Genomic DNA, 269,814 nt, shown 5'->3' with positions numbered 1-269,814 from the left:
AGAATACTTGTCACTGCCTGTCAACTGGCATGGCATTGAAGGGAGGCAGTCACGGACCAAGATCTGTTTGCTGGGATGCGGTCTCACAATTAGACTCCCCTGAGACAGCTTTCTAGGTAGCTAAAGCAAAACCTAACAGTGCTGAATATCTTCAGGGTGTTGCTCACTGTGATGAACATGAATAGGCTATAGTGTAACCCAAGCTAGGACTCTGTAGCCCTAAATCCACTAGCTCCTCTCAGCCCCCACATCACACCCCCTTCTAACACCAGCCTCTCTACCTAAAGATATTGGGGTGGGGTGAATTTTAAAAGTGCCCCTTACTCCACTCACAACTTCTTCTACTAATCAAATCCCTCTGCTCCTATACCTCTCTTCCAGATTATTTCCTTTTCCCCTGGGGAAGCCAAGCCCCTCCTCAGGTGCCTTCCATTAGCATCACTCATCTTCTCCCCGACCCATAGAGAAACTCCCCATGCAAATATGAAAGGGGCTACAAAGCAATGTCCTCATGCGGGTTGCCTTGACAGCCTGGGGATAATCTGCCCGTACTCATCCCAGCTGATCAACATGTATTCAGACTTGTAATCAGTTGGTTTACCCAATCAGGTATATCTTATAAAGGGAAACCCTGACTTCCCTGAAGTTTTACACTCTGCCTGCCAGTGGGTGTAAGAGGAAGATGGGGAATAATTCATCAATTTGATTCCAGGACAGCAGTAAACCACATATTAAGGGGACAATTTTTTCCCCTTGAGTAATATTCTAAAATGATATGTAAGCAGAGTCTGAATGAGCTCTCCCCTGACATCTAGTGGTGAGCTGTGGAAAAAGACTACAGGAGCTGATCTCATTTGCATGGACACACCTACCCTGCCTAGGTGCTCAGCATGATGGGATTGCTTGTCCAAACGATAACTTGTGAGGGGGTTAGTTAAACAGAAGTTAAAAGGTACAGTGACTAAAGTGAAATCCCTGCAAGCTGCATGGGCGCTTTTTAAAGACACAATAATAGAGGCCCAACTTCAATGTATACCCCAAATTAAGAAACACAGTAAAAGAATTAAAAAAGAGCCACCGTGGCTTAACCACCATGTAAAAGAAGCAGTGAGAGATGAAAAGACTTCCTTTAAAAAGTGGATGTCAAATCCTAGTGAGGCAAATAGAAAGGAGCACAAACACTGCCAACTTAAGTGCAAGAGTGTAATAAGAAAAGCCAAAGAGGAGTTTGAAGAACGGCTAGCCAAAAACTCCAAAGGTAATAACAAAATGTTTTTTAAGTACATCAGAAGCAGGAAGCCTGCTAAACAACCAGTGGGGCCCCTTGATGATCGAAATACAAAAGGAGTGCTTAAAGACGATAAAGTCATTGTGGAGAAAATAAATGGATTCTTTGCTTCAGTCTTCACTGCTGAGGATGTTAGGGAGATTCCCAAACCTAAGCTGGCTTTTGTAGGTGACAAATCTGAGGAACTGTCACAGATTGAAATGTCACTAGAGGAGGTTTTGGAATTAATTGATAAACTCAGCATTAACAAGTCACCGGGACCAGATGGCATTCACCCAAGAGTTCTGAAAGAACTCAAATGTGAAGTTGCGGAACTATTAACTAAGGTTTGTAACCTGTTCTTTAAATCGGCTTCGGTACCCAATGACTGGAAGTTAGCTAATGTAACGCCAATATTTAAAAAGGGCTCTAGCGGTGATCCCAGCAATTACAGACCGGTAAGTCTAACGTCGGTACCGGGCAAATTAGACGAAACAATAGTTACGAATAAAATTGTCAGACACATAGAAAAACATAAACTGTTGAGCAATAGTCAACATGGTTTCTGTAAAGGGAAATCGTGTCTCACTAATCTATTAGAGCTCTTTGAAGGTGTCAACAAACATGTGGACAAGGGGGATCCAGTGGACATAGTGTACTTAGATTTCCAGAAAGCCTTTGATAAGGTCCCTCACCAAAGGCTCTTACGTAAATTAAGCTGTCATGGGATAAAAGGGAAGGTCCTTTCATGGATTGAGAGCTGGTTAAAAGACAGGGAACAAAGAGTAGGAATTAAAGGTAAATTCTCAGAATGGAGAGGGGTAACTAGTGGTGTTCCCCAAGGGTCAGTCCTAGGACCAATCCTATTCAATTTATTCATAAATGATCTGGAGAAAGAGGTAAACAGTGAGGTGGCAAAGTTTGCAGATGATACTAAACTACTCAAGATAGTTAAGACCAGAGCAGATTGTGAAGAACTTCGAAAAGATCTCACAAAACTAAGTGATTGGGCAACAAAATGGCAAATGAAATTTAATGTGGATAAATGTAAAGTAATGCACATTGGAAAAAATAACCCCAACTATACATACAATATGATGGGGGCTAATTTAGCTACAACAAGTCAGGAAAAAGATCTTGGAGTCATCGTGGATAGTTCTCTGAAGATGTCCACACAGTATGCAGAGGCGACCAAAAAGCAAACAGGATGTTAGGAATCATTAAAAAGGGGATAGAGAATAAGACTGAGATTATATTATTGCTCTTATGGTACGCCCACATCTTGAATACTGTGTACAGATGTGGTCTCCTCACCTCAAAAAAGATATTCTAGCACTAGAAAAGGTTCAGAAAAGGGCAACTAAAATGATTAGGGGTTTGGAGAGGGTCCCATATGAGGAAAGATTAAAGAGGCTAAGACTCTTCAGCTTGGAAAAGAGGAGACTAAGGGGGGATATGACAGAGGTATATAAAATCCTGAGTGATGTGAAGAAAGTGGATAAGGAAAAGTTATTTACTTATTCCCAACTATACATACAATATGTATGAATAGGGGTCAAGAACTAGGGGTCACCAAATGAAATTAATAGGCAGCAGGTTTAAAACAAATAAAAGGAAGTTCTTCTTCACACAGCGCACAGTCAACTTGTGGAACTCCTTACCTGAGGAGGTTGTGAAGGCTAGGACTATAACAGTGTTTAAAAGAGAACTGGATAAATTCATGGTGGTTAAGTCCATAAATGGCTATTAGCCAGGATGGGTAAAGAATGATGTCTCTAGCCTCTGTTCATCAGAGGATGGAGATGGATGGTAGGAGAGAGATCACTAGACCATTGGCTGTTAGGTTCACTCCCTCTGGGGCACCTGGCATTGGCCACTGTTGGTAGACAGATACTGGGCTAGATGGACCTTTGGTCTGACCCGGTACGGCCGTTCTTATGTTGTAGCTGGTGTTGGATCCCCAGTCTCCTTGTTATTGAGGCAGGAGTAGTAAAGGGTTGTTATCCTTGTTGTGTGAACCAAGGGCAGCAGAACTGTATCTGGCATATCCCAATGGAGGGACTCACCCTGAACTGAATAGCATTCGCTAGGCAGGGGATATGGGTTCCAAAGCCCAATGAGTTGAGGGAGGATGGGGATGAGTGCTTATACCTGGTGGCATGGGTCCTGTTAAAGCAGGTGTGGGAAAATGTTCTGGCTTGAGGGCCACATTGGGGTATGGCAATGAATGCTCATGAAATTGGGGGCAGGGATGCAGGGGGTGAGGGCTCTGTGGTGGGGCCAGAAATGAGGAGCTCAGAGTGTGGGAGGGGGAGGGCTCTGGGGTGGGGCTGGGGATGAGGGGTTTGGGGTAGAAGAGGGGGCTGTGGGCTGGGATTGAGGGGTTTGGAGGACAGGAGGGGGATCAGGGCTGTGGCAGGTGATTGGGGTGGGGGCGGTCAGGGGTGTTGGCTCTGGGTGGTGCTTACTGCAAGCAGCTCCCGGAAGCATGTCCCCTCTGCAGCTCCCATTGGCCAGGAACTGCGGCCAGTGGGAGCTGTGGGAGTGGCACCTGCAGATGGGGCAGCGTGCAGAGCCACCTGGCCACGCCTCCATGTTCTACATAGGAGACGGGTCATGCCGGCTGCTTCCTGGGAGCCACGTGGAGTGGGGCAAGCCCCCAACCCCGCTCCCTGGCTAGAACACTGGACCGGGGCAAACTCCTGACCCTGCTCCCCGGTGGGAGCTGAAGGCTGGTTTAAATGGTCTGATGGGCTGGATGTGGCCTGCGGGCTGTAGTTTGCCCACCCCTGTGTTAAAGGGTCTGAGACACCATTTGACCCTTTCTCTCTCCATGGTATAATAAAAGACTCAATTTAGAGTCTTGTTACATGCTGCAGAGCTGAAATCACTGATACCTAGTTCTAAGTATTAGACTTACTTTGGGGCAGTATCTCTATTGCAGGAGGCTGCCTCGTGTGCTCCCCCACTAACAGCTGAAATCACAGAGAGCCGTGTTAAGTGGGGGGCCCTGAAGACATCTTGGCAAGTGGCCAGCAGGGCGGCTGGCAGAGCAGTGTGGCATGCAGCCAGCAGGGCGGCTGGCAGAGCAGTGTGGCATGCCGCCAGCAGGGTGGCTGGCAGAGAGGCGCAGCAAGCAGTCAGCAGGGTGGCTGGTGGAGAGGGCCAGAGCAGAGCCCTACAGAGGCTTGGCAATCGGCCATTGGTGTGATGAGCGAGTACCCATGCAGCGGAGCGTGTAAGGTTCCTCCTTACCCACCCCACTTCCACACAGGGTGGGAGGTGAACTCTGTGGATGAACCTCTGGACTCTGGGGCTGCACTGGCCAAGGACAGCAACTGTGAGTGGGATGCAGAGAAGGGATGGGCACATTCAAGGGACTTTTGGGTGGCTGGACTTAAGAACCTGAGGGGAAAAGGACACTGCCCAACTTACTCGGGGGTGAGTCTTTTGATGGTTTATGTTTATGAATTTGGGTGTTTTCCCAAATTAATGCTGAGTAACTTCCCTCCTTTTATTAAAGTTTTTGCTACACTCAGACTCTGTGTTATATCCTTGGGGCAGCCGGTGTAGGAAGCAATCACTTGAGGCCAGAGAGCAGGCAGCTAACCAAAACCTCCATTTTATTTACATATATACAGAGAGCACCTCAGCCGGTTGAAACCGGTTGAGCTAGCCCATAATAATCTAACTCAGTTGCCATAGCAACAAAACCATGACAACCAAATACACAACATATTCCTCCCCCCCAATAAGAACATCCCCTAAATAAAACACACACTAGACTAGAGAAGGAGGGTAGACTGCCTCCATTCCCGGCTAAACCCTGGGGATTATTTTGCCCCATAACCGTGGGTTCGCCCTAGCTAAAGGTCCAGCCGATGAGGCCTTCTGTCTCTAGGTGGATTACGGCGAACTACTGGTGTTATTGCACCCGAAAGCACTAGGGGCTCAGGGTCCGCAGCACGAACAGGTGAGGAGGTGGTATCAGCTCGTGCTGGGCAAAGGGGTATCTCAGCCGCCGGCAGTAATGGAGGAGAACAGTCAGAAACAGGTGACTCGTGATTCGATCCCTCACCAGAAGAGGTGAAGTCAGACCCCTCAACTGCAGATGGGTCCTGAGGACTGGCATGACCTGGCAACAGCTGATCTACATGTCGCCGCCAGGTAAGATTCCCTGCAGTCCGGACTGTGTAGGAAACAGGTCCTGTTTGAGTGATGACTGTGGCCGGAACCCATTTAGCTCTGGAAGTATAATTCCGAGCCAAAACTGGCTGTCCCGGGCTAAAGGTTCGGTCTTTTGCTCTGGGTGCCCGTCTGATGACTTGATATTGCTGCTGATGTTGCACAATTTGTCGGGGTTCAAAAATTGATGTCAGAGGTCGATGGTCTGTGAGAAGAGTAAATTTTCGCCCAAACAGGTACTGATGAAACTTCCGAATTCCAAAAACAATTCCTAATGCCTCACGTTCGATTTGGGCGTAGTTAGTTTCTGCTTTGCTTAGAGTGCGTGAAGCAAAAGCAATAGGTCTCTCTTCTCCTGAAGGCATAATATGTGACACGACTGCTCCCACTCCATAAGGGGAGGCATCGCAGGCCAATTGCAGTGGTAAGGATGGATCAAAGTGCATTAGAACTTCAGAATTTAGCAATGCATCCTTAGCTTTGTTAAACGCAACATCACAGGCTTCAGTCCACTTCCAGGCCTTGTTCTGCCCAAGGAGCTCATGAAGTGGTTTTAGCAGTGTGGCTAACTGTGAGATGAACTTTCCATAATAGTTCAGGAGTCCTAGAAACGAGCGCAGCTGGCTTACATTTCGAGGTGGGGGAGCCTCCACAATAGCTTTAACTTTTGCAGGGGCCTTATGAAGACCTGCAGAATCAATGATATGTCCCAAATATTCAACAGAGGGCTTGAAGAATTCACACTTGTCTTTGTGAACTCGTAGGCCATACTCTTCCAGTCTTTGTAGGGTAGCCTCTAAATTCTTTAAGTGATCCTCTTCATTTCTTCCAGTGACCAGGATATCATCCAGATAGCACTGAACTCCTGACAAGCCACACAAGATCTGGTCCATAGCCCTCTGGAACAGGGCGGGAGCAGATGTTATTCCGAAGGGTAGACGACAGTATCGATAAAGCCCCTTATGAGTCACAATAGTCAACAGCTCTTGGGACTTTTCATCGACATGCATCTGTAAATATGCTTGACTCAGATCAATCTTACTGAACTTTTGTCCCCCAGCCAGGCCTGCGAAGAGGTCATCGATGCGGGGAAGCGGGTATTGCTCTGCACACAACACTGGGTTGACAGTGACTTTAAAATCACCGCAAATCCGGAGAGAGCCATCTTTCTTCACGATTGGAACGATAGGAGTGGCCCATGAGCTATGGGTAACTGGTATTAGGACTCCATTGGTGACCAGGCGCTCCAGGTCTGCTTCAACTTTTGGCCTGATGGCATATGGCACAGTTCGGGCTTTCAGATATTTTGGTGGACTGCCAGGTTTAATGTTCAATGTCACAGTGATTCCCTTCATACTTCCCAAATCATCTCCAAAAACACCAGCATGTTTCCTTAGTATAGGGGTTAGACTGGTTTCTTCTTTAGTCATCCGGTGCACTTCTGCCCAGTTCAGTTGAATCTTCCCAAGCCAAGACCTACCCATTAAGGCTGGGTAGTTACCTCTCACCACAAACAGTGGCAATTTAGCCACCTGTCCATTGAGCTCCACCTTAACATCAATAGTGCCCAGCATAGGCATAGCTTCTCCCGTATACGTCTTCAGAACAGTTTTTGTTGCCTTAAGCGGAAGATGCTGTAGCTTTTCTTTATACACAGTCTCTGAGACCAGCGAGACGGCTGCACCGGTGTCCAGTTCCATGCGTATAGGTTTGCCCTCCAATAAGGGGGTTACCCAGTATTCATGTGAGCCCGCTGCCAAAGACAAAACATGCAGTGGCACTTCCTCTTGCGATGAGGTGTCTCCTTGATCATCCTGGGTCTGCTCTAGGGTATGCAGGGTTCCTCTTTTTGTCAGCCAGACCACAGGCCTCTTTTTCTTTTGTTTACAGGCACACTCAATGTGTCCCTTTTTGCCACAGTGTCGACACATCAGGTCCTTACACCAGCATTCTGATGCCTGGTGACCCGGCTTACCACAGCGGTAACATTCTTGACTCTGCACAGTTTTGTGGGTCGGTTCTTGTGACACTTTTTGCACCCTAGGGGGTGCACCGATGTATTGTGCCTCCCTTGTAGCCAGTTCCATGGACACAGCAATATCAACAGCCTTCTGTAAGGTAAGCTGAGCCTCTGTCAGTAGGCGCTTCCGTATAGCTTCACTGTACAGGCCACACACTAACCTGTCACGCAGGGCATCATGTAACATTTCTTTAAATTCACAGTGTTCTGCTAGCTTTTTTAAAATGGCTACAAATTGTACAACTGTTTCATCTTCCTTTTGGTCTCTTTTGTGGAACCTATATCTTTCAGCAATTACCAGTGGTTTTGGGGAGAAATGAGACCCCAGGATTTCCACAATGTCACTGTAAGATTTAGTCTCAGGCTTAACAGGGTGTAGTAAGCTGCGTAGCAGAGAGTAGGTTTTAGCCCCTACAACAGTTAAGAATATTGGCACCTTCTTCGCTTCTGTAATGTCATTTGCAATACCAAAAAGCTCAAAACGCTCAGTATACACATGCCACTGCTCTGTATTCTCATCAAAAGGCTCCAGGGGCCTGGTCAGAGTAGCCATGATTTTTAGTTTCACTTTCACAGTCAGTGCAACAAGCAGCTTTTTTGTTTGTTTGTTCTTTACCTTAACTTCTACTTCCTTCTGTTACTGGAGCAGCACCGGAGTCTCACCCTCGTCGCCAGTGTTATATCCTTGGGGCAGCCGGTGTAGGAAGCAATCACTTGAGGCCAGAGAGCAGGCAGCTAACCAAAACCTCCATTTTATTTACATATATACAGAGAGCACCTCAGCCGGTTGAAACCGGTTGAGCTAGCCCATAATAATCTAACTCAGTTGCCATAGCAACAAAACCATGACAACCAAATACACAACACTCTGTGTTTGCGAGGGGGGGAAGTATTGGCTCTTTGAGGTGCCCAGGGGGTGGTGTGTAATTGTCCTACGTCACTGGGTGGAGGCTCGAGCCGGCTTTGTGTTGTATTGTTGAAAAGGAACCCTTAGATACTGAACCTGGCCCTTGTTTCTGCTGGCTCCACCTGGCAGAAGGGTTACAGATATAAAAAGGAACAGGTGTTCGGTTTAAATTAGTTTATACCATTATTATGGGCTGAGACAGGACTAGGGTTTGGAGCTGGATTCCAGTATGCAGCCTTTTCATAACATGGACACACCAATCACAGACTTTTGGGAAGATGGGCTGCTCTCGCTAGATTGTGGCTGAACTGGAAAATAGATGCTTTCCAGTTTGGGATCTGACCTGGAACTAAAGCCAAGGGTCAGGTTTGGGGCTGTGGATTCACATCTTACCTCTCCAAACCCTGAATTGTAGAGAGGCTTGGAGATTTGACCTATCTCTAATATGAACAATGCTTAGCCCATACGTCATACCTCCAATACATGCCATTACACTGCTCCTATACCTTCATGCAATGCCCCAAAGTGGGCACTCAGGGGTTTCTGACCCTGACCCCAAACTGACCCAGGAAACATACAGCCCTAACTCTATTACTCCTACACTAACCTAGGTGTTTGCTTACTTTAGACCTTGGGCAGAGCTTAGTTCAGACATTTATTGAAGTGGTAAAGTGGCCCACCAACTTTTTAAAGGGAAATATCTCTCCATATCCTGTTTTGTTGACTGTTGGAAAGTGATTCTGCCTCCCCCATCATCCCACCTGCTTATCTTGTCATACTGCTGTGAGTCAGGCTATGAGAAGAGGCGCTGTTTCTTGCAAGTCACATTTCATCTCTCTCTGGATTCTGCATCTCCTTCTGGTTCCTGTATTCCCTGCTATGTGTTTGTTCATCTTTCTCTCCTATCTCATTCTCCTCTCCCCATTCTTCCCCTTTGCCAGGCTTAGGGTGACCAGATGTCCCGATTTTGTAGGGACAGTCCCGATATTTGGGGCTTTTTTTATATTGGCTTCTATTACCCCCCACCCTCTATCCCGATTTGTCACACCTGGTCTCTGGTCACCCTAGCCAGGCTCCTGTTAGCCCTGTCCCTCACATATTACTGGGCAGTTCTATGAAGTTAGTATCTTCCTAGTGTCCAACTCCAGAAGAACAACTAGCTTTGTATACTGATGCTAGCATTAGGTAGCAGATGTTGGAAGATGTACTAGGGTCTGAAGCCAACATCTAGCATTAGACACTAGCAGAAGTTAGACAAATGCTACCACAATTGGATGTGCCATGCTAGCAGCACCTAGGATTACTTCCTGGGTGAAATTCTGGCCCCACTGATGTCAAAGGGAGTTTGATCATTGATGTCACTGGGGCCAGGATTTCACCCTTTGTGATCAATCTCAGTAGTACTACTTGTGATCCTCCACTGGGCCTGGGGATAAAAGCCACCTGACACTGCATAAATGCTATAGTGAATCCCATGTCTTGAAATCAACCTTGGTGAGGCTCTGGCTTAGAGGTCAGGAAGGAACAGACAGCTGGATAAGTATTCCACTGTCAGCCAGGTTCTCAGCTGCTCAGCCTATGATCATCTGCCCCTTAGGTGATAAATAGCTTACAGAGTAGTTACTGTACAAAGTTCACATTGCAAAATAAAGAGGGTCAGAGTGGGATACGTTGGCTTGACTCAGCTTTCATTTACCTGCACACGAATACAATTATTTTAGTACTTAGCTAATCATGACTTGTGGGGGAAGGTTATGTTGGAGATGCACTTAGACTGAGTCACTAGAGAACTCTTCTAATGGGCAGTCTTCTATTATTTGTCTGCTATGAACAAACCGCAGTTTTAACAATACCCACTGCACCATATTTCAAAGTTATATAATGTTTGCATCTTTAAAAACACAACAGCTGTTTTTAATAATACCCCGTGCAATACTTAATATTTAAGCACTAGTGGCAATTCCTCGGGAGAGAGAAGTAAATTGCAAAATTAACGGATTGATTAGATGAGAAAGACTATCTGAGTATTTTCAATCTCTTTTAAGAGTTAGTTCTTCCAGTCTAGTTTCATGAGAGGTTAGTATCTCCTCTAGATTTCAAGAGCAGCCTCTAACCCTTACACATGGGGCTGTGATCAGATCTCAGAACCTAAGCAAGAATGGGCAAGGTCAGTATTTTAAAGGAACACTTAGCTAGTGCAGATGATTTAGTAGGTGGTGCTTTCTTCTCTAAATCAGTATGGAACAGGTGTTAAGGGGCACTTTGGTGCCAGAGGTGATGTCTTCTGAATGAGAAGGAAAACCGTGGTAATTAAAGAACTAACAATGCATAAAACCGAAGTGTTACGCCAATGTCTTGGCAAAATTCCAGCTTAGGTAATTACAGAGTGCAATCTACATTCACCCTTCAGTTTCACCTAGATAGAGTATTCTCCTTTGCTTCCAGCTCTCAATGAAACTAACAACCCATGTAGACTCCACTCTGGCAATGTGAATGGGAGGTGCTTGGCACAATAGTCCAAACAGTTCAACTGACATCTTGCAATGCCCTGTTTTCTGCTTATGTGGCTGTCTGGTCTACTTCCTGAACTCCACTGCACAGGATGAGTCAAGTTTGCCTCATGCCACCTGCCTAAGAAACAGCAGCATCGTTACCTATAACATGGTTTACAAAACCAAACTCCTAACTGCAAGGAAACGACTAGCTGAGGACACCATCAATCCTGCACAGCCTCCACAACACACACATATATTTCTCATCAGACAAATTATAGTGAAGCAATTTCACAAGAAATGGGAGATTTCACTGTGCGTCATCTGAAAAAAATAACCCACCGTTCCAGAGAGAAATGCATTCACTTCTGCTTAGGGTGACCAGACATCCCATTTTTAAAGGCACAGTCCCGTTTTTAAGCCCTCCTGCAGGTGTCCTGACTTTTTCTTTAAAATGGGCAAACTGTCCCATGTTTTCTGTCTCCACCCTCATCAGTAGTGGTGGGTCCTGCTGCTGGCCAGATCCCTGCTCACCAGCCACCCGCCTACCAGCAGTGAGTGGGGTGGGTCCAGTGGCCGACGATGGGGATGGGTGTGCAAGTCTGGTAGCGGGGCAAAGATGCAGCCCATTGGGCTGGCTGCTCCCCCTTCTGGTTCGTCAGTGCAGCCCCCACTGCATGCAGACTCTCAGCCAGCAGGGCCCCTCCCATTTCCGGATGATACTGTCTGCATATTGTGAGCTGTGATGGCTGGTGAGTGCAGGCAGGCGCCAGGCAGCGGCCAGTTATTTGTCTCCTCTTCTGCCCACCCACTGGCCCTTTACATGCTCCTCCTCTTGCTGTCCTCTCCCCACTTTGCTCCTTCATCTCCCTAGCCCTGCTGCTCCTCCATATCTGGCCCGGCGGGGCATGTCCCACTTCCAGTGCTGTGTGGAGAACCAGCCACTGGTTGAAACGCTTAGCTCATCAACAGCCTGGCCAGAAGGCTCCTTCCTTCCCCCACTGCCTCTGGCTGGTCTGGCACCCTAGGAAATCTCAAGACCCTCTGGCCCAGGGCACTGGCCAGGAGGAACCGAGTCCTGCATGTGCCAAAGTCCCGCACAGCTCTGGCATGAGGGAGCCTCTCCACCCCTCAGCTAAGCTCTGGAGTGTGGTGGGGGGAAAGCAATTTCCAGCCTGTTCCCATCCCAAACCTGCAGGCTGCACAGCAGCCCCCAGGGCAGGGGCTTAGCACCCTCTTCCCCCGCCCCGGCCCTCCGCCCTGGATCTACCAGGCACCCTCCCCTGCTTCTCTGGCTGGATTCCATGAAGCCCCTGCAGTCAGGTTCCCTGAGCCCTGGTGCACAATGCATCCTTAGGGCTTAACCCCTTCCTGCTCACACTGTAGCCGGAGGCAGCTGCATTATGTTGGTGGCCAGCAGCAGCCTGGATGTGTTAGCTGCCTTTCGCCACTGTGCAGGCAGGAAGGAACAAGCTGTTTCCAGGCCACACAGGGAGGGAGGAGCAGAGGGAAAGAAGAGATGAGCTCTGCAAAGACACGGGCCAGGTCATCCCCCACACTCCCAACCCCGTGTCTGGAAGCAGCTCCTGTCCCTTCCCTCCCACAGAGGCTGCTGATGGCCACATTCTGGTGTGAACCCAGGCAGAAATCTGGGGAGGGGGGCATGCGACCCTGTGTGCTCCCCTCCTGTGTTTTGCCTTAGGAAGATGCAGTGCCAGCCAGGTACCAGGAGAGGTGGGGGGCCCAGCCAGGCATGGAGGGCAGAGAGCGCTGGGCAGGGAGGGTCGGTCGGTCACCACCTCGCCCCAATGTGAGAGATGTGTATGGGAGTGTGTGTGTCACCTCTCTCTGTGTGGAGGGATGTGAGGGGGGGGGGCCTGTCATCCTCCCCGTGTGAATCCTAAAGCCTTAAAGATAAGAAGGTAAATAACAAGAATCGAACTACATAGTATTTCTTTTTAAAAGGGGCTCAGTCAACTTGATGTTAATTTGAATATTTGTACTGCATAGTTCTAATTGATTACCGTGGAACTCGCTTGAATACGAGTAATTTTACCAGGTGTCCCATATTCAACCTAGGGAAATATGGTCACTCGACTTCTGCTCAGTAATGGGCTTGATTTTCTGCAATAAAATGTGAAATTTCTCTATTTCAAGCTAGTGGTTTATATCAAGTGGATTCATCACATCCTTCATCCTGAAATTATTGCAATTTGTGCTGTCAGACTGGCACAAGAGCATCTCCTCTCTCCGCAGTCACAGTGCCACAGATGTCAGAGGAGATGACACATGCCTGGAGGGACAGCAGAGGTTTGGATTTGAGTTCTGTCATGTGGATCTGGGAGCAGAATGTACTCAGAAAAATTGATTTCACTTCCAAGTATCCATAAGGCCCGACTGTCAGGGCTTTCCTCAAGTGGAAGGCATGGATCAGGCTATAGGCTTTTAGAACCGAAATAACGAAAGCTCGTCATAATCCATGTCAGTCATTGTTACTTACTGATTTATTGGTGTTCTCCCAGGCCCTCATAGCATTTCAAACTAGCTATGTGTAGGGAACAGCGCATAGCCAAAAAATAGCACAGTGGAATGTGAAGAACCCTATTGTGTCTGGATGAGACTATAGGGAGGGGAACCTTGGCTATAGGCCTTAGCCAGACAAAAGTACCTCCAGCCGCACAGTTCCTACTAGCACCGCACATTCTTTCAGTTCTGCTGAGCGCACCGTGGATTGAATTGCCAGCACCACTTCCTGCAGCTCCCTTGGAGAGCTCCTCTCCGAGGCTCAAACTTATTTAGTTAGAGAACTAATGAGCTCCCAGCCCAGGCCCAGGAGTAGACATATGCCATCAGACTCTTCCCCCAATATATCTACCAGAATCTGAACTACACACTCCGCCCCAGATATCTCTCCCCTCCATTCAAAGGACCATGCACTTCCCTAATTAACTCGTTAGGGTTAGTACAGTGCTATGAGAATATAAATCACTGTTTCAATCCCATGTATGTTATATTGATAAGGGTACTATACCTCCAGATGCAGCTCGTCCTGAATGTGCATCATAAGCAGCATAAGGCTCAAAAAGCATATTCCCAGCGAGTAACATGAACCTATTCCAGATAATGAAACAGTCCATGTTATTCCTTAATGGACTTTCCCCCACTTCTCACCAGTCAGGCTCCCCAATGAATGAAGATTTCACTGGATGAGTCTGTCACAGACTAGCGTAGATGCCAATCACTTTGAGATGGGGGAAGACTAGGAGGGAGATTGTGTCCCCATTTAAGGCAGTGGTAAAGCTCCCATTGACTTCAGTGGGGACAGGATATCATCCTGGGTGTTTCAGGAGCCCACACCAGAGATCTCAAACTCAGAACAGATGGTGCTTCTAGGATGTTTATATCATAGAGTGAGTGAATCAGTCTGGATAAAATGAAAAACACATCTGAATCTTCATCCAAAGTTTAAGCCCATAGCTCTTTAGAGTTTCAGAAATGTTTGGCTCAGATATGTGTCTGGATCCTTCCCTTCCTGGTTTTCCAAGGGCTGGAACTACTAGGAGAAAGGCTATTTGTGAGCCAACCAAAACCAGCAAGTGCTGATGGGGCCCAAACCTGCTCCCATCAGAGACAATAATAAAGCTCTCATGGTCTTGAACTGGATCAGGATCAGTATCTCTTGGGTATTTCTCTGGTCCCCATTCCCTTCATATCTGAATGCCTCTCCATTTTTAATGTATTTATCCTCACATACCATTGTGAGGCAGGGCCATGCTATTATTCACATTGCACAGATGGGGAACTGAGGCCCAGAGAGACTAAGGCCCAGATGCTTAGCGGTAGGTAGGCACCTACCTCCCCTTGAAATCAATGGTGCCTAAATACTTTTGAGGATCTGGGCCTAAATGACTTTCCCAATGTAACACATGTGGCAGAGCAGAGGCTTGAACTCAGGTCTCTCAGGGACTCAGTTACTCCTGAAGGACTGGACCTGCCTTTCTTAGGATCAGGACACTAGTGAGATAAATCTGTTCCCATATTTCCAGTTTAATCTGCTGATTAAAGAGTGTGGTTATGTAGACAATGTTTACCTGAACTCAGCTGCTAAACCATTTAAATGAGAGCTGAGCAAGCCTCAAAAGAACTGGCATAGGTCCTGTCACTCTTAGAAGTCTTGACTTCATTTGGGAGTTTTGTTTGAATAAGGACTTCAGGATTTAACCTACTGTTGGAAAACTAGCATAGAGTCATAGAATATCAGGGTTGGACAAGACCTCAGGAGGTCATCTAGTCCAACCCGCTGCTCAAAGCAGGACCAATCCCCAACTAAATCATCCCAGCCAGGGCTTTGTCAAGCCTGACCTTAAAAACCTCTAAGGAAGGAGAGTATCAGAGGGGTAGCCGTGTTAGTCTGGTTCTGTAGAAGCAGCAAAGAGTCCTGTGGCACCTTATAGACTAACAGACGTTTTGCAGCATGAGCTTTCGTGGGTGAATACCCACTTCTTCAGATGCAAGAAGTGGGTATTCACCCACGAAAGCTCATGCTGCAAAACGTCTGTTAGTCTATAAGGTGCCACAGGACTCTTTGCTGCTTCTAAGGAAGGAGATTCCACCACCTCCCTAGGTAACCCATTCCAGTGCTTCACCACCCTCCCAGTGAAAAAGTGTTTCCTAATATCCAACCTAAACCTCTCCCGCTGCAACTTGAGACCATTACTCCTTGTTCTGTCATCTGCTACCACTTAGAACAGTCTAGCTCCATCCTCTTTGGACCTCCTTTCAGGTAGTTGAAAGCAGCTATCAAATCCCCCCTCAGTTTTCACTTCTGCAGACTAAACAATCCCAGGTCCCTCAGCCTCTCCTCATAAGTCATGTGCACCAGCCCCCTAATAATTTTTGTTGCCCTCCGCTGGACTCTTTCCAATTTTTCCACATCCTTCTTGTAGCGTGGGACCCAAAACTGAACACAGTACTCCAGATGAGGCCTCACCAATGTCGAATAGAGGGGAATGATCACATCCCTCAATCTGCTGGCAATGCCCCTACTTATACAGGCCAAAATGCTGTTAACCTTCTTGGCAACAAGGGCACACTGTTGACTCATATCCAGCTTCTCATCCACCATAACCCCTAGGTCCTTTTCTGCAGAACTGCTGCCTAGCCATTCATTCCCTAGTCTGTAGCAATGCGTGGGATTCTTCCATCCTAAGTGGAGGACTCTGCACTTGTCCTTGTTGAACCTCATCAGGTTTCTTTTGGCCCAATCCTCTAATTTGACTAGGTCCCTCTGTATCCTATCCCTACCCTCCGGTGTATCTACCACTCCTCCCAGTTTAGTGTCATCTGCAAACTTGCTGAGGGTGCAGTCCACGCCATCCTCCAGATCATTAATGAAGATATTGAACAAAATCAGCTCCAGGACTGACCCTTGGGGCACTCCGCTTGATACTGGCTGCCAACTAGACATGGAGCCGTTGAGCCCAACGATCTAGCCAGCTTTCTATCCACCTTATAGTCCATTAATCCAACCCATACTTCTTTAACCTGCTGGCAAGAATACTGTGGGAGACCGTATCAAAAGCTTTGCTAAAGTCAAGGAATAACACGTCCACTGCTTTCCCCTCATCCACAGAGCCAGTTATCTCGTCATAGAAGGCAATTAGTTTAGTCAGGCATGACTTGCCCTTGGTGAAACCATGCTGACTGTTCCTGATCACTTTCCTCTCCTCTGCTCATGAAACAGCACAGACCATCAAATGGCAACATTTGAATAATTGCAACATTTAAAGTTGGGGGTTACACAAGGACCTAAGAGGCAGGCACCCAATTAACTTGGGCTTCTTTGAAAATCTCAAACTACATAACTATCCACTTGATAATATATGATAATAAACCCACAGCACAAATTTACTTTTGTTAATTTTGAGATGCTTCTGTGAATAAATCCCCTAGGTGAAAATGTCTCCACCTCTCTTTAAATACTGCTGCAGAAACAACCTCCCCACCAAACCTTGGGAATCAGTGAGGATACAATATTTTATCGAAAACAGCAGGTTAGACCATTCCATCTACTCGCATCCTCCTGCTAATTTATACTGAGCTTATCACTGCTGTTTAGGTTTAATTAAGAAAGCAGAACAACTCCTGTTTTTATCATCTGTTGTCTCAGTGAACAGAGTCTGAGTGCTCACAGGTTCCCAGGCAATCTGAATCAGACATGCCGTTTAATCAGCCCAGAGTAGAAAGCTAGAAAAGAAAAGCAAATAGCTGGAAATCAGATGAAACTAGTATCTGAAGCGTGGTGAGTATCTCAGGACAGATTGCTGGCACAGTAGGTAGCTTACCCCCTGAAGCAACCCATCCAGGAGTATCATCAGATGAAGAGCCAGTGATTAAATCAGAACACACTATCAACTATTTAAATAGTTTGTATAGAAGTAAAACAACTGAGGGGAGGCAGGCAGAAACTCCAAGAATGAAGGAACTGGAAGCTGGTGCCAAACTGAAGTTACGCACTTAAAAACAATCTGTGTCTAGCATATTCAGATTCAGGAATGGTATTTTTTGAGGAGTCCTTGTGGCACCTTAGAGACTAACAAATTTATTTGGCCAAAAGCTTTCGTGGGCTAGAACCCGCTTCATCAGATACATGGAGTGGAAAATACAGGAGCAAGTATAAATACATGAAAAGATGTGAGTTGCCTTACCAAGATGTGGGTCAGGCTAACAAGACAATTCAGCTGACAGCAGGATACCAAAGGGGGAAAGATAACTTTTGAAGTGGTAATGAGAGTGGCCCATTTAAGACAGTTGACAAGAAGGTGTGAGTAACAGTAGGGGGAAATTAGGATTGAGGAAATTAGGTTTAGGTTTTGTAATGACCCAACCACTCCCGGTCTTTATTCAGACCAAATCTGATGGTGTCCAGTTTGCAAATTAATTCCAGTTCTGCAGTTTCATGCTGGAGTCTGTTTTTGAAGATTTTTTTGTTGAAGAATTGCCACTTTGAGGTCTGTTATTGAGTGACCAGGGAGATTGAAGTGTTCTCCTACTGGTGATATTTTTTGAGTTAGAGGTGTTTGACTTATTAATTCTTACTCTTCTTTCCCCTAGGGATAAATGGAACACCAGAATAGGTGACAGAATACATATTTCTGGAATTCTCAAAACATCCTGCACTGCAGACATTATTCTTTCTGGTATTTTTGCTTATTTACACCATTATCCTTGTAGGGAACATTATGATAATCACAGGTGACTCTGGCCATGTAGTTTCTTCTCTGTAACCTGTCCCGCATAGATCTCTTCTACCCCTAAAATGTTGGTGAACTTCCTCCAGGAGACAAAGACCATTTCCTGTGCTGGGTGCCTGGCCCAAATCTTTTTCCTCATTACGTCACCTGGTTCAGAACAGATCTTCTTAGTCACCATGGCTTATGATAGATACATTGCTATATTCCCCCCTTGCTTTATACAGTCACTCTGAACAGGAGAGCCTGTCTCCAGCTGGCTGCTGGATCCTGGGCATGTGGCTTTCTAAATTCACCCTTCCACTCTCTTCTGATGTCTGCTGTGTCATTCGGTGGGCTTGATGCTATTAGCCATTTCATGTGCAACTTGCACCCTCTTTTGGAGCTGTTCTGCATTGATACTGCCCTGAACAAAGCTGTTCTGCATGCAGCCAGTGTGTTCATTGGCATCAGACCCTGCTTGCTCACTGTGGTTTCCTACATCTGCATCATCCAAGCCATCCTCCAAATCTACTCCACTGAGGGCAGACGCAAGGCCTTCTCCACCTATCTCCCACCTTACCATCATTGTTATGGATTACGGGATGGGGCTACTCGCTGGGGATAGACATCCTGGTCTCTACTCTGTATTGCACTGTAACGCCCATGCTAAACCCCATCACATACTGCCTATGGAATCATGAGTTGAAGGCAGCTCTGGGGAAAATAGTCAATGGAAAACATGCCTCTCAACGAACATGAGACACTGGCAGGGAGTGAGCCTGAGAGCAGCAAAATGGCTGTACATTGGCAGATCCCATGGGAAGCAGTGCCTGGGATCCAGAACTCTTCCACACTATTCCTTGCTCTGCCCAATGGCTTACTGTACCACTTTGGGGAAAAAAATCACAGATCATCTCTGACTAACAGGCCACAAACTGCTCTAAGCCTCTGTTTCTTCAGCTGTGAAACAGGGATAATGAAATTTTCCCACACTTGGAGATCCTTGGAGGAAAGGTGCTATGTATGCGCAAAATAGTATTGTTATTCCTCTTGATCCTGCCTGGAGCTGCCTTGGATCTCAGCTTTTGGGCCCAGAACTTAATCACTCTTAGATTTATGTACTGTACCAGATATAAATAAAGCCAGTGAATTATAATCGCTAAACAACTGACGTAATTGCCAGAAAGAGGATAAAATTTAAATCTAGCAGACTGGTGCTCTGGGGCATAAGTGACTTTGCCATATACATACTGATGTTAGACATGAAGTAGATATGATGCTGTTCACAGGAAATGTGTGTATGAGCAAGATTTGCAGCTGATTCATGCCTGCTGATGTGTGTGTTTGCAGTTATAACTTTCTGTAGATTTTATCATTTAATGGCCTGCTCCTGCTTCATTGAAGTAAGTGGCCAAACTCTCTTTGCCTTGAATGAGTGCAGACTCCAACTATAGATATCAAGGTTCTTACACACTGTCCTAGGCCTACATCCACCAAGGTATCAAGACTCCTAAATTCCATTTGTAAATCAGGACAATTCTTCAGGGAAGACTTCAAGATTTTTCTTATTCAAATAAGAAAAAAAGAACATTAAAAATGCACACAGTTAAAGACAATCTATGTATTGCTGAGGAAACTGGACTTGTAGGTTAAGGCACAGGTCTGGGAGATCAGTGGAAGCTAGGAGACTCAGCACCTTTAAGGATCTGGCCCCAAGTGCCTTACTTATGTTAATATATTTATCCTCACATCAGCACTGTGAGCTAGGGAAGCATCATCTTAATTTTACAGATGGGAAAACCGAGGCACAGAGAGAATAAATATCTTCACTATGGCAACACACAATCCAAGCTAAGTAAGAAAGGGATTGACTTTAAATATTATCTATCTTTGACTAAGTATGGGATAGCAACTGAAGGTTAAGCAAGTGACTATTGGGGTGATGTTTAATTTGGAGAGGTACATAATTTAAAAAAAAACAACAACAAAACACCAAGCCTGTGTTACCCCCTGGAATCAATTCCATTTTGTTTAGGAAAAAACAAAAATCAAACAGATGCTGGATCAAAAAGGGAACTTTCCACATTTGATGCAGGGATACTCTCTGGTGTAAGCTTTTAGAGCAGTGGCATGTTCTGCATAGTAACATCCTAGTAGAGATCATCTCATGAACAGCGCCCCGCTCTGTCACCTGAGTACAGACCATGTCCCCACCCACTCACGGTCTCATTTGCTATTGCACAGTGTCCCCCTGGCAAATACAGCAATTGCTGACATGCAGCTTTCACTGGGATCTCTAGCATAAGCTGGTGGAAAAAGTGACCAGAAGAGCCAGGATGCCTATAAAGAAGCACCTGGAACCAAAGAGGTGGAGCCAGCATCATGTGACTTTGCAGCTGTCAGTGGCCCACCAGTAAGTGGTCCATATAATCACTGGTCCACACCTCAGCTTGAGAAGTGCCTTTTTAGAGTAGTTACAGGATGAGTAAATATCCAACCCCATACGGTACAGATCACAGGACAGTTCCTGGAATTTAAGCATGATAAAACTGCTACCCAAAAAGGACTCCGCTGATGTACAGCTAGCTCTTTCCTGGCTTAGGATCCCATCATGCAACTCCTGTCAAAATGGATGGGGCTGAAAGTATCCTAAATTAGGTCTATTGACCCACAGCAACACCCTTCTAGCATTAACTTTAGAGAGCTAGGGCAATATTAAAGTCTATGGAAATCTGAGTAAAGCCTGTGGTGCATGTGGAATAATATCTTGGATTCTCCTGAGCAGCATATGGCAAAGAAAAGCATTTCTATGTATTTTCTAGGCACTATTAGTTGCTCAACCACCTTTATTTAAAGGGGATTCCCAATGACTAGGGTCAGAATCTGAGAGCCATGGAGAGACATATTAGGGGAACAGACTTTTGGGGGGTGACTGGGGCATGAAGTATTGTCAACCACAAGGGTTCAAAAAATCAAGTGTGTGCTAGGGGGATTGCATTCAGGTTTCTGATCCCTTGGCCACACTTGAGTCACATTTTCCAAGCTTATCTCTACAGCCAGAAGGGCTTCACCCTTTTCTCATTTAGAATGGAAGCCCAGATTCTCCCATAGTCACCTGACTCCAGGAGCTGGGTGTGACACTTCCTGGTGGTACCCAGCTTCATGAGGCGCCTTGATAGCACCTGCCCTTAGCATGAAGAAGCCTTGTCTGTGCCTGCCACGTTTCAGCTCCCCAATGCCGCTGGCCACAGGCAACACAAGCATTCCCCTCCAGACCAGCAGTCCTCAACCTGTGGGTCGGGACCCCAAAGTGGGTCAAGACCCCCTTTGAATGGGGTCACCAGAGCTGGCTTAGTCTTGCTGGGGCCCGGGGATGAAGCCTGAGCCCCACTACGCTGGGCCGACGCCAAAGACTGAGGACTTCAGCCTTGGGCGGCAGGACTCAGGTTGCAGGCCCCCTGCCTGGGGCTAAAGCCCTTGAGCTTCAGCTTTGCCCCCCCCCCGTCCAGAGCGGTGGGGCTTGGGCTTTGGACCCCCCCCCCCCCCCGACTCAGGGAAGTGGGACTTGGATGGGCTCAGGCTTCAATCCCCCATCCTGGGGTTGTGCAATGAAGTTTGAGAACTTCTGTTCTAGACCTATGAAGGCTCTGCTGTTTCTCTACAGGTAAGCAACAGGCACACTCTAACCTCTGAGCCCTCTGACCAACTCCCTGGAGCATCCAGGCCCTGATTCACTGGATACTCACAATATTCACAGATTCACCGCTTCCAGAGGAATAGTACACTCTGGCTTGCCAGTTCCACCTCAGATCACTGCCTCACTTACCTCACAGCACTTAGATATGTTTATAGTAAAATCAAGTATTAGCTTATTTAACAACACTCAGAGATTCAAGAAGTAGTAAGTAGAAGTATTGGAAACAAATGGTTATATAGCACATTCTATAGCCTAGATACTCTTGCATCTCAAAGTCCTTGCAGAGTTTTACACCCAGGCTTGCCTGTGACCCTTCTTTCATGTGGCAGACATGCTGTTCGTTTGCCTTCTAGCCGATGGCCCCCATGTGTTTCCTTGCACCCCACGATATACCACAACAATCCTTTGTCTTTATTCATAAGCAGGACGCCCTTCCTGCTGCTTGTTGGTTTCTGTAGATTTCACAATCTGTTCTTTTGTCTATGGTTCAGTATGCAAACAGGCATAAAATGCACAAAACACAAAGTACCAGATGGGGAGATGGGTGTCTGTTATTTCCTGCCTGAAAGGAACAGCTCTGAGGTTATCACCTCTTGGTGACCAGCCTTAACTCCAAGACCTTAAGAATATAATTTTTAATATAGATACATAACTCCTTCAATATTATCGGTACGTGCCTAGCCCAATGGTTACGACAAGCAGTGGGCTACTGGCTCTTGGTAGAGACGTCTCATGCCACCTTTTGGTGAACTATTATGCAGATATCTGACCTGGGGATGAGAGATCCTGTAAAACCCTGTGCACCCTGTGTAAGCTGCCCATTTGGCACCAAGGGATTCCAGGGGTTTTAGGGAGGGGGAAAAAACTGACCAACCTTCCAAATATCAGGAGTATAGCTAGGGTGACCAGACAGCAAGTGTGAAAAATCAGGATGGGGTGGGAGGGAGTAATAGAAGCTTGTATAAGAAAAAGACCCCAAAATTGGGACTATCGCTATAAAATCGGGACATCTGGTCACTCTAAGTACAGCTAAGTTTGTGAGAGCCGACAAGGCTCCTGTTGGATGTGGAACCAATGTGGGGGCCCCAACACAGGGAAAGGTTTGGAGAGGTGAGGGTCACCACAGAGGGAGCAAGTTTGTGGTGGGATCACAAGAGACCAGATTCTGAGGTGGGGGGGGGTCACTGGAAGGGAGTAAGGGGGGGGCAGGTTTTTGTGGAGTTTCATGGGGATCTTTGGGGGGGTTATGGAAAGTATTCTGTTTCTAGGCTAGTCTCACGGGGGAGTTGGGGGAGTATTATGGAGGGTTTCATGGGGGCATGGTTTGGGGTATAAAGAGACCTCTTGCTTTTAAACGTTGCCCTCTAGGGCAGTGCTTCTCAAAGTGGTGATCCACGGACCGGCACGCCATTGGCTGCTGGTCCGCAGCTAGTTTCCTCATAAGAGCTTCGAATAGGATAATAATATGGCACCAGTCCTGGCACATTGGGAAAAAAATGGCTGGTCCCCAGGGGCGGCTCCAGGCCCCAGCACGCCAAGCGAGTGCTTGGGGCGGCATGCCGTGGGGGGCGCTCTGCCGGTCGCCGGGAGGGCGGCAGGCGACTCCGGTGGACCTCCCGCAGGTGTTCCTGCGGAGGGTCCGCTGGTCCCGCAGCTTCGGTGGAGCATCCGCAGCAGGTGTGCCTGTGGGAGGTCCACCGGAGCCGCAGGACCGGGGACCGGCAGAGCGCCCCCCACCCCCCACGGCGTGCCGCCGTGCTTGGGGCGGCGAAATGGTTAGAGCCGCCCGTGCTGGTCCCCCACATCGGATCGCCTGAGACGCTCTGCTCTAGGGTCTGTTGGCAGACTCCTGCCAGCCTGGCCTCTGCGGGCGCGATACGGCCGGGCTGGCACTAGGTGGCGCACAACCCGCAGCTTGTTCCCCCGGCTCTCTCTGATCACATGACGTGACCCACTGTCATGTGATCCTCCGGCCCGCTCAATATGGCGGGCTCCAGGCTGGCGGCGGAGTGCGCGGCCCGGAGCTGGGGGAGCCGGCAGCGGCCTGTGGCTCTTGTCGCCGCTTCCTTGGCGCTGCTCAGCTGGCTCCGCACAGCGCACGGCGGCAGCGACGGGGGGTGAGTCTCTGGCCTCCCGGCTGGGCAGCTGGCGGCGCCTGTCCGGGCGGCGGATCCGGCCAGCCCGGGTGTCCAGGCTGGGGAGGGGGCACACCCCGCCCGCTGGTCACCCCGGGCCAGTTCTCCACACACACACCCCGACACCCCTTTCCCCGCTAATAAACTCAGCCAAGTTCCCCCTTCCCCCAAATCATCTCCCCCCCTCCCCCGTAGTGCTCCCATGGGGCCAACTGACACGTGCTCTCTCTGCACCCGCCCCCTCCCGCCGTGGCTAGTTTGTCCCCCTAAATAGTGCAGCGGGTTCTGCCCAGCGGCGGGCGGTGTCTCGGCCGACCTGCGCCTTTCACGCGGTCTAGGGAACGAACTTTGCTGTACTTAGTACTCGTGGAAAGTCCTGTCTCCGACGTGACATGCGCTTAGAGGGGAAATGAACTTTTAGCAGATCTTCCCTTGTCCAAACTTCCCCTGTCCTAACTTTAGTGTAGGAGCAAAAATATAACATTCCCCGCTTGTGGAGCCACAGCCTAAACAAAGCAAGCAAGGGAGACAAAAAAGCCATTGAAGAGAGAGATTCCTGGAAATGAGCCTATGACTATTATGGTCTAGAAGCTAAGTACTGTACTTTTTTGTTTGTCTACGAAAGAGAGAACATGCCAAGAAAGAAACATTTGAGTGTTTTAGCTTTTGTAGTCATGCCAATAGTTGATTACTACCTAGCCTCCTTTCAGAAATGATTTCAACCAAATTATGCCTCTCATACATTGGTGACAAACCTGGACTAGTGCAACAATTGAACACCTACAGCTAGCACAACTATTTTATAAGCATAGACCAGGGTTTGGGGAGTCTGAAGAAACAGCGAGCTCTGTATGTCTCGTATAATTCCTTTATATTATGTTTTTTCTAAGGGCATGTCTACACTTAAAATGCTGCATCAGTGCAGCTGCAATCCCATCAGCGTCGTGAATCTACCTCCGAGAGGCAGTAGCTATGTCGGCGGGAAAAGGTCTCCTGATGACATAAGTGCTACCTATGCAGGCATAGGGCAGTATAACTAAGTCTTTAGAGGTGTAGATTTTACACACTGCTGATTATGCCAATAAAGGTCTGTAGTGTAGACCAGATCTAATTGTCTTGGGTATTCAAGACAGGATTTCCTTGTATCAGTTACCTAATATTTCAGAGTTAATTTTCACTGTACAACTCTCCTTGTAATGTCTTTTTTAATATAGTTACTGACTGATATTCATATGTGGTAACCTCAGAAAAATATAAGGTGCATTTGTGACACAGATTATTCCCTTTTATCTCATGCTAAAGGCAACACAAAGTAACAACCTATTTACTAGCCTTGAGTAAAGAATTTGGAATCCAGTTTCAGTGGTTTCCATCTGTCAAAGCATGTGGAACACAAGAGACTGTTTTTTTAAAAAGAAAAAAGGTTGCATCACAGCCCCCTTCTGAGTTCAGCAAATCCTTTTATCTTGGGCATCTCCCATATTACCTATTCTTCCCCCCCTTGCCTTCATAGAATCATAGACTATTAGGGTTAGAAGGGACCTCAGGAGATCATCTAGTCCAACCTCCTGCTCAAAGCAGGACCAATCCCCAGATTTTTACCCCAGTTCCCTAAATGGCCCCCTCAAGGGTTGAACTCACAACCCTGGGTTTAGCAGGCCAATGCTCAAACCACTGAGCTATATCTTGTCAACAATGCTTTATCTAAGCTCTTTAGGAAAACTCTCATTGTTGCACCAACAGCTGCACTTGAACCCCTAGTATAGACAGGCTACAGATATTTTTGCCACTGTGACATCTAGGCCTGCTCTGATCATTTATATGATGCATAGTTAAAAAATGCCTGCCCCCTGCCTATGCCATCATTCCCACTGCTGGTAGTGGAATAGTGACAGCAAAATGGTGCTAGTTTCCTTATCAGATAGGAGCTTAGGGATTTGAGACATGGGTTCCATTCACTGCTGTGCCATATACTTTCTGTGTGACCTTGGGCAAGGCACTTAATCTGGTCTATACTTCAGAAGTTTTACTATCGTAACTATGTTGATTTAAAAGGAAAAAATAATCACACCCCTAACCAACATAGTTATGCCAGCAAAGCCCTAGTGTAGATGTAGTATAGCTTAGTTCACTTAGCCGAATTGGAATAAGCTGTACCAGTATACCACCATAGTTGCATGGATTGGGGGTGGAGAGAGGACAGGGTTGCCGCTTTAACTATGCCAGCAAAGTTAAAAGCGGCAAAAGTTTTAAGTGTAGACAAGGCCTTAGTGTCTCTGGGTTTGTCTATCTAGGCTTCAGGAGTGAGTGTCCCAGCTCAGGTCAATAGACTTGGGTTTGCCTTGGTGCTCTAAGAATAGTCGCGTAGACAGCGCTTTGAAGTTGTGACTCAGGCTGGAGCTCGGGCTTTGAAGCCCGCTCCCTCCTTAGGCTTCAGAGTCTGAACTGCAACTTCAAGCTGCTGGCTACATGCTTATTTTTAGAGCGCCAGCGCGAGCCCCGCAAGGCCAAGTCTGTCAACACGGGCTGAGAGGCTTGCTACCACAGCCTTTGTAGACGTAGCTCTGTGCCTCGGTTCTAGCTGTAAGATGAGGATAGTAGCACTTCCCATCCAGGGATGTTGTGGGGCTAAACACATTAAAAAGACTGTGAGGTGCTCAGAGGGCCCTGTAAGTAGCTTAGACAGACAGACAGATGGAAAACAGACCAGCTGACTGAATGAGAACTAGATTTCATAATCTCACCCATCTCTTCATTTCAGGAGTTCATTAAATGACGACTTATTATTGCCATATCCTCCTTCCTACTACGGTCCTCGTCACCATCACAGGTACGTCAGAGACTGTCAAGCTGTCGTGCATGGCAATGTAACTCATGAAACTTGGCCCAGCGACACTAGCACCAAACTTCCTGTGACTACGACAAAAGGATTCGTGTCTTATTTTCCACCAGGGGGCGAGCCACAAAGGGAAGTTTATGGCCACTTTACTTTTGTGAACAACCCCCTGAGAACCTTCTCTGTGTTAGAGCCTGGTGGCTTGGGGGGTTGCAGTTCAAGCCATCAGGCCACTGTGATAGAAACTGCAAGACGTGGCAAGTGCCTAGTGGCCCAAAATGGTGGCTACTTTGACATGGTCACCGGAGAATGCCTCGGGAACATTGTGAGTGACGGAAGGCTGGTGAGAAATGCCAGAGGCATGCAGAACGCACAGTTTGGCATCAGGAAGGACGGCACCATGGTGTTTGGGTAAGGATCTGGGTGCTTTTCTGTGCCATTTTCTTCTCCCGAAAGGCTCAGTAATAAACATTAAGGCAGAAAGTGCCCCCCCCCTAGGAATTGGCTTCTGGACCTTTCCCTACTATAACAATGGGGATTTTTAATCCCGTACATTATAGAATGGCCCTTTTGGCCTGATCTCAGACATTACGTCTCCTTATTGAAAGGAAGCACTGGCAGTGTGATCTATCAGAGCAGCTTCGTAGAAAGGCCGGATATTTTTCCAGGGCTGAATGCAGCTTATCAAGATCAATACTAGGGCTTCATGTATTCACCTAGCAGCTTCATTTTTTTTTAAATTACTATTTTAAATTGTTAGAAAGTTGTGTGGAAATAGTTGTTTCCCTGAAATAATACCGTGCAGATCAAGGATCACATTTACAGACTGTTCCAAACAGCCTTCATTTTTCCATGTGCAATTTCTGTACTATGCATTGCATAGGCAACTGATTAGGCATGCATACGCCTGCAGAACCAATTTCTCCTCTGTCTGTAATGGACTCTGTACACAGAAGTTGTGTGACTATCACTTTTACATACAATTAATTGTAGAGAACCAGAGCCCATCTATTAAAAAAAGTGGTGCATGCCTAGGTACTATGAAGGCTTTCCCAATCTTGCACTGGTTCATTTAAACTTGGAACGCCATGTGCACTATGGTCTATTGAAGAGTAAGATTTATCTTTTTAATACAGGGCTTTGTAGTTTAGTTGGACATTTTCCCAAAAGATCTGCTCTAAAAATCATTTTGGAAGGGTTCTCTGGCCTATAATATAGAATAGGTCAGGCTAGACGATCACAGTGGATCCTTCTGGCCTTGGAATCTGAATCTATGAATCACTAGCCTTGGAGCCAGTCACTCATCATTTCTACACCTGGCTCTGCTTCAGCCTCCCCTTTCTGACCTTGGGCAGGTCCCTTAGGTGCTGGATTTCAGTGGTGCTGAATACCCATAGTTTGTTAATTTCCTCTATGCTTGTGAGTGCTTGGTACCTCAGGAAATCAGGCCCTCAGCTTGCCAGTGCCTCAATTTCTCACCAATCAAAAGGGGATAATGCCGACCTTCCAGGAGAGTGGTGAGAATGAGTGTTTGTAAATATCAGGTATTAAACATACCAATTAGACATTCCCTCTTCAGAAATATGTTGAATGTTGTGGATTTTCAAGTACATGGTGCATTATATCCAGCACAGATAGTAGAGGGTAGTAAAATATTCTTCCAAAATAAACTTAAGATGCTTTCTGCATTCCCTGGGCCAGATGGGATGCATTTGACATGAATTGTGAAGGGTTTTCTCACAATGCCATGAGAGCCATTCCAATGCTAAATACGCTCACCTCTTAAAAACGCTTGTATTCATGGTGCTTTGTTTTTTCAATGAATGTTTGTGTGAATAAGAACTCATGTGGATGGCCATGCCCACTAGCTGGCCTGGAAGTTGTAGCCAGGAATGCCTTTTGCAGCATTTGGTCTGCTTCCAAGAATGTTGGTTTGGGATTTTGTTTTTTTATGAAGGCTCCTTCCCATAATGCAATGCAAGGCTGTGTGGACAGACCCTAGGAGTCCTGGGACTGATTCCATGCCTTGCAAAACCCATCTGACCCGGGCCAATGTGGATTCTCACCTCATTTTCACTGCCAGGTTAAACTTAGCCTATTTAGGCTCTTTTAAACCTGGCACTATTGTTGTACAAAGTTTAACACCTTGCTAGTGGAGACAGGGCCCGAGGCTCTGCCTGTGCTTGAAAATTGACATGTTTCTGCCTGCGGGGATGGTTCTGTCTAGAGTAAGGTGTTTTGCCATAATCTCCCTACCACTGCTCCTCTGGTTCAGCTCTCCCGGCAATACCAATGGCAGGAGCTCTAGCATACACAAGGGGCTGGTGGTCACCTGGGTATTACCCAGCATGTTGTATAGATTTGCTGCCAGCGAAGTTCGGTCCATTCTTCTGAAGCAGTGCAGAACATGGCTTGAGCTACACATATGGTCACATTTTTTTCCAGAACTAGTTGAGCTGCCTGTTGTCAGCAGTAAATGGATTTCCTAATGTAGACAAGGCAATAGTCTGGCATCACTAAAGGTTTTTGGGCACCTTGATGAGCCACCTCACTTCTCTGGTCGCTCTCCCAGGTACCTGTCGGAGGAGGATGTTTTGGATCAAGTCAACCCATTTGTGCAGCTGGTAAGTGGCGTAGTCTGGTTGCTGAGAGATGGAGAAGTGTATGTCGCTGAGAGTAAGACAGCAGAGTGTGACAAGACTCAAACCACAGGTAAAGATCCTAAGCTACTGCCTCCAATCTGCTGCTGAGCTGCCTTATGAGGAGGTTATAAATGGGCATCTTGGTTTCAGAGCTATAAATTTTGTCTGCACTGGTACATGCCACCCCCACTGTTGGCCATGGGTGCATCTGTAAACAGTTGTGCATCTGCAAGTGTAGACAGAGCTAAACTTTCCCATACTGCTTGGGGAGGATCGGATGATGGGTATAGCATGTGCTAATTATAATGGAACCAGAATCATTAACATTTCTCCCTGTTGCTACTACCAGCACAGCTGCACAGTTGGTGACAGCAGTGGGCCAGCTGCTGCCATTTTAGACACCAAGCCACCTAACTGCTCAGAATAGGCCTAGACAGCGTAATGGTTAAAGTGCCAGTGATTGCTGGTGCCGCGGCTGCACTATCATTGCCACCAGTGCTGCGGGTGGGGGAGCTGAAAATAAGCCTCACTCGGATAAGGAGAGTCTTATTTTGTCTGGGTTGTGAGGCAAAGCACCCCAGTGCCCATGCCAATCTAGTAATATGTGGGAGTGGGAGGCTTAACTGGTCACGCCCATAAGCTGATGTTCAGCCAGTATCTGGACACTGTCTTTTCCTATCCCCCACCTCAGTAGCTGCTGTAACAGGATACAACAGTCGGAGCTCTCCCCTGGAAGTTTGAGAGAGCAGGGAGCAGCCGCCTGGACTGTGAACTCTGGAGTAGAGACTGTATCTTCCAGATCCACATCCGTTGGGCCCTGATCCTGATTAGAGGCTTTGGGTGCTAGAAATAATAATATCCAGTTAGTCCTTGACCTGGGGGTGCCACAAGAGGCCCTATTTTAGTGTGAATTCTTCTCCATGGAGAACTAGATTGAAGTCAGAAACTCATTTCACAAGAGCAGTCACCATCAACCTGGGCTGCAGCTGAACCCGTGACCTAGAGGTGAAGGGCTCCATATTCCATTCCCAATCTCCCCAAGCCAGTCAGTCTCTTGTAACAAGAGTGGTTATGGAAATTCTCATCCCTAATTCCTGTGTGAGGTTAGATGGGGAAGGTTGGAGTTAAGTTAGTAACTAATGCTCAGTCTTCTCCAGCTAGAGGAGTCTGTAAAGTCAGCTCTTTCACCTGCCTGTGAATTATCCTTTTTCCCATGCAGGGTCCTTTGACAAGTTCATCAATGTGATATCTGCCAGGACGGCAGTGGGACATGACAGGCTCGGGCGACTGATCTTGGTTCATATGGATGGACAGACTGATGTGAGGGGGTAAGGCTGAGGACTTGTTCTTTAGTAAACTCATGGGGCAGGCAAAGTATCAAAGGGATTGATCCGGCATCACTGCCAGTACTGAGAACAGCATCAGATCCCATGTTCAGTAAAGCCAGGTGTAAGTTTTAGGCACCATATAAAAGTTTGTGGTGATAAAGAGGCAGAGTCTGGCACTCTGAGTTAATGAGAGAACAACCCTGCAGGGCCCCTTTACTGCTAGCAGGGCCCTGTTTAACCAGTTGGGCTCCTGATACCCCACTCTCCCTTCTAAATCCACTACTGCAGACAGAAGAACTGATGCTGGATCTTTCTGCTAAAATGATCTCAAGTGAAATTACGTGTTGGCACTGACGTTGCCATCACTAGGCTTCAGAGTGTAGATTTCGTTGTGATGAATAAGGATAATTTTCTCCTTTCTCAGCAGTGGTGAGCGAGATACTGCTGTCATTGACATTCATGATAGTTTTACTGTTCATTTCAATGGGAACAGGTTGGACCTGTTGTTGTCACTTGTTTGCAGAGCTATCCAGACAGTGCTGTATTTGCATGATTCCCCCACACCTCAGTTAAAAGGGTTAGAAGTGTAACTTTTTAAAATGGAAGCTTACTCTGTCCTGGAAGCTAGATGTATGATGCGTGTCCTAGTCTATAACTTCCTTCTCCCTCCTGCACTCTTGAATAAAACCCAAGAGAATTTAAATGTACTGGAGCCGATCACCGCGGTGTAACTCTCTGGCTTAAAGAGAACTACACTGGGCTAAATTAGGCCCATCCTTTATATTTTGGAACAATAAATGGATGCTGCCAACTTGAAATGAAGTCAGTTTAAGACTAAAGTGCTTAATCTGAAAAAGATTTGGGGGTCGTGGTGGATAATCAGCTGAACATGAACTCCCAGTGTGACTCTGTGGCCAAAAGAGCTAATGGAATCCTGCGATGTATAAACAAGGGACTCTTGAGTAGGAGTAGAGAGGTTATTTTACCTCTGTATTTGGCACTGGTGCAACTGCTGCTGGAATACTGCACCCAGTTCTGGTGCCCACAGTTCAAGAAGGATGTTGACAAATTAGAGAGGGTTCAGAGAAGAGCCATGAGAATGATTAAAAGATTAGACAACCTGCCTTATAGTGACAGACACAAAGAGCTTGATCTATTGAGTTTAACAAAGAGAAGGTTAAGGGATGACTTGATCACAATCTGTAAGTATCTACACAGGGAACAAATATTTAGTAATGGGCTCTTCAGTCTAGCTCAGAAAGGTAGAACACAATCCAATAGCTGGAAGCTGAAGCTAGACAAATTGAGACTGGATATAAAGGTATAATTTTTTAACTGAGAGAGTAATTAACCATTGGAACAATTTACCAGGTTGTGGTGGATTCTCCATCACTGACTGTTTTTAAATCAAGATTGGATGTTGTTCTAGGAATTATTGTTGGGAAGTTCTCTGGCCTGTGATACACAGATGAGAGGTTCTCAAACTGGGGGGCATGGAATGTATTCTGGGGGGTAAGACATGAGAAGCTTTGGGGGGCTGGAGGTAGACACTTACTGCAAGCACTTTACCCACAGCAATGAATAACTAGCAAAGCTGATTCCTCCAGCCATATCAGGTCCTCAGATGGCGCTGTGGATTTTGACGGATTTCTGTTAAGCTTGCATAGCATTATACAAAGTCATTGCCATCCGTTTGCTACGACCCGGTGTGCACATTTAATTGTAAGCATGGACCACAATCACAGTTTTGCTTTTGCTCTTTATACACTGGAGTGTTTGCGCATTTGGAAAAAAACAAACAACTCAAGTGAAAAACAAAGAAGCCAAAACTGATTCAAGGGAAGCACCGCATATATTGGTAGACGTACTTGTGTGGTGGACACGTATATGACTACAGACACGAAGGGGGGGTGCGATCAAATAAGTTTGAGAACCACTAGACTAGATGATCACAGAGGTGCCTCCTGGCCCTGGACCCTGAATTTCAGGCCCTGCTGCCAGCTTTCCCTGCTGGTGTTTGAGAGTTTACAGTAACCTTTTCCAATAATCAACTATGTCTTTTCCCTGTGAGGGACCCATCCAAGCAGCAGGGGAAATGGCCAACTAGACAGGAGGAAACAATGAATTTGACTCTCCCCATGGTGCTGTCACATTCATGAAGTAGAACTGAAGGGGGGAACTCTCAGCTCTTTCAGGGATAGTCCTCTCAGATTTACCACTAGGAGGGATAACATCTTTCAGACAGAGGCATGATTTATGTGGACTCTGTCCCTTTTCAGGTTCTTCTGATAGGCAGCATGGAAGCTGGTTCTTCTGTCTGAGCGCTCGTCTCCACCAGTAGAGCTGCATCAAGTGAGAACTGCTAGCATCACCTCAGGGTGTACAATTGACACGCACCAGGGGTCTGAGCTCAGTTTTGAACTCTTTCCATTGGTGGAGTGCTCCCAGGCTGGGGTTTTCCACTGTCATAGCTACCGTAGTGCAAAAATCCAAGGGTAGCCATTTCACTCCTGTGTTTTCAGGGCCACAGCTGTGAGTAGGCTTGGCAGGATTCAATTTTTTTGGTAAATGTCAGTAATCATCGATTCCACCATAGACACAACCTGACAAAAATATTTCTATTGACCATCAAAGTTTCCAGATAGGCAAAGTAGGGAAGTATTGCTTGAGACGTTAGAGTTGGATTTAGGGATCTTTACTCTGTATATTTTGACATGTGATGTTGACAGTTTGTGTCAATGGTTATAAAGCTTTCACTTTTTGAAGCCTAACATCTGCTGTCATTAAATCATTGTTGCCTGACCCTTCTCCCCCATAGTTTTCCACAACTGTGAAAATAGACCAAAAAAAAAATTTTAAATGCTTAAGAATAAACGTAGATATTATCCATCCAAATTATATTAAAAAAATCAAATTCTGCCAAGCCTAAATATCAGTTATAGCCACTGGCCCCAGCAGAAATGTCTGCTTCATCTGTAAGAATACTGTCCAAAATCTAAACAGATTTTAGACCCGATGAGAAGCTTCAGGAAGTGGTGCTGAGTAAACCCAATTCAAGAATTCAGAGTCCCTCCAGATTATCCGTGAGGCTGCTATACTTTGCCCCAGAGATGGCTCCTGCATCCCTTGGTGCTAAACTGCAAAAACTGGTTTTTGTTTTGCAGCCTCAATCTCTGGGAAATGGCCAACTTCCTAAAGCAGCAGGGTGTCGTGAATGCTATCAATCTGGATGGTGGAGGGTCAGCCACTCTGGTTTTAAATGGAACCCTTGCGAGTTACCCATCGGATCACTGGTAGGCGCTGGATGGTGAAAACCATGGGGACACCTCAGCTTCCCAGTTCGTTGCCTGAGGAGCTCTCCTCTACATAGACAAGATCTCTGTGGGAACCACTCCAGAGTCACAGGGCTAAACTCAGACCTGGCGAGAGTGGGTTGGACTCCCACTGACTTTCCTGTGAAATGCACCTGCTTCTTCCGGGAACAAATCTGGTCCTTCATGCTGGTCTGTGTGTATGGAAGGATGAGGGGACTGTATTGCTCTCTGACCTGCCTGGAACGTCACAGAAATAACTTGATGTCTTGGTGCAAAGTACCAGTCCAGACATCAGTCATGAGATAGCTAGACTAGTAAGAGTTATGAATCCCAGCAGGTTCCACCCCCTTCCTCTCTTTCCGAGGCACAAGAGTTGAGTAGCAAGCAAGAGGCAATATTTTTCAGAGACCTTATCTGCTCTGCCAGGCTATAAAAGGTCCCATTAGTCCTTGGAAGAGTAGGTGGTGGGCCTAGAGTAAAGTTCTCCATCCCCTTTTGCACAATGTGCTATGTGCCAGCTGGCTACCTAGCAGCTGTCATCCACCCCAGAGGTGGCTGTATTTTGAGGATGGGTGGCTGTTTGGGAAATGCCTTGGGCTTTTTCAGGCAGAAGTGTGCTGTGTAACTATGATAATTATTGTTTTAAATTAGCATATTCGAGGTCTGTACTCCTCACCTTGTACCTAAGAGGGAATAATCAGCATTTGAAGCATTAGGCGTTTGCCCAGGAAAAGTGTGTGACGGTTTTTCTTTGAGTGAGTGACTAATGGGATTTGGAGTGATTACCTAATTTTCCCAAGTGCTCTGGTATTACACAACCGTCACCATCATCAGGCTGCTAGCAGAGCTATCAAATGGGGCTGTGACTGAAATGGGGATCAAATATGAAATGGCTGGCAGCTGATCGACAGCTCCATGCACCTTACTAATGTGCCAGCTGATCCAAGAACCAGCAGAGTCCTGGGCGTGTGTCCCTGTTGGAGGACTTAGTGATCCTGGCTTTCAGTTTTTGCCAGTATCTGCACAGCTCACCCCTCCTCCACTCATGCCATAGGGCTATAGGAACAGGGAAGCTTTCACACCCCAGCCTTTGCTCATGGGAACTGCCTTTTGTCCTCAGCAAGTCCGACGCCATGTGGCGTTGCCCTCGGAGCGTCTCAACAGTCATGTGTATCCACGAGCCTGCTTGCGAGCCTCCAGACTGCAGCGGGCACGGGCGCTGCGTGCTGGGAGAGTGCCAGTGCACTGGGGACTTCTGGAGAGGACCAGATTGCACCGTCCTGGACTGCGGGCCTTCCAACTGCAGCCTGCATGGCATCTGCACTGAGTGTAAGCCACCCCTATTTACAAAGCGAGCCCATTGCAACGGGAGGTGGGTGTGTTACTAGTGTTACACGCTAGTATGTCATCATTACCAGCTAGGGGGGCAGTGGGTGGGGAGGGAAGTGCAGCTGTTGTGGGTGTTGGGTCTGTAGAGATTGGCCAGGAAGTGGTGCTAACATTCATAGGTCATATCTGCCACCTTGTCGGAGTAGGGGAACTCTGCCCGCCTAGCACCACACAGTAACAAGGCTGAGCTCCTAGCAGTCCGAGAGAGGTTCTGGACCACTGAAGAGAGAGCCTCTTGTGAACATGTCCCCTCCCAGGGCCCCTCCACATCCTTGTATCCCTGCAGGAACTGCAGAGCTTGTTACATGATGAAACAGCAGGGCAGTCACTCCCTGGACCATTCCTGCCTTGCTGAAATACCACACTGGAGCCTTTCTACTTAAGGGTCACCAGTGACTTTCATTCTAATGATCCTGAGTGATTCATCCCACAAGCTCCCAGCACAACCGTCAGAAACCCCCACAGAAAAGGTACCTTTTGACTGAGTGCAGCCCTCTCAAGAACATGGCTTGCTCCAGCCCGCCCCAGTCACTCGTGCTCTGCATACAGAAAATGCCTCCAGTATCAAGCACCTGTGCTCTGCTGAGAACTGAAGTCTTCTTCCCTAGAGAAGAGAAGAGAGCTCCTCTTACTCCAGGCTCTGCTGAAAGCCAAGCCTTTTATAGCAGCAGCTACAAATGAGCCCAGCTGGTCCACTCCCTGACTCTCTGGAGGGGAGTGTTTGTTAACCCTTGTCTTGATTTCCGGGTGCATGTTCTAAGTGGGGGCATTGGTGTCTCAAGCAGCCCATAGTCTCTCTGCTGGTCTCGGCTGCAGTGCCTGATTTGTGTTTCCTTCTTGTGCAGCTGGGTGCCTCTGTGATGCTGGCTGGATAGGCAGCAACTGCAGCGAAGGTAACTCCAATTTGTATTGTAATCTTCTTCTTTATGACTATGGAGGGGACTGCATCGTTATAGGGCACTGTCTGCCTGACGCCTGCAGCAGTGGGGAAATGTGATTCTATTGACCCTGTCTAACACCTATACTGTTCTGGAAGGGCGAGCCGCAAAAGGGAGACGACAGGGTGTGTTGTCCTTTTTCTGTTGCACCTTTAGGGTACATAGTGGCCTGTGATGGGTTTGCTGCATTTTTTCCCCTGCTAGACACAGCCAGGATTTCCAAGCTGTGGTTCTTGGTCAGCTGGGTCTGAGAACTGCAGATTGTGAGCTTCCTGCCTTAACTGCAGGGTGGGAAGTGTGGATTCAGCCTCTAAACCAGGATAAGGTCTCCTCAAGTGTTGTAGTTAAATAAGTTTCAGTAGTGTGAATAAATTACTTCCCCTCTCAGGTTTCACCTCCTTAATAATGATGTCCCCACCCTCCTGGCTCTCCAGCAATGGGGAAGGGAAGGTGTGTGAGAGCTGACAGCTGATGGGTCTGGGATGGACACATGATCAGAAGTGCGGGGAGGAGGGGGGGTTGTTTTTAAAATGCCTTTTATTAAACAGCCCAACCCAGCATAATCACCCAGCTAGCAGCATCTCTGTGGCCTCACAGTGAGCAACACACCTGGCACGGGCATTGGAGCCACAGGTGCTCAAATCATCAATGGGAGCTGAGATCTGTGACTTCAGCAGGCACCAGTTAACTCAAGTGCCTTGGAGAGCCCTTGGGAAGTCTTTGCCCCTGCCCAGGCCTGGGGATAGTCCATGAGCTGCAGGGCTCCTCAGCTTTCCTGAAGGCCCCTCCCATGTCCAGAGGTTCTCAGCTGTTATCCTCTGACAGAGCCAGCCCTTGGTGAGCACAGGGGTTGAGGAGGCTTGTCCAGCACCAGCTTGGGATTTCTCACTAGGATCGGTTGCCCATTAAAGGGGAGGAGGGAAACAGCTACAGCAAGGTATCAAGTATCAGAGGGGTAGACTAACAGACGTATTGGAGCATGAGCTTTCGTGGGTGAATACCCACTTCGTCGGATGCATGTATTCACCCACGAAAGCTCATGCTCCAATATGTCTGTTAGTCTATAAGGTGCCACAGGACTCTTTGCTGCTTTTACAGAAAGGTAGGAGTCCTGTCCAACCTCTTCCCCTGCTCTGGTGGCACTCCCTTCTCTGGGCACTTAATCAGAGGCATAAAGAGCAGAGTCATCCCCCCTTTGACCCTTAATGCGAGCAAATGGATCTCTTCCTTCTCCTGGCATGCCCTGCTCCCAGCTGAGGCAGGTTCGCTCCACTCTGGTTTTAATTCACTTTGCCGGTTGCTTAGCAGCCGATTGGCTTGCAGGAGGTGCTGTGGTGTCCCATCCCTGTGTAATGAACGCTCAGTGAATGGGGAGAGTGGTGGGGAAGGGGTGCCGGTGTGTTGATACGGAGAATTCCAGCTGCTCTCGGCATGGCCAGTAAGAGAACCCTGATGAGTTTGTGCTTGCCTGCAGCGTGTGCTAGCGGCTCCTATGGGGATGGCTGCACCCAGAAATGCCTCTGTCTGAACGGTGGAGCGTGTGACCCTGTGCACGGATCCTGCACCTGCCCGGCTGGTTACCAAGGAGCCATCTGTCAGCAAGGTGACATCTCTTCCCAGTAGTGCTTTGTGCGTACGAAGAGTTTAAATGTCCTGTATGGAGCAACCCTGTGTTCAGACTAAGGAAGACATGAGCTTTGCCCCACAGGGCTCAGTCAAGCCCAGGTATAGACTTTCCATTTGGGTTATGTTAATGCAGAAAGGTCAGGCTTACAGCTGTGCTAGGGGGCTGCCTTTTACCTACAAAATGCTGTTTAAAAATGTGACACTTTCTTTTGTAACTGGAAGCAACTGGCTCTTTCCCTGTGTGCCTTCAAAACCAGGTGAACGCTCACCTAATTCACAGCTGGCCTAACAAATGGACCACGTTTCAGCCAGAAAGGTGTAAATCTGACAGCCAAAGGCAGCTGACCATGACCTCTTAATTCTGGGTGTCGCGCCACACATGTACCTAGTGTGAGTCGATGAGTGTTGAAAGTCTGACCTTTGCACTCTCCCTTTAATGGTTGATTTGCCTCTAGCTCTTATTTCTTAGCTTGTGTAACCGCACCTGCTCTTATTAAAACATCTAATGCTGGTGTGAATCTTACTTTCTGCCTCAAGATCCTGCTGCAGGGAGTTGCACAGATTACACTGTGCTCTTTTAATTGTTGTCACCTTGTTCTCATAAAACGCTTGTCCTTCCAAACTAAATCGTGGCCTCTAAATCATTCCCTAGGTGCTCAGATGCTATGGGGAGGGAGACTAGACAAGTTCGAGAAAATACCCTGGGGAAATAAAGCGTGTTTAAACGTTTCTGAACAATTACTGTACATGCAACAGCTTTAGTGGGACATGCATGGCTGAGGTAACGTGCCTTGTGCTGATGTGGAAATCCCAGCCTGCAGGGAGTAGACCCTGCTTTCTTTGTAATCAATCAACCTTAATTCCTCAGAGTGCCCCATAGGCTGGTATGGGCCAAACTGCCAGCAGCTCTGTGACTGCGAGCATGGCTGTCCTTGTGACCAGGAGACGGGCAGCTGTAATATCACCTATGAGGACAGCCTGCAGGACAAGTTATCCAGAGGTATGTCCCGTGCTGCCTCTTTGCTTGGTTCTCTTTGGCTACACAGCGCAGCAGCTTTGCCATGTGACACTGATGTGACCATAGAGACCGAAGCTTGTCTCACTTGTCATTAGCTCCGCAGAGCTATGAGACAAGCTGCCACCACCTTGGCTAGCTAATGCTTTCCCTGCGCTTTGGTTGGGCTTGTTCGGTGTGAGGCAGTTCCACCCCACCCGTGCCTGTTTCCTTCACCTGTTGCCATCTTGTCTTCCAGCTGGCCACTGTCTGGCTTTCCACATGGTTCAGGCAGGGAGTGACGAGAAACCCCTTCTCACGGAGTAAGTGTGCAGTGTTTGGTTATATATGAACAAATGATAGAGCAGCATCTGCCCCCCCGCCAGTTGGCCTTTTGTGGGGAGGATGGCCTTGGAGTCTGAAAAGCTCCTGCTTCATTGTATATAGTCCATGTGCTTGCCCTGGAAGCTCTGTACTCCGCTCATCAGGCTTCTGGTTGAGCACCAAATTCTCAGGTGGGAGCTGCCTCTAGGCTTTGAAAGCCAGCCTCAAGTTGTGGGGCTACAAGCAAGAGCTATGGCCCTGCTGCTCTGGCACAAGACTAGAGGGGACGGTCAGGGCAACCAATGCTCAACAGCTGTCATGGGAGGGCCAGGGTGTGCCCTAGCCTCCCTCCTCTCACATACTGTTCAGGCACCAGCCAGCCTGTAAATAATACTCAGGGAGGCCCCTGGCTTTGGGGAGGGAGATGAATCATGATCCATCCTCACTTTGGCTAAGCTCTTGGGGGTAGATTGTTAATGGCCTCTGTAATTGTAAGACAAGAGCTTTGTTCCCCTCTGGCCTACCTGCAGCAGGGTTTGCACCATAGGGGATTGCGGGAGAAAGGTCTCTCACGTATGCTGTTGCAATATGCTGCAGCATTTAGTGCAATATTGCATTGCAAGTCCTCCAGCCCTACTAGCTCTGAGCTGCAAGTAACTTGTATAGGGAAAAAGAACAGGAGTACTTGTGGCACCTTAAAGACTAACAAATTTTAGTCTTTAAGGTGCCACAAGTACTCCTGTTCTTTTTGCGGATACAGACTAACACGGCTGCTACTCTGAAACTTGTATAGGGAAGTAGAGCTCCATGCACACAGCATCCAAAGGAACCAACCAGCCACTGTAAACCGTGGATTAAAACGCCCTTAGCCTGGTTTTTGCCCTGTGTTGCACTTGATTTCCAGCTTCTGGGCACGTTAATTTTGATTCTAGAATTGCAGGCCATCCAGGTGCAGCATCAGCGTCTGGTGTTTGTATTACTGATGAGGAGAGACTAGACCAGCTGCACTGCTAATGATGGGCCTCCACATTTAAAGCCATTCACTTACTTTTACTGTAGGGAGCCACAACTAACCCTACATTCTGGTTTCTCTTAGTGAAATGAGAGAACCGCTTCAAGTACCAGCTGTTCTGCTTTTGTTATGGATAAGATTTTGTCACAAATATTTTTAGTAAAAGCCACAGGAAGTACACAATAAATCACAGCAGCACAGGGCTGGCTGCCTGAGCCCCCACCCCCTTAGAGGTAGAAGTCCTGGAGGTCACCTAAAATCACAGAATCCATGACCTTCCTGATCTCTGGGACCAGCTCATAGCCTTAGTTATGAAACAAATGGAGCACTCCTATACTTGCTAGAAACAGTAGGGACCAGCAGCCATTCATTCATCTTTCTTCTGTGCCCCAATCATTTCACATGGAGGAACACGCTTTTCACTAAGCCCAGCCTTTGTCTGCCACAGTCAGAGCTATTGGTGGAAGAGAGAGACCAAAAGTCAGTGTTAAAGGAAGAGGCCAAACAGCACAGAAGCAACCACTCTGAGGGGTTAAACGCACCCACTTAAGCCACTGTGAGAAGCAAGACCTTAGGCTGCAGCAGTGGTGCAGCCAGCCAGGAGCCACATACCTGAAATCTGCTGCATAGTTACAGATGTACTAAAACATGTAGTGCTGCATTTCTGAGAGTGGGTTATTCATTCCTTTCTCACAGGAGAACCTGGATCTGCTTCACCTCAGTCTTGGGGCTGCTGCTTTTGATCAGTGTGGTAGGAAACCTGACGCTAGTTCTCAGGAGCCGGGCAGCGGAGCGCTGTGAACGTGGTGACTACATGTACCATCCACTGAAGGAGATGAATGGAGAAGCCAGTCATACATGCCCTTCTGCCTCTTTGGAGCAGTACCAGGCAGAAGCCACTCAAGATCAAAGCCAGACAGAGACTGAAACACTCATTTAACTTTACAGGTGAGAAAAGACTTGAGATAGTCTCCCCAGCTGTGGTACTGGCTTTCAGCACCGAGGACCTACTCAGGGCTGCTTCGTCCTGGAATGAGAAGCTAGTAACTTGCACAGAACGGCAGCAAGAAGGGACACAAGGTAGTATTCACAAAACATGTGACTATGGGCTCAACCCAGCAGCTGCTTCCCTTCTTGCCACGCCTCAGTCAGAAATCTCTCAGTTCCCTTCATGGGCCTGGTGCTCAGGAGAGAGAGGGGACATGGGAAGCCCTGTGCAACAGCCGCAACTGCTGCTCTACCATGGAGAACAGGGGCCTGTAATAACTGTGAGGGTTGGTCAAGTATTCACTGCATTAGTTGCATGTGGATAAGGAATTCCCTGCCCAGCAAACTGAGCCTGATTGATTAATGACAATGAGAAGAAAACTTAAGAAAGGTCAGTGGAAGTGCAACATGCACTAGCCCACAGCTTTTCCTCGCTTTGAGCCAGTTCTCCCACCATGGCACGTTCCATAGTTGAGCGGTGTGGCTAGAACATGGTCACATCTGGCTTGTTTCACTGAAGCTGTGTTTCTTGCAATTTGGGCTGGAAGGCATTTCTTTCACTAAGGGTAGAACTTGTCTGCCACAAGCTGGTTGTTCTGGATGGCTGGTTGGCTGCCACAGTGAGGGATGTATTACATTTTTTATAGGGTCATAAACAGTGTCACGTGAAAAGCCTTTTGTGTCAGTCCCCAAAAGTCTCACTCCTTCAGGGCATGCAACTCCCCCTCTTCACTGTAAAGGGGGCAGGTTGTTGCACTGTGGCCAGAGCTGACACTCTGCTCTGGGGATTTTAAGTGATTCTGCTCCCCTCTTTAGAAAAGGTCAGTTTAGCTGGGGCTCACTCTCTGGACCTGGTCCTGTGCTGTCCGTGGGGCAGCGAAGAGTAATTCACCTCGAAGGAAAAGCCTCAAGGCAACAGCACACGCAGGCTACATCGAGGTGGAACGCTTGAGTTAAATCATATGCTAATTGTGCCAGGGGCAGCATCTAACTTCTTTATTCCCAACCATGTTCCAACATGGTAGGTGCTGAAGGCTCCAGTCACTGCTGTAAAAATTGCATTTGCCCTCTGAGTGCAGAAAGTTGCTTAATAGAGAGGACTGAGGTTCAGTAGATTTTAAAGTTGTCAAAGCTGGTAAACCTATCAGGTGGAGGTTGATGATTTTTCTCGGCCAATGAGTCTTTGTAGACTAAAAGGGTTTTTTAGAAACATGTTCATTGAGGCAAGTAATTAGCCTCCAATGTGCCACTGGCTGCTCCAAGGTGGGCTTAAAGCACCTTGAATATGCATTTAGATTATTTTTACTGTGACTCTCCACATAAGCAGAGCTTATGGAGTTTTTGTGCCATATTTGAAGACTCAGCTCTATCTGTACATTTAAGAATTGATTTGCTATTGGTTACTTACCACTTGAATAAACTCAATTAGTAAGTGACTGTTTGAACTCTTAATAAACCAGTATTCTATCTCACACTGAGGGGAAATGGTCTGTCACAGCCAGGTTTTCAACTGGGCTCCTTCCCATTTTACCCACTGAGAATCTTTGTAGAGCTAGAAGTGCTGCTGTGGGATCTTGCATCATCCTCTGCCACTACAGAAAAGAAAAATTAGTTTTAACTGAACTGCCAGCACAGCCCATGAGACAGGTTTGTGAAATGAGGTAAGATGTCTCTTTACTCCTTGGCGCATTTAGATAACTGCAGCAATAGATACACTATATATAAATGCCTTAGATTACCTGACAGATACCACAACTGCAATATTTAGTAATCTCAAAAAAAAAATTTATTGGTTTATTCATTTTATTTTTAAGTTACAGAAATATGGACAGCAGAAAATTACAGCTGGTAACTTCAACTTCCAACTGCCATAAGTACAGCATCTATAGCTTCACATTTGTTGCTCAGTAACATGTCACAAAGCACCCTGTGTATTCCAGTAGCATGCTCTGAATTCTCAGAACAAGGGTTTGGTTTTTTTTGCTGACAAGAATCAAGACCCTTGTATAAAAGTTAAGACAGGAGCAGGTTGAGTGGGGAAAATAGTACATTTACCTAAAAAAAAAATAATTAATGCTCATTTAGTCTTTATACACAGATAGCATGGAAGTGTTACAGTGCCATTAAAACTGATTCATGGTCAATGCTGACAGTGAACATCCTTTATGGCTAGTTAGAAGAATTTTCTCAAGTCTGTGCTGGGAGCATAGAAAACCAACACCAGGCAGAAGGTGCTGACAAATGCCCTTCAAATAGTCTTTCAGCCTTAACCTGTAAAGAAGGGTCTTACAGTATAATTACATGACCATTAGCATGAGGAGGGTGAGGAAGTGAACTGCATTTCAAAAGAAGGTCACTGGCTTTGCTGATACAACTGGCCTTAACAGATACGTTAAACACGTGACAGCTTAGCACCCGAGTTCAGTAGGTAGGACCTGCAGATTCTGGCCCTTTTCCCACCAACCAGTTTTTAAATTGACCAGTTAAAATGACCTTTGGAGTAGGGCATCAGAGTCTGTCTTGTTTGCAAGACTGTAGGCAAGGTGAGCACAACTGCCACCTTTTAAGCAGCAATGTGCCACTGAAGTCCAGCCCTGGGATTGTAAATGCAAAACAAAGACTATTCAAACAATGTGTGAAATAGTATCCCAATCCTCTAACACTGAATCATCACCATAGCTCAGCATTTCACTAGCTAAATCACCCAATAGAAGATTGTTTCGACACATTTTCCACAGTAGGAAAACAATATAGAGAAAGGATCCATATCAAAGGGAATTTACAGTCTATCCCTAACAGAGAAAAAATACAATAGTGCTTTATTCGTATGATTTTTGTGCTCCAGAACACTCCTTTTGGTTCTCTCCGTACATGGGCTGCTGGGAAGAAAATCTAGCAATGCTGCTTCAGTCAGATCAAGGCCACTTGGACTCAAGTCCCTCTCAGCCCTTCTGCAAAACTAAGTTTGTGGTCCATGCAGGACAATAAAAAAAAGCCCCTTTAAAACAAACCCCATTTAAATATTTAGCCACAAGCCCTGAACTCAACTGGAACATTCTGGCTTTTGCCCCTGCATGACAATAGAAATGTAGTCTGGCATCCAGAGTTCAATGCAAATCACGTTTTATACACAATCGGGTACACAGCAAGTTGGGGTATATTTGCAGACCCACACGAGTCAAGGTGTAAATATGGCCATGTGATTTTTAAGCTATAGAGATGGTCATGTAACACTTTGCCTTTCCTCTCAAGATCTCCAAAGCCTTTACAAATGTCAACCTTGCAATGAGCCTGTGAGGTAGGTATTGTGTGCATTTTACAGATGGAGTAACAAACAAAAAGAGATTAAAGCCCAAATTTACAGAAGTGATTTCATTCTGGGTGCCCAATTAGACAGCTGGGCCTGATTTTCCAGAAGTGTGGCACAGCCACAGCTCCATTGACTTCAACAGGTGCTCAGCACTTCTAAAACTTACATGGGTCTATCATTGGACTTTTGAAAGTTCTAGCCCAGTGATCCTCAGACCTCAGTGGTTCAGGAGCCAAATTAATGATCAACATTACCCAAGAGAGCTGCCAGAGTGGGAACGCATTGTTTCATTTACTGTAGTGCTATATATTCATCTTTAAACGGTCTGGCAGGGGAAATTTTAGTGTATGTATTTATATACACACACACACACACAAAATGACTGACCCAAGTATTATTATTTTATCAACTACAATTGGTTAACAACATAGTAAAAGCATCCTGATTGGTTCATAATTAAAATCACATGGTATTTTAATATCATGTGTTGCGAAGAGCCACAGAGACATGTTAAAGAGCCACTTGCAGCTCAGGAGCTCAGTCTGAGTGTCACTGTTCTAGCCTAAAGAATTTGCTCTGGATCACAAGGAATCAATGGGGAGCTGTGAATAGAACCCAGGACACCAATCACCTTGCGCTCCAGTCACTGGAGCATGCTCTGAAGAAGTGAGCTTTATGCCTTATGAGCTAATGTAGCCTAGAAAAAAAGAAAGTCAAGTTTCAGAGGAGTTTTACTTTGTCCCACGTCTGGAATTACAGTGTAACCTCATACATGGTACTCAGTGCACGGGAGATTGACGTTCCAGGATCATGGGAAACACCACTGGCCCTTGTAAGAAGCCCTAGAAAGACAGCAGGAGTGAGCCATCCCCTGGCCTATACCCCTTCCACTTAAGGCTCTTGTTCCCCCATCTCAGTTCAGAATGTGCAGGTGCGTAATAAATTCTAAGCTGAGAATTCCACCTTCAGTACTTTTTACTGAATAAAGGAGAACTATTCGCACAGGGACAGAGTAAATGTGAAAAAACTTAACTGTCAAACCAAGAAACAAGCAGCCATCTGGAAATATGGCCCAGAATAGGACTTGGGCTTTGCTGTTGGAAAGTGCTGGAAATCAAAACAGTTTAAAAGTTATACAGTAAATTGCGTAATGGTTTTTAGAAAGCGAGTCAACTGTGGTTAAAGCAACTTTGTGTATGTGGGTACAAATACACTCGCTCTCGCCAACTTTGATTTCCAGGGCTCTCTCATGGTGAAGCCCATTTTCCATTCCCTCTTTGCATTAAACTGGGACTTGGTTGAGAGGTATCATTAAAATGGCAGCCCCTACCTGAGAAAGGCAAAACCCTCGTTCACTTGATGGAGATAATGAAGCACTGACAAATGCTTGGAAGAGTCCCTGATGTTCGTTCTTATTTAGTAGGTTTTACTGTGTAGCTGGTCGCACTGTCACTGGAGCTTTTGAAAATCCAGCCTACATATTTATACACTAACTTTCTTATGTACATTGCTCCAGTTATCAATTAGTCCCCCCACCTCCTCCCCATTCTGGCAGTGCCCTGTGCCTAGAAACAAGCAAATGAAGGTAGTGAAAACAGTTAGGGATGGTTGGGGCAGAGAAGATAAACTGCTTATTGAGGAATACCTCTTGCATGTCTGTTAGTTACAAATACTGCCCAGAAGCAGCTCGGTATTGGCCACCTGTTTTTCTAACTTCCTAGTACTTGAGGAAAGAATACAGGTTACTTCTTTTCTGCCATGTAAATTATTTTAAATGGGTTCTTACTCCTTTTGCAATACGTCCGTCACTGATGTAATCAGCAGAGATTGTACAAGAACATATCTTCAACAGCTCTTAATGCTCCCTCCCTGCCAATACCATCCACAAGCTCGGTCCCTGCTCTTGCAAACCCTTACTCACACGAGTAATCTTGAAGTCACTGGGGCCACGCCCATGAGCTTTGGGAGAAGAGATGACATGCTGCCCTGAGTGCTACAGCCCTGAACGGTAAGATGCCCAGCTGCCACAGAGACTAGAAATGAAATCTAAAGGTCTGTGGGATTCAAGATCCGCCGTTCCCTTTTAAAACAAAAAAGTGCAGCTGGTTAAAAAAGGTGATCAGGTTCAATAAATAGTTATCACTGAAATTATAAATAAACAATAATTTAAAATAAGCTATGATACAATTTGAATAAATATGTTTCATTAAGTGTTTAAATACACATGCACGCGTACTTTAGAAAAAGAGAGAGAGAGTTCTCTCCTCTACAAGTTAGCCCGTTTTTAAAGGAGCAGCTCCTATAATGCTGCCATAAAACTTTGTGCCTTTAAGGAAAGAACATATTGCTTTTCTTAGCCCTTTATAATGTGATTCGATTCCCACCATGTCTGATGGGATGGGTCAGAGAAACACTCATTTATTGCTCATAAACCTGAGGAGGAAATAAAGACAAGTGGGTGTCTTTAAGAAAGGACTTGCTTGCTGGAGGTAGGCTTTCTGCCTACGCACTGTAGGAAATACTGTTTTAACAAAAAATTGAAAGTATTGCCAAGCAACATCCAATCGGATTGGGAGAGGTTTCAGGTTTGGGTTACCTTGGAAGTTTCTCCACTTTCCCCCCCACCCTGGCCTGTACAGGTACTGGCCTGTATTCTGGTATTTATTTACAATTTGCTTCAAGTCCCTGCTGCTGAAACACCCACTGTACCTTGAGTGTCATTGGTATTGCAGGCGCCCAGAAAAACTAGACTAATTTTGCTACATGTGAATAAGTCTAGTTCTACGGGTCATTACAGATAAGGCCACATCAGTCTCCTCTATCGTATGTAGAAATAGGACTGATTGGAAAAAGCCCTTTGACCTTAGTAATACACAGATTCATGCAAAGTGATATTCACCCTAAAACACAGGTCTGTTAAAACACAACTGGTACATAGGCCTTTCAACGGAATCCAGTTTGCAGATTGAAAAGTCACACGTCTCTGACTGAAAATAGATTCCAAAGAGTTCCCCAGACTGCTGCTACTCGTGGTCTTATGAATGACTGCCCCCAAAGCCTTGACGCTGAGGCACACTGCAGCCTCTTTGGGTTGGTCCCCAGAGCTGCCCTGGAGGGAGGCCTCCAAGCACAGATGTAACATTTCAGAGGTCAATAGAAGCCTACGCCACGCTATCTAGAAATGAGGGAGCTGCTCTGGGATTGGTTGGAAGATGTCGTGGCTGCACTGAGCTGGGAAAAGCCACTGTTGCAGGATTCCAGGCTTGACATGGACCCCCTGGGATGAAAGAAAACAGATATGTTTGTTACACATACAGCTACTTATTGATACTAGAGTGCATCCGAGATTTCATTACTTTATTTCCAGTGATGTGCAAAGTGGGATTTTTCACTCTATCCTTGTGGTCTCTCCAAATGTAGAGACATTCAAGGTACCTAGGTGCCACAAAGAGGTAATGGTCACAGCCAGGGATATTAGCACCCTTGTACTTTCTACAGAGGTGATGACTCATCTATAATAGTTATCATGGGGGTAGGGCATAGTAAGCTCTCTGGGGCTGTATATACAGCGTGTGGGCAGAGAAACAGTTAAGCGAGCAATTAATGGCACACTGGATGCTATCAAAAGAGCTGCCACAAGCTGAATTGAGAAGGGTCTGTTTGCTGTGGGCTGCCAGCATCAGATCACAGTTTCTCCCTCACTGAATACATCTGGCATTGGTACCCAGACTTCCCGACACTGTGGTAGTCTGAGGTTCTATTTATTACAGTTATAGCCACTTTCCACTACCACGTTTTTCCACTCAACCACAGCACTGGGAAGTACGTTTGAATGGTTAGAATTAAGAATTCTGGGTTCTTTGGTATTCTCTGCCACTGACTCAGCAAGTCATGTCATATTGGTGCTTTCAACTTTAAAAACAAACAAACAAGCAAACAAAAAAAACCCACCAGCCCCCCCCCCCCTTTTTCTTTCAGTATCCTGCTCTGAGGGTTAGTTTACTGTAAAACACTGAGAACTTTTCTGCTAGGAGGCACCATAGAAATGTGGTTTTTTTACCCATTAAACCATTAGGGTGTACAAATACTCTGCAGGTTTCCTCTGTGTCAGACTTATTCAGCAGACAAGTCTGTTGTCATGTGATCAATATCCTCTTTGAACCCCAGACATAGCACTTGGTTACTTTGCCCAATGGTCTGGAAAGAACATGCTATGAAGTTACCCCTAAGCACTGGTCTCCCAAGTAACAGTGCTCCACGCCCCTTCAAGAAGCCACAGTGACTATTAAAGACATTTGGGGTCAGGCAATACATGCAGTGAGTAATTCCTCCAGAGGATGTATAGTCAAGTCATGGCCCTTACAAAGAGAAAACTTCACTTCCCACCAAGATCAAGGACGTGTCAAGGCTCCATCTGGTGCTAACAAAGGGAAATCTCTCTAAAGAAGACGACCAATCTACTTGAATCCATTTTCCATGTGGTGCGCCACAGACATTTTAAAGGTTAGCTATATCTGGAATTCCAGAGTCACAGTCTGCTTTTCTAGACTGCTCCTCTATTGCAAGTCACACATTAACCTAGCCCCCAGCAGGGCTCCTACCTGAAATCCTTGGATGCAAGCACCTCAAAGTAGTACATGAGTTTACATTTGTGACTGGAAACTTGCAAAGAGGCCAGGACATCATCTACTCGATGGAGGCTGGTGCCAGAGCAGGGCAAAGAGCTGTGCATTTTCCACTGCAGAACATAAAAGCCAGGCCAACGAGTCACATGAGATCCCTGTAAGAGATGGACAAAGAGCACCATCAAGTGACTGGCAAGTGTCTGAAAAAAATAATCACACTCTTTTTAAAAAAAGTTTTTAAAAAACAAAGTGGGAATGTTCTTGATGTGTTCTTTGAATGCTGAGTGGGGAGTGTTGACCTGGGAAGGTTGCAGAGGAGTTTTGCTGGGACGGTCTGCATTGGGGAAGGGAGGATACCTGAGCGTGTAACATGAGAACCCAAGAGGGGGGTTGGAAGCCAGGTAACGCCTCCGCCCCGGAAACTGGACAAAGGACACAAAGGCTGGGGGAGGAGCCGGGGGGGAGGCTGAGTGAGATGGCTGGAGGGAGTTTCAGTTTGGAGCTGACTGGAAAATGGAGAGGGGCACTCCGATGGGGCTTGGGTTTCCCAATGGGGCTGGGGCCTCCCTGGGGCCCCCAGATGGACCTAACTAAAGGGGGTCCTGTTGTCTGTACTGGCAAGACCTGTTTTGGACTGTGTTCCTGTTGTCTAAATAAACCTTCTGTTTTACTGGCTGGTTGAGAGTCATGGTGAATCTCAGGAAGCTGGGGGGGGTGGGAAGGGAGGGAAAGGGTGGGGGCAGGGCCTTGTCTTCCCCCACCCCTTGATGCAAAACAAAAGGTTAACTAACATCAAACTAGTGAAACCAATGTACACATCACCCAGGTAACATTATGGGCCTGAGCCAAAGCCCATGAATTCAGTTGGCTTTCGATCATGACCTATTGCTTACCAGTCTCCAACAGAGCACTGCGACATTGGCAGACCAAATGCAGGCTCATGCCAAGACCCCAGGCCTCACTGAAGACTAATAAATGCATAGCTGGAAACCAGTCTGGCTTCCCTGTGTGTTAGTAGAGTTAAAATAGGTATTAGAGTTATGAGAATGTGTTTAGAATTTATGGAATGCTTGCAGGATGTTGCATGTATTAATCCTACGAGAATAGCGTAGCTGAAGTCGACGTATCTTACGTCGACTTACTTCGCGTCCTTGCGGCGCAGGATCGATGGCCGCCACTCCCCCGTCGACTCCACTTCCGCCTCTCGCCCTGGTGAAGTTCCAGAGTCGATGGGGAGCGCGTTCGGGGATCGATCACTACCCGCCGATCCAGCGGGTAGTGTAGACATACCTTAAGTCAGGTACTGCCATGCTATGCACTTCCTTTGGGAGTCTAGTTCATATGCAGAGAGCTGTGAAAAGAGCCTCTATTCCCTTGCAGTGGAGGATTTCCAGTCCCCATTGTTTGGGGTATTTTTAACCATGGGATTCTGGAATTTGTTAAAGTTTTGCAGAAAAACGTCAATGAAAACTGCTACTCCCTGCTCAACAGTCACATATACCCTCCACTACCAGGTTCTGAACATTACACTGGTTCAACATAGCTGTTTAGAGGTCAAGAGGCGGCAGGACATCCAACCTGGATGCTCTCTCCTTCCCGGCACACCAGCGGAGACTCCATGCGGCTATAATCCACCCCCAGAACCCAGCTCTTATCGATTAGCTGCACGTTGTCCCCAGCAGTCGAAGCACTTGATGAAGTGGCCTCTTTGCGACTGGTCTCGGGCGCTCGCTTGGAGTGAAAGAGGCAGAACACCACATCTCCCTTCAGGATGTCAAAGTCCCACGTGATCACAGACTCACCCTCCAGGATTTCCACAATGATCTAAACAAGCAGCAAAACAAGCAGGTTTTATGGGCTTGGTCTTCAGGTGAGATCCAACATCCTCCCACCTTCCCATCGCACACAAATCTGTCCAGCTCCTGTAGTCTTAGAATCCATTACTGCTGCAATTCTCAGCTCCCCAGGGGGTCATGAGCTGATCCCAGATTTCACTGCTGTGGATCTGCTCAGCCACTTTCACCACAACCTTCTCCTGCATCAGCAGCGCCTTACAAAGTATCGTGCCAGTTCCCGTGGTACCCCTCTCAAGCACAATTGGCACCAAAGCAAAGGTTTCTGGGGCTCAACTGTGGACTGCTTTAGAACGGCTAATTGTGGGGTTCCAACCAGCTGTTGCATAGGGAAATCGAACAGCCTGAGTCAGAATGAGCCATCGTCCATGGTTAGAAATGGGTGCAAAGGATTCCTCTCCCCAACTTTGTCCTTTCTGATTACACCTGAATATTCCCAGCTCACGTTCTCTTCTCCCACAAGATCAGAGGCATGATAAATAATGGACACAAGGATATTGGTGGGGAAGCCAATGGAGTCTATTTCTCCAGAAAAAGGAGGAAGGTGCTACAGTGGGTACACGGACAAGTTACACCAGAGACTAGAGAAACTGCTTCCTGACCCTCAAATTACTGTTCTTAACTGCCACACACCTCTGAAATGCTGGCTGTGTTATCTCAGCCATCCCCTGCCGAGCACTGTGCTGCTGGAACATGTCCAGCACTTACATGCTGGGATCCCTTCACTGCTCTATCCCAGCCTTCTCAAGAACAAATCTACAGCTCAGCCCCTTGGAATCGCCTCCCTGCCTTCCCCAGAACAGCACATGGTCGGTCTGTACCTCATGGGGAGCCCCTTTAAGAACATTTGCAGAGTGGTAGATGGTTTCTGTCCATAGTCGGATGTGATCAGAGTTCTCCGGTTCTTCATCTGTTTGATAAAGTGACTTGGGGACGAGTCCACCCTCAGGGACGTTGCACTGTAAGAACCAGAGAGAGACAGACATCTGTACTGGGACTTCTACTAAACTAACATTTATGGTAATATCTAGATACCCCTAATATACCCAGTTACCTATTATGAAACATCAGATCCTCAGCTGGTGTAAAACGTCATAGCTCCATTGGCTTTACACCAGTAGGATCTGGCCCCTGCTCTTTGTGAGGGGCACATCCCATCAGTTAGGTTGGGACTCCGATTTAGAGTGTTCTTTTCTTTAAGAGACAGTGTTACAACATGTAATATTATTTGAAATTTTACCACGATGTGTCAGTGAAGAGCCCTGGCTTAATTTTAAATACTCCAAGCAGAGTCTGGAATCCAACCATTGCACCATGGTGCTAGCACCACACAGCACGAAAGGAAAAAATTGATGAGAAATAAGTGACACTCATCATTGTATTTTCAGTGTCTGAAGTGGGTGTGACCTGGTGAGCAGCATAAATGATGAAAAGTAAATTAAGGTCTTTTTCATTACTTCAATGTAATATGATTTATTGAGAAGCTTCTGGGCAACCTACCATAAGAACACAAGTGCCCACACAATATTCCATGAAGTTAACAAGGTTCAGAGAAAGTGGCTTCAATGGCTGATATCAAAAATATGAAAACAACAGTTCTAATATTTTAAAGCTCAGACTAAAGGCGCATTACCTGTAATGCATGAATTATGCATAAACCCCCCAAAAAATCAAATCGAGAGTCTTATACACATGATGTGTTGGTTTATTTTTTTTAGTCTGGTCGTGTCCCTTTAAGCATCTCCCTAATCCAATAGGCACGAAAGTAGCTAGGCCAGATATTTTTAGACCTGTGCTAATCTGGATGCCCTTTGACAACTGAAGCAGTGGAGTCATAGTTTGATGCTATGTCATGGGATTGGGACATGTTCACCAATCTCTAGCCTGTGGCTCAACCCATCCTTTCAGGTTTTTTGTTTTTTTTTAAGCAAGATGAAGACAGAGACCCAAATAACCCAAGGAAAACCACACTGACTTGAGGAAGAACTCTCGACGGCCAAGGACCAAAGTTCTGTTCTTCCATAACATTCAAGGTCAACGCAGTCATAAGAGCAGAAAGGTAAGAATATCTAAATGCATCTCCCTCATAAAAGGCTTCCTCAGCAAAATGCCACCTCTCCAAAGGTGAGCTCAGAGGCAAGGATAATCTCAGCACCCAGCATCATGGGTCCCCAGTCCGGTGTGGGCCTTCGGGCACTACCAGTCTAGAAAGGTAACTACTCCAAGGGAAGGAGTGGAAGGACTAAGGGAGTTGGGAAGGGAGAGGCCCCCAGGAAGACAGTGTACCTCAGATTCATCTTACACAAAAGTAAGGGAAACTCACCATACATTCTCCTCCAAGGAAATCTGGAATCACGTCTTTGTCCAGATAGTCTACAAGCCCTCCAGGACCCTGGTAGTTATTGCCGCTGTAGATGAGGAACTTCTGCCTGGTGTTTTCATTGATGAAGGGACTAACCTGAAATACAGGTGGACAGAAGGTGATGTTCTTATGGCATGGACCGTAATGGGAGAGGATATTGCACCACATTCCAGAAACACTCCTAGCACCATGGACTGGAGTCCACAGGGAAGTTGATGGCCCTGAACCAGAATAGGCTATACACAGAAATATTTCCATTCTCTCACAGGGTTCCCCCGCCAACCCCCACATTAGATAAAACTAGAAGTCACCTCCCCATCCTCAACACTATTCCAGAACTGCATTGGTCTTTGTCAGTTCTGTGGCCTATACACCCAGCAGGCCCTAGCCAGGGTCACATTCATTACTTTATTCTCCAGTGCTCTCTCGAGTAGGATTTAAAAGCAGTTTATCTTTGCCACTCAAACCTGTGCCAACTGCAGCCTTTTATTGGCACCACTCTTGCATATTGGTATGAGAGAGAGTCCCAAGAGCTAGCCTGTCGGTTGGTGGTAATGCAGCACAGCACCATGTGAGAGCTCAGAGTGTAGATCCCAAACTCTGGTCAGTGCTGGCAGGATGGCAGAGGCTAAAAGTGATGTGAAAGCAACATATATTGCTCTGTGGCAGTACTATGGCTAATTCCAGAGCTCTGCCAATGAGCAGTGTCTAGCTCTCCTCAGTCCAATGACAGATTGCCTGAGAGCTTTTTCCTCCGTAACCCTCCAATGATGCAGAACATTTGCAGGCCTAGAAGTTTTAGCCACTTGTGGCACTGGCCCAGTTCTCACTGTCTGTACCGTAAGGATTTCATTTACCAGAGTCCACAGCACAGGGAAAACCCGTGGTGCTCGCACGATCAGTAGCCTCCCCAGTGTCTCAGGGTAATTGTCCTCTACAACCTCAATTATCCGAAGGAGCGCCTTAACTCCAGGCCGCCACAAGTGACGCATGTTCAGCCCTTCCAAATCTACCAGACACGTCCAGGATCTGAAATGCACAGAAGAATTGGAGAGGTCCCTGCTGCGCCGCAATATCCCCATTCGTCACCAACACAGTACCTGCTCAGCCAGCACAAATAAGAGTTGCACAAAAATCTTTTATCGTACACTTTCTATTAAACCTAGGGGTGACTGGCAGTACCAGTGGAGCAACAACTACTCCCCACCATATGAGCAGCAGATGGCTGGAGTCCAAAGGTATTTTCAGTGCACAGAATGCATTCCTCCTCCCAGGGAGGGCAACGCTTCGAGGTGGTTAAGGGTGCTCAGGCCCTTGAGCGAATGGCTCTTTTAGATCCACCAAGACACAATCTGGGCACTACTGTCATGGCACTAAAGAGTTATTTTGCATTAGTTAAAAACCTGATGCTGTGTAAACGGAGCCAGAACTACAGGCTTCAAGCAGCTGGATTGGGATCAACAAGGCATCAGGTAGAAGATCCACCTGGAATGTGGCAGAAAAGCTGGACAATGTGATTGGGGACAAATAGCCTTGTTTTCCTTCATATCAAGTTGTACATTTCATCTAGTCTAAATCCAGTACATATGGTACCACAGACACCCCTGCCTTGGCTAGAGTAGGGATTGATGCAAACAAAATACTCCTGTCTGTGGCTTGGGCCTAAGAATTCCAGTTACTTATTTCAGTAAAATCCCGGATATCTTAAACACTTTCTCTGAAATGTTACTTCCACCTTGCTGGCTCACACCATACCAGGGCCTTAACACAGTTAAATGCATACTAACGTGATGGGACGGCCAAACAGATTGGTGTTTTCCTCACACCTCTTTTGTCCCTGCTCGTTAATGGACAAAACCTGAAATATATGAGAGAGAAAGAGCACGCACAGACTGTGGGTTACCTTGGCAACACACCCAAAGAAGAGCCCCCCCATCTCCTATTCCACCATGGGGGAACACTGAGGAAATCACACGAACAGGGAGCTGGAGCCAAAACAGCCTATTATGATAAAAGGGACACACCAGCCATGTTACGTGTACACAGAACAAGAAACGAGATTTCTGGAAAGGTTCTCTCTGCTGAAAAATCAGTTCTACCGAGTTTACCAGGCCTGTGTGTTGAAGACCCCAAGACCCTGTGTACCAGATTCTCAAACCCAGCTATGGGTGCTTTGCATCATTTGGGTAATGTAAGGGCCACAATCCAGCTCCAAATCACCAAAAGAGAATTGCCCTGGCATCAGAGAACTTCCTGCTGGTGCATTTGCACCATGGCTGGGCCTTGCCCCACTTTGGACTGGAGAGTACGTTGGGGGTTGGGAGGAGCTATACCGCTATGCATGCCACTAAAGACCCTACACAAGAGGAGTAATATAGAGCTGCCTGGTAGCATGGGGGCTGAGGAGGCATTCCGAAACAGGAGTCAGAACTGATTCCCCAACCATGCTCCCCTCTCTCTCCTGCACTGAGAAGAGCTCGAACGCTGGAGAGGAGACCAGCTGCTGCTCTTTGGTCAAGGTAATGGCAAAGTAAGCATGTGCTGTAGTGGGAACTGTGCCAATAGACATCAAGGTCGGGCTCTGTGCTTGAGCTGGCACGCTAAAAACAGCAGTGTAGCCAGGATAGCATGGGCAGTGACTCAGGCTAGCTACCCAAGCATGTACCTGCCTGGACCCCCTGGGTACGTATTAAAGCAGCTAATCCAAGCCATGGCTACACTGCTATTTTTGGCAAGCTGACTTGAGCAGAACTAGGTTAGGTACATCTACACGAGCTGGGAATCCATTGTAGATGCACCTTAGTGCTCATTTAGATAAACCCTAATAGCCACTGTATCAACCAGGTGCCAGGTTCCGTGATGGCCTAACTGTTGAAGATAATGAAGAATTTGCCTCCAAATTTGTATCTGGTAAGATGCGGCCAATCAGCAGGCCATATAGTGCCCCTATACTGCATGCTGAACCTTATTGCCATCAACATTTGATGAGATACACAAGGCCAACTGATATATGGTATTAGAACCAATTTCTTCATCTGCTAGTCAAGTGGATCCCTTCTTCCCATGTGGGCCTGCTGCTGTGATTTGCACGTCATCTAAATCTCTCAGAGAAACTGTAGCAGCTGAAGTTATATAGGTAATAAAAGCATCCCTTACGTGTCGCAGGAGCGACTCTTCTCCCAGGGCCTTCACCAAACCTTTTGTGTCCATCTGACCGAGGCGGAGGATGTAGAGGGGGCGGCCATCTTCAAAGCAAAGAACAAACAAAAAAGTTAGAGGGAGAACACAAGTTCTAAGCCCGCAAACGTGGGATCCTGCAAAGAACCTGGAAACTCTGCTGAAGAAAAGTAGCATTCAGATGGCCAATCTAACCGCAGCTTCTTGTTAGTAATAAATAGGCCAGGTGCCTGGGAGATGGAATAGCCTGGTGGGGGCTGTGGGGAAATGAGCTATAGATTCTCTTTTATCCATGCCACAGATCAACATTGGCCTAAGATGGTTAGGTGTCTGATGGTCTTAATCCAGTCTTCAGTGGGAAGGTGATGATATCACAACAGCCTTGCCAGCAGCTCAGAGAGAGGCTGTCGGTTGAATTGGTTGGTGTCTGACCTACTCATCTCCTTAGGGGGCAGACCCTTCCAAGAAGGGATGGGGCACTTGGGTAGGAGAAGCTTCCACTGTAAACAGAGTTGCTTACCTATAAGCGGGACATTTTCTTAAAAATTCAAAGGGAAAAAAAAATGGTGCCCAAAGCATATTCCTATCAAGGGGAGCTTTAGGCCAGCCAGATTCAGCCTCATCTGCATGTACAAAAACAAAGATTGCTTTGACAAAAATCGGTACATTCATATGTATTAGGAAATGTATCCATGCTAGGATGCTTCACCATGCTACGGTGTAACCTGCCAGCCCAGCTGTCTGCACAGAGCCATAGGTCATTGCACTGGTGGTGCAGATGCACCATCCTACCTTTGTCCTGGTAATGCCACCCTCCGGTGTAGTACTCCTCCAGCAGGGATGGGGGTCTCCAGGTCTGCAAGATGTAATCCACCTGGTACTGCTTGCGCCAGGTCAGCGACTGGCAGAGCATCTCGCGAGCCTTGTCAATGTTGAAATCGCGAGCCCTCAGGAATCGAAGGATATGCTCATCTTTGGGGATCTGAGAGACAGAGGAGATGCACTCATCCCAAAGAACTTGGACTGCACCGCTGCCAGCACTCCCCTCCCACAAACACCAATGAGATGCAAAGAAGCTTCTAGCTCCTCACAGGCATGGAGAAGGACTGAAGTTTAATTTTCTTTCCCCCTGCTATGTCCATTTGGTCTGCTCCAGCTAATTCAGGACTCTAGGGAAATGACAAACCCAGCCCCCCTCCAGAGATAGGGCCCTCCCACCTACCTGGGCCTATACATGCGATGCATATTCACTCTGGAAACACTGCAAGCCAGTGCGTTGAATAGACAGCTGGGAACTGCAGTGAACTCTGTTAGCCAGAGTCTCCCAAAACATTCCCCCACCAGCTGAGACAGACCACCTGCAAATCCTGCCCAAAAGTAACAAAGCTGCAATGTTCCTTCCCCAGAGAGCAGGGTGAGCCCAAGAGAGACAGGAAAGCCACACAACACCATGCAAAGGGTGAAAAGCATCTTTGTTCAACATGCTAGCCTACAGGAAGGCTACTGTGCTAGCCCTACGGAGACTGGTCACAGCTGGGCTGTCTATAAATAGACCACCAGACACCCTCCGAAGGCTCCCTTCAGCTGGAACACTACAGCTCACACTCTTGTGCAGGCTTTTATCTGCTGAACCTCCACCCTGGCCTTGTCCGAGTAGGTCAGTCCCTCTCCTTTGTCCATGACAGCCCACTTCATGACATTAAAGTGTAACCCCCCCCAATTATCCCCTCTCGTACCTGACCACGTGGCCCCCCACAAGCTTTCAGCTAATCACACCAGCCTCAAATGTTCGTCCACTTCTCCCACCAACACTTCTGTGCTTTGTCCCTTCTGCATGGGGCACTAGGGTGACCAGATGTCCTGATTTTATAGGGACAGTCCCAATTTTGGTGGCTTTTTCATATATAGGCACCTATTACCCCGCACCCCTGTCCTGATGTTTTACACTTGCTATCTGGTCACCCTATGGGGCACCCTCCAGGATACTTTCTGACTTCCTTCAAATCCCTTGAGATTCACTTCTACCTTGAAGCCCAAGATAAAATTGCCAGCTACTAACGGGGTAGGCAGTTGGCCAGCAGCAATGATCATTAATAAATCCCAAACAAAGCTAAATTTGACTTGAAATTGCAAGTTGTGCATACGGCTAATCTGCAACTACATCTTCCAATCTCCTCCTCGCCCCATTGCCTCAGTTTAAGCTCGTGTTGCATCTCATCTTCATTCAGACTATAAACTCTTCAAAGCGGGGCAGTCTCTTCCTATGCATTGCTACGGCATTTAGCGTAATAGGGCCATGGTCTCAGGTGGGCTGCCTGCACCATACTGTAACACAAACGATACATGTGTTCAGGGCGGAAAGCTCTCTTATCAGCTTACTGACATGCAAATGAAAATAGAAAGAAGGGCTGGAAGCAAAGCAACCAGGAATTTCAGGCCTGGAGCAATCTCAGTTACACATACCGATATGAAGCTGCAATAGACACACTTAGGGCTTGTCTACATAGTGCATTAGTCTGCACTACAAAGGTGTCAATTCTAACACGCACTCATAAGCTGCACACTAGCTGGCCTGTGTGGACCCTGCTGGCATGCACTAAAAGTTCCTTAGTGCATCTGAATGTAGTCCCGTTTCAAACAGTCCTACACAACACGCACTAGGGAACTTTTAATAGAGTCCACGTGGGCCAGATAGCGTGCAACATGCTGGTGCAAATTAGAATTTGTACCCCTCTACTGTGGACTAATGCACCATGTAGACAAGCCCTAAGAACAGATTCAGTGGAGAGAAAGCAGATAAGTTTGGAGGTAGCTTAGATGCACACCTGGGGCAAATTGTTTCTAACCAACTTTTTGCAAACATCGCATTTGTACATGTTGCCTATGAGGGGCGGGGAGGAGGAGAGGGGAGGATGGACATGTTTCCATGTCGGAGCTCAACATTTTATTTAATAAAAACGCTGGCAAGAACTTGCCTGAATCACACTAATATGGAAACAGCTGGGTTTTTTATAGCAGAGTTTGAACACACAACTTCAGTGCTGAGAGGAAGCCGCTATCCACAGGGCTACTCAGGTTGGTTCAAACTAGAGCTGTCAAGTGATTAAAAGAGTGAACCACGATTAATGGCACTGTTAAACAATAATAGAATACCATTTATATTTTGGATGTTTTCTACATTTTCAAATATATTGATTTCAATTACAATACAGAATACAGAGTGTACAGTGCTCACTTTTTTTTATTACAAATATTTGCACTGTAAAAAAAAAAAGTATTTTTCAATTCACCTAATAGAAGTACTGTAGTGCATCTCTATCATGGAAGTTGAACTTACTAATGTAGAATTATGTACAAAAAATAGCTGCATTCAAAAATAAAAATGTAAAACTTCAGAGCCTACAAGTCCAATTAGTCCTATTTCTTCTTCAGCCAATCACTCAAACAAGTTTGTTTACATTTGCAGGTGATAAAGCTGCCCGCTTCTTGTTCACAATGTTACATGAAAGTGAGAACCGGTGTTCGCATGGCACTGTTGTAGTCGGCATTGCAAGATATTTACATGCCAGATGTGCTAAAGATTAATATGTCCCTTCATGTTTCAGCCACCATTCCAGAGGACCTGCATCCATGCTGATGATGGGTTCTGCTTGATAACGACCCAAAGCAGTGTGGACCAATGCATGTTTATTTTAATCAGATGCCACCAGCAGAAGGTTGATTTTCTTTTTTGATGGTTCAGGTTCTGTAGTTCCTGCATCGGAGTGTTGCTCTTTTAAGACTTCTGAAAACATGCTCCACACCTCGTCCCTCTCAGATTTTGGAAGGCACTTCAGAGTCTATAACCTTGGGTAGAGTGCTATAGCTATCTTTTAGAAATCTCACATCGGTACCTTCTTTGCGTTTTGTCAAATCTACAGTGAAAGTGTTCTTAAAATGAACAATGTTATAGTAGTCTCGGATGATGACTCATCTAACATGAAATATATGTCAGACTGAGGGTAAAACAGAACCGGAGACATACAATTCTCCCCCAAGGAGTTCAGTCACAGATGTAAATAACTCATTTTTTTAAACGAGCATTATCAGCATGGAAGCATGTCCTCTGGAATGGTGGCTGAAGCATATGATTGTTTAGCATATCTGCCACGTAAATAACTTGCAATGCTAGCTACAAAAGTCCCATGCGAACGCCTGTTCTCATTTTATGGCGACATTATAAATAAGCAGCGGGCAACATTATCTCCCATAAATGTAAACAAACTTGTTTGTCTGAACGATTGGCTGAAAAAGGAGGAGGACTGAGTGGACTTCTAGGCTCTAAAGTTTTGCATTGTTTTGTGTTTGAGTGCAGTTACGTAGGGGAAAAAAAATCTATATTTGTAAGTTGCACTTTCAGGATAAGGAGATTGCACTACAATACTTGTATGAGGTTAATTGAAAAATACTATTTCTTTTGTTTATCATTTTTACAGTGCAAACATTTGCAATAAAAATATAAAGTGAGCACTGTACACTTTGTATTCTGTGTTGTAACTGAAATCAATATATTTGAAAATATAGAAAATATTGCTTAGCAGTGTTATTAAAACGGTGATTAATCACGATTATTTTTTTTAGTTAATAGTGTGAGTTAACTGCGATGAATTGACAACACTAGTTCAAACCCTTACAGAAATAATCAAACATAACATCCAGGGGAGCCCTTTGAGTCCCTATCAAGAGAATCCCCACACTGTGGTTATTACATAAAGTTTTGCCATTTTCAAGTGTCATGTTGCTCCAGGTTACAACAAACTCTTCATGGCTGATCACATAAATAAATCAAGTGCCGACTTACTACATAGATAAAGCAAGAGCTTACTTACTACGCCAGAGGAAAGTCTGTCAGAAAGCCTAGATATGGGCAGTGGTACAGTTCTTAATACAGCAATGCACGGGGACGAGTGAGCACTTACATTTGGGTCAGAGGCAGAGCTTTGAGAGGATGAGGTGGTATTGTTATACAGAGAATCAAGTTCAAAGGCTAAGTTAGCAGAATGGATTTTGACTCAAGGGACTGCATTTGGCTGGATGGGTGAGAGAATTCCAGAGGCAGTAATTTCCATAAGCAGGAAAATGAAGATGCTCCTGTAGTTCATTATTGGTGTACTAATACCTGTTGCTTTAACAGCAACACACAGACCATTGCTTACAGCTCTGTGTAGGAATCTGCAGTTTTTGCATCATTCACGGTCTCCAGTTCCATAGCTTGAAGGCCAGCCAGAGAAGACTTTATTCAGCAAAGCACTTGACTGCTGCTGTGGAAGGAGCAGAGAATGGACACTGCAGCTGGACAATGGGAGTGTTTCATTTAAAAACAAACATCCAAAGGGGCAAGCTCCCACGAACAGAGATCTGCAATGAGCCTCTGAAGAGGCGACAGGGACGTATTTACCCTGGAACTAAAAAAAGTCACAGTAAGAGATCAGCCGCCTCAGAGCGAGTTCAAATGGTCTAGGACAAGCCTGATAAGCTGTTTATACTTCTACAAAGCAGACAAGGAAGCAATAAATGAGGTCTGCCAGTACCATCCACTCTGCTTACAAAGGGCATGGGGAATATACAAAACCTATGAGACATGCACAAAGCTACCTACAGCTGTCACTAAGGCAGAGTCAATTTCACCCTATTAGTGGATCCAGCACAGCAAACGGCTGCCAAGAAGAGCGCATGTGTACACACACACACACACACACACACACGCACACACACGCACACGCGCGCGCGCGCACGCGCGACCATCCCTAGGGGCAACTCTTTCACATTGCTCACATGCTCCAGATTTTACCTTTTCCGGCTTCCATTCCCCAGCCTCTGACTACAAGAAAAAACAAAAACAGGCATTTACACTGTGCTTTCCAGCTCAAAACCTGGGTCCTGACCCATCACAAATGTGGCTCCCCGTCACTCTCTCAGCGAAGGGTGGCTCGGGCAGGCTGTCTGACAGCTGGCACATTAGATACAGGAGTCAATGCGGTTTTGCTGGATGGACTGCAGAAGACGTGTCAAGCCAAAGCAGTTACCCTAGCCCCGCTCCCAGCTGTAAAGCAGCATGCACAGAAGCCAGCTGTAGCACTGTACGTGAACTCTGTTTTCTTTTGGAAGGTCAGGCGAAATCTCTTTGCCAGGTCTCCCTGCCTCTCAGAAGTGCTTACCAATGGAGCAGGCAGTCATTACCTCAGATGCCTTGTTCAACCCCACCTAACCACCACAGCTCTGCACACTCCCCCTTCTCCCCTGCTCTGGTCATGGGCTGTGAGTGTTAGTTAATCAGGGTAAGGGAATGAGAAGGAGAGCGGGTTGGAGCCTATCTGGGGACCTTCAGGAAGGCCTCGCTTTTTGTTCCCCACCCACCCTCATAACCTATCTTGTAGGCCTCATGGGACTATTGGCTGCGAGTGAGGCAGGACAAAACGGGCAGCTCTGTTCACAGCTCAGTCCTACTCCTAAGGAGCCAAATCAAAGGCTGCAGTTAGTAATGAGGCTCCCCTGCCTCCCTGCTCCCCAGGAACACAGCACACTATTTTCCAGCCCCCTAAATCCCCAGTAAGGATGGGAGGGGAGGGACCCAAAACCGGAGTAATAAGATTTGAACGTCTCCCTCCACTCTTGCATTTCACAGTGCTGAGCCTGGACGTCAGTTCTGCTGGCACAAGGTTTATTTGGGTTTGTGCGTTAGACCCGACCAGGGACTCAGCACTGCTAACATCAAGCAGTCAGGCACAATTCCTCCACGCAAGCGTTTGACACTGCACAGCACAGCCCTGGCTGGGCATCTCCATCCAGAAATGCCAGCAGGCTTTGTTCTTCTGGGCATGTCTGGAAGGGGAGAATACAAACCATGCACCCTCCCCAGCCTTTCAACCCACAGCCATCGGTAGTGTCCCACTAAACACAAGGCTGAATTCTTCCCCAGAGTAACAGTGCTCTAATCAATGGAGGAGTGGCAGGGATACATTTGTCTCACAATCTCCAATACGGCCTGTGGGAGCCAAACGCAACCCGGGATCAGCACCCAACTGCTGTGGTCAACTCTGGCGGCACTTGCAAATCATTCTACTCTGACCCCCACCAGGTAGTTACTCTTCGGTTCGAGTGTGATCTATTCCCACGAGTTCAGACAGATACACCCTGCCCCTCAATATGGAAGTTTCTGCATCAAGTTTGAAATATAGAATTTTCATAAAAAATAGATTTAAACAAAATTCCTCCCCAAATTAAAGCAGCCTCTAGGCAAGTTGGCTTATGAAGCCCACCTGGAAAAGGACTAGATAAAAGATAGGTGTTATCACCCACCACTCTAGTGAGCAACGTCTGCCAAAAGCCTTGGGACGTGTGTAGGTTTTCAACTGATCCACACAGTGTGACTAGCAGGTTCTCTCACCCTACCCCACAGACACAGCAAGCTAGACTTTGAAGGGAAGCAGGACCACTTGATAAATACTACAAGGGGTCGACTTAAACCACAGAGAAATCACACATTTTTCATGGGTTGGTCACAGCATAAATATCAAATTTCGTAGCTATATTATACATCCACGAAATTTGCTATTTATGCCGTGACCAACCCACAAAAAATTTTCTCCACCGCGTTTCTCAAACTGGGGGCCCTGATTCAAAAGGGTCACCTGGGACACCTGGCATTGGCCACTGACAGAATACAGGATACTGGGCTAGATGGACCTTTGGTCTGACCAAGTATGGCCATTCTTATGTTCTTAAGGGGGTCACAAGCCTATTAGGAGGTCACAGTATTGTCACCCTTACTTCTCCACTGCTGCTGGCAGTGGCACTGCCTGAAGCTGGGAGAGCAGCAGCTGCTTCCCAGGCACCCAGCTCTGAAGGCAGCACCACCAGCAGCAGAGAAGAAAGGATGGCATGGTATTCTGTACTGCCGCTGGCAGCAGCAATAAGATTCACCTAAAGCTTATCAGGAAATAGCTGTCTTAACACAGCACTCCACAATCAATTAAGCCTCAGCACATGTGAGTTATTCATGGTCCTATTTTTATATGGGGAAACCGAGGCACCGAGCAGTCATTTGCCCTAGACCACACTGCCAATCAGCAGCAGAGCTGGGGTTAGAACCCAGGGGTTCCTGGATCCTAGTTACATAATCAAGCCGCTAAGCAAAGCTGCCTCCGAGAGGCCATCAGTTCTCTGGAGATCTCCCTTCTTGTCTCCAGGCTGCCTACCTTGCCTTTGTGCATTTCCTGCAGCCACTGACGGAGTCGGATCAGGCAGCTTTCCTGCATAGGAGTCAGCTGCCCCAGGTACCGTTCAATGTACTCAGCGTCCAGTTTGTCAGCTGGAGAGGGAAGAAAACAGCAACTCAGGGGAAAAGTCACCCTAGTATAAGTGGAGGATCTGGGGAATTGTACAGTTATTGCCATACACTAACACACACACGCAATTTCCACTGGGAATTTTCAAACACTCTCGGCCTCCTTCATCAACAATCTGCCTGGCTTTTGTCTGGGAAGAGCTGGAGAGCATCCCAAGGAGTCCATGGGAGATATTTTGATTACAATTAGGGCGTGGGGACTGAGTCAGTAATTCTGGATGTCTAGGGCATCACAGCAGGGTAGGCCACCCGGTACTCAATGGTGCCAATATGCCTTCTAATTCCTGCCTCCATCCCAAAGCTGCCCTGATCTCTGGCTGAGTTTTTCAAAGGTGCTTCAGGGAGATAGGCACCCACCTCCTGAGATTTCAATGGGTTCTGGGCACCTACCTATCTTGGGCTCTTTTGGAAATCCCACTCCACTATATTCCTACAGCAAGAGGGGACAGCGGCCAGTCTGGAAGCTGCTGAAATGCTATTCCATGGATAGCCACCAGGGGGAAAGAGTGAATAACTTTAGTGGCTCCTTTCAGTATACAAGGGTGGCCTTTGCCATGAGGATTGTCCTGTGCGGTTAGTGCAGCGCAGGGTCCCTCCAGGGCATAGAGACAAAGGACAAGAGGATCACATCTGCCAGCATGGGGCATTCCAGGCAGATGTGCAGCCGGAGGCGATTGTGTACAGGGACCATGGTACCAAGAGTAGCGGCACAGGCCTGCAGCTGTGCTGGAGGCATGTGGAGACAGAAGGGAGAGGAGAGCAGAGGGAATATTTCTGACCCTGGATACAATAGGCGACAGTATCGCACAACAGGGATCACGTGCCTAGAAAACACGCTGCTGCCCCTCAGTCCTACAGGAGAAATGAGCCTTCCTAAGTGCACCCTCACCGCAGATCATAGGCACCATCTCTGTGGGTGCTCCGGGGCTGGAGCACCCACGGAAAAAATAGTGGGTGCTCAGCACCCTCCAGCTACAGCTGATCGGGGGTGCCCCCACCAAACAGCTGATCAGGGGTTCGGGGAGGGGACAGAGTGAGCATTGACCATCCCTGGGGAAAACTAAGTCAGCAGCTATGCCACAGATCCAGCCAACCTGGGGAGCAGACACACAACAGAATAGAAAGAGGGCAGCTGGGAGAGCCATACAAAGCTGGCAGTTCAAGAACAGAGATATGTGAAGAAAAGGAAGCCAATAATCCCCCCTGCTCTTCACACGGCTGCTAAGTAGAGTTCTCCACTTCTATAGCACCTTTCATCTCAAAGCACTTTACCAATATTAATTGTGCCTTCGAGCTTCATTAGCCAGTGGGTAAGTATTCAAACCATTTTATAGATGGGTAAACTAAGGTATAGAGAAGCTACATGACCAAGGAACAGAACCCAGGAGTCCCAGATCTGTTTCTTGCTCTAGCTGCACTAATAGAGCAGCTGTTCTCGAAGTTCCTGGAGACATACCCCAACTGCAAGGGCCAGGGATCCTGAGTTAAAGCTCCCAATGTTGCAGGTGTCACTGCAATGCTACAATGACCTCTCACTTCCTTCTGCTTAGGCAGACACTTTCACACTGGGTTGGAGCCTTTTCCTACAAATCAGGCTGCAGGAGCTTCAAGAGTTAAGTGGCAGAAAAATCCCAATGTGAGACCCAGAAGGTCTCCACTGCTAACCTTCACCGCTGCCTGGGGATAACATACCATCAGGGCTAGCCGTCTCTGCAGCAGGGTAGGAGCTGCCTGGCTGCTCTTTGGTAGTTCCATGCATGCAGGACTCTGCTGGCACAATACCAGGGTTGTGTCCCACAGCCAGGGCCCTCTTTTCCTTCTGTCTGCTCACTGGTGGAGGCGTCCATCGGGGGATGAAGGTGATGCCCTGGGAGATCAGCTCCTTCAGGTAATGCTCGATCACCTCCTTGCCCTGGAAGTGAAGGCTTGCATTAGAGAGAGAAACCCTGTGGGAAAGGATTTCTAATGCTCTGAGAGATCAGTGTCCCAGCCGTAAGCAGGAAGGGGGAGTTTCCCTAGCCCAGGGAAGAAGGAGCACATTCCTGTGTTCAATGGCCCCGTGCAGCAGCATTAGAGCAAGGCAGAAGGGAGCAGAATGGACCGTGTGGGGAATGTTTTATTGGCATGTGAAAGGCACTCTCTAGATAAGAGAAAACATGCTGTTACTCAGGAGAACGCCTGAGGTAAGAACAGGTTTGGGTTCAGGAGAGGGGAAAAAACAAGGTCAGTCAGCCCTACATATCTCACCTGTTTGCTGCACTGCTCCCCTGCGACCCTAAACCCAGGGAAAAGGTCGTCAAATCAAACTAACATCTCCCCCAAGACAACACCATTGCACTGCCCCGATCCTGTCAGAGTGGAATCTTTAGTGGAATTAAACTAGCAGACACCCAGGGCTCGTCCTTCCTGCGTGTGTATTCAGGAAGGAGGCTTCCTGTGTGGGGACACTGGTCAGGGAGTGACTCCAGGGAGCCTGGACTGCACATGGAACGTAGCCCTCACCCAGAATAATTCCTTTACAACCTCTGCATGGAGATATCCAAATGAACAGACTGTTTTGCTTGTTGGATAGCGGCTTAATCTCCGCTCTCTACCACTGAGACTCAGAGACCCAGGGCAGGGCCCAGATGCTCCTTAAAGCTGCATTCTCTCTCTGCTGAGGATGAAACTCAGGCAACAGCGAGGCGAAGGGACTTATTCAAGGCAACGGCACAGGGGAGAGTTGGTCACAGAACCTAGGTCTCCTGCTGATTCCCACTCTCTTGATCTACCCATTAGAGAACACTGCATCTCATGACCCTTCGCGCTCACTGCCATGGCAACCTTGGACCTGAGCAGCCATTTTATTTCCCCACTTCTAATGGGCTGTGGACACTTGAGCTGCACTTCTCGGAGCTAGGGGGAAAGCCAGCTCTCACCCGCTTGATGTTGGCAGTGTACTGCTTCATGGCAATTTTCTCCACCGTGTTTTCAAAGCCAAAGAACGACTTGATGTCAAGAGACGCAGACTGTTCAAAGCACGTCCATTCTTCATTCTCAGGGTGAACCTAAACTCAGACAGAGACAGGCCTGGGGTCACACAGCGCAGAGCAGACCAAGGCTGCCAGCCTTCACTCCCGGCAGTAATGGGGCTATTTACTCTCCCAGGCTGCAGACCAGGGGGCTTCCTGCAGGATGTAGTGATCTGATTAATCAGGACTGCGACGCTCAGTCTGACAGCAGCGTTAGGACACATCTGTTAGGATGGGATTCTCCCCACCCAAGGAAATCAAGACTAAACCTGCCTCTGCTGCTTGGCTCCCCAAATGGTAATGGCAGGAGCAGAAGAGCATTACAACAGTGCCAAGAGCATTTAATCAAAGCCATAGTGCTAGACGCAGTATGTGCATGTAGCAAGAGATGGTCACTGAAGCAAACCCACAGCCAAACCAGGGCTGCTCGCTCAGCTGCCCGTCCAGCAGAGCCTGCAGTGACTCAGCCTTCAGGCACGCGGCAGCAGCTTGTCCCTGAGCAGAGACTGGGTCATTTGAGCCTGGGGTCATCTATTTCCCCAAGCCAGACAGAGCTGTTGATCTGTCTATGCAACAGTACTGCCTGGCCAGGAACCCTCCTGCTGCCTCGCAGCGTAACACACTCTCCAGCCTGCTCTTGATCCTGTTCCTGCCCCAGCCTTGCCTGAGCCTGGTTCCGGGTCTTGTCCTTGAACTACTCCAACCTCACTTCAGCCCTTGAGCCTTCTGACCCTCAGACTCTGACTATCCAGCTTCAGACTTTGGCCTGCACCTGGACTCTAGCTATGGTACTGACCTGGCTTGTCCCTGGACTCTGATCTCTGTTCTAGCACTACCCTCAGCCCAGCCCTGACCCTACAGCCGGCTTTGACCTCCACTTCAACTGCTAGGCCTGATTACCAGGAGGAAGCACCTGACAGTCATTGCCACTGCCCCAAACAGTTCACAAGCTAAATAGATAAGACAGAGTGAAGTAAGGGGGGAATTATCCTCCCTTGTTGGACAGATGGGAAACGGGTACCCAGAAATTAAATGACTCACCCTAAGTTGCCCAGGAAGCCTGTGGCAGAGCTAGGAACTAAATCCAGGTCTCTCGAGTCTCAGGCACTACCTTAACCACAGAACTTCCTTCCTCTCTAGGCAGTCTCCCTACATTCTTTTCCTCAAGGAAAACACCCACATAGCTCTTACCTCTATCCCTTGTGAAGGAGTCTGCCTTTCCCCTTGTGTTACTGTTTTAGCCCAGTAACAGAGTACCAAAAAAAACCAACAACAAAAAAACACCACCCCACGCACACAGAGACTGGTAAAGAACAGAGTCCCCATAGGGATTATAGGCAGCAGCCAGAGAAAGATTGTATTTCTCCAAGGAACATGGGTGAGGTTGAAATATGAGAAAAACCTGTTTCCTGTACACTCCCACAATTAAGAGGAAATGGGCAAAAGTAGACAGCAGGAGCATCTCAAGGATGCAAACAAGTAGTCCCTCCCTTCCAGAAAGCAGACATATCTTGGAAACCCAGCAGTTAACCTTCCATCCAGAGTGGTTCAAGACCCACAGGTAACACATTGTGGTCAAAGAGATCCTAGTAGCATGAAATTTGGCACTGATGCATGCGCACACACACAGCATCACTGCTGGGCTCACCGAGCAGCATCTCAACACAGTCAGCAGCTGAGATAGACCCACAGTGACAGCAAAGGAAAAACCTGATCCATTATCATTTCCATGACCACACACCACACAAATGTCCCATTGGTCATGGCCCTGGGGGCCCAGTGAAACTGGGGGGGAGGGGGTTGGGCAGGGGGTTAAGTTATTTGCTTCCCTAGAAGCAACAGCCATTGCAAGCTTCTTTGATTCCAAGAAGCTGCACTAACATACAAGTGCTGACAGGGCAGGTAAGTAACATGATCTGGACTTTTGTTTAGGAAACATGGTGAGGTATCAGATTGCTTCCAGAAATAGATGACGCTATTTTTAATGGTGATTGAACCCCTGTGACCCATATGTACGGATATGGTACACACACTCGACAAGTGGAACACGCTGGGTGACATCTTCTCAGGCCACAGATAAGCAGCATGAGAGCTTTATCTAAATGATCGACACAGGAGCAATCTGGAAGTCCCGGGGACAGAAAGGGCACGACAGGGAAGCCAGGAACTGTGCTCATTTGGGAGCAGCATGAGAATTCAGCTGCCACAACTGCCTCCCCTACCCACCACCTCAACTTCCCATCACAATAAGTACTCGGGGCTCCTCCCTAAACTGCTAGAATCATGCCAAGGCCAAACCCCAGCACTGGCCAGACATCCCTCTTAACTCTAATCCTAAACCCAGAGAACTATGGGAACACGTTATACCAAATCTAGAGCCCCACCTGCCTCCTCTTGCTCTCTGATCTCACCCTAGGACCTAATGTTCCAGCCAAGGCAAGGTAACTCCCTCCCCCGAGATGAGCTAGCTGCTGAGCACTTCCACCTCTGGGAGTCCCTTCAGGTGCCCATCAAATAGGAGCCCCCAGTCCAGGTTAACGGGCTTTCAAGTCAAATTGGATTATGGCCCAGCATCCACACTCTTCGGAACGCCCTCCCCTGGCTGTTAAGCCCAAGGCGGAAGGCTTCCGCCACGGTCACTCAGCTGCTCTGGCTCACCGCACGGCCAAGAGGAAAAGGAAGGCTGCTTGGGAAGAGAGGCAGTTACCGAGTAGCTACAGGTCTCAAGGACGACAACACGATTGGCAAAGGTCTCGTTGTGAGCCTCAATGAGGAGCGTTCGCTCCTTCCAGTTCACAGTGTTCTTCTGTATGAAAAAGACGTACTCTACCCCAGCGATCTGAGAAGGAAGAAAGAACAAAGCCATACAGGACGTTAGGAGATGTGGGAGCAGAGCAGTCACCATGGCTCCAGCCTCTACTGCCCAAAGCAGCAGACACATGGAAGTCTGGAGACACTGTGTGCATTAGGCTCTCACCTTCTTCAGCAGCCGCGGGGCGTCCACATTCAGCTTGCAGCTCCGTTCGACAATATGAACAGCTCCATCATCACTCTTGGATTCCTGAAGGATCTCACTGCCCAGGAAGACAGGGATCTCTGGGCACGTGGGAAAGCGCTTCTCGTAAGCCTAGGAGATGCAATAAAGAATAAGGCTACGTGTACACTGGAACTGCTGCAGCTGTGCCGCCCTAGCACTATAATGTAGACACTTAGGACAGTGCTATCGTAAGTCCACCTCTCCAGGATGTGTAGCTAAGTCAATGGAGTCTACACCAGCCTTGGGTCAGATAAACTACATCTCTCAGGGGAGTGATACCTAACTTTGTAGTGTAGACCAGCCCTGAGCCTCAGCCACCGGGCCATTCACAAAGACCTCTGTTGACAGGTCATAGAGCTACAAAATCCCCTTCATCTCAGAAAAGAGGAGCTAATGCAGAGGTTAAGTTATAGCGCAGTGCACAACTGCACACCAATCTTTACTAAAATAGGGCTTAGTTAATCCCTAGGAAGGTTCTGGAATCTGTCATGGGAGGTTTGAGAACAGGTTAACAAACACCTGTCAGGGATAGACTAGATCCCCAGACTGTGGGGCACACAGGGCCGCCTAGAGGGGGAGGCAAGAGGGGCAATTTGCCCCAGGCCCCAGGCCCAGCAGGGCCCCCCCCCGAGAGTTTTTCGGGGCCCCTGGAGCGGGGTCCTTCACTCGCTCCGGGGGCCCCGGAAAACTCTCGCGGGCCCCCGGAGCTTCTTCGCTCCCGGTCTTCGCTGGCGGGGGGGTCCTTCCTCTCCGGGACAGAAGGACCCCCCGCCGCCAAATTACCGCCGAAGCGGGACCCGCCGCCTGAGTGCAGCCGGGTCTTCGGCAGTAATTCAGCGGCGGGGGGGTCCTTCTGTTCTGGGACCCGCCGCTGAAGTGCCCCGAAGACCTGCGGTGGGGGCTGCACTTCGGCAGCGGGTCCCGCGTCGGCGGTAATTCGGCGGCGGGGGGTCCCCGCCGTGGGTCTTTGGGGCACTTTGGCGGCGGGTGCCGGAACGGAAGGACCCCCCGCCGCCAACTTACCACCGAAGCGGGGGCCCCCCGCCGCCGAAGACCCCGGGCCCCTGGAATCCTCTGGGCGGCCCTGGGGGCACAACCCTATGGGGGGGCACAGAGGAACATTCGGGGGGGGGAAGGAGCGGGTGCAGCAGGCCCCAGTGGTGGGGAGAGAGCTCTGGCCAGTCCCACTCTGCCCCCAGTTCCACCCTTTGCTCCACATCCGAGTCAGCTCTGGCCCCAGCCACAGCTCCACTCCTCCCATTGCTCTGCCCCCAGCCACAGCTCTGCCCTCATTCCCTCTCCATCTCTAGCCCCAGCTCCGCCACCAAGGAAGCTATGGCTGTGCAGTAATGGAGGAGAGGGGCGCAAACAGTTTCCATTATTGGTAATGGAGGGATGGGGGAGAGCACAACAGGAACATCATGTTAGCTAGTGAGCCCCTCCAGGTTATGTTGTAGTGTGAGGTATCTGGGAGCCAGGTGATTGTGGGTTGGTGGAATGGTGTTCCACCTCTGGAGACCAGAGCTACAATCCTATCAGGTCAGAAGTAAGACAATTACATAAATTTCCATCTTCTCCCAACCATCTTCCCAATTTTGGGCATGTCCCAGAAGTATTACCTGACTGAACAGCAGTCTCAAGAGGCCAGAACTGGAATAGCTGCAAGTCAGAATTGAAGAGCCTTAGCAGAGCTGTGCATGGCCCCAAGAACACAATAGCAGGGGATTAAGAATGAAGTGTTTGTGTGATACTTGAACTACATTAGCACTAGAAAAGTAGGTCTGGAAAAGACCTCAAGAGGTCGTCTAGTCCACCCGCCCACTCCCCAGCTGAGGCAGGACCAAGTAAACCTTGACCATCCCTGACAAGTGTTTGTCCAACCTGTTCTTAAAAAACCTCCAATGATTGGGATTCTACAACCTCCCTTGGAAGCCTAGTCCACAGCTTAACTAACTTCTTATAGCAATGGTCCCCAAACTTTTCACATCATACCCCCCCCTTATCCCAGTCTGCATGGCCTCCCTCTGGAGCTGGGGGCAGGGCCATGGCTTAGGGGGTGTTTGGACAGGGGTAAGCCAGAGCTCGGGGCAGGTCTGGGGGTGGGAGTGGGACTGCAGCCTGGAGCCAAGGCTGGGACCGGGAGCAGAGCCGCAGTCAGGTCACCCATTAGTCATCTTTTCTCAAGACGAAACACTCCCAGTTTAACCTTTCCTCATAGGTCAGGTTTTCTAAACCTTTTATCATTTTGGTTGCTGTCCTCTGGACTCTCTCCAGTTTGTCCACATCCTTCTGAAAGTGCGGTACCCAGAACTAGACACACAACTCCAGCTCAGGCCTCACCAGGGCCAAGTACAGCGGAACAATTGTCTCCCCTGTGTTCCATGTGACACTCCTGCTAATACATCCCAGAATGCTATTAGCCTTTTTTCCTTGCAACTGCATCACACTGTTGACTTTCATTCAATTTGTGATCCACTGTAAACCCCAGGTCCTCTTCAGCAGTACTCCCACCTACCCACTTATTCACCATTTGTACGTATGCTTTAGGTTTTACCTTCCTACGTGTAGCACTTTGCACTTGTATTTATTCAATTTCATCTTGCTCTGTAAATCTTTAATGCTAGTTCATCAGAAAGGCTCTCCCCAGCTAGGGGCAGGTGCCAGGAGCAGAGTGGAGCAGGCGTCAAGAACTAGCTGCTGTTCTTCCTTAGTCCGTCTTTATCTTAAGCCAAAAGCCTTCAGCAAAACCCAAGGGATCTACAAATTCTGTACGAGTTTGCAGGGGTTTAAACTTGCCATGTGACTGTGCAGCACAAAGGACCCCTGAATGGCAGCCGATAGCTAGAGCAGGTCCAGTTCATGTCCATCTGCCTTGAGCCTGTAGACTTGGCTGTCTGAAGCCTTATCTAAGGCAAGGCTGAACTTCTGACTTCTCTATTGAGCTATCTCAGGGGTTCTCAAACTGGGGGTTGGGACCCCTCAGGGGGTCATGAGGTTATTACATGGGGGGTCCCGAGCTGTCAGCCTCCACCCCAAACCCCACTTTAAACACCATTATAAATGCTGCAGGTAAATACATTTTAAAATGTTTTTAATTTATAAAGTGAGGGTCACACTCAGAGGCTTGCTATGTGAAAGGGGCCACCGGTACAAAAGTTTGAGAACCACTGAGCTAGCTGCTGAAGAGTTGTAGGGCAACGTGTGACTTCAGCAAACAGAGCCACATGGGTCGGGGAGGGGGTAGGTGGGGCTGTGACATCTCGGGGGGGGGGGGCGCGGGGAGGCTCGAAGATGGGCCTGGTGATACTCAAATGGACAATATTTGTAATTTGCAGCCAGGCTTTTGAACCATGCCAGTGCCAGCCTCGGACAGCGCAGCGTGTGTCCTTGCCAGCAGTTGGGTCACTTTCTAGCTACTGTACTGGTTTCTGACACCCTGTGGCCATGCTCTTAGTCTGGTGAGGTGCGAAGTCATAATTGGGTTTTTGGTGTCTTTGCGGGAGTGTTAGCAGCATGTGTAATAAATTATACAAGTCAGAAATGATGAGGGTAGGTGCCAGGTAATACTGCACCCTGGTGGCCCATGGCGTAGCTTGCAGCTTTCATTGGCCCAGTGTTGAGAATCTGATGCCAAGGAACGGCTGGGCTGAACTGCCTGAAGTAACTCTTGCCTAAATGCTCCAGGAAAAAAAACGTTTTGGGGTTGTTGTTTTTCCTCCAGGGGATAAGAGGGTGAAAACAGTGATCTTGGGACAGTGAAGGTCATGAATTTGGAGGAGGGTAGGGGAAGCAGGGAATGTTAACCCCATCCTCCTCTTCTGTCAGAGAGATCGGTACGCTGACAATGGCAGGTTTCAGAGAGCAGGTAATTAGGGATGCATGCCTAACTCTCTGACCCTAGAACAAAGTGCAGTGTGGGCACCGGCTACCTGGGAGCATCCTTTGGCATTGTCTGGCTGTTGTGAATATTCCCATGAGGCTTGAAAACCTGTAGCAAGTCAAGCTGCTTGAACAATAAGATGCCTTTGGCCAAGGAGCCAGTTTATCCTGTGGGTGAGATTAGACCATTGGTGATTAGCCAGTCACTCTGGGAAGCTTTTAATTTGCCTTAAAATGTCCTCTCCTCAAAAGAAAATGGCCTTAATAGGAGGCCTTACAGACCTGGGGAGATCTGCAGCTACAGGACTTGGGGACATGACTTGATGAACATGCTAATAACAGGCAGAGGGTGAGTTAAGGATGTGAGCTCTGAAGGCCAGAATTCCACTCAGGATACTCTCTCTTCCTGCTCTGGATATTTGAGCTTGCTGACCACCTGAAATAGATGCCATTCCATTCAGAGATCTAAGAGTAGGGGAGCTGGAATGTGTCCTCAGAAGCCTGTGCTATTTTAAGGGCGGATGCTATTCCCAGCAGCAGGCCACACAAGCATGGGCAGTGGGAAGTCAGCCTCCCAGATGCCGGGGGTGTACACACTACTTTGGTAATTGGCAGCCCCCACCCAGGCTGCGTTGTGCACATAATGACGTCTGAGATGATCTCATTTATGGTTGTGTTATCTCCTTTCTGTGGTTGGTTGGCTGAAGGGACTTGCACTTCTGTATGACACAAGAGCATCTTCCAAGTCCATCATATTTGCCAAAACTGACTGAGCTCCTGGCAACTTAACCCAGTAGCCCATGTATAGCCGAGTTCAGCCTCTATTTGCACCAATAGCAAAGAAATCTGAAGGGATCCATGAGACTGCTGCAAGAAAGAATCCTTTCCACCTTCCTCAGTTTGTCTGCCCTAGGGACCTCTACACTGGAGTCATAAGCCCTTTGTACAGTACACGCTCCTGTTTAATTATTTTTTATTTGCAGTTGCACCCATTACCATACTGGGCACTTTCCATAAAACCTCAAGAAGGATGATCCGCTCTCCAAGGAGCTTGTAGGACAGACAGACAGACAAGTAGAGAGAAGTTAGGAGAAGGGGAGCAACTTGAATGCATGTCAGCTTGATTTACAGTAAGCAGCACAGCAGTGGGGTATTAGGAGGTACTCAAACATGGACAAAACTGGGGGGAGGCCTTGCAGATAAGCTTGGGGTAGGGGTGGCCCATGCACAGGAGGCAAGACCTGGAAGTGACGCATGCATGTAGTAAAACTTGACATGGTTAGATGTTTGTAATGGAGCTAAATTTGGAGGGGGAGGGGGGAAAAGGGGTTTTGCATTGTGTATTATTCCATTCTTTTCACTTAATGCCGTTCAGCAGAGGATCTCCAAGTGCTTCACAGAACTGAATAGGAATAGAAAAGTTTAAAAAAAATGAAAACAACTTCATAAATTTTAAACTTTTCTCTGTAGTGTTGGTAATGCAAACTGCAGCAGTGGGCTAGTGCAGGACTGGGTGCTGGGGAGGAAGTGAAACTGACTAGTCTAGCTTCACTGTCCAAAGGAAGTAAAAAAAAAAATTGAGGAAACAACTTGCATTGCTAGGGAACGTGTACAGTAATATACAGCATTTGCCCAAATTGAGAGATTGGATCAGCCCTTCCTTTATTGCTCAGTTTTACATCTCCTCCTGGAAGTCAGTCCTGGTGTCCTCAATCCTCACTGTCCAGGCTGGGTTACCCTACTGCCTCCTAAGAGGGGAGCTGGAGCAGTAACTAAACCAGTGCTTCCAGCGAAGAGCCCAGACCAGCAGAGGGAGAGAGCACAGGGAACACAAGTCCCGTAGTAACAACAGGAGGAGGCAAAAGACTGCACAACATTGCCCAGTGCCAGTTTCTTTCTAGGAAAGGCCCCTGAACATGTGCTTTCTTTCAGGTACCAGGATAACAAACACCTTCCCAGCACATCTATTGGGATGAAGCATTAGTTCACTCAAAGGGACACTAGCAACTTAAGTCACTGTATAAATCAACATGTCACTAACTATGTTACCAATACAGATTGTTGGAACTGATCTTAAGATCGTCAGTGTACTTTTCACTCCTGATGCTGTTTATTTTTGATACTCCAGGTAGCAAGGATCTCCTTCAGGGCCTATATGCTACATATATTGCTGCTCTGTCAATTCCTAAAATAATGAACGACGACTAGTCAATTTCCTTTTGTTTATAGGCCAAATTTCTAGGCAGTATTGCTTCCAGGTTCTCATACACTAGTACATTATGCAATGCTGCGGGGGAGCAGTTCTCTGCCTAGCTGTTTCCTTGGGAAGGTCAAAGCCAATGAAACATTTTGCTTGGGCCAGAGGTTTGATAAAAGCTAGTTTTCACAGAGTCTAAAGATCAAGTCAAATTTGGCCTAAATACTGCCTCTTTAGTAAAAAAAAAGCTGGTTTATCACTATGAAAACATCTTAAAAGCAAAGGAGACACATTGCTTCTTGAATTCAGGCACAGATCTGGTACCAGGAATCCACTCTGCAACCTAGAGTAAAAACCACTACTGCTGCGCCGCCTCCTTCCCCCGATGGAATAGGTTACTCCAGTAACAACAAGCTTAGAAACAGCAGCCACTGACTAATGAGTCACTGCTAATGAGTCACTCCTTCCTGTTAGAAGAAGGCACACAGCCCCTATGGAGGAACTAAGATAACGGCCCAAACACACATCCTAAATAAGCTTTATCTCCTGGTTTGAGGAAGGATTCCTCTCCTACATGTCAACCTTAAGCTCTCTGCTAATCTTCGCTACACACCAACAGCAACTCTAAAAATACAGTGGGTCATGGCACCTGCCTGCGGGTCACGCGGAGGAGACATTGGACAGCTGCGCCACAGTGCTCTGGTTGCCCCCATGAAGCACTACTGACCACTCTGGCACCCCTTTCATCACTGCAGAGAGATAGAGGGCTGCGCTGCTAAGCTTTCACTGTCAGCAGCTAGACTCACCAGTGCATTTCTCCTCCAACTGGCAACAATCACAATCCCAAAAGGGGAAAGAAGGAGTTTTGACATTAAGCAGCAGTTGCCACTCCTCACCTCTGCCCCCCCCCCAAAAAAAATCACTTAATGGAGTTGAAGATGCAGAACAGAAAAAATCACAGCCAAATTGAACCCGAATGGGACTTAATGTTACCAGTCATAGTATTAGAACAAGCTAACCTGCCTGCATTTGCCCTTCCTGCTCCTTGCTGCAGTAATTCTTCTGAGTTTTTCCAAGGAACAAGGCCCTTGGAGTCATGGCTCTGCAGGCACTGAACTAGCCAAGAGCTAAGTTCCTTTCGGGTCTGTCGGTAATCCAACATGATTCAAGTGCTGAACAGAATCAAATGCGTCCAGCAATGAGCGATTTAGTCATCCTGTCCCCCTCCTTCCAGAGTGACCCACTTGGGACAAATACTCACTTAGCAAAGCATCGCTCACCTCCAGCTTTCACTTCCTGCACATCCTCCAGCCTGAACCTGCCAAGGCTCCACACCAGAATCCAGGCCACAGACTGTGGAACTGCCTCTTCCAACTACAATCAAGTTCCAGGGCTGACTTATTACCAGATCAGTAGAAAATCCCAGAGCAATTGATCTGAACAGCTGCAGCAGCTGCCTGGGCAACTCCGACCACTGAATACACCCGATTAGCCAAGTACTAATCTCACCATAAGTTTGCAAAAGGATCTTTCCTTATGCTGCACACAGACTCCTTAACCTTGAAAGAGCTGTCTACAATGGTTGTCAATTCAGGCCTAATCTGTTCTATGGCCTTGTCTACCTCAGAAGTTATAGCTCCAGCTTTCGCACTGTTATACCATCAACACAGCTCCACTGGTGGTAGCAACCACGACAGAACCAGTGCAGTCAACCCATCAGTGGCCACTAATGTTCCAAGCAGCGTAGACCTGATCCGGGCAGGGTTAGACAACTCTGTGCTTAGCACACTTGTGGCTGACTGGAGTCCTGTCTAGCACTACCATCAGCGGGAAATAGAAGCACAAATCCTAACATGCACAACTGGCCTAAGAACTACCATGTTTTTGGAACCAAGTTGGGACACTCATCTGACTGGATACAACCAATGTGGCTGAGTTTTGCCCACACAGCAGCTTTCCTCACAAACCAGTCACGTGTCAGTCATGGTTGTAAGTCCACACTGCCAAGTGTGTATCAGTGCACTACAGCATAAGTTGTTCTGCTATCCCAGACCAGCTCAGCATACACCCCACACAGAACGACACCAGCAGCACGTGGAGCAATATGCCCTGTGATGTCCCATAGCACATAGCCAGAGGAAGGGAGTGGCCAGCCTGGTTCCATAAGCATGGTTAAGGGGTCCACCAAATAGCATTATGAACTGGTTATAGCCCCAGACCTAGACACAGGGTTAGCTCCCACTGCTACTAAACAGAGGATTAGCCATGTTTACAGCCAGCCATACCACAACAGGTTACAAATTCAGGTCACGTTATAGTGCTGGGAGAACCTTGGGGGAACTCAAAGTGAAAGTACCAAATGAGAAAGACATTTCTCTCCAGTAAAGGAAATTACACCCTCTAAAAACCTCATGATCCCCCGATAGGGGGTGGTGTAAGGGAGGGGAATGCCCCCTAAGCTAGTCTGTTCCTATTCCTCCTCTCCCAGTCTCCATATCCTCCCCCCCAATCCTTTCCCCTTTCGTAGGATAAAGGTCTAGACTAGAGAAGGTGCATGTGACTCAATATAATTCCCCATATCTGGAGTATCCCTCTCATCTACCCCCTCTCTTCAGGATAAGGGAGTAGTGTGATGGAGTAGGGACTCTCTGTGTGGGGGATGGGAGAGCCGGGGAGGACTTTAGGTGAGGGACAGGTATTCAGCCTGTAACCTGAGCTAGGCAGGGGGGAGGGGAGGTCAAAACCTTTGCCCGGGAAGCTAGACAAAGGCAGAGAGCTGAGTGGAGAGGGTTGGGTCAGTTTCGGTTTGGGGCTGGGTGGTGGGAGTTCAGGGAATCCTATGCTGGGATCTAAGCATCCTGAACCCCCAGAAGGGCTAGAATGAGAGGACCTGGCTCTGGCAACAAGCTCTGCTGTATCCTGTGTTCCTGTTGTCCAATAAACCTTCTGTTTTACTGGCTGGCTGAGAGTCACTGTGCGTCCCAGGAAGAGGGGTGCAGGGCCTGACTCCCCCACACTCCGTGACAACTGGTGGTAGCGGTGGGATCTACTGCACCCCGTGGACGGTGCTTCCTGCAGTAAGTGACTGGGGAGCAGTAAAACAAAGGGACGATTGTAGGGGTGATTAACCCCTGGGAGTGTGTGCCCAGTGAGAAGGACTTTTGCAGTAACAGGGTCCCCCGGGGGATCACAGCGAGCGGTCCCAGGGGCGGAGGAGTCTGCAGCTCGACCCTGGCAGATAGGTGGTGACCTCAAGGACTGGCACACTAGGGGTCCCCCTGGAAACCATGGGGAGCGGCGAGCACCCCGGCCTGCAAGTGGCCAGCAGGAAGATGTATGCCAAGCGGCGTAAGTGCGACCTGGTGGAGCTGTGCAAGCAGAGGGGGCTGCGCAGTGGGAAGCTCACCAAGGACGAGCTGATTGCCCAGCTGGAGGAGGGGGATCGCTTGGGTGAACCGAGCCCTGTCTCTGAGGGAAGCAGCCTGGCAGATGTAGCACAGGCACCAGTGTCTGTCCCCGCTGGGAGTGGTCAGCCGGCGGTTGAGGGCTTCCCGAGACCCCCCATTCCTATGCCTAGGGGAAGGGCGGGGAGGAGCCCAGCGGCTACCGAGGGCACCGTGACCCCCCCGGCCAGCAGGGGATCCTCCCGGCGAAGCTCACCCCCCAGCAGGGGATCGTCCCGGCGACACTCGGCATCCGTGGAGCGCAAGCGGCTGGAGTGAGAGAGAGAGCTAAAACAGAGAGCTGGAGGATCGTGAGAAACAAAGACAGCATGACCTGGAGGAGAAAGAGAGACAAAGAACATGACCAGGAGGAGAAAGAGCGACAGCATCATCATGAGCTGGAACTGGCGAGGCTGGGAGGCAGCAGGCCCCCGGCTGCGGTGAGTGAGGGAGGGCCCAGGACTGCACAGAGCTTTGATAAGTGCATCCTGGCCCAGCGTAAGGAGGGGGAGGACATGGATGACTTCCTGGATGCCTTTGAGACGGCCTGTGAGCTGCACCAGGTAGATCCTGCGGACAGGCTCCGGGTTCTCACCCCCTTACTGGACCCCAAAGCCGTGGCATTGTACCGCCAGCTGGGAGAGGAGGAGAAAGGGAACTACGAACTATTCAAGCAGGCCCTGCTGCGCAAGTTTGGGCTGGCTCCTGAGATGTACTGGGAGAGGTTCCGGAGTCAGTATAAAACCCCTGAGGGTCTCATATCTGCAACTAGCCGTCTGCATGGAGGGATACGCCAGCAAGTGGGCAGATGGGGCCCAGACGAAGGGGGATATGGTTAAACTGCTGGTACTGGAGCAGCTGTATGAGCGGTGCCCATCCGACCTGAGGCTGTGGTTGAGGGACCAAAAGCCAGAGAACCCGCGACATGCAGGGCGGCTGGCTGATGACTTTGTGAAGAGCCGGTCGTGGGGTGGCAGGGAGGAGCCCCAAAGGAACAGGCCCGCCGCGATGCAGAGAGAGAGAGTCATCCTGGGACCTCCCAAAGGGGGAATAGGGAGAACCCCCTCCCAAGGGGAACGGCCAGCATCAGGGACAACCGACCAGTTCGAGGAGACCAACGGGACATGAGCTGCTATCAATGTGGCCAGAGGGGCCACATACGGTCCCAGTGCCCCAGGCTCAAGGACAGACTGAGTAGACCGACCCCACACCGGGTTAACTTGGTAGAGACCCAGCCGGACGAGGGGCAGCGTTCGCAGGAAACGGGGGCTGGCCGTGTACCACCTGCAAAGGAGGGAGGAGGGCCCCAGGTCAGCTCCTCTGAGGGGCTGGATGCTCCAGGCTCCGAGTTTTGGGTTTACAGGGTGGGCACGGGGCTGCCCCTCCGGAGCGAGTGCCTTGTTTCCCTGGAGGTAGATGGGAGGAAGGTCACTGGGTACTGGGACACGGGCGCAGAGGTGACGCTGGCCCGGCCCGGGGTGGTGGCCCCAGATCGGATGGTGCCCAACACCTACCTGACCCTGAGGGGTGTGAGCAGGACCCCATTCAAGGTGCCTGTGGCGAGGGTACACCTGAAGTGGGGGGCCAAGGAGGGCCCCAAGGACGTGGGGGTACACCCCCATTTGCCCACAGAGGTGTTAATGGGGGGGACGACCTCGAGGACTGGCCAAGCAACGCCCGGGGTGCCCTGGTCGTGACCCGTAGTCAGAGTCGGCGCAGGGCACTGCGCCCTGACAACGGGGAAGGTACTCTGCCCGAGGTGCAGGACCCTAACCTGGTGGGGAGGGAACGCCCAGGGACACGGCTCAGAGAGGCTGCGGCCTCAGACCCAGCCAGCGAGAGAGAGCAGGTCCCCATCCCTGTCCCAGCTGCTGAGTTCCAGGCCGAGTTGCAGAAAGATCCCTCCTTGCGGAGGCCAAGGGACCTGGCTGACCTCAGTGCGGTATAGACCATGAGGAGAGGTTGCAGGGAGAGGTTCCTGTGGGAGAAGGGGTTCCTGTACCGAGAATGGGCTCCCCCCGGGGAAGTGGAGTCATGGGGGGGGGGGTCAGGAGGCAGCTGGTGGTTCCCCAGAAGTTTCACCACAAGCTACTGTACCTGGCCCATGACATCCCTCTCGCAGGGCACCAGGGAATCCGGCGCACCAGGCAGAGGCTGCTACAGAACTTTTATTGGCCTGGGGTCTTTACTACGGTCCAACAGTACTGCCGATCTTGTGACCCCTGTCAGAGGGTGGGGAAGGCCCGGGACAAGGGGAAAGCAGCTTTGAGGCCTTTGCCCATCATAGAAGAACCTTTCCAGAAGGTGGCCATAGACATAATGGGACCTCTCAGCAAGGCGACCCGGTCAGGGAAGAAATACATCCTGGTGGTGGTAGATTTCGCCACTCGCTACCCTGAGGCAGTGGCCTTGTCCTCTATCGAAGCAGACACCGTGGCAGATGCGCTGCTGACCATTTTCAGCCGAGTGGGGTTCCCCAAGGAAGTCTTAACGGACCAGGGGTCCAACTTCATGTCGACCCTGCTCCAGTCCCTGTGGGAGAAATGTGGGATCCGGCACAACTGGGCCTCAGCGTATCACCCCCAGTCCAACGGGCTGGTGGAGAGGTTCAACGGGACGCTAAAGATGATGCTAAAAACATTTATGAACCAGCACCCACAGGACTGGGACAAGTACTTACCTCACCTGCTGTTCGCGTACAGGGAGGTACCCCAGGAATCTACTGGGTTTTCGCCTTTTGAACTGTTATATGAAAGGCAGGTAAGGGGGCCCCTGGACCTGATGAGAGATGAATGGGAGGGGAAGGCCGCTCCCGATGGTGAGTCAGTGGTGGAGTATATGTCCTGACCTTCCGGGAAAGACTCGCCGAGCTCATGGGCCTGGCCAGGGAGAATCTGGCCCGAGCCCAGAGGAAGCAGAAGGTCTGGTACGACGGCAAAGGCACGGGCCCGTGCCTTCGCCACCGGGGATCAAGTGATGGTTCTCATCCCCGTGAGGAAAAACAAACTCCAGGCTGCCTGGGAAGGGCCCTTCAAGGTTGTCAAGCAACTAAATGAGGTAAACTATGTGGTGGAGCTGTCAAACCGGGCACACCACCGCCAGGTATACCATGTGAATATGATGAAGCCATACTATGACAGGGGGAATGTGGTGTTGGCCGTATGTGGACACTGGGAGGAACAGGGAGATGACCCTTTAGTGGATCTATTCCTGGGGACAAAAGCTGGTTCCCCCCTGGAGGCGATTCCCTTCTCTGATCAGCTGACCCTGGCCCAGCACGCTGAGATCAGAGGGGTGCTGCATCTGTACCGACAGCTGTTTTCCAACCAGCCTGGGCGCACTAATTTGACTGTCTACCGGGTGGAGACTGGGTCACATCCCCCTAAAAGATGCTCCCCTTTTCGGGTCACCGAGAAAACTGCCCAGGACCTAGAAAGAGAGGTCAGGGACATGCTGGCTTTGGGGATGATCCAGCCGTCTTCCAGCCCTTGGGCCTCGCCAGTGGTGCTGGTCCCCAAGAAGGACGGGTCGATCTGGTTCTGTGTGGACTATTGAAAGCTCAATGCCATCACCGTATCTGATGCCTACCCCACGCCCAGGCCTGACGAGCTCCTAGACAAGCTGGGAGGTGCTCGGTACCTCACCACCATGGATCTTACAAAGGGCTACTGGCAAGTGCCGCTGGACGCAGATGCCAGGCTGAAATCGGTCTTTATCACCCCTTTGGGGCTCTACGAGTTTCTGACCCTGCCCTTCGGCCTCAAGGGAGCGCCGGCCACCTTTCAGCGCCTGGTGGATCAGCTACTGAGGGGGATGGAGAGTTTTGCCGTGGCGTATATTGACGACATCTGTGTCTTCAGCCAGACCTGGGAGGACCACGTGTCCCAGGTTAAACAAGTGCTGGACCGATTCCGAGAGGCTGGGTTAACCGTAAGGGCTGAGAAGTGCAAGGTGGGGATGGCTGAAGTATCTGACCTGGGCCATCGGGTGGGGAGCGGCTGCCTAAAGCCGGAACCAGCCAAAGTGGAGGTGATCAGAGACTGGCCCGTTCCCCAGACCAAAAAGCAGGTCCAGGCCTTTATTGGGATGGCGGGGTACTATCAAAGGTTCATGCCCCACTTTAGCGCCATAGCCGCCCCCATCACTGAGCTGTGCAAGAAGGGGAAGCCAGACAAGGTGGTCTGGACCGAGCAGTGCCAGCAGGCTCTCCGGGCGCTGAAGGAGGCTCTGGTTAGTGGCCCCGTTCTGGCAAACCCAGACTTTGACAAGCCCTTTATGATGTTCACCGCCGCCTCCGACACGGGATTGGGGGCGGTGTTAATGCAGGAGGATGCAAAGGGGGTGAGACACCCCATCGTGTACCTGAGCAAGAAGTTGCTACCCCGGGAGCAGAACTACGTGGCCATCGAGAAGGAATGCCTGGCCATGGTGTGGGCCCTTAAGAAACTAGAGCCATATCTCTTTGGGCACCACTTCACCGTGTACACCGACCACTGTCCCCTGACCTGGCTGCACCAGATGAAAGGAGCCAACGCCAAGCTCCTGAGGTGGAGCCTGCTCCTGCAGGACTATGACATGGACGTGGTCCATGTGAAGGGAAGCGCCAACCTGATAGCGGATGCGTTGTCCCGGAGAGGGGGCCCTGAACTTCCCCAGGTCACTGGGCAGAGTGACCCAACTCAGTTCAGTCTCGAAGGGGGGAGAGATGTGATGGAGTAGGGACTGTCTGTGTGGGGGATGGGAGAGCCGGGGAGGACTTTAGGTGAGGGACAGGTATTCAGCCTGTAACCTGAGCTAGGCAGGAGGGAGGGGAGGTCAACACCTTTCCCCGGGGACGCTAGGCAAAGGCAGAGCGCTGAGTGGAGAGGGTTGGGTCAGTTTCGGTTTGGGGCTGGGTGGTGGGAGTTCAGGGAATCCTATGCTGGGATCCAAGCACCCTGAACCCCCAGAAGGGCCAGATTGAGAGGTCCTGGCTCTGGCCACAAGCTCTGCTGTATCCTGTGTTCCTGTTGTCCAATAAACCTTCTGTTTTACTGGCTGGCTGAGAGTCACTGTGCGTCCCAGGAAGAGGGGTGCAGGGCCTGACTCCCCCACACTCCGTGACAAGTAGACAATGCATTCCTGCTCACTCTCTGCCCTCCAGTATGCCCCAGAGAATGGGAGCACATGCCCAGGGCATCTGATCTTTACACAACTCCTCCTGCTTCTCCTCTGTGGGTTTTCGTAACCCGTCAGGCAAGTGACCTAGAAACAGATTACACAACAGATATGCCTCAGGAGTCCGGACTTGGATATTTCTGTCCATAACAGCACAGACGCTCAAGCACCAAAGCAGAGCAAGCAATAAAACCCCTCACCAGCGTAACTCTGCTGTACATGTGCAGACATTTCAGCCCAGAACCTGCTGAGTGGTTCCTGCGTGCTCCGGTGAGGCAGCACTCAGAATTAGGTTATCTAGCCTCATACTGTACCAGAATATCCTCAAGGGGAACATTATCCTCTCGGCTCATGAAAGGAAACTGAAGGGGATTATACAGTAAGTCAGCACAGTGTTGCATAACGATTCCCAGGACAGCAGCTCTCACTTTCTCCCCAAGCCAGTCACTTCTCTAAGGCTAGAGAGAGGCTTCACTAATTCCCCATTAGTACATGTTACTGCTGAAGTGACTGGTTTGGACCTTGCATGTTAGGAGACAGCTCCTTCAGCAGGCTGGGTAAAACGAGGTGAGTCACCAATCTTCTCGCTTGTTCTCCGCCTGCATTGCCTCCAGAGCCATGCTGAAGGAGTCCCCTGCCTATCCAGGCAGCCATTTGTGAATGAGAGCTGGCAGTTGGGCTCAGAGGAATTGTGCCTGCTTATATCTGCCAAATGTTGCTCCAGAGTGGTTCTGTGGCTCCCACAGTGGGGCTGTCTGGAGCCAGTGGCATGAAAGAGAGCTGCTGTTTTAGAAACAGGCCCAAGCACACAGATCAAGATGGGAGAAAATGGAGGACAAATCACTGCACGGAGAACCCAGTTGGGGGTCTAGCAAGCGCGTGAAGGCTCGTCCACATCAGAAAAATTACCTCGCATTACAAAATAACCTGGAGGGGCCCTGCTAGCTAACATGATGTTAAGCACTCAGCGTAGACAGAGACCCCTGTGTTTAGTGTCGTGCGAGTGGGCCGTGAACAGTAGGGTTCACCTTAGGGCCAACTGAGACCAGCTGACACCACATCAAAACACAACGTGTCCCTTCCTACGCTGAGTCACATTTACCATTGTGCAAATTCCCATGACTCCTCAAGCTTGTATTCTAGCTCAATGCAATCCTCCAGTGCAGAGGAGCCTCCAGTGCAATCCTCCAGTGCAGAGGAACCTTAGAGAGAGGGTCTGTGTTTGAGGAATGGGGGGGGGGCAGGGAACAAGAGGGGAGTGAAGGTATTATGTCAAGTTTGGGGCTGAGAAGCTCCAAGGCAGCATCCTCCCCAGAGGAGAACAGGGGTGTTGCATTTGTCTTTAGTAGCCACTGACTGTAGAAAGAGCTGTGACCCTCCCTCATGGAACAAACTGCCTAGGGAGGTGGTGGAAGCTCCTTCACTGGAGGTTTTCAAAAAGAGGCTGGACAGTCATCTCTCGGATGGTTTAGCCACAACAAATTCTGCATCTTGGCAGGACATTAAACAAGATGACCCTTGCGGTCCCTTCTAACTCTATGGTTCAGATGTTGTGTCAGCCACCATCCAAGGCTCGAAGAGAGTGGACTTTCGCCAGCAGTCCTTTCTGTGTCTGCTTAAGCCAGGCCGGCACTTAGGGAGACCCTGTGTGGTGGCACATGGCAGCTCAGGCTCTATGGGTTAGTCTGGGAGACCAACAAGGGCCATATGTGTGTCCAGCAGATGGAATAAAGAATCTTCATGATATTCACCATAAGAGAACCCTGTCTCTTGTCTACCCAAGGGTAACACAAGAGAAAACATGGGTGGGGTTGGGGGTGGAGGGAAGGTGCAGAGGAGTCAGGACTCCACCAGGGGGAAAAAACCTCCAAAAAAAACATGCAAAGCAGTGATGGAGATATGTGACAACCTTCTGTGACTGAGAAAATACTGGCAGTCTCTGGGCTGGAGCAGAAGTAAGAGATCCACTGGACTCCAGAGCTATAAACACTGATCTAGTGTTAGCGCCTTCTGGGCAGGAGCCAATGATCTGCCTCATTCCTTCAGACTCAGTGAAAGGAACGATTCAGTTAACACCAGCTGGTTATTACAATGCCTCCACAACTGGGCAACATAGCAGACCTTCCAGGACCATGACATGCGCTGTAGCTGGATGCCACTAATCCTGGAAATCACCGACCTGCCCCATCTTCCATCCAACAGGAAACACCATTCCAGTCAGGCTATTCTGCTACAATATTCGCCTTCATTTGCTATCTAAATACAAACCTACCGAAGGTCCCCTTGATGCCAACAGGCAGAGGACACAGGGGGTGCAGCACCTAAGGTTGTACAGGGATCCTCTGTGTTGTATATCTGCATAACAGTTCAAAGAGCAGCATGAGAGGTCTCCACCGAGAGCCAGTAGCCCACTGCTCATCATAACCATTGTGAAATGTACGTACGGATAATATTGAAGGAGTTAAGAGGAGAAAATGATGCTCTCAATGTCTTGGCATTAAGGTAGGTCCCCAGCAGGTGACATAGCTTGGAGATGTTCCCTTCAGGCAGGAGGAGGTAGCTGATACCCATCTCCCTGTCTATTTGCATACTGAGCCAGGCTTCAAACATAGACTTCAAAAAAAAATCGACAGGGTAAAAAACTGCAGGGGCTATTCTGTGTATGAATAAAGACAAAGGGCTGGGCTGGCATATCCTGGAGTGAATAGAGATACACAGAATACTTCACCAAGGAGGCAAACTGAGTGTGCAGATCTCATGAGAGAAGGGTTGCAACCAGCCAGCTGCTACTTGAATCTTTGTGTTTTGTTAAACTAATACTGGATTTCACTATAGACAGATATAAGTCCTGCGAGTTAAGCAGAGCAGTGATCTGAGATGGACCTGGTATGCTGGGGTGGACTACTCCTTTGGGAGCAGCAAAACTGCATACCACAAGTGCCCAGGGGCTAGACACTCCAGGGAGAGGCTCAGAGGGCTTGAATGTGCCTGTTGCTAACCTAGAGGGGAGTGTGTGTGTTGCACCTGGCTGGTGGAATGGGGGAGCTGAATGCCAGGCACAGACAAGGCTTCCTCACACTAAGGGTGGGTGGTAGTGAGTGCCTCCCAACCCTGGGTATCCCCAGGAAGCATTACATAGGTCAAGACATGATCAACCACCAGGATATGTTGGACTCTGCAAACAGCCCTTCAGTAGTGGGGCCAGAAGCCACGCCCTACTGAGGAATGATTGCTAGTTGGACAAATTTCCCATGTCCTACTTTGGGGAAAAGTCTGGTACCTTGGAGAAGGAAGGTAGTGAAGCAAAGCACCCAGGGGCAGCAGGGCTCTTGGGGAGAGGAGCAGAGCAGGCCAGATGTATCATTGGACACATACAGACCAGTGAAAAGTTTGATCCAAGTTATTACAAATAAAATGCAGGGAAGTACACATGCATCGCACCCTTGTGCGAGACAGGACAGTTTCAACAAGTCATTTCCAGAAGCTGCAGTGGGAATTCAGGTAGGCAGGACATAACCCAGATTGGAATTTGGCCAAGAAACTGTGGTTAACAGACTTACACTCTTACCAAGAGTGCCCTGCCTGAAATATTTAATACCCACAAGTGCCCAGGGTCCTCAATTTTACTTTGTCAATTGAGTTCTTCAGGGCAGGGACCATCTTCTCTTTACACACAATGTATCTAGTACAGTGGGGCCCAGGCAGGTTTTTAGGCGCTACAGGAATACAAATAATAAGGACATCTCCAACAGCACAGTGCCCCCCTAACGCCATGCCAGGGCATTGATTCAGTACTGATAAAAGTACAACACCCCCCTGTGGTGACCCTTAGAGCTCGCCCATCCAGGTGCTGACATCCAATGACCCTGCTCAGCTTGAGCTCATATCGTCACAGCACATGGTGATGTGTCTGCAAGCAAGAAAGAGAGGATAGACTGAAGAAAGAGTCTAGGGCTTGAGACACACTGTATGAACTCCTTCGGTGAAAGGAAACTTACATTCCTTTTGGGTGGATCTGCCCTAGAATTCATGTAATTCTGGGGTCAGTCCCTTCCAACTATTCAAGTGGAATACTTCAAAGCCAACAGAAGTCTCAGCCCCAACACTGCCTCAGTACCACATACTAAGCACCAACAACAGAAGGCAGTTAAGGGAAAGATGTTTTTGATATTCCCAAAAACATACCTATTAAAGTCCAGAGTAAACAAATGCAACCAGCAGCTGTTTCAGAGCCCTGGATGAATCAAATAGCTGCTCTCAGCAAAGAGCATTTATCAAGCACTTCATATTCAGTACGTGGGAACTGTCCTACACCACCAGCTAGAGAGGAATGCATCAGAGGCGGTCTGTTCAGACTGATGCTGCTCACTCTCCTTAATAATGGAGGGGCATAGAAACTGGACAAGCAAAGGCAGCTAAGACAGCGTGTCTAACCAGGGCTGTCATTTTTGGTATCTGTCCAATGAGAGTAACTTGGGCATGAGGATGTCGTGCTGTTCGTACCACATCAGCGCAACATGGTCCTGTGGCCTCAAACCATCAGGTCACAGTGAAGCATGTCATAAAACAGCGGGACTTTTGTGGGCTCCGAAAAGTATTTCGAGACCCATTAGCTTCTCCCAGTCACATTAAGAATAATCCAGGAACTAACAGGGCAGGCTGGAGAGCGGAAGAGAGGAGACATCTTCCTGTAAAATATTTGATATGGACCATTGTTGGACACAGGTATCCAGGTAAAAAGACCATTAGTCTGCACTCAGAAGGCAATTTCCTAGAGAGTTTTAATTATTCCATTAAAATGAGACTTGGTTTCCCACAGTAACACCCATTTTGTAAGTACTGCACTGATCTATACTAGGCAATTTCATGAGCCATGTATGAGTTGCTCAGCTCCTGTCAATGTACAGGGACGGTTATTTTGAAACCCTTTTTTCCGCCTCTTGCTCATCTCAGATACTCTGGGCTAGTGTCAGCCAGAAATGCCATGTCAGATGCACTCTGAAAAGTGCATCACTGTCTAAGGTCACGCCAGCTCCTAAGGAACCTCGGAGCAGCGGGCAGGCAGGCTGCTCGCTGCCAAGTGCCGTCGTGTGTCGGTCGCAGAACGTTCAAGGGCAGATTGGGTAACATGCACCTGCAGGCAAGTGCCTCTCTGGCACTTCCTCAGTTATGGAGATGCTGCACTCAGAGCTCCATCCAATCTCTTCAGCTGCTCTGTACAGACCTCTCCCATCTGCTGCAGCATTCTAGCTGCTTTAGACTAGATTCCAGCTACTCAGACAGAGATTGCTCTCCTTGCTGCAGCGGGAATACTCTCCTGCTAACAGGATCCAAGCTTGAAAATGGAGGCTGTAGAAGCAGAAGTGTGTGTAACGTACCTTTCCGTTAAAATTCTGATTCTGCCAATCAGGGATATAAATCTAGACTTGCACTTTTAACTAGTTAGGGACTCCTCAATCTTTATACTGGGATGTATCAATACCATAAACTTTATAAAACACTGGACTGCAGTTGACCTAGATACCCTTCCTGTCTGCACGTCTTGTCATATAGATAATATGAGCCGTTGTTGTATCCATATGGGATTGATGGATCGATCCATGGATCCTATGAATAGATGCACTGAACCCATCATTCTATTGCAAACAAACCCATAAAACACATAGGACATTTGCTAGTCACCACCACATTTGCATGTTATAATGTTTTCTACCACCCTTTATCTTATCAAGTTAGATTGTAAGCTCTTAAGACTGTCTTACTATGCATCTGTGCAGCACCTGGCACAATACAAATGAGCTTTTGGGTCAGATAGAGGACTGTACATACCTTTCAACAACCGTGGTAGTGATCAGGGAAGGCATAATACAGAAGAGTTTAAAGAAACAGTCAGTCAATCTGTTTACACCCCAATATGTACCTTCCTTAAATGTGACCTGAAGCTTATATAAAGCTATTTAAAATCCAAGCCTCACAACAGAATACACATGGGCACTGAGGAATTACAAATCAAAGCCAGACACATCCCATTATTATTATTTACTCTGGTTGAGTCCTTTAGGCACTGCTGGGATTGGGGCCCTATTGTGCTGAGTGTGGTCCATACACTCCCTACCCCACAACACTCACAGCCTGAATAGACAGGTAGTAGTATTATTCCCATTTTACAAATGGGGGAACTGAGGCAAAGAGATGCGAAGCGCAAGATCACATAGGGGATCTGTCATGGAACTAAGAGTTGAACTCAGGTCCCCTGCTTCCAAGTCCAGTGCCTCAAGCACAAGATCATCCTTCCATCCCATGAACCACTGTATTGAATCACTGCACTCCAGAAAACATGCCCAGAGCATTTTGGGGCATCCCAATACCGAAGAGGATGAGACTGCCTGGCTTATGGTGACACGCGAGTATGAGCATAAGTGATGGCAAAGTCGTTTGCTGAAGAGCAAGCTTGTTTCATTTTACTCCCACTCTCCATGCGTAAGTGCCACCCAGTGACAGTTTAGCACTCTGCATCTGTGCAAAATGCTCACTGCCTCCCACGCTGATGGAACATTCCGTTTAAATCCGTCTAATAAGATAATTGAGACTGCACCGTGACTGATCCGCTGTCACTAGATTCAAACGTCAGCGTCTCTAGAATCTTTGTGACTTCAGCCGTCACACTAACAGCACGTTATGCCTGGCGGGGTGAGGACGCTGGGCCTCAGGAGATCTGGATTTCACTCCTGGCTCTGCCACAGACTCCCTGTGGTAGACAAGGCCACACAGAGTAAAGGCCTCACATGGGCCACGTGACCTTGGACAAGTAACTTCATCTCTATGCCTCAGTTTTCCTATCTGTAAAATGCACCTAATACCTTTGCAGAGATGACACAAAGCTTAGTTAATTAGACATATAAAGGACTAAATGTCACTTTTCATTCTCAAAGTCTTCAAACCCCAAGGAGCTAGCAGTTCTGTCAAGTAGAAAGCATCCTGAAACCAAAAGCAAACAGAACTAAACCACTCAAAAATAAACCCATCAAGCCCCGGCCTCCAGGAGTTCTGCTAACAAGCTTACAAAGGATTTGTCTAGAGGCAAGCGTCCTTATATTAGCAGGCAATCTATTGACTAGCATCTGGCATCCGGGCAATCCTGCTAAGATAGACGGTCATGGTGCTGAGAAGCACACGCACATCTGGCATGTTAGTGCTGTTTGCACGTCTCTTTGTAATGAGCATTGTTTTAACAGGAGCTGCACAGAGTCAGCACGGAGGGAAGACACAGAAAGCTCCTACCACAGCAAGCAACATGCTTCATTAGCCTGGGATAGGTTTTACCAATTTCCATAGCATACACGGCCCTGGCAGTTTGCTTCACAAGTTAGCAAGGACAGAAAGCGAATGAAAAGAATCCGTCCAACCAACACTGAACAAAAGTGGGCCTTACGCTTTGCCTTTCACACTAGACTGGTTGTGAAGGAGCCTCCAGGGGACCTGATTTCTCTCAGTTTAGAAAGCACCACCACTGTAATGGTGCATTCAAAATTTAGGAGCCAACTGCAAGAGCCTGCCAGCCAGTTTTAACTGCTGTGACAAGAGGCAGGATGAGAGGCTGGTTTGGATAACCAGGTCCCAGACCAGTTGTATAGTAATATACCAGCTGTACATTAGGAAAGGCACCAGGGGCCACTACCGTCATGCAGGAATCCAGAAGTAGCAATGGGGCCAGTAGGAATCCAAGGCTGCAAACCATTCTAGGGAATGGTGCATACATCCTCCATCCAGGAACACACTTCAACCCATTCATCTAAATGTTTCCCCCCGTTTACTCACCATCTGTGTCAGCCACTAGGAAAAGCTAGAGTCCTAGTTCAGTAGTAAGGGCACATGGAACATACTGGGGAGGTTCCCACCCAAAAAGGCTCAGTCTTCCCGAGCAGCTACGCAGCCACTGAACAAGATGTGACAAGATGAACCCCTATGTGGGCCTCTGGGCTGAATGACTAGCTGCCCAGTGTTTCCCTCTGAACTCTCCCAGAGCAAGGCCCAAGCCCACCTAAGGGCCATTCAGCTCACTCCTTAGAGATCGGTAGCTGAGTCAGAAATATCACATTAGGAGGAGTAGCAGAAACCACCCAGCTATAGAACCAGAGCCCTTCCCTTTATCCACCATGATGGGGATGGCATCACATAAGGTTGATCGGCCTTTTTTGAACTAGAAATTTTATCAAAAATTTCAAAGGAAAAAAAATGGGAAATGTTGTTTGAAGAGATTCCCTCCCTCTACCCTCCACTTTTTAACCAGCTCTAATCACACTTATCTACATAGTCCAGGTCCTATACACAGATCACACATCAGATTGAGAAGGATCAGAGAAACCTATGGAATCGGCTCATCGACACTTTATTAATAATATTCCCTCACCATGGCAGTTTCTAAGCAAAATGGTATTTGGGGAGGCTGGGAATATACAAAGATGGTTCCTTAAACAAGGGCCTAACCAAGCACAGCTGGCTGCTTGCTCTTTCACAGGCACTGATCGCCTTTACCAACAACAGTCCCACTGGCTTTAAGAATCAGCCATGTAGGATGCAGATCTATCTTACAGATGGCTGCTCAGGAACCCACGCGCACACTCCCCTTCAGTGAAGCAAACAGGATAAAAAAAAAAATTTAACCAGCACAGATGGCATGTTTTTTTCCCTCTTCTTCTGACACTGTTCTCATGCCCATGGGAAAGAAATTAACTAATTTTACTAGAGTAAAAGAATACTTAGACTGAGGCAGATTTTGATTATTTCTGGAGTACGGCAGTGCATGTAGAAGATTGCAATGGAAGGAAGAAGTCTGTGCCCCGAACTCACCCTAAAGAAAGTTCCTCTAAAATCAGTAGTGCCCAACCTCATTGCACAGGAGGGCTATATAAACCTAGGCACACCCTTGTGTGGGCCAAGCAGATTCTACATATCTTAATAAGACTTAAAGTCAACCTTACTGATTTACATTTTAAGTTCAGCTTGTTTCATATGTATATATATAGAAACAACTTATGTACAGTATTGTTTATTTAGGGAGTTGTAAACATGACAAAACACTAACGAATCGGCCATTAGTATATTGCACTGAAGCAGGCCACAGGCCTTATGAGATGCGTTAGTGGGCCATGTACAGCTCATGGACCCTGCTCAAAATAACCCATGATCTCACACCGGAGCCCCAACACCTCCCACCACCTGACGATGCCAGAGGTTGCAGTCGAGAGTTCAGCTGTAGGAGGAGAGGTAGAAGTGCAACATCACTCACCGCCATGACGAGCTCAAAGGGATATTTGTAGACTCGAACAGGGGACTGGTATTTCTGCACCATTTTTAACTGCACACCTGCAATGGGAAGGGAATAGTGGCTTTTAGATTTTTACACTGAACACTTCAACTCTAATAAGCATCATCATATATTTTGTACTTTTCATCACTAGACCTTAAGGTGCTGTGCAAAAGGAAGATAGTATCATTATCCCCATTTTACAGATAGGGAAACTAGAGGGGTGAAGTGATTTGCCTCAGGGTCACCCAGCAGGCCAGCAGCACAGTCAGGAATAGAACCCAGGTCTCCCTTGTCCCAGTGTAATGCTGTACCCACTAGGCCACACAGTCTTGCATATAAGTAGTACACGTTTCTGCTTCTCAACACCATTGCTGTGAATCCCACTTAGAGCTTAAATGCAGCTTACAACAGCAGCACAAGTTCAGAGCATGAGACAGATTTCTAAGTCAAAGAGCTGCTAGACCATACCTGGGGGAACGAGACCCTTAGGCGGCTCACCAAGCCTGAATTCTAACTTGTTTCTTCCACTCGATGTCTCATACCACCACACAAATCCACAGTGCTGGAACAGTTAAACCTGCATCTCCTTGTCTGGCACGTGGGATTTAAAATACCTCTTAGCCAAAGGAGGCAGAGTGCTTACAAAACCTGCCCACCACTTAACTAGGAATCACAACCCACTGACAAGTGACAACGGCAACTGCTTACAGTGGAATGAAGGAAAACAACTGCCTCGGTTACAAACAGTACAGACCTCAGCACTTCCTTTATCCAAGCCACCTCTCACTGATCCCATTAGAATTCCTCTGCTGCCTCCTTCACTGGGGTTTTAACCCTTAAACACATGGCAGTAACCAGCATCCCGAGAGAATACATACACACTTAGAAAAAGCTTGTTATATAGCTTTCTGCAAGTCCTTCCCCTGCTATTAATACCAAGTGTCTGAGAAGGCTAGGAACACAGAAGACAGGCTCTGGGGCTGAGAATCCATGCTGCTCCTACCCCCCTCAAATTCCAGTGCTGAGCAGACACTGAAAGGACGGTTGCTCAGCACTGAACTCAACGGCTAGGACACAGAACAACTAATCCCTGCTTTAAGCCAAGGATTGGAGGTGAAACGGAGCTAAAAGGCTCTAAGCCACTTTACCCTCTCACAGGGGAAGGTCTAAGCATCTCAATATTAGGAGGGGCTGGGGGCATTTGCAAAGAGAACAGCCTATCACAGTTCAGATACTTTAAAAAGTTTGAGTACCTGAATGAAGTTTGGGGATGGCTCGTAGTAGGAGAGTCTCACATTCAGCCAGAGAGAGACACTTAACTCTTTAGGTCCATACGACAGGTTCAGGGCTCAATGGATCTTAGAGAAACAGCATCAGCATTGAAATTGAATAGAGGCAAGCCCAATAGTGTGGAGAGACTCCATCACCAGGGCACCTGATACCAGCAGAAAGCAAACAGGCCGAGGGCAAATGAGCACCCAGAAAGCTAGGCTGATATCATGTAACAGGTACCCGAGCCAAAAGGAGTACAGGGCACCTTGTAACATAAGGCTGTAATTTGATTATGTAACTGTGATACCTGGCCTGTGCAGGGACTTTCTGGGTAAGTGCTAACATAGTGGAAGAATCCTAGCAGCCAAAAGGTATTTAGCCGTGATCTGGTTAGCACTCACTGACCTAGCTCCCGTATATGAAATCCACGCCCTCTCTCTCTACAGAGGGGGCAAAAAGTCCTGCAATGAGAAAGCAGCATCCCAGAAAAGAGCAGTCAGTCTTAATCTGTGTCCATGCTAGAGAAATGAGCCATTGCTAACTGACCAGCAGAATGGCACCAGCATGAGGTCCAACTAGGCAGCATAACAGTAGCCATGCTGTTTTAGCTATAGTTTTGTTTTGCCCGTACTTGCACTGTACCACACTGTTACAAAGTTACTACCCCCCCTGGGTGCCTATTCCACAATTCCCAGCCAAATTCCCTGTAGCAGTGGCTTGAGAAAGGCCTAAGAGTCAAGGAGGGCTGTGGGAGAAAATATCAAACTCAATGCCGTGGAAAGTTCCCATCATTCCCAGGGAAAAGGTGCTTGCACAATTTCCATTTTCAGAAAAGCTTTAGGAATTCAGGATGAATGCCCACCTTTCACACAGCCAGAATGGCTTCTGCTGAAGCTTCTAGACAGGACTCATGAGACATCAAAGATAGCAGTGGAATGTACCCGAGACAGAGACTAGCAGTTGAGGAATTTCATGCTGCATCATACATTCAACTTCCCCCCTCTGGACAGCACTTAGCACTATGTTCACTGGATAAAGCTTAGAGAGTAGGCACAGACCATGGCCACGAACTAGTGGGCTAGAGTTGTTCTTCAGACCTGGGACAAGCAGCAATGGCTGCAGAACTTCAGACAGAAGGAGACTTGTCCAACCTTCTGTGGTCAGACAGTACAGCCACTGCAGCCCCTGAACTACCCAGATGACAGCACTGTTCCACATGGAAAACACCATAAGATCCTCCTATAGAAACCTGACCAGCTACTGTCTTTTCTACTACATGCATCCAATGAAGTGGGCTGTAGCCCACGAAAGCTTATGCTCAAATAAATTGGTTAGTCTCTAAGGTGCCACAAGTACTCCTGTTCTTTTTGCAGATACAGACTAACACGGCTGCTACTCTGAAACCTGACCTGCCTAGTTACTGGTCAGTTGGCCCAGTTTAGGGTTCAGAAATCCATGGTGGCAGATGTCACCATGAAGGTAGGTATGCAGGAACTCTACATAATGCCTTGTATGGGATTGTTACTGAGATGACCAGTATAGCAGAGATCATTGAAGAACTTTTCAGCAGCGGATTTCCAAAACTGTGCAGGAGCTATTGATGGAACCCATGTGCCTACTCTTGGCCAGTCTCCAGGAATACATTAATCAATGGATACTACTCAGTAGCGGTGCAAGCCTTAAATGGATCACCTGGGCAAGGGCCCAGCTGTGTAGAGAATGGCCCAGTGACGTGCCCATGGCCAACTTTTTTTTTTTCAGAAATTGGCAACTTTGAGGGAAAGGGACTATATTCCCACTGAGGAATATTAACAAAGCCTCCATCTCTACAGTGATTCTAGGTGAGCCTGTCTACCCACTTTTACCATGGCTCATGAAGTCATTCCCAGATTACACAAACCTTAGATAGTGATGAATCAGCTACAGATTCTGTAGGGGACAACACGGTGGTGGAGTGAAGCTGGAAATGTCCTAACCCACAACAGTTTAGTAACTAATGTAGCAATATCATCTGCCTGCTGCAATCTGAACAAGTAAAAGAAAAGGGGGTCCTTAATGAGCAGGGAAGTGAGTAAGCAGTAGGGCAAGCAGCAACCTGTGCACCGCAAGGCAAGCTATTGCACCTGGGGCTGTTACTGACTAGCCCAGCCTGCAGACAGCATGCTGTTCAAATTAGAACTATTCTGCACCCTTTGCTATACAGATGGGGGAACTGGGGAAAAGAGCCTGTAGGTCTGATTCTAAATAAAATGCTAACACCTAGCTTACAATTTTTATTATTCCCATGACAGCTTTTTCTTTTATCTTTGTACAGGCAAAAAGATTTCATGATGTGTAGCCAGATGTGAAATTCCCATCCTGTGTTTCCATACAGGAACTATAACGTAAGAGCACAAGTGCAACTAAAAATGGGACTTGTGCTCCCAAATCACTTAACACTCCACTGCAGCACTTACTTCTGGATGGGATCTCAAGAGTGCTTTGGGGAGTAGGAGTACACATTGAAAGGTTTCCTGCAGTTATTTCTCATTGTTTAGCAGCGATTTGGCTTAGAGCTGGAGGGACATTGTCGAGGACAAAAAAAAAAACCCACTGTTGAGCAATCGATATTAAAGAGTACGACTTGTCTGACTTTTTCTGGAATCTACTGCATTACACACACAATGACCAGCTGCAGTATCAAACCAGACTAGCATTTGCAGTAAGTAAAACCACCGTATTCTACAGAAAGAAGTGCATGTTTGGGGTTCATTTTCCTTGCCCCATTCATGTGAAAGTGGGGAATGCCTGAGAAACGACTGGAGAGTAGGGGGAAGAGCAACAATAGTGCTGTCCTGGTTAGCACATTTGTATTGGCAGGAGCCAGTTGCTGGATCAGCTGTGCAGTAATGTTTTCTTGACCTCTTAAGTTCTCTCACTGGAACCATCTGTTCTCATGTCTCTCCTTTCTCGCCTTCTGGAAGTCTCTGGAGATTCTAGAATGTCTTGCCTAAAGCTGTTCTGTCCTCCAGAAGTGAACCTCATCCTCACAACCAAAGCATTTGACCAGAGTCCCTTTTCCATCTCTCAATGACAAACAATAGGACTTTCCAGATTCTCTCTTTTTCTGGATCTCAGATCCACCAACCATTCCACCACTCTGGATCCTGTCCACCTGCCTCTACGCCTATTGAGCAATATGGCCATTGCAATGAAAAATAAGTGACAGGGTTATTAACCTAGCAATATCTCCTCCATTCATTGGAATACCAAGGGATGCAATAAAATTACGCTACAAAAGTGGAGTGGTAGGAAGGAAGGAGGCATGGTGGAGACTAGCAGAACAAGGGAGAAGCAAACACTTCCAGCTACCTGTGAAGTTTTAACAGTCCTCTTATCAGTAAAGGAGTGATCATGTTAATGACAACCTAGAGAAAAAGTTTCCATGCCGAGTCTCAAGATAAGCCCCCGTTGAGACCTAATACAATGCAAAGCTACATACTTGGCACAGAAGGCTCCTCATACCCAGGTTTCTTCTCCCGCCAAACTGGCTTGAATGCCATTTCCGCAGTGCGTCTGGATCCTGGGATTTCCCAGAGAGATCCTAGCAACATGTCGGGAATCTCTCAGGCTGGCATCTCCCATGCCAGCTCCTCATTCCTCTTGGGCACCCGGTTCAAAAGGTGGCATTCACATACTGCATTGCAAGTAACCTCCATGCTACCTAGTAGCATAGGAGGCTGCATGGAAGGTCCAACAATTCAGTCCAGCTTAGAGAACAGATACATTTTACATGCAGAGCTGGACCTACTTTTGTTGTCCAGGGCTTTATTGGAAGGAACTCTGGTTCCAATATTTAATCTTTTCACAGCACCGCTTGATGTTCTGATTAAAACCCATCTCTGCTAGTTGCCTGGACCTCCAGTTAGACAGCACAGTGCTCCTTACAGAGTTCAGCCTCTCCCGGAGCTCATCTCCCCAGATGGCCACCAGCACCTGCATGTCAGCCTCAGGCCAGCTGGCAGCAGGCTTCTAGGGAAAAGCGCTAGACATGCTAGCAGATGAAGTTGATCACTGGCCAAACAGCATACGACTGAGTGCCATGGTGTGTGTGCGGTGCTATTTGTACAGCTAAGAGGCTTCAAACAAACTTGGCCCTGGTGTAGTGGAGTTCACAGAGTGGAACTGACAGGCTGTATAGACAGCGACTGAAGCACTAAGAAGATCTACTACACCACTGGGACTGTTATGCAGGCACCTCCTGCTCACAAAGGCACAGCACAAGTGGAGAAGCGGCTAAATTGGAGCTCTGAGCAAGGCTCACCATTGAATCGTCTTCAAATGGTTTCATGATATAAGCAGACGTTCTTATTGCTGCGCAAGTCATGGATGCAATGTGTGTTACCAGAGTGCTAAGCGAACCCAAACTACCAGTATGCCGACCCAGAGAACAGCCAGGCCTGGTTTAACCCTGCACTAAAGCCAATCAAGGTGCACCCAGGAGCTGAGCCAAGTATCTCAGTACTTTTATAGTAACTTGCAGGGGCCAGCCTTTGAAGTTAGAAATATTTGGGGCCTCGTTTTCAGCAACCCACAGTTCTCAGTGACATCAAATGGAGCTGTGGACAACCAGCTCTTCTGAAAGTCCTTTGTTTAAAAATATTATTTAAAAGATCATTTAGTAAGACCCACACAAAACCAGAGCTGAGCATTCCATCCACTGAATTCCATATTACATTTAAATGCAAGGCACACTTCTTCAGTATTGCCTTCTCTGATATAAAACACAGTGTAACATGTACATAAAAACAAAACAATAAAACCCTAACACCAACAAAGAAACCGTACCAAAACACACCTCTGAATAAACACACAATTTGCACCTGGACAGAGGAGGAGAAAAACAAACTACACAAGAAAGGCGCTCATCATGTTGCTTAATACACTACTGGAAGATTATTACTCCAATACCATGGTGATGAGCATAGAATAAGAAGCTATATAAAAAAAGAGTTTAATGATATCCGTGATGAGGCTGGGGCAGACATGCCAACGTTAGCTCCGTGTTCATTTCAAGGCCAGGCAAAAGGGAAGAGACTTTGAAAGGATAAGACTGCTAAGGGGAAAGAGTTGTTTTCAAGCTTTTAAAAAAAAAAATCAGAAGGCAAGAGAAGTTAGATATGGGAACCAGAAATAGAAGGTGAGTAAGTACTTAGTCTTTTTTTTTCCTAAATAAATTTTACAGTGTAAAGTGATTTACAGCAAGATAGAGGAGTTTTCAGGCTTGTCAGTTACTCATCACCACTCCAACAGCTCTACTCTTCTCTCTGCTCCCCTGAGGCTCCTAACTAAGATCTTCTCCAACTTCTCTCATCAGCAAAACTGACATTTTTTCATGTCTCCTTCATTCCACCCACTAGTCCCTTCCCTGAGTTGTACTCATCAGCACATGCCCACTCTCCTACCCAGACATAGTGCCTGCACCAGGCAACTTTAGAGAAAAAAAATCCCACCCATGCTGCTGCTTGTTCAGTTGCACCAGTGGAGCCCTAGTACATGCAAGCCTCTGGTGTTCTATCAGAGAGCGCCAGATATACCTGTTCAGCACCACTGACAGAGTCCTGCCTTAGGGCTGCCAACTTGCAGCTGATGCAATGGGCATTTTCTTCTAAGCTATTCTAGAGTAGCCTTCAGCATCTAATGGGCAGAAATCAAATCCCGATTGGTTCAAGTAAGAACAGACCATTATTAACTTCTTCCACGTCATACAGCAGTTTACCCCTACCCATTGTTACGAGTCTGGAACTACCAAAGGGTGTGGGATACGCTGGATCAGCAGGTATTAGAACAGTTCAGGATGTAAGTGCATTGGGAAGGCTTCCTGGGGTCCCACACTGGAGAAGTTGAGGAGAAAGGGTGATATAGGTCAGCATTCAGGGACATTAGTGGAGTTATGTGGGATTAATATAGGGGGCTGCAGGCCAGGTTGAGAAGCATCAGCAGAGCTGCAGGAGGGCTCACCACTGGAGGGGCAGGGAGTAAGTTTCCAGACTTTATGGCAGCAAAGAAAAGCTGCTGGATGGGACCCACAGAAGTGCTGTCTTCCTGAGGCTGCAGACAGGTAGCTCCAATGCCAGAGCTCCTGCTTACCTAGCTGCTGCTCTCGGGTAACTCACCTGAAGAAGAGCTCTGTGTGGCGCCAAAGCTTGTCTCGCTCACCAACAGAAGTTGGTCCAATAAATTATTCCCTCACTCACCTGGTCTCTCCAGTGTTACAGGGGCTGTTTAGAGCCCTGTGGGCAGCAGCGAAATTGTCCAGGGTCAAATCAATTCCCGGCTGCTGCGCAAAGCTCGGAGCAGCAAGGAAGGCTGGCCCTGGAGTTACACAGAGCAAGAGGAAGAGGGGGCTGGAGCGGACATGATCCCCACGACACGGGGTGCGGCGGAAGGGTCCTTCTCCGGCTGGGGGAGGCGGTGCGCGACAGCAAGCGGGGGCTAGGGCCAGCAGCCCAGTCTGGCGCCCGGGACGGCTCCCCGCCTTGCAGCGGCCATAGGGAGCTCGGGGGCGACTCCCCAGCTTATGGCCCTGGCCCTGCGGCGGCGGCCGCCTGGGGCGCACCACCTGCCAGGGGAGACATAGCCAAGCGGAGGGAACCGGCCGGGGCTCTGTCCCCGCGGGATGCAGCAGAGCCGGGACTGGCCCGGGATCGCAAAGCAGAAAGGCGGGGACGGAGGAGGTGAGCCGCCCGCATAGGGAGCGTGGTGGGGAGGGAAACCCTGAGGCTGCAGCGGGGGCGGGCTGCGAGGGGGTCGGGGGCCGGCAGCGGCATGGAGCTGCGCCGGGGAGGGGGGCGGCAGGGGCTGGGAGCCGGCCCCACTCACCCTCACACCGCGTCGCGGAACAGCCGGACCGGATCCATGGCGGAGGCAGCGGCCCGGCCTTCGGCTGCCGCGGCTGTTCTCCTGGCCCCCGGCATGCAGCGGCCCTTCAATCGCCGCGCCGCCAGCGCCCCGCCCACTGTGCCGCATCGCCCCGCCCACTACACAGAGCCCCGCCTACTGCCATACGGCCCCGCCCACTGCAGAGCCCCGCCCACGACACAGAGGTACGCCCACTGTCCCTCGCAGCTCCAGGTATAGTTAAGAGACTGCACAGTGACCCTGAGGGCAGCAGAAGGGGGGTACTAGGTGTACCAGGACTGCTCCCTGCTTTTTATTAAAAAGCTTCCTCCTGCCAGCCCTGCAGAGGGGCACTGCCCCCTTCCTCCCCCAAGAGCATCCTCCATGCCAGCTCCACAACCCTATTCCTGCCCAGTGAGGCTGGTGGGGTGAGTAGGGGCTGGAGAGCGAGCTCACCTGGCATCCACATCAAGCCGCAGCCAGGGGCTCCTGCAGCTCTGGTCATGAGGGCAGGGTTGGGGGAAGGCCGTCCTGAGTAGCAGTGCAGCACTGCAGCTCTCCACACCTGCTCGTCATGCAGGGCCGGCTCTACATTTTTCGCCGCCCCAAGCAGCGCACTGAATTGCCGCCCTGGGCTGGGGGGCAGTCCGTGTGCCCTTAGGGCGGCAGGCTGTCTAAAGGGCTCTGGGCTCCACGCTGCGGCGGGGAGCCCAGAGCCTTTTAACTCCCAGCCGCGGCTGGGAATCAGAAGGCTCTGAGCTGCCCGCCGCGGCGGGGAGCCCGGAGCCTTTTAAATCCCAGCCGCGGCCGGGAATCAGAGGGCTCCGGGCTGCCCACGGTGGCGGGGAGCCCGGAGCCTTTTAACTCCCAGCTGCGGCTGGGAATCAGAAGGTTCTGAGCTGCCCGCCGCGGCGGGGAGCCCAGAGCCTTTTAAATCCCAGCCGCGGCTGGGAGTTAAAAGGCTCTGGGCTCCCCACCGCGGCGGGCAGCCCGGAGCCCTCTGATTCCCCGCCGGGGCTGGCGGAAGGGCGGCTCTAGGATTTGCCGGCTCCCGTGGACCTCCCGCAGGCATGCCTGCGGGAGGTCCACTGGGGCCATCTGCCGCCCTCCCCAGGATGCCGCCCCAAGCGGGTGCTTGGCCCGCTGGTGCCTGGAGCCGGCCCTGTCGTCATGCCAGGAGCAGGATGCTGGGCCCAGCCCCCTGGGAGAGGAGCTGTGCTGCAGGGTAAGTGCAGCACAGGCTTGCTCACCAACTTCCGCCCCCAGAAGCTGCCCTCCTCCCAGAGCTGGGGGGCAGGCTTGCTCTTCAGCTCCCTCAAATCTCCCACCCCCTGCATGGGGCTCATGCCCACTAACCACTACTTGAGAAAATCAGTCCGGACAAAGCATCGCAAGCCAATAGAAAAATCACACTGTGACTTTTGTCCCCCTGTAACTAACCTGCAACCCTAGCCATGGTACCACCTAGAGCACCATCAGCTACCCTGACCCCCTTTGCACCACCCAGCCCCCCACCCTGCCTCAAGTTCTACCAAAGAGCTGCCCCCCCCCACACCCACACCTGAAGTCCTGCTGCAACCTACAGCCCCGCCTAACAGCTCCACTCCCTCCAGTATTATGTTTGGGCTACTGTGGCCCAGTGCTGCACCTGCTAGTAAGGCTGAGGAGTGAATGTACTGTAATTAACAACATGTATGACCACATACACAGGCCTAGTTCTTATTACAATGTATATACTGTATTCGTTGAGAAATAAATGTAACCCCCTTGGGGTTTAGAGAGCACAGCCCCATTCAAACATTGTCCTGAGGCAGAGGGAGTGCCCATTGCTCTAGGATGAGGAAGTGCAGGTTGTACCAGGGGAGTGGAGAGAGGGAGAGTGACCAGGTGTGTGTGTCTGGAGCTCCAGCCATAAGGACCTACAGGAAGCAGGCCCTCACAAAGGGAAGTAGCAGAGAACCAGCCCAAAGCCTGGGAGGTACAGAGCAGCAGACTAGTGATGCCCCAGGACAGGAGGAGCACTGTGCCAGGGAGGAATCACCCAAGAAAGACAAACTGGAGCCAGACCCAGTATCACTGTTACCCAGAGCTGCATGGAGCTGTGAGTACTGGAGCTTGTGACCTTGCATTGGGAATAAGGAGGGAGGCTATCGTGGGAGGTTGTTGCAGAAGACACCGGAGGGGTTTGTTGAGGAAAGTTGACTGGCAGCGACCACAACCAAGAGCACCCAAGACTCACTGCTGGATTGGAACTCTGCCAAGGATTCCTCAACTCTGAGTGTAGACGCATTGCTCAGTGTCTGCCCTTTCAGACTGTGGCACCACAGGGCCTTTCCCCAACAAACTCCTCTGGGAATATCCAGGGAAACAGGGAGCATCAAGGATGTATCCAGAGAGCAGCAGCAGCAGCAGGGAAATTCTATAATCTGTCCTGGAAGTTTTTGGTTAGACTTTGTATTTCAGAATCCAGTGTAGAAGGAAGGTCCCTCTACTACAGAAAAATAGCACTCTGTGGACAACCCCCTCCGTAGTGTCACACTAAGCCCTTTTCCATCCTCCTTTCACATGTGCTTAATGATGATCCAGAGAAAATCAGTCTTGTTTAAACATTAAAGAGCCTCTTTAAATATTAAACTGCAAAGTTCACCTGGTTGTTAAAGCTGTATTTAAAGCAGGTTGGAAGTGAGTTTCCATTCTCCATTATTGGTCTTCCATGCACCTGGTGTCCCTCAATGGCGGGGCACTTTTCAGCACATCAACCAGCATCAGGAGGCTCAGAAATGCCAGCTGATGCCAAAGCATTTTTCAGGGACATTTAGCTTGGGGATGAGAAATGGTTCTCAGCTGATAAACTTTCCGATTTTTAATCTAGCTTCATTTAACAAAAAGGCAGCAATCAGTTTCACTGGGCTTAGGGGTAAGCAAAAGCTTTCCTGACTAGGAATGTGCCTGACATGATTCATTCTGGGGGGGGTTTCTATAGAGAAATAAAATAAAATTATTATTATTATGATGCCCCTTTCTAGAAAGACTCTCATACTAGACTCACAAACCCACTTACTGTGCTTCGCAAACATTGATGATGTAGCTTCACAACACCTCAGTGATGTAGGTCAGTATAATTATCCCCATTTGACAGATGTAGAAACTGAGGCACAAAGGGATGAAGTGAGTTTTCCAAAGTAAAAGACAGTCAGTACCACAGCTGGGAAGAGAATCCAGATCTCGAGTCCCCACCACTCTCCCAATTATCCCTCATACAACGGCCTTATCTATCCCATCACAAAATATTGCATCAGTGATTCTTTACCGCACATATCTGCATCACTATTGATCCTTCAAGATTTTACCATTGGTACCTGGCTGTGCAGCCTCTTTTGTAGCTGTTAAATATTTTTGCTCATATCTTTTTTGTTTTGTTCATTAGGAAAAACAAAACAAAAACAAATAAGCAGCAAGAACTGTCACGCTTAAGCAAAAATGCTCAGATCTAGTGAGTAAGGAACACCAAACCAGTGAGATTCAAACCCACAGCCTTCCAGGCCAAACTCCAACCATTTTCATTTTGTTTCAATGTGTGATTGCAAGTTTGTGGTTGCAGTGCACGGAATGCAATCTAGGATTATGTTTTAATAACTTTAATGGGACGATATGGGCTCCCCTCTAGTGGATAACCCTTGTTATTTTTCACTAGTTTTAACTGCAGGTTGTAGTCCAATGCATTATAGGGCTTCCTCATCTTTATTGTAAATGCTGCTCCTTATTTCCATTAGCGCATTTTGGGACCCCAGTTACATGGTCATAACAGTCATTGACACCAAGAGATCTTTTAGATACTACAGTGCTAAGTTTTACAGCGAATTCTACAACAGTGTCATACCAATTGCAACTGAAGGCAGAATTAGGCGCTTTATGGGAGCACTAGAACAGGCCCTGTCTAAATAAGATGCATTTCAGTTAGGTGCCTTTTCAACTGGCTTCTGTGCACATGCTATTTGTTTCTTTTTGCCTTTCCCATTTTGTCTCCTGGTTACTGTGGGAAGATGTCGGTGTTTCTGCTCTGCTTTCTGCCTCTAACCTAATACCATATGCGGAACAGTAAGGCACAACAACAATTTTGTTATCCTAGCAAAAATCTACATCAAGTCTGGCAGCATTATTCTCCTCAGATCTTAGCTTTCAACGTTTCTCTGAAAGGGTAGTGGCTAGTAACAAGGCTATTAATAGGAGACTGTCCTTAAAGCAATCTTAAAAGGGACATGACTTGTGCGATGAGACACTGTCAGAAAACAATGGGGTCGGGCTAAAAAATGGGACTCTTTTGAAAAGCATGTAAAAGTCTTCCTGAAAGGGTCCTGACTGTGTGGGTACAGGAACCGGGGGGATTTCTTTTCCCAAATAGATTGCTGAGAGTATAGAATCCTCTAGAGTGTTCAGAGGCTAAAATCTGAAAGGCTCTTCTTCTAGAAAGTGGGTGGGCAGAGGGCTGTAGCTAGGGTGACCAGATGTCCTGATTTTATAGGGACAGTCCTGATTTTGGGGTCTTTTTCTTATATAGGCTCCTATTACCCCCCACCCCCTGTCCTGATTTTTCACATTTGCTGTCTGGTCACCCTAGCTGTAGCTATAGTCTTACATTTTCATGGATATTGGGTAGAGGAAATGAATTGTACTGGATTAGTGTCTGTTTCCTTCCCTCTCCACTTATTTGGTTAAGTCATACAATGCTTTCAATGCAACACTTTGCTTTGCCATGTTTTCTTTGCACAGACCATCATGCAGTGTAATATATTTGTACAATTCTTATCTTCTTTCATTCTCATTAAAATGAAAGTCACCTTACCATGGGGAGAGCATCCCAGGTATTGGAGATTGAAAGGACCTAGTAGGTCATTTAGCCAAAAGTCCCCCATCTGTTACAGCATGCTGGTTGTTTACTTGGCTGCTGTCCTCTACCCCAGAGCTGGCTGTATTTTAGTGGTGACGTGATTTTTGTATGTATATTGTTTGTAAAGTGCTTTAGGAACTTTTTGGACAAAAAGTCACATATAAATAAGTGAATACAGGTGTGAGGGTGCACTCCATATTTTTATAAAAATATGTTTATAAGTGTGGATATGATGTAACTGGAATATACTTTATGCAAAAGGTCTCTTGTAAGGTATCATTATAAAGCTTATAATCTACTGTGTGTTCAACCTAATTGTATGAATGTATCATTCTTGTATCTGAAACTAGGAATATGAAATATAACTGAGGTCCTATTGTAATCATGCAAAGTGTGGGCCATTAATGGTGGTTTAGAATCTTGATGGCACCCATTGACTAGGACAATTGGCTGTAGATGGTTTATTTACCTGCAATCCTTCTTGTGGACATGTAGGCCAGACTGTGGGTAATGAAGAATGTCGTCTTACAGTGACATGTGACCATGTCACATGATGCTGGAATCCATCTTAAATCTGGTGCTTTTCCATTTAGAAGGAGGGATGGGAACCCAGAGAGACAAAGGATTCCCGCCTTGGGCCAAAGCTATAAATGAGAGTGGAACAGAATCAAGGTGGCCAGTCATGAGAAATCCCCTAGTTACCACCTGAGCTAGAACAAGGACTGTACCAGGGGGAAAGGATTGGGCCCAGACTTGGAAGAAGTCTTGTTCTAATAAGCTTTTTTTCACAGACAGCAGAGGGTTAGATTTACCTGTATTCAGTTTCTTAAATGTATTAGGCTTAGACTTGTGTGTTTTGTTTTATTTTGCTCGGTAACTTACTTTGTTCTGTGTGTTATTACTTGAAATCACTTAAGTCCTATTTTTATACTTAATACAATCACTTTTGTTTATTAATGAACCCAGAGTAAGTGATTAATACCTGGGGGAAACAAACAGCTGTGCATATCTCTCATCAGTGTTATAGAGGGCAGACAATTTATGAGTTTACCATTTATAAGCTTTATACAGAGTAAAACGGATTTATTTGGGGTTTGGAGCCCATTGGGAGCTGGGTGTCTGGAGATAGGAGTACCTGCTGAGTGGTTTTCAGTTAAAGCCTGCAGCTTTGGGAAGGTGGTTCAGACCCTAGGTCTGTGTTGGAGCGGAGTAGCGTGTCTGGCTCAACAAGACAGGATCTGGATTCCCAAGCTGGCAGGGAAAATGGGCTCAGAGGTAGTTTCAGCACATCAGGTGACAGTCCCAAGGGGGTCTCTGTGACCAAACCTGTCACAATAGGGTATTATTATTATGCATGGGCCTTCCTTTTACAATGTGTGGGACCTGTGTGGTTTTAAGTCCCAAAGAGGAAATTTGAAGCTATGCTTAAAAGTTCCTGGGAAAAAGGCAAGAACGTGCCCATTTATAATGTGATCTCAGTTCAACTTGTTATTAGTTGCCAATATCTGTAATACAAAAGGGAAAAACTGAGGTTAAGAAGCAGCTGGCCCAAGCAGGTTAAACTCATCCTAGAGACTCAAACCGACCAACTCCAAACCTCACCAGCTCAGAAATCAAACACCCTCTAAGCAGTGTTTTCATTTTATTTGCCAGACTGTGCTTTCATCTCAGATCTCTACCATTTTCATTACTAACCACATAAAACCTCGAACCACGTGGGTCTAGTTTCCAAATGTTACACCACACCTTTACTGAAACATGTTCCATGGTGTCCTTTCTGTGCTCAGCACAGTTTACGGGTACGACATTATTGACACTGTCAGCTACCTCCGGGTTTCTTCTTTCCACTTCAAGCATTGCAGCTGGGATAAGCTTTACAAAAAACACATGATATGTATCCCAAGACAGCTATAGACACTACAGAGTATGTTGGTTTCACTACAGTCCACTAAGCATCTGAAGAAGTGGTTTTTTACCCACAAAAGCTTATGCCCAAATAAAGCTCTCTTTAAGGTGCCACCGGACTCCTTGTTGTTTTTAAGTTTACTTTGGTTTTTCCCATATGAAATCCCAAAAGAAATCCTTTCAGGACCCATGTGTCCTTCTCTGGTTAGTCCATGCTCCTCTTACTGTATGGAATGCCAGCTCTAAAGGCTGCCTGCCTGTGGGGTCCATGCATTCACATCCCCTCAGCGATAACTTTCCTGTTGTCTATAAAGCTGAAGAACCAAGAGAGAACAGCCTTGTATAATAATTCAGAGGTAGCCATGCGGGTGGGTTTGCTGCTTAAGTCTTAGGTGGCTAGTCAGAAGAATCAGTGTCTCAGCAGAAAACTCATGGATTTTCTGCTCTGCCTGGAAACTGAACCATCCATTCTGCATCCTGTCTGTCTCCCAGCAGAGCATCTGTGTTATGAATATACACGGTTATGCATAGGAGTGCATCTCAGGAGATTTATGTAGTCTTCTCAGGCAGTTCCTTAGTTGGGCTCGAGGGCTGTGGCTCATCACTCTTGCTGTGGGTCGGAGGAGGGGGCCATGTGGTTTTCTGATGAAGATGGCTGGAAACAGAAATCAGATTTTACAAAGGTGTGGGAGAAGAACGCACATGGCAACTTAGTATAAAAACAGGATTCTCTGTTAAAGAAAGGGATGCTTTATGAAAAATATAAAGGTCACATGTTCTGCACTGTAAAATTTGCCAGTGCATCTGTTTTGCACACACTCAACAGAGGTGCTTGGAGATTTTTAGGATGCAGTTGAGATGGCCAGATAAAGCTTTAGCCTGAGACAATGAAGCATACATTATTATGGTCTCAAAAATAAGGCCCTAATTCAGCAAAGCACATAAGCATATGTTTAACTTTAAAGCATGAGAGTATTCCCACTGAAGGGTGTAAGTGATCTGTAGAATTGGTACCTAAATACAACCCATGCGAATTGTACTCTGCTGAGTGATAGCTGGAGTGCATCAGAATTAAATGTGTGTGTTTTATATATGTAGTTCTTGGAGCAAGTAATATTCACACCCTCAGGGGGGCTCTATTCATATTGAAGAACCATACAGTCACCTAGGAAGATGTCAATCAGACAAGTCCTGGAGCCAGAAAACCCTACCTGCCCTGAAGAAAGGCAGGCTATAAAAAATACAACAGGAACTGGCACTAGAATTTGCCCTGCTCCCTGCTGAAACTCCCCTGCAGGACGAATGGCTTGCCTCGGAAGGCACTCATTTCCCTGACATCAGCATTCTCTGAAGGCTGGGTCTCTATAGTATGGAAGAAGGAATATGGCCCCTCTCACCTCTGCTGTCTCTGTGTTTTCTTTATTGACACATCTGTGCCAGTCCATGGACCCCTGATGTCTACCTATTCCTGTTCTAGTGCATGGGTTCTCTGCTCGTACTTTCAACAGCCAGTCCTATACCAGCACTTCTTGCCTAGTGACTTGGCATTGCTATGCTGCCCACTGGCTCCCTAGAACATAACTTTTATATAGAATATACTTAAGACATGTGATATAAAATCCAGGAGCTGACTACTGCACAGGCTGTAATGGATTGTAATTAAGCTGATCTAGTGTTTCAGACTGAACGAGATCAGGAGACGAGATTTGGATGAAGCAGATCTACGTTTCAGAGTGTGAGTGAGTGAGCTGTTACGTTCTCTTTCAGGAAGGTGTATGAGGTGTTGCTGCTTTTCTGGATGAAAATGATAAAGGGATACAAAATGAGCCGTGTTTTTAAAAGAAGCTTTTTAATCTTTATAACCAGGAAGATCTCAACAATCTACCACAACTGTACGTGGACAGTGTTCTTCTGAAGGCTCAGATGTTTGCAAATACCTCCACCAAAACTAAGCAGAAATTAGAGGCCCAAGCAGACCTGACACTTACTCCTTGTAGTTTAGGCTTCCCTCCTCAGTCAGGCACTCGTCCCAGTTGTATGGCAATACTGCAGTCACAGGAACACAGCCACCCATTAACAAAGGGTCAGAAAACATCATTATTTGTTCCTTAACAGCAAGGTACAATGCAACCAGCACTGGGAGCACAGTAACTGCATAAAGGATATACCTACCCTGCTCGCTGGAAATGTTTTGGGACCATCAGCTCAGTTCAGAATTGCTAGGCAAGACACTTAACTTAAACTCCCACACACTGAAGTTAGAATCCCCTAGCCTGACTTACAGCCACTTACCCAGAAGCAGGGTGCCAAGGACACCTTGCACCTTTCTGTTAGCTGCTTTTCCTGCTAAACTCCTTTTTCCTGGTTCCTCCGTAGGAGTTACATCAATCTAGACTCCCTCCCCTCCAACTCCGTAGGTCAAATTCAGAGATGATCCATATGGAGAGTGAGGTGTAAATTAACTGCCCATCAGTAAGCAGGTGTGAATCTAAGTAAGTTTAAGGGAATCTAAACTGGTTTAACAGATAAGGGGTGAAAGTGTAAGTTATACCAACTATAAGTACCCTGCATCTAGACTTTCGTCACTTCAAACTCCCATCTGAATTTGGGCCTCTACAGCTGCCTCATCACTAAGAAGGGTTATACAAAATTTACCATCCTTTGTGGTGTCAGCGAGGATGGGCTCCAACAATTCTTTAGCTTCTGATATCAACAGGTCCAGGAGATCTGGAGACGGAAGAGACACATCCGAGATTGCTTCTGTTTTATCCTCCTCTGTCCGACTGTTGACTCTTAAAAATAAAAGCAGACGTGTCAATCGTACCAGAATAAAATGAGCAGCAAGGCAAAAGGTCTGACTAGCAACTCATGAGAGAACCCCCCACTAAATTACAACGTACTGTGTATTTCATCTCATGCTGCCAGCAACACAGGAGTTTCTTTCTTTTAGATGTATTGGTGGTGTGGTGATGTAATTAGTTAATGCAAGGACACTGTTAAAGAGTTTCAAACAATATCACGACCTTGGAAACAAAAACAGCCATACTGGGTCAGATCAATGGTCCATCTAGCTCAGTATTCTGGCTTCCAACAGTGGCCAGTGCCAGATGCTTCACAGGGAATGAATTGAAAGGGGCAATTATCGAGAGTTCCGCCCCTGTCATCCAGTCCTAGCTTCTAGCAGTGAGAACTTTGGGGACATCCAGAGCATGGGGTGGCATCCCTGACCACCTTGGCTAATAGTCATTGATGCCACCTATCCTCCATGAACTTATTCATTTCTTTTTTGAACCTCATTATACTTTTGTCCTTCACAACATCCCCTGGCAATGAGTTCCACAGGCTGACTGTGCACTGTGTGAAGAAGTACTTCCTTATGTTTGTTTTAAGCTTGCTGCCTATTAATTTCATTGGGTGACCCTTGTTCTTGTGTTATGTGAAGAGGTAAATAACACTTCCCTATTGTCTTTCTCCATGCCATCCATGATTTTATAGGCTTGTATCATATCCCCCGTCAATCATCTCTAATTTAAGCTGAACAGTCCCAGTCTTTTAAATTTCTCCTCATATGGAAGCTGTTCCATATCCCTAATCATTTTTGTTGCCTTCTCAGCACCTTATCCAATTATAATATATATTTTTTGAGATGGGACAACCAGAACTGCACACAGTATTCCAGGTGTTACTCCTGGGGGATTCTGCGTGACTGCGCGCCCACAGAAAATGCCCCCCTCCCTGCAGATTTCCTACGTTCCCCTGCAGAAAACGTCAGGGAAGCAAAGGGAAGCCACACAGGAGGGGGGGAGAAGGGGGCGACCAGAGGCACACAGGGTTACATGCCGCTGCCCCCCCCCCCCTCATTCTGCAAGAGCAGAGCTGCCCAGCTGCAGGAAGCTGTCTTGGCTCTGCTGACTCTGCAGCTGGACGCCGCCTCCTGGGTCCTAGTGCCAGTCATTCTCCCCTTTTGTGTGCGGGGAGCTTTCCTGTTTTCTACTCTGTGCAACAGTGAGTGCTCGGTCAGGGGGGTGGGAATGAGGGAAGAGGCAGTGGAATAGGGTGGGGGAGGAGAATGTGGGAGTGAGGGGATGGGGATGGAGAAGAAAAGGGGATAGGGGAATCACCGGAGGAAGCAGGATCCCGGCATGCCGCATCCCCTCGGCAGCAGTTGGTGTTCCCCTGTTAAGCAGGTCCATCAACCCTCAGCCTGATAAGTCCTACCTCCCTACACCTGGACCCCTCTGATGAGCACCCCACACCCAGAACCACACCCCACTGTTCCCCAACCAGCTGCACCTGGACCCCCACCCCATCAAGCCCCACTCCCCCAGCACCCAGCCCCCCCCACTGAGCCCCCCACACCCAGCCCCCCACAGCCAACCCACCTGAGGCACCCCTGAGCCCCAACCACCTTCACCTGGATCCCCTGCCGAGTTCCACTGCCCCTGCACCTGGAACCCTCCAACAAGCCTCTATGCATCCAGATCTCCCACTGAGCTGCCTGCACCCAGATTGCCCCACACAGAAACCTCTCACACACACCCCCGCCCCAGATCCTCCCACACTAAGCCCCTCCACACTTGGATCCTGCTGCGCTGAGCCTGCTCACCCACACCAGGTGCACCTGGCGCAGAGGGGCAGGACCCCGGGGTGTTTCTGGGGCAGGCCCAGCTCTTGCACTGTGTCAGGGTCAGGTGCAGCCTCACTACCAAGTTGCTGTACCGGGGGATGTGGCGGCTTCAGGGTGATCTCCCACCTCAATGCAGCCAGTGGCCAGTGCTCCCCATTGCCATGCTGGAGCCACATTTATTTATTGACAAAATTTGCAGAATTTTGCAGAATTTTAAAATATTGTGTGCAGAATTTTAAATTTTTTGGCGAAGAATTCCCTCAGGAGTAAAGGTGTGGCTGTGCCATGGCTTTATAAAGTGGCATTACGATATTCTCCGTTTTATTATCTATCCCTTTCCCAATGGTTCCTAACATTCTGTTTGCCTTTTTGGGTATGTCTACAGTACAGTTAGACACCTGCGGCTGGCCTGTGCCAGCTGAGTTAGGCTCACGAGGCTCAGGCTAAGGGGCTGCTTAACTGCGGTGTGGACATTGGGCTCAGGCTGCAGCCCAAGTTTGGGTCCCTCCCCCCTTCGCAGGATCCTAGAGCCTGGCATCAGCCCAAGCCCAGACATCTACACCTCAATTAAACAGACCCTTAGACCAAGCCCTGGGAGCATGGGCCAGCTGTGGGTTTTTAACTGCAGTGTAGACAGACCTTTTGACTGCTGCTGCACACTGAGCAAATGTTTTCAGAGAACTAGTCACAATGACTCCAAGATCTCTTTCCTGAGTGGTAACAGGTAATTTAGAGCCCATAATTTTGTATGTATAGTTGTCTTGTAATTATTTGAATATGAAATCTACCATCCTCCTGTCACGCATACTGGTGTATTATTATAAGGTTGCTCATTAGCCCTGGAATGCTGATTTTTTTTTTAACAATAACAAATCAGATTTCTGATTCATTTGTTTTGGACATCAGTGCAAAGAATGATATGGGTTTTTCCAACAGATATTAAAAAAAGATATGTTCAATTTGTAGGGTAGAGCTACAAACCTTAACAATGTCCCTGTAACCTTTTCAGAGTTAGAGATACACCTCAGTTCATTTGCCAGACTCTCATCAGCAAAGATGAATAAGAGACAGCATAACTCCCAATTTCAGTAACAGATGATAAAAACAGAGATGAGCCCAAAACCAAACACAGGCTAATCTTAGGCAAGTTTTGCAGAGCTAGGATCTGCAAGTCAGACGTAATCTGCTCAAGACCTCTGAAAATTAGGCCACTTATTTAGGAACCTAAGCCTAGGCAACCACTCTTTGGCCTAAATAACTTAACCAAGGTCACTCAGAAAGAGTTTGGAACAGAACCCAGATCTCCTGAAGCCCAGTCCGGTATTTTAGCCACAAGACTATCCTATCCCATCTGTTTCAGTCACCAAGTGACTGTATTTACAGTAATCAATACCTTTGTTACCCAGATGAGAAGCAACAGCAGCAGCTGACACCCTGATACCTTTGTTACTAGATGAGGAGTAACAGCAGCAACTGACACCCTGTAAACCAGGGGCGGGCAAACTTTTTGGCCTGAGGGCCGCATCAGGTTTCAGAAATTGTATGGAGGGCCAGCTAGGGGAGGCTGTGCCTCCACAGACAGGCAGGTGTGGCCCGGCCCCTGCCCCCTATCCGATCCCCCCTACTTCTTACCCCTGATGGCCCCCTGGGACTCCTGCCCCATCCAACCCCCCCTGTTCCCTGACCACCCCCAACTGCCCCCCTGCCGCCCAATCCAACCCCCCTCTCCTTCCTGACTGTCCCCCCCAGGGACCCCTGCCTCATCCAACCACCCCTACTCCCTGTCCCCTGACCGCCCCCCGGAACCCCCACCCCTGACCACCCCCCGCCACCCCATCCAACCCCCCTCTCCTTCCTGACTGCCACCCCCCCCGGGACCTCTACCCCATCCAACCACCCCTTCTCCCTGACCACTCCCAGATCCCCTGCCCCCATTCAACTCCCCTGTTCCCTGCCCTCTGACCGCCCTGACCCCTATCCACACCCCCAGCCCCTGACCACCCCCCCAAACTCCCCTGCCCTCTATCCAATCCCCCTCCTCCGCTCCCTGCCCCTTTACCGTGCCGCCCAGAGCACCAGGACAGGCAGCCGCGCCGCCCGGTTGGAGCCAGCCACGCACCGCGCAGCACAGAGCACCGGGTCAGGCCAGGCTCTGCAGCTGCGCTGCCCCAGGAGCTCGTCACCCCACCGCCCAGAGCATCACGCTGGTGGCACAGTGAGCTGAGGCTGCGGGGGAGGGGGAACAGCAGGGGAGGGGACAGGAGCGAACCTCCCCGGCCAGGAGCTCAGGGGCTGGGGAGAACGGTCCCACGTAGTTTGCCCACCTCTCCTGTAAACACATCAGCCAGACAAAGGTCAAAACACGGTCGTTTTATGCACACATTCACAATTCTCAGAAGCCTTTTCCCCACCTTGTCTCATCTGGTATCTGGCTGGGCGTGCTCAGGACCCTGTGAACATTCTGTGGGAGGAAAAAGAAGATCTCAAACTTACAGGATTGACAAATTCCAGAGAACAAACCCCATGCGTTTTTGCTGGGGCTCAGATTGAGTATGACAGTAATGAGCTTCTGTTTATTCACTGCCCTTGAAGCTAATATCTCAAGGCCTTTTGCAACAGAAGCAAAACTCGTACCCTATGCAAATATACAGACATCATGTAAACTAATACAAACACTAAAATGTATCAGATGCAAGGTTAAAAACCCACTCTTAAAGAATAGTTTTCAGGCTGCACTTCAGAATGCCCGCTATCCCCATTATTCACATTCTGTGCCTTGGTCCTGCTCTTGAATGAATGCCCACTCATGGATGGAGCCACTAATGTGCACAGAAAGAGAATTCCCAAACAGCAGTAAGTAATATATATGAGGAAGGCATTCTGGGCTGCTGGTATGTCCCTCCAAGATCAGTGATGTTTGTGCAACCCACCCACTTGGAGTTCACCAACTCCTGGAACTCTGGACTGAGCCTCTATGGGGTACTAATTACTCTACAGACTGTAACAGTCACAGCGTCCAGGGCCCTCTGATTCCATTTCAAACATGCTTGGAGTCACGGGTGGGGATGGAATGGACTAAACTCCTGCTGAGGCCAATAGGGAGGCTTCTGTGTGGTGTGATCTGGACAAGCATTTTGCTGGGGCGCCTCAGCCCCTCAGCGTCAGGGGCCAGCCTGACTTAGTGAGAGACAAAGAAACTAGGTTAGTTTCAGTTTTGAGCTTTGGGAGCTGAGCAAGAAGCAGAACAGCTCAGGGAGCCTGATTCACGAGAGCCAGACAAGAACTCCGCAGGACTCCAGACCATGGAGCCAGGAGAGGGGCAAAGACATTGTAAGAGAATCCTTTGTTTTGTTTCAGCCAGCCAACATTCACAGCACTGCAGCACCTGTCTCTAGACTTATCCCCGGCGCATCAGATTCCTGGGAAGGTGCCAGGGAGGACACTGGACAATTTGTTGATGTGTTAGTACTTATTAGTTAACCCTAAGCCTTTGCTTTCCAGATCCTATATTCCTGCTCCCAGTAAAGTCCCCCTTTGTTATGCAGTTATTGTTAGGAGCATCAATTCTTTGCTGGGCTTTGGGCTGATGTACTTTGTGTCTTGTGGACGAGGTTTTATGCTCCTTGCCAGCAGTGGTTAACATGATTCAGATTTCCCAAGCGACAGCACCCCTCGTGTCTCAGGCATCGCAAAGTCACCTTGGCTGAAGGCACCAGACATCACAAAAAAGAAGCCAGGGCCCAACCCATTCAAGAAGAGGGATAAGCCACTCCAAGCAGCAAGGAAGAAGCAGAGTCAAATCAGTACTTATATACTTCAATATCTAGCATCGATGTCTATATAAGCCACTATCTACTGCTGTAGCTCTATAGTTCTGTAGCCCTATAGAAGTCAAATTTCCTCCTTCTTCAGTACAACTGATCTAGAATCTGCTCTTCCTTTCATTTTACTGTTTCCTCAAATGGAATGATTCCCATTGATTTCAATGGACTTTGGTCAGGCCTGTACCAGGTATGCTGAGTCAAAGACAGCTCCCCCGGCACTAGCCAGTGTGCCAAGTACATCACATTGCCATTTCAATGTACATTTAGAATGTCAGATTGCTACATGCCATGACAGTGGAGGAAGAGCAAATGAAACGGAGAAAGACATTTTAGGCATGAGTCTAGAGCAGACCTACAGAAAAGTGTTGGGGGAACAAAATTGATTTTCCAATTGAAATATGACGTGGTGAGAAAAATGACTAGTCAGTTATCAGAAGGTAAGGTTAAAATAATACCTAACACATAGACTAGATTGTAAGTCACGGGCCAATGGCAAAATTCCAGAACCAGGACACAGCCTGAGTAGCTGAGCTGCATCTTGTGGAAAACCACAGGAGCTGGAGAGGTAAGAATTCCCTCTTACTGCCGTGTGGAACAGCACAAAGATACAGCTACAGTCAGTGCTGCAGCGTCCTTCACAACTCCCTTGTTCCTCCTCCATGGGGGACAATGGGAGGTAGATCCACCAGCCCTGTTCTGCCCCACGATGGCATCCCAGCATTCCTCTTTGGGGTGGATGCAGACAGCCTGCAAGAAGGAAACTCCATGGTGCTCAGGGTGTGGACTTCCTGTGTGGGTTCCCCAGATCCTCTCCCCCTTTCCACAGCAGAACTCCATTGGTTCCACAGGGTCAGTGTTCACTACTGCAGGAAGGGAGGGATGATTTGGCCTCTAGTGTCTACTATACAAGGGCCTTCTGGACTGAGTCACACCTAGTTATTCTAGGACTTGGGTCTGCACAACGTAGCCTGTGTGTGTTTTTACAGCACCTAATACGATGGGCCCTGATTGAAGCCTTTTGGTGCTACTGTCAGATATAAGAGGAGGTTACTTTCCTGTAACTGGAGGTTCTTCGGGATGTGTGGTCCCTATCTGTATTCCACGAAGGGTTTGCACATGCGCACCATGCGCCCGGAGTCAGAGAATTTGAAAGTAGTGCCCGTTGGTCTGAGCATGCACCCTGGCTCACTTTGTGGTTTCACTGAGTCTCCAGTTCCTTCTCCACAGCGAACCAAACAGATCCGTAACAGGGGAAGGAGGTCAGGAAGTGGAATACAGTTAGGGACCACACATATTAAAGAACCTCCAGTTACAGGTAAGCAACCACCTGTTCTTCTTGGAATGATGGTCCCTACTGAGTTCCACTGAGGATGATTAACAAGCAGTACCTAAGCCAGAGGAGGGTGTAAGGATAAAGATGGAATGGTCATGCAGAGGACTGCTGCGCCAAAGGAGGCATCTGCCACCGAGTCCTGTACTAAGGCATAGCACATGGCAAAGGTGGGCACAGAACCCCACATGGCTACTCTACAGAGCAGCCTGTCCTGGAGGGAGGCCAGGATCGAAGCCTGGGCTCTTGTGGAATGAGCCCACACCCCAGCAGAGGTAGACCAGACAGTTGATAGCAAAGTGTAATGCAACCTAAAATTCACTTGGAGATTCTCTGGGTGGAGACTGCCTGCTTTCTGCTACTGGAACAAACAGTCTGGGGGACTTCCTGATGGGTCTTGTCCTCTGCAGGTAGAAGGCTAAGGCCCGTCAGATGTCTAGAGAGTGGAGTCATCATTCCTCTGTAGATGCGTGTGGCTTCAGAAAAAAAAAGGTAAGGCTCTGTCCACACTAGCACGCTTGTCAATAAAACTTTTATCGGTCAGGGGTGTGAAAAAATACCCCTCGACAAACATAAGTTTCACTGACAAAAGCGCCAGTGTGGACAGTGCTATGTTGGTAGGAGACACTCTCCTGCCAACATAGCTACTGCCACTTGATTGGGGGTAGTTTAATTATGCCGGCAGGAGAGCAGACATGGAGCGGCTACATGGGAGACCTTACAGCAGTGCAGATGCAGTGGTACAGCTGTGCCGCTGTAAGGTCTGTAGTGTAGAGAAAGCCTAAGTAACTGGATTGATGTGAAAGTGGGAGATTACCTTTGACAAGAATTTGGGATGCAGGTGCAGGGAGACTCTATCTTCATGGAAAATTGGGAAAGAGGGTCTGCCATCATGGCTCCAAGTTCACTGACCCTTCTCGCAGAAGTGATAGCATGAAGGACGGCAACTTTCACGGAGAGGGGCATAGAGCCGGGATGGGCAAACTTTTTGGCCCAAGGGCCACATCTGGGTATGGAAATTGTATGGCAGGCCATGAATGCTAACGAACTTGGGAGTTGAGGTGCAGGAGGGGGTGAGGGCTCTGGCTGGGGGTGCAGGCTCTGGAGTGGGGCTGGGGATGAGTGGTTTGGGGTGCAGGATGGTGCTCCGGGCTGGGACTGAGGGGTTCGGAGGGGGATCAGGGCTGGGGCAGGGGGCTGGGGTGTGGGAAGAGGTCATGGGTGCGGGCTCCGGGTGGCACTTACCTCAAGTAGCTCCTGGAAGCAGTGACATGTCCCTCCTCTGGCAGAGGTGCGGCCAGGCAGCTCTGTGCGCTGCCCTGTCCACAGGCACCACCTCTGCAGCTCCTAGAAGCATTGTCGTCCCCCCTCCGGCTCCTATGTGGAGGTGCGGCCAGGCAGCTCTGAGCAATGCCCCATCCACAGGTGCCGCTTCTGCAGCTCCCATTGGCCGTGGTGGGGGCAGCATGTGGAGCCCCTTGGCTTCCCCTACGCTAGGAGCTGGAGGAGGGACATACCACTGCTTCCAGGAACCGCGCGGAGACATGGTATGAGTGGAGCGGGGCAAGCCCCCAACCATGCTCACCAAAAGGAGCTCGAGGGCCGGATTAAAACATCTGACGGGCCAGATGCAGCCCACGGGCTGTAGTTTGCCCACTCTTGACATAGAGCATGATGCCAGTGCTTCAAATGGTGCTTTCGTTAGTACAGATAGAACTAGGTTCAGGTCCCACTGGGAAGCAATGGGTTGGACGGGTGGGAAGGTTCTGATGAGGCCCTTCCAAAACCTCACAGCTAGCAGGTATGTAAAGACAGAGTGCCCTTCCTTGGGGGCGGGGGGGAATGTACTAAATCGCCACTAGGTGGACTTTCAGAGTTGAGGGTGAGACACAGTGCCTTCAAAGACTGGAGATAGTCCAAGAGGAGGGGGATTCTGATTCTGGTGAAATTCCCTTTTGTTGGGCCCAGGAGGCAAAGCGTTTCCACTTGGCCCAGTAACAGTATCTAGTGGATTCTTTCCTGCTGCTGGAAAAGATCTCTTGCATGGCTGAGGAACAAGTCCATTCTAGAGCAGATGCCCATCCAAATACCACACTATGAGGTGGAGGACCTGTGAACTGGGGTGTCTGATCTCGCCGTTGTACTGTGTCAGCAGACTGGGGAAGGTGGGGATGGGAATTGGTGGACGGGTTGACGTACGAAGGAGGCTGGGAACCAGAATTGTCTGGGCCAGTAGAGGACGATCAGAATGACAGTTGCACTGACTCGCCTGATCTTGTGGAGTACTCAAGGTAAGTGTGGTAGAGGAGGGAAGGCAAACTGTAGTTGATTTGGTCTGACCAGGAGAGTATGAGAGGTATCACCCTGAGAGTGGTGGCTGAGACATCCCCTGGAGCAGTACTTGTTGCATTTGCTGTTTATGTGGGAGGTGAAAAGGTCTCTGGTTGGCATCCCCCATCAGCTGAAGATGTCGTGAACTACTGAGCCATGGAGTTCCCACTTGTGGTCAATTGCAAAATGCCTGCTGAGCAAGTTCGCAATCACTTTCAGTGTCGCTGGGAGACAGGCTGCGGAAAAGAGGATCTGGTGGGTGATGCCCCAATTCCAGAGATGGACTGCTTTTGCACATAAAGGGGTTGATCTGATGCCCCCTTTTGTTGATGGAGAAAACTGTGATGGTGTTGTCTGACATGATAAGAACCTGACGGGAATGGATGAATGGGAGAAAGGCTTAACATGCTTTCCTTACAGCTCAGAGTTTCAGGATGTTGATGTGCATCCTGGATTCCCAAGAAGTCCACGTTCCCTGTGTCACGTGATCATCCATGTGTGCTCCCCAGCCTATGAGGGATATATCAGTGATGATCGTCTTGTCTGGGGAGGGAGGGAACCCCTACGCAGATATGATGTGGGTCTGTCCACCACTGGAAAGGTGAGAGTACCCTGTGGGGAACTGTCAGCATGAGGTCCATGGCATGATGGTTGGGAGAGTAAACTAGAGGCAGCAAAGATGGAGTAAGCTGAAAGCAGTGACATATGTGCATGCACAAGCCATGTGGCCAAGGAGTGACAGGCAAGTCCTGGCTGGCACATACGGATGGTTGACAACGAGAGTTCTGCGTTCTCACAGTGTCTGGAACCTGTCCCTTGGTAGCTAGGCCTGTGCTGTGACTGAGCTGATGGTGGCCCCTATAAAGTCCAGGTATTGTATGGGGCCAAAGGTCAATTTCGACATTGATACTGACCCGAGGGACGAAAGAAGGCCAAGCAACGTTGAAGTTGAAACTTGGGCTTTGTGCCTGGACTATGTGGCTAAGAGCTAGTCATTGAGATATGGAAATACCAAGACCCAATAACATCTGACATAGGCTGCTATGACAGAGAAAACCTTGGTGAAGTCTCTGGGAATGCTGGGGGTTATTCCAAAGGGGAGCAGCCTGTATTGGAAATGGTGGTTGCCAACTGTCAATCTCAGGAAGCGCCCATGGGCTGGATGGATATTGATGTTAAAATAAGCATCTTGCATATCGAGAGTCATATAATACATGCCTCTTTCTAGGGATGAGATGATCGCTGCCAGCATGACCACTTGAAATGGGCTTGCGAATGAATCAGTTAAGATATCGGAGGTCCAGGATTGGTCTCCATCTGCCTTTCTTCTTGGGTATCAGGAAGTAAGTTGACTAGAACCCTGTCCCTTGATATTCTGGGGGAATGCATTCTATCGCTCCCCATTGTAGTAAGGAGTTCACCTCTTGGGTGAGGATGCTGTCGTGAGAGTGGTCCCTGAGGAAGGATTAAGAGGCGAGGATTAGAGGAGGTAGCGTGATGAATTCGATCATACAGCCATGGTGGATGACATTCAGCACCCATTTGTCCATTGTTATTGCACTCTGAGCTTGGAAGAAGAGAGCTAGATGACCCTCAAAGAGGGTAGGGTGATCGTGAGGGTAGGGTAGGGTAGGGTAAAGTGGTTGACAGCTCTTGAGACTGACTCAGAAATGTGTTTTAGCCAGGGGTGGAAGCTGTGAGATAGAGGGTGGGATCTCTTGGGTTTCTGTCACTTCCTTGGTGGCTTGTAAGATCTCTGATAGTAAAACTGGGGGGACCTGTAGCGATGTGTGGGTGGCAGGCGGTGGAACTTATGCTTTGGGGCAGGCAAGTAAATGCCCAGCGAGCAAAGGGTGGTTCTGGAGTCCTTGGGGGTATGTAGGGAATCATCCATCTTTTGATTAAGAAGATGGGATTCATCGAAGGGGAGGTCTGCAACAGTGTTTTGCACCTCCGGAGGGAAACTGGAAGAGTGGAACCAAGATTCCTTACGCACAACTTTGTTCGTAGCCAGTGCCCTGGAAGAAGTATCTGCCGCATCCACCACCAATTGGAGCTCTGTTCTGCCCACCAGCTTCCCTTCCTCAATCTCCTGGAAATGGGTCCGGTCCAGTTGTGCGAGTCCATCAGCAAATTCCTCCAGTTTGCTGTAATTCAGGAAGTCGTATTTGGCTAGTAACGCCTGATAGCTCAAAATCCTGAATTGAAGACTGGCTGAGGAAAAGACTTTACTCCCCAAAAGGTCCAAACACTTGCCTTCCTTGTCGGATGGTGTGGAGCATGGGTGTTGTTGTCTGGCTCATTCAGTCATTGCTTGGACCACCAGGAAGTTCAGGGGGGTGGAGGAGGATGGTTGGATGTGAGAAAAGAAACTCAGACCCCCTTAGCCAGAACATAGTAGAATTTTTCTGCCCCTTTGGGGGTAGGCGGGCACATGGCTGGTGTGTGCCATACTGTCCTGGCCAGTTCAAGAATGGCATCATTAATAGGCAATGTGACTCTAGTTGGTGCTGGGTATCCTGGATTTCCTCTAGGGGAATGTGGAGTTCCCCCACGACTCTGCACTGTAGCTCTTGGAACTGCCTAAAGTCGTGTGGAGGCGAAGGGGACGCTGTAGTCCTTGCCTCCTCGGGGGAAGAGGAAGGGAATCTCGCTGTCTCCGGCAACACCCTCAGAGCCAGGCTCAGGGGTTCCTCCTCCAGCAACAGATCCAAGCGCCTGCTAGAAGGGGCCCTCAATGGGGAGACAGATGAAAGCTCCATTGTGGATTGGGAAGGTTCTGAGGGGGGGTATTGGGACCAGGGCCCCAATAAGGCCAGAAGGCTGGATCCAGAGGGTGTTGAGGTGGTCCCCTTGGCATGGGGAACCAGTGGCTCCATGGTGGTTGGAGTGGAGGGTGTTGCAAAGATCGGGATAGCCTTCCTGAGTACATGTACAGTTGGTACAACATCGACGGTCCCTCTCCGGCGTCCAACTTATCAGAGGATGAGAAGGTGGGCTCCAGTTCCATTGGCAATACCGTCAGAGCCGGTGAAAGTATGTAGACCGTCGGAGCAGGAGGTGAGGGGTCTCACAGTGGTGGCATCTCATGAGTGGGGAAAACAGTCTCCCTTAAAGTATTGGGTCCGAACAAGCATGGTGAACCTGGTTCCATTAAGGCGAAGACATCCTGGGCTCAAACACTGTTCTCAATCTCCCTGGTGTTAGAGGTATCCTTTCTTTATTCGGAACTGGTTGTCGTGCTGCAGATTTCCCCAGAGTGGGCAGATCCTGCATCTTTGGGAGCACCGATGTTGACAGTCCCTGTGGTCCAGTGCCCAGGACTGCTGGATCACCTGCTTGTGGGATTTCTTGTTGTGTCTATGTGGTTTACAGCGTGCTTTTTCTCCCTGGCTCAAACTCATGGAAGGACCATCCACTTTCTTCGTTTTTGTGGAAGACTTATTCCAGTGCTTACAGGTATGGCTTCTTTACCTCCCAACTGGGCCCCAGCATGGGCTCCATGGTGGTGGTACCGCTGGTGCCAGATTTGGACTTGGCAGCAGGAAGCACACTCCCTGCGGTTTCAGGCCAATGTATGGGGCGGGGGTCGGTCCCTTGGCCTAGATCCAAGAGAGGCCTCATGGCAACTTCCACGAGGTATTTCCAGAGGCAGGGAGCCCAGCCTTCTCGGGTACGGCTGGGGAAGGACTGGCAGATACTACACCTGGATGCAGCGTGAGCTTCCCCCAAGCATTAGAGGCAGTGTTGGTGTTTGTCACTAACCAAAAGGGAACGTGGGCAGGAGGCACAGAGTTTGAAGCCCAGTGTTCTGCGCATAGTCCGGTACCTGCTCATTGGTACAGAGGATAGGTAGGAGGCAGGGCCAGCTCTAGACCCCAGCGCGCCGAGCGCGTGCTTGGGGCGGCATTTTGCCGGGAGGGTGGCAGGCGGCTCCAGCGGACCTTCCGCAGTCATGCCTGCAGGAGGTCCACCGGAGCCGCGGGAGCAGCGGACCATCCGCAGGCACGTCTGCAAGAGGTCCCCCAGAGCCGCGGGACCGGCGTGCTTGGGGCGGCCAAATTCCTAGAGCCGCCCCTGGTAGGAGGGGGTAGAGAAACAAACCCCTGATCGATCTCCGTTGCTCACTAAAACGACGTTAAAACAGCTAAAAAGTTCTATAAAACTCTAAAATTCTAAAAACTATTTACAATGTATATAAAGGTGCATGATGAAGGCACAGAATTTTTAGCAGCAGTGAGAACAAACTGGAGATGTGGTCCCCACCCTTTATCACCTTGGATGAAACCACAAGGTGAGCCTGGGCACATGCCCAGACCAACAGACGCTACCTTCACATTCTCCAACTCGGGGCACATGGTGCACATGCTAAACCCTCAGTGGAATACAATAGGGACCATCAGAATTCTGGGCCTAGTCTCTGGGTTTCTTGGGGGTTGCATACAAGTAAAAGAGGGCAGATTTTAGTCCCTTAGGTATACTGAGCTCCCACACATGTAAGTTCTAGGGAGGTTTGTACTGAGTAGGTTCTCCTGACACTAACAGAGGGCATCTTTCCAGGATTCAATGGAAGAATAAAGGATCTAACATCTAGAACAGGAAGTGATTTTGACTGCCATGGTAACAGAAGGCAGAGTAAAACAGCTAAGTACGGCTCCCATAGACAGTGGCCACATTTCAATACTTCACCTGCACAAACAGGAGCAGCTTCCTGTTGCAGATTTCCAAGCGCTTCCGCATGACTTCAGATTTCCGCAACTGGCCATCTGCCAGGGACAGCCGTCTTTTCAGCTCCAGAATGTCTCCCTGAGGTGGAGAGAAGGAGGTGGGAAGAGAAGGGAGATAGCGTCGACCCACTTTAGGCCCTTGGAGGCACCAACTTAACAACAGGCTTGAAAACAGAAGCACACGGACGGCAGCTAGGTCCTCAGTGATGATAGAACTTCCCACAGAGTGGCAGTGGGGCTACATTCATACCAGCACTGTTCTCAGGGCTGCTTGGAAAAAGACAGGGGCATGAACACACTATAGGCTCCCACAGTTGCGACAAACGGGCCCAATTACAGGACAGAAAGGGATGATGCACCTTTAAATTCCATTGGACTATGAGAGAGACTTTCTGCAGGGGCAGAGCAAGTAGAAATAATGTACTTAACTAAAATACAAGGACTGCCCTTCCTAAGTAGGAGCAGCTGGCAAAGACACATCTCATGTCTACTGGCCTGCACCTTAATCTGCCTTAGTGTGGTCTCAGTCTGAGACCTGGCCCCCATGTGGCTCTCTCCGTTACTCATGATAGTTATGATCAGCTAGGTAGCAGTCCCTAGATTGAACCACCCGGGGGGCTGGGCACTCTTAATGGAAGGCCCCCATTCCGGAATGTGCTCCCCATGCTAGCCCACTAACACTGTCATTGACCTTCAGGCCTGGTACAAGACACATCTCTCTTCTGGGGTTTTTGCCTGAGTTTGGAGTTTAGGGATGGAGGGTGGGGTGAGATTCTCAGCTAGTGCACATGCAGTGTCAGTGGAGCAATGATTAGCAGAGGAGCTAGCCTGGGTGTTAATTGTTGTGGAGGATGCCTTTTCTTTTGATCTGGTCACTGGAGATCATATTAAATATCAACATGAGCCTTGGGACTCTACCAGCCTCCGTTTTACAAATTACAATAAATCTATCAATTACATTTTGCTTCAAAAGTAAGAGCCAGAGGCTTTTCCGACTGGTCCATTGAGTCCCCAGCCATCCCCTCCTGGGCCGTAGGGGTACATTACCTCTGCTTCGGATACATGCTTTGTTTTCTTCCCTACCAGCTGAGTTTTCAGCTCAGTAATTTCAGCCTCTAGCAGGTGGATCACTTCCTCATAGTCCTGCTCTGCACTGTGGGCTTGCTGCTGCACCACCTCCGCCACCTGCAGCTTGCTGTGCAGGGTCCGGTTCTCAGACAGGAAGTCCAGCGCCTTCTGGAATCAGCAAGGAGTTTGTTAACACAGCTTCCCCAGCAGCCACTGATATATCAACCCATCAGTGTTCCTGGAGCTGCTCATAGTAAAGCTGCTGCTGTTCTTCCCAGGGTACCATGCAGAAAACCTTCATCTATTATGAATATTTTTCCTTTGCAACTTCCATGTCATTGTGGCAAAGGGCTGGAACCCACACACGTATGAACCTCCCAGGGTATGTCTATTCTGCAATAAAGGAGTGGCAGCATGGCTGCGGCTGGCCCAGGTCACCCAGATCCATCTCTAGGGCTTGGACTGCAGGGCTAAAAATTGCAATGTAGATGTTGAGTCAACGAAGTCCAGGACCTCCATGGTAGCATTCTCTGAAATGCTTCCAGTTCCACGTGCAGAGCCAGTTAGACAGGCAAAACTGCAGGGTCCCAATGCGTGGATGAGATGATGATGTAGGGAGGAGGGGGGTTAGATTTATTAGGAACTGGGGAAACTTTTGGGAAAGGGGGAGTCTATACAGGAAGGATGGGCTCCACCTAAACCAAAATGGAACCAGATTGCTGGCACTTAAAATTAAAAAGGTCATAGAGCAGTTTTTAAACTAAGGGCTGGGGGAAAGCCGATAGGTGCGGAGGAGCATGTGGTTCAGACAGAGACATCCCTTAGGGAGGATCTATTAGTGGAGATTCTCTATATCCTAGTAAGGAGGAGAGGATGGAAAATGATAAAATAAGGGTAGGATCTGATGAGAAGCTGTCAAATGAAAGAGTCCCATTCAATTACATCATGTAATGGGAAATAGCTAAAAAGTGACAAGTTTTTAAAGTTCTTATATACCAATGCTAGAAGTCTAAATAATAAGATGGGTGAACTAGAATGCCTCGTATTGAATGAGGATATTGATATAATAGACATCACAGAAACTTGATGGAATGAGGACAATCAATGGGACACAGTAATACGAGGGTACAAAATATATGGGAAGGACAGAACAGGTCGTGCTGGTGGGGGAGTGGCACTATATGTGAAAGAAAGCGTAGAATCAAATGAAGTAAAAATCTTAAATGAACCAAACGGTACCACAGAATCTCTATGGATAGTAATTCCATGCTCTAATAATAAGAATACAGCAGTAGGGATATATTACCGACCACCTGACCAGGATAGTGATAGTGACTGTGAAATGCTCAGGGAGATTAGAGAGGCTATAAAAATAAAAACTTCAATAATAATGGGGGATTTCAACTATCCCCCTATTGACTGGATACATGTCACCTCAGGATGAGATGCAAGTTAAAGTTTCTTGACACCTTAAATGACTGCTTCTTGGGGCAGCTAGTCCTGGAATCCACAAGAGGAGAGGGAATTCTTGATTTAGTCCTAAGTGGAGCACAGGAGCAAGTTCAAGAGGTGAATATAGCTGGACCAGTTGGTAATAGTGACCATAATATAATTAAATTTAACATCCCTGTGGCGGGGAAAACACCTCAGCAGCCCAATACTATAGCATTTAATTTCAGAAAGGTGAACTACACAAAAATGAGGAAATTAAAGGTACAGTGCCAAAAGTGAAATCCCTGCAAGATGCATGGAAACTTTTTAAAGACACCAAAATAGAGGTTCAACTTAAATGTATACCCCAAATTAAAAAACCTAGTAAGAGAACAAAAAAAAGTACCACTGTGGATAAACAATAAAGGAAAAGAAGCAGTGAGAGGCAAATAAGCATCCTTGAAAAAGTGGAAGTTAAATCCTAGGAAAGGAGCATAAACTCTGGCAAATGAAGTGTACAAATATAATTAGAAAGACCAAAAAAGAATTTGAAGAACCACTAGCTAAAGACTCAAAAAGTAATAGCAAAATTTTGTTTTAAATACATCAGAAGCAGGAAGCCTGCAAAACATCTAGGGGGCCACTGGATGGTCGAGATGCTAAAGGAGCACTCAAGGATGAGAAGGCCACTGCGGAGAAACTAAATGAATTCTTTGCATCGGTCTTCATGGCTAAGGATGTGAGGGAAATTCCCAAACCTGAGCCATTCTTTTTAGGTAACAAATCTGAGGAACTGACCCAGACTGAGGTGTCATTAGAGGAGATTTTGGAACAAACTGATAAACTACACAGTAATAAGTCACCAGGACCAGATGGATTCACTCCAGAGTTCTGAAGAAACTCAAATGTGAAATTGCAGAACTACTAACTGTGGTTTGTAACCTATCATTTAAATCAGCTTCTGTACCAAATGTCTGGAGGATAGCTAATGTGACACCAATTTTTAAAAGGGGCTCCAGAGATGATCTCAGCAATTACAGGCTGTTAAGCCTGACTTATGTACCGGGCAAACTGGTTGAAACTATAGTAAAGAAAAAAATTGTCAGACACATAGATGACGTCACTTGTAGGGGAAAAGTCAACATGGTTTTTGTAAAGGGAAATCATGCCTCACCAATCTACTAGAATTCTTTGAGGGGGTCAACAAGCATGTGAACAAGGGGGATCCAGTGGATATAGTGTACTTAGATTTTCAAAATCCTATTACCAGGTCCCTCACCAAAGGCTCTTAAGCAAAGTAAGCTGTCATGGGATAAGAGGGAAGGTCCTCTCATGGATTGGTAACTGGTTAAAAGATAGGAAACAAAGGGTAGGAATAAATGGTCAGTTTTCAGAATGGAGAGAGGTAAATAGTGGTGTCCCCCAGGGGTCTGTACTGGGACTAGTCCTATTCAACATATTCACAAATGATCTGGAAAAAGGGATAAACAGTGAGGTGGCAGAATTTGCAGATGATACAAAACTACTCAAGATAGTTAAGTCACAAGCAGACTGTGAAGAGCTACAAAAGGATCTCTCAAAACTGGGTAACTGGGCAACAAAATGGCAAGTGAAATTCTATGTTGATAAATGCAAAATAATGCACATTGGAAAACATAATCCCAACTATACATATAAAATTATGGGATCTAAATTAGCTGTTACCACTCAAGAAAGAGATCTTGGAGTCATTGTAGATAGTTCTCTGAAAACATCCACTCAATGTGCAGCAGCAGTCAAAAAAGCGAACAGAATGTTGGGAATCATCAAGAAAGGGATAGATAATAAGACAGAAAATATCATATTGTCTCTACATAAATCCATGGTACGCCCACACCTTGACTACTGCGTGCAGATGTGGTTGCCCCATCTCAAAAAAAGATATATTGGAATTGGAAAAGGTTCAGAAAAGGACAACAAAAATGATTAGGGGTATGGAATGGCTGCCATATGAGGACAGATTAATAAAACTGGGACTTTTCAGCTTGGAAAAAGAGACAACTAAGGGGGGAATATGACACAGGTCTATAAAATCATGACTAGTGTGGAGAAAGTAAATAAGAAAGTGTTATTTACTCCTTCTCATAACACAAATAAATAGGGATCATCAAATGAAATTAATAGGTAGCAGGTTTAAAACAAACAAAAGGAAGTATTTTTTCATACAATGCACCGTCAACTTGTGGAACTCCTTGCCAGAGGATGTTGTGAAGGCCAAGGCTATAACAGGGTTCAAAAAAGAACTAGATAAGTTCATGGAGGATAGGTCCATCAGTGGCTATTAGCCAGGATGGGCAGGAATGGTGTCTCTAGCCTCTGTTTGCCAGAAGCTGGGAATGGGCGACAGGGGATGGATCACTTGATGATTACCTGTTCTGTTCATTCCCTCTGGGGCACCTGGCATTGGCCACTGTCGGAAGATAGGATACTGCGCTAGATGTACCTTTGGTCTGACCCCGTGTGGCCGTTCTTATGTACAATCAGATTCGGGTAGGAGCCTGGCTCTGAAACCCCGCAAGGGGGATGGATCTCAGAGCCCAGGCTCCAGCCCAAATGTCTACACTGTGAATTTTCAGGCCTTCAGCCCGAGCCTCAGGAGCCTGTCAATTGACCCAGGCTCTGAGACTTGGTGTTGTGGGTTCTTTATTGCAGCGTAGACGTATCCCAGAGAACATTAAAACAGAGCCTGCCTTTTGCACTTCGGCTAAGGTAATGGAAACAACAGGTGCAGGACACTTGAGAGGTGTGATTTTGCCTCTACCCCACACCCGGCCATCCTGCCTGTAGAAGGGCACATCTGGGCCTGATTTCTGTGGGTGCGATTGTGTCCATGGAGCCCGGCTAGTGCCGCCACTGGACAATTCACAAAGTAACCTCTAAACTAACCTGGTTCAGTCTCTGAAGTTCATATTCCATTGACTTCTTGCTGCTTTCCACCCCCTTCAGAAGAGACTAGGAGGAAGATTTTCACTTGGTCAGGCATCATGTTTGATAGCACATTCACTCAGATGAAAAGGCAACAATGGACCACTGATCACCTAGGCTATCTCCTGAATAACGCAGGAAATAGGTCTTGAATTAATTCACTAGATGCAACTATGGACTTGCAGCTCTCCTCTACAACAGCCATATTTTTAGATGCACTCTTACTCTGCAATTGCCTTTCACTGGGTACAGCTTGTATGTATCTGAAAAATGCACCTTGTCACCATCACACTTTTAACAGCTGAGCTGCCAATATTAGGTTAGATCGGGAGGGTGGGGGTGTATTTAGGTTTAATATGAGATGTGAATTATTTGTGTTATGTTTTGGATATTTTAAAAATGTTTATTTTCTTTTAGGGTTTTCCATTAAAAAAAGAGTGACCGTACCCTTTCAGCACATTAAACATTTTTTTAAGGAAAAAAAACCCAAAGAAAGAACAAAAATGAAGTCTCGATGAGAGGAAGCACAGTACACGTGTCTCCTCTGTAACAACGCGCATTGAACTAAACGCAAAATGGAGGCTGCCTCCAACAAATGCCTAGAAACGTACAGGCGTGATACACACAGAAGACCTGCCTAATTGTCACACTGTTACATCCACTATATTTGAATAGTTATGGAAAAACATGCTCGAAAGATAAGCCTTACCTTCAGCCTTTGGACTTCCTGCCGCAGATCTGTCATTTCCAGTTGAAGCTGTTCCAGTTCCTCACCGTCAGTACAGCTGATGGAATCAAAAGACTGGAACACATTGGTGCACACGGTGAGTGAGTTCAGCTTATTTTTCATCATGAGCATGGGGTTACAACGCATGAATACTTTTGACATACCCCAACCAATCATTATTCAAAATAATTTTCAAAGACAGTTTGTGTTTTTACAAAACGACACAAGTGTCACAATAAATAATCTAATTGTGGTTTTGTATTCCATAGGAATTCAGGCTGCACGCCATGAGACAGCTGAAACAATGGTTAATTCTCACTGCGTTACTGAAGTGACAATAGCTGGAATGGATTCACCATGGCTAATTTTCCTTCTGTATCACAATCAAAGTGACATAAGATGGCCCCTTTAGGCAATGAAATATCTTGAATGGCTTTACTATGGTAATTTTTTCTTTTGTATGGCTAGAAAATTGACATCAGCAGTTTTCTTCAAACCATTACATAGGGTTTTTTTTTTATTCATTAAGCATAGGAAGTCAGGTCTGTTATGGGATTTCCTTTAAGCTTTATGATTAAGGGATGAAATTCTACCCTCTCTTTTCTATAACTAAAGTATAAGTGAAAGCTAGCCCATTAGTCTTTGCCTTCTCTGCCCTTTGGAGAAAGATAGCACTGTCACGTTTTCTTCTACAGTTTACAGCTACCATCCAGACCAAGAATCCAGGACACAGCTACTTGGTCCCAAATCATCTTATGGTATATACCTTTCTCTTACATCAGCTCACAGAAAGACCCAGAAGGTCTTTGATCTGAGAGGAGCTTTGGAACCAAGGCAGGGTGCAGTAGGCTAGGAAGAGAAGCAAGAAACAGTATTTGGCTAAGGCTGACCAGAGAGTGAAAAGCAGACGTATCCAATAAACTGGCCACTTCGTGCTGAGTGAAGAGCACAGAACTGGCGTCAAGGCCAGCCTCCTCCAGCTCATCTTGCAGCAGATCCCTGAGTGCTTGAAGCAAATCTATGAGGGAAAAAGAGAGTGAGTAGTCACAGTATGAGGAGAGAGCGCCTGGAACTGAGTTTACACAGCCAACTTTCACAGAAGCCACAGATTATCCAGAAGAAGGTAACACATTTCATGTCCATCACTACAAACATTATAGCAAACCCAACCACTGCCAGCAGAGAGAAAGTTCTCTATCCCATCCCAAATATCTGTATGTTGAATACAGGGTCCGCATGCAGTATGCTTTTGCTAGCCATGGTTGAGAGACCTCTATCCAATTTTCTAGAAAGCATTGCTTAGGATTTAAAAAAAAACCCACAACAACCACCTAGCATTTTCATCAGAGAAACTACTTGGAAGCAATGCTGCACTTCAGTGCAGAGACAAAGGAGTTACATGACCAAACGTTAGAGGGCAACAATTTCCTGCCAGCCCACATAAAGCAGGTTTGTCATTCTGTTTTTGCAGCTTCCTTTTGCCATTGCTTGTGAGCAGGCTGAAGGTTTGAGGAGAAGGGGCCTGTGCACTCCCTCTCTGTTACTCCCATTTTACATGTGGACCAGTCAGAGGCCTTTTCCTTGTGTGACCAGTTACTGAATAAATTGCATCTGAACTAAAACCTGTCTGGGCACCGAACCATAGGGTTAGAAGGGACCGCAAGGGTCATCTAGTCTAACTCCCTGCCAAGAAACAGGATTTGTCGTGTCTGTTTCTTTATTCTAGCTGTCACCTCGTAGGTGGTATGTCTCATGTCCTAGAGCAGTCAATGGCGCTATACCAGGGATGAAATGCGCCTTCTGTCTCATATTGCACATAGCAGCACCCTGCTCACCTCCATAGGCCACTGTTCCTTGCGAATCTGTGATCAGACTCTGCTGTAATTGCTTCTTCTTCTCCTCGGTGACATCCAGACCCAGATATTGCAGCACCTTTAAACAGAAGCAACGAGTTCACAGAATAACCCCCACAGGAATGCAAGTTTTCTGGAAGGAGTAGGGGGGGAGGGCAGTCTGAGCTGGATTTATCATCAAGTTCATCATTATTCACACTGTAAACATGACTTTTCATGGAGCAGGTCTGGCCTAGGTCTCCATGTCACCTCCTCACCTAGATCTGGAACCATGTTGCATCTCTTCTGATCTCTTCCCATGAGCACTTCATACAGAGTATGGGACAGATCCTCAACTGATGTAAACTGTCATTGCTCCAGTGAAACCAATGGACAATTTCCACCGGCTGAGGCTGTGCTGCTAAGAGTTCAGCTTCCTTTCAGGTTCCCATTTATGCTCGCTCTCTCACTCCCCAGAATGAGTCTTCGGCATGGTTTGAGTGTGCAAACAATACAAGTCTCACTGCTTTTTTCTGCAGAAGGCATTGTCATAATACTTTACGCTTCCATAGCGCCTTCCAGTCAAAGAGCTACGTTATTATTATTTATTGTTTCTTTAGCTTGTGTAGAAGACACAAACATTAATTAATCAAACCTCACCACAGCAACACAGACAAACAAATCCATGTTATTTCTATTTTATACATGACAGGACTGAGGGACACGGAGACTAGGTGACTAACGCATGGTCCCATTCTGCAGCAAGTCAGTGACAGAGCCTAGATCAGAAGCCATGTATTGTCCCCTTCTCTAACCGCTAGACACATGGGAAATTCTGGATTTTCTCCAGCTTGGCCCACAACCTTGGAGGGAAATAAAATGGCATTCAGAAACACAGCTTTTAAAGTACAAGGCAAAGTGTCCTATGCTCTTTATACATGAAGCAACTTTGTGTTAAAGCCAGAATAGGTAGAGACCAATGAGAAAATACAACCCTGAATTCTAACTGAGGAGCATCGTGCATTTCTAGCAGGAAACATCGTGCCCCGTGCTACAGTCCTGATTTTCCTGGGATTCCCAAACTGAAAAGGCAACTGCTTCGTCTACCATGAGGTGGCAGCAAACTCTAGCGTCTATGCCTGGAAAAGGTGTGTCCTGCCCAGCAAGCTGTATCAGCTCCAACAGGAACAATAAAACCAGATACTCATGACAGCCGCTGTACCTATACAAAAACCTGGGTGGGGAGATAACCTTGCGGTGGGTGGTATATTTCTAGACTGTATCCATCACATTACAAGAAAATTACAGTACGGGTGGGTGAGGTGTTCATATTTGATATAAAATGGTTGAGAAATAAGAAACCCCAGGGACACTCTCAAGTTAATTAGGCCATTTAGTCACCAGTAAATTCCAGTTCCCATCCTTTGAAGAGGATTGGAATGTTTTATCAAAACACTTTAACTAGGAAAAACCCCACAACATCCTTTAGATCCTCAGCACTTCAAGCACAACTTGACACATTGTTATATTGGGCCTGATTCTTGCTTAAGGCAGGTCTACACTGGGAACTTACACGGGCATAGCTACATCTACATTCATACTCCTGAGAGACGTAGGTGTGCCTATCCAAGCCCCAGTGCAGACAGCGCTACAATGATGGAAGAATTCTTCTGTAAATTTAGCTACTGCTTTTTGGGGAGGGGGATTACCTACCCCAACAGGCAAACCCCTCCCGTCATCTTAGGAAGTGTCTACACTGTAGGGCTACAGAAGCGCAGCTGCAGCTGTAGCTGTAGTAGTTTCAGTGTAGACGTCCTCTTACACTAAGGCCCACTTACATGGCTCTAGCAGTATGAAGGGGCCATGAAATGGGTGTAGGTTAGTGTAATGAGAATTTAGACCATCGTGGCAAAAAATGCTCGATTTCCATGAGAGCAGGACTGGACCCATAGATAGTGGAAGGGGGTCCTTCTGAATCAAAAGCTCTCTATAGATGTATAACACTAGCGCCAACAATAACCTTACTATAGGAGGACACGGGAGATTTTAGGGGCTCTCTGGACAGAAAGCGAAGCCGGGAGAATTCAAATGCCTGTAGGTTCTAAATCCATGTGATGCTGCCACACTGTGTCTTCCCTGTTTCAGGTCTGGCATCCTCTACATCTCAGAATTTTGGAGGAATGGTGCACATACTTCTTGACCGCAAACTGAACTCAGATATGGTGCAACAGTGTCATTTTTTCCCGAGTCCTGTTAAGATAGAGGGATAATAGGCTTCTACCAAACTATCTCATTAATCAGATTAGGACTTGAACCTAATTGTACTGGATGAGCTCTGTGATCCTAATAATGTAATCAATGTTTTGAGCACTGTGTCTGTATTTCACATTACCTGAACTATGACTCACGCATCTATTAATAGCCTTATACACCTAGGTCAGGTCTGGATTAGAATAAAGGGGAATCAGATGGAGCAGACTGAATCCAGCACTAGATGATGTAGGTGCAGATTAGGTCACATGACCCAGTGCTATAGATTTATTCTGTGCAAACAGGCAGGCACCAGATTCTGTCAAACTAGGTTTGTGGTATTTTAATCTCTCCTGAAAGCAAGTGACATACTAACCCCAATGTCTTTCATTGACACCTGACATCATGAACCTGAATGTAATGTTTGTGCAACAGAATTGGGAAAGATTCAAGCTGAGAAACCTAGATATATTCGTAAGTCCACATGTGTGTCAATGGGATCTCAGTGCATAGACACTAAGGTACAGTCTGTGCATTGATTGAGAATATACCACCACATTTAAAATAAATAGCATATTGCCAGAGATTAACAGCCTAAAAAAACAAAAACATTTTTCCACCAAATACCTCTAGATGGCTTGAGCAAAGACAGAAAATTACAAAACAAAGTAAATAAGGCAATGCCCAGGGTTGGACAAAGCCCTATTGCAATCATTCTCCAACTTTTCCATCATTCTTCAAGATCGAGATCCTCTCACTTGGCATTCCCAGTCCTGATCCTTCACCTGCCCTGCAGCTGCCAAGAGTGCTTGTGTACTGACCAGCACCAGGGTTATCGTCATGGATTCACCATGTGCCCTCCAGAGCTAAAAACATGAGCCTCCTCAGCTTGAGCTACAGGAGTAAGTCCTTAGTAGAAACTGTAGTATGGTAGCCTGTATGGACCAGGCTGAGATGGACACTCATGCACCAAACAGCAGGGTGCTCTTGATTCCATGAACAAGCCATATCAGGACAACGTGAAGATGAAAGTAAGCTCATGTTAATGTGACTGGTGTAACAGCTGGGTTATGCTCCTCCCATATGCACCTATGTGTTCCGTTTCCCTGGATTCCCGACTCCATATTTACCACTGCAGTATCTCCTCTCATTCCCTGCAGCCCCTTGCGAACTACAGCAGAGGCTCTGGAAGTCTGTAAGAGCACAGACTTCTTTCGCTGAGTCAGTCAGCTGCTCACCCAGCACCTAGATGTGCTCACACTACCTGGCACAGCACCCACTCGTGAGAATCTGTTCAATCTGCTCCGTGCACCACAACCTCCACTTCTAAACTCAGCACTCCCATAGGAGCCAAAACACCCCACTCCATCTTCAAGAGGTACCCACTCACATCTGGTGATCCAGCAAACAGGGGAGACACCCCCGCAGTAGGGCCCACCAAGGCAAAAGTCAGGAGGCTGTGGAGTTGCAAATAATGACCTTGCTCCTTGCTATTACAAACATACAGCAAGAGAACTTACTAGCTTCTTGCATGCAATAAAATGATGAGCACCATTTTTAGGTAGTTATGCCTCATGGTCTCTTTAAAGTGCTCTACACTATTACCAAGGCCAGTTAATAGTGGGTTGGGGCAGGACACCACAGAATAATCTATTGCCTATTGGTATGTATGGGATGCCACATTCAGCCATAAAATAGAATACTCTATATTCACAAGTGCAATGAAGTCTGTATCAAACCATTACCACTGGGATTTGGAGCTCAGCCATTATTATTATTTGTATGCAGTATCACCTAGGATCCCTACTGCTGGAGCAGGGCCCCGCTCTGCCAGGTGCTGTACAAACAAAGGACAAAAATGGAGTACAGTTTTATCCAGTCATTTATCTGGAAGGTAATTTCAACCCAGCAATATTATGGTAAAGACAATGGCCCCAGCTGAGATGTGGCATACCAGGATGACACTCCCACTAAGACAATACAAGACAATTGTCCTCCTCATTAGAGCCAGAAGAAAAAGGGAAAAAACCGGTTTGCAATAAATAAATAACTAATCAGAATATTTTTCCATTTTGGGTTCAAACTTGACCAATTTTTCATTTGTAATGGTTTTTTGCAGGGTTTTTTTGGTCCTGGTTTCCATTTTTTTTAAATGACAGGAAAACAAAACAGGATTTCAGCTGTTTATGAAAGCAAGCAAGCAAGAGAAAACCAAAGATGGTCATTTTTTTTCATTTCTGATTTCATTGAAAAACTGAAATATCTCTAAAAACACCCAAAAAAGGCTATTTTTGAATAATAAACTTTTTCTTTGAAAAATGTCAACCATCTCTAGATTTCAGACCAGGACTGAGTCTGCCCCTGCATCCTGGTTTGCTGTCTATGAGATCTGAAGACACAGAAAGTGTTCTTCCTTTTGCTGTTCTATTTTGTGTTTATGTTTTCCTCTGGCCTTCAGCATTTTTTGGCCCATTATCTCCAAAGGCACCTCACCTATTCCTGCAGAGAAGCAGCTGTCTCCAAGCAGGACACTGATGCTGTTCTATGGAATGCTGAATTGGACAGGGACCCACAAAATGATCTCTGAGGCAGAGACCCATGAGTAAAGACCTGTTTCAATGGCTAATCTTGTTTGACCTGGGGCTGCCAGGGTATCTTAACATTAGACTTTCATAGCATGGACCACAATTTAATATCCAGCCTCACTTCCCCTCCCATCTACCACCACCTAGCCCCACCTCCTCTCTCATTTGCCATCGCCTGGTCCTTCTTCCCTTAACCATCCTCATACAAATTACAGCAATTTCCTTCATGGAAAAGCAATATGAGGGAAGTGCTTATGTAGTTTTAGCTTCTTTTAATGCGATTCAGCAGCTGAAAAGAAGGAGGAGGAGACAGCACCATGTAATCAGATGCAGTCTGGGAGCCCCAATCATTTTATTGAACACAAAATCTCAATTTCAAGGCAGGAAGCCTTTCAACTTACCAGTTCAAGTTTCCCATCCTTGAGTCGAATATGGGGATCCAGCGCTACTTTCGGTTTGCTGCCCGAAGCTGCTCTCTGACTAGAAGGTGAAGCAGGCGCTAAATAACATTAAGCAACCATTAGTGGAAGAGCATGGGGGTGGGGGGAAGAGAGATGTTGACAAGGAGCATCCCAAACTAAGCTCAGGGCTTTGGCATTGCATGAAATATGTTGCAAGTACAGATGGGCTAAAATCAGAGGCCAGGATTTTCAGAGGATGGGTGCTCAGCACTCTCTGAAAACCTGGACACTTAAAAGTCTCCACCTGGGCATCACAAATGAAGGCAACTAAAATTACAAATTGCTTCTGAAAATCTTGGCCAGAAGTTTATATATGAGGCCTGGGACTCTGAACTTTGGTGATTTGAATAAAATTCAACCTGGATTCCGACCACCCCAATTTATGCTTCGGTTTTACAAAACCAAAACCCAACCAGTGAAGTTTTATAAAAATCCACTGCTGGCCCCCTAGCCCAGGAGTTCTAACCCAGATTCAAAGTAATGTTTATGTAAGTGCTGGACTGAGTGTGGTCTCACAGAAACGTTCCCAACTCCCATTAAGAAGAGAATTCACAGGTTAAAAACACCACAAGAAAACGTATCGCAGGATTTCTCCCTGCGTTACTGTTCTGAAAAGCACTGGCTCCCTTTCACTTACGCTGGGGCAGGCTGCATCGTATGTGCAGGGTGTACGGTTAAGGTGAGGATGGAGAGTGCTTGGGTCCACAACAACAGAAATTGTATTGTAAGAAGGGAAACGGCAGAGTGTCTCCGTCAGAGAAAACGACTGAGGCATTGGAAGAGAGACCCGGCCGCTGATAATCTGCTCTTCATTCCAGGGGGCATTTTCAAAAGTGCCCAAATGACTTAGGAGCACAAGTCCCATTGACTTCAGTGGGACCTGTGCTTAGGAAAATCCCACAATTCAGTTAATTCCTGCAGCCTGCAAGAGGCCCCTCCAGAAGAGGACTGCAGGAACTGCTGCTCATTTAAGGGGAGGCCCAGATGGACTCTAAAAATGGGTAATGCCACCGCTGCTTTTAAGACCCTGCTAATGATGCTCTTTGAATCTGATAACAAAAGGGGCTTATAAAACCTGACCCTGTTCACATCAGAGTTAGTGACAAAATTCCCATGGACTTCAATGGTACAGGATCCTGTCCACAGAAGAGTGTCCAAGAGCCATTTTCTTTCATCGTTGCACTGCCTGGGAACTGGGGCACAGGTTAACAAAGAAACTGATACCCAGATCGCCTTAAAGGCCTCCTGCTGTTTTAAATCAGTGGCTGGGATTTTCCACAGCATAAGGGATTTAGGAGCACAAGTCCTGTTGAAAAAAAATCAGTGGGACAGACTCAGGCATTTTTGAAAAAATGTCACTCACTGTGACTCTCAGGTGAAGAGAAGATTTTATGGAAACACAGGGGAAAAGCAGCAGAGGTGCTGTCACAAGCGTAATCCTCCTAATCCTGATATTTATCTGTCCCGCTAATGCCAGCAGCTGGGAATCAGGGCCTGAGGTAATAAACGGGTTCACTGGATTGGTCACCCAGCCCCATGCTGTATAGGTTCAAGGGCAGATCATTCCCCTTCAACTCCTTGCTAATCGGGATTAGCTCCATGCGGCTTTGCTCATAAACTCTCAACACAGACATCCCAGGCAATCCTGAAGGCCGCCAGGCACCGGTGATCAGTCAACAGGCCCCAGTGACTTGTTCAGATTTCAGACTAAGCTCCTGTCCCCGCAAAACTATTTGTTTATTCCAATGTATAATGGGGCCTGTTCAGAACTCTGTGCCCTTCGCTGCACTCATAACACCCGCTATAAAAAGCAGACATCTGTAATGGACTGCCTGAGATGATTTTCAGCCCAGATTATACTATTTGTATGACTAGCAGCCCGAATGAGATCAGGGTCCCAGTGTGCGAGGCGCTGGACAGAAAAAGAGCAGGAGACAGCCCCTGCCCCAAAACATTTACAGCCTAGACAGACAAAAGATGGGAGGGGGACACAAAGGAGAAGTGACTTGCCAAGGGTCACACAGCAGGTCATTAGCAGAGCTGGGAATAGAACCCAGGTTGCTTCACAGTCAAGGGCCCTATCCACCAGTCTACACTGCCTCACAGGTCTACTATGTAGATAGACTAACTAACAGCTGCCCCCCATAGGCTGGCCTTGGCCCATCCCTTCAGACTCTCACCTTCAAGAGGAAATATGTTCTTGACAGCATGTCCTGAGGGTTAACAAAGCAGGTCTAGGGGGCTTACCAGTGTGGGGAAGCATATTTCAGAGTGGAGGGCCCTTAATAGAGCTTCCTGCCTGCAGCTCTCTCTTGTTTCAACCAAGGGATCTCTTCTTGAACGCCAGTACAGAATGCAGTGGGGGAGTGGGAAAGAGTCTGTCTGCACTAGGAGAAAGGTGGGGTTTCACCAGGTGGTAGCTAAAGCATGGTGACAATCACATAGTGAAAACTAGTGTGGCTAAGGCAGGGGTAGCTTTCACACAGTAGTTGGTTGAGGTAACCTGTAGGTTCCCCCTATATCTGGTCGCATGTGCAAACTGCCTTGCCCACACTAGGATGTTTTACCACATATTAGTTACCATGTGTTAGCTAGCATGGGGTAAACTCCCTACCTTTATCCCTGGTGGGGTGCACCCACTGTGTCCGAATAAAGTTTACGGTATCATGCTGAAGATTATCTATTGGGCCACTGAACTGTGTGTATCTCTGCAATTTCCACGGACTCCAACAAGAATAGTGAAGACTTATGTGAGGCCAGAATTCATCCCAGTGCGTCTGTATCTGCCATCACATCATTGAGGGCAGTAATTCTTTTTATGAATTGCCCAAATGGCAGGAGAAGAGAGACGTTTATACTGATTAAGACTATTTCGCTATATCATCAATTCAAAGTATCAGGCTAATCAGGACCTCAGTTCCCAAGGAACATTACTCCATATGAATGTCTGTCTCAAAATAGTTTTGTGTATTGCAGAGTAGTCTGACAGCATTAGCACTATTGTGCAGATGTAGAAATGGACAGGCAGCATGGCAGATAAGCATTTACTCCTTGGGGGAGAAGAACCATGAGCCCAACAGATCAGATGTGCTTCTGTAGATATTATTCATTTTCTTATTAATCAAATATAAACATCTCTGAGTGTATAGTGTAGGGGCTCAAAATGCCTAAAGGAAAAAAAAATTATTGAGCTGGGAATATGTTATTTAAGCCACAAATGCCTCAGGATCAGCCAGAGGGCTCAGTTTCTTCTTCTTCAAAATTTTCTACATCTTCAACTAATGCACAGTCTCCATGGGAGAAAATAGAGCATGTGCATTTTAGCATGTATCTGACACAAGCACGCAGAAATCACACTGGCCGGGGTTGGCACACGCACATTTGCAAACCCCAACTTTCATGCATGCCGTGGATTATTGGTGTGCTTAGGCTGAGTTTGCTGATTTTGGTGCTTGCTTGAAAATTGCCATCAAGTGTTTAATGTGCAAACAGATCGAGCCACTTTGGGATTCAGAACTATACAAAGTGGGATCTTAAGTGGAAGAAATGTGTGTTTGTGTGTGCGCGCAAAAAATATGTTTGATGTGTGTGTGGAAAAAAATGTTTCCACTGAAATTTTTCAAAACTGAAAATGTTTCTAACCTGCTCTTATCTTAAATGGTAAGTCTCAAGCATCAGCCAGAAGAGAAACCTGCAAGGAGGGAGTCTTCTGTTCAAACCAAAGCAAAAAAAAAAGTGAAAGCAAGAGGTATGTAGTGGTCTGTGAGCACAGAGGAAAATATAATTTGAAAGATGAGTATCTTCCTACATGTGAACCTCGAATGCTGAGACAATTATGACAGACTTACAAAGCCCCCTTGTTCTCTCCCATGCTTTACAACTACCTCTTCGTGGATAGCTGGAGGCAACTGATTTGGCTCAATGATCGTGGAATCGTGTTCCCATTTGGGGCCATGCTGTGCTTTGTAAGCAACACTGATTTATCTATTTTTAATAGCAATTCAGCTTCCAAGGGCCAGTCAGGCTGCCAATTAGTGCTGACTGCAGTAAGGATATCCAGCCCCTGGACTGATCCCAAAACCACATTTCACACAGCCTTTGAATAATAGCAGTGACACTCCACCACTACCAACCCAACACAGAATCAGTGACCTAGAGCTGAAAGGCTCTGTATCCCATTGCTAATCCCTTGAGATACTCAGTCACCCCTGCAAAGACCTATGCTCCCATAGACAAGCTGACATGGAGGTATCTAATGCCTACTGAATAGAGCCCTACAATAATTGTACCATTGCCTTTAATCAATCCTAATGGACTGGACCCTGTCATTACACTATTAAACTCCACCTACACTACTGTGGATATTTAAAGCTTCATTTCATTACTTCTGATACTGAAGTAATGAGGACCTGTGGACTAGATACCTTCGCCACCTACACAAACAGAGGAGATTGCAAGAAAGCATGCCTCTTACCAGATATTGTGAGCTCTGGGGGGCAAATGTCTGGTGATGGAGAAGGCACAGGAAAGAGATTTTCTTGTCTGGTCTAAAAAACAAAACAAAATAGCACAAAGGACAAAATGCTGAGCCCAGTCTGCCAGTGTAAGTGAAAAGCAAAAGGAGGGGGAAGAGCTCAATAGGTCCCAGTTCCTCCCTAAGGAATCAGACTGAACCATCTCTTGCATGAAGCACCATGTGGACCTATTGTGCTAGAGAGAGAGCATGAACAATGATGATGAACCAAACAAGAGTCCTGTTTTGGAGTAAAAGGGGATTGTGTCAATAATAGTCCTAGAGGCCCAGATCCTCAAAAGGTTTGTGCACCTAACTCCCACGTTCATTGCTGTGGGATCTAAGAATCTCCCGGATGATTGCACACACAGGAGGCTAAACTGAAGTAACTTTACTGAGAGTAGTGGAATCAAACCAAGGATGACCCAGTGTGTTGTAGCCACCGGGGTTTGTTTAAAACCCTACATATCCAAAACACCCATGGATTCTGAGGGAGTTTGGATTATCATAGGTGGGAGGGATCGCTCAGTGGTTTGAGCATGGGCCTACTAAGCCCAGGGTTGTGAGCTCAATCCTTGAGGGGGCCATTTAGGGATCTGAGGCAAAAATCTGTCTGGGGATTGGTCCTGCTTCAAGCAGGGGTTTAGACTAGATGACCTCCTGAGGTCCTTTCCAACCCTGCTATTCTATGATCTTAAGGGCTCCTCTAATATTACCCAATGGACAAAAAGCAGAGCTATCTACAAGGACATGCTGGGATCAAATGTAGCAGGGACTCTCTACCTGGGGTCAGAGGGCTGCAATCAGAATATTAAATGGAAGAGGGGTACCAGTTGGGTCTATGGAATGGAAAAGGGTGAGAAGTGCAGAAATACAACACAACCAAAGCTAGGAAGTTACACCCCAGATACTGGCAATGAATCAGTGCCCCATGCATAGTGCTGACAGTTTACAAGCTCCTTCTATAAGACTGGAGCTAGCCCTCACTGTAACCTTACACGCTTAACCACATGACTCATTGATTTTGATGGGAGCTGCCTGGCCAAATCTCCTAGTCACCTCTAGCTTCAGGAAATACAGTATAGTGCTGCGCTTCATGAGGAACGAGTGCTGATGGTGCTGAATTTGATGGTTGTTGAATGTGGGCAGGTATTCACTGAGTTACTGTCACCAATTGCTTTTTTCACTTGTGACATCTGAAAACAGGTTTGAACCAGGACTCTGGAGATGAAAACACATCTCAGCGACCTTCAAACACATCACTTCAATTGACTGATCCTTTGTCACCCCAAACCAGAAGAAACAATATCTCAGATGTAAAATACCCAACTCCATACGAGAGCAAACAGAGCCATACGAGTCCACACTGCTGATTTTCCAAGCAGCTAATCCGGAAAGATTATCACAGAGTCCCTAAAAACAGTAATCCGATCGGAGATGGAAATCATGGGGTCGGCCTCTGTGGTCTTATACTGAACTTCAACGTACCTCAGGTGACCTCACGTGGACTTTCAACCTGCAAGAGCTAAGACCATTCCCCATGGCCTTAGGAGGTGGCGATTGGATGCTGTTATGAACCGAGAGTCCGGGATGTAACCGTCCCCTTCCAGGAATAAAGGCCACTTCTGTGTTTCCCTCATGTCTGAAAATAACCAAGTTTTGTTAGTGCTTAAAAACTACACATGCTTAAGGTTTCATAACTTTCACAGGAATAGCTCTGTGGTCTTTCCTCTGAGCTAAGCTCATTAATTGCCTGTGTAACACACAACAATATTAGAGCTATCTTTGTCAGACAGGATTCTTATGATAGCCCAAGTTCTGTTGCAGAACTTTGGGAAGGTCTGTGTGATGGAACACACTCATTGCAAAGCAAAACAAAGACTGACAGGTTGGGAAGGACTCCTGCCATTCCTGATTATGATGTGAGAAGCTTCATGTACTCAAGACCTCCTGAACTATGAAGGTCTCCAATATGGGAGGTTCTTCTTGCACCTTAAGCTTAGAACAATGTGCAGGTCTCCTACCTAACACTCAGCAGATATCACAAGATATGGCCTTTATTGATAATAATAGGAAATGCTTTTTGTACCCAAGGAACTTATTCGCCTGGGCCGCTGGTGCATGCCTACCTGAATTTGGTTTTAGCAAGTACTTTTCTGGCCTCTTCATATGTGCTGCTCACCAAAGAATCTTTATTGATAGCAATTAGCTGATCACCAGGCCGGAGCCGCCCATCCTAAACAAGGGAGACATCTGTGTAGCATCAAGCTTTATCCACAAGGATTAGTGCATCAAAAAAAGAGTGACACTCTGCTCAAAGTATTCTCCTGCAATACACATCCTTATTACCCCACGCTATAGATTGTTCACCCATCCCAATGAGAGCTCCTTCCGAACAGCTGGAGCTTTCAGGAAAGACTCCTGTTTCATAGGTCACCGAAGCTCTCCATGCTGTTGACTTACTCTGTAACAGTCCCCTTCTGGCATAAGCTCTTGAACATAAATCATGGGACCCTCTGGCCTGTTAGATCCGCCACTGATCGTCAACCCCAACCCAGAGGATTTTGCTATGGAGATGCACTGAATCCCTGATTCAAGGGAGTAGCTGCAAGGAACAGAAGAGTTAGCAGAAGACACAACAGTGGTCTGTTTTATTCTATATAGTCATTGAGTACATCTGTAATTACACAGTAGAGTTCTAGCAAGTCAGCACCACTGCTGAATGAAAAGTTCTACATTTGGTTTTGTTCCTAAGTCTGCACTCTCCCTGTCCTTCTCAACCTCTTCTCCCTCTGCCTCCTCTTTTCCCCCACTCTACCTGAAAATGGGAGTGAAGAAAACACTTATCAAAACCATTCTGAACCTCAAGAATATGTTTGATTTGAGTTTAGGAGTAGAAACGGGTAAAGCTTCAGGTGCTTATAGGTGTGTGTGGGGGGGCAGTATTTGCTACTTCTTTGGGGATAAATGTTGTTACTGTTATTGTTGTTTATTTGTATTATGGTAGTCCTTAAGAACCCTAATTGAGGACCAGGGCCCATTGTGATCAGCACTGTCCGGACAAGTAATGAAGAAGAGATTCCCTACCCCAAACAGCTTACAGTCTTCATGGGAGTCAGCACACAACAGGTCGACGAAACAGATCAGTGGGGTGGCAGTGGGGTGGCAGGGAGGGTAACAATAAAATGGAGTTCAGCAGGAAAGCCGAAGTCATAGCCAGTTACTTGCCTAATCAATGCCAGGTGGGAATGATTTGTAGGCACCACAACAGAGACAGGTTTGAGGGAGGGATTTAGAAGTGAATACTGTGAGTAGGTCAATAAATATTGCTAGGGAGTTTTCCCTATGCATGGGGGGCAGCATGGGACAAAGCGTGGAGGTGCTGGAGCAGCAGGAAAGGCTGCCATTACTGGAAGAGCAACAGCGGGCATCAACCACTTGATAAGGCCACTCATCCTTAGTAAATAAAGGCGGTAACTAACTGGTTCTCTCTCTTCAAAGATAAAGTCTTGTAATCACATCCATATAATAACCTGTAAGCAATCTGTCACATGAATGATCTTTTGATTTCCCAACAGCTCAAAATACAATACCATGACTATGTGATCTGTTGAGCTATGCAATCACCACAAGAGATAACAACTTCTCCATACTTCTAAACTGCCCCATCCCTTTAAACTTGTGGCTGTCATACAACCTGGGGAACACAGAATATTGCGAAGAGTGTGGGGGTGTCATATTTTTACAACAAAGGAAACATCTAAAAGAAATCTTTTCAGGAAATAAGATGCCATAGAACATAGTGGTTAAAAAAAAAGCACATCCATTGCACTATCTGGGAAGAGGTTAGGAAGAGAATAAACCATACATTGCAGATGTTAGTCCTATTGCTTAGTGCACAGCTGGAAGATGTCCAGCTGCCGGGGTGATGAGTGCAGCATAAGAGCCTGTACAGAATAGGAGGAGTCACTACTTTGTAAGAGTCAAGATTATATCATAGTTGCACACATGCTCATAGTCTCCAAGATCTGAGATTTCAAGTGGTCTGAATGCTGGTGTTTCTTATAGAAGGTGGCTATTTCATGCCTGCCTACCCTCTTCTACATCCCCCAAGTGGAGACAGGGTGACCAGATAGCAAGTGTGAAAAATCGGGATATGGGATAATAGGCATCTATATAAGATAAAGCCCCATAAATGGGGACTGTCCCTATAAAATCAGGACATCTGGTCACCCTAAGTGGAGACTAGCAGAACTTTTGCTTTATCGGTCACTGAACACTGTTGTACTGGACACCTCCATCAAGTACATACGTGAGTACCAAGCCAGGTCACCTCCTGTTTATGCTGTGCAGTAAACAGGGCTAATTGAGGAGCGAGGCGGTCTAGATGGCTGCCAAATAGATGAGCAGTTCTCTCCTCTGTATGGATGTCTCCAGGCATGAGTCCATTTATGCAAGCAGCTTAAAGCCTTCTGTGCCAAATATTTGTCCTCTGCAAATCCCTAATAAAGAGCTGATATTGGGCACATTGTGGAGTTCACCTGCTAAGTGGATTTTCTGTGTCTGAACTACGGGGCTGGTTTTCCTCTCATGGGGGTGGGTGGCCACTCCACTGACTTCATGGGAATTACCCCTGATTTACACTAGTGCAAGGAAGAAAAGCAGCAGGCCCTAATCTGAGATGCCACAGTCTAAACACCAACATTAATGAAAACCTTAACAGTGCCAGTCACTCCTATAGGTGGAGCCGGCAGCAGAGCCCTCCCTGCACATAGCAGACCCTGGCTTTTGTATTTTACAAAATAGGAAGCTTGGAACTAAAACATATAGACACAACACGAAGATGCCACACTCCATAGACATAAAAGGCCTGGTTCTCCATTCCCTAGCCCCTTGTGCAGCCATTTCCTCTCCCTCCCCCCAGCACAGAGCGGGTGTGAAATGCTGTCAGGTCAGAAGGGTAGCACTGCTATTGATTTTGCACTGGTGGAAATGACTGCCCGAGGGTGGGGCAATGGATCACGAGGCCATGATCTGCAGAAAACAGCCATATCTTTGCAGGACATCTCCATCAAGGGCATGTTTGTAAAAGACGTGCCATGTTGGCCTCTCAGACGTCTGTAAGCTTTGGGCTCGCCCTCACCTTTAAAGGGATGGAAATGGAGGACATGCATTCTGTAGATCCCTACTGCCTATAGCCTAAGTTCTCTGAGGCGGTGGCTGTGCTCTGTGTTTGTACAATGGGGTCCTGGTCCATGACGGGGGTTCCTAGGTGCTACCGTAATACAAGTGATAAATAATAATATTAAAAACAACATAGAGTGCAACAGTATGAAAGACACTAAATGACTGCTTATCCATCCTGTGACATTGCAGTCTATATAAATTTGATAATGAGTGAATATAATGTAACTGGAATATGCTTCATGAAAAAGGTCTCTTGTAAGGCATCATTACAAAGCTTACTGTCTACTGAGTGTGATCATCCTATTTGTATAAATGTATCACTCTTGTATCTGATGCTAGAAATAAGAAATATAGCTCTGAGGGCCTATTGTCATTATGCAAAGTGTGGGCCATTATTGGTGGTTTGGAATCTTAATGGCTCCCATCAACAGGACAATTGACTGGATGGCTCTGTTTGCAGGCAAGCCTTCCTGTGAGTCAGGCTGGGAGGAATGAAGGCTTGGGGTCTTACAGTGACATGTGATCATGTCACATGAACTGGAATCCATCTTTAACCTGGTGCTTTTCCAGTGAGGGGGGGTGGAAACCCAGAGGGACAAAGGATTCCCGCCTTATGCAAAAGCTATATAAATGAGTGGAACAGAACAGAGAAGGAGCCATCATGAAGAATCCCCTAGCTACCACCTGAGCTGGAACAAGAGCTGTACCAGGGGAAAGAATTCTGCCCAGGCCTGGAAGGTGTCCAGTCTGAGGAAAAAACTTACTGAAGCATCTCTGAGGGTGAGAGTATCTTTATTCAGTTTGATTAGACATAGATTTGCGCATTTTATTTTATTTTGCTTGGTGACTTACTTTGTTCTGTCTGTTACTACTTGGAAACACTTAAATCCTACTTTCTGTATTTAATAAATTCACTTTTGACTTATTAATTAACTCAGAGTATGTATTAGTACCTTGGGGGAGCAAACAACTGTGCATATCTCTCTATCAGTGTTATAGAAGGCGAACAATTTATGAGTTTGCCCTGCATAAGCTTTATTTGGGTTTAGACCCCATTGGGAGTTGGGCATCTGAGTGTTAAAGACAAGCACACTTCTGTGAGCTGCTTTCAGGTAAACCTGCAGCTCTGGGGCAAGTAATTCAGACCCTGGGTCTTTGTTGGAGCAGATGGGAGTGTCTGGCTCAGCAAGAGAGGGTGCTGGATTCCTGAACTAGCAGGGAAAACAGGAGCAGAGGTAGTCTTGGCACATCAGTTGGCAGCTCCCAGGGGGGTTTCTGTGATCTAACCCATCACACATCCTCCAGTACATGAGCAGAGACAGTCAATGTATCCGAAGACAACACTGGGGCCTGATCTGCACTAGAAAATTAAGTTGGTTTAACTCTGTCGGTCAGTGGTGTGAAAAATCCATGCCCCTGAGCAGTGTGCTTAAACTGTCCTAAGTCCCCGTGTACACAACGCTAGGTGGACAGAAGAATTCTTCTGTCCACCTAGCTACTGCCTCTGGGGGAGGTGGATTACCTATGCCAATGGGAGAACTCGCCCATCCCAGTAGGTAGCGTCTACGCTGAAGCGCTGCAGTGGCACAGCTGTGCTCCTGGAGCGTTCTAAGCGTAGACAAGCCCTGGATATTAGACGATAGTTTTAATGAGAAAGAAGGAGAGAGATAAAGTGACTATCGATCTGGGGCTCTCCAATTTTGAGGCGCCTAAGTTGAGACCTCTTTAAAGGGCCTGATTTTTAGAGGGCGGGAGCACTGCACTTTATGAAAATCAGGCCCTTTCAGGTGTCTCAGGTTGTGCCCCCCAAACCATTAGATGCCTTTGAGAGACAAGGTGGGTGAGGTAATATATTTTATTGGGCCAACTTCTGTTGGTGAGAGAGACAAGCTTTCGAGCCACACAGAGCTCTCCTTCAGGTCTGTGTGGCTCACCCACCTTTTCTCTCTAATATCCTGGGACCAACATGGCTACAGCTACACTGCAATGGGGCCCTCTCAGGGTCTATAAGCACTACGGCAATACAAATAATGTTCTAGAAACAGACAGACAAGCCTGCAGACTTTATGAGTTGATGCCTGTGTAACTTAGAGCTGGTTTCCCCGTCCCATTAATATTTTTGAGAGTTTTAAATTTCTTACCATTCAATATTGAGACAAAAAGTCCAAATTTCAAAAAATTTCATGAATCAAAGTACCAAAAAGTTTTTGGTTTGGGTCAATTGAAACATGTAATTTCAAAATTCTTCAATTTGATTTCTACCTTTTTTTCTTTTTAAAAAACTTTCAAAATCTAAATCGCTTAAATTTCACAATGAAAAGTCATTTTGAACTGGGAAACAGAATTTTTCATTCAGAAAGTGGCCAAAAAATTCATTGACAATTTCAGAGTTTTCCAACATATTTTTCCAACATTGTGAGATTGATTGGTTTTCCTGTCGACAAATCAGAATTTTCCAATGAAAAAAAAATTAATTGAAAAATTCCTAAAGAGCTCTAATGTTGAGTAATATGATACATACTGCGAGCTTGAGTGTGGGGAATGTGCCGAGTTTCCAATGAGTGGACCATGAGAATTTGCAGGGCTCAGCAGCAGAGGACTCTGGGAACGTGACGAAGACCCCGAGGATGTACTTTCCAAATATCTACCTAAAGGACAAAATAAGACAGTCCAGATAAAGAAAGCATTTTCCCCCCTTACTCCTTCCCAGCTGTCCCTGCCTCACAGTCAAGAATTAAAACACCTTTCATGGTTCTGTACCTGGAGGCAGAAATACCTACCATTGACGTTAATGATATCAGTATATTTCTAAACTAATTAACAGAGTTTTACCTTCTCACCACAAATTCCAACCTGTGATTGTGGTAATTAACAACAAACACCACTGTGTTTCAGTGTCACATGCTTCTTCCCAAAAAGAAACAGTGGCGTGATCCAGGAAGCAAAACACTGAACTAGTAGCCAGGAAACCTGGGTTCTAGTCTGACCACTGACTTCTTGTGTTGGTCACTGAATTGAACAAGACACTTCACTGCTCTTCCCTCAGTTTCACCAGGTGTAAAATGGGGATAGTGGTACTCACTCTCTTTCTAAAACACTTTAAGGTCCACTGCTGAAAATTGCTTTACAAGAACTAGACATGATTATAAGTTACTAGCACAATATTTTCCTTAGTTGTTGCACATTGAAGGTGGAGTTAAGGGAGCTGGAGAAGTGTTAGATACCAACTAATCCTCCCTTGTTTCACTCAAGGAAGTTGTTTCTCTCTCTCTTTTAGTATCCATGATTGGGCTGACATTTTCTGCACTGTGCCTGCCCCTCAAGCAGCCAAGATGCAGTTAAGTATTCAGCGCCCAGAAGCTCAATACTCACTGCCGCTGTGGTGAACAGGTGAACTCCGTGCAGATTCTGTGTTGCTATGAGATCCAAACTTTTCAAGCAGCTCAGAGAACTCTCTCCTGAAAGACAAGGCCCAGCAGATTCACTTAGTCTCTCAGTACACTTCTGCATGGATTTACAATGCAAACAATGCCTATAATGTTTATTCCATACTAACCAATTTGTGGGATTAATTCTCTCGTGCGCTGGAGCTCAGCTTGGTGCAGGGTGAGGCATTAGGGAACCAGATACAGCTCACAGGTAGTCCCAATCAGGGGCGGCTCTAGCCATTTCGCCGCCCCAAGCACGGCGGCATGCCACGGGGGGCGCTCTGCCGGTTGCCGGTCCCGCGGCTCCGGTGGACCTCCCGCAGACGTGCCTGCGGATGCTCCACCAAAGCCGCGGGACCAGCAGACCCTCCGCAGGCACGTCTGCGGGAGGTCCACCGGAGCCGCCTGCCGCCCTCCTGGCGACCAGCAGAGCGCCCCCCGCAGCATACCGCCCCAAGCACGCGCTTGGCGTGCTGGGGCCTGGAGCCGCCCCTGGTCCCAATGTAAATCAGAGCAGTTTCCAAGCAACTCAAGCTTGTGCCACTGATTTAGAGTCCATAATCAAACTCACACCAGTAGAAGATTCTTTGGTAAAGCGGAACTTTTGCATGCCCCATACTGTGTGTTAGGGGGTTGGAGGCAGAGGCCAGCTACAGTACAGATGCATCAGGAGCGAATTCCCTACAAAGGGGGAATTCTCTGCTTGGCATTTGCAGCTGAATTATGGCCCCTTCTATGCCCCTTTTCATCCCACAGTCTTCAAGCACTTCATGAATGTTGATAAAGCTTCCTGACATCCCTCTCAGGTATTACTCACGCAGTAACACAGACTGGTAAATTGAAGCGCAAAGTAGTTGTGTCATTTGTCCATTGTGAGGGATGAGGCTAGAACCCACAAATCCTGGCACACAGCCCTGGGCTTTAACCACTGGGTCAGAATGCCTCTTGTGGACTAGCCCAGGATAATTTCATCTCTAACCATCAGCCTAATTTGACATACAAGTTGAACATTGACTATTAAGGGGAGTTGTAACTAAGCTAAAAAAATTTTTTTAATACACATTGGCCATCTGTGGGTCTTTTCACAATAGTCAAAGAAATGCAAATAACTGTCAAATATACCAGCTCAAATTGTGAAATTATCATCCTTGGAACTGTGGCTATATTACATGTTTTAAAACCACCCCCCTTGACTACCCTGCTGTAATTCATACATAGAGAGGAGGAAGTTTAAAGCCAACAGTTTAACTTAAAACAACAAGTTGTGGGCACAGGGCCGGTGCAAGGATATTTTGCGCCCTAGGCGAAACTTCCACCTTGCGCCACCTCCCTCCAGCATCGCTTATTAAAAACTTTAAAAAATGAATACTGCATAATGTGGCATTGTTCATTAGAATTAATACACGTTCAGCTTGAAAATTTATTAATTTAATTATTTAGTCTACATATTTAATGAAAATAAATGAATAACCTGACAGCGCTGACATTGTTATTGTTTTCACTTTGAAAAACATAGCATGGATCTTAAAATAAATCACATACATTACACACAATACACTGTCACAGAGTAACACATTATCATTTAGAATTTATTTTTCCGCGGGGAAGGGAAGCAGACCGGGTTTGGTCAGTGGGGGTTCGGGTTTGGCTGGGGAGGGGAAGGGAAGCAGACCGGATTCAGTCAGTGACGGTTCAAGTTTAGCTGAGAGGAGAAGGAAGCAGACTGGGGTTGGGTCACTGGGGGACTGGGTTTGTCTGGGGACCGGAAGGGAAGCAGACCGGGTTGAGTCAGTGGGGTATCAGGTTAGGTGGGGAAGGGAAGCAGACCGGGTTCAGTCACTGAGGGTTCAGGTTTGGCTGGGGAGGGGAAGGGGAGCAGACCGAGTTCGGTCACTGGGAGGATCGGGTTTGGCTGGGGAGTGCAAGGGGAGCAGACCGAGTTCGGTCACTGGGAGGATCGGGTTTGGCTGGGGAGGGGAAGGGAAGCAGACCAGGTTTGGGTGTGGAGGGGGGCAGTGGGCGGAGTAGGATTCAAAGAGCCATAAGGTAAAATGGGCACTATCCTCTCCAGTCCCTGGCATGCAGCAACACCGGGCCAAGCGCACTTGCAACAGGGCAATGGGAGCGTGTGGACCTGCTTTGCCTTCACGAGTCCGTCCTGTGCCCAGGCTGGGGAGTTGAATGCTGGGCTCTTGCTCCAGCAGGGGGGCGTGGGGCAGGCAGGACTGTGAAGGCAGAGAGTGCGCGGCCCTCACGCCAAAGCAGGGTCGGGAGGGTAGAAAGCTGGGGCGCAGGGAGGTGGGTTAAAGCGACTTAGCTGCCCATCCACGCAAAAGAGCCAGCAGAGCTGCCAGCTGCGGCCTCCCTCCCTTCTCTCCCCAGGGAGCAGAGTCTCTGCCCTGGAAAACCTGCTGCCCGCTCTCCGAGGAGCATGCCATGTGCAAGCCGGCTCCGCTTGCACCACACTGGCAGCACAGCTCAGCCCCAGCGGAAGATCTTACACTTCCCACCGCACACTGCTCCATTCTCCTTCTGGCTGCTGCTGTGCCATCTACAAGACAGAGGAGCTAGTACTGTAATAATGTACCTACCAACACAGCAATCTGTACAATTATCAATTCACAATCAAAGGACTTGGCTGGCTTTCTAAATGGCAGGAGTCGGAGAGCAATTCATTGGGAGTGTGATTCTTATCACCTCCCTATAGTCTGCGATCTAATCAAAGGACTTCCCTAATCGCTGGCTATCTAAATGGCAGGAGAGCAATTCATTGGGAGCATGGTTCTTATCTACATCCTCCCTACAGCCTGCGTCTTGATTGCTATCTGGTTCTATTTTTAGGCACCGCTTTTCAGCGCCCCCCAAATCTCAGCGCCTTAGGCGGCCACCTAGTTTGCCTAGTGCTTGCACCGGCCCTGTGTGAGCATGATACAGATGGTGGGTAACACTTAGGGATTATAGACAGAGCATTAGAATGTGGGGGCCAAAATGCTATGGGATGGGACTCTTCCATTTAGTTTTGGGTGCCAAGTTCTTTACCTGCCTATAGTAATAAATGTAGTGAATCCTATTTGTTATGCTCGTGGCATACAAACAACGAAGTGAAATAAACAACATAAGATACTCTTGACAGAAGGTTGCAGTTTAACTGCTTTATTTTTTAGAATTCAGAACGATAAACCCAAAAGCAGAGAGAGACAAAACAGGCTGCTCCCTGAAACAGAGAGGCCCAACTCACCTCACCTTATTCTAGACTACAGAGCCCCATGGCCTAAAAGCAGGACCAGGAATACCCCTCCCCACCTTAAAAGGATAGCTTGCAAGTCTAACACAGTCTTCAAAATGCCACATTGCTCATCAAGCATCAAAAAAATATTCATTTTAAAAAAAAATCTCCTACCGCAGTTGCTATTGGCTCAGGCTCCTCTTTTTGATCACTAGTGAGAAAGGCCAATGCAACAGGGGGGAAACCAGAACCTATTCCACAAATGGCACTAAGAGTGACATAGTTTTTTAAATGGGAGGATTAGATACCAGGGGAGGAGGTGAAGTGAGACACAACAGAGGGAGAAAAGTAAAGAAAATCAGAGGTGACTTGGACCCAAATATCTCCAGACTTTAGGGGAGTTCTAGCTCAGATCTGGATCCCACATTGTGGCTTGTACCCACTTCTAAAGAAAATAAATACGGACAATGGTGGGGAAAAGAGAGTAGGCCTGTTATTCTCCTTTCCTCTCCTTGCCTCTTTCTCCACCAATGGTGTCCCTTCAGCTTGCACAGCTCAGACAGGAATCTGTTGGTGAGCATCTGGTACTTATGCTGCTGCTGAGGTGTGACGGAATGGATACTTGTCATCAAGTAAGGTGGCATTCCACTCCCCTCTTTCACATTAGAGGCACCAGGGTGCTGCCCAAGGAGGACCAGAGGCTAGTCCCTTTTGAGTCCATCAATGGCGCCTGTAACTGTCTAGAGCAGTTGTAACGGAGCAATTGGAAGCTCAGGCTATACTCCTGGTAAGTGCTGGCCTGGGAACTGAGATATCAAGCCCAGGAAAGCAGAGCTCTCCATGAGGCCATGGGGCCAACCCCAGAGAGGTGACAAGCGCACACATCAAGGCAAGTTGATGGGAAAGATACATGGCAGCTGATGAGAGAACAGCATTTTCTCAGGCAGTGGCTCCTTACAACACAGCAGCTATCAGAGTGAGCATCAATTTCCATCAACTCTGTTGGTACAAATCTCACTTTAATATCATTTCCAGTAAAACCCTTCATCTTCCCGTCGCTCGCTCATAATCCCGTATCACTGCTGAGTTATGCCGCGACAAAAGCCAGGCTGCAGCTGAGACTCTGTGAGCCTTCCATTCGCTGTCTCCTCCTTTTCCTGGGCGGGACTCTTCACTCCTCCTTTAGCTCGCTCCTTTACTGCATGGACTAGCAACCCCAGGGCATATCCACGTCCCCAACAGGCTTGTGCACAGGCAGCTAGCTTACGCTGAAGCCCATATTACCACGTCTTCACTGCTCTTGTCCCCACACTGGATAGGTTAAAGCTAGCGAGCTACAGTCAGACCTTGGTTTGCTGTGTAGGTGTACCCATTGTCTCTCCCATCCCATGCCTAACTCCACAGCTTAGTGCAGCTAGAGCTACAGGTTTCCTGTGATCTGGGGTTGTTGCATTTAAAGCATTCCCATGCTGAACTATCTCAACCTCAGCAGTAACATGGCCGTCACAGGGGAGCTGGTCCTGTAAGTAGACCAGGCCCAGCTCCCCTGTGTCAGAGCAGGTGGGCCCAACTGAGCCAATTAAAAGAGGAAGGGCTACATGTGGGGCTAAAAAGTCTTGTCAGAGGGCAGACTATGTCTTGGGAGAGGAACCACAGAGGAGTGGAGCTAAGTCTGGTGGTGGTTCCCTGGAACAAGGGCCCAGCTGCTCAGGGAGGTAGCCCTCAGGCTGCGGTCCCAAAAGGGGAGCAACGCTGGCTCTGAGAAGGGAGCTGGCTGGAACAGGGAAGCTGCAAGAAGCAGGATTACCAGAGACCCTTGGGAGATGAGGCTGAAACCCTAGGACAAAGGGTGAGCTAAGGAGCTGATTTTGTCAGCTGCTTATGTTTGGACAAATAAAGCAGACTGAGGATGGCAATGAGTGCTTGCGAAGCTGGGGAGACACCCTGCCAGGTCACAGTGGCCTTGTACATGACTATCGTTACCAATTTGGAGCTGGCCAAGTCAGGACATTGGCGCTAAGGCTGGCTCAATGCAATTCCCCATTAGATTTGGGGAAATCACTGCAACTGTGAGCAAATGGTCGGATCTTTACGAAAAATCTCTGAAATCATGTGAGTTTTCACTCAAAAGAGACCATCTTTCAGTGAAAACCAGCAAATGGGCTGCTTTCTTCTGTTCCATTTTTTTTTTAAGTTTCCAGCTTTGACACTTCAAAATGTTATTCTGATGAAGAAGAGTTCAAGAGAGAAGAAGAGAAAGTGAAACAGGTGAACTCTCAAAACTGTATTTGTTGCAGTGCAAAAATCCTATGTGAGAAATGGTGCAAAGCCTTTAAAACCTCTCAAAATGAAACAATGGGAGATTCTTCCCTCGTCCCCAACCCCCAAAGTATTTTAAGTCAGTTTTGCACCACCCTAATTCTCACAACCGAGGAGGTTTGGTCATAGCTCTAGCAACCAACTCGACAAGCAATTTGCTCAGAAGTCTCTAACTACTGGAGTTATTGACTGAACGGATCATGATTCACTGGACACCTGCAGTTATAGGACTGGGTTCTGCAAAAAATTATGCATGAGTAACTTCCTCAGGGTAGTAGCTCTATTGTTTTCAATTTAAATTTACTCACACGTGACTATTTGCAGGACTGAGCTGTTTTTTCAGGCTGCCGGGTGAGATCTGGTGAGCACACCCCCTCAGCCTCTCTTACTTTCTGAATCATGGGTGGTAGGATCTAATGCACTGAATTTTGATCAGTGTTGTAATGCGAGTTAATTTCCAGTGATTATTTAGCTAGAAGAAGCTGGTTCATTGTACTCGTCTGTATTTACATATTCCTCTCAACTGTATTTAGAGCCTCAGGGATCCGTTTATTGGAAAAAATAATACAATTTCCACAGTAGTTCAATCAATGGAATATGACCAGATGAGCAGATCTTATTATTTCAGCCCTACCCCACAAACAAATGTACATGCTGAATATAGAGCTGGCAAACTATTTGTGACATAAAATCCTATTTTTGATTTTAGCCCTTTTTCCAATTAACAAATCCCAAGCTCTGTGAAGATAAGCCACTATGTGCCCAACAGTTTGGGTGAATAATTTTCAGCCTGTAAACTGTTTGCAAACCATCCACTCCAACCTGTTGCTATTGGCATGAGATGACCGAACACCTAAGTCACACGGTATTGTCTGGGCTCCTTGCTCAGAGAACAGATATTGCAGGCCTCAATTCAGCAAAGCATTTAAGCACATGCTTAAAATCCCATTAAGGTAAATAATGAACAGCAAGTAATGCATTTTCTGGTATGACTCTTCAGATAGATGATTTTTTGCTAAACTTCATGAAGCTTGGGAGATTTGCAAGTGCACAGATATTGTCCGCATACTGACTAATGAATAATCTGACTCCAGGAATCCAATCCAACCTTGCTCAGTGCCTTCAGGCACAAATAGGTTAAAATAATATATATATCTTCAAGGTTTTTAGTTTGATTTACTGTTTGACCAGCTCTAGTATGAAAATACTTAATCTTATCAGGTTCCTGTGGAACTTAAATGTCCAGTCTTATTTAACTAACAGAGGGCTGAAATAGGGGGACTTTCCCTTTAATAATGTACTCCCAGCCCAATTCCCCCCACCACACACACACACCCTTTTTCACTAAGGATACTGAAATCTAGGATAACAGAAGTGTCCTTGTTACAGAACCCTGAAACTTGTACAGACCTGCCGAGTGGAGTCAGATCAGAGGGGATGCATAGCAGCAGCCAGCTGCAGGCCGACTTTGCTACAGATTAAGCAGCAGGAGGCCAATCTTTCTGCAGAATATTGTTGTTTTATCCCATAATACCTTGTTGTGATGCCCTTGTGTTCTGGGGAGAACAAAGGGTGAGTCCTACGTCAAAGGTTACATGAGAGCAGAGTGGCTGGAAACTTCACCCTCTGCTCCACAGATGGGAAAAAAGAGATTGGGACACTAAATAAAACCCTAGAATTAATAGCTTGTCTCTATAAATAAAGCCTATGAGACGCCAGGAACTAGACATTCAGAGCACTGAAAGCCTGATGCATGCTTAAAGCAGCAATCTGCACATACACTGATTTTCAGCTACCCCACGTCACCAACTGTTGTGACTTTACTGTAAGTCCTGTGATATTCAGTGTTATTCTTAGGGTACGTTTACACTTACCGGGACGGTCGACGCGGCGAGTTCGACTGCTCGGAGTTCGAACTATCGCGTCTGATCTAGACGCGATAGTTCGAACCCCGGAAGCGCTAGTTCGAACTCCGGTACTCCACCGCGGCAGGAGGAGTTGCCGGAGTCGACCCTGGAGCCACGGAGTTCGCTTCCGCGGCGTCTGGACGGTAAGTAAGTCGAACTAGGGTAGTTCGAATTCAGCTATGTTATTCACGTAGCTGAATTCGCGTACCCTAGTTCGACCCCCGAGCTTAGTGTAGACCAGGGCTTAGAGAGTCACAAGAATTTCATTTTTGAAAAAGTGAGTTTCTAGCTAATCCTCACATTCAATACTCACCAGCTTTAAAATGCTTCAGTCATTCAGTCAGGTAGCAGAAACAATAGCATGTAACCTAGGTGATACTATTAATCATAATGTATTAATGTTATAAGAATTCTGGGCCTGATTCTCATTTTCTCTAAGGCACCAGAGTGGTGTAAGGGGGCCCTTGTGGAAACCAGAATCAGGCTCCCTGTGTTCCTCAGAGATTGGCTGAGTCATTCTCAGAGCCCGACAGCTGATGTAAAAAGGGCCAACATGCCGAGCGGGTCACCGGCCGTGGTTGCGTCTGCGTCAGTGACTGCTCCTGACAGCAAAGTGGAAAGAAGGATGATTACTCCTCAGAGCTCAAGGACGTCGCTAAAAGATCATATGGGATAAAATAAATAAATAAATAATTACACACAAAAAGCCTTCCCCCCTCCTGCATCCCTTTTAATCTTGGAGATATGTATTCATGTATTAAACATTTTGTGAGGCGATTATGTAAGCAAAATCTCTGCAAATCTTTAAAAAAAAATTAAACTGATTACTGCCCAACTCTCCCTCTGGATGACCTTTGGCAGATTTAGCAGAGAACCAAGAGCAAATGAAGACCAAATAAATTGCTTCAAGTTTGGTTGCCATGGATGTCTGCATCCTATCAGTTTACAGCAATCTATTTCTTGGGGTGGTTGGAGGCACCGTTGACAGATGCACGAAGGAGCCGTAGCCTCAGACAAAGCCATGCACACACACACATATATGTATATATTTAGAAACATCTGCTGCAATTTAAGATATTAGTAACATGACTGAGCAGCTTGAAGCAGACGAACAAGGGTAATGGCAGATTACTTGCCCCCAGGGGCACTGGCTTAGAAACAAACTGATTGTTACAATAACTATGACGAACACCTCCTGCTAACCTGCCCAGAGGAGCCGAGTTGGGTTATCCCCTGCTGTGTCTGGCTATGGTGCCCATCACATAGAGCACACAGTGTGAGGAGCCCACTGGGGACTGTCCAGGTGTTTCCACCATCCAATGTAGATGTTCTCTTTGTCGCCACTCCCCAAGTATGGCTAATTGCCTAGAGCAGGGGTTGCCAACCTGAGCCTGCGAAAGAGCCAGAATTTACCAATGTACATTGCCAAAGTGCCACAGTAATACATCAGTAGATCCCAGCGCCTCCCACTCACTGGCAACCCCGCCAATCAGCACCTCTCCCTCCCTCTCCGCATCTCCCAATCAGCTATTTTGTGGCATGCAGGAGGCTTTGGGAGGGAGGGGGAAGGAGTGAGGGCACAGCAGGGGAAGGGGAAGGGGCCTATGGCAGAGCCAGGAGTTGAGCACCCCCGGCACATTGGAAAGTTGGAGCCTTTAGCTCCAGCCCCGGAGTCGGTGCCTATACAAGGAGCCGCATTTTAACTTCTGAAGAGCCATATGTGGCTCCGGAGCCACAGGTTGGCCACCCCTGGCCTAGAGCTAGCTTCTGATTTTGTCTCTGCATAAGGGATGAGGGGTGACTGAGAACCACCCACCTCTAGACTTTGGTCTGGGTGTGTAGGAATAAGCAGAGCTATTCACCAGTTTCCTACCTGCTCCAGGGAGGGAGTGGCCTTGGCTCCACTTCCCTCTTCTCACAGGCCAGAGTCACTGAGCCAGCCCAGGGGGAAGGGCAGAGATAGCAATTTACTGCTGGGATAGGAAGAAAAATGTGCAGGTGTCCAGGCTCAGCCAGGATACGAACTGGAGAAAAAAAGACGTTTAGTCCAAGTTTCCCAGAGCCACGTCCATCAAAACAATGACAGATGTTGCAATCCAGAAATAAAATACTTTGGCTAGGCCGCCTCCTTGGCAATTCAAAACCAAGCCAACTCTCCCCTGCTGCTTCACTAACGGCAAAGAGGGAAACATTTCTGGCAGATGAACATCATCTGCACAAGCTCCTGCTGAACTTCTTTGTCAATTCCACTAAGCTGTGGGTGTTTTCCCTGGGCTCAGTCCTTAGGCAGTCCCAGCAGCCAGCCAAGAGCTTCCCTTGCTCCCCTGGTTCCTCCCAGTACTGAGCTGTCCATGGTCCTGCTGCTCTTTCACCCAGCCAGGAACGCAGGCTTCTCTCCTCCAGCAGCAGGCAGCAACTGAGCATCTCTAGCCCTGCAGCTCCTTTTATGTGATTCTGCTGGATCCTGATTGGCTGCTTCCTCACAACTACTCCAGGCCACTTGGAGAGCTTCTCTTCTGCTCCTCTCTGGGACAAGGTGTGGCAGAACCCTGAGGCCTCCAGCAGGGGTTCTCTGGGCCTAATCTGTCCCATAACAGATCCCAAAATCAATCTATGGTTAATTAATGAAATGACAGTTTTAAACACTAACTCACTTTACAAAATAAAGGCCTGGTCCAATCAGTGGAAAGACTCTCCTTGACCTCCACGAGCTTGCAGTCAGGCTCTTTGAGCAGCATAGCACTGGTAAAATTATATGATGTTTATCTGTCTGGGATTTTGTGGCTTAGCCTTTTTTTTTGTAGCCTTGAATCCAAGGCTAACGACCAAATAAAGCCAAAGGATCCAGATGACTAACTTCCCAGCCGTTACTGTCAGATCAATTCCCACATTTTGGGTGGGCCTTTCCACCCAAAGAGAAGGCAGGGACCATTTCTCCACTACAGCAGGGAGGCCTTATCTGAGATACAAATTCTCCTCTTCAGTGATGGATGTATGCTCAAAACAATTTGAGAAGTCTTCTCGTTTGAGCAAAGGTTGTCATCCTTCCCCTTGCATCACAATGCAGCATTTTCTCTCTCATGAGGACCGAGCCAAAGTAGAGACAGGCCCAAGCAGAAAACCCAGTTGCAAACACCTCTAACTAGAAAGCTTGGATCAGGTTTTGAACATCATGGCTCAGGTCCATGCCTGGTGCTTCCCTCAGAGAAGTTCTCAGCTTTGTATTAGTTGCTGGCTGAGCTGTCAGACTTGTATCAGCTCCCTACCACTCATCTCCCATTCCTGGTGTTCCCAAGATGAAGGCTTAGTCTTAAGCATCTATCATCTTCTCACCTTCCAACCTCACTTAGGATCAGATCTTGCATCCATGAAAGTCAATTGGTGGGGTCAGGATTTCACCCTAGGACAAAGACCCACTGATGTCTGTAATGCAGGATCAGGCCTTTGTTACACTTTCACTACAGACTTTCTGTTTACAGCCCAAGTGCACAGGAATTCCTTGGGAACAACATAGTCAAGCTTTCTGCCATGGCCTAGGCACCTTGGCACGATGCTGAGATTAACCAAGATGTGCAGCTCTGGTTTGGAAACAGCAACAGACCAAAACCAGGGCTCAGAATACACTGGCCTGCTTCATTTCTCAAAACCAACATTTATACAGAATGCCTATTTGTACAGATTTCATTTATTAAGATCCAATAAGAGATTATAGTATCAGCAACTAAGCAGATATGCAGTCATCCCAGCTTTTGGCTCCTGGCCGGGTGGCAAAGTACTATTTTTTTTTTTTGCTTCTCTACAAAAAAGAGAGCACATAGCTGTCACACTCATTAAAGTGCAACCGGACAGGCTTCCGCCTGAAGGGTATTAAAGATGTGTCCCGATGGCTTATTGCCAGAGTTCAGGTGAACATCCCATTCTAAGCAACAGTCCAAAGCTCTTATGTAGCCAGCTGAGTCTCCTGTTTGTGCTAAGCACATGCAATTGAGATATTCCAATTTACTTGTGCTGTCCTGTCCACCTGGCAGCCTTATGTCTAAATTACTACATTTTCTGTATGTCTCTTGGCTCCCTACATGTGGCAACTCCAGCACTTCTCCAGGACACTCAGTAGCACGGTATCCCTCTTGGTCTGACGAGATTTGGGACTTGAGAAGCTTTCAGAAGTGATCATGTGGGGGCAAAACAAGTAGTCTTACAGCTTATCAACAAATGGCCAAGACCCAGAGGAGAAAATTAAAATCTTGGGAGGACAGAAAAATATAGACGAGAAATATGAATTATTCTGAAGGGCTCTGTCCTTGGCCCACTCCTCTTTGCCCTCTGCATCCTCTCTCTAGGTGATTGTAGCCACCCCCCAGGGCTTTAGCTACCATCTTTAAATCAATCACTCACAAACCAACCTGTCCACTCCTGACTTGTCTCCTTAAATACAACCCCACCTCTCAGCCTCATTTTCCTGACACCTCATTTTGGATGTCTCACCATCAGCTTCAGTCTGGGCCAATCCCTAACCGTCCCTCTCACCATGCCCACAGAAAGCAAGATCTTCAGGGGAAGCAACTGGCAGAGGGGATCTGGGACGAAGCTAACCTCCCCCTCTGGAGGCAGAGGTTTCCTCCTGGAGGAGGTAGCTGACTGCTTCTCAGACCCTCCCACAGCAGTTGGACTGTGGACACCTGCATCAGTTCTGCACATGCATTTAGAAGATGAAGGGTGAATCCTGCTGTCCTCTTCCTGGGCTCAGAGGGCCTATGATGTAACAGAACCAGAGCTGTTCCACAGCCCAGACGGGGAAGGATTTGAGGAATCAATTTAGGCATCAGTACACCATACAACACAGATCCGGAGGGGATTCCTATGCTCCATCCTAAAGGGAGAGGACTTAGAAGTGAGGTTGCTACCACACAGTTCCACAGCCGCTCCCCCCGGGAAGGGGCCAAGACCAGGTAGTGTCCATGAAAGCTACTGCAGCGATAGTAGTAACTCCTGAGGAAGAGCCCAATGGCCCAAGGGGTGGAGCAGCGCTTCCTCCACAGACCTAGCACACAGCCCATTTCCCCAGAGCTGGGGGCAGGATTCGGACCTGAGAGAAGGTGGCTTTGCTTTCCGTTCAGTTACAGCTTTTAAAAAAGAAGTTTTAGGGTTAATGTGACTTTGGCCATTTTCCTTAGGACTTTTGATTTTATTTTTGTGTAGTGTAAAGCTGATCATTCCTGCGCCACGTTTTAATTGGGAGAAGAAGAAAAAAAAAAGACCCTCACTATGCAGGCAGCACCGCTGAGACTAACCAAGGCCCTTTTAGAGCTGTAGTACGAGTACAGCTACAAAGAACCCAATGACCCTGACCACTTTCCTATTTATTTTATATCACACACACACACACATACACACACACACAAATATCATAGATGTATATAGAGTACAAACAAATTCCCCTGCCCCCTACCCCTGGTGGAATACAATGAAACTTCACCTGGCATCATCATCTCGAGCTATTAGAAGGCGCATGTGGCTGGTGGCGGAGGCTGTCCTGAGAATATCCACAGCTCTGTGGGAAGACAAGAATGACTATCAGGTTCAAAAAGAGGACAAGAGAGCAATACTGGGCCACAGTTATGTGGCAGAGGGCTCACACATCAGCATGTCAAACTCAACAGTGAGCCATGTTTTGGGCAAACTTTAATGATGGCTTTTTGGCGAGGGCCACTGGCAGACAGAACATCTCCCAGGCTCCCGATTACCTTGTCTGCCAGCAGAACTGGAGGAAAGGTAAATCACAGCCTGAGTTTCCTCACTGCTGCACTAGCTGGGGACCCTCAAATAATAATAAGGCCAATCTATTAGCAAGTATCTCCTCACTACCGTTTACATTGCAAGCCTTCCTTCCCTTACGCCCAGCCAGAATCAGAGCACCACACATGCAGAGCCCAGGCACAGTCATGAATCAAGCCCACAGAGCATGTGTCTGCTCTCTACTGGTTGGACATAGAGAGAGACTTATCTGTGTGCCATAGGCCCTATGCTACTAAAATCTAATGGGGATTTTCTGTCACCTAAAGTAAAAGGGGCCAGTACTTTCGGAGCAGGAAGATTAGGGTCCTATGCCTGCTATTTTCCAAGTCTCCATGTGGCTGTTTTGGGCAGCATGGTGACAATGAAAAATTCCGAGGCAGCCACAAATTTGCTACACTATTTAAAGAACAACAGGCACCTCTGAAAGTGTAACCCTTCAACCATTCCTCTTAGACATTTGAATTTTCTCATTCATGCATTGTTGGTGTCTGGGTTACGCTGCAACCTCCTTGGAGCACAGAGACATGGGTCAGAATGCGGCCCTCCAGCGGATTCCCCGTGCAGGAGCTGTATTGGGCCCATGAACACAGTGCTACATTGGCTGTTCTCCTGCCTGGCTGCCAGCAGAGGGACATGCTGGGAAATGGGGTTTGAGAGTGGGGGCCTATCACAGACAGGAGAGGGAAGGTCCAGCACACTCAGCACTGTAATAATTCTGGGATGCTAAGTAGCTCATAGTGAGGCATGTAAGGCTACCATAAGGTAAAGCAGCCCTCTGGGCTACCCTGACTTATGCCCAGGGCCACTTCGACTCCTGGAACAGCCCAGAACCAGGAAGCACAAAACTGGTATAAAGAGCCTTTACCTTCCTACATAAAAGGTGCAGCCCAGAATCAGACTTTTGTCTTTTGCTGTGTTTGCATAGTGTCGGGTGCACTGTTATTGCACAGAGAGTCAAAGTAAAAAAATATTGGGGCAATGAAGTTCTCTCCATTTCCTCTGACCTCAGAGAGTGGGTGGGTGGGTTCAGGTTGAGTTTGCATTCTGGATGAAAGTTAAAGTCACTTCCAATACAGTTTGGGGTTCTTTGCTCTATTACAAGGAAGCTTTTCTTAATAGAAGAAGAATTTTATAGGGATGCTGGTCTAGGAAAGAAGTGTTGGATGGATAGCACTGGAACCAGAAGCCCATTGTTTATGTACAGAACACGGACAGCAGCAACACTGCAATGTTCTTCATGCCAACTGTTCCCCAACACACGTTACAGGACTTCATGGAACTGAAATGAATGCATTTGGATATGGTACCTCTCACTCGTGACTCCAATCAAAGAATCGCCATTGACCTCCAAGATCTGGTCTCCTGGCTGCAAGCGTCCTAAACAAAGAAACCAGGAGACATTGAATGGATGGTTAATTCTTCCTGTACTATGCTTTAATTCCCTGGAAGGCATAAGGAAAAATCAAAAAAGGCAGAAGGTTTTGCAGGGATCTAGAATTGTTCCTGTATCTGGAGATGCTAATGATTATACATCTTAGATTAGTTGGGATTGTTAGACACATTGGTTAACTGATCGAAAGACACAATTCTGTTGGGGAAAAAAACAATGTTTCCTTGGGTTCAAAGAGGCCAAATCCTGAGAATTCTGTCCAGTTCCCCCTCCCTCCTTACTCAGGAGAAACTCATTGGAGGTTTGCCTGCGCGAAGAGCGAGCAAAATCGAGCAAGTGTCTCGGGAGGTCTTTCTGGCCTGGAAGCAGCATACGACTAATGAGATCTGATTTTAAACGGAGAATCCTAAAATGGAGAGAATCTGCTGTGTAGCATGGATGTGTCTCTGTGCAGGGGGTGGAATGACATCTAAACACCCTATATAAACACTTTAGAAATAAGAGAGCACATTTGACCTTAGACATGAAAATACTTTGCCAGATCTAGAAGCAGGTTTAGGAAGAAGCATCAGAAACAGGATCAGTATAACTACTTGATGTGAACAAATATAATATCACTACTCAATTTTCCATGGCTTGTAACTCACCATCAGCATAAGCCACGCCCCCTGGTAGGATCCTCTTTACATAAACTCCATATTCTTCTCTTGTCAACTCCTTGATGCCACCGATTACCTTAATACCTAGGAAGAAAAGTCACTCAATTACACAGCAGCTAGCACCAGACATAACTTCCACAGGAAAGTGCTACCATGGGGGTCATGGAGAGTGACAGCTCCAAACACAGCTAACCAACATCACCCCATGCCATGAATACAACCTCCCCTTCACCCCCAGCTTGATTCCACAGATTTCACCAGGGGGATGAAGCCTTTGCTTTATACACAAGACAAATCCAACACAAAGCCACATAAGAGGAACTAATACTTGGGATGATGTTACTTCCCCAGGGTTTGAATAATGCCAGTCAACGTTGGGAAAATACCGCACAAATATGGCAAAATTCACTCAAGTATAAACAGCAAATTCACTCAGATGGCTTCATCAACAGGACGCATGTGGAAATATCTGGGGTGGATGATGCAAGCCAGCTACAGATTACTACGGCAACACCAGAGGAGGAGGAACTGGCTGCGCTGCAGGGAGGAGAGTGACTGTTGGCCACCTTGGGCAGTGGACAGTGCTCCACCCCTGACCCAGGTCCTCTGTCCAAAGTGGTCAAGAACCAGTGTGCTCAACTGGCAACAGAAGGTGAGGAGCAGACCCCAATGGCCGAGGAGGAGGAGGTACTTATTCCCAAGGCTGGGAAGCTCAAGGCCACCACACCTAAGAGGGGGAGATGTAGGGTTCCAGTGGTTGGTGACTCCCTTCTGGATGGAGCCTTACATCTGCCGACCTGACATGATGTCCTGGGAGTGTGCTGCCTGCCTGGAGCCCACATCTGAGACATTATGGAAAGGTTGCCAAGACACATCCATCAGTGTAACCACTACCCCATGCTGCTCATCCATGTGGGTACTAATGATACGGCCAGATATGACACTGAAAGAGATCAGCAGCAACTATAGGGCTCTGCAAGTGAGAGTGAGGGAGTCAGGGGCACAGATTGTGTTCTCGTCCATCCTCCTGGTTGAAGGAAAGGACCCAGGCAGAAACACATGCATTCTGGAGATGAATGCATGGCTGCGCAGATGGGTGTCGATGGGAGACCTTTGGCTTCCTCAACCATGGGATGCTGTTCTGGGAAGGAGGACTCGTGGGAAGAGACAGGGTCCACCTGACCAAGAAGGGGAAGAGCTACCCACAGGTAAGCATAAAAAATGGCGACGTTAACAGAGGGCTAAATGTTGGGAGGGTTTTGTGGGGGAGAGATGGAAAATTACAATAAGGTCATAATAGCAACAAGAGGTAAATCGATGGAGGAATCTGCTTAGATGTCTACACACAAATGCAAGAGTATACCAAATAAACAGGAAGAACTAGAAGTATTAGTATATAAGCTAAATTATTACTTAATTGGCATCACAGAGACTTGTCAGGATAAATTTCATGACTGAAATAATATTGGAATAGAGGTGTATAGCTTGTTCAGGAAGGACAAGTGGGGAGAAAAGAAAGGAGATGTTGCATTAAAGTAAGTATATATATATATACTGGCATTATTCATATATATATACACACTTCTTCTGAGGACCAGAAGAAGGTGAGAGGCAGACCAGTTAAACATCTCTGGGTAAAGATAAAAGGGACAAAAATATAGGTAGACCACTACATGCTTGTGGTCTACTATAGACCACCAGATCAGAAAGAGGAGGTGGATGAAGGACTTCTAGAATAAACACAGAAATATCCAAAACAAGATCTGGTAGTAATGAGTGACTTTAGCTACCCTGACATCTGTTGGAGAAGTAATATGGCAAAACATAAAATTCCAGTAAATTCTTATTGGGGATAACTTCTTATTTCACAAAGTGGAGGAAGTAACTTGGGGGACAGCCATTTTAGACTTGATTCTGCCCAACAGTTAGGAATTGGTTGTGAATCTGAAGGTTGGATGCAATTTGGGTGAAAGTGACCATGAAATGATAAATGTCATGACTCTTAGGATGGTAAGGCACCAAAGTAGCAGAATAAGGAAAACGGACTTCAAAAAAGCAGACTTTAACAGACTCAGAAAACTGGTAGGTAAGGTCCCAAGGGAAGAAATTCTACAGGATAAAGAAGTTCAGGAGAGCTGACAGTTTCTCAATAAGGCATTATTAAAGACAACTACAAACTATCCAGATGTGAAGGAAAGTTAAGAAGAATAGTAAGAGGCCAATATGGCTGTCACTTGAAAATCAAAAAGGAATCCTACCAAAAAGTGGAAACATGGACAAATTGCTAAGGAAGAGGACAAAAGAATAGCGCAAGCATATAGGGACAAAATCAGAAAGGCCAAGACACAAAATGACTTACACCTAGCAAGGAACATAAAAGGCAATAAGAAGAGGTTCTTTAAATACATTAGGAGCAAGAGAAAGACAAAGGGAAGCATAGGTCCTCTACTTACTGGGGAAAAAGAGCTAATAACTGATGTCAAGAAGGCTGAGGAGTTTAATCCCTATTTTATTGATGACCAGATACTCAACAAAATTAATATTAATACGGGGAAAGGAATGCATGCCAAACTAGGGAAAGAACATGTTAAAGAATATTAGATAAGTTAGATATATTCAAGACAGCAGAGCCTGATGAAATTCATCCTCAGGTCCTTAAGGAACTAGCAATTATCCTCACAAACTCAGACAATGGATGAGGTCCCAGAGAACTGGGGAAGGACAAACATAACACCTATCTTTAAAAAGGGAAACAAAGAGGCCCGGAGAATTATAAACCAGTCAGCCTCCCTTTGATACCTGGAGAGATTCTGGAACAAATTATTAAACAATCAATTTGTAAGCACATAGAGGATAATAGAGGTATAAGGAATAGCCAGCACAGATTTATCAAGAACAAATCATGCCAAACCAACCTTATTTCTTTGTTTAACAGGGTTATTGGGGACGGGGGGGGGAATAGCAGTAGATGTGATATATCTTGATGTTAGTAAGGCTTTTGACACAGTCCCACATGACATCCTCATAAGCAAACTAGGGAAATGTGGTCTAGCTGAAGTTACTATAAGGTGGTTGCACAACTGGTTGAAAGATGGTACTCAAAGAGTAGTTATCCATGCTTTGCTATCAAACTGGGAGAGTGTATCTAATGGGCCCCACGGGATCTGTCCTGGGTCTGGTACTCTTCAATATTTTCATTGATGACTTGGATAACGGAGTGGAGAGTAATGACATCAAGCTGGAAGGGATTGCAAGCATTTCGGAGGACAGAATTAAAATTCAAAGTGACCGTGACACATTAAAGAATTGGTCTGAAATCAACAAGATGAAATTCAATAAGGAAACGCACAACTACAAAATGGGGAAGAACTGCTTAGGTGGTAGTACTGGTGAAGAGGATCTGGGGGTTACAATGGATCACAAATTGAATGCAAGTTGACAATGTAGTGCAGTTGCAAAAACAAACTGATCTCATTCTGAGTTGTATTAACAGGAGTGCTGAATGCAAGACACAGGAGGTAGCTGTCCCGCTCCAATTAGGCACTGATGAAGCCTCAGCTGCAGTACTGTCTCCAATTCTGGGTGCTAGACATTAGGTAAGATGTGGATAAATTGGAGAGTCCAGAGGAGAGCAACAAATAATAACAGGTTTAGAAAACCTGACCTCAGAGGAAAGGTTAAAAAAACTGGGCATGTTTAGTCTTGAGAAAGGACGACTGAGTGGGGACCGGACAATAGTCTTCAAATACATTAAGGGCTGTTACAAAGCAACTGTGATCAATGGTTCTCCATGTCCACTGAAGGTAGGACAAGACGTAATGGGCTTAATCTGCAGCAAGGGAGATTTTGGTAGGATATTAGGAAAAACTTTAAGGCTAATTAAGCACCGTAACAGGCTTTCACCTAAGGGTTGTTGTGGAATCCCCATCACAGGAGGTTTTTAAGAACAGGCTGGACAAACACCTCACGGAGTGTCTAGGTTTACCTGGTCCTGCCTCAGCACATGGGGTCTGAACTTCACCTCTCAAGTTCCTTCCAGCCCTGCTTTTCTATGATTCTATGGCATTCACCATCCCTTTCATTTGCTTTCCCCAGCCAAAACAGCATGGGAGCAATGTCTGATTTGTAGAAATGCTTGGGGAAAGGGAATGCCTTCCAAACATGTAGTCTGCACAGCTGCAAGGTTGGTGGACCCATCCTGTAAACTGACTAGGTTTGGGAATCATGCAGTGAGGAGCAGAAACAAAAGTATATGACCTGGGTGCCCAATGACACAGCATGAACCACAACTTATAAATAATGCACATGCAAATCAGTTGCCACGGAGTAGAGTATCCAAGGAAACTATAGCTCAGGAATGTCTCCAGAGACCTCCCCATCAAATCATTTCAACATTTCAACTAGACAAATTCAGCCAAATCAAATTGTGCTGATGGATAAATCCCTAACACCCAGCTCCAATGTCTCTGATCAGACTATGAGAGCTGTATCATGGGACCATTATTGTGGACAGACACATCTTCAGCCCCTGAGAGAGAGAGAGAGAGATCTTCAGCTTTTCCCACAATCCAATCAAGCACTAGACTTAACACAGGGAACAGAAATGTCGCTGCTAACATACGCGGCTCGGCACATGTTGCATGGCACCATCTAGTGGCTGAGTCACAGAGGGTTAGGAAGCTACCACTGCCTCCAGAGATACTTTGGAAGAAGCAGTAGAGGCTCCAGCTTTTAGATGGAGCTTTTGTGACATGGGCAGAGCAGATCAGAGATAGGAGCCAGAATGCTGAGCACATGAGTATTTCACAACCCTGAACAACAGTGCCACAGAAGAGTCCTAGATTTTCATTTTGAAAAGATGGGAACATTGCATTTAGGATTCTAGCAATATTAACGGATTAAAGCTGGTGTCCTGTCAGTGCCATGGAGAACTCCAAGGCAGTGGGGTTTCATACAGCAGCACCCTAATAACTCCAGCCAGCAGGTCTCTTTCCTCATTGCACCAACCTGTGTATGCCAGTTAAGATCATATGATCTAAAGCAAGCCATGCCCTCTCAGTGTCAGCTGAGCTTTCAGTGCATGAACTTCCTCAGTAAGTTCCTCCAGACCACCATGGGAATTTCTTGGTGGGGAAAGGATCCACTTGGCTTCCAGCCCCTTTATACCACTGGAGTCATACACAGGAGCAAGACCATAGTCCAGAATCAGGACCAAATATTCCTACATAGCATTTGAGAGATTTCTGTGTATGAAGAGCAGAGGAAGAGCATCCCCTGCTTTAAGGCTTCTTTCCTAAGGGACTACCACAACACATTTCTGCCTCTGAATGTGGCATAGCTGATGTTATTTTAATGCAGGGGGTTTTATGGTGCTTACACACAGCAATGCCGAACTACATAAGCTGCTTGGCAGGAAAAGGCAGAGGAGACTGATTTGTCATGGGCTCATTAAATCCCGATTCTAGGGCTCTGGACAGTGGGATTAAGAATGCTGGCTTTAATTAACAAATCTTCCCAGAGATCCACTGCTGATCAGACATTTGACTGCTCTGAATCCAAGGCGGAATGAGGATATTCAGAAGGCAGAATACAAGCCAAAGAATGCTCAGTCCCACATCCCCAACATGGGATGCTGTAGCGCCACTGGAAAAGCAACCTCCCAGGTTCTTTATGCCCCGTGGCTTCCTCCTCAAACAGCTCTGAAAAATCCTAATCAATAGGACAGCTTTTAGAAATCAATAGTTTTACTGAGCAGCCTCTGGGGGAGATCCATCACCTTAATGCCATGCTAAGGGATCTAGATGGAGGTCTGCAAAGCCAACAAAGAGATTTAGCAACACTACTTCCCTTCATTACAATTAATGGGAGTTGTGTGGCTGAATTTCCTCATCAGCAATAAACATCTCAACATACTGTGGCCTTGTTTAGATTTCTGCACGCACCTACCTGCCTATTCATTCCGGATGCCCGAGACATCAAATTCCCCTCACCAGAGCTAAACTGCAGCCATTCCACCCATCCCAGGAGACCTGCAGCCAGCAAGCCAGGCACACTAAAGGTAGGAACAATTCTCCTCCTCTATCGATTAATCACCCTTAGGATTCTCACCCTTTTCCAAACGATCAGGTGACGAGATGAACTGATGGCCATTGGATGGGGGCTATTCTGGACCCAGGGCAGAGAGAGTTCCAAAGTCAAAGGGTTCTCACAGAGAAAGCCGTGCTAATAGTTTCTTCTTGTTTATAGTCTGAGCTCCTCCACTGGTCTCGGATGTGGCTTCTGAAGCAGGCAGGTCATCACAGTTTAAAACTCTGGCTTCATAGTTTAGAACTAGAGCCGGTCAGAATTTTTTCCATATTATTATATTTGTTTGACCAGAACAATTTTTTTTTCCATATCATTATATTTGTTTGACCAAAACAAAAATCTTTGCAAAAATGTCCATTTTGGTTGACGTTTTCCTCAAAAAAACAGAAACTTTTTAGGAACATATTTAAGTTCTCGAAAATCAACCTTTTTTTAACAGAAAAGTTTTTGAAAACCAACGATTTTTCTGTTTTCAATTTTTTCCATCAAAAAAATGAAGAACATTCACAGGCATTTCTTTTTAAATGATTTTTTTCTAAAAGTTTCCCATGGAAAATAACTTGCATTTTTCAACCAGCTCGAGTTACAACCAGCACCTTACACTTCACCCAGAAACCCACTGGCAAACAGCGAGGCTTCTGGAACGCCAGGTGACGTGCCCACAGTGAGATGCCCGCTCAACAAGCAAGCTGCCTTTTCTGGTTCTGAATGTCTTTCAAGGTGCAACTCCTCAACAACAAAGGTATGGATGTGTCACTTGATCCTTATGCACAGAGAATGGTCACAGCCTTCTGGCCATATGTAAAACTTAGGCAGCTGACCTCTCCCTGATCTTCTAGGGGCCAACCTGAGCCTGAGAAGAAGCCAGAATTTACCAATGTACATTGCCAAAGAGCCACAGGAATACATCAGCAGCCTCCCACCCCCCCGCATCAGCTCCCAGCGCCTCCCGCCCACCAGCAGCTCCGTGGATCACTGCTCCCCGCTCTCTCCCTCCCTGCACCTCCCGAATGCTGTTTTGTGGTGTGCAGAAGGCTCTGCGGGGGGAGGAGTGAGGGTATGGCAGGCTCAGGGGAGGGGGTGGAGTGGGGGCAAGGCCTGTGGCAGAGCCAGGGGTTGAGCAGTGAGCTGCCCCTCCCCCCCCGGCACATTGGAAAGTTGGCACCTGTAGCTCCAGCCCAGAGTCAGTGCCTATACAAGGAGCCGCATATTAACTTCTGAAGAGCCGCATGTGGCTTCTGAGCCACAGGCTGGCCACTCCTGTTCTAGGGAGTCCAACCAGACTCCTTCATTGGGAACCTGAGCAAACCTCGCCCCCATTAGCGGGTCTAGTTTCAATTGAACCTGTGATGCTTTCTCGGGTTACCCAGGACTGAGAGTCACCTGGCTACCCCCTACCTCCAGCGAGACAGACCTTGCTGGTGCTTACTTGAGTGCCAGCTCCCTGACAATAGCAGCCCATCACCCACCCAAACAATCTCCTCAGCCCCCACTTGACTTTGTAGTTTATCAGTAAGTGCACCCCAGTCCCAGCGCCCCTTTGAAGCGTTCCCTGTGATATCCAGCTCCCGTCACAAAACAAAATCCATACATGGTTTCTAAAGACAAACAACTTCAACCCGCTGTGACACTGCACCCCATATTCTTCATAATGATATTATTATGATATGGTTATAGCAAAATTATGATGCATTTTATGCAAGATAAGTCATGTGAGGGATCATTGGAAAAGTTATGATTTGCTGAATACGATTATCCTATTTGTATGCATGAATCACTTTGTATCTGAAGTTATGAATATTGAGGATGTATCTGTATTTCAAATGTAGTTACACCTGGGTAATGCCCACTAGACACGATGCTTTCAGTCTAGACAGCTGGTTGGGAAGGGCCTATTCAGGGAAATGTGCTATTAGGGAGAACAATAGGAGAAGCTTATCTCACACCTGGTGAGCCTTCCTGAGAACACTACAGACAGCCTGTGAGTGATGGCTGCTATGATTCTACAAGGACATGTGACCAGGCCACATGATGCTGGACTCCATCTTGGGATGTCAGTATTTTTCCACAGACTGGTCTGGGAATCAAGCTTTGGAACAGAGGGTCCCCGTCATATGCAAAAGCTATATAAGGTGGGGAGTGACATCATCTGTGGTTCTTCACTCCTCACACAAGACAACTCCTGGAAACACCTGAGGAATAAAGACTGAACTGGGGGAAGTGCTGGACCCAGGCTAAAGGGATTTCTAGCCTGTGTATGAAACACCAGGAGAGTCCAAGCTGTAAAGCAAGTGCAGCTTGTCCCTTAAGAATCCTTAGCCTGCTTGTATCATTTCTCAGGGTGAGACTCTCCTAATTCATATCCAATCTATCTAGTATATTAAGCATAGTTTGTGTTTTTTTGTTTATTTGCTAGGTAATCTGCTTTGATCTGTTTACTGGGTCTTATAATCACTTAAGTTTATTAACTACAAAAGATGGATTTTGTTTTAGTCGAAATCAGTGAGTTTTGACTGGAGTGCTTGGTGAAAATCTCTGCTTGGTTACCACATGCGTGCATTGTTCTCTCCACATTGAGGGAGAGGCGGACTGGATATTAAACCCATATACTGGCCAGATTTGACCAGGGCAGGACAGTACTGCTCTGGGGTCCCGGGCTGGGAAGCTGGTGGTTAGAGAGCCTGTGTGTAACTGCAGCTGGGTGTGTCCCTACCTGTGTGAATGCTGGTGAAAGTGCAGGCTGGAGGGTTTTGCAGCTTGTCACAGCAGTACAGTGTGAGAGGGAGCCCAGGCTGGTGTGTCAGGGGGCTCAGTGGTACCCCAGTTCCAGGTGGCACCCATCATACTAACCATCAGTCTAAAAGCTCTCTCATCTCACCTACGTGCCCTGTACAGTACTTCTACCCAGTGCAGCTGGGGATCCTATTTTCATGAATGTAATCTCACTGCCCAATCACTTCCTCAGGTGCAGGATGAAGAGGTGTCCTTTTGCCTTCTCCTTATATCCCCCAAAACTCACAATTGGTCCCCAGCATCAGGATGACCCCTAAAGTTAATTCCCTGGTGGTCTGACTTCACATCCTCATGTTGACTTCGTATGCAAACAGGGCTATCATTGGGCTGGCTCACAAAGCTTCGTGTGAACCGAGGTGGACAAGGGAATATACATCCATTGTCTGGCCGAAACCGGTTTGCCAACCCTGCCTTGAGCCAGACTTTAGGAACATATTTTCACTGTACATATAACTTTTTACATAGTATCTGACTGGACACAACAATATTAATGATCAGCATGACTCTGGCTTTCATTGAAAATCTTCCATGACATCATTTATGGATAGATACCATGAAAGCAGGGTACTAGGAGAAGAGCGTTTGTCAGGCCTGTTAGGAGTTATGTTACAGAGCAGTGAACCCTTCTCCAGTTGGCACTGAGGGGTTCTTAGGGTCACAGAACCTCAGACCTTAACCCATCTCACCCCGACTCTGAGCGATGGCACTGGCCACCTTGGCTGGGCTGGAGGAACTGGAGACCCAGAACTGAGACAGCAGCATATTGAAGACACCGCAGCCCAGGTTCCCTCCCCAGCCTCCAAATGGCCCCACAAACAAGAGCAGTGGCAAAATGAACCTAGGTGGCATGCCCCATGGGAGGGCCCTGAGGGATGGGGAGCCATTGCCCAACACCCTCTGAGGACAGTCAGCCAGAAATGAACAACGCCAATTGATTCCAAAGCAGCCACAGGAACCTATTGATGGCTGCTGCTGCATGCGTGTGTTGGGGAGAGGGACTGGAGCTGGGGGCTGAGGGACCACACACAGGAGCAGCAATTACTACACACTCCAGAAGTGTGTGGTGTGTGCGGCCAGCCAGTGCAGATGGGAGGTTAATAATAATATATGCCTGCAGGCTGGCTGTTATCAGTGCTTTATGAAGGGAGGGAGGGATTCGTGTCCCCATTTTACAAATGGAGAGCATGAAGCATGGTGAGTCACTGGGGAATCATGCCCTTGGTTTGACCCCTTGGGGTTGGGTAGTGCTGCTTGTGGAGCTATGGTTCTCCCCCTCTGAATTCAGAAACTGTTAAATTGTGAGATGCTGGCTGCTCCCTGAGTTTGTATAAGTGCCTCTTTGTCCCATTCCACCCCCACCCCAACCTCACACACCCCCATCATGCACAAAAGAAGCCAAGAAAAGGCTCTAAGGGACAGATCCTTGGTGGGTGTCAATTGTCATCGTTCCATGGACTTCCTTTGCCCCTAGTACACTGATATATATAATACGCCACAACAGCAGGAAGATGCCTGACATCCTGTCAGATGCCCCTGTTTTCTGATGGACCAAGAGAGCTGGATCTGGGTTTTGTAAAAACTCATCAGTTATGGTTCAATTTTACAAAACCAAACTCAACAGCAGGGATGGTCCAGATTCAGGTCCCATTTTATCAGCTGTTTGTGCCTGGCTCGTCCTTCTCTCCAGAGATGCAAGGCAACCACACTCCCAGAACACCCACTTCCTGCCACGCCAGCTACATTAAGTTAGCCAGCTAAAACACTGATTTATAGCTAACCAATGAACTCCATACTTCATCACGCTACACAGTGGCCCCACTGAGTGACTTTGTCATTCTACTGATGTTACTTAGAGAAACCAGAACAAGAGAAAAAACTTTCTTGAAATGCTTTAATTGCCCTCCTTTTAAAATTTTGAAGTTTAAAACATTGACCAGTTCTCATAAAAACAAGAAAAAAATGGTGAAAATTTCACTGAAATCTAAACATTTCAACCCAACTCTAACATTACCCTGTCTTTCCTCCAGTGCACCCATCCCTAGCATCTTACTACCCTTTGCTCCTTACATCATGTCTGACATTCGTTTGTAAGCTTCCTTAAGGCAGGGATTGTGTCTTTGTGTATATCACAAGCCCTAGCACACTAGAGCACCATAAAACAATCTAATCTCAACCCCTGAAGTCCAGAGGCACAGATATAATGTTACATACCTGACCCATCTGGAAAATGTGAAGTGGAGTGATGATAGCGGAGCTATCTTGAACCCCCAGCAAAACAAAAACAGCATAAATTATGACCTAGCTGCCTTACCATCTTGCTGAAGTAGGCACTTGTAAATAACACTTCTAATTAATTAATTGGAGATTATCTGCCCTAGCCCAGAGATTATTTTAAATCACTTACCTTCTTTGCTTTGCCCAGTGAGATGGCCAAGAGTATTTTCAAAGTTCCAAGAAATAACTACATTTAGAAAGCTAACGTGCAGGATGTGTGTGTCAGTCTGAGCCGTATCGCTGTGGAGACAGATCCATGGCAGCAAAGTGTGGAGCACCAGGGCTAGATGAACACCATGGGCTTGACTCCCTGCACTGGCACACTGGGCGCAGTGTGCACAGACCCTTGTGTGCAGCTGGTTACAGCTGTACCCCCAGGGGAACATGCCCTGAAGGATGGCAGGAGGTGTCTGGTCCACCATCATCCCCAAGACGCCCAGCCAAGGGAGAGTGGTGGGACTCCAGAGGAGTCCTGCCATTGGAAGATGCCTAAAAAATGTGCTGAGTCTACACATCTCCTAAGATCGTTGCCCACTCCTCCTCAGAGGCCACTGCTGCCTACTCTTGGAGAGACAATCGCCAGCTGTGGGCCCCCTGTGGTGCAGAGGGTGCCCTACAGTACTGGCTTCACCCAGTGCTTCATTTGTAATGAAAGAGGTGCCAGGGCTCAAGCAATTTTTTTACTTTCATAACTGACGCAGCAAGCCAACGTTGCCAGGGCTATGAACTGCCAGGCCTAGAGACGCCGGGGCTCAGCCCTGGCACAAATTAAGCACTGGCTCCACCACTCGGTGGACTTTGCACTGCCAGGGGGCCCACAGTTCAGTTGTCCCTGCAGAAACTCACATGGGTCAGGGCTGAAGGCAGCCCAAGACTGGATTCAGAGGAAGGAAGCACCTTCAGGGCAGGGACCTCGAGGATGGAGCAACATTAGGAAGCTCAGGATTAAATAAATGCAGTGAATTAATTCCTCTCCCACACTAGCAATGGGGATCTACTGGAAGAAGAATGGAATGCCTGTCTGCATAACGTGAAAGGAGGAAACCAAGAGATCCTTCACTCTGATTGGTCATTTTGCCTTTAGGTCAACATACACCTCACTCTGACTTCCACAGGGGCCACAGACATGCACCCCAAGCAGTATTTGGGTCTCTGAGTGCTGCCCAGGCATAATGAAGCCACGTGAGGGCAAAAGTACACCGGTGGGAGTGTGTGTGTGCACAAAGGTTAGTTTATTTTAGGACACTGTGACCCACTTCAATTTCTCATTAAATGTCTATGAAGGATGTGAGCCTCTTGTCCTTGCACACAGTTCCCCCCACAGTCAGGAGCACTTAGAGACCATGGTTAGAAATGTTGACAAACCTCTTTGCTGAGGAAAGGGTGTGCTGGTCTCTTCCAGTTTTCTTACTAACTAGAAACAGAAAGACCTCAGTTTCTTTTATTAGTTTTTGTTAAGCATTAACAGTGTGTTGAGCACTATGCGAGACCCAGCAATGGGAGAGTGCAGGGAACATTTCTTTAATATGTTTTTTTCCCCTTTGGTCTGGGTTCGTATCAGCACAATTCATAGAAGACATGAGTTTCTACAACAGCAGTATTGTTAACTCTAGCCATTGTATTGTTTCCCTCTCCATAATAGGTGTTTTTCATAAGATACCATCTTCTGGAGCCAAATAATTACATGAGAATCTCAGCTTTTAAACTAAAGTTTCTAGCCCTCCCAATTGTGTAGAAAAGCTTAAAAGGTTCAAAAACAAAAAAAAGATGAATAAAAATGATTTTTGAGAACCTCATTATTTTTAAGCAGGTATCATGATTGTGGGCACAGCTAGGGATTGTTCAACACTTGGGGCTGGCAATACAACACACAGAACACCAGATAAACCTCAGGTTGAAATTCACTTCCTCCCCACACCGCACAAAGCCTGAGTGAGTGGGCTTACTGCAGCAAACTCGGAGGTAGTCGACAAGATGGGATACAGTTCCCGAGTCCCTCTCTGGCTGTCGGAATAGCGAGGTGGCTGGAATAGCGCCCCTAACCGTTACAGATCCTCTACGAGGCACTTTGTCACCACTTGACGCCACATGCCACTGCTCTGTCCCAAAACCCCCTTCAGTGCTGGGACATGTGCACAGCCCAGCTCTGTGTCTAGGGGCTACAAACTGCCAAGTCCCCCCATACAGACACCTGTGTTCTGCTGTTGCTTTCCCCTTCCTGCCTAGCAGAAAAATGGTTATCCTATGTTGACAGCCTCAGGTAGCCTCCTCCAGGACTTGCAGACCTTTCTCCTGAACGTCTAAGGGGACACAATTTCTTTTCCATCAAGACCAAGTGCTGTGATTAACAGGCTCCGAGAGGACAATTCTGTCTCCTCTGAGTATCTAGAGCTTTGAGGTCTCGTTATGTGGCACTTAGACTTATACTGCTGATGACACCAACAGTCACCCACGCATCTTTCTACACAGTATCAGCTAGAAATACAACAGGGAGAAATTATACAAAATAGGGGACAGAAATAAGGTAAAATTATATAACTGCTGAGAATTACAACTATAGTGTCACACACACACACACACACACAATGTACACACAGGTGTATTGGAGGACTGCAGATTCTAGCTGTTCCTCTGTTTAGATACTGAAAGAAAAAACCTGTAATCACTCATTTCTCCTTTGTGTCCATGAATCAATTGTAATAATGGTTTAATATAGCCAGAGTATCTACAAATCCTCCTTTATCCCCAAAAATGTCAGTAGAAAATCCAATCTGGTTATTAAAATCAGTGACTACTCACAGTATTAGTCTCAGACACATTCAAACTTTGATAGGGGAAAACACTGACTTTAACTCCAATATTGGCAAACAAAACAACCTCCTCCCCTGACCTCCCCCAAAGCCACCCACTCCCCCCATGCGCTCTGCCTACACACACACACTTAAGAATCAGAACCAAAGCAGTGCAACGGGCCATGTCTGTGTCTCACACTCGAAAGGTCTAGTCCCTGCATGCTGTCCCTAATTTGGGTAGTAAGAGACTTAAGATTTTTCCACAGTGATGTGCAGCTACTTCTAATGCAGCAGAAATTGCACCAGCTGCAGACTCGGACCACCTCTGGGGAAGAGTCTCCTGTTACGTACAGAAACAAACCTAAAGGGCTAAATTGTGACACAGCTCAAGCCCTATTTCTACTCTTGGATAAGCATTTTACAACAATAGGATCCTTTTGCGCTGGTGTGGCTTAACAGTCAGGCTGTTCAACTGCTCACCTGCCCTAGTGCCCCATTTGTGGGGGCAGGTGCAAAGGATGTGGCACGCATGATGGAATGGAAATTACAGGGCTGAATGTGGCCAAGGACAAAACAGGCAGGTGGGAAACCTGACACCAAAGATGGACAAGCAAGAAACCATCTGAGCTGCTGAGCATAGAAAGAAGTAGTATGGAGGAGCTACTGGAGAAGGGGGCGATGTCTTGGGTGACTGGCTGAGCTGGATAGTTATATGCACTGTGAGGGGAAGATAGCCGCAAAGATGAAGGACTGTGGTCCTGAACTTGCCCTGATGAAATCACTGGCAAAACTCCTATTTATTATTATTATTACTACTACAATGGCAAAGACAGGTACAAAGGGCTTTGCCACAGAAATCAGCTGAGGAACAGCAAGAGAGTGCCACTGATTTCAGAGGGAGCAGGCCCCAGTGACCAGAAATGGGAGCAGGACATAACCCAGACAGACATGAGGAGGGGGACAAGGCCAGGCTACAGAGAAGTGGGTGGGGAGGAGACTGCACATTTACCCTGAACTCTAAGGGGGGAGTACTCACCCCCTAGGGCTCTAAACAGAGACGGAGACTGAGTCCACTCTCATCTCTCTCCTCTTTCCCATCCCAGCTCCCAAGACTCCCTCTCTGCTGAACAACGGGCCATCCACTAGCTTAAGCCCTTCTCTGACCTGCTTGCTCAGCACTGTAGGGCGCTCGTCACTACCACACAAGCAGCCGTAGGCTGCCAGCCCACCACCACTCACCCTACCTGGGGTCCAGGCCAGCCTCTCCCCACTTACCCCATGGGCAGGGGCATGTGCAGGAATAACATTTTGATGGCTTTTGGAGAGGCATGTTCTCTGCTCCACCACAGCCCTGGGGCCAGAGGAGCTCATCTCCCTGCTGCAGCACTGGGGCTGGAGTTCTGTGCCCCACCGATTACTGCTTCCCCCTCCTTGTGCAAGCCCCTGCCCACAGGTGTCTGCAGTTCCCACCAGCCCCCTGTTGCTTTCCAGCAGATGGAAAGGCACAGGCGCCTGTGGCAAAGAGGATGGAGCGCAGCAAGAGAGAGCCAGCGAGAAGGTGATACCCAACATGGGAGGCAGATCCAGGACTCACTCCAAACCTAGGTCTCTCTCTCAGAACTGCATCTCCTCCTTGCCACAGTGCCTCCAGAAGCCATGGCCAGACATGGAGATGGACCAGCCTTTAGGATTACATCATGTTAGATGTGATGGAAGGGTTGAATAGGGAATACGCCACATTGACTAGAAGCTGAATTTTACATTGTGAGCTCTTTAGGGCAGAGACCCTCTTTTTGTTCTCTGTTTGTACAGCCCCTAGCACAACAGAGTCCTGGCCTGGCTACTAAGCTCTAGTGCAGTACAAATAAATAGTAATAATAAGGGTGGGTTATTTAGGTTTCTTCTCAGAATTTTCCCCATCAGATCAGAATATCTTCCTCAAAGTCATTCCAATCCAGCAACTAAATGAGTATCAGCACTTTAAATACAGTTCCTTGCACAAAAGGACAGTGCCGAGGTGAGCATGTGCATACGCATTATGAAGATTTGCATTATCCTGTCAATCACGTCTCGCTCCAAGCATCTATTAATCATGTTTATCGATACAATAGCGACTAGGAAGCAACCAAGATTGGGGACTCATTGTGTGAACATATCTATGGGGCCAATATGGTGGTAAAAATTATTATGCGAGTTCTTAGGAAGCGAGTCAGTGTGTTAACGCAATAGTGACGGCTCACAGTTTAATGTCTCAGCTATTTCACATAGAGGGAAAAGGAGAGAGTAAGAAACCCACTGCCAAAATACCAATCAGGAGTAAGCCATTAATAGAGGGCCTCTTGCTCCAGGTTCTGTTCCAAGGAGAAGACACTCAGGTTCTATGCATGTGCAGGGCTGAGCATGAGGTGGGGGCGGGGGAAAGAGTATCCTCAACCACCACACACTATTTTGGCCATTTAAAAGCAGGAAAATGCCAACTGAAGCTTTTCACAAGATGGGGAGAGAGAGCGAGAACCACCACAATGGCACCCAAACTGAGAACTCGCCGTCCAGAGCAAGAATTTTGTTGGCTAGTGATGTGTAAAGATTCGCTCACTTGACCTCAAGGCACTGCACCAACTTTGGTGATTTTATCACCAATCTCATGATATTTGAAGATTTTCTTAACGCCCCAGCTCCTGGATTCAAGTGATTGCAAAAAAATCTCAGTTTTCATTTAAAACAACAGTAAATATCTAGTCCTCATGGTTGCAGAGGGACTCTTGAGAATGTGAAGCAATTTAACCCTATGGTTCCAAAACCAGGAGATAAACCTATCATGATGTTTATTATTATTTAAATCATGATTTTTAGGCCAATCTCCTGATTTGGGGGGGGGGGGGGGCTTGATTCATGATTTTTGAATGCTTGTGGTTGGCAATAGTGACAATATAACCACTCATGCATAAAGTTAAGCATGCTCATAAATCTTTGCAAGATCAGGGCTTAAGTTATAAGCTTATGCAAACAGGTGTTTAAATGGAACTGATGTTAAAACCTTAAAGGGATAGTCAATTTAAAAATCATAAATTGTGAACAAATGTTTGTTTGACCTAGAGTGTGCTATTAATAACAGCTTCTAGAAAGAAAAGAATTTTTAAATTCTGGTTTACATGTCACTGTATATGAGCTTAGTCAATTTTGCATTTCCTTGGATTGAACAAGGATAGTCAATGGCAATCATTTCCCTTTTATTTACTATCCATTTCACTTTCAGGTTCTTAGTGCAGCTATGTTTGGGTGTTAAATGCTAAATTAAAAGCCAACTGTGTAGATGAGAGGGCATTTTTTGTAAATTGTGGAAACATTTCTATTATCCTTTTAGGTTTTAGAAAGAAAGACTTATTTTAACCCAACTTATATTTGGGACCAAAATTAAATTGACAGCGCCCCTTTAATTTGATAGCATCAGTGTCCCAGTATAATGCTTATTAAGTAATACTTAGGGCCTATTTTGGATCTCTTTAATCTTTCTTTTCTGGCAAAGGTCCTGGACTTGGTACGGGTGTCCTCAATGGTTTCTCTTTCACAGAGTAAAGGTTTATGGAGGAAATTCCAGGTCAGGGTAGAGCTTAGAATGACCCAGAGAGCATTTGTGTGAGGTTCTTTACAGTATATTTCAAAATTCAGACCCTGGACTTGTTCTTTTGCACCAAACCCTGTTCCCTCCAGTGCCACTGAAAAAAATCCTCAGGCCTATAATCCCACAGTGCTCCTGGATCTCCATCTCCACTATGGGTCAAGGGGTCCCTAGATAAGCTGTTTGTTTAGTCTAGCAGTCACGCTCCCCTGTGGCTTTCAGTGACGCTCAACGACTAGGTGCCAAATAGACACTGAGGTCTATTGGATCAGGCACCAAACAAACAACAGACTTGGTTTCAAGCCCTTGCCCTGCCACATCTGCTACGTGACCTTGGGCAAAGTCAGTTGTTGTGCTCCAGTTCCCCAATTTGTAAAACAGAGGTGGTCATGGGTATCCAGATTTGTAGATGAACTGTACTTTGTAAGGGCTAACTAACTATTATTGTCGCCCGGGTTGTGATCCGCTGCTCAGAGTTGAGTGCTTTCCACCTGTTAATGCATTGCTCGGTCTTCCATCCCAGGCACCAAACCTCAGGATTGTGACCTTTATCCCTGCTCTTAGACACAGTGGAGCAGACTCCTGTTCGACGCCTAAGCTGACAATGTTCAGTTATGTTTCTCTTACTCCCTCTGTTACTCTTGCAGTCTCTGGCTTCTTTTCTGTCTGGGGTCAGGGACAGGTGGCAGGTGAATCACACTCAGCTTAGTTCTAAGATGATGAAAGTGAGGATGACTGAATCCCAGCTTTTCTGAGAAATGCTGTTTAACTGTCACTTGCCTCTGAGAACTATTCCTAATTAAAAGTTACGATTTTAGGAGCGTTTGGACTTTCATTTGGGATTGTTTGAGTTTCAAGTTAAAGCCACAGAACCGACCTAGTACTTAGCTCTGATCTGTTACACTTGTGTAAGTCTGGACTAATACTTAAATCTATGTAGTTACTCTGGAAGTATGCCAGGGTCAGAATTTGGCCCATTAATAGGTTAGGAGTTGAGGCTATGATTCACGGGTGCTTCTTTCTTTTCCAAAGAATTCTGAGTCCTGTAGAACTAGCTAAGACAGGGGTCGGCAACCTTTCTGAAGTGCTCTGCCGAGTCTTCATTTATTCACTCTAATTTAAGGTTTCGCGTGCCAGTAATACATTAACATTTTTAGAAGGTCTCTCTCTGTAAGTCTATAATATATAACTAAACTATTGTTGTATGTAAAGTAAATAAAGTTTTTAAAATATTTAAGAAGCTTCATTTAAAATTAAATTAAAATGCAGAGCCCCCCCCCCCCCGCCGGACTGGTAGCCAGGACCCAGGCAGTGTGAGTGCCATTGAAAAATCAGCTCGCGTGCCACCTTTGGCACGCATGCCATAGGTTGCCTACCCCTGAGCTAAGAGCTAGCTTTAGTACTGTACTCTTGTAATGACTTTATTACTCTCCTTTCTGGCTGAAAGAGTGATTTTTTTAAAAAAGTGTGCTACTTACGTTGGATGAGTTTACCTGACTATATGATCCATGGGTCGTCCCACAACAGAACAGGAAGAAAAGCTGAAGGACTGCACTGGAAACTGAATCACCAGACTTCAGTACTGCCAAATGCATCATATTGCAACACTTTACAAAGGCCTCTTGCCCCTTCTTGGGTAGAGTTTGGTGGAGAGATTCAGTTTTAGAACATGATATAGCAACGTATGGATCGAGTATATAATTTATGGACATGTGAAAGGCTAGTGCATGCTAGCCAGCTTCTAGTCACTGACCTAGCTAGTCCATTCCCAGAGCTCCAATCCCAGCAACTGAATCAAGTTTGTTCATCTATGGCAGTGGTCCCCAACCTTTTTGTGGCAAGTAGCACATTCATGTTTTCAGAAGAGTGTGGCGGGTGCCAACAATTACTCACATACAGCGCCGGCTCCAGGCACCAGTGGAGCAAGCACATGCCTGGGGCAGCTATGGGGCAGCTATGGGGCAGCATTCCGTCCATTCTGCAGAGTCAGAGCATGGGGTTTTTTTCAGGTTTTTTTTGCGCCAGTTCTGGGCAGCGCAGAGAGAAGCCGGGAGGACAGAGAACACTGGCGTCCACAGCCTGCAGCCCCGGAGTACTCTGTCCCCAGCAAGCGCGGGGCCCCAGCTTCTCTCCCCTGCTGGGCACTAGGCGGGTCCCGTGCCTGCCGGGGACAGAGAACACTGCCACCCGCAGCCTGCAGCCCTGGAGTTCTCTGTCCCCGGCAGGCATGGGGCCGCGGCTTCACTCCGGCTTAAGCCGCGGCCCCGCACCTACCAGGGACCGAGAACACCGGCGCCTGCAGTCTGCAGCCCTGGAGAAGCCGGAGAGAAGCTGCAGTTCCATGCCTGCCAGAGACCGAGAACACCGGCGCCTGCAGTCTGCAGCCCTGGAGAAGCCGGAGAGAAGCCGCGGCCCCGCACCTGCCAGAGACCGAGAACACCGGCGCCTGCAGTCTGCAGCCCTGGAGAAGCCGGAGAGAAGCTGCAGTTCCATGCCTGCCAGAGACCGAGAACACTGGCGCCTGCAGTCTGCAGCCCTGGAGAAGCCGGAGAGAAGCCGCAGCCCTGCGCCTGCCAGGGATAGAGAACACCGGCGCCCGCAGCCTGCAGCCCCGGAGTTCTCTGTCCCCAGCAGGCGCAGGGCTGCCGCTTCTCTCCCCTGCTGGGCACTAGGCAGGTGCATATAAATGCCCCGGCGGGTGCCATGGTGCCCGCAGGCACCGTGTTGGTGACCACTGATCTATGGAGTTGAAATTTCCGAGCCACTGGATAATGGAAATGCTCTGAGCTCCCAATCATTGCACAGGTTAGCCCATCTACAGAGTGGAAGCGCCACAGAAGCAGACCTATTCCTTCAGTGGAGATGACATCACAACTGTCAACCAACTCACTCAGATGGCTGAAAACAGACAGCTACCAAACAGCCATTCGCTAGTTTCTCAGGAGAGCTGAAATTCCACTTACTAGTTCATCTGTTGAGCTGAAATTCTTAGCACTTCTCTCTCTTTGGCTATGATTGTTGAAGAGTCTAACTGATTACTCCTCATCATGAATTCAGATGGATTTGTCATTTAATCTTTATTTTTTTTAAGGTATGCACCGTACAGAACGCAACGTGTGCGACTCTGGATCCCACCCTCCATGATGAGGATTTGCAGCTGCTCTGGGCTGTAAAGCAGTTCTACTTTATACTAGTGGCCAACTTTGGCCTCCACCCCACTCCATAGGCCGCATCTTCTGTGCTGTGCCACCTGGTAAAACTGCATCCAAACCTAGCCAACAGCTCCATGCTTTCAAAAACTAAACTATGGGTCAGATCCCCAGCTGGTCCAAATTAGCAAAAATTGACTCAAAGGGCTGGCTGAAAGTTTTCCATGGGAGTTCTTTTGCAACAGGAAATTGGGTTTTTGATTAAAATTTTTCATAAGAAGTGCCAATTTCTATTTTGGGGTTTTTTTGGTTGTTGTTGGAACACAGAACTGAAAACTGGTCAAAAGTCAAAATATTTTGATTCTGAAATGCCATAGTGGTGTCTCATGGGAATTATAGTTCCAGTGACTCATGCTCCCATTCTCTTCCATAGGCCAGGTTCCTCAGCCAGATTTAATCTATCATGATGTACCATGGCTACAATGCACTGCCTCTTCTCACCAAGAGGTGCATGGTGCATCATGGGAGACATGGTTTGACCATGAAGCCGAGCCCATTGAGAAGAATGGGAGCATGAGGCACTAGAACTACCACTCCCATGATGCACCGCAGCACCATTTCAGAATCAAAATATTTCAGCTTTTGGCTGAAATACTTTGATTTTTTTTTTTTTAATCAAAAAAACCCTCAAAATTTTTCTTAGAAATGTGACCAAAAATATCATTTAATTGGGGAGGGCGGGCAGAAAAAATATTTTACAGCTAGCTCCAAGCTCTGCTACTGTACACCAGCTGAGGATCTGTCTATATGATATTAAGCTTTTATGCAGCATATATTATACACACACACACACGTTATAACAACTGAGGTGATTCTCCTCATTGAAGGTAGCATTCCAGGATGCAGGTGAACTATTATTTCAATCTCAGAAAATAATGAGCAGAGAGACTAGAATAGAATGTGGGTTTCTGTCCTACCTTTCAAAGTGTAGGTATTACAAAGCACTTCCAAGTCATTAAATGTATGCTGCTAAGGTAATGTCTGCGCAGAAGGCTAGAGCAGCAGTTCTGAGCTCCTGGGCAGCACTGCAGACTCTGCTTGTGGCAAGAGAGGGGAATACAAGGTTACTTTAAACTATCTCATGGCACCTTTCACTGGGAGATGGATAATCTGTAGCTGGCCAGGCACCAGAAACAGGACCTCCCATCCACACCTCGTGTGAAGGTCAGAGTTCAATCTAACAAACAGGGAGAACAGGTCAAGTTGCGGCTGGCCCTGCATGGGTGCCCATGGAGCAGAGCATGCATGGCATGTACTTCCTCCCGGCACACCCATGCAGTAGGCAGCCATAGTCTGGCTTCAGGCATCACCGAGTGGAAAAGGGGGTGCCAGCTAGCTGTCAAAGACGGGCCATGTCTGGGTGGGCTATAGCATGGTGACAGTCCCATTGCCAGACTGGTGTTCAGAGAGAGTGGGGTTTTCACAAGAGCTCAGTGCTGGCCTCTCTGCTCCCACTGAAGTCAAGAGGAGCATCTGTCTGAGCAACGGTTGTGTGTTCAAGACAGCTCTGTGTTTTCATTTGTCTTAAAGGGCTTGTGGGGAAGAAGAGGGTCATTTGCTCCTCACTGCCTTTGTGAAATACAGTCATTCTGTGGTCTCAAACCCACGTTTTAATTCACCCAATGCCAAATCCTGGCTGTTTTCAGAAAGAGACTATCCAGAGAGGTTAAGTCTAGAAGGGACCATTATGACCATCTAGTCTGACCTCTTGCATAGCCCAGCCCTGAGGAGCTCGCCCAGTGATCTGGCATCAAGCTCATATTCTGGTTGAAATAGGAGGTATCTTTTGGAGAAACATCCCTTCTTGATTTACAGTCTCCATGTGATGAAGAATCCACCATATCCGATGGTAAGTTGTTCCAGTGAGTAACATCCTCCCTGGTAAGTAACTGCACCATATTTCCAGTCTGAATTTGTCTAACTTCAATTTCCCATCATTGAACACATAATAAAAATAATACACCTACAAAATTCTTTTCTTCCAGAGATCTCAGCATATTTTACAACAGTGGAGAAATATGTATGTGCCCATTATACAAGTGGAGAAACTGAGGCTCAGAGAGATAAAGACTGACATTTAACAAATATTAGTTTGAGTGCCCCGATCAAGGTGTCTCCGGCTGGCCACTCAAAAATGGAGGTACACAAAACAATTAGTGGACATTTTGGGCCTCAGTGATTTGTCCAAGGTGATCTGGGAAGTTTGTGGCAGAACTGGGAATAGAATCCAGGTCTCACCACCCACTCTTGTGTATTAATCACAAGACCAGCACTGTCTTAAGGGTATAGCTCCCTTACACACTCCAGAAGCTATTCAAAAGAAGACCCAGTCCTCTGCATTGTACCTGCATGAGAAGGTCACCACTCAAGATGTTGAAAGCTCAATTTGATGGTGCATTTTCTCCAATATCCCAGGGTGATGCTTGCACATACACAAAGTACTCACCCAGCCCATTTGCACAATCATAGAAATCAATGCAGTGCACTGTTCGATCCATTCCATATGGTCCCATGAGTGTCCTGGAAGAGAAACCAGATACAGTTTGAAGAGGCTAAAATAGTAACACACAAAACACAAACACAGAGACACAGAAACCCCCACCCCACCCAGACAATCTGTGCCCATAAAACCATACAAAAAACACACCGTTTCAAAAGACACGAGCATGAGGTGCATGCTGGTAGAGGGCAAAATAAAACCTCACAAAGTTACTCAGACATAAGCTAATGTATACATACACAGACATGGACAGACAGACGGAAAGACAGACACACACATACACACAAAATATGTGTGTTTGTGTTCTCAATGAGACCAGTGTCCATGTGGAACACCACCACTCTGGCTAATGGATTTATTCCAAATATACATTGGTACACAAATTAGATCTAATTTGGACCAATAGTCCAATAAGTCTACTGCCAAAAACAGTTTAAACCAACTCATTCTGTAATGAAGGAATTTGGTGAGAGGTGGAGGAGATTTCAGCTCCAAGGTTTTAAAGCACACACCTAATTAGCACGGAGGAGCACTGATCAAATCAGAGCTGACTGGAGGACAACTCCATTTTGTGGCAACTTCCAATGTTTTTGTTCAAACGGTTTTGCATCACGTCACACTCTATAGTAAGGTGAGTGGGGCACTGGCTTGAGAGATCCAAGCTCAGCTCCCTGCTCTAGAGCAGAGTTTTCATCCCAGAGCACCCCAAATCAGGCAGAGTAAGGACCTGAACCTAGTCTCCCACATCCCAGGCCAGTGCCGAACCCACCAAGCTAGAGAGTCTCTTGTGTTTCCCCCTCTCCTCCAGTGGAAGTGAGGAAGTTCACTTCCTCGATGTGCAGCATGTCAGACTAGATGATCATGATGGTCCCTTCAGACTGTAAAGTCTATGAGTCTTTCTCTCACCCCAAAACCTTCCCAATCATTATCTATATCTTGACTTCAGCAAGGCTTTTGATACTGTCTCGCATTACCTTCTCATAAACAAACTAGGGAAATACAACCTAGATGGAACTACTATAAGGTGGGTGCGTAACTGGTTGGAAAATTGTTCCCAGAGAGTAGTTATCAGTGGTTCACCGTCATGCTGGAAGGGCATAATGAGTGGAGTCTCACAGGGATTAGTTCTTGGTCCGGTTCTGTTCAATATCTTCATCCATGATATAGATAATGGCATAGAGAGTACACTTATAACGTCTGCAGATGATACCAAGCTGGGAGGGGTTGCAAGTGCTTTGGAGGATAGGATTAAAATTCAAAATGATCTGGACAAACTGGAGAAATTGTCTGAAGTAAACAGAATGAAATTCAGTAAGGACAAACACAAAGTACTGCACTTAGGAAGGAACAATCAGTTGCACACATACAAAATAGGAAATGACTGCCTAGGAAGGAGTACTGCGGAAAGGGATCTGGGGGTCATAGTGGATCACATGCTAAATATGAGTCAACAGTGTAATGCTGTTGCAGAAAAAAAGCAAACATCATTCTGGGATGTATTAGCAGGAGTATTGTAAGCAAGACATGAGAAGTAATTCTTCCACTCTACTCTACTCTGTGCCGATTCAGCCTCAACTGGAGTATTGTGTCCAGTTTTGGGCACCACATTTAAGGAAAGATGTGGACAAATTGGAGAAAGCCCAGAGAAGAGCAACAAAAATGATAAAAGGTCTAGAAAACATGATCTATGAGAGAAGATTGAAAAAATTGGGTTTGTTTGCTCTGGAGAAGAGAAGACTGATAGGGGACATGATAACAGTTTTCAAGTACATAAAAGGTTGTTACAAGGAGGAGGGAGAAAAATTGTTCTTCTTAACCTCTGAGGATAGGACAAGAAGCAGTGGGCTTAAATTGCAGCAAGGGCAGTTTAGGTTGGACATTAGGGAAAACTTCCTAACTGTCAGAGTGGTTAAGCACTGGAATAAATTGCCTAGGGAGGTTGTGGAATCTCCATCATTGGGGATTTTTAAGAGCAGGTTGGACAAACACCTGTCATGGATGGTCTAGATCAGCGGTTCTCAAACTAGGGCCACCGCTTGTTCAGGGAAAGCCCCTGGTGGGCCAGGCTGGTTTGTTTACCTGCCATGTCCACAGGTTCGGCCGATCGCGGCTCCCACTGGCCGCGGTTCGCCCATCCAGGCCAATAAGGGCTGCAGGAAGGGCAGCCAGCATGACATTTCATTTTAGCGAAAACATTCCAACCATCTCTAGTCAAAAAACATATGCTCTAGACCTCTGACACCCAAGCAAATAAGTAGGTCCCAATATTAAGTAAAAACAGAAAACAGAAAACGTATTAACAAGGTAACTTCGAACACTTGGGAAGAATCAAGAGGCCGTGTATGTTCCATAGTGCCTCCGACTTCCTCCCAGGCACAGAGGTAGAGATCCAGCCTTTCGGACATTTCAGCATAGATATAAATAAGGTCACATTAACACACCACCATCCAGTCCCCTGACATCGAGAGTGCTACACCAATATATTGCACTACAAGAGATTAGGATAGACAAATTCCCATCCTGAGGCATCACCGAGCTCAAGTTCCTACCATGAAGGCTTTTGAGAGACATTTGGGGCGGGACTGACTTCAATGGGAGTAGAGTTAGCCCAATGCTGAAGACCTCTGAAATTTCTGCCCTTTAATTATTTATTTAAAGACGACTCGGGGCTGCAGAGTGCCTCAGTATTAGATTCAACTTGCCTCAAAAATACAGGTTTTTATTTGGATCACTGAAGCCCTGTTTAGAATTCAAGTATGGTCCCTTTTCTTCTCCTGGCCCCTCGAGATACTTTCACAGCAGCAGTGTTACATGGGAGTGGGTGGACTTTAACCTAACAAGCCGAAAGTGCCCAAATATTCTAGATGGCAACCTAATACCAAGATCCTCTCTAATTCAGCTTCTTGCCGTGCACTCTCCTGTTCCCATAGTTCACCTTGGAGGAAAAATGTGAGTTTCATGATTCAGCATGAGATTTGACATGGTTTGATCTCAGCAATAACGCGGAAGTGGATACAGCAGAGCCTGTTAACCAGATCTAAACCCAACAGGTTATGGGAGGAGTAACCCTGCATTTTTCCAGAAGAGCCTGTAGGGACATCCAAGATTTAAATCCTAACTAAGTACCTTCACGCAGCTCAAAATTACACCTCAGAGACCATAACAGCCAAGACTAAGTCTCTGATCAAATTTTACCTTCATCCCTCCTACTTCAGTTTCATATTAATCATACTTAATATTTATATAATATTTTACATATTCAAGACATTAGATAAACATCTAGGGCCAATTTCTCAGCTAGTGTAAATCAGAATAGCTCCACTGAAGTCAATGGAGCTACACCAATTTACTTCAGCAGAATATGCGGCCCTAATTAAGTGTATTGAAGTTACTACGCAGAATTTTGCAGAGTTACCTGGATATGTGCCTGAAGAAACCATGTTATTAACAAACAGGAAACTGAGTTTTAACCCGAACTCAAATGTAATGTCAGGATAGGGGTTTCATAAAACAGGTGACTAGCCGATTACCCCCAAAATGTTCCCTAAATCTGATCCCCCCAACAATGGAATAAATTAACAAAAACCCAAACACACACAACATTAACATTAGAGGGAACAAGTTTTCTAATCATATAAAATGCACAGCAAAGGAGCAGAGAGGGCTGATTTTGGAGCAAATAACCCTGAACACAAATCAGTCTCATACTAGGTGCGCAGGACTTCCAAAAAGTCCTCTATTCTCAATCACTTCCTTTGCAGTGCTGGGACTTCAGGAATAAGAAGGAAACCTTCTCCAAGAGAGCAGGCAGTCAAACAAAAGAGTTCGTTATTCAGAATAGCATTTCACTAAAGGTTTTTATGCTCATTCTAATTGAATAACCCTTAGCCCGTTCACTTATCATGCCATTATACCTTACTCCATCCTGAGCACACAGTCACTCATACTCCCTCCCCTCGTTTGGCTTGGAGAGAAAAAAAACAAAGTCCTGGAAAGGTACCAAGGGCCAGGAGATATTCCAGGACAGGACAGCACAAGTCTTCCCCCTTATCCTAAGGGAGGCACTTCGGATTTTCTCAGCCTGCATCACAGTCTCAGCCCTTTCTGAAGCAGACACACAATCCCCCCTCCCTCCCTTACTGAATCACTTTTCTGTGGAAACCAAAGGAATCCTCCCTTCCTCTTGCCCAGTTGATAGGAGATTGGACATTAAATATCTATCGCACAGACAGGAATTTTGTATTTCCCCAAGGAGGCTCTTAAACACCCCAGCCCAACCATGCAGTCTCCTTGCCTTCTTCTGACCCGCCACCCATTTTTCATCAGTTTTGCTGCTCAGAGGTATTACCTGCTAATAATGACGGCGCCTCTGTAAAGGACTGAGATCACTGGCATCTCGCTCTCTGGGTTGTGTGATTCCAGCCCAGCCCAGCTAGCCTCTAGCCACTCTGCTTTGGCAGGAAGCCGATAAAGCGATGGAAGAGGGGGAGTGGTCACATGATCTTCTCTTATGCATGTTAATTCCCACCCAACATTAACACAGATCAACTAAAAACATCTCTAACTTTAGATTAAAGCTTATGCAATCCAAACAAAACCAGCATGGCCTATTGCAAGTGCCCTCCTGAACAAACAGCAAAGACATCTATAAATACACACTCATCCTCTCCCCGCCCCCTCCTCAAAGCAGCGCTGCTCATACATAATGAGAGCAGTGGTGTCATTATTTGATGATTTATTGTTTACCTTTTGGAATATCCCCTAAATAACCAACGCATGAACGTTGCCCTTCAGCTTTGAAGCCAGGACATGTTGCTAATGTCCCCGAAGGCTTTAAATCTGCAGCAAAGCTTTGAAAGTAATAACATACTGCACTGTTTACAGTTTTTCCCTCTTTAATATCTTATTTGGGCTGTAGCATTGCCCAGTTAATACCAAGTAAATCAACTTTGGCTGTGCTAATATCTGCCAAGAGTTTATAGGAATAATTTGCTCTTAAATAGTCTCTTTCATCTAAGGCTCCCAAAGCGTTCTGCAAAGTTAGGGCAGTATTATGATCCCCAATTTACAGATGGGAAAACTGAGGCACCAAGGTTATGGTAACTAACTCAAGGTCATATAATGAGTTAGTGGCAGAGCCTGAAATAGTTGATCTGATGCCAAATCCTTTGTTTTAACCATTACACCATGTTCCTTTCCACTATGCCACCCTCAGGACTGACCTTGTTCATTTTAAAATCAATGGGAATTTTGCTTTAAACTCAGTCGTGAAATGGACCTCAGTTGGTGCAGGACTGAACTGCTACTGGGCAGTGTTTGAAGTGGGTATTAACTCCTAGAAAGACAAATGTGTATTTATGGGTTCATTTGTCAGGTACTTTCCTTTCCTGGTTCTGATTCTCCAGAACTTTGCTTTGATAGCCAAGAGCAAATTGGGAATTGTTCAACAAATGGTTTATATGTACTCATCTCATCACAAGCACTGCTTGGAGTACATTCTAGTCAGCGTTCATTACCTGAGCTGGTGATTCGTCACCCAAAGTCACATGATGGTGTTACTTCTCGTTGACAGGATGATTCCTATATCCACAAAGAGCTTTCAAGAGGACCAGTAAACGCTTCTGGTGTGAATACTACCCCGGGTCAAAAAAAAAAAAAACAACAACTAACAAATATGGATTTTTTTCAAAAAATTTTACTGCGATTTCAAAAGGAAAAAAAAGAGGGGGAAGTTGATGTGATGAATATTTTAAAATAAAAAGCTCCAACCAGCTCTTTAGCTGGTTGAAACTGTCTTCCAAAAATGTGAATTTATTCATTAAAATAAATGTATGAAATTTTTTGTCAAAAAGATGAAAACTCAGAAAATGTTGACCAGCTGTAGTGAATACAGATTTGCTTGAGTCGTCAAAGTGAATCTGGGAGTGAGGGGCAGCTATTTGAATAATGTTTCTAGCTATCTAAATGTCCTAGATACTTGTATGGTCCCCATTATTAAAGTATGAGTGTCTCCCAATCATCAGTATATTTATCATCACAACACCTCTGTGAGGTAAGGCTGTGCTAATATCCCCATTTTAGAGATGGGGAACAAACATAGAGACTAAGTGATACAGGAGGTTTTGTGGCAGAGCAGAGATTTGAACCCAGATCCCCAAAGTACTAGACAAGCATCCTAACCGCTGGACCTCTATTTTTCTGCAGTTCTTGTCCAACTCTTCCAAAAATGCTCTCCCTCACCAGACGGCAAAGCACATGGATGGTGGAGGCTAGTTCAGGCAGGCCTGCTGCAACAACTCATTTGTAAATGGATACTTTAAACAGACTCAAACCTTTTATATGCCTATTGGTTATTGTAACAATTCCAAATCCACTAATGCACGAATAATCTTCCAAAACCACAATAATAGAGTATTTCTATCCTGCCGCTAAGATTCATTACATGACTTGTTTTATACAAGGCCAGGAAACCACCTGAATCATTGCTAATAAAATGAGTCACAAAATTAATCTTTTGTGGCTCATGGGCCAGACTCTCAGCTAGAATATTTTGGCACAGCTCTGTTGAAGTCAGTGGGTATGGACTACTATTGGAGTCAATGGAGTTATGCCAATCTAGCCCAGAGTATTTAGCCAAGATAAAAACAAACACACACACACACACACACACACAGAAAATTTCACACACATGCAATTCACTATGGTCTGGATCACTAAGTAATGATAATATTATCACACCACTTCCAGCCCCTCCCCCCCCAAAAAATTTAAAAGACCAAGGAAATGAAAAGTAAAGGACATCCTTAACTGGCTTAACAAACAAGCAAAATATTTGCATCTAAAGAAAGGCCTAGTTCATCACACACCATCAACCTGAAATCTAATCCAGGGATTTTTTTTCAATTATTTTTGTATTAGTCTTTTTATCCTTATTTCAGTTTCTAAATTTTTTTTAGATGTAGATACTATTAAACGTGCCCCATGATCCGATGAGCAAGCTTGGAGTCAAGACTCCAGGGTTCTATTCTCAGCTGTGCGCTGACTCAGCATGTGAGACTAAAGGGAGAATGATAATGCTTACCCACGTTTGTAAAGTGCTTTGAGATCAATTGGTGAAAAACACTATGAGCGGTAAGCGTTATCGACAACAGAAAATATATGTAGTCATTGACAGTAATATTTACTGGTAAAGTAATTGCCGTTCCTTGAGAATAATGTGTGTATAGTTTAAAATAGGGGAAAGTGTAACAATAATTATCATAATTCCTATCTCTTATCAGTAGATCTCAAAATGCTTTACAAAGGTAGTCAGTATCATTATCCTCATTTTGCAGTGGGGAAACTGAGGCACAGAGCAGTCACCCAGCAGACCACTGGCAAGAGGTGGAACTAGAACCCAGGTCTCCTTATTTGTTCCCATGAAAAATTTTCTTTCATAAAAACATTTAAATGAAGACATTTCAACCAGCTTGACTGAATACTAAACATGTGAAAGGAGGATTTCTTTATTTACTTTTTTGTTTTATTTTACTTAAACTACCTGTGTCTTATAATAGGAACATGAAAAAAAAATATGGTAAAGCAAAACATAGAACAACCTATCTGTGTGTTTCCCAACAAAACTTTAAAAAAAAAATGAAGGACAAAAACAAAGGGGTTAACACAGAAGACAGAAAACTAGGGAGGAAAACACAGAAAGAATTACCTACTAGTAATCACGTTTGTTATGGTTGTTCTCTTCCCCCATCCTACAGCCAGTTAGTAGAATTGTCTCTTCCTCCCAGGAAGCAAGAAGGCAAAAAAGACTGTCATTTAAGGTAAATACAGTCCAGAGCCACACTCTTCTCCTACCTCTTCCTTGAATGGTTGGGCCCGTCTGTGGGAAGGAGCTTATCCTGCACAGTTGGCTAAGTACATGGTGGAAGGTTTTGCACCTCTCTCTTCAGCATCAAATTTTGATCACTGCCAAAAGCAGGGGTGTGGACAAGAAGATGGCCTACTGCAGCGTGGCAAATCCTGTGCTCCACAAACAAACTGGACAGAGGGATTGGGAAGAGGATAACTATGACAAGTACAATGAACACTAAATTATTCTTTCTTGTCATACATCGCTCGTTTCCCCCTCCTCCTCATTCTATAGCCAAGCAGCACTGGGAGTGGAGGTGGCCCCCATACCTCCATACACAGCTGAAGAGAGCCAAGTCCAGTGGATAATGTCTCAACTTGGGCATTCAAGGTGCCAAATTTAAGTCCCTTCTTGAACCCCACAAAAATCAATAGGCAGAGATGCAGTCAGAACACTTCCCTCACTGCCATTTCTCCTTCTGGAAGCGCATTTTAAAGAGTTCTTCTGGATTCTCCCTTACATACCAATCGTGCAATTCTTCTTCCACCTAGCCAAGCAATGTGCTCTGTCCATGGGAGATCCTGCCTGAAGAAACTACACCCTTCACTCTCTAGCGAAAGGGAGATTTAGCTGTCCAGATCTGGCAGGCACAATCAAATTCCCAGGGTCCAAAACATTAGGGCCTTAGGCAATATGCAGTAGGTGAGAATCCTCTCTCTGGTGGGAAGTCATAGTCGGATATTGTCATGCTCAGTTGGCTGTAACACTCTATCCCAGTCTCTTACTAGACTGGTGAAAATCCTGCTAGAACAAATAGATTGTCCCATTCAGGATAAATGTGCACCCTTCCTGATGCAGACATTTATCACTAAAGAGTCTAGATTAGGGTGACCACATGTCCCGATTTTATAGGGACAGCCCCAATTTTCGGGTCTTTTTCTTATATACGCTCCAATTACCCCCCACCCCATCCCGATTTTTCACACTTGCTGTCTGGTCACCCTAGTCTAGATCCTGGAGTTAATCCTAAGAGCAGAACCTAGAAATGGCTGTCCCTTTCTCTAAGGAAAATGCATAGATAGAAGGACTCCCCCATATGCAGTAAATGGGCATCCTGGAAGTCCAATCAGAAAAGAAAGCCCTAGGGTACCCAAAAGCATACCTTGCGCACAGAAGTTATGGCTTTACCATAACAATCAACAGCTCTTTTCATCTTCAGCTCTCCGTGCACTTTACAAAGGAGGAAAGTATCATTATCCATGGATTTTAGATGGAGAAACTGAGGCACACAAAAGGTAGCGTGAAATGCCCAAGGTCACACAGCAAACTAGTAACAGAGCTGGGACTAGACCCCAAGTCCTCTGGCGTCCCAGTCCAATGCCCTAGTCACTAGGGCACACCACTTCTCATAAGAGGGGAGGATGTCCTTTTAAAATCAGAACTTCACCTGGATGTGCTACTCCCACCTCCTTCATGATAATAAAATAGCCTCTTCCAGGAGCTGGGGAGCTGGGTCAGTGGTCCCTCGTTGGGTGCCTGGACACTGATGGCGTGCATGAGAACACAAGCAGAACTGAAGAAAGGAGGTCTGAGGATACTGCGATGTCTCAAAGGAAGCTTCTGCATGCCCCCTAGCTTTGAGGCTGTGGGTGGGGGAGACTCTCTTCTACACTTCCCTCTTCCTTTCTTCCCTGCTTCTAAGGAGCAAGTAGCAGGAAGAGGAAAAAGGCACACCAAGCGGGGGCACCGGCTCAGGGCCCACAGCACGAGGAGGCAAAAAAAGGCTGAATTGCTTGGTTATATTTACCTAGCTTGGGAATGGGTACATTTGGTCTCCTTGCTCCCTGGCAGGTGACTACACCGTGCTCTCAGTGCTGACTGGTTGTAGGATGGGGGAGCACATGACAGACTCAGAGGTAACAGAAAACACTCAAACACAGCAACAAGGACGGTGCAGAGGTGAGCACAAGTAGGGCACAAAGAGAGAGACCTGCCCAAGGAAATGACACAGGATAGGTGTGACAATCAGACCTAGGGACAAGGGAAGCGACACAGAGAAGCCAATGATGGAGAAACCCTGCCAGCAACCAACAGAGGGCTTCAGCCAGTCAGTGGCCTGACATGCCTTGCCCTGAGGTGACTACTTAGTCTGAGGTTCAGGCTTGACTGGCCCCACCTCCCACCCAGCAGACAGTTGCTTCAGAGCCAGACATCTTGCTTGCTCACTCAATGCATGACCTCGCAGCCTGGTCTGCTGCACTGTGCAGCCAGGTCACTGGCTGACCTGCCCCCTCCTTCCTCTGATCCTCCAGATCTGTCACCTTGCTCATGGTGCTCTGTAAAATACTTTAACAGCACGTGCCACAAGGCTTGTTCTATTAGTCTAGCTGGAATAAATGGGCTAAAGGTATTAATATAATTTAGATACAGATTAATATTAAACAAGGTTTGGCATATAAAGGTTTAAGATTTAAGTTTAATATTATGGTTAATAATAAAATACAACAATTTAAATAAAGGAAAAATAATTAATGTGTTTGCAATGTAAATATAAAATAAGGCTTTTGGGACAAAAAAAATTGTTTTTAAGAAGAAGTTTTTAAGAAGGAAAAATATTCATAACCAACCATTTTTAGCTAATATTAAAGATTGGCAATTACTGTCTTTTGGGGGAGGGGAAGAAAAGAAGTTAGTTGAGATGAGCTGATGTTGCTATTGTTTAAGGAGGATTTTATTTTAGATGGTGTACGTAGCTGGAGCTAGAAAAGGTGGCAATGTCATCTGGGTCTTTCTTCTTTGGCTCAGTTTGGTTAGGACATTTTTAGGATCAAGATGACAAAGGCCCAGGGTTTTAGCAGACAGTATGGGTGGCAGCCATGACGGTGAAGCTTGTTTTAGTAGTTAAAGATCTCTTTGTAAGTCCTTAATTTAAAAAAAAAAAAAAAGGGGGGGGGGGGGGAATAGCCCATTCATTTATTATTTTGTTTACTAATTAAGCTTAGTTTTTGATATACTATTTTGTTTATATTTTATTCATTGTTTTCTTCACATGATTTTAACACATTCCTTGAGTTACAGTAGTAGGCCTTTTTGCCTGAACTAATTCAGGGGGGTTTTTGCCTCCCTTTTGTACCCTTAACCTTTAACATTTGTCGTTATGGGTTATTGAGACATTTTATGAAGCTACAATCACTTTTTAATGTTGAATTCACAATTAAAGTAAATTTGTAGGCCAAATTATTACAACGTAATTGCTCCCATGAGCCAATTCCACCTAGGATTTGACATTTTTTCATAAAATTACAGTTACAAAAAAAAATAGTTTAGTCATTTAGAGGAAAGGTAACATGTACTTGGTTATTTTTTAAGGTTTGTACATTTATTTTAAAATTGGGTTTATAAGTTTTACTTGATTAAGTATTACAAAAGTTACAGGTAAGTTTCATTAACATCTAAAAAGTGTAAGAACTTACATTTCACTAGATTTGTAGCTAAAACAAAACTTAAAACTGCTGCTGTTATATGTTTGCAACATGTTAAACTGCAACCTAGATCTTGTGTCTTTGGCAGTACACTCAAGATGGGTAAAGATGCAGGGGGGAAGCTTTCCCCTTTTTTGTTGCTTACACAGTGAAAGCTGTACAATTTACACAAACCATAAACATTTTATGCACCAACAGTTAAGCTTGCTTACCTGGAGAAACACTTTAGCCCAGGTGGCATTTTTATTTAAGTGTGGTGCTTTCTTTAAAAAAAAAAAAAAAAGTGAAGTTCTTTTGGAACTAGTTTTGCATTTATGAGCCATCTGCAACACCCAAAGGCAGTAAAGATTTGCAAGCATTTTTACTGTCTAATAGACCTTGGCCACTACCTTTTACCACCAACATCTGAGAGGACAAAATGGCCATCATGGCAACTTAGCCTCTTACAGGAAAGCTAACCTGCCACGCTAGCATTCTGCTGTCTCACATGTACAGAACAAACAAACAAAACAGGACAAAAACATTGCGCAACATTTTAAAGACAAAACAATTACAAAAGGTTTGGTGTTGCAACAACTCTTCCTTTTGGTGGTTTGAAGTTTAATTTCTAGTTAATGCAGCAGCAGCCCTGGTATAAGCTAGCATTTTGTTAACACGAGAGCCAGGCCAACTTAAAAGTCTGATTTAGCACCTTAATTAAAAACACTTAATTTTTACTACTTTTGCTTTTTCTTAAAAAAAACTTTGTCATTTTAAAACATTAACCACTGTTTTAAAGCTAACTTTTTTAACAAGCAAAAACAAAAAAACAGTTTGCTTTGCATACTTTTTTCAAAAAGACCAGCATATTTAAGGATTTAAAAAACATTTTTTTTTTGGTTTAACACTAACTTTGAAAACAACTGTTTGTTTGCCAAGGTGTTAGCTTCTAAGTCTGTATTAACCCTCCAGGCCCCACACTGGGTGTCAGAAATGTTGTATTAATTTAGATGGAATAAATGGACCAAAAGATGTTAACATAACAAAGTCACTGATTAATGTTAAACCAGCGTTGGCCGACAGAAGCTTTAGTTTGCTTAGTGCCATGGCAAACACAATAAAAAATCCTTTAACCTTTTATTAAAGATAAAGAAAAGGAGAAACCATTAAAGCATTTGAAATGTAAAGTATTAATAAGGCTTTAATTTTAACAACGTCCCTTGCTCCCTTTCCCTTGAGCTGGAGAGAGTTTTTAAGAAGGGCGTGGGGGGGAGGAATCACTTTGTTTCTCAGTCTCTTAGAAGGTGGCAAATGTCTTTTTGGGGAAAAGAGAAGTTAGTTGAAATGAACTGGAGCTATTCTTGTCGGCAAAGTCCGATCCCATTTCATCCTAGATGGTGTCGGAGATTCAACTGGAGCACGGGATCAGCTGGGTCCCCCTCTGGTCTGGTCAGGGCATCTCTCAGGATCAGGATGACAAAGTCGCAGGAGATGGTGGGGGTGGTGGCCATGATGGCGAAGCACAATTAAACTTACAATTCAAGTAAATTCATAGGCTCAATTACTACAACAAGCTACAAATCCCGGAATCTTTTCTTAGTGATATTAAAATATAAAGATACTCCTCTCAACACACACACAAAAATCACCCCCCACTCTCCTGCGTGGGGTTACCACAAAAATGGTATGACCAAAGTTGTTTGCACAAATGACTACAGAAAGAAAATACTGAGTTTGGGCAAAGTTTATTTTAATGTAGGTCCTAAATTTGTTTTGTGATAAATTAGGGCTGAAGCAAAAGTATTTTGAACAAAGATTAAGGCAGTCAACCAAGAACCAAAAAATAACCCCATCTGACTGAGGTTACAAAGTTTCAGTAACGAATTCCAAACACACACACACACACACACACACACTCTCACTCTCTCACTCTCTCTCTCTCTCTCCTCAGTGAGTGGGTGAAAAGATACTGCAAGCTATCCATAGGCTGAAGTATTTTCATAAATATTATTCATTGAACAATTTCAGATAAATTAATAAAAAAATTGGCTAAGTATATTGATTAAATTGTTCAAAGTGAAACTTAACCTGATTAAAATGTAACAAATCTTTGGCTATCCATGATTTCTCTATTGTCAATGTGACAGCAGGGTCATTAGAAACTTCACAGGGACAGCAGAGTTAGAATGCCAAAAGAATAGGTCCCTACCACTTTAGCCAATGGAGAATCACCAGTAACTGATAGCAGTATAAGGCTTCTGACAGCCAGCTGAGCAGTTCCAAGAGACAGACAGACAGACTGACATCAGTTCATTACAAAGTAACAAAGTCATGACTTTTAAACTTGCAAAGCCTCCTGGAAATGTGCTATTAACTAAGAGCAGCTGAAGAATTTAGCTGATCAGAACTAAAACAGCAACTTCTAAATAGAGCATCAGCCTGTGTGACAGGAAGCTGCAGTGCTAGGCGTATTGCAAAACACTAGGCTGGAGAGCAGCAACATATTCTGATGGAATAAAATAATGACTAATTATTATTTCCAGTTATTAATTTCATTCATCTACAGAACACCTGCTATCCAGACATCTGAGTCCTAAAGCTCCAGCAGTGCTGCTGCTATAAACACACCTCCCATAAGGGCTGTGGCCTTTCTCCCTGTTGCCATAACTACAGCTATTTGCATCATCCAGCTCTCTAATCACCCAATCTGTTATCAGATTAGGTGGCACAGTCAGCAGTACAGGATGACATGGCGGGTCATAGCCCCAGCATTCCCACATTAACCATTGGAAGGAAACTCACATGACCTATGCAGAGGCAGCGTTTTATTCATCTCGGCTATTCTCTGCTGCAGTTTGCATGTTTGCAGCTTTAATCTTCTATTAGGATTGGCTCCCCCTCCCCCTTCTCACACAGGAGAGAGGCTGTGGGGCAGATTCTCCTCAGTGGTGTAAATAAGGAGAGAGTCCATTGAAGTTAGTCCCAGCTACTCTGTTAAAAACCAGTGAGAGTCAAAGACCAAGCTTATTTAGTGGGAAGGCTGTGTCTAGGATGGGCCAAATTCCTCTGTAGTGTAAATCCACTGAAGGCAATGGAGTTATAGCATGGAGGAACTTGGCCTTGCATTCAGATGCTTTCAGAAACATCATGTTTCAAAGCAGCAGGACGGTGAACAGGGGAGAGGGTGCTGACCAGCGGTTACATTTTAACCCTTCTAGTGCAGAGTGAGAAGGCAGATACGTCTGAAAAATGCTGTGCTGACCAGCACACCCGTAATCGGTAGCATTCAGTTTAGGGTGACCAGACAGCAAATGTGAAAAATCGGGATGGAGATGGGGGGTAATAGAAGCCTATGTAAGAAAAAGACCCAAAAATCAGGACTGTCCCTATAAAATCGGGATATCTGATCACCCTAGGTTCATTGCAAAGGACATCTCCCAAGGCACACGCCATTTCTTGCAGCAGTAGCGAAGGGGTTACTTCGATTACTCCTGGGTTAACACTGCCAATCATAAGGAAGTGCCCATATGGCTGGGGATCGGACATGGGTTTAAACAAGTACTGCACAGCAGTGCCCACTTCCCCCCTGCCTCCCCAGCCTTGTGCCTCAGCTCTCCCCTGCAGCGCTCACCGGGAGTGCTGGAGACAACAGTAAAGCCTCCGAACCTCACACAGTCTTAGCCTTGCTGCTGAAGCTGCTCACAAAGGCGAGGAGGAGTATGTTCCCCAAGGGTTTGAGTCTCATTAACACTCAGGTACATGTAATCTTTAAGGCCCCTTTACATTGCCCAAGTGGTGCAAAAAGGCTGTAGTGTAAATGAGAATCAGGCCTATATTCAAAGTGTCAAATTAACTCCAAGGATCAGGTGGCAGGTGTATGTACAGTAACTCCTCACTTAAAGTCGTCCTGGTTAACATTGTTTCGTTATTAGGTTGCTGATTTAGTTGAGAACATACTCATTTAAAGTCGCGCAATGTTCCATTGTAAGATTGTTTGGCTCGCCCCGCTCCACCCGCCCGGCATTCCAGCTGGGGAGCGGGCAAGCCCCCATGCCCCAACCCCACTCCCCGCCTGGAACCTAACCCCCCCATTTACATTAATTCTTACGGGAAATTGGAGTCGCTTAACATCATTTCACTTAAAGTAGCATTTTTCAGGAACATAACTACAACATTAAGTAAGGAGTTACTGTACTAGAAATCCAATTACTACGACTAATAGTTTGTGTCATTGCGAACAGTCTAACAGCCTCATTCAGGTTTGGAGTAGCAGCACTCTCAATGGCTTTTTACCAGGCGCTAGCCAGGCAATTTCAGTTCCCTGACTAAACTGTGCAGGGAAATCCAGGATTTATAGGCTACAGAGGATAAATAACCCTAAGTTCTCTAGAGAGACCAGAAATCATGACTTTGATTGGCCTGCCCGGCTTTCTGTAGCAACATTCCTGCTTCCACCCTCTCCCGATGTCCAGCAGTACGGCAGCACAGCCAGCCGGAGAAGCGCTGAAGTATTGTCACATTACAGCTTTGTCAGTGACATGATCACCAAAGCCAACTTCTGCTTCAGCAGAGGGCCAGCTCAGGGCCTGATCCTCCTGTCCTTAACACAGGCAGGGCTCCTGTCGACTCACAGGACTGCAGGGTAAAGCCCCAGAGAGGTAAAATGCACAGCTATTTGGAGAGCGGCTCTATGGAAGCCAGACTCAGCCAATCTGGAAACAGATCTCTCAGTCCCAGGTGGGTCCCTCCAGATCAGCAATGAAAGGAATGTATGGGAAGTGCGGTTTTCAGTTACTGACAGGGCAAGTCGGCTGTGGGTGGGTTCTTGCAAAACTTTCTAAAGACAGAACTAACCCAGCATGGTTTTGAATTCTGGATTCACAGTCTCCCATATTTCCCCTGATCACTTGGGACTCAAAGTAAAATAAATAAATAATCTCTCTCTTGCCCTATGAGGAGGGAGAATTTAGAACCCGCCGTTTGAGGCTGACAGTGAACCAGCCCTCAGCACTGCCCAGATACACATAGGACCACGAAGTTAGCTGACCCCCAGCATTCCCAATATACACAGAGGAGCCAGGAGCAAGCCAGCCCTAACCTCGCCCAGATGCACACAGGAGCATGTGGTAAAGCAGCAAGCAGCAGACCCCTGCTGGGGAGGAGCTGGTTTCCTGCCTGTGGAAATGTACCATTTTGTTATAGTGAGCATTTAGGAAATGGGCATCCACAGAAATCCCCCGCCTCAGAATTCTGCATCCCTCTCCCATGAGCATCATACACCCATGGAACCTCTGTTCTTCCCACCCTGAGGCATCCTCCCCTCACCACTGAACTCAGTGGGGGAGGGGCCAAGGGGCTTTCACTTTGTCCCCTTTTCTCAAGAGGTTTAAGGGGTGGTGGTGAATGCTAGGGAAAGGAGGGCCTCTGATTTTATCCTCAATATCTGCAGGTTTCTTCTCCACACACACCCTCAGAGCAGTGCTGGATCCAAAAGCCAGCTCTGACTCTGACTCCCCTCCAACCTACACTGGTGTTTCCTCAGGCCATGTCTACACTTGGGGAAAGGGTGCATATTAACACATTCAAATCCTAGAGAAGACAGGGCTGTTGTTGTTAATGCATGTTAGCTGCTTGAGGTAAATCCTAGGTTCCCCCTCAGACAGCTAAATACCTGCTAAAACTAGGTCTCCCTGTGCCTGTTTCACAGAGGACAGGAGTCTGTTATAGCTCCTGTTCAAGGGCTCTAGGGGCTGTAGCAGCTTGTGCTTTTAGCTCTGGGGGTTCCCACATCAATCCCCGCTGTGCTGGCCAAGATGGCAGCCGTCACAAAGACAACACCTATGAGTGGGAACGAGCAATGAACACCAAATGGTTGCAGCAGGTGTGACATTAGCTTTAGCCCCGCTGCTGCCTCTGCCCCTGGCCATTCCATCTGGTGTGGTTCATTTACAGTAGTTCTCTTGGAAGTGGCCCAAGGAAGCTTGTTTCCCATCCCTGCCTCTACGGGGATGTGGGGGGAACTTGTGAAAAAACTAGGCTTATAACTGCTGTGACTCAATCAGAACAATGACACACTGTGCTGCACACACGACACTATCCTAAAATTAAATTCGTAGGTTCAGAGACTAAGTGATCATCATGGTCCCTTCTGGTCTTGCAGTCTGACCTCCTGCCCAACACGGGCCAGAGGACTCCCTCCTTCAACTAGAGCATGGTTTTTAGGGAAAAAATCCAGTCCTGATTTTAAAGTTTCCAGTGGTGGAGAATCCACCACAGCCCTTGGTAAACTTAATTATCTTCCCTGTGAAAAGTCTGCACCTTATTTCTAATCTGAATTGATCTGGTTTCAACTTCCAGCCTTGGAACTTGTTGAAGCCTTTTTCTGCCAGATTGACAAGAGAGGGCTCTTGAAATTCCTCATCCCCATTTAGGTACTTACAGACCATGATCAAGTCACTCTTTAACTGTCTCTTGGAAAGATAAATAGATTGAGCTCCTGGAGTCTTCCATATCAGACATGTCTCCCAACCCTTTAATCATTCTTATGCGTATTCTTTGAACCCTCTCAGACCTGGTCACAGTATTCCAGTAGTGGTCACACCAATGCCAAACACAGAGGTGATATATATTCTCTACTCCCACTTGATATTCCCTCCTTATACATCCAAGGATCACATTAGCCCATTTGGCCACATCACTGCACTGGGAGTTCAGCTGATTATCCACTTGACCCCCAATTCTATCCATCTTAAATCCGTTTTTGTTCCGTTTTTATTCAGTCACTACTCAGACAACATCCCACTAAACCCAATGGGTGATTGAATGAGCAAAGATTTCAGGATCTGGCTCCTCGATAATATTTGTCTATATTTAGATTGTGTAGATTATTTGAATAAGTAAAAAAAAAGTCACACAGAACCTCTCATGCAGCCATTATCCCAACACAGTTTTCAAATTTCACTGACTATTAAGATAGTGTGTGTAGTTGTTTCCAGGAGGAAATCAAAAGTAGTCAACCCAACTTCATAAAGAAAGTCCTGTGCAATCCTTCTCTTTGGGAACTGAAGAACCTCAAACAAATGTGGGTTTATAGACCAAAGCAGCTCTGAGAGATGGCTTTCAAAATCGATAGACTTTCCCCTTAAGTAAAATACACATCTTCACATGCCCCTTCAAAATTCAATATTTCCACACAGAAAAAATGGCTCATCTGGTTAGCTTCCCTTCCCTCTCCTCCCACCCCAAACATCCTCTAAGAACATAAGAGTGGCCATACAGGGTCAGACCAATGGCCCATCTAGCCCAGTATCCTGTCCTCTGACAGTGGCCAATGCCAGGTGCTCCCAAGGGAATGAACAGAACTGAGCAATTATCCAGTGATCCATCCCCTGTTGTCTAGTACCAGCATCTGGTAGTCAGAGCCTGGATATCATGGCTAATAGTCATTGATGGACCTCTCCTGCATCAACTTATTTAATTCTTTTTTGAATCCAGTTACACTTTTGCACTTCATGACAGCCCCTGGCAACGGGGAAAGGGAAATAGGAAATTTGTGCCGTACCCATGTATCCAAGTGAGATAAACATTCTATAAGTACCGTATGTACCAACATCTGTTTCAGTCCAAATCGCCGGATGTGTTGACTCGAGATCAAGATTAACTGAATGTAAATATCTCATTTTTGGAAGCTTTAACAAGCTCTTTTTTCTTTCAAAGCCATTCGAGTTATTGTGGCATGTTCCTCAATAGGACCCCAAGTCCAGCTGGACTGGGACTGCCTCCACATTTGGGATCCTTGCTCTGCTGCTCCCAACCTTCTCTCACAAAGCAAAAGGTTAATCTGCTTTTCTAGCTTGCTGGAATTTGGGGGAGTCAGAAACTCTGTCTTTCTATAATTGGAGTCTAATCTCCCAGCCGTTTAGAAATGGATCTGCTTAGTTTAAGTGGCTGTTGTGGACAAACAAAAGGCTCTAGCCTCCTTCCTTGAACAGTTTCTGAGGTTGATTTGATGGTTTAATTTTACAGCCCCATGCTCCCTCCATCCTATTGGCCCAAATCTGCCTGCAGCTCTCTAGAGCTCCTTACAGCTTTCCCTTCCCAGCATCCCTACTGCCCTTCAAGGTCTGGGGGGACAGTCATGTCTGCTTATCTCGTGCTTTTCCAAAGAGGGAAACGTGCACTGCTGCCCTCTGAAGTCCCCCTTCCAAGGTTTCACCCATACCACATCCCAGCCATGATCAGAGGTCACTGCAGACATGATGCACAGCATCCCCCACACTTCAGATGGCTAGTATTTTCTCTTCTTCTCTCACCTTTCTCTAAAACCCATCACTGTCATTGGGCAAGAGTCTCATACTATGCAGCCACTACTGGGTGTAACACATCCACAAATGCTCCCACGGCCCCCAGTGAGACTACTCGGGGAGTAAGGGAGTATTCCAACCGAGTACGGGGGACCCTCAAAATTCATGCTACTATTTATCTGACCTTCAGTGAGCAGACAGGCTCTGCCTGGGTCTCCTGCAGCATAGTTCTGCCAAGACATTAATGTAGCATTTTTGCTAGGATGGCACAAAGACATACAAACTGCCAATCTAAATCACCCCAAGAGTCCATCTAGCCTACTGTCCTGTCTGACAAAGGCCAAAGCCAAATGCATGAGAGGACAGTAAAACCCTATAGGGCATCTAACAGTGCAATAACGTACCAATAGGTTAGGAAATTTTCATGACACTAGTTCATGGTTAGTTTATACCTTGAAGTGTGAGGACTAATAGCTTTGCAAAGTTTCTCCTATTATTACTATTCATACATCTTTTCTTTTACTCTTATTAAGCCATGTTCCTCAGTTCTGTCGCACCAAGTTCCCTAGGCAACATATTATACAAAGAGTGAAATAAACACAACATGCCCAATTCATTGTTACATTGGTACAATTCTGGAGTTATACTGGTGTAACTCCACTGAAGTGAGAGACTAGAGAATCAAGAACTATAGATCTAATTTTGACTCCAATCCAGTGGACAAGTTTGTGTGTGTGTGTGTGTGTACACACATTTACATACACACATTCTTTCTTGCCCTGAATTATAAGGAAACCTATTTTAAATACAGCGGAAACTCAGCTGTTTCTAAAAAAATATTGTATTCATTCAAGCAAGCAAGTTGATACACACACACACACAAATAATATTAAGAAAAATAAAATACCCCAGCTAAAATCAATCAGCTCTTACTCAGTCAGCAAATCAGATGTATTAAGGGTTAACAGGATTACAAAGTCCCCAAGGTTTCCGAATCCCCTCAGGCACAGGATTTCACTGGTTATAAACTTATTAACAGAAGCAGGTTGTTCCTTCCAGACTGGAAGAACTGAAAGCTAAGATCCCTTCTCTCCCCAGGCATCCAGTCTAGACTCCGTCTGCCAGCCTGCAAATACTTTCTGTCCTCTGGGTTAAGCTGTCTGGGTCCCCTGATGAGCAGCAAATTAATTGGGGAAAATAAGAGGCCGACAGCAGGAAACCAAAGGGAGATAAGTCCCAATGAATCCAAAGCCCACTGAAAAATTCACTGTACAAGGAAGAGAAGCAGCAGGGAAGGAGAAGCAGCTGCCAGAGGCCTGGTCTACACTGGGCGGCGTGGGGGGGATCAGGGCCGGCTCCAGGGTTTTTGACACCCCAAGTGGCGAGAAAAAAAAAGCTGCAATCGCGATCAGCGGCAACTCCACCACGCCGCTTTCTTCTTCGGTGGCAATTCGGCGGCCGGTCCTTCCCTCCGAGAGGGACCAAGGGACCCGCCGCTGAATTACCGCCAAAGAGCCCGACTTGCCGTCCTTTTGCTTTGGCCACCCCTTCCCCTTGGCCGCCCCAAGCACCTGCTTGCTGAGCTGGTGCCTGGAGCCGGCCCTGGGGGGGGGATCAATCTAAGATACGCAACTTCAGCTACGTGAATAATGTAGCTGAAGTTGACGTACTTAGATCTATTTACCGCGGTGTCTTCACTGTGGTAGGCCGACTGCTAACGCTCCCCTGTCGACTCCGCCTACGCTTCTCGCTCCCGTGGAGTACTGGAGTCAACAGGAGAGCGCTCAGCGGTCGATTTATCGCTTCTTCACTAGATGCAATAAATTGACACACACACACCCCCCCGCTGGATCGATCACTCCGAAGGTAAGTGTAGACATGGAAAGGAACAGGGATGTTAAAATAAAGTCCTCTGGGCCAAATCCTACACCCACTTGATTTAGTGGGACAAAGCCCATAGATTTCCTTAGGACGAGGATCTGACCCTCTGGCTCCAATGAGATCTAACTTCAGAGAGTGGAAATATGAAAAGAAAAATCATGAAGAACATTTTGTTGAAATAGTTTCTTGGGTTTCCCCGTGGCAAAAAATGGCACGTTTCACCAACCTTTTTTGTTGAACTTTTGATGTATGAAAAAATTCTAATAGCCCTTGAGCTGGTTGGGAAAAAGAGGGAAGTGGGAAAGTTTTCCTCCTTTTCTTTTTGGTCCAAATAAGACTTTTGATCAAAATAGGAATAAAAAACAAACATCAGGAAAACTGAGACCAGCGCTTGTTCTAGTGGTTGATGGAATCCTGCCCCCGTGGGGAACAAACGGCATAACACCCATTGTCTTCTGAGAGAGAGGCCTCATGTTCTCAGGCTGAAAGGAATCAAATCTGCCTGACGGACTGGCATAAGGCCCTGAATCGGCAATAGGTGGGCCTCTATGCTAAGCCCCGAGGAAGCCAAAGGGCCTGTGAGGCCTCAGGTACCATTGGAGGAAGCATGTCCAGGCATTGTAACTTGTAGAATTGGGGCTAAATCTGTAATAATTCCACTCAAGTCAATGGAGCTACCTAGGCACACCTGACAACAGGAGCCAGTCCCAGGCAACACAGTGTGCGTTTTTCCTTACAAGCCCACCCAGAAGCTGCCCCATTTCTCTCTATGCCCACCAAGGCCTCCTCTCGCACAGTGTCTGATTTTGAAAGACAGCCTGTCGGCTGCTGATGCCACCTTCTGCCACCGAAGCCAATGGGTGATTCCAACACTTCCTTCATTGGCTGGAGAAGGAAAACGCCATACATAAGAACGGCCCCACTGGGTCAGACCAAAGGTCCTTCTAGCGCAGTATCCTGTCTTCCGACAGTGGCCAATGCCAGATGCCCCAGAGGCAATGAACAGAACAGGTAATCATCAAGTGATCCATCCCGTGTTGCTCAATCTCAGCTTCTGGCAAACAGAGGCTAGGGACACCATCCCTGCCCATCCTGGCTAATAGCCATTGATGGACCTATCCTCCATGAACTTATCTAGCTCTTTTTTGAACCCTGTTATGGTCTTGGCCTTCATACCAGATCCCTTTAATCATTATCACTCAGTCACGTTTCTGACAGCAGTGCTTCCAGACCAACCATGCATGGAGCCTCCATGTGCCAGCTGCTGGGCCATCAGAGTGGTGGCCAGTCCCTGCCCGACAGAGCTTGCAGCGTAAGTAATACAATAGCTCTCATGACCTGTCTAGGAGCTGTCCTGCCCCACAGTGGCTAAGCGGGTTTCATCTCTCCCTCCTCACAACCCTATTCTTGCAAGGAGCTCAGTAACATTCCAGTTGCTCCTGAATGGTAATCTGATTTTTCTCAATCACCCCTGCATCAAAAGCGACTCTTTCCCACCTCTTTCCTTCGTCCCTTTTCCTCCCCATTTCTGATCTCCTTTCTCTTTAGTCATTCTTGTTCTCACCCATCACAGCCCTTTCCCTGCCCCTCCCTATATCAGCAGCACTGCCCTTGACTTCTTTGGCTTCCCATCTTTGACTCCTTTCTCCAGCCCAGTTGCACCGTCTTACTGCTCATTCTGGTCCTGGCTGTATTTCAGCAAGGGAGATCTACATCTACAAAGCTACTTCATTGGCCCCCTTCAAAACCCTCCTTTTTCTGGGACAAACTCCACAGCAGTCAGGCAGCTGGTGTGCCGAGATCACTGCCTGGTCGTGCTGAGCAGTATCGTCTCATCGTTTCTTTGTGTGCCCTCCATCTGTCTGAATCCACCCATTGTCTCTTGTCTTATACTTAGATTGTAAACTCGTTGGGGCAGGACCTGTGTTTCTGTTCCATGTTAGTACAGCCCCTAGCACAATGGAGTCCTGGTCCATGATTGGGGCCCCTAGATGCTAGCACAATACAAATAACATGACAAGGCAAAAAATCTATCCAGCCAAGGCAAGTCATCACAATTGATGGGCAGATAATTTCTCATTTGTTTTATCCTCACTGTTGCAGAGGAGAATATTTGCATCTAAGGTGTACATTCCATGACAATTTTGCAAAGCTGACTTCACTTCCACTGGAGGATCTCAAAGTGTTTTATAAGCATTCATGAATTAAGCCTCACAATTGAGCCTGATCCAAATCCCATCAACTGACTTCAGTGGGCTTTCAATCAGGCCCAATGTCCCCAAGTAGGCCAGCAGTATTGCGCCTATATTACAGATGGGAAAACTGAGTCATGGAGACGAGAAATTAAATGCCCAAGATCACAGCAAGAGAGCCCGAAACTGAACCTAAGGGTGCCAGCTTCCAGTCCCCGCACACTAATCACTAGGACACAGATTTTAGAACTTGCTCTGTTCACTCATCGGTACAAGGGAAAGGTTGCCCAAGTGTCAGTTCCCAGCAGGTGTGACTGTACAAAAAGTACCAGGGTATGGGTCAGTTTAGTTAATCTATTCATTCATTCATTCCAGACACTCTAACAAATTAATCTTTTAATCAGTGGCAGAGTTGGGCCACATTTATCGAAGTGATGGGGCAGCGTTATCTCACTTGCCATCTGTTTGCTGCCCTGAAGAGCTTGCTTCCTGGACAAAATCCTAAGCAAAGTGTAAAGCCAGCAGAACACCACCCAGCCCATCTGGCACTTTTCACACACTGGGGGTCCTGGAGGGAGCTTGGCTTTCCCCTGAGCCAACAATTTTCCCCATGCATCAACAGGTCTAATCAGACACATACTGTAGCAGAAACAGAGCAGCTTCTGCTAGGCAGATTGCTGCACAAACTCTTCCCCTCCCTTTCTTCAGCTGTTCCCCAACTACAGGCAGATAAATCCAACAGAGCTTTTCTCCGGATACAGGGTTGGGTCTGAAATTGTGTACTGGAGAGGACAGTAAACTTCCGGGGAAAGGAAGGTTTTCACCCACCCGATTTGCAATCCAATGAAAATGAAGTCAGGTGAGTTCTGAGTGACTTTGGCACCATGCCCACAGAATGTGGAGATACACTAATGGGTTGGGTTTTGTGGAGGGTGTTTTTTAAAACATTTAGGCAGATTGTCGTTGTCTAACAGTGTGTCTGTCTAGGACAGGGATCAGCAACCTTTGGCACGCGACCCATCAGGGAAATCCACTGGCAGGCTGGGACGGTTTGTTTACCTGCCGCGTCCGCAGGTTCGGCCGATTGCAGCTTTCACTGGCTGTTCCAGGCCAATGGGGGCTGCGGGAAGTGACAGCCAGGACATCCCTCAGCCCACCCCGCTTTCCGCAGCCCCCATTGGCCTGGGACAGCGAACCATGGCCAGTGGGAGCTGTGATCGGCCAAACCTGTGGATGCTGCAGGTAAACAAACGGTCCCAGCCCGCCAGTGGATTCCCTGATGGGCCGCGTGCCAAAGGTTGCCGATCCCTGGTCTAGAAACTTGTATAGCCCTCTATCTACTTTAGGTGCTCAGATGGCCCCCATGACCATAGTACCTGAGCATCTCACAATCCTTAATAGCTTCATCCTCACCACACCCTGGGGGGGGCTATTATGCCCATTTTACTGGAATTGAGCCCCAGAGAGGCTGACTTGCCTAGGGTCCCACAGGAAGTCTGTGGCAGAGCAGGAAGTTGAACCCACCTCTCTAGCTAGTACCCTAACCACTGGACCATCCTTCCTCTTTAACTATCATAGAGTCTGGGCACCTCGCAACTGTGAGTGGATTTTACCTTCACTGTATCCATATGAGGCAGGAAAGTGTAAGCCCCCATTTTGTACACAGGGAACAGAGGCACTGGATAAATTAAAGGCTTTGCCCAAGATCACATAGAAAATCTGTGACTAAGCCAGGAACTGAACCTAGGTCTCCTGGGGCCCAGCTTAGTGTCCCATCCACTAGGTCATCCTTTCTTCCATGGGGACATGCTGATAAAAAAAACCACTTAAGTCCTGTTTGCACTGCAGCTTCCACCAGAAATGACTCATACCTACCAATAGTGGTGGGGAGGGGCAGAGTGAGGGCAGCGGCTTCAGCAAATATTACTAAGCATGCTCAGTCTGGGTGAGCATGCTCACTACAAGCCAAGCAGCAAATCTGGAGGCCAGGGGTGCTTCTTGCTTCCACCATTGTTCCAAAGGTCTGCTTACGGCCAATTGCTGGTACAAAGCTTGCTCTTGTAGACAAGGCCTAAGAGGAGGATGTAGGGCCCAGAAGCCATCTCCCACACCTTTTTACCTACCAGGCAGTAATCTAGAGACCTCCCTATGCTCACAAGTATTTCCACTCCCACCAAGTTGGAGATGCTGGGCCAAATCCCGCTCTCCACCACACAGGTGTAAAATCAGAGTTCCAGCACTAAAGTCAGCATAGGCAACACTGAATACACTGGAGTGTCACTAAGAGCATTAGGTGGTTCAGGTGGAGTCATGAGGGAGCCAAATTCAGGAGCAGATGACGACACTGCACATGTTTTAAAAAGGAACAACTTTGGGGAAGTACAATGTCTTTGCTTATTCCTGAAGGCACCTCACACATTTCTGTGCGCCTGAAAACAAATTATTGTTTATTATTATAGCGCACCCTGCAGGGCTGAGATGCACCTTTTGCATGTATTCAATACATGCAGTGACGTGCTGGAAACTGGAAATCTGGATTAAAGTCCAGACTTCACCCTCCTTGTGAAAGCATCTCTAGGGTTTTAAGTTCTTACAAGAGTAACAATTTTTCCTGCAGCTGAAAAAGCAACTAAGCAAACCAAAAATATTCTTTGTTTATAACATTCTCCACCCCTCCTGGAAGGAATTTGCTAATGAATTCCAGTGGGAGCGACACAAATCTCTGTTACTTTAGTTTAACATTCAAGTGTTAAACCATCAAAGAAAACAAATTTCTTGGAAACAGTTAAAGAGGTTAGTTTCCAAGTACTAGGTTCTTCCTTATAAGGCATCTAATGAAACCTTTATGGGGACATAAAAGGTGAATTATTTCTAGCAAAGGCAAGAGAAAGCCCTGTTCAGAAAGCTCAGGATTGCTTTTAAAGGCAAAACCCCCTGAACGTGTCTCACATGTCACTAGAAATACAGGACCAGATCCTTAACTGGGGGAAAACCAGCATAGCGCCACTGAAGTCAACAGAGCTACAGTAGGTCACACCAGCTGAGGTTCTAGCCCACTGAATCCATAATTCAGAAGCCAGTCGCACTATGGACCCAGACTGGGTCCATTCAAGTCAATGGGAACACTCCCATTGGCTTCAATGCACACTGGAGCAGGTCCCACATATAAAAGTCTATGTTCCATATTTACAATTAGATATTAGCCCTCTTTCCTCTGCCCAGATTTTCTGCTTCATGGAAGCATGTACCTTAGAAAGCCAGAGATGTTCTTGATCACACTCACCAGTTGAGGGATGCATCAGGCCCTTGTCATTTATTTCTGGTTGGTTTCAGTAACACCATGCTCTCCCTTTCTGAGGTTTTAAACACACTTGTATATTTACTGCCAGTTTAATCAAATAATTACTTTTCTAACCAAGCACTTACAGTATCAAATGTCCTGTCAGAACCAAAATTGCATGTGTCATTCTGTGCATGGTATGAGCATCAGGGAGCAAATCAAGAATTCCTGGGTCCAAGCCTGGTTCTGACTCTGATTCTGGGGCTGTGGCCAAGTCCCTTAACCTATCTGCTCCTCTGCAGTTGGGTTACTACTACTTACCAGCCTGAGAGAATTAAATTAGATACTGGGATGGATTTAAGCGAGTGGCAAGTTGGCATAACTCATCTGAGGACAATGGACCTACTTGGAATGACACCAGCTGGACCCACTATGTAAAGCACTATATTTCCAGCACATTCCCAATTTATGTTGGCGACCATATTTGCATATGGAATGCAGGAGTCATGCACTGTACCAGGAAGGCTTCCTTCAAACTGCCCCATTTGGGAAATTAACTAGTTTACTCAACCTCAGGTGGAATTTAGAGAGAATTGAGTATCCACGCTACCTGGTCCCCCTTCTAGTGCCCAATCCAAAACAGCCTTCCATTCACGTCACTGGACTTCGGATCAGACCCATAGTGAGGTACTGCCAGTTGCACACGGATATGTCGTGTGCATCTGCCTTTGACCAGATACCACCACTCATTTCATTGACGGTCTCAGACTGGACTTGTGCAGCAGGCTCCAGGGGCCTGATACCCTTTGCCTAGGCCATGTTCCGCTATTTACATCTAGGCAAAATGGATGGAAAATGCTACCAGCTCTGAATGGGAGCAGAAGGACAAATGACTCCATAAGCTGAAGAGACCCTCAGAGTCTGACCCATTTCTGCTTGTTAGTGTCCTGGAACAAGGACTGTTCAAAAAGCAGCTGCTCAGCTCCAGAGTCTATCAAACCCTCTCCCTTTTGTTGGAAAAATCATAGTGCTAATGAAGCCTTTCCGTATTAGGCCTGAGTAAACCAAAGTTATGTTATGCTTGTCCAAACTGTGTTGGAAAGCTTACAGAACTCATTAGACTGAAGGCCGTGTATCTACCTAAGTCAGCTATTTCGCTTATCAGTTTTGTTTGGCTCCCCAAGTATATGTTGGCTCCCCAAGTGTATGCAGCTGTGTTCACATGTATGCATCCAAAGTATCTAGTACAAAGGGTCAACGGATGTATCTTGTGTCCCCTTCAGAATGACAAATGTATCCTCAACAGATGTATCTTGTAGCCCCCACAAAATGATATATGTATCCTGCATATCCAATTATCCCCTAACAGATGCATGTACAGGTTCTACAGGTCAACCAAATGACGTAGACAAACGTAGGCTAAGTTGTTTGTTTCGGGGTATAAAGGTAAGCCCATCTGGCCATGGAAGGTGTGTCTCTCTTCTGGCACTAGCCGATCAGAGCACCCGCTCAGCTGACCGATCAATAAAGGGTGTGGTACTTGTCTTCCTGTCTCCGTGCCTCCTTGGTGTAATTAGGTAAGCTCCAGGGGGAAACGAGCCCTTTTGGCTAACAAAATGGCGACTCCACGCCGGGACTTCTCTCCCTGTTGGGGGCGCTGACCGGCGGCCGAGGACGGCTCAGGAGAGTGGCCACCTTGAGCTATTGGTTTGCTCAAGCTCCGGGTCGCCGCAATCGGCCGGGACGGCTACGCCCCCTCCACAGAGAACTCCAGCTGACACGGAGGCAAGACAGTACCAGAAGAGGGGAGTCCACCTGCCAGACGTGGCCACTCCGGGCGTGGTAAGTGCGTTACCTCCTGGGTTTGAGGATTAACGCCCCCGAAGAGTGAGGGTTGGGACATTGGGCCCCTAATGGTAAAGAAACCCACAAATAGGAAGGTGTGTGTGGGTAAAAGCTTTCTGGTTAAGGTACCTAGGTTCAGACACGGCTAATGAATAATTCCATTAACTCCACGAGTCCGTGGGCCGTGCTGAACAATTACTGGGACTTAGAGCAGCCCCAGGGCTGGCTTTTCTTTTTGGTAGGGGTACTTTTGTTTCTTGTTCTATTGGTATGCTGGAAGCCAAAACTGTAACCGGGTCTAGGAGCATGTGAACCCATCTTCTCTCCCCCCCTTCTTTTCCGTGTGGGTAAGGGACAGTCTAAACATTCCACCTCACCCCCTAAGGGTACCCCAGCATATTATATGTACGTACATTATGGTTCTAAAACCTGCAGGTATTTAGAGAATTGGAATCTTTATACGCGTGAAGATCCATCTAAACAATGCCCATTAAAAGGGATCTTTAATCTAGATAAGATCATATATCTCAGAGGAGCTTTTAATCACCAAAGAAAAGCCTCTGACACAGCGTGAGCAATTTGTCTAGAAACGGGTTAATTTAAAACTCAGCTTCGCCCAGAGATAAAAAGAGAAAGTTGTTTTATGCTCAAGGTCAAGCAAACCAAAGGCAGTACAAGTTACAGAACTGAGATTACATTTGCAAAGCTTAACTGTTTGGTGAGATCCAACAGTCTGACTTTGTGACGGATGCCGGTGCTGGTGTGGCTTGGTGACACTGGAGAAGCCAGAGGTAGCTGACCTGGACTAGAATCTCTGAAAGAGACACCGCAGGAGATTCCAGGGTGTAAAAGAACAGCCTTCCCAAGAGCAGAAGCATGTTGGAAATTCTGAACAAGCTGTATACAGGATAATCTCCCGTCCACCTATTCCCCTTTTTTGAATGTTATATACAGACGTGGCCAGTCTGGATATGTGTAAGTATGGGGCATTCATATTTTTTATGAGTGATGTGGAAGCGTTCCCAACACTCTCCATTGTTGTTTTATCATTTTAATGAAGCTTTAAAATTTGGTTATATGGTGTATTTTCTCTATCCTCCTGCAATGTCCTGCAATGTCAGCCTGATCACCTGACATGAGGCATAAATTGGTAACAGAAATTTGTCACAGTTTGGTGAGCAATAGAGAATGGGGGAACCCTGTAGAATTTACACCATCTATTTGTTTTACCCTTGTTGTTTTATGTTTGTTTTATTTGGTTCTGTTGGTGTTATATGTTGAGGATTGCATAATTAAAGGTGTGCCCACTCTCAGCTGCAGTAAGTCTGAGAACTGGAGAAGGGTTTAGCATTCCTCTCTCCACCCTGGTTGACCAGGAAGGGTGGCAGGTGAAAGGATCTACCCCCAGTCGTAGCAGGACTGGGCAATAGAGTAGTTGGAGAAAAAAAAATGTGTGTATTTGATAACTAGAATTGAGCAATTAAGAGCATAGATCATGAACCAGGCAGCAACTCAAACCTGCGCCCAGGGTAAGTTGCAGGCCTTGAGACAGGACTTCCAGTTAGAAAAGGAAGCCCTGGCTAAGCAAGTACCAGTCCTTTAGGGACTTGTTAAAATTTACTCATTTGTGCTCAGCATACGCCGTAACAGCAGTGTGTTTGCTACAAGAGGCAATTAAATAGTTAAACGCCAGTGGGCCATGCATTTTGCCCAGGTGGCGAGCCTCACACGGGAGGACTCGGGTAGTCTTGTGAATAAAATGTTTTAGGCAAAAGACCAGAAGGGTGGGGGCAGAAGCCCATGAAAGAAACGGTTCAGCAAAAAAAAAAAAAAAGGATCGGGCCCAGGCAGGCAGGCAACAGACAGAGAGCTTGGAGAACAGGTTGGAAACTTTTGAGGGTCTCGTGGAAGGAAGAAGTAAGTGAGTATAAGCATGGGGATTTCAAATACTCAGAAGGATATTTGGAATGGCGATTTGAATTGGTAAGTGGCTGTTGGGAGCCAAGCAAGTGATATAAGGAAAGAGCAAGTGATCTGAAGGAGAGTGAAAAGTTAACTCTGTAGTTGCTGGAGGGAATAGTAGTTGAACTTTGTAAAAATGCTAAAGAGAAAAGTTCTTGGTGTTTTTTTTTTTTAAATGTTTGTAAATAAATTCAGGCAAAGAAATTATTAGATTGCAATCATTTGGCTATGAACAATTTTGTTGAATTAGCTGAAGAATGTATACAGTGCTATGTAAATGAAAATTTATTAGGCTCTAAGGCACTATAAGTGGTGATGTTTTCTTTCAGTGTTTAAAAGCAGGAGTTAAAAGTAAAAAGCAAGCCAGAAAGCATCTGTATTAATGCAAATTATCTAACTGATAAGGTAGAGGCCACTGAAATCTGGGCTGTCTATGAAACACATATAAGACAATATGGGGTAATTCCCTTGTTTTGCCTGAAATCAACAAGGGTATTTGTATATTTTAAGCAATAATTGACTGCCCAGAAGGGGTAGACCTCTGTTTTGGTCTTTCAGATAATCAAAGAAAACTAATGCCAGCTGAACAGCATTCAACGTATCGTGATTTACTGGCAGAGTAAAAATATTTTCATGGGATGGTCTGGTTTGAAATAAAGCAGAAGGCTTGAATTGAAATGCAGATATTTGTTTTGTTCAACTTAAAATACAAAGTGTTTGGATACATCAGAAAAATGTGATCTATTAAAGTCTAATATATTTTCTTAAGTAAGAGAAAGAAACTACATTGGCCAAATCTTTTAATTGAAAATTGTTGTTAAAATTTGCATACTAACAGTCTTTGGAAGCGAGGACATGAAAAGTTAACCCACTCCCCATATTGTGCATGGCATCCTTCTGGCTACCTCAAATTTCTAGCCAGAGGGCTGGGGATGGTGGGAAGCTATTGAACTAGAGCTTGTATTAAATGAACTCAAAGTGGGTGTGCTTGTCCTGGCTTGTTGTTCCAAAGCTCTGTAATAATGTTATTTTAGTAGAAGGGTATATGTGGCATATATTAAATAATAAGACTAATGTACTGTATAACAGCAATGTGTATGTGTTCATTGTTAACAAAAGGTGTATAAGTAAAAAGTAAAAGTCAAAAGGTGTATAAGTAAAACGTAAAAGTTTCCTTTGTAGGTTAAAAAAAAAAGGAAGCCAAAAAGGGGAAAAGGAAAAAGAACGAGTTAAATGAGAAAAACTTTAACTAGCAAGCTCAGTCCAAAAAAAAAAAAAAAAAAAAAAAAAAAAAGAGATACACTGACTTCGTTCAAGGACACTTGGCTAACAACCAGAAAAGGGGGGCTGTACAATCTGCAAAGACACTAATGCAATGTGTTAGGTTTCCTTTTTACACAGGTAAAGACGCACTACCCGAAGACCCTAGCAGCCCTGCCACTCCATGGAACCTGGAGACCGGATCAATGTACAGGTCCACCAACGAAGACTGCTTTGGCTCCACACTGGAAAGGCCCTTATTGAGTCCTGCTGATTACCAACACCGCTGTGATGTGCCAAAGACTGATTGCTTGGACCCATGATTCTCACTGCAAAAAGACCCGTTCACATCAGGAGAACTCTCCTATATGATTAGCCTATTCTTTCTTCTAGTTCAACTGTGCTTCTGGACAGCAGGGAAAAAGGACAAGGTGACGTGCTAGCTAACCTCTCCCTTGTCCACTGACAGACCAACTGTGCCTTTGAACTTTTCTAGAAGAAACACTCACTTCACTGACACTGCCAAAGTCCAGGAATTCCTGACTAAAAAGGACATTGAGAACTGACCCTGGTGAAGAAACCCGAGGAATTATACACTGGCAGAAAAAAACTTGTGGGACCCATGTTTGGGAATGTGGAATTAATTGGATTTTGGGGTTTATTCTACAGGCTGCGCCCTGTGTTTTGGATAAATCCTTTAGTATGTATTGCCCTTCCTAATTGGATTTTAAATGACATTGTCTTTATCCAGTTTTCAGATCACTTTTACATACCCAGATTGCTCACAAGGGGCTGCCATTAGCTTAGCACAACAAAGAGCCTGGGTTATTTCCTCTGGAGAAAGGGGAATTGACCAGATCCCTGTGGGCTGGGGCCAATAGTGTTGCAGTCATCTGAATTATTTTTCAAAGCCAAGAATATGCTAAGAAATTGGGCCAACTAGAAAAGGCCACTAGCCTTATTTTTGAAGCTCAGCTATCTTAAGTATAGGCTGGAGTTGGTAAGTTACATGTCATTTCCACCCTTAGTTCTATAACCCAGAAGTTACTGACAGAGATGGTATTGAATATCACTGAGGCTGGGAAGGCATTGCAGTGGGATCTAGTATGTTTAAAATTTCAGGATTTCCTCGATGACCAGCTGATGGCCATTTGAAGTGATCTTGAGCACCAGACTTGACCCACTGCCCTTACAGACATATCAGGAGTACCATCGGATCTGTGGTCATGAAGACATACTTGGACACTTTCTGGGTGGAAGTGTGTACATTTACAGTGCTCCTTCCAAGCATATGGACCGGTTGGGGTGGGTGTGGCTCCCACATACCGAATCCTGCCGGGTCCATGGGGAGGATGCATATGGGATTAAATTATTCACCGAGACATCTGGGAAATTAAACCACTGGGTATACCTACCTGAGTTATAGTCAGTGCCCCGATCCCTTAGTTGTTAAATGAACAAGGTTCCACTCTTTTGTCCATGCATTCATTCCTGGGTTGGGGGTGACTAAGCTTAAAAGAGCAGTTGTAAATATTTCTGCAGGGCTTCATTGCTTTTTGGCCTCAAGGTGTGAGAAAACTCAGCCAAAAGGTTTGGTGAGTATTCTCAAAGGGGGGAGTTGTTGGAAAAATCATAGTGCTAATGAAGCCTTTCCGTATTAGGCCTGAGTAAACCAAAGTTATGTTATGCTTGTCCAAACTGTGTTGGAAAGCTTACAGAACTCATTAGACTGAAGGCCGTGTATCTACCTAAGTCAGCTATTTCGCTTATCAGTTTTGTTTGGCTCCCCAAGTATATGTTGGCTCCCCAAGTGTATGCAGCTGTGTTCACATGTATGCATCCAAAGTATCTAGTACAAAGGGTCAACGGATGTATCTTGTGTCCCCTTCAGAATGACAAATGTATCCTCAACAGATGTATCTTGTAGCCCCCACAAAATGATATATGTATCCTGCATATCCAATTATCCCCTAACAGATGCATGTACAGGTTCTACAGGTCAACCAAATGACGTAGACAAACGTAGGCTAAGTTGTTTGTTTCGGGGTATAAAGGTAAGCCCATCTGGCCATGGAAGGTGTGTCTCTCTTCTGGCACTAGCCGATCAGAGCACCCGCTCAGCTGACCGATCAATAAAGGGTGTGGTACTTGTCTTCCTGTCTCCGTGCCTCCTTGGTGTAATTAGGTAAGCTCCAGGGGGAAACGAGCCCTTTTGGCTAACACTTTCCTCACCACAGGCTACTGCTTTAAGTCATTTTTAGTTGCATTTGTCCTTCCAGTTGTCAAACTGAGTGGAAGTAATTGGCGAGAGTCTTGGTGCAGGTTCCTAGAATCTCACTGAGCTCTCCTAGTGCTAAGACCTCTTGTTTCTATGATCCCAAGCTAGGGGGTTAGCATATCCCAGGTGCCAGCTTAGAATTTCTAGGGTATCATTCATGGAAGCTGGCTGGCAAACGTATCTTTTAAACTCAGTCCCTTCTAGTGTAAGAGTCTCGGAGCAGGGAACCAATTCAATTCTGCTGCCTTTTCTACTGGTGCAACTCTATTGGAGCCATTGGGGACAAGGCTGCAATGGCCCTTTCTAGATGTTTTGTGCACACTTACTGTCCCAAACAAACACTACTGGCTTAGACAGAGACCACAAAACTAGCGTTGGCGCACGGGGGCTGGGAGCCAAGAGCTTTGGGGAGCTATTCCCACCTCTGTTTTCACCTTGCTCTACTTCAGTTCCCCCAACGATAAAGCCAACCCCAGTGACCCATCTCACAGAGGAAGGGGGCTGGAGTGTAGTGGCTGCCAGGCTTAAATAATCCAGCCTTGTAAAGGGTGGCTGGAAGAAGGGAGTTGGAGGAATGCACCTGCTCTCCTTTCAGGGGCCCTGCAAAGCGACTCCATGCAGCGCCCTTCCCCGGTCACAAATCAATGCGTTCTCCTCGGGACCACCACCCCCCACCGCGATGGGTCCATTCCCCGCCACCCGCGTTAGAAATACCCGGCCCTGCCCTTTGTGCCAGCGCTCGGCTCCTGGTGGCCCGGCCGGGCCAGCCCGGGGGCGGCAGCCCGCTTACCAGTAAATGAGAGAGAGCCCGTCGAAGCGCTCCAGGTCCCTGCCCGGGGGCCGCAGATAGGACATGCTCCGCGGCCCGCAGTCACTCGGCCTGGGCACAGCTCCCGGCCAGCGCCTGCTCCGGGGCGAGGCGCCCGCTGCAGCGCTCCGCGGCCATGTGGCTGCAGCGAGCGGCTCCCTCCGGCCGCCTCCCCCGGATAATCACCGCGGCTTTTCACTGCAGCGCGACGCGTCTAATCCCAGCCGGCCGGGCCATGTGACGGGCTCCGGCCCCGCAGGTGCCGCGGGGCTCCAGCGCTCCCCGCCGCTGGCTGGGCTAGCGACAGATGTTGCGGCTCGCGGCTTAAGCCTGAATGGCAGAGCCGCCGGCAAGGGCAGGCTCCGGCTCCAGGGCTGCCAAGGCTGGAGCGCCGGCTCCAGGCAAGGAGGGGCCAGCAAGGCGCTGCGTCTCCCTGGCCCTCTGGCTGCCGGACGCAGCTCACTGCATGAATGGGGCGGGTGCTTGAACCCCTCCCCGCCAGGCAGTGCACACAAGCCGCACAGCCAGCCTGGGTTGTCTGTGACCCACCCAATGCTGCTGCTTAGTATAATAACCTGGGGCTTCTTCTCAGCACCTGGAAACGGAAATCCCCAGTGAATCTGAGTTGGCGCCGTAGCAGCTGGAGGAAGGGGAAAGAGTGGGGTGTATTATTATTCTTGGGGGTGCAATTGGGCCAGAGGAGTTAAGAGAAGTGATTCAGGAATAAAAAGCGCCCTGGATGAGTATTAGATGGGCCAGAACCATGTGATGGCCATTCAGTCCTTTAAACACTAGGGCTGCTTTGGTTAGATGAGCAGTTGACATCTTACCAGCGAGTCAGGAAAGTGGCCCTAAAATATATAAAGTAACGTTGCTCGCTGCTCCTGGCCCTCCGACTCAGGAAAGGGGAACCTGTTTATGATATTGCCAACCCCAACTATTCAAAAGGTAGGAGATTTACTTAGCGATAATACCACAGAAAGATGGTTTATTTGCCTTGGGTCACAGGGGGGTCACTTTTCAAGCTTTTCTCCACAACCCCAGAGGCGAGGAATTTATTTAAAAAAAAATTACAAGTAAATCTGAGATCCCCACTTAATCTCTTGATTCCGGGAGTGGGGTGTCATGCTGGGGGCCACCCAGACCAGTGAGGGGTTGTCTCACTACTTGCCATGTCCTCCCGAGTGCTCTGGTACTGCAGCTCTGTGCCAGGGCTGCTGTCACCACCATGCATGCACTCTGTATGCTGAACAACCCTCATCCCGTACTGGGACGTTAGTTTGCCTCCTGCAGCAACACAGTCACTCCCTGGTTTCCACCAGCATTAGTGTGGGCAAGATGACCCCTACACCTCCCCATCCTGGATTTTCCCCAAAACCATGCGCTCTGCCATGTCCAGCCCTTTCCTGGGCCCTTCCAAGGAACACTAAAGGTTCATAAGCTCCTCTAAAGAGAGGAAAGCCACACTTTATCACTTTGAATGGAAGGGACTGTTCATTGGATGGTGCAGAGTAAAACAAGTTCATTACAAAGGTTTTAAGTAAGACCACGAATACACTGTAAAGATTGACATGGTTTTGAACAAATAGCATTAGAAAACATTTTTCACTTGTAAGACTTTAACAAGCCATGGTCTAGGTACCAGGTAAAACTTAGCAGACGCTTCTTCCAGCAAGATGGCAGACCACCTCTCTGGTCCGGATCTCTCTCCAAAGATAAAGTGCTCAGTTTCTTTGTCTTATTAGGTGAAAAGGTAAGGTGGGGGAGGGTTCTTTGCCCCACTTTTGTAGCCCAGTGAACCACTGAAAGGGATTTTTCTGAATGTTGGCCAACCTCTCCCCCCGCCCCCCTTGAGTTCATTGGACATGTGAGAAACGTGACATGGAGTCTGGTGGTGAAGGAAGGTTTATTCTAGTTTCTTCCTCCACTGGTGTTTTCTATAATACAAATTGATTAGTTCCTGCCCCCTTTGATGCAGATGAAGGGGGCACGACCTACGCTTACAAGTCAATTCTGACACCTGGCTGGAGACATCAGTCCTTTGTCTGGGAGAAACCTGTTTACTCACTCCACAGCCTCGTAAACACATTTACCATACATATGCCAGCCACAAAAGAATGTTCATAATCTGTGTGTTCTTAGCTCTCCAGTGACACCTTACATGACACATATCAGATACACCTGAAACTTTCCACCAGATATCAAGGAGCCCCTTGTCCTCTGGCACTGGGATGCTCTTCAGTTACATGAAGACTATAGGGGTCAGGTGGGGGGGAACCCACACACTCAAGTCTCACAATATTTGGTAAGTTGTCAAGTATGTGTTTAGTTAATTCACCAGCACTGAGCAAATGGCTAACTGGGCACATCCTTGGAGAGCTCGCGCTCTCTCTCTCTCTCTCCCTCTCTCACACACCACACCACACCCACCCACCCACCCACACACAGTTTATCCAGAGCCCTAGGCATGTCTGGTGCTTTACAAGTAAATGGAAGTCAGTCCCTAGCCTGAGGGTCTATGACCTAGTGGGGAGGCATTTGGGGGTGGGGGGGTTACACTAGAAGAAATTAAAGGGAAATGAATCTTCTGAAGGAAAACTGGCAAGGGCCCAACCTGCAGGTTTTACCAGACCAGATCCTGGTTGATCTTTAGGCAGGTGGGGGGGTGGGGAAAAGACACAAGGAGCCACACAGGGGCTGGCTCCAAATGCAATGCCTACACTTGGGGAAAGAGAGGGACCCTACTACCCTCCTGTGTTCCTGAAGGTACCCTGCCCCACAGCTCTACAGCACGCCCCCAGCACTGGTCTGCAAAGTGGGAGAATCTCACAGGGAGAAATATGTCCCCTTATGCACTTGGGCGCTCTGGAAGAAATCCTGCCGTTGCAGCTTCCCATGGAGTGGTGCAGCTCTGAACAGAAACCACTGCCAAGCTGTAGCTGAGCTTCCCAGCCCTGGCACAGGCTAGAATCACCCTGGACTTCAGTGGCATTTTAGTCCCATTAAGGACTGCCACAGCAGGCCCAGATCATGCAAGAATGAGCTTGTGTGTGTTTCGAGAGCATGAGTGCTGCACATGACAGAGCATATGGATGCATGTCCAGTCTCCTAAGACGTGCACCAAAAAGGCAATAGTAGCACCTATTAAAGGAGGTTGCACATGCAGGGTCCATGCAAAGTGAGTGCTCCTGCTGTTCTGTAAGGATAGGGATGTTTGTGCATTTCCACAGCATTTCTAAAGACAGCTCTGAACAGGTCTATACAATGGGACTGAGTACCAGGGATTTCCTTACATCCCCCAGTGGGGGTGCAATCCCACCCCCGGGGATTTCCTCAATCCCCCCGCACACACACACACACACACACACACAAGTGGTCAACTAGTTACAGTGTTGCCAATTTAGTCATTGGTTGGAAATTTGAATTGAAATTGAAACATTAATACACACTTTAAAAGCATGGACAGTGTATGATAAAATACTTGTGCCTGAAAAAGTTGAAAAGTATGAACAAAGACTGGCTTCTTCACACGGCTCTTGTTTTTTCTGACAGTGTTGGCACATTCATTTCAGCAATGTTCGCCAGCCTTATAATTTCAAATGATGATTTGTAAGCAAGGCCTGAATGAGCTCTCCCTGACAGCTAGTGATGAGCCAGGGGAGGGGGGGAGGCTTCAGGACCAGACTGTATTTACATGAACACACCTACTCTGCCTAGATATCCAGCAGACAGAGCTGTGCTGCCCATGTGATCAGTTTTGGCTGGAGCTGGGTTACCAGTCATTTTAGTATTGAATGTGGGGGTCACAAAATGTTGTTCTCCTTATTGTTAGAGTAAAGGACAGCAGAATTGTACTTAGCCTGTCCTGACTGAGGGGGTCACCCTCAATGCTTAATTTTTGCCAGGGCTGAGCCCTGGCACCTCTAGGCTTGGCAGTTCATAGCCCTGGGCTTGTCACATCCGTTATGAAAGTAAAAAACTTGCTTGAGCCCTGGCACCTCTTTCATTACTAATTAAGCACTGGTCACCCTCAACTGAACTGCACTCACTAAGCAAGGGGTTTGGATGGTAGACCCCAGAGGAGTGAGAGTGGAGGAGGATGGGACAAGGGTTTTGCTTGGTGGTGTGGGCTGTGCCTAAAAGTCACAGGCATTATTTGACTTGCCCTGCTCCCATATTTAAAGATAGAGCTTATTAGGCTCCACAGAGAGTCTTGTTTTGTTTTGTTAAGTGGTCACTAGAGCTGAAATCACTAATAATCAGGTCTAAGTGCTTAGACCTGCTGCAGGACAGCATGTCTGTGGAAAAGACAGCCCAGACTGCACTTGCTGTGAGGTTCCCCCATTGAGAACTGAAATCACTTAGAGCTGGGTGGAACCTCAAGAGACCAACTCTCAGAGGTCACAGTGGCAGGTGGCAGCAGAAGGTGATGGCGCAGGGCCATCAACAATGGAGTGGTGGGGTGAATGGTGTCACGACAAACAACAGGGGCCACAGCGAGCGATGAGCAGCTGAAAGAACGAGCAAGGTGCCTTCTCCCCTGTACCCCAACAGGATGGGAGGTGAACTCATGTGAAAGCACCTCTGAACTCTGGGTCTTTGCTGATCAAGACCAACAACTATGAGTGGGGTGTGGTAGAGGGAGAAGGGAGGGACACATTAAAGGAACATTTGTTTGTTGGACTACATTTTAGTGACTTTGCTCCAGAATGCTAGATTTGTGACTAAGAAGCTTATATAAATATACATTCCCTAGTAGGCCAAGATTTTTTTAAAAACTACATTTGCCAAGGTCATTCTCTCACATTGTTGCTATCTCAAGAGGTCATTATCTTGGGGAGTTTCTGTACTAAACATTTTTATTATATTATAATTAATTTTTACATAAGAACATAAGAACAGCCATATTGGGTCAGGCCAATGGTCCATCTAGCCCAGTACCCTGTCTTTCAACAGTGGCCAATGCCAGGTGCTTCAAAGGGATTAACAGAACAGGGCAATTATCGAGTGATCCATCCTCTGTCATCCACTTCCAGCTTCTGGCAAGCAGAGGCTTTCAGGGCATGGTTTTGCTTACCTGCCCATCCTGGCTAATAGGTATTGATGGACATATCCTCCATGAACTTATCTAGTTCTTTTTTGAACACTGTTATAGTTTTGGCCTTTACAACATCCCTTGGCAAAAAGTTCCACAGGTTGACTGTGCCTTGTGTGAAGTATTTCCTTTTGTTTGTTTAAAACCTGCTGCCTATTAATTTCATTGAGTGAACCTCTACTTCTTGTGTTATGTGAAGGATCTTATTCACTTTCTCCACACCTGTCAAGATTTTTTAGACCTCTATCATATCCCCTCTTAGTCCTCTCTTTTCCAAGCTGAAAAGTCCCAGTCTTTAATCTCTCCTTATTTGAAAGCTGTTCCATACCCCTAATCATTTTAGTTCACCTTCTCTGTACCTTTTCCCAACTCTAATATATCTTTTTTGAGATGGGGCGACCAGAACTGCATACAATATTCAAGATGTGAGCATACCATGGATTTATAGAATAAAAGTGGAGGAGCTTGGTTTGCCAGTCCAATCAGCAAAGCCAATGCTGATAAACTATGTGAAAAGGCTGCAAAACACCAATCCTCTGGACCGCAGCGACATGCAGAAAGCCTTATAAGCCGGTCATGGTCAAAGCCAATTTTAAAAGTACTTAACAAGCTTGTTAAAAATGCTGTAGACACAAACAAACATGGTTGTCACATCATACTTTCTCTTTAAGCAAGAGATGTCGCACACTACAAACAGGAGGCCAGTGTTAAGTGCATTATCATTTGTTAATCCTGAAGTTGGACACTGGTTCTGACTAAGACCAGCAAATGCTCACTATCTTTCTGCAAGAAACTCAACTGACTGGTTCGAATCATGCAGTGCAACAATGAAACACTCAGCAGTTGAAAAAGTGAAGAACTCTCTCACCCCATTCAAAAAATGTGCATATATGGCTAATGAATGCACCGATGCAAATGGACGTCAAGTCATTGTGTACATTATCTTGATGTCACTGGTAGGCCAGTAGATGAATTTCTAAATGTTCAGGTTATAGAAGACACATAAGCTGCATCTGTGACAACCCACTTCTTAGAAGAGTTAAATGCTTGTTAATTGGACCCCAAACAGATGGCTGTTTGTGCATTTGATGGAGCTGCAAACTTCTCTGGAAGACATGGTGGAGTACAAGCTTTGCTCAGAGAAAAGTGTAACCCTAATCTCTCCTATACACACTGCAGAGGCCATCTACTCCAACCAGCACTAGTATGAGAAGCAGAATCTTCAAAAAGGTATTAAAAAGCCATAAATTTGATGTCTTCGTTATATTCTTTTTTCAGCAAGAGTCCAAAAAGACTGAACATCTTGGAAAAAATAAAAGATACACTGGGACTGAAGTTCAAATTAGTCCAACCTGGGAAAACCCACTGGCTTTCTCACAAGCGATCCTTGGCTGTTGCAGTAATTTTAAGACAACCATTATTACTGGCTTTGGAAAGTATCTACTGAGATGGACTACCTTTGTTACTAAGTTCAGAGAAAACTATCACCATTCTCTCTCTTGTAAGTCTACTGTTGAAACCACTTGGGTCATTAAACAATGTCATCCAGGCATCTGCTACAACAGTAGTAGATCTCTGTCTAGCAAGAGAAGCTACGTTTGGATCAGAGAGCTATCCATTGAAAAAGTACTGGAAGAAGCAAAGACTTCAACCCAGAAGTTGACAAGTGAAGGCACTTATACTGACTCCTTAAGTGAAGAGGACAAGAAGTGTTTGTTAAGCCATCTGAAAAAGTACACAGACTTGATTCTTACATCTCTACAACAGTGACTTCTAGATTCTACTCAATCTCTTCGTAGCTTTTACAGATCCTGAGTGGAGTGAGGCACTACCTGCAATGGGGCTGCCATGTGATCAGGACAGAATAGAGCATTTGAACACACAGTGGAATATCATATGATGAATGAATGAAGATTTGACTTCAACTTCTTTTTTATCAGCACTAGTGGCTCAACCTGATCTTTGTGCTAAGTTTTCTGGGGTGAAAGAAGTAGGAATTCATCTCTTTCTAGTCCCAGTTACAACAGCTACAGTTGAGCTTTCTTTTTTGTCACTGAATACAATTTTGTGTTCTGAAAGAAGTCGCCTTCTGCCTGATCACATGAATGAACTAATGAGCATATCAATTGAAGGAATGGAAGTACCGGACACTGAAGATGAACGCACTACATTGAAGTTCATTAACAGAGCTGTGCAAAATTATAACAAGAAACCAAGAAGGATGTAGATGTAGGGCTTCATAGAAAGCTTGAGTAGCCAACTTTAAATTAGTGTGATTTTAAAACAGGAGTTAAATCTAATAAAATGGTCATGAAACATTTCTTAGTTTTTACTATGGTGCCATAGAGCCCATCTTCACCCTTACTGTCTCACTCTTCAGAGGCCCTGACCTTCCCCCCCATAAATTCGACTCTCTCCCCCCAATTTCAATTCCTGGAGAAAACACTGCTGAATACCACAGCATACCAGCATTACTGCACAGTATTACCCAGAAGGGAGACACCAACCACAAAGCAGCTCGTGTCAGTGTCCATGTTCAACAGTGGTCTATACACACACACAATGATGTTGCAATTTGACAACCTGCTCTAATGAACCAGGGGATCTAAGTGTTCATTTCTGCAGGTGGCTAAGCAGCTGCCAGCTGTGTTTTAGGATGGCTGTGGACTCCAGTGCTCGCCTGGATACCTGGGCATGTTTACAAGGCTCCAGAGGCACTGCAAGTGGGTGGCAGATCATGGATGACTGGTGTCATTGCCAGAGAGTGTAAGTCTACGTGGATAATCGGTGTCAGTGTAGGTGGGTAAGCAGGGAAGTGCATAGGCGGCAGGTTCGTATAATTTTTGGTGGGGCCCAAAATGGTGGTCCCCCCCCCCCCACTCTCACCCTGTAAGCTGATATAAAATGAAGCTACAATGCGTCAGCACCACAAGATTACAAGGGTCAATTAAAAGTGGAAAGTCAGAAGCAGCACTTGCCTATTAATACCTAATATACGGTATTAAATTTTGTTGCACCTGTTGTGACAAAGTGGGAATGTTCTTAATGTTTTCTCTGAATACTGTGTGGGTGCCTCAGTTTCCCCTGCAAAGTGCCAACTGACGGTGTTGGGGACAAAGAGATCAGGTGGCCTCCTTGTCCGGAAGAGACACAAAGGTCAGATGAGGGAGTGTCAGTTTGGAGCTGGCTGGGGAAATCGGGAGAGGCCCAGAACTTGGGTCTGGGCTCCCCACCCCCCAAGATGGACCTGACTGAGGGGTCCTGTTTTCTGTACTTACAAGCTCTGTTTTAGACTGTATCCCTGTCATCTAATAAACCTTCTGTTTTACTGTCTGGCTGAGAGTCACATCTGACTGCGGAGTTGGGGTGCAGGGACCTCTGGTTGCCCCAGGACCTGCCTGGGCAGACTCGCTGCGGAAAGTGCACAGTGTGGAAGGGCATGCTGAATGCTCCGAGGTCAGACCCAGGAAGGTGTAAGCTTCTTGCCCTGGAGACAGAATGCTCAGAGAGGAGGCTCCCCCAGAGTCCTGACTGGCTTTGTATGGAGTTGTTCCAAAGCATCCCAGCATCCCCTTCCACACCATGCACTTCCCGGAAGTCTGCACAGGCACTGACACTCCCTCCTCTGGCCTTTGTCTCTTTTCCAAGCATTAGGAGGCCACCTGATCTCCTTGTTCTCCAAAACCTTCAGTTGGCACCTTGCAGGAGAGTGGCCCAGGCCATCAGTTGCCCGGAGGCAGGGTTGCAGCCATTCTCTGTGCAGATGGCATCACACTGGCCCTCTAGGGCTTTACAACAATCACACCCCCTTATCCCACCATCTAGAGCCTTAAGAAATGCATTGGGGAAACTGAGGCACACAGACAGTATTCAGAGAAAACACCTGTATATGACCAGTTACATACTTTGAAGGGTGTAAAATAATCAAATATTGTGCTAAATACAATGATACTCCAAACACCTTCAGTTGGCACCTTGCAGGAGAGTGGCCCAGGCCATCAGTTGCCTGGAGACAGGGTGTCGGCCATTCTCTGTGCAGACAGCATCACACTGGCCCTCTAGGGCTTTACAACAATCACACCCCCTTATCCCACTATCTAGAGCCTTAAGAAATGCATTGGGGAAACTGAGGCACACAGACAGTATTCAGAGAAAACACCTGTATACGACCAGTTACATACTTTGAAGGGTGTAAAATAATCAAATATTGTGCTAAATACAATGATACTCCAAACACCTTCAGTTGGCACCTTGCAGGAGAGTGGCCCAGGCCATCAGTTGCCTGGAGACAGGGTGTCAGCCATTCTCTGTGCAGACAGCATCACACTGGCCCTCTAGGGCTTTACAACAATCACACACCCTTATCCCACCATCTAGAGCCTTAAGAAATGCATTGGGGAAACTGAGGCACACAGACAGTATTCAGAGAAAACACCTGTATACGACCAGTTACATACTTTGAAGGGTGTAAAATAATCAAATATTGTGCTAAATACAATGATACTCCAAACTGACCACCAAATTTAAGTTGCATGTTTTTCCCCTCAGGTGAGGGTTCTGGGGTGGGGCTGGGGATGAGGGGTTCACAGTGCAGGATCGTGCTCGGTGCTGGGGGTGCAGGCTTTGGAGTGAGGCAGGGCTGAGGATGAGGAACTTGGGGTGCAGACAGGCTGCCCCAGGGCTAGGGCCAGAGAGGACTCCCCATCACCACCACTGGCAGCAGCAAGCTCCAGGGGAGGGACCCCTCCTGCCCCCCACGGCACACACACTCTGCACATGCTCCTAGAGCCCCTCTCAGGTCCAGAAAGCTCACTCCCCTCCCCTATGATGGGTACTGGGGGGGGGGCACAGGTGGCCTTCCATGTTGCTGCCCCTCACCATAACTTCACTGTGGATGTGGGATGGGGCTGCCCCTTGCCCAGCATGGGGCAGAAGTGGGGTAGGCAGGGTGGTGGCTGGCTATGGGACGGGGGAGCAGGGTGTCATAAAATTCACCCAAGCCCCAGCTGCTCAGGTCTAGGAAGCCTCCCTCTCCCATCCCTCCTGTGGCGGGTGGGTTGGTGGGTGCTGGGGGAGGGGGCATTGCCTTCACATGTGGCTTTCTGCCTCCCCTGTGCAGCCTGCTGTGCCTCACTGGGGGTAGGAGTAGGGGCTGGGACTGGGGCTGGGGCTGGGGGGGAATCATAGGGTCAAACACTCACGGAAGCCCCAGCAGCTCCTAAGGTGAATGATGTCTGTCTCCTGGCCCGTTTGTGTCTCCTCCAGGTAGGGGCAGGAGAGGGGAGGCCCCCTCCACTCCCCTCCCCCTCCTGAGTGCTTCAGAAGTAGTTAGCAATGCATTCCTCTTATGCTAATGTTGCAGGCCTTAGGCTACAGCAGCAGCAGCAAAGGAGAGAGAGAGACGCGCTGTGCGCTCTCTTTACATTCAGGCAGGGAAACTCCGGGGAGGGGGAAAAATCTAGCTCCAAATATTTTTGGAGCAGAGCCCCTGATTATGAATATTCCTGGGGCTTTAGCTCCAAGAGCCCATATAAGTTGGCACCCATGGGGAAGTGTTACCCTTTGGCAAGCTCCTCTTGCTGGAGTCCATGGCAAGCAGTGGTATTAGTTGCATAAAGCTCCAGAAAAGCTCTGCCCCCTTTAATAGATGTCACTGTATTTAATGGCATTTATACCTCAGCAGGGAGTGTGTCCTAGCACAGGGGCTTCCCGCACAGAGATCTACCAAGGGATGAGGAGTTGCAATGTGAGGTAACCCAACAGATCCTTCTTTCCCCTCCAACAGCCAGTGGCACCAGCAGCACAGCACCTCTCGTTACACACTCTGGCAACAGGTGGTGGTGCAGCAGAGAAATCCCTCTGCCACTGGTTCTGGGGAAAACCCTCCAGAAGATCTCCCAGCCTCTGTCCCTCCCTGGTCCTTTGATCACCTCTCTCTTTTTGAAGGTGGAAAGGAGGATGCAGGAGCTGCCTGATTGGGGGTGGGGAGACCAGAAAGGATAATTGAACTGTAGCTGAGTATTGCTATGGCACTCCATCATCAATGGATTTGAGTCCTCACTACACTCCTGCAAAGTAGGTCAGTGTCACTCAAGAATCTTACTGTCAGCTGACAAGTAGGGTAGAGGGAGGCTACAGAAATCTCATGAATCTGGTGTGTACATTCTTAAATGAAAGATGGTGTCATATCTCACAATGACACTGATGACCAGTATGTGCACAGCTACTACACAAGAAGTGTGTGTACACACACACACACACACACACTTTCTTAAAGTATGTATCAAGGTATTAGTCACCAGCAAAGGTGAAAGAACAGGTTCTCCTCCAGGGAGGCAAGAAACTGTATATTTGTTGGGATGGACGCTAGCACAGTGGTTGCCCATTTACGTATGCAGTCAAATGTTAACCAAGAGACATTAAATCAACAGGAAAGGAGCACAGGACAGAAGCTTGGAGGCAGATTATCCTATATGAGTAAAGACCATGAACTTTGGGGGTGTTTCTAGAAGGCAAAGACAACACCCCTTTATCCTGCACCTAGGAAGCAAACAGACAGCATGGCCCCATTCGTGAAACTGGGATCTCAGCTAACCCTGGTTGAGAATGCTGTGAGAACTCCAGGTGAGAAGTTTCTTTAGACAGGAAATTAACCTGTGAGTTTAGTTTAGCCTCTAGAAGGCGGTTATGATCTTGTTTTACATGTAACCAGCTGTTTCCAGTATTCTTACTGTCACTTGATCAACTTGTTCTTGTTTCCACTCTGAATGTAGTTAAGCGCTATGATGTTAAGCAAGGGTGCTGATCCTGAGCTGAATCTTGCAAGCCAGTGTGTTCTGTTCCTCTGGGACCAGCAGGCCTGGCAGTTCTGTGAGTAGCCAACATCGGAGCTGGATAGGGACTAGGGAATTTCTCAAAGGGATTCAGACTGGGGCACCAATTGCTATCCTGCAAGGCAAAGGCTGCTGGCATAGCCCAGAGGAGCGTGCTCAAGTGGCTAACACTCCCCACTTAGCACAAGCAAGACTCCCTCATGCTGAGGCCAGGGATAACGAGGTAACTCCCAGTCTTGGGTACCCTGAGAACCGTCACAGTCAGTATAACCCCCATGCTCCTGACACGGAATGGAGACACGGTAGATTAAGTGACTCGGACAAGGTCACACAGCAGGTCTGAAACCGAGCCAGGAGCTGAATGCAGGTCTCAGTACTGTGGCCGAGCCATTAGACCAGGCTTCCTACCCAGCAATGCCTCCTTCCTTGTGAAGGGTGCTACGCAGAGGAGAGCAACACAATGAAACTGTAACTTTTCGCCGCCATAAAGGGGAGCAGCCAAAAGGAAGCAGGCATGAGGAAAGGAACCGAGATGGGGACCGGACATGAGTGATTTGGCTTAAAGAAGAAACAGGAAACATTCAAGGCAAGGGGGGGACAACAGAGAAATGGGCACTGAAGAGGGAAGGCTGTTTCTGAATTCAGGCAGCAGGCTATTAACCAGAAAGCAGCGATCATGGGGCTAATTCCTGCAGCAGACAGAGCACTGGCTGTGAGTCGATCCAAAGCTTCATGGCTGAGCACAGATGAGCGCCTTGTGGGAAAGTGATCAATATGGCACGTGTCATGGGCTTAGAGGTAGGAACTCCAACTCCACTTGAGTCGGGCACTGTCAGCACAGCCTGTGGCCAAGTGAGCCAACTGAGCAAAGGTTGAAATTTGAAGAGGTTCCCCGCCATCTTTTAACTAAGATCAATGTTCTTGTAGTCAAAGCTTGGAAGACATGATGTGGTGTCTGCTTGACTCTTCATTCCCGACTGGTGTGTGGCTGCTGTCTACCCAATATTAAGAATACAGGGAAGCCACACTGCCAAAGATGGATTCCAAATAACCACGTAACTCAATCAGGAGCTATGGAGAAAGGGGGTGGGGAGGGGAGAGAGAAAAGAGACCCCTACACTAGGTCAAAGCGTCCTCACCTGGTGTCAATTGTTGTAGTTCCACTGAAGATCCAACTTAGGAAAGAAACACCACACTACTTCCCGACCACAAAGGCCAGGTTGGAGAGACACAAAGCAGAGAATACATCTGGCTGCAGCAAAAGCTCTGAGACGTGGCAGACAGATGTCTGTGCTAAGCACTGACAACATTTCTAAGTCCTTGAGAAACTGGAGCCACCAGGGATGTTCATTCCAAACCCACTCCTAACACGTGATGACACAGAGCTGGCTGCTCAGGTGAGCAAACTGTTGTGTGTAGATGGAAATGAATTAGCAAGTTGAATTGTGCACCACGGAGGCAACCTTCATCTGAAAGCCAGGTTCTAGGAGGCTGAATTTTGGACAACGATAAGCCCAGCATTGCTGTCTTTGTCCATAAAAGCAGAAGTTACCTTCAGGTTGACACATTCAAATTAAAAAAAAAAAGTTTCTAGCTGTGCAAAATCCAGAGAAAACCCCAGAGGAACTGTGGATGGGAGCACCATTGTAAAGAGATGGGTTACGGGGATTCATTTTCTGTCTCCCCTGCTCACACAGACCAAACCACATGCAGGAAAATGCTGGAGGATTTTAGTTTTGCCTGCCAAGTTTTTTTAACCCAGGTGAATCAGATGTCTCTACTACTGTGGCAAGAGTCCCATCACTGATGGGAAAGGATTGTCCTGTGGTTAGAGCACTGGCTTACGCTGTGGGAGACCTGGGTTCCACTCTCTTCTCCACCATGGACTTCCTGTGACCCAACACCTTGGGCAAATCACTTAGTATCTCTGTGCCTCAGTTCCCTGTTGGCAAATAAGGATAATAAATTAATGCTTCCCTGCCTCAGGGGTGTTAAGAGATTGTGATCTACTGCTGAAAAGCACTCTGGTAAAAAGAGTTGGCATTTGGGCGAGGACGAAAGGGAAGTGACTTGATGGATCAGCAAGGGGGTAAGCAGTAACATCGCCATATGTATTGCACAGGCACATGGGTATGTATGACTGTCTGCATTTTAGTGGGGGGTCAGAGGTGAGGGTTGCCCTAAACCGCACAAGTTAGGGTTAAAGGCAGGATTAGGAATCAGGAGAGCTTCCCCTCCTGCCCTCTAACCTCTACAGCTCCTAGCCTCTCTCAAGCCCTGTCTCATGTATTATTACAGTTCCTGGAACTGAAATGTAAGAAGAGAACAAGTCACCCCAGGCAATAGTATTTTAGCTGCTATAGAAATGCTTTGGGCCCTGCTTACCTGCAACGGCTGCTTTAACTCAACTGCCTTCATGTACAGACTAGACAAGTGGAGACACTAGAGCAAATGTGACATATGCTCCCTCTTGTGGAAAGAGGGAAGAACAGCAGGTAGGAGGAAAATAAACTTGACTCTTTAGCAGTACAGTGCAAGGTAAATAGACAAGGGTTTACCCCACAGAGCATGATGTAAATCAAGGAACAGAGAGGAGCAGGACACTGCATAAAGTCCAGCCGGAATTTCATAATGCAGATTTAATTTATATGGGAAGTGCTGTGACACTGTGGTGGTGAACAGATTTCTGCAGCGATTACGACATGAAGGCTTCATGGAAAAACACAGCGAATTAGGGAGTTATTCCACTGACTTGATAAGATTTAAAAAAAAAAGAAAAGATTTCGTCCCCTACCTTGTAGCACTCACTGAAGGCTGATGGATTCATCTTAACAGTTCTGCAATGGGTCATTTCTCAGCTTCTTTTAAGCTAAGGAACCAGGTCTTTCTTGCATAGGGAGGCTCTGCCTGCCGTTCCATATTGGTCATGCTCAGGCATAATCCTGTTTGTGATGCCAGCCATCTCCACCCCGAACAGCTTTATCATCAGAGGGGATTATGGGTCAGAAGGAAGTGGAGCTGTGCTCATTTACATCAGCTGGGGATCTGGCCTTGTCATTTCTGGCAGTCAGGCCTAGGCAGTAAACAAGCACATAAGGAACAGAGATCCTCTTTGTCTACACCTCTGGTGAAATAAGTAGTGAGACCTTGTCATGCAAATATCCTTGGGCCAGAGCCTGAATGCCAGCGCCTCATCCTGACACCAGCAGGTGTTTAAGCACCTATCTGAGTCCTATCCCATCTCTCCTCCCACTGCCCCCCATTATAAACACACAAACAAACAGAGGGAGGGAGAAGCACACAGCAGCAGAAGCAGGGTTATCTCAAGGGAGAGCCATTGTCATGAGACAGTCACCTGGATGTGGTAGTTTAACCATCACCCAGCTAAGGACCAGAGTCCTACTCAGCTGAGATGCCTCACTGCCAGGAAGCAGGCAAAGGGGGTGGGGAACATCCGGAGCTCCAGCTCCACCCCAGCTATGCACCAGCCAGGCAAGCAACTCCTTCCCCAACCAAGGGCAAGGGAGGAACTGCTCCCACTTTGGGAAGATGGGGAAGTTACAGGGTAGCGGCTTGGCCACACAGGGAAGTTCTTTCAGAAGGAGGTCGGGTGCAAATTCAAAGTGCTGTTGCTATTCCAGAATAAGAGAATCAACCAGGGGAGTCATGCCAGAATAGCGAGTCCAGAAGAGTTTATGTAATAATTGCTATTGTGGTCAGTTTCCCTATCTAAACAAGCCCTAGCCCTTGGGGTGCACTTGGGGACCTGGAGACCGTGTGTGTACGCAGGCAGTGTGATGAAAGGGTCTGCAGTGGTACAACTGGGTCTCTCACCTTATGGGCTCATTGGTGAGTGCTATATAGTCCCTCCTAATGACCAGCACACTCACACCCCAAGATCTCAGATAGTCCCCTCCTTCCCAGGTAGGACTATCATGCATGGTGTCAGAGGATGACACTCTTATGTGGGATGATTGTGCCATTGGCATCCAATTATGCGTGAGGAAGAGAATTTGTTATTAAATTCTTGGGATTAGCTTGGGATCCTAGAGGCCCTCCTCCCACGGAGGCAAAAGGTTCCTTTTCCCATCACACAGTTCCCTATGCCCTGGGATACCCAAGTGCCACCACCTATTTTGACAGGCCTTGAAATACCTGATGTTCCATTGCATCTGCAGAAAAAGGCCCAGCCCCTCTGCAAGCGTAAACTAGCATAGTTCAGTCAACTTCAGTGGAGCTACACCATTATTGTAACACACTATGGGCCAAATTAAGAGATGGTGTCTTGTCCTAGGGAGGGAGAGAAACATTTGGATCACTTGATCTCCTTGGCACCTGCCATTCTAGAGTCGCATTCATACTGAAATTGGTAAGAGGCAAAACAGGACGGGCAAGGATGCTAGACAGGAAGGTGCCTTGAGGCATAGCCCACACACACACACAGCTGCTCCCTTCTCTCTCTCTGGCCCAGTCCCCATCCCTCTTTGTGCAGGTCTGGGATGGGCCATCATGTCACACTACATTGCGTGAGCGGCTGTAAGAAGTTCTTTCCCTCTTGCTGCTGTGTTGCAAAAATGTTACCAGGCAGGGTTCTGGGGTGTGGTCAGTGCAAGCTGATTTTCACCATCAGCAGAGGAAGGGGTAAAGGAACCAAGGTTTGCCGAAACTGCTCCGAGCCCCAACCCACGATGACTCTCTGCAGAAAGGGCTCAGTCTCTTTGCTGGTCCTGCAGGCTGCTGAGGGTTGGGTGAGGCAGCGATTACTGCAGTAAAAACTAAAGGCTCTCCCACTTTTCTCCCAGTTTTTGTAGTTTTTCAGCTATGCAATTCACCTTCTAGGTCATTAAATATTTAGTCATTACTTGTGTAGGCGGGAATGAAATCTGCCCCAACTTTGTCCCTTGTTTTAGATCCACAAGCTGAAAGTAAAGAGGGAGGTGAGGGACAGCTGAGGGAGAATGGAAAATTACAAAGTCAGCGGGAATGTTTCGTTGCTAGTTACAGCTCCTCTGCTGCAGGTGCTCAATGCCCTTAGCTGCCACTGGAGTCAGCTAGACCAGGGAGCTCTCAGCAGGAGCAGGCTCTGCCTAGGACATCCTGTCTAAGTTCTGTCCTTTCACTTCAGTGGCAGGACATGGCCATTTCTCTGCCCACATTCACTTAGTTACGTTCCGGTCTCTCCGGCTGCAAATACCAATTGCTTAGTGAGATCACAATCAGGCACTGGCTTCAGTGCTCTTACCCCATTGTAAATGAGTTCAGAATCAGGGTTCTCTATGGAAAGGACTATGCTTTTTCCTATATGCAGATATGTGTGCATACGCCATTGTAAATAAGGCCCCAGCCCACTTTCTTCTGCACCAGTTAGAGCCTCATTTCCAGGACGGGCTCAGAGGCAGCAAAATCTGCCCCTGCAGAGAGTGTAACTTTTTGCTTTCTTTATAGAGGTGGAATGAAGGAGGTTTGACAACAGAAAGCAGGCAGAACTGGTTCCTGGAAGCCAGCAGATTGTTCATCAGGGGAGTGGCCCTGACAAGAGCAAAGGATGAGAAATCTGATGTCTGAGCACTCACCCCCTGCAGCTGAGGGCAGTTCCATGTGCACTCTGAGCAGGTGCAGCCTTGCAGCTCAGCTTCGCACACAGGGCACTGCTAGCAAGCGAGACATTAACTCCCATCAACTCTGCTCCTTCCTGTAGGAGTTTTTCCCCTCTGTAATTCTTTAAACAAATGATTCTTCACACACAGCCAGCAAGTAGCAATACAAGCAAGGAAGGCTGATGTTTGATTTCCAAGACTTCCATCAGACAGACCTTTTAATCATTCTCACTGTGTTCATATTCCCCAGTTACAACAGTAAGGAAGCTGTATATTCACGTACTGCAGTAACAGAGCTAGAGGGAGCCTGCTTCTGCTAGTCTTACACAGGGCCCTGATCCTGCAGTTGACTGTTCATGGATGAAATGCAACCCATTGAAGTGCAGGGTTTCATTTCCCCTACTCCATGGGGATTTAGTGCTGGTGAAAGGTTCCCTGATAACTAGCCCTGGAGATTGAAGTGACCTGTATGCCCCAAACAATTACAGTATGTGCAGTAGCTGGGTAGGCTTCCCCTGCAAAGTATTTCAACCTTGACCTAGAAAGCCCAGCTGATCAGTCTAAAGAGCCCATTCATAAGAACAGCCATACCGGGTCAAACCAAAGGTCCATCTAGCCCAGTATCCTGTCTTCCTGCCAGGTGCCCCAGAGGGGATGAACAGAACAGGTAATCATCAAGTGATCCATCTCCTGTCTCTCATTCCCAGCTTCTGGCAAACGGAGGCTAGGGACACCATCCCTGCCCATCCTAGCTAATAGCCATTGGTGGATCTATCCTCCATGAATTTATCTAGTTCTTTTTTGAACCCTGTTATAGTCTTGGCCTTCACAACATCCTCTGGCAAGGAGTTCCACAGGTTGACTGTGTGTGGTGTGAAAAAAATACTTCCTTTTGTTTTAAATCTGCTGCCTATTAATTTCATTGGATGACTCCTAGTTCTAGTGTTATGAGAAGGGGTAAATAACACTTCCTTATTTACTTTCTCCACACCAGTCCTGATTTTATAGACCTCTATTACACCCCTCCTTAGTCGTCTCTTTTCCTGATATTGCCAGCTAAGGGGCCAATTAGTGCCAAATGTAATGGAATTATTTGATACAAACTGGTCTTCAGCTAAGAACACCTATCAAATACACTAGGCTTGATTCCCTTCTTCCTTACAAGATTCAAAACATTTCAATAAAGGTAAAAGCCTTTCAACTTTCTAATTGCAATTCATTTTATTTTGACGTACTGGCAAAATCATGGAGCAGATACTCAAGGAATCCATTTTGAAGCACTTGGAGGAGAGGAAGGAGACTAGGAACAGTCAACATGGATTCACTAAGGCCAAGTCATGCCTGACCAACCTGATTGCCTTCTATGATGAGATAGCTGGGTCTGTGGATATGGGGAAAGCGGTGGATGTGATATCTTGACTTTAGCAAAGCTTTTGATATGGTCTCCCACCGTATTCTTGCCAGCAAGTTAAAAAAGTATGCATTGGATGAATGGACTATAAAGTGGATAGAAAGCTGGCTAGGTTGTCGGGCTCAATGGGTAGTGATCAATGGCTCCATGTCTAGTTGGCAGCCGGTATCAAGTGGAGTGCCCCAGGGGTCGGTCCTGGGACTGGTTTTGTTCAACATCTTTATTAATGATCTGCATGATGGGATTAATTGCACCCTCAGCAAGTTCGCAAATGACCCTAAGCTGGGAGGAGAGGTAGACACACTGGAGGGTAGGGATAGTGTCCAGAGTGACCTAGACAAATTGGAGGCGTGGGCCAAAATAAATCTGATGAGGTTCCACAAGGACAAGTGCAGAGTCCTGCACTTAGGAAGAAAGAATCCCATGCACCGCTACAGGTTGGGGACTAACTGGCTAAGCAGCAGTTCTGCAGAAAAGGACCTGGGGTTTACAGTGGATGAGAAGCTGGATAGGAATCAGTAGTGTGCCCTCATTGCCAAGAAGGCCAACGGCACATTGGGCTGTATTAGTAGAAGCATTGCCAGCAGATCGAGGAAAGTGATTATTCCCCTCTATTCGACACTGGTGCGGCCACATCTGGAGTATTGGGTCCAGTTTTGGTCATCGTCCCCCCCCCAAACACACACAGAAGGGATGTGGACAAATTGGAGAGAGTCCAGCAGAAGGCAACAAAAATGATTAGGGGGCTGGGGCACATGACTTAGGAGGAGAGGCTGAGGGAACTGGGGTTATTTAGTCTGCAGAAGAGAAGAGTGAGGGGGGATTTGATAGTAGCCTTCGCCATGTTGTTTTCGGGCAGCCTCATTTTCGCTTGCCTTCAGGTGTCCATCTTATTGCTACTCTGGTGATGGAATCAGTTTCCATCTGAAGCACATGATTGATCCATCTCCAACGCCTTCCGGCAATGATGGTGCTTGGATCATCTTGGCTGCACTGTGTCAATAGATATTGGTTTGAGATTGCTCTGGGCCAAAAGATATAGATAATTTTTCTGAGGCAGGTTGTATGGACAGTTTGGACATGACATACTTTCTCATTCCCCAGCATTCTGCACTATAAAGTAGTGTTGAAAGTACTGTACACAGCTCTGATAAATCTTGAGTTTGGTTTTGGTGTTGTATTTTGATGGTTTCCAGACTGTATTTAAGCTCCTGAAGCTGTTCCTGGCTTTACTGATTTTGTTCCTGATGTCCTGGCTTGTTCCACCATCCTGGCTCATGGTGCTGCCCAAGTAAGTGAATGGTTCTGCATTGGTGAGAACATGATCCTCTGTTCGTACTGGTGATGGTGAGGCAATATTAGCGGTCACAATATCTGTCTTATTGTGGTTGATTTTCAGTCCAATTTGCTGGCTGAATGCGGTGAGTCGAGTTGTTTTTTCTTGTATCTGGTGTTGGGTATGTAACAGGACAGCGACATCATGTGCGAAGTCCAGGTCTTCAAGGGATGCTCATGCTAACTGGAAAATGGACACTGCATTTTTCAAGTCACAGCATCAAGCCTGAGCATCTTTTATTTACTCTGTTCAGACAAGACCTAGAGCTGAGCCCCTGCTAACATGGGGAGATTTCACCCTGGGTTACACACACCCCTCAGCTGTATGCTTGAGCAGATTTTGGCTCAATGATTAAAGATACAGCAGGGCCTAGTGAAATTCCTTAGTGAGAGCCAGGACTGGCTGAAGGGAGGCAACTCCCTCTGAAATGCCAGGACAAGTTGATTAAGAACATATTTCCCCAATGAGGAATTTACCCAGCTCTCCTCTTGGCTCTTACAGTTCCTGGAGAGGATCCCTCTTGCCCCTGCGGTCATGTGTTATGTTGTGCAGGGGCTGGATGGGAGACCAGTCCCCTATCAGGGCAGGGTGTGTCCCCTTACCCGGAGGGTGCTGCTTGTTTTAGGGACAGGCGTGTGCATTCCTCTTCACCCACCACTTGATTGACAGCCCTATGGAATGAGTCAGGCTTCAGGCACGAGCTTTCCATTTGCATCCAAGGCTATTGAGCTTGTCAGCGTCAAGGGGGAACCTGGCTCCGAAGTCACAGGAGCACGTTCAGCCGGTTTCTGCTTCAGAGGAGCAAATCCTGCTGGCTGTGCCATGCCCGAGTTCTCCAGCACATATTGCACCCTCCCCAGGGCGACTCCTCCCACACCCCTGAGAGCCCCAGGACAATTGTGGTTCCCTCAAGGCAGCACGTCACCCCATTCCCACTATTGCACTGTGGGAATCAATGCCGGAGGGCCCAGGCTGCACCTGACAAACAGGTAGATTGCAAACAGGCAGCAAATCCTACACTCCCCGCTCCACCTGCAAACAGGAGCTATAATTACCACTGCAAACAGCAGCCTACAAATGGTCACAGCAAGCTGCAACCTGCTGGGCAAACAACTTATCTCCACTTCAGGCTGGGCAGGAATGAGTGCCAGCCCATGCTGGGAGGAGCTGTCAGTGTTCTCACAAGGGGCTGCCCCCAAGGCCCTTAGCTCCTCTCTCCGGGGAGGGCATGCTGGGAGGAAGGAGTTGTCTCATCATTGATTTTTCTACTGGGAATTTTGATTGGACAGCAGCATTCAGCTTGAGAGTTTACATGGGAGAGGGATGGAAGCCTCTGAGCTGCAGAGAGGGCTTAGCTTCCTTCAGAAAGGAGCCAAGGCTCCATCAGGGCAGGAGATCAATTGGAGGAGATGGAATTTTGATATGGCAGCACCTCTCAAGCATTTTGCAAAGAAATATAATTCACCACATTGTCCAGACATTCCTTCCTAACCCCACGGTCATTGGGGGTCTGTCTTTCTATCAACTCCAGTTGGCTTTGGTTCAAGCCCTAGAGGCCAAGGTCTCTTTTCACACACATTGATACAACTCCCCTGAGGCTTATAGGGACGCTTGGGCGTAACGGAGAGGAGCATTTGCTCCCAGTGGTGTCTCACAGCTGATTCTTATGCATTGATGGAGTTCGACTCAGAGCAGAGATGGGAGATAAACAGAAAAAAAGGCACCTGCTAGAAGGGTAAAACAAGCTTACAGCCTTCACGATGCCCTGCTGGATTATTTCCAACTAGTGGTGGGATCTTATTTTACACAACTGCAGTAGTAGTTAATAAAGACCTGCTGCTGCTCCTCTCAAGCTCAGTGTACGTCTACGCAGTGAGTGACAGCCCCTGGCAATGAGTCTCCGTACCCGGGATGACAGACTCTGGCTCGCGCTAGGGCGGTAAAAGTAACGGTTGTAGGTGTTGTGGCTCAGGCTGGAGCTCAGGCTGTGATGCCCATCCCCTCTCCTGAGGTGTCAGAGCCCCCAAGTCCACACCCAGTTCTGTTTCATGCCATAGTGTGAGCCCACATCTGTCAACCCAGGCACCAAGACTCATTGCTGTGCAGACGTACGCTCAGCAAGGGCTTTGCCATTGACTTGAAGGGGATTTTTGGCCTATTGTCTCCCATAATCTTAGGATACAGCCCCATCCCTTGTTGGAATGGGCAGCCTAGCATCTGTCTAAGTCTGTTTAGAAATACTGGTGTTGCAAGAGCAATTTTGCCTCTCTGCGCCTGAAGTGAAGCTCTGAGGGGCAACGCCTCCTTCTCCGAAGAACTCAAGAACCTTCTCACCTACTGCTTGCTTTATAAATTAGGTCACGTCTGCCTAGTCTTCATAAAAATCAGAGGAATAAGAAATCTTTGTTCTTTTAGAAAGGGCCTGGACATGCCTGACACCAACTCAATGTTCATTATATTCAGTGTTAATAATGCAAAGTAGAGCACACTGGAAAATAATCTCAACTATACATATAAAATTATGGGGTCTAAATTAGCGGTTACCACTCAAGATAGATCTTGGAGTCATTGGGGATAGTTCTCTGAAAACTCCTGCTCAAAGTGGTTAACAGAATTTTAGGAACCATTAGGAAAGGGACAGTGGCATTATATTTTGTCTATATGAATTAATAGTATGCAAGCACCTCAGAAAAGATATTAGAATTGGAAAGATTACAGAGAAGGGAAGGGCAATGGAAGTGATTGGGGTATGGAACAGCTTCGATGTGAGAAGAGATTAAAAAGACTGGGACTGATCATCTTAGTCATCACTTTTCTAAGGGGTATATGATAGAGGTGTACAAAATTATGACTGGTTTGGAGAAAGCAAACAGAGGAATGTTATTTACCTCTTCACATAACACAAGAGCCAGGGGTCACCCAATGACATTTATAGGCAGCAGGTTTAAAAACAAAAAGTAGTATTTCTTCACACAACAGTCAACCTGTGGAACTCATTGCCAGGGGATGTTGTGAAGGCCAAAAGTATAATTGGGTTCAAAAAAGAATTAACTAAGTTATTGATGGATAGATCCATCAATGGCTATTAGCCCAGATGGTCCGGGATGCAACCCCATGCTTGGGTGTCCCTAAACCCCTGACTGCCAAAAGCTGGGACTAGAAAACAGAGAATGATCACTTGATAAGTATCCTGTTCTGTTCATTCCTTCTGAAGCACCTGGCACTGGGCACTGTCAGAAGACAGATACTGGGCTAGCTGGATCATTGGTCTGACCCAGTGTGGCCATTCTTATGTTCAGAACGTGTCAAAAATGTCTTAGGCTTTCACATCAGTCAGCTCATAATCAACTAGTATGAAAGTCAGCTCATGTGGACTTCTTACTTGGTGAGCTGGTTGTTGATGTTGTTCCATGCCCAGGTGAGACACACAGGAGGTAGTGGTAAGAGGAGTTTTGTGCTGACCCTCTTATTCCATTTCTTTCCTTTGGTGGAAAAAGCGGACATTTGATTCTTTCACAGCTGAGAACAATAGTTGCCAACTTCATTCTGAACAGGTGAAAAGGAATGGGGGGGGTGAGAGAGGAGAAATCAGACCGAACCCTGAAATGTAACAAACTAACTTGCAGTGTAACCAGAAATGGCACATGATTTATTGATTTCTTCCCATCATGACAGGCCCTGTTAGCATACAAGCTATTTCCATCCTGAGGGCAGCCTTCAGGCCATTTGCAGAGAAAATAGTTTTATTTTTCATAGCATCTTACACACAACACACACACAATTCCAAAATGCTTTGCAAAGTGACACAAGATAGTTACTGCTAGGCTAGTTACATGGGAGCCAATAGATTTATTCTGAATTTACACCAGCATAACTGAAATCAGACTCTGGCCCCCAGATGACAACTAGTAGCAGAGAGAGAAGAGTTGAGATTTCAGAGCACGTTAAGATTAAGGGCCTGTTCAAGGGAGTGGAGGACAGAGGAGGTCTGCAGCAGACAGCAGGAGAAAGCTCTTGCACCAAACAGAGACGATGGTGTGTGAATGGACAGAGGAAACCAAGGGACTAGATGACCAGGAGTAATACCAAGGTCAGGAGGAGACACTAGACTGATGAGATTAGCTGAACCAAGTCCATGGTGTGTGAGGGAGAAGAGTATTTGGAATTGGTTTCAGAAACAGCTGGGAGCTCAGTGGAGTGGTCTGAGGACAGGTTTTTTGGTTGCCCTCTGATAAAGAAATGTACTGAGGCAGCAGCAGTCTGAGTGTTGGAGGATTGCAGCACAGGTGGTGTGGAGACTGGGCAGACCAACACCCATCCATGTAACAACTTGTGCAAGGACTAGACAATTCTCCCTCAGTTGTATATAAACAGAGGCCACATTTCCAGCTTGCATGCTGCTCTTCCCCCATTGGCCAGGCCCACATCTCCTCCTTTGGCTTCCCACCCACACTTCCTAACCCCCCATGGGGGAAGCAGATGACTAATGACACTGACATGTACTGCTCTGCCCAAGCGCCAACTATAACAATAGGGCAGATTTCCTTTCCTACGTTAAGCACCGTGGCTGTGGACAGAGGAGAGAATAGAATGTATTCCACGATGCAGTCTCGTGCCAAATGACTCACACCACTGGCCTCACTGACACAGGCAAACCAGCTTTGGTTTGTTTTGCTTGAATGAGCATTTGCTTTTGATTAGTGTTTGTTTAATATTTAACCCCATTTCTGGAAGGGGAATGGTAATGTCACCAATTTGGGGCTGCATGGACAGTGGTCATTAATGTGTGCAATTGGATGGTAAAAATAGCTGCCACTTATTTATCTCAATTATAATGAAGGAATTGTGTTTATGCAGAGCCCTGAGAAATTCTGGAGCCCAGTGTTTAATTTGTAATGAAAGAGGTGCTGGGGCTCAAGCAATTTTTTTATATTCATAAGTGATGCAGGAAGCCCAGGGGTGCTGGGGCTATGAACTACCAAACCTCCAGGTGCTGTGGTTCAGCCATGGCACAAGTTGAGTGCTGCTGGGGTCTGATCCAGCCCACATGGCCCATTCATGGAGGTTTCATTTACTCATGAGAATAGTTCTTACTCATGCAAAGGTTGTGGGATCAGGCCTCAGGTCCCCCACAAAGGTGTTTAGGGACACAGCTTTGCTTTCTCCATTTACATGTTTGCCTAGATCCCCTTGATCGTCAGCCAGCTATTTCCCCCCAGAGAAAAAGCCTTGAATAGAACTCAGTTTCCACCTGAAGAACAGGCTTGAAACAAGAATGGCCACATTCCTGCAAGTTTGGGAAACTGTAAAATGGAGGATGCAGCCCCACAGGCATTTCAGAGCTCCTGTTTTCATATACTATGTTCAGATGCTGCTGACCAGGAATTGGATCTCCCCTCAAAACATTCTATCCAAAAATCAGACTCCAGCTTGAGTGACCCATGACTGCAGACTGACTGCTCAGTTAAACCCCAGTTAGGGTGGTGGGTTGACAGTATTCTGCCAACCCAGTTCTGCTGGAAGATTAGTTTGACTAAATAAAATCGGTTATATGAAGCACCTGCTTTCTGCAGAAAGTTTCAATTTTATTGAAAGATAAAGTGCCCAAAGCCTGTAGAAGTGGTTTTCCACCGAAAAAGACTGAAGTATTTCAGCCAAAAATCAAAGTATCTCATTTGGACTGTGCCACTGCATTGCCTCCTGAGAAGTGCAGTTTGGTTGCCTCATGGTGCCATTCTCATCCATGTGTCAGATTTCCCTGCCAGGCTACATCTCCCATGATGCACCACAGCCTGACACACGTGATTCAACTACCTCATGAAGGGGGAGATTGTGGTGCATCATGGGAGATGTAGTATGACCAGTGAGCCAAGCTTATAGAGGAGAATGGGAATATGAGGCACCTGAACTACAACTCCCATAAAGCACTACAGCAGCATTTCCAAGTCAAAATATTTCAGGTTTTGATCAAAATCTTTTGACAAACGTCCCCAGCCCTCAGGAAGTCAAATATTTTACATGAAGAAAAAAAAAAAGATACCAAACCATTTCCCCCACAACCACCTCTATCCCAGTGCTCTACATTTGGAATATCTGTCCAGCGCATTCACTGTCTCTGGGGCTAGGTTTTGCGATCCTTACTTTTACATTGATTAGTACTCTGCCACACTGAGTATTCTCAGTGAAGACAGTAGGACTACTAAAGTACAACCCACTCAACAATTCAAAAGGTATTAGAATCTGGCCCTTAATTTAGATCAGGCTTCTACTAGTCAGACAGGCCTAAGCTGAGAAGTTTGAATCTAGACGGCAATACAAATTCAAATGCCTCCAGTGCTCACATAGATTTGGATTTGGTGTTCCAGTTCAGCTCCTTAGAGAGGCTTGAAGCACAAAGTTCTGCTCTGACTCTGAATGGCTCCTAAAAGTTCATGTTTGTGTGGGGAAGGCAGGCTGGCTTTGATCCAATGGGTGCATCGCTAATAAGATTTGTGTGCACATTTCTTGAATACTCAGGCTGGAGGAAAGAGAAAAGGGAAAGAAAGGGGAGAGGGATAGCTCAGTGGTTTGAATATTGGCCTGCTAAACCCAGGCTTATGAGCTCAATCCTTGAGGGGGCCACTTAGGACCAAGTACTGATTTTGCCCTAGATCTCTACCACTGAAGGCAGTGGGGCTGGACTCAATGACCTTTCAGGGTCCCTTCCAGTTCTACGAGAAAGATATATCTTAATTTAAAAAAAAATGGTATCCTCTCAAGTCCAAAGCGATCTGTTTGCTTTTCACCTCCCCAGATAAATGCTGGAAAAACAGATGAAAAAGCCAGAATTGGTACTGCTGCCCAAACTAGCTGACTCACATCATTGGAGTTACACCAATCACTGCAAGCCAGGGCTCTGCCGTGAATCCACAGCCTCAGTTTTACTGGGGGTGGGGGATGTGATGTAGTGCTAAGAAAAAGGAGACAGTGTCTTTAGAGGCAACTGGTATGTGTGATATGTAATCACTGTGTGTTGGAATGTTGAGAGTGGTCTCTAGGCATGGGGTCTCAAACATGCCCAGTGCCAGTTCTCTGCAGAGAATTCCATCTCACACATTGAGAAGCGGCCGGTAGAGATAGTATATACAGACAAAGCTGAAAGGTTGGAATTCAGGGTGGAGCAGACAGGCTATGCAGGGTGTGGGATACATAGAGAGAAGTTGCCAAGAAAACAAATTTCATTGCAGAAGATGTCCACTCCCTCCTTTCAATAGCAATGGCACAAGTGCTCCTTACCCAGATTCGATCAACATTGCCACAGTGCAGTCACCATCAAAATATTCACTTGTATAGTGACTCAAGGAGTTTTTAAATCCAGACCATTAAGAAGCAGTAGTCAGAGCACCAGAACACAACTCTCCCTGAAACACAAACAAAGGGGTGGCCCTAGACCTGGGATTCTCAAACTGGGGATTAGGACCCTTCAGGGAGGTCATGAGGTTATTACATGGGGGTCCATGAGCTGTCAGCCTCCGCCCCAAACCCTGCTTTGCCTCCAGCATTTATAATGGTGTTAAATATATTTTAGAAAAAGTGTTTTTAAATTTATAAGGGGGAGTCGCAATCAGAGGCTTGCTGTGTGAAAGGGATCATCAGTACAAAAGTTTGAGAACCACTGCCCTAGACAGCCTGGAGGGATGGCTGCCTACAGAACCATATTTCATGGGGAAGAAAGGGATGTTCCCCTGCAGGAAGAAGCCATCTGTCCAGAAGACCCCTGTGTTTCAACAGCTAATCCTGAAAGTCCAGGTCAAAGGAGCTCATCAGAAACAAGTTACCCAGGGGAGATGGCAAGGAATAAGGAGGCTAGGAAGAGAGGTGACCCAAGGAATGGGTAGGCAAAGTCGGGTGAGGGACCTGCCATATTTTGTTGATATCTGAGAAGTGGAGATGGGGAAGAAGTGGCACCAATAAAAATTCTTCACTTGGGGCACCAGTTCACCCAGAACGTCCCCTGAACAAAGAACATGGTGTTCTAATGATTAGCAAACTTCAAAACATTGGGAGGTCCAGTTTGTATAAGTGCCTGCAAGTTCACCTGGCTCACCCACAAGCTAACTGAATCCATGCAACAGTATGTAAATAAGGCCATGTCTACATGGTAAGTTGCTGCATAGACAGCCAGGGTGTGCACCTACAGCAGACCAGCTTGCTGTGCAGTAGCATCCCACATGGACACTGCTGCAATACATGGAAAATCCTGGATCATAAGCCAAACTGCACTCTGGGAGTTTCAATGCACTGTAGCCACATCCACATGGGATGTTACTATGCAGCAAGCTGGTCTGCTGTACATCCACCCATCTTGCCATTGCCACACAGTAACTTGCCATGTTGACAAGCCCTTAGTCTGACTCCTTTCACAGCACAAGCACCACAGTCCTTTATCTATCCCTGGAGGATGAACCAACCTGGACAACAGAGCACACATCCCTCACCCCATCCCTGACCTGCAGGGCAGGGCAGTTCCTTGATATAGAGAGCATAGGCTTCCCTGCAGAGTTTTTAGTCCCTGCTTCTAGTTTGGCTGGAGCAGAGATGCAGGGAATTGAGATCACTAAATCTTAAGCAAGTGTCATTCACTTGAGTTTGAACAAGATTTAAGGTTGGTTCTAACAGCATTGCCCATCCTCAATCTACAGACAGGATTTGCACCCAGGAGCCAGAGATGTGTGTACCTGCATTAGGCTGGCAGGATCTTTCCAGATAGCAGAACAATCTGGCATAGTCTGAAAGTAAACTCTGCATCAGTTCAGACAGCTGAAAGAATCTGGCATTTGTCAGCCTACCAACTAAGTACTGCAGCCCCAATTCTAAGCCTCATCTTGAGTGTCACAGGTTAGGAGGTGCTGACCAGAGGAGGAGGGGAGGGACAAAGGTGGTTTCATGGGTGACTGCACAGCCCCCAGGTTAATTTAGAGCAGCACAGAGTCTCCAAAGTACCGTGCACTATGGTTACAATCCTTCATATCCCCCCAACATGCCCCCAGCATCCCCCAGTCTTGGAGTTGGGATGAGGATTATGCAAGGACACATGGGCCTGAAGCAAGTCCTGCTCCAGAGGAAATCTCCCTGAGGAGGGCTGCTGGAACTGCATGCAGGGACCAGAGTGGGGCAACATTCTGCCTATCCTCTATGAGGCATCGTGATCAAGAGGATAAAGCAGGGAATGGAGACAGGTGCCAGGGATTCCATTCACAGCTTTACTACTGACTTGCCATGTGATCTCAGGAGAGGCTAAAATTCCAGCAGTGGCATCTGAGTTGTAGGTGCCTCTGTTTGAGGGACTTGTTTATAAGAAGCCCTCAGAACACCCATAATTTCAGGCAGAATCCTTGGGAGCTAAGGCCCCCTCAGCTGGCTCATGTTTAAGATAAGAGACCTCAGGAGATTTAACCAGTGGTGAGCTGGAGCCAGTTCCCACAGGTTCCCAAGAACCGGTTGCTAAAATTAGACCTCCGTGGAGAACCGGTTGTTAAAGGGCCAGGGAGTGGGCAAAGAACTCCGGTCCGCGGGCCGGACCATCCTGTTGCTCCCAGGATTCCCAGCTGGGGAGGCTGAGGCTCCCCCGGCCCTTCCCCCCCAGCTGCAGCATGGCCAGCCGCCAGCATCAGCTGGGCAGCTCAGCTGAGCTCCGGAGTCGTCCTGCTGCTTTGAGCTGCCGGCAAGGTAAGGGGGGGAAGGGAGCTGCAAGCTCTAGGGCTGCCGGGGGGGGGGCAAGTGGGGCAATTTGCCCCAGGCCCTGCAGGGGCCCCTGGCCCCACAAGTATGTCTTCCCCTGCCCCTGCCCCAGCCCCTCCCCCGCTCCCCCCCTTAAATCAGAACTTTTTATAGGGAACCTGTTGTTAAGATTTTGGCAGCTCATCACTGGATTTAACCAGTCACAAGTTCAGATGTGACCAACTGCAAGTGCCCCAGCTAAGGCCAGTCTGAGCAAGACTTACAGATTCTAAAGAGTCAGGATGGGATTAAAAATTCTTACAAGGAGCACCAAATAGTACATGGTATTTTATTTATACAGCACCTTTGATCCAAGGCAAGTACAAGGCAAAATACCTGGGCAGGTTATATAAACACTCCTCCTCTCAGATAAATTTCAAGCAGTTAGAAATTCCAACAGTCACACGCAACTTAGCAAAAACTCAAGTGCCAAAAGAAACTAAGAACACACCATGACAGAAACAGAAGGGGTTAAGTAATTGCCATGGAGGGAGACACTCTAAAGATTAGACAGAGATCCCACAGTTCATGAGTGGAACAGAAACAGATGGCAGTAAAGGAAGACAAAACCCCCACCCATGCACATGGTAGAAGTGGTCACTTTGTTATTCTTACCAAGCCTTTCTGATCATTTAAGAACAAAGGGATACCCGACAAAGTTAAAAGGCAACAGATTTAAGACTGATAAAGGAAATGCCTTGTCACACAATGCATAAGCGAGTCTGTGGAGCTCATTGCCATAAGATAGCAGTAGAATTTTAAAAAAGGACTCTGCATTTTACAGTGAATAAATGGGCAGCATTACATTTGACAGACTGTATATGGGTACAAGCTCCCCTCACTTTGTGGAATAAAGTGCTAGCTACCAGAGGCAAGGCAGAAGCTTCCCTTACGGGCATGTTATTGCCTAATCATCTAGATAGAAACATTCCTATACTGCATATTGACAGATGGGAACTGACACCCGAGAGCCACGAAGCAAACTACAGAACCAGACGACCACTCCACACAGCTGGTGATCTCAAGCTAGGCATGATGGACGGCAGCATGACCCAGGGGCCAGGACACTGGAATGGCAGGTAGGATAGCTGAGGTGTAGGACAGCTTTTGCCACTGACCTGCTGTCTGTAGCTCTCAAAGCACTTCACAAAAGGCAGTAAATGGGATGATGATTTTAACCTTCCTTTGTAATGTGCTTTGAGATCCTTGGAAGAGAAGCACTAACAGCTAGCTAAGTATTATTACAGGAGATAAATTCTCACTCCCCCTGGAAGCCAATTCACCACCAGCTATTAATGTCCTATCATACATTTGATCATAGGATGGACTTATGCAGAAGTTCTTCTATAAATCAGGGTTGGGTCATGTTTCTCTTCTCAAGCAAGGAGGATGGGTGTCACTCAGTGCATCCCCTCATGGCCAGGCATAATACAGCAGTTTCTCTGACACTAGCACCCCATGTCAAGGCCATCCCCACATCTCAGCCCTCTGGCCAGGCCATTTATAGCTCCACCCCTTGTAGGATAATAAAGAATCCAATGAACAAACAGGCCAATGGCCTTATGCCAGGTCTTCAGCTCCAGTCCAGGTCCTATAATCCTTGCCCCAGCAGAGGATTACATCCCCTTTCTCAGGGGTCAGTCAGGGAACTCAGGGCCTCCCTCTACTCTGGGTTCCAGAGCAGGGACCCTCTGTTAAGCAGAGAAGGTCTGTGTCGTCAGACTCACTACTGTTCTCCTGAGCCACCGCCTACCTTCATCTGCCTCCAGGCTCTTATGGCAGAGCAACTCCTCCCAGTACTTTCTCCCCAGAGGATCTGGCTCCTGAGGCCACTTCCTACCAGTCTAAGCCTGATGCAGAGTCCCCTGAGGCTCCATAGCAGCATACACTCCTTAGAGGCTTGGCCCCTGCAGCTACCCAGAAGGCCTTGCCCTAGGAACATTCTCCTCAGGAGCTGCCTTCTCACTGTGAGCCCCAGTGGCCTTTTATCAGGTCCAGGTGCTCGTTAGCCAATTAGCCAACTGGGCAGTTAGTTACTTCCACATGAGCCAAAATGAGCTGTCCACCCTTAAAGAAGCCTTTATGGTAGCCTGACTTCCCGAAAAGGGGTCAGTTGGCCAGCCAGACCCTCACCCCCACCCCTGACACACAGGTTGATGGTTTTCAGGCCTTCTTTCCTCATCTTTTGCAGGATGATACTAGGACAGTACAGGATTTTCCCCTAGGATTCCCTTTGTAAAAACAATCATTCCTAAGGTCATAATTCAAGGGGAGTTTGGCTTCAGTAAGGTCCTGGCCCATTTTGTTGGTCCTGCTAGAATGGTTCCCATAAATAGTTTTAATTTAAAAAAAAAACCTGAATATATTTTGGTTTTCAGACAACATTTTTCAATTGTTGGGATTCCACGCCACCCCTCTAACTTGATCAAAATTAGACATTTCCAACAGAAATTTCCACTTTGGCAAAAAAAGCCATTTTTCATCAAAAATATTTTGAAGGCAAAATTTCAACCAATTCCAGTCCCAGTGCATGTGTTCATTCCCTCTGCTCACACAGGGCACTGTGCCCACACGTGCATTCCCAACACGCACAGAATTAACTCTCGATCCTTTTGTGCCAACACACTTAGAGGCTCAGATTCATGCTTGCTGAGCCAGGGAGATGCAGATTCCCAGGCCAGGAAGGGCCGCTGTTCACCAGGGAGTGGGAGAGAGAGGGGAACACTGCTCAGCAAGAGAGAGTCTGGGGCTGGAGGTTCACCCTCCACTGCCCTTCCTCAGGGATACCGTTGGGATTGGACACCTTTATGTTCTGCCAGCAGCTCTGTTGTAAGGAAGCACTGAGTCTGCCCGCAATTGATCGTCCTCCTTGGCCAGTGCCACATGCTCTTGGGGCCGTACTGGCTGCCTGTGGGCCTCTTTGTGGAGAAGAATTTGCAGCAGCTTTGCTCCGGACCAGCCCTCCCCACTCCACCCCAGGTGGATTTTCTGCCATAGATGAGACCACCCTGGGATCTACACCTGCTTGCATGCTGTACACCCCTGGCCCAAAGTCTCCACTTTCCTGCACCCCATCTGATGAAGGCCCTGACAATCCCAGTCATTTTTAACACCAACACAGAAGCCTCTCAGTACTGGGCAGTGGACAGAACTCCCACCACCACAATCCTCCATGAAAATTCCTGGTAACACACATGCACAGCGGTAGACAGGTGTCCCAACCTTCTGGCCTCTGCCCACACAGCCTCTGAATTCAACTGATTGTGGAGGCTCTTCCGATTTGTAAATGTATACAGTGGACTACAAAGCAAGGTAAAAGGTAGATAATGAAGCTATTGAACTGCATTGCCTAGATTCCTAGAATCTGATGCATGCACCTAGCATGTCCATGGTGACACTAGTAGCATTGCACTGTGGATATAGCTGTGACCTTCACCCAGGTTTCATAAGTAATCCTGGGCTGTACCTCTTGGGCTTGACAATGTCTCTCCTTCTCCACTGAGCGCTTGGCTGGATGGGCTCTCTCTGGAGCGATTACCACACCTGCTAGGGTGGGGCAAGATGAGGCATTTCCTGACACCTTCCTCCTTAATGAGTCACAGCAAAAAGCAAAGTCTTTCAAGAGGTTCTTCTTAATGAGGTGACTGAATTGTGATCCCGATACAGAGGTGCACAGACCCTCTAGCCAGCTTGGAAATCCATCTCTGATGGCCACTCAGGAGAGATGCCCTGGACTTTGTTCCCACGCTGCTTCCTTAAGCACTAGTCATCAGGCCAGATCCTCAGCTGGTGTAACTTGACTTGCATGGAACTAGGCTATTATACACAAGCAAAGGATCTGGCCCATTGGCACTTGGCTGCCCCAACTTAACAAGTGTAAACCTTCTGCCTGTCTGAGTTGGCAGCAACAAGGGTGGGGTTCAGGATCTAGGGGTTCCATTTCAATAACACAACGCAAAACCAGCTCGAGCCCCCACCCAGTGACCTGGGACAATTCCATACCACCCCCCGGGTGCCTCTAAGAGGCGATGCTTCCCCTCTCGCAAGCACAGAGTCTGAATGTATTTTGCCTTTTAATAAAGGAGGGAAACAATGCAGCATTATGTTGAGGAAACACCACAAACAGGATTCATAACACAAACCATGAGCAAAAGACCCACCCCCAAGTAAGTCTGGCAGTGTCCTTTTCCCCTCAGGGTCTTAAGTCCAGTAACCCAACAGTCACCCCACCCACAGTTTCTGGTCAGTGCAGCCCCAAAGTGGTTCTTGAGTCCAGCAACCCAAAAGTCATCCCTCCCACAGTTTCTGTCCTTAGTCAGAGCACCCCCAGAGTTCAGAAGTTCATCTGCAGAGTTTACCTCCCAGCCTAGACATAAGTAGGGGGAGGTATGGGGGCATCTTACATGCTCCGCTACTTGGGTCGACAGCCAATTGCCACGCCTCGCCATGGGGTTCTGCTGCAGACTTCACCGCCAACTGCACCTGACCACCAGACGTCCTGCTGGCCACGCCCCTCCACCAGCCTCCCTACTGGCCGCTCCTCTCCACTAGCCACTCCTCTCACCTAGCTATCCTGCTAGCTGTCCACCAATATGTCTTTAGCCCCACTCCACACTATTAACACAGCTCTCAGAGATTTCTGCTCTTAGTAACTTCAGCTCTTTAGGGATTTCAGCTGTCAGTAGGGGAGCCTCAGTGCTGGTGCACTCAGAACCAATAGTTCAAAATAAGTCTAATGCTTAGACTTAAGTATCAATGATTTCAGCTCTGCAGCATGTAACAAGACTCCTAATGGAGTCAACGTTAGCTCTGTTATTACACAGTGGAGAGAAGAGGGGTCAAAGTGGTGTTTAGTGCCCTCAGAAGGGGCCCAAACTATCTAGTACACATACCTGTCCCAAGCCTGTCACTGGGAACCCATGTCCATTGCCTAGCAAGTGGTACTTTGTTGAGAGCGAGTCCCTCCGTCATAAAATGCCAAGTACAGTTCTACTGTCCTTGAGTCACATAACCAGGATAACAACACTTTATTACTCCTGCCCCAATAACAAAGAGACTGCAGCCAAAGTGACCATTTGGGCAAGCAGTCCCATCATGCTAGGCGGGGCGGGTGTCCCCAGGCAAACAAGATCAGCCCCTGAAGTCCTTTTCCACAGCTCACCACCAGATGTCAGGGTAGAGCTCATCCTGACTCTGCTTACATCAGCAAGCATATAACACTGCACAGTTCTGAGGAAGGCTCCCAGAATTCAAAATGACCTTGATACCTTGGAGAATTTGGTCTGAAATCAACAAGGTGAAATTCAGTAGAAACAAGTGCAAAGTATTACACTTAGGAAGCGAAAATCAAAGGCACAAGTACAAAATGGGGAATAACTGGCCCCCTCCTCCACCCCAACCCCCCTGCCCCAGCCTAGAGCCTGCACCCAAACTCCTTCCCAGAGCCCACACTCCTACCCTAGCCTGGTGAAAGTGAGTGAGGGTCGGGGAGAACGAGTGATGGAAGGAGGGGGGATGGAATGAGCAGGGGGCGGGGCCTCAGAAAAGGGGCAGGACAAGGGCACGGTCTCATGGAAGGGTCAGGACAGGGGACAGGGCAAGGGTCTTTGGGTTTGCACGATTAGACAGTTGGCAACCCTACCAGGCAGGCATGTGGAAGCCCAGGCAATGCTGGAAGAGCATGCCCAATGACTGTTCTGCCGTGAGGCCTGGAATTGCTGTCAGTGGGCCTGCTGCTGAGGCCTCTTCTGAAGTACTGTGTCCATCCAGTACTTGTTGTGGGCGCCACACTTTAAGAAGGATGTGGACAAATTGGAGAGTGCAGAGGAGAGCAACAAAAATGATAAAAAGTTTAGAAAACCCGACCTATGAGGAAAGGTTAAAACAACTGGGCATGTTTAGTATTGTGAAAAGAAGGGTGAGGAGGGATAAGTAGTAATGGGTTTCACCTTTAGCGAGGGAGATTTAGGTTAGATATTATGAGAAAACTTTCTAGCTCTAAGGGCAGCTAAGCTCTGGAATAGGCTTCCAAGGGAGGTGTGGAATCCCTGTCACCAGAGGTTTTTAAGAACAGGTTGGACAAACACCTGTCAGGGGTGGTCTAGGTATAATTGGTCCTGCCTGAGCTCAGGGGGATGGACTAGATGACCTCTCAAGGTCTGTCGTACATGTCTGTGATTCCAAGGAACATTTATATTTTAGCTACACGTGATAAACAGGACTAATAAGAAAATCTAATAGATGTGTTAGTGATGTTGGAGTTTGGAACAACAGAGCTCCCTTCAAATCTGCTTGTTGGCTACAAATACATCACACTATATTCATTGCTTCCCGGGAGTCAGAACAGAGAGATATTGTAGCCCCATTGCAATAACATGCACTACAGACCCAAACAGGGGTGCATTCCAGACCACCATTATCCATCACAGCCTCATTCCTTCCACTGCAACTAAGGCCTCATCATAGCATCCCCGAGCAATTGTCTTGTTTGGGCTCAAGGTGACCACAGAGCTTCTGCAAAGAGCCAGCTGTATTCCTGGGAGGAGACAGCCCAAGAAGGTGAAAAGAGAGGGCTAAGGTGGCTTCAGGACACCTTTTTGTCTTCCTGATTCCAGGCCTGGCTCAGGGTCTGCCTGGTCCCCAGTACAAGTTAGAGCAGTCCCTCGGGCTTCCTCTATGCCAGCTTTGAATGGCCCTCTGCACACTGGTCTACTGGCCCAGACTAGCCAGAGTGCTCTGGTCAACTCTCTCCCCCAGCCATGTCCCTATGCTAGGGACTGCAGGGGATTGGCACAGAGCTGTTATACCATCTCTATGCTAGCTCAAGAGCCCCCTGTGCTGAGGGCATTCTCCAAGGACCATTTTCACCAGCTATCATCTCCATGGCATAAAAAGGGCTGGTTTTACAGAGAGTCGGAGCCTATCCCTTTACATGTTTATCTCTGTCACAGGTGCTCTGGCTGTGCCCATCATCCCTATGCTAACATCCCATTGCAACACTTCCATTTTCCATCTTACCTGCTTGCAAAGTGATTAGAACATGGTCAGTTGGACCTCTTCAGGGTCTCCACTTCCTTTTGATCTCATAGCCCTTTGACCTCAGCTGGAGAAGTCCAGAAAGCCATGGAAATGCCGCACCAAGTAGGCTGAGGAGAATGAGCTGAACACTCGTCAGCTGAAGGTTTAGAGGAGGAGGGATGAACTGTGAGTTCTGTGCTGGGGTTGGAAACACAGCAAGAGACGTCCGTAGCGATTTAACAGTGCGGGGATGATTGGATGAAGAATTATCCCTCAGAGGATTGTCTATAACTAAATCCATTTAGAATAAAAATTGAAGCTGGTAGCCTTAAAGGGAAATCTGTAACCACAGTCAGCATCGAGCTGGAGTTGTCCCTGCAGAAATGAGGATCTAGGAATAAGAGCTCAGTTCTAAGATGCTGTGGTTCATTCAACGGTTGGGCCAGTACTGAAAGGCAGCAATGGAAATGAATGTATTGAACATAGATGGCCAATGCGGATACTGGATACTGTGGAGCCAGCACAGAAGGAATAGATTCGACAAAGGGTTATGAAGTTTTCCTGAGCTTCAGTGACTGAATGTTCAGAGCCAAATTCTGATCTCATTTACACCACTGTGGAGCCAGAATAACTCTTCTGACTTCCATTTCGTTACTCTGAACTGACACAGTGTAATCCCCGGCCCTTTAGATGAAATTCATCCTTGGTGTCAATTCATTGACTTCAGGTACACCAGGGATGACTCGGACCCATATAAAACTAGATGTCATGGTCTGCTTTGACTCAGCCTTCAAGCCCAGGCAGCATCATGTGGTTTGCATTGGTTCTCTCTCACTGAGGGGTTTCCCCAACATCCGCACCAGGCCTTGGGGTTTTTTTCACCATGTTTGAGCTTGACGATCTCTTTCCTCTCCAGCCTGGAGCCCACCATTTTAATTCTGAGCCCCTGATCTCATGTGCCTGGGAACAAGGGGCTGATCCAGCAACAGGGAGTTGGGGAGAGAAGCCATCCCCAAGGTTGCATCACTGTATTGGCTATCAGGTGCTTGTACGCAATGAGACACTATTTTTCTCTCACAGCATTTTGGAGCTCTAGTAGGCCAGGAGTCAGATCCCTAAGGCTGCTCCAAAACTCGTGTGCAGATGTCACTGAGTCCCACCAAGCCATAAGCAACACCATAATCCTTATTCGTTCACATCCCTAGTGCACATTAGCCCACAGAGCGAGGAACAAAAGCATTTCCTGACTCCTGTGCACCTATGCCATAGCACTGGTACTAAGCCACTGACCCACACAGTGAAGGGCCCAAATGTAAGCATAAGACATCACTTTGCTACACATCCCTAGTGTGTATAACACAAACACCACAAGCCATTGCTTGGAGCTCTGTGCCTTTGAGAGCCGTGCAGTCTGCATGAACTTGGCAAGTCATGGAAGCCATCCAAAGCATGACCAACCCTCCAGCAGACTGGGGTCTCCTGGGTGATAAGGCCACCCCCATATGTCCTGTTGCACACACCAAGCCACTGAAAGGAACAAGTCCAGTTTCCATCTCTTGCTCTCAGTCCCCCTGCTCAGACGTTAGCGTGCTGAGGGTGTGGGGTGGTACGTGGGGAGGTGTGGGAAGTGGGTTTGTGGCTATCTTACAGATAGAACTCTTGATTTGCATAACCACCCTGGAAACACTCCCCAGCACTGGAAATTCTTAGCATGCCAAACGACAACTGTTTCTCCATTGAGGATGCAGGTGTGGGAGCTTGAGACGATTGTTAGGTTTGATTCACAGGGTTTTCAAATCCTTGGTTGGAAAGTGCTACCGGAAGGCAAAACATTATTAATTTACAAGGCTGTAATACATTAACTGTCACTAAGGTTCCCTGCTGCCTTGGTACTAGACAGAAATCAATTGTGATGTTTTCAGGTGTGAAAGATGGCAAGTCGGACTCGGGCAATGAACTCGGTGGGCCCAGGAAATCTCCCTTCATGCTTCTCAATCTTCAGGCCTGTGCTCTCTGGTTTACCCTGTCCTGCCAGAAGAAGATCCTCCCTGAGCTGTGCAAAGCTTGCTGAGAGAGGATTCCCATATACTGTATATTGCCTGGTCCAGTCGAAATGGATCATTTGCCTGCGGTAGGTTTGGCTGGTTAGGTTTGCTCCCCTCCCCCAAAGAGCCTGAGGCTGCGATTCACTGAGCACCTTCAACTCTCCTTATAGCTGTCACTCAGCACCTCTATGGATTGGGCCCAAAGATTTGTAGTGTGTTACACACACTCATGGCCTGTGAGTGCACCACTGGCTTGGGGAGGCTAGCCCCCAACTCCGCCCCTTCTGCCCAAGGCCCCGCCCTTTCCACACACCCCACCGGAGCCCAGACCCCCCCCCCCACTGCGGCTGCTGGCCCTCGCCCCGGGTTAGCGCCCCCAGGCCCAGAGCTGGGTGGCCAGGCAGCGCGGCCCCAACCTCCGCAGCCCCGCAGCACCAGGAGTGCAGACAGTGCAGCCCCAGCTGGGGCCATAGCACAGGGAAAGAGACACCTGCAGAGCGGGAAGCAGGAGGGGAACTGGGAGCAGAGCGTGGGTGGGGCCACACTGGCTGTTTGGGTAGGCTCAGCCTATGATAACCAATACCCACTGCCCATGACTCCTTCTCCCCCTTTTCAGTTAGCTTCATTCTCTGCATCCCATGTTGCTTGGCTCTAGTTTCCTCCTCTTCCTCCTCCTCCTCTCCACCCTGGGGATGATTTCTTCCCTTTCCACCCCTATCGCTGGCTTGGCAGCACCTCACACTATTTGTTCGGTTCCTCTCCAGGTAGGGGAGTGACGTCACCTCCTGTTAGCACCTCAAATCCCCTCTTTCATTGTAAAATGCTGGATAATGAAATAGTTCTCTCTCTAGATAGCTACATGTGCCAGCCTCACTCTGTCACTGGCAGCCAACGTGGAATGAGATAGCTGACCACAGACTAGGGGCACTGGAAAAGGACAAGCAGGAGCTCTGTGTTCACTAAACCAGCTTGTGGCATGCTCATTTCTCTTGTCAGGATTGCTGCTGATTATTTGTTAATCAAGCACTAGCAATGGAGTCAATGCTGTGTATTACAGGGGGAAAGATGGAGAGGCAGATCCTCAGTTGGTGTAAATTGTCACAGGCCCCCAGCCTCAGCATTTACGCTATCTTTTTTCATACTATGTTAATGTTAAGGGGAGGTTAAAGCACTGGCAGGAGACCTGCATTCCCACCTCTCCCACAGACTGCCTGGCAGGCCATGGTCAAGTGACTTCGGCCCAGATCCTCACAGGTACTTAGGCTCCTAACTTCCACTGAAATCAGCAAAAGACTTAGAGGCTCGGGCCCATTATTGCTCAGTGACTCAGTTTCCCCATCTGGAAAATGGAAGTAATATTTACCTACCTCACAGGGGTCTGGTGAGACTAAGATTTCGCTGGGAAGTGCTCCGAGCTACTCTGATGGAAGATATTGTAGGAGTGAGAAGTATTATTTATTATAAGCAAACCCACATGAACCGGTCTTTAACACACCTGCTCATATACTGTTACCCTATTTACATATGTAGATTGCTGGTGCCTCCAGATGTGGAAATAAAGACTTGTCCACATAGAACAGGTATATGGGAACATCCCCATCCAATATGTTCAAGTCCTAGTTAGCTGCTCAGTAGAGCTGGCAGAGCAGGTTTCACTATCCTTCTACATTAGCACTACCACTGGTACCTATCTATGTCCACTCTTAGGGGTAGTTCACAAGCCAGCTGCCTCCAGTGTGGTGGCACAAGTCACTTTTCACAGTACCAGGAGAGAGGCATGTTATGGTGTGATACTAGATAGCTGGTTGCCCCTGGGTTTAGCATGTGATTACTGTGGAGTAACCCCAAAATGCAGCAGTTTGCAATAATGCAGTAAATACCTTGGTTGAGCGTTTCACCGCAGACTAGGAGATATAGACACATCTCCTTCATACACTCCCTTTCTCGGTCTCACCCCCATGCAGATCCCGGGGTCCCTGCAGGGCTCTCTGAGGTCTGGAGAAGAAGGGGAAAGGGGGCAATGGGGTTAGTTGACGCTCCCTTTCATGTGAGAGGGGCGAGATCTGTGCATAGAGAGGCAAGAGGTCCAGTGTTTAGGGCACTAGCCTAGGACTCGGGAGGGATGGGTTTGAGTCCTTGCTCCACCCCAGACTTGCTCTGTGACCTTGGGCAAGTCACCTTGTCTCTCTGTGACTCAGTGCCCCATCTGCATTCCGGGGACAATAGCACCCAAGGGCGTTGGGAGCATGGCTACAGGAAAGACCGTGAGGTGCTCAGATACTGCGATGGTGCAATAGACCACTCAGAGTCCCCTCTATGTACAGCCCTGTGGGGCATAGGCCCCCACCTCGCACACGGAGAGGGCAGCCATGGGACAGTCCTGAGGCTGCCAAGGCCTGCATTTTTCCAGCGTTGGGCAGCACAGGGAGTGCATGCCAAGGTTACACAGCCAAGGTGACTTTAAATTATTAATTAACAGGAGTGTTAAAAGAGGCCATAGGTACAGCATACATACACCCATCAGCACGCCCGCTCCCTGGAGGAACCATGGGGCTCTCTTAAAAGGATCTGAATTTAATTCAAATCAACAGGCAGCTCTTTGGAGCTCACGTTTTCCTGCCGACGAATGAGCCTATAGCTAAACAACCCAGTGTCCTTTGGCCTGTCAGAGTCATTCATTATCCCACCTCTCCCTGAGCCGTATGGCGGGGAGACTGCCTGGGCCACGTTTGGCAGCCATGAATGATTGGCAATGCTGGGGAGAAGGCGCGGACTCTCAGCTCATAGAAGAATCCCCTGGAAAGTCTGATGAGGAATGTGACACTAGGGCAGCTGCCATGAACTTCTGTAGCAGCTTTCAGCCACGGGGCCCCCAGCCCTTTCCTAGCACTTGCATGCAGGGCTGCCCAGTGGGGAAAGGGGGGGCAAGTGGGGCAATTTGCCCCAGGCCCCACAGGGGCCCCCACAAGAATATAGTATTCTATAGTATTGCAATTTTTTTTATGGAAGGGGGCCTCGAAAATGCTTTGCCCCAGGTCCCCTGAATCCTCTGGGCAGCCCTGCTCAGATGCTAGGGCAAGGGTGGTAGGAGAACCTGTATAGAACAGAATTGGAGACATTAAGGCCAGAGTCCCATTTCTATAACCCCTTGTAACCAGGTCCTTTCCTCAGTTCCCACCCCGAGCTCTTTGCTGTTCCAATAAAGCACTGCAGGCCTTTTCTTGATGCAGCACCCATGGCTTTTATTCACACAAAGTTCCCACCACCAGTGATACTATTTACAGAGCCTTACAGGTCTTACTGTCTCCTCTTTTACAGGGAGTCTGCCCCAGCCTGGAGACTACCCTTTCCCTGGCCATTCCACCCCTTTGCTCTGGCTGCCAGCCAGCCTTTATGGCTCTTCAACCAGCAGGCCCACAGGTGCAGCCAGTTCCAGAGGCCAGGCACCAGACTTCTCCCCAGCCCCAAGCTATTTCCCCTGATTGGGGCTGGCTGAGCAGGGGCTAATTAGGTGCCCTTGCAGTGGCACCCTGCTACACCCCTCTTTGCACTGCCCAATTGCTGTAAGGGGGCCCAAGTGCAAATGAAAATCAGGCCCTTTAGGTACATCTATACAGCAAAAAAACACCCTCACAGCAGCAAGTCTCAGAACCTGGGTCAGGCTCATGCTATAGCACTAAAAATAGCCACGGAGATGTTCCAGCTCGGGCTGGAGCTTGGGCTCTGAAATCCA

The 269,814-nt window shown here is 47.2% G+C and overlaps 3 protein-coding genes across 11 annotated transcripts; 1 reads left to right on the top strand and 2 right to left on the bottom strand.

Moving 5' to 3' along the window:
• Positions 1 to 23,781: 23,781 nt before the first annotated feature.
• NAGPA (N-acetylglucosamine-1-phosphodiester alpha-N-acetylglucosaminidase) lies at positions 23,782 to 49,173 on the top strand. 2 transcript variants are annotated; one of them, XR_006572462.1, is made up of 12 exons: positions 23,782 to 23,917; positions 26,697 to 27,182; positions 29,344 to 29,483; positions 30,633 to 30,741; positions 33,906 to 34,034; positions 35,176 to 35,384; positions 36,290 to 36,337; positions 37,857 to 37,985; positions 38,877 to 39,008; positions 39,262 to 39,325; positions 41,035 to 42,986; positions 48,803 to 49,173. XR_006572462.1 is itself a non-coding variant. In XM_044979940.1 (11 exons), the coding sequence occupies exons 1-11, from the start codon at positions 23,784 to 23,786 to the stop codon at positions 41,276 to 41,278; spliced, it is 1,824 nt and encodes a 607-aa protein (XP_044835875.1). In that variant the 5' UTR covers positions 23,782 to 23,783; the 3' UTR covers positions 41,279 to 43,177. The 2 variants fall into 2 exon arrangements, 1 of the variants encoding a protein (XP_044835875.1); XM_044979940.1 differs by lacking the exon at positions 48,803 to 49,173 and having other exon boundaries at positions 41,035 to 43,177.
• SEC14L5 (SEC14 like lipid binding 5) lies at positions 43,482 to 103,310 on the bottom strand. 4 transcript variants are annotated; one of them, XM_044979935.1, is made up of 17 exons: positions 103,206 to 103,310; positions 95,052 to 95,128; positions 71,027 to 71,176; positions 70,757 to 70,888; positions 67,957 to 68,085; positions 66,731 to 66,950; positions 64,890 to 65,002; positions 62,483 to 62,512; positions 57,445 to 57,634; positions 56,632 to 56,720; positions 55,263 to 55,333; positions 54,333 to 54,504; positions 53,437 to 53,571; positions 51,935 to 52,072; positions 50,839 to 51,084; positions 49,237 to 49,415; positions 43,482 to 47,912 (listed from the first exon to the last, which is right to left on the bottom strand). In XM_044979935.1, exons 2-17 carry the CDS (start codon positions 95,112 to 95,114, stop codon positions 47,807 to 47,809), a joined length of 2,163 nt encoding a protein of 720 aa, XP_044835870.1. In that variant the 5' UTR covers positions 95,115 to 95,128; positions 103,206 to 103,310; the 3' UTR covers positions 43,482 to 47,806. The 4 variants fall into 4 exon arrangements, with proteins under 4 accessions (XP_044835870.1, XP_044835871.1, XP_044835872.1 ...); XM_044979936.1 differs by lacking the exon at positions 103,206 to 103,310 and adding an exon at positions 101,921 to 101,942; XM_044979937.1 differs by lacking the exon at positions 62,483 to 62,512.
• Positions 103,311 to 109,747: 6,437 nt separating this feature from the next.
• LOC123343656 (syntaxin-binding protein 4-like) lies at positions 109,748 to 268,026 on the bottom strand. 5 transcript variants are annotated; one of them, XM_044978889.1, is made up of 22 exons: positions 267,962 to 268,026; positions 191,819 to 191,892; positions 168,587 to 168,682; positions 167,857 to 167,926; positions 166,230 to 166,304; positions 153,246 to 153,331; positions 152,395 to 152,521; positions 147,150 to 147,291; positions 146,816 to 146,922; positions 146,175 to 146,328; positions 144,648 to 144,720; positions 140,114 to 140,211; positions 134,881 to 134,977; positions 133,936 to 134,063; positions 133,028 to 133,120; positions 132,280 to 132,345; positions 127,903 to 128,091; positions 126,818 to 126,934; positions 117,055 to 117,104; positions 112,672 to 112,808; positions 112,005 to 112,062; positions 109,748 to 110,671 (listed from the first exon to the last, which is right to left on the bottom strand). In XM_044978889.1, the coding sequence occupies exons 2-22, from the start codon at positions 191,883 to 191,885 to the stop codon at positions 110,566 to 110,568; spliced, it is 2,136 nt and encodes a 711-aa protein (XP_044834824.1). In that variant the 5' UTR covers positions 191,886 to 191,892; positions 267,962 to 268,026; the 3' UTR covers positions 109,748 to 110,565. The 5 variants fall into 5 exon arrangements, with proteins under 5 accessions (XP_044834824.1, XP_044834822.1, XP_044834825.1 ...); XM_044978887.1 differs by lacking the exon at positions 267,962 to 268,026 and adding an exon at positions 241,711 to 241,805; XM_044978890.1 differs by lacking the exon at positions 267,962 to 268,026 and adding an exon at positions 226,971 to 227,112 and having other exon boundaries at positions 112,676 to 112,808.
• Positions 268,027 to 269,814: the final 1,788 nt, after the last annotated feature.

This window comes from Mauremys mutica, chromosome 11 (assembly GCF_020497125.1).
Source record: "Mauremys mutica isolate MM-2020 ecotype Southern chromosome 11, ASM2049712v1, whole genome shotgun sequence".
Lineage (NCBI taxonomy): Eukaryota > Metazoa > Chordata > Testudines > Geoemydidae > Mauremys > Mauremys mutica.
Note: the sequence above shows the minus strand (reverse complement) of the source record. Positions and strands in the feature narration are given on the sequence as shown.

Excerpts from the sequence above, each read along its gene's own strand:
- NAGPA (XM_044979940.1), top strand. The coding sequence starts at position 23,784 with ATGGCGGGCTCCAGGCTGGCGGCGGAGTGCGCGGCCCGGAGCTGGGGG. Across the intron at positions 36,338-37,856 it reads AGGCAGCAACTGCAGCGAAG|CGTGTGCTAGCGGCTCCTAT; the intron begins GTAACTCCAATT and ends GCTTGCCTGCAG. Across the intron at positions 39,009-39,261 it reads GCAGGACAAGTTATCCAGAG|CTGGCCACTGTCTGGCTTTC; the intron begins GTATGTCCCGTG and ends CTTGTCTTCCAG.
- SEC14L5 (XM_044979935.1), bottom strand. The coding sequence starts at position 95,114 with ATGGTGCAGAAATACCAGTCCCCTGTTCGAGTCTACAAATATCCCTTT. Across the intron at positions 68,086-70,756 it reads TTGAGACCTGTAGCTACTCG|GTTCACCCTGAGAATGAAGA; the intron begins GTAACTGCCTCT and ends GTCTGAGTTTAG. Across the intron at positions 54,505-55,262 it reads CTGTTTGGCCGTCCCATCAC|ATCCTGGACGTGTCTGGTAG; the intron begins GTTAGTATGCAT and ends TGTGCATTTCAG.
- LOC123343656 (XM_044978885.1), bottom strand. The coding sequence starts at position 227,035 with ATGTCCTATCTGCGGCCCCCGGGCAGGGACCTGGAGCGCTTCGACGGG. Across the intron at positions 168,683-191,818 it reads TGATTGTGCAAATGGGCTGG|GTATTAAGGTAATCGGTGGC; the intron begins GTGAGTACTTTG and ends TTTTCTTCCTAG. Across the intron at positions 146,923-147,149 it reads CAGAAGGGGACTGTTACAGA|GATGGGCGGCTCCGGCCTGG; the intron begins GTAAGTCAACAG and ends TCCCTTGTTTAG.